Below are 231,698 nucleotides of genomic sequence, written 5' to 3'. Positions count from 1 at the left end.
ATCTCATTAGTAATTTTTTGTCTCATTATTTTTCTCTTCAGAGTTTACTGAGTACTTTTTTTTAATTTCTCCAAGGCTGCTTCTGGAAAATATTATTATGGAAATGTTTAAATGAAACTCATGTCATCTTTAATAGAAAAGTAGTCAAAAATATTGCTGAGAAATTTAGTTGCAGGGTCAAGTTGCAAGAGCACCAAGTTCTTGCTTGGGTTAAAAGCCAAAATTTGAAGAGCTTGGTCCAAGATTTCTTAGTAGTCTCATGAGTAGACTTAGCTCACAACTAAGTCACTGAGAAGTGCCATAATTGTGTGGTTTGATGTTTCTGGTCAAGTTTTGTAGCCATATGTGGAAAAACATAATTTTCAACATATCTCTGCATTCTAAATGCAGAGCAAAAGCAATTCAATAAAGAGAAACATTGCTAATTCTTAATGTTTACTGCAAGTTAGAACATATGTGTGAACTTAGTTTGTCCAGATAATTCATTTATCCATATAGTAAAAATACCACATAGTAAAACTGTCCTGAGTTGTGCTTTGTTATGTACACTTAAAACAATGAGTTGAGTCACATGAAAAATCTACTAAGATTTTTATGAATGACTCTTACACATATAATCTTGTTTCCCTTACAAAAAGAATTTGGCTTTTAGACACTTGATGTCTTTGATATAGCCTTGTTTATTTACAAGGAACTTGCATAATTATTATTTTTTTCATGAAGGAACAAGTAAACTCATGGAGCAGTTTTGGCGGTAGTAATTTCACTCTTCTTTAGGCATTACTTGCCATTAAAACATCTTAGCCAAACAGAAAGAGCCAAATATATGTTTAACCGTAAACCACGGTCTCCCTTCTAGCACTTCTGGTCCATGTCCCCTGCTTCCTTGATGGTTGTTTTTCTTGCCATTTCTCTACAAGCACCAGTAATTTTTCTTCCAGTAAATTGTCTTTGCAGTGAAACATATGGCCTGCATGCATGTTTACTTTGTATTTTTCCACTGTTTATTTAACAAATTTAATGTTTGTGTGTGGCAAAAGGTCCCAGCTATGTCTCACCTCAAGTGTACTTACACAAATACGGGTACCTCACAGAAAAGAATATTTGAGTGCTATGCAAAACTGATATGCAGACAACTTTCTATTGACTGCAACAAGCCAGAATTGGTCCAAACCATGCAAAAGTGTCACACAGCTGTGACACGGTTGTTTTTGATCAGATGCAAGTCTGTAGCATTCTAACTGAATAAGTGGCATCTCTAATAGTATTTCTTCAGACTAGAGTAAGTCCGAGCTGATGTGGCATGGTCCAAGGTGCAGGAATCACCTTCAGGCTGACCAAAGCATCAGACAAATGATGCACAAATCACCATAAAATAGGATTACAAAATGCACAGGAAGCATTGCAGGGGGTTTTATATAAAACTCAGTTAATAATTGGAATGTCCAAAGGGACCTTCTGCAAGACTGCCACAGCAGTAACAGTGTGAGTCATTGCAATTGCAGGAGGGATAGAGTGATCTAGGATAGTTTGCTTGTTTACCAATAGTAGTAATAACAGTGCTTAGTAGGAATCAGGCAGGACATTCAATGGCATTTCAATACAGTTTGAATTTGAATGAAGTTGGATGTATCTGTGGCAATAACAATGTATATGACTGTGACAATCTTATCTAAGCTTCATCCCTCAACTTACTGCTAGGTATATTTTTTTTATTTTCAGCTTTCTGAAACGTAACTATTTTATCAGTAGACAGCAAGTCAGAAGCTGTTTCCTAGAACAGCTTTTTTTTTTTTTCCAGAACACTGTATTGTTTCCTAACCAATAGTGGTCTACTAATAACAGCTTATGTTTTCTTCCAGTGAAAATCTTAGGCAATGATACTTCACGCAAGGCAAGAAAGAATGGGGAAAAATTTTTAGGAAATTAACACTCTTTCGTCAGTTTCTTAATAAAAGAACATAGAGGAAGGTAGATTTTTCATATACTTCTCTGCACTGTGGTGTCAAAACACCTAGTGTCCTGTGTCTGGAAAGTAGTGCTGCTTGGCCAGCCCTTGTCCTGTGAGCATCTTTAGATATGGCTTTTTGCACATGAGGAACCCAGATTACCTGAGTATGCACTAACAAGAAAAGTTGCTCTTAAAATGTAGACATCATGAAATAGTTATGTAGTTGTAACCTCTGATCCTTAAAAATAGCAATTAAAGTTAAACTATACTCCCATGCAGCCAAGTGTTAAAAGAAACGCTCAAATTTATTCCACACAGAACTCCAACTCAATTAGCTGGTGTATGTAGCAAGCAGTTAAATTTTACATATACTCAAGCTCTTTTATGTCAGGGGGATATAGCTTCAAAGATACAAAACATAAAAAGCGTATTTGGCCAGACATTATGTAATTTATCTACTTCTAACAGGTTTTTAATAATGAATAGCGAAAGTTCATTTTGTATAATAAATAAGCCAGGTGCATTTGATACATTATTTTGTCTGCACAAGGAAACAATAAAGATACCAGGGCTATGCCACCAACCTTGCCAGAATGTTGTCTGGTTCTTATTTTGGTTTTGATGTACAGTTCCAGATTTTTCTTTTTTTTTTTTCTAAAATGTCCTCTGTACTCTCTGGAAAATAAATGGTTTATTATATATAACAATGAGAAGCGAAGTGACATATAACAGTGAGAGGAGAAGTCTAGCAAAAGTAGGGTTGAAGATTTTGTCTGAGAAACAGGTCAAAGCAAAAGCAGGCTTCCAAAACCTTCTGAAGGACATTAACCCAAATCCACCCACACTTGAGCTGACTAACAGTTTTGTTACAGATACATGATTATTTTAGTTAACAACTTAACATCACAATAACTACTTAAGCACTTGTTAATCACTTGGTAATAGTTTAATCAATTAGCTAAGCACTTGCAAATAGCTCAGTCACCTATTGATTTAAGTAAGTATTCATTCGAATCACATAAGGATCAAACTGCAAGAGTTACATACCACACCTGATAAGGACCTGTTAAGACCCTGGGACCTATTCAGACAAGACCCTGGTATATGTATTTGTTAGGTTACCTTAGCTGTTACTAAAACAAAGAGACTGATATATTTTTTTAACCAATCAGTACAATATTGGAAATTTTATAATAGTTAGGAAGCAATCAAGGTTAAGGGCAAATTAAGAGATGGACATTTTATGCATGCTTTTGTTGGCAAATGTAGGTCTTTGTTTGAAGTGTATAAAAACCTTGAAAATGGTGACTAACAACAAAGCAGGAGCTATCCCCAGTGTTTCCCAGCGCTGCATAATAAAGAAGTGCCTGCTTATCTGTGTTTTTGTGTAGAGAAGTTTTTTGGGATTGCGGATTGGTCAACAGTTTTGCCCTATGGTCCTATCCCCACTTCCATGGCCCCAGTCATCTGAAGCTCAGAACCAGATTCTAGAAGACAGAATGTGGCATCAAATACCCTTCATCTATGATTACACTCCAATTCCTTAATGGCAGTGCTCACAGGAGAAAACAAACTGAGGGATAGAGGCAGAGCCTGCCCTGAATGTGCACATTAGCGCATGTGTCAGTTTGTCTATTATTGCACAGAAACGTACATTCCTATATGCATCGCATGTGTAAGAAGTTTGCAGATGAGGAAATTGTTTCTAAAAGCTGCTGGTAAGAAGCTAAATTTAGTAATGGCAAAGATTAATAGAATGCTATTCTAAGTTACAGCCTTATGAATTACAGTTCTCTAGACTAAATTGGACTTTTTTTTAAGCTAACATTAATATTCATGAATTAAAATTTATGTGAATTGTCTCACTGCCAATGAAATGCAATACAGAATTACCGAGATTCACTGTTGCTTCTAGTGGGATTGGTTAGGGGTATTTTATTGTAACCTTCTCTAGGGAAGATTTTGATGATGGTGTTATTTTTGTAATCTTTTCCTGCCTAGTGCCTCAGTTCTCAGTATTCTTTTCTGCAACAAAAGGAGATGGTTTTGTATGAGATATATTTTCAGTGGAAGTACAGGCCTCAGAGATTCTGGAAACAGTTTTGATTTATATCTAAAAATAGAGATATTATGCCATTTGAAAGTGCAGCCTATCATTATGATGGCAAATGCTCTTAAATCTCATTTTCTCTCATAAAAAGTTTCTGGAAAACACCAAGAAAAAAATTGTTACAGATGTATGCATGTTTTCCAGGAAGCACAGTTAAAAAGGATAACTTGTTCAAGCTGTTGCCACCAAATTTATCTGAAATTCAGTTAAAGGAATAAAGAACATTGCCTACAGGAAAAAAAACAGAGATATTTTATGATACTTCACCAGCGGTATTTATTAAATGAGCAAGGATAGAATGAAGTGGGGTGACAGACAAGGTAATGCAAATTTCCTCCAATTTTTCACTTCCAATCTGGGACACAATGCAATCTCGTGTTTAGCTAATTCCACTTTGAGGCTAATATATCTGGGAATAACATTACTTCTGTACATGCTTTGGAAGCTTAAAGGGCTTACAGCCTTCTATCCTGATTTTCCTACATAGTCTTGGAGACGTGGCAAAAGGCTTTATCCGTACCCTCGTAGATACATGCACTGAGCACGTTATAAACTACCAAAGTAATTGTCTCTGTCTGGGGGCAACTGAACCTGAGGAATCATAGAATCATTTCGGTTGAAAGAGATCTTTAAGACTGAGTCCAGCCTTCGTCCCAGCCCTGTCAGCCACTAGCCCATTTCCTTAAGTGTAACATCCAACCGTCTCTTAAACACCACCAGGGACAGTGACTCCAGCACGTCCCTGGGCAGCTGTTCCAATGCCTGACAACCCTTTCAGTGAAGAAATTCCTCCTCATATCCAGCCTGAACCTCCCCTGGTACAACTTGAGGCCATTTCCTCTTGTTCTATTGCTTGTTTCTAGGGAGAACAGACAGACCCCCACCTCGCTACAACTTCCTTTCAGGTAATTGTAGAGAGCAATAAAGTCTCCCCTGAACCTTCTTTTCTCCAGGCTGCACAGCCCCAGATCCCTCAGCCATTCCTCATATGAGATGGGCTCCAAATCCTTTACTAGCTTGGTAGCTCGCCTCTGGATCCTCTCCAGCTCCTCAATATCCTTCTTGTAGAGAGAGGCCCAAAACTGGACAGACTATTCTAGGTGCAGCCTCACCAAAGCTGAGCATAGGGGGATGATCACCTCCCTCTTCCCGCTGACAACACTGTTCCTGATACAGGCCAGGATGCCATGGCCACCTGGGCACACTGCTGGCTCATGTTCAGCCACTGTCAACCAACACTCCCAGGTCCCTCTCTGCCTGGCAGTTTTCCAGACACTCCTCCCCAAGCCTGTAGCGCTGCTCGGGGTTGTTGTGGCACAAGTGTGGGACCTGGTACTTGGCCTTATTGAAGCTCATGGAATTGGCCTTGGTCCAGCCATCCAGCCTATTTAGTTCTCTAAGCTACAAGTGAATACCTTCTTTTCCAAGTAGGCAATTTCCTCCCTTTCCAGTTGGTTTCTTTTAGCAGTTGCTGGAACCTGTCATCACATGCCTGTTTATCTATGCAGCGTCCTGCTCATCTCCAGACACTTGCAGCAAAATGCAGAACCATGAACTGCAATGACTTAGGATAAGCAGGAGGCATTCATAAGGACACCTGGAATAGGAAAGTCTGTTGGATATACTAGGTATAGAGCAGAGAGACTACGGAAGCAGATTCAGTAGGTAAGACAAGTACTGCGAAGTTTCCAGGAGCAGGAAAAGGGAACAGGGACTTACCTTGTTTTTCAAGCTTCAAGTGACCACCATGGCTGCAACATCTCTGCACGTGACAGATGTCCTCTGTGTAGTTATGAGATAATTTTTTCTCTTATGTGAAATTCTCCAAAAACTCCCTGGGACTTCGATAAATTAAAGAGAGGAGACTTAGCAGCCCATGAAGTGCCTGCTACTGCCTGTGGAAACTCACCTCTTGGCTGGATCATCTGGTGGTCAGGATTTGAAATTCTATTCTTCTCCATTTTTCTGAACGTTGACTAAAGGAACAACTTTCATTGCTGCAGTTTTCCCCTTCAGGAGGTAGTGAATATATTAACTGCCAGGGATTCTGTCCTGACCTGGTTTGTGAAGCTCTACATAAACTACACAGGATGCCCTCAAAACAATTGAATGGTTCTTACTTTTTTTTGTATCCATGTATTTCTAGTCGGTGCAAGAACTGAGGCAGAGAAGCAAGTATATAAAATTCAGTTCCTGTTCATGCGAATATCTCAGAACTATGTGCAACTCACTGTTACAGATCTTCTTGGTTGTCTTCTTTATAGCTTCAGGTAGCCAACACCCAGCCATGACTTGCCAAGTGACTTCTGCAGGGTAAAAGTGCTAGAGGGCAATACACTTCAAACACTGAATGAAGAGAGATTGCTATCAAGATGAGGCAGACCAGAGGGAATAGCAGCACGAAAGGAGCAAATGCAACTATTGCAGAGGAAGCAACAACATTGTTAAGGGATTATTTTTTTTTAAATTAAACAAAGGCTGAAGGATTAGAACAGAAAGAAAGGGGGAAGCAGAAGAAGCAGCATGCACATGGGTATTAAAAGAAGGAAGATAAAATAATAATTAATTCAGTTACTTGGTTGACTCATTGCTTCAAAATGGCCTATGTGAGATATCATAGTTTAATAGTGGACTAGAATCCTATAAAATATTTTACAAATTATTTGTGAAGTTGACACAATTTTATGATACATTAGTTTTTCTGATTCTGCTTTGTACTGCCCATTATTTATCATCAGGTAAAAAAAGAGATTGCTAACCACCCGTGTAAATCAAAGCAAAACATTTTGTACTAGCAGCACAGGATGAGGCAAGTTAATGACATTGCTAAACAAAGTAATGCAAAGTTAATTGCACGCAATGCTGGGAATCTGTACCTGTTAACACTGCATGCAAAGCAGCCACAGCTGAATCACATTTTATGTGATCTGCAAACAAACCGTGAAAACAGTCCCCGCAGTGGCAGAAACCAACACTGTTTGTTCCACACACACACATGCAGAAAGGTAAGCAGTATGCAAAGTAGGAAGACAAGTTTGAAACATCAACTGCCCCAGCAGACGCAGGCTCTAGTTTCCATTGCCTTCTCAGTGTTGGTCTCAACAGCCGTGCATACACACTTTGTATTATTTCACTACAAGGTTTTGAAATTACCTATACGGAGTTACTTGAACTGCGACATTTTCAACACTATTCTTAGATTAGGATTTTAACCTGAACGGGTAGGTAGTCTCTGGAAATGAAGACCATTCTTTGGATGGTGTTCAGAGGCTTGAAAGAATGCAGAGACCGATGGAAAGTGTTTGTCACCGTTCAGAGGCAGATGAGTGTTCCTGAGGCAGGTATATGGAACCAGAGTGTCCTTACAGGTTCCTGGTTATTGTGATCCCAGGGAACTACCAACTGCCTGTAACTGCTGGCAGCAGCTCACTTCCTTCAGGGCAACAAGAGAGAGAGAATACTTAATTATAGCTTGTCCTTACTCTCTGGTTCTGAAGAATGGAAGCTGCTGATAACATAGTCTGCACAAAGTAAGGCCTGAGAAGGGAACTGATTTTCAAAAGCACAAATAAATGTGCTTGTTGCTCTTTGGAAAGGGAGAGAAAATTAAAACAAATCATGGAGGTGCCAAAGAAAATGTTTGTGAAAACTCAATGCTGCTTTGCCCTTCCTCTCTCCCACCTGAGAGAGTCTAATTACTGGCAAAGTGCCAGCCTTATAGACATATATAGAGGCCACATGGACTATTAGCATGCAAATAAGATACTTATTGCTCAAGTTATCTGGTAAGAAATCCTAATAGTTGCTGGGTAGCAAATGGTCTCTAGAAGTCAAAGTCTCCGAATTCATTCACAACTACACCAATGACAATGAATTGACCTTAATAACTGTGGTTTTCTACTGCAGAATTATTATTATGAAGTGGTTGAGCCTTTAAACTTTTCCAATTGGTAAGTCCAAGATTATCCCATTTCTCAGCTGAACTACAACTGTTAATTCTTATCCTACTAACTAGATCACTGGAACTGGTGAATAAATTCTCAGTAATTAACATTGCAACAAGGAAGACAGTATTCTGAAAACAAAATAATCACTGGAAACCTCAAAAAATTAATAACAGTTTGACAACATTACTTGTCAATTTGAGAAATTGAACAGGTTCTCACTATGGTAAAGTGTTTATATAAGCTAAATGCGGGGAAGCTATTTTCCCTGGGTTATTTCTGGTCTAAAATCACACTACTCCTTCTTCAAAATAGAATTTAAAAGACAGATGAGATAAATTTTTGAAAGGGTGGTAATGAGATTAACTTCATATTTTTATATTTTCTCAAGTATTTGTCACACCTGAGCAGCCAGTGATATTCTTTGATTTTCAAAATTAACTTTGTGGAACTGATTTAAAGATTGAAACAGACCAAAATGTCTTATCCTTCTTTTCTTTCTTGGAAGTCCACCCCTTGTTGTCTTCAGACATCTTCTGGTCTGATCTGAATGGTGCCATGAGGCTTAGCATAAGTTTATCCTACAAAGAGCATTTTGATCCAATGGCTCTGAAAGCAACAGCCTCAGCAACACTTAAGCACAATGTAAATCAAATCCAAACATTCTGGTAAGCAAACTTAGATTCTAAATACTGGAAATTCCTGAAATTTCAAGCTCATTTGCATGTAAACCATTTGAAAATGGGAGAAAGAGCAGAAAAAAATCAGAGAGATTGCAAAGGAAAATTTTGAACTTGCTGCAAATTAAATTTAGATGCGGCATCATTTCTGGGAAGAAAAAAGAGGAGTTGAGGGGGCTAATTTTCATAAATGCTATGCCATTGCTATTTAAGCGGGTTTTTTTTGGATGTGGAAGTGTTTGCAATGCTACCTCCAGCCTCAGGCCTTTGGTGCTGTACGGACCCACTGAGCAGTGATCCTGCTGGGAGAGGAGGCGAAGCAGAAGCTTGTGGTTTTGGCGGCCAAGAAAAGCTTGTACGTAGATGTGCCAGTGACATGGAGATACTCCTGGCTTTGTCCTATCGGTTCTGCTTGAGCTTAATAAAAGAAGTTTACATATAATTTATGTCTGTCACGTGAAGGATGATGTGAAAGAGGTTTTTTTGTTTCAAGGATGGAAAACCCAATTAACTATTTTCTTCATAGAAGTTATAATTTTGGAGAACTATGTAAGGCACTGCAGAGACCAAAATATGTTTCCTTAAAAATCTGTTCAACTCCTGTGAAAACCGCACCAAGAAGAGAGCTGGTGTTAATGGTATCAGTTATGTGCAAAAAGAATGGGAGGCTCTTTCAGGGCAGTGGGAGAGTAGGTGTTGCAACAATCCCAGAAATGCTCTACATCTGACATGAAATAGCCTGAGGAAAAAAGACATTTTACCAGTTGGGATTGGTTTTGAGAATGACCGTGCCAAACAGCTCTACCAATAGAGGTTGCCTGAAAGGAAACCCAGCAGCATCACTGTGAAGTGATACTAAAAGTATCAGGTTTATTTACCTAATTTCTACTAAGAAAATTAATTTAAATATTTAGTTTCACTTGCCAGTCTTATCTGTAACTATGTCTAAGGCCATTAGACAAGAGAATCCTCAATGCCGTTCTCTAATGCAGCTACACATTTCAAGATCAGTAGTCCAAGATTCATTAGTTTTTGCATGATTTTATAGTCCACTATTCCATGTTTTGACAGATCACAACTCGTACTGTCAGGACTACTTTTAATAGTAATTATTAGGTTTTCTTTTAGTCCTTATCTGAGAGTCAAGATTACTTTAACAGTGTAAACCATCACTAAGCTAAGCGTGGAAGCATCAGTGTGCGCCAGCACTGGGCCACCTTCTGCCACTTACAGAAAGCTGCTTAATTCTGCTACAGAAGGGATGTAGGGAACGAAACAAACCTGGAGTTAACACAGAGTCAGCACCACCTTACTTAGAATTCAGTCACATTAACAACTTACTAACTTAGGGTCCCAATATTTTGATTTTTAAGACAAATGTGTAATGTGCTTCATGGTACAATTCTGATCAGCTACATATTCATTACAAGCAAAGAATGCAGATGTGTGGTAATAGTGACAGCATTTCCAAAATCTCTTGTTTTAGAATGTCACTACAAAGAGCCAACTATGATTTACAGGTTAGGGTTGATAATTACACAGACTCTCTTTATATTCCAAATTCTGCTACACAGAGCAGCCAGGTGGGGTGTCTGAAACTGCTGTGTCACCCTACCACAAGTATGGGTTAACACTCAAGACAATAACGCCAGACATTTTGCTTATAGCACAAAGTTATATATCACTTTACAGCTTGCACTGAGACTTGTTTTGATGCTTGCACCTTCTAACCGTTTTGGGAGACCAGGGTATGTTTCCTACCATAATTGTTAATCACGGTAAAGAAGAAAAGCTGATGAAGCTACAATCTTGAAGTCATTGTCTTCAATATTAAAAACAGGACATCTTGTTGCTACAGCACAGTTCTTGCTAAAGTATGCATGAAGTGCCTGACCTTGAACACACAAGTCTCATCTTTTTTGCCCAGCACCAAAGGTCAATGTTTCTGACTTTCAAATGTGCTTTTCGGCTAATTACTGCGCACAGTTAGATGCACAAACAACTACTGATTTCATCCTGAATTTCATACATTGATGGGGTACCGTATTTTGATGAAGGGCACCATTTACCTCTAAATGTCTGTCTTAAGCCTGCTTCCTGAGATTGCCTGCTTGAGATAACTTGCAAGTATATTTGTATATCACTTCTGTGGCCACTAACACATTGTTTCTCTCAAAACATTACTTACTACTTTCCTGTCAAATTATTAGTAGTGACAAACTTTGGGCAATCTTACTAAGTAGAGGTACCAGCACTGCCTGTGAGATGGGACTGGATTCTGTCTTTGGTTTGTTATCTGAGTTTCTGAACAGGGAAAGAAGCTCTGACTTGATGTACTGCTGGGAAGGCCAGCTCAGCTCCCTTCTAGCTGTGCTCCCTTTCTGTTCAGCACCAAGATGAGTCCTTTCTGCCTTGTTTCAGTGAGTGACCCCTGGGCCAGGAGATGCAGGCTAGCTTGCAGCCATGACCCATACAGAGTGCAGATGCATAACAGCTTCTGGTTGCCTCTTACTTTGAACAAGAAAAAGAGTTAGCTCAATACTGGTTATGAGACCAGTAACATGTAGAAGTGGGGGAATGGGACTTCAGGGTTAAACTAATAAGCAGCTTATCAGTATGGCTGATGTTACTCTCTGGCCTGCTTTACAGCCTTTGTCTAAATTTTCCATTTGCTTCAAACACTGGGGTGGAGATTTCTTTTATCACATATTTATGGTGAGGCCTAAATCTCAGTTGGGGCCCTTCAATATGAAAAATTCCTAGCAATTACACTAAGCCTCCACTATGAAATACTAAAAAATTAGCTTGCAAGAGGCAATCTCAATGCTTCTTCCCATTGAAATACATTTTAAATTTGCAATTTGCTGCTCCTTAAATGAACCGATGAGATCTGTCACTTTGAGTTCTGTTGAACTTAATTCTATAGAAAAGAGCTGTGTTCTTGATTTAAGAGTTGCTGTATGATATGGACTCTAGCAGATGAATCTTTCGTCAAAGACAGATGTCCTGGTTTGGGCTAGGATAGAGTTAACTTTGATGAGGAAGTAGGAAGGGGCACAACATGGGCAGCTGACCCAGGCTGGCCAACAGGTATTCGATACCATACTGACATCATGCCCAGTACATAAAGGCAGGGAGCTAGTCGGGGGCGGGGCTGCGGAACCGCGGGCTCCGCTGCCGGTCGGGAGCTGTTGTGTCGGGTCCCAGGTGGTGAGCAGCTGCAGCACCAGTCCTTTTGTATAGCCCCTCATTTACTGTTAAAGCTGTTCTTATTTCAACCTACGCGGGTTTTTCCCCTTTTTGTCTGGTTCCCCTCCCCGCTCCGCCGGGAGGGGGAGGAGTGAGCGAGCACCCTCGTGGCTCTTTGTTCCTGGCTGGACAAAACCACAACATTATTTGGTGCCCAAAGTGAGGCCCGGAGGGTTGAAATAAGACACAGTGGGCTGAAACAATTTTCTTGTGTACATTTCTGATATTAGTTAAAAAAAGTTGCTTTATGTTGATTTATGTTGACTAAATGATATTGGCCAATAATTTCTCATATACACTATGTATTCTCTGTGATATTGCCTTTGGAAGGGGACGAAAGCACTCATTCTGATATACTGGTTAGTGGCTTATGGTATGGTTGTATCACTGGGTATGGAGCTAGGCCAGTACTTGGACATGACTCGGTTGTCATTTCTGCAACTTGGACATTTATTTTCAGAATGTAGTGACAGAAATGACACTCAGTTCATGGGAAAAATGGAGGGATGTAATTTTTTCATTTTTTCCATCCTCCCTTACTCATTCAAGTTAACTACAATAACTTTTGACAATTCAGAATGCAATTGGGATGTCCCAGCCATTGTGGTTTTATTGCTCTGTCCTCTAGGTAGGGTGTTTTTCTTGGGTAGAGTTGCAAAATTTGTTTTTCAGACTGTTATGAGGTTGGGTAGCTATGGAGGGATTGACATACAGAAGAATATGAACAGATATTGGAAGAGTTTTTTACTTGTACAGATTAGGAATGTCACCCTAGCAACAACTGTGGCTATACAAACTGAGGCAACTGATGCTGTTGCTGCCCTAACTCCAACAGCAGACACTGATTCTGAATCAGAGGATCAACCTGTGCCAGTGTCGGTAGCTCCTGTCCAGAAAAAGAAACACGTAAAAAAATCAGTTCGCCTTGTGAGGGATGAAGATGAACCAGGTCATCACAGGAGCGGGAGAAAGTCAGAGCCAGAGTCAGAGCCAGAGCCAGAGATAATCACCCGATCCTTGTCCCTGAGCGAACTGCGAGAAGTGCGAAAAGATTACAGCCACCACCCAAGCGAGCACCTTGTCACCTGGCTGCTCTGATGCTGGGAGAATGGGGCCCACAGCTTGGACTTGGAGGGCAGGGAAGCCAGGCAGCTGGGCTCTCTGTCCCGGGATGGCAGCATTGACAAGGCAATTGGAAGAAAGACAGAAGTCCTCAGTCTCTGGAGAAGATTTTTGTCCGGTGTGAAGGAAAGATACCCCTTCAAAGAAGACATCATATGCCACCCAGGCAAGTGGACCACCATGGACAAAGGTATACAGTACCTGAGGGAGTTAGCTATGCAGGAAATGATTTATAATGAGCAGTTACCAACAGACCCAGATGAGGTCCAGTGCACACAATCTATGTGGCAAAGATAAAAACTCCAGCCAGGTGGAGAAGAGGGACAACCAAGTTTATTGGACAGTGTGGATCCGATAGCCTGGCACATCAAACCCACAAGAGTACAAGGCTTTAGTGGATACTGGAACACAATGCACTCTGATGCCATCAAGCTGTAAAGGGACAGAATCTGTTTGTATTTCTGGAGTGACAGGGGGATCTCAACAGCTAACCTTGTTAGAAGCTGAAGTGAGTTTAACTGGGGATGAGTGGCACAAACACCCCATTGTAACAGGCCCAGAAGCTCCTTGTATCCTGGGCATAGACTACCTTAAGAGAGGGTATTTTAAGGACCCAAAAGGGTACCAGTGGGCCTTTGATGTGGCTGCAGTGGAGACAGAGGAAATTGAACAACTGTCCAGCATGCCCGGCCTCTCAGAGGACCCTTCTGTGTGGGGTTGCTGATGGTCAAAGAACAATGAGTGTCAATTGCAACCACAACAGTGCACCGGCAGCAATATCTCACCAGCAGAGATTCAGTGATTCCCATTCATAAGTTGATTCGCCAACTGGAGAGCTAAGGGGTGATCAGCAAAACTCACTCACCCTTTAACAGTCCCATATGGCCAGTGCAAAAGTCTAGTGGAGAGTGGAGACTGACAGTGGACTACCGTGGCCTGAATGAAGTCACATCACCACTGAGCACAGCTGTGCCGGGCATGCTGGAACTCCAGTATGAACTGGAGTCCAAGGCAGCCAAATGGTATGCCACCATTGATATTGCCAGTGCATTCTTCTCAGTTCCTTTGGCAGTAGAGTGCAGGTCTCAGTTCGCTTTCACTTGGAGAGGGGTTCAGTATACCTGGAATCAACTGCCCCAGGGGTGGAAACACAGCCCCACCATCAGCCATGGACTGATCCAGACCACATTGGAGAAGGGTGAGGCCCCAGAACACCTGCAATACATTTATGACATTGTTGTGTGGGGTGACTCAGCAGAGGAAGTTCTTGAGAAAGGGAAGAAGATAATTCAAATTCTTCTGAAGGCTGGTTTTGCCATTAAACGAAGTAAGGTCAGAGGGCCTGCGCAGGAGATCCAGTTTTTAGGAATAAAATGGCAGGATGGACGTCGCCATATCCCAGTAGATGTGATCAACAAAATTGCAGCCATGTCTCCCCCAACTAGCAAAAAGGAAACACAAGCTTTCCTAGGTGTTGTGGGCTTTTGGACAATGCATATTCGAAATTACAGTATGATTGTGAGCCCTCTCTACCACGTAACATGGAAGAAAAATGATTTTGAATGGGGTCCTGAACAGCAACAAAGTTTTGAACAAATTAAACAGAAGATTGTTCATGCAATGGCGCTTGGGCCAGTCCGGACAGGACCAGATGTAATAACGTCGTGGTTTTGTCCAGCCGGGAACAAAGAGCAACGAGGGTGCTCGCTCACTCCTCCCCCTCCCAGCAGAGCGGGGAGGGGAACCAGAGAAAAAGGGGGAAAACCCGCGTAGGTTGAAATAAGAACGGTTTGATAGAGCAACAATAAGAAGAAACAAGTTCAGGAAAAAACAGTTTTAACAGTAAATGAGGGGCTATACAAAAGGACTGGTGCTGCAGCTGCTCACCACCTGGGACCCTACACAACAGCTCCCGACCGGCAGCGGAGCCCGCGGTTCCGCAGCCCCGCCCGCAACTAGCTCCCTGCCTTTATGTACTGGGCATGATGTCAGTATGGTATCGAATACCTGTTGGCCAGCCTGGGTCAGCTGCCGATGCTGTGCCCCTTCCTACTTCCTCATCAAAGTTAACTCTATCCTAGCCCAAACCAGGACAACAGACTAGAAACAAAATGTCTGATTCAGGTGCTTCAGTGCCTCACCTTAAAATGTCAAACCAACTAAGAATCTTGTAAAAAACTTTATAGCTATATTCCTACAACAGGTGCTAGCATTTGAAACAAATTGCCTGCCGGCCCAAACTGGTGAGGCCTTACTGACTTCAGCAGAACAGCATTTCTTTACAAAAATAATGTGGCTTCTGATTTTAAGGCTGGCACTGTATAAAAAATATGGGTAGAGTACATTCTTGCTTTGATGCAGGCTGAGGCACAAAATAGTTCAGCATTTCAATGAGCTACTTGTGACCATTGAGATCAGTGTTTTCGCAGAAATTTGTACAGACAGCAAAACCTCATCAAGCTAATGTTTTACAGTAATAAGTGTAACTGTGTAACACAAAGCCAATAGTAAAAAACATGAAAAATATGCTTGCATGACAAAATAATGCTGGTGTCTTATCAGATGTAACTAAGAGGCAACGAAAACAGGACACTGATATTAAAGTTTAGCCACAGCAACCTTGGCTGGAATTAGATCCTAACTACTTTGCAGTGAGCCTCATTTTTAGGGTATTGGTACCAAGATCGCAAGAACTGAAACAGAAAATAATCTGCAGTAGTTGGGATAATTTGTGCCCTGTTCATGGAAATCCAATCTTACCAGCATGAGTCAATGAGTATCCAAATGGTAAAATGCAGGGTACAACAAGAAAAATGGGTGTGAATAATTTATCCTGTGCTGCTCACTCACCTAGTATGTGCAGCCCTGAACTCTTATGGAGTTATAACGCAGGTGATGAAGCTTTTCAAAAACAGATCAATAGCCATGCATTCTTAGCATACTTATAATTTTCCTTATGTTTGTGTTAGATAGGTAACTGAAAGCTCTTGGGGAAATAATTTTATATTTGTACCAATTTTCTCCCATAGCCAGTTAATCTCCTATAAACATGCAGCTCTACCACGAAGCTCTCTGTTATCAGATTGAAAAGATTTTCTTTAATTGGCCTGAGTCACAGTTTGAAATGCAGCAAACAAGGATGATGTTTTGAGCCTTCATAACTGTGTATCCTTTTTTTTCCCTTCTGCCAGAGGTGTAGTTCAATACAGCCTAATATTAGTACATTTGAGACATAAGTTTCTCATTCAAAACCTGCTTCTTCTAAAGCATTTTCTAAACAGGAATGTATTAATTTGTTTTTCATGTCCCGGAAAGGACTGTGTTTCTCATCCTTTTCCTCACATTCCACATAATGGAATGAATTTCAGGGCTGTGAGCTTTGGGGGTTATCTTTGTTCTTTTAAGAAATATTTCTGTTAAGGAAGTTAAAAAAAAAGGAAACTCAAAGCTAAGAAAAGATGAGGAATCCTCACAACATCATTTATTGCACCCCCTAGCAATGGGTACAGAATGAAAATCAGCCTTGTCAAAATTAAGAATCCTTCATCTGCCTTTGCAAAATAGTTTTCCCTTTTGCAGACAGTTCTGTTCATCAGTTTGTGGCCTGGGAATAAGTCCAAAGGTTACAATGAAGGACAAATCCCAATACGTGCACAATGAGATCTTCATTTATTAATTAAAAAAACTAATCAAGAGAAAATCAGGTACACAGTTTACTACTTGTAATATATTCCTTAAAGAATATAGACTTGAGGATCTGCAGCAACCTGTTTTCATCTTGCTGCTTCAATCCTAGATAAAGTAATTTCATCACTTCTGAGGATGGTTTCAGTTGTTTGCACTTTTCCTTTTCCTACAAACCAAACAATCCAAGGCTTAATTGAGTTTGTAAAGTGCACAGATTATCTTTCTGAATGAACAAAGCATTAGTGAAATACATTTCCTATTTTCCCTCAAAGCCACAGTGGGGCAAGCAAGTTGTCCTGTTTCATTAGTAAATTATACAATTTTTTTGTTATCTGTCTTATATGCCATAGGATAGTTAAACTTTACCATGTTCCACCATAATATTCTGTTGATTTTTCAGTTTTGAATGTAGGATGTAGCTCTTTCCAGTTAGCAACTAATCTAGAAATTCAGGTTTTAGGAGCTTGAGACTGTTTCTTCTTTTTGCATGTCAAGACATTCAACAGCAGTAAATAGGGCATAATTGCATTGCAAGAATAGTAAAAGGCTTTAGTAAGTTTTTAAGTCTATAAAAGTTACTATCTTTCCAATAAGACTCTTAAGTAACTGGGATTTTTTTAATCTCATAATATAGAAGTGATTGATTTAGTAATTAAGACACTTTCTTCTTGTTCTAAGTCTTCTGATCAGCACAGATCATTGAAATTCAATTATAATACTTCATCAAAATTTTGTGAGTTGTATCAGATGCTCAACCCTAACCCTGTTACTCCCATAACAAGGTAGCAAAACTAGGAGGAACGTATCCAAAATCTTGATTAATCTTCTGATTCAGAAAGTTACAACAGTAAGAAATAGTGTGGTCTAAAGTCACTGATCTGTCCTTGGACATGTCTTGCATTTAGATTTATTGCTGTTGCCTATGTTACTAGTGGACGAGGTACAGCCAACGGCCTGAAATAGATAACCATTGCCTAATTTTCTGACTCACTTTCCTTTTGGCAGTTGGAGGTGAGACATGGGGTAGGGCAGGCTGTGATGATGAGTTGCTTTCTATTTTGTGTCCAAATAAGTGACACAGCTGAAGGTAAACCGAGGAAAGAGGAGTTAAGTGATATAAAGTTTGCCCATTTCTCACTCTCTGGCTTGGACGTCCAAAAAAGAAACAATAATAATAAAACCACAATAAACACAAAACCAAAAAAACCCTCATGTGGGTGATTCACTTAGGAATAAGCACAATAATGTGTATGTTTCTGAACAATTTCAGAAAGAAGCAACGGTACTTTTGCTTCACCGTTTTCTGAAGACCATGCTGTCTGTGCGTTTTCATGCTTGTTCGCTCACCTCTGAGGATAAAAGCCTCGCAGGAAGTCGACACGCTCCTGAGGAGTCGTCTAACAAGAAAAGCCATGACTCAGCCCTGTACCTCCATAAACACCAGCGTGTTGCTCACACATTTATCACATCAGCGTTAGTCATGCGCTCACCACATCAATACGTGTCATCGCAAGGCTTGGACTCGCAGCGAGGCGACCTCTCACACCGTGCCTGCCGCGGCGGGTTGCCTCAGCCCGCCCATCGCCGCCGCGTCGGGCCGCCCCGCGGGCACAATGCCGTTCGGCGCTTGCCAGGGCTGCAAAAACGGGCACCTGCTCTTGGAAAGTCAAGACGCTGATGGTGTGTTTGCGCTCCCCAGGCTTATGCAGCAGTAAAGTTAGCTAAGAAGAGACCACGATAATACGGGAAGGCTTAAATAAAAAAGCGTTTATCATCTGCGTTTATGAAAAAAACCCCGAAGTTTTCTAGAAGAAAACCTTTTTAACAATGTGCTTCAGAAGTAAGTTTAAACAGTCAAATTCTGTAAAACTAAACCTTGCCTCATACAGCAGTATGAGGGAAGTTTCTGTAATAGCTGACTTCTTTACTTTGAAATGTATAGCCAACATTTATTAACTTTGGAAGTGTAACATCAAGAATATGAAATGTGTATGGAATTATTCATATTTTCTTTCTGGGGGAGTAGGAACTTTCAGTGTCTTCTGCTACATTGTTGTGTGGGTGGCAGAGAAAAACATGTTAAAGGATAAATAATCCATAAATATCCTAACTGTTTCATTTGGCTGGGCACACCACTGGCCTTGTATATAAACTACTCAATTAAATTTGTGGAGGTGTTCAAGGTCTGTTTATATCACCCTCTGATCCATTTACTCTAGAGGAGTGATATTTTTGGAAACAACGCTTTGGCATGTGTACAGAGGTGAGCAGTACAGCTAACAAAACCATAAATTCCACCGGGTTCTAGCTTCTGTATCAATTAAAAATATACACATAAATCTGAGACTTCTTTTGTATGAATCGTAGGTATATTTCCATTTGATTTTTGGGCAGTTTTGTATTTCCTGTAATAAAAGCCTAATCACTTCTACCTGAAGCTTACAGTCCTTACTGTCACACTGTGATGGCAGCAATACCCATGACAGACTTTTCCTTCTGCCATCAGCTAAAACCATATAGAAAACACCAGCCTGAAAAAAATATAAACACAATACTAAATGTTATTTTTCATTGAACTTTAAGTGAAAACAATATTCATTGGGGTTTTTTCAGTCCTGAGATGATTTTGCAAAACTCTCACTCAGCATGACTTCTTTTCACACAGAATCAAATCCTTTTGAGAACACCTGCAACATCTTATCAAGTAGCTGTCTCAAGTGAGGTGTCCTTTGTAGCATGTCTCAGAGGCTCTCTGCAGTTGCAGCCCTCCAATCCCTGACCCTTGCCATCCTCTATGGCTACTGTGGTTCACATGTCCCTGACATAATATTATGCCAGTAATTGTATGGATTTTTTAGCTTTTAAAGCCAAGTTTTAATGTTCAGGTAAAGACACGGTAAAAATGCTGGGCATTGGTCAATATCATGCTCTACAAAGGTCAGTCTATGTGACCTAAGTTCCAAAGGCATCTTCAGTCACTCACATGTGTGGTCTGCTCACGCATAGTCATAAAGAGGAATTCTGGTTTATAGTATTATTTAAGACTTAATATAGTAATGTGCCTCAGCAGCTCACAGTTCCACAAATGCTAAGACATTTCTGACTCCAGCATTACTATCTTGCTTTTTTATAAAGGAGGAAACAGAGCCATATGGTGATTAAGGAATTAAGCCAAGGTCATACATGACGAGTGTGTCAGCTGGTGTTAGACTTCAGGTAATTTTCTAAAGGAATGAATAATATGTACATTGTGCAAGTAAGAGAACTGTAGTTATTTTCACAAGTTTCACACAATGTTCATGGTGATTTTCTTCAAAGTAACTGTGACAGCAAACTCCATTACTTGTCACTTCAGTAGACAGGCATTCCTTGCCTTCCCTCCCTGGCTGCACCAAGCCACAGAAAGTCCTTCCTCAATATGCTTAGGCTCAGCACTAACCCAACAATAGCCACAGAATGGGAATTTGAATGCCTTGAGAACACTTAGTTCATGTGAAAATTCAAATGAAAGCAAGTAATTCCATGAAAATGATTGATGTAATTCTTATGTCTTTCTTATTCACTAACTATACTCTGATTTGCTAGTGATTTCCTTCTTATTAAATATCAGAGAGCAGTTGCTTCTGAGGAGGTAGTCCTAGTATGTACCAGTGCTGTACATGGAGGGAGTCTGAAACAGTATCTTCAGGGGTATCACTTTCTGCAATACGTTTTACACTTCAGTGGAGTTCTCTCTGACACACCACTGAAAATCATCTGAATGCCCAGGCAGTGCATGAAGTGGAGAAGGCATTAATCGGACCATGAAAATACACACTGTAAGAAGCATATAATCGATAAACCAGATATTAGCTAGTCATCAGATCATTTCTTCTGCTTCAGATTCATTCTGGTGAGAAGGATTCTTGTAATGAGGAACAAACTGCCTTAAATATTACAAAACACAAAAAACTCTTAAATGTTGCCAATGTGTCACAGTGAAAAAAACCCCATGACTAAAGCTGTAATGTATTACTTGAGACACTTCCTTTATATATATATATATATAATATATATAGATCCTGTAAAATTATAGGCTCTATCAATTTGAGCAATTAATGGAACAGAAAGTATTTATGTTTATCCATGTAGAAAAAAATGTGGATAGCACTGAAAGCTCTTCCAGAATTTTTAAATGTTGTATTCCTACTTGATAGTATTTTAAATCCACTATTTGTATTCTTTGCATATACGGTATTTAAACTTTTGGTTTTGTTCCTAAGTTGATACATATTTTGATAACCTCATCTTCTCCATGGATAACCAAAAGATATCTGAACCAGAAACTGCAGCTATGTGAAGAGTGAAACATTGGTTTGATTTCAGAGTTTTTGGTCTTTACAAATTACATTTAGTAGTTGGTCTTCAGAAGAAATTCATAATGTTGCTTTAATTGAAACTCTCTTCACAATAAAAAGCAAAGGAAACTGTTGTAGCATCATACAACAGGAGGGAGGTCACTTAGCAGATGCGGTTCTCCGAAGTTTGGCCTAATTCTGCTGCTGCTTCTGCACCAGTGAAAGTGAAAGAAGATCAAGCTTCTAAATTTAAAGACCGCAGACTCAGTCTCCCTACACTGTCGTGTCCTTAACTTTAAGCATATAAGAAGTCTTGCTGACCTCTGAAGGACAAGCATAGGCAAAGGAGACACGTGTAAATCTTGGCAGGGCTGGAGCAAGTGGCAGTTAAAAGAGACATAATACCCTAAGACAGACAGGTTAAGCTGCCTTAGAAAGCAGAAATAGAGACAGAAGTGCAGCAATAAAGATAGCACTTTGTCCAAGTGTTACTACAACAGCAACCAAAAAAGAATTCTGCATTCAGCAAGTTTTAACCAAGCATGACTGCTATTGCCTTTTTGTCCAGTGTGTAGTTTTGGCCTCCTAATTACAGGAAATGTCTATGAGCTAGGTAGGAGTGACATTCAACTGCAGAATAATCTTGTTTACTGTACTTACACTAATAGGCTCACATTCTCAGCAAAAGACATCATCCTACAGTGATGGAAATTATTTTGAAGAGCCTTTTAGTCTTTAAAGACTGTAGTAGTTTGCTATTAAATCCTCTCAGTCCTTCATTGAAATTTATAGCAGTTTCTTTCCTTCGTTTTTGTCACGTGCAAGGTAACTGCGCAGCATCTTGCAGCACGTGTGGCAGGGGTCCCCTCCGCCGCCAAACGTGTCAAGCTAAGCAGTACAGGTGCAGATTCACTACAGGATAAAGACCAGAGAGGCCGTCGCCGAGCCCGCGCGCGACAACCGGGCCCGGAGTTCCCCTCAGCCAGAGCGAGCGCGCGCACTGCCGCCCAGCAGCGGGGCAGAAGCGCGCGCGCCGCCTCTCAGGGGCAGGCGGCCGCCCCGCCAGCGGAAGGACGATGAGGAGGCGGCCGCCGCTCGGGCCGGGCCGCGCCCACCCGCCGCTGCGAAGCGGCGGGAAGGACGGAGGCGGCGGGTCCGCTCCGCAGCGCCCCCAGAGGCCGCTCGGGTGGCGCCGGCTCCACCCCTTGAGGCCGCGGCGCCGCTCCCTTTCCCCTCCTCCCACCCAATCCCGTGCCGGGCGGAGCGCCATGGATGCCGTTGGCTGCCGCCTGCTGCGGGGTTTGGGTGGCCGCCGCCTCACCGTTCGTTCTGCATCCCCGCGGCGCTGAGGAGGGCTCGGCTCCAGCGAAGAGGCTCTGGGAGGCTGAGGTGAGAAGTGGGGGCAGTGCGGGACCGCTTCTGCTGGCGCTGGGGAGACGGTGCCTTTCCTGATCCGCCAGGCCGGGTCACCCTGCGAGGCCTGCGACTCGCCAGGAACTCGAGCGTCGCTGCCCCGGCCTGGCAGATCGGTATCAGCAGGCCCGGCCGCGGAGGCCCGGCTGCGGGCCGGGGCCCTGGACAGGGAGAGACGGCGGGTGCAAAAAATCTGTGCGTGGAGATTGAGGGGCAGAGCGGGGCGGCGCTGCCGGAGAGTCCCTCACGCCGCCAGCTCTCGCCTGTGCGCGGGGGCGGCGCGGAGGGGGAAGGCAATGCGCGGCCGCCCCTTCCCCGGGAGGCCGCTGTGGGGAGGGGGCCCCAAATCCCCGCGCGCTGGCCCGGGGCCTGCCGGGTGTGTGTGTGTGTGTGTGTGTGTGTGTGTGTGTGTCTGTGCGCAGGCCCGGGCGGTAAGGGATGAGTTCAGCTGCGGCCTGGCCCCTTTTCTGGTGTGCTCTCGTGGGAGCCCCGGCCTCTCGTCCTGCTCTGTTTTCTGCATCCGTCGGGTTAGAACCCGTCTAGGGTTGAGGAATAGCAGGTGTCTGCGTTGAATTTAGCTCCCTTTCACTCTCAGTTTTCTTGTTTCTGTTGCCATCACCCCTCCCCCCACCCCCCCCGAAGTAAATGATTTAGTCCCGTTAAAGAGAAGCCCTATACTTACAGTATGGTCTCACTTGTACTGGCCAAAAGTAGTTTTATTTAATCTTGGAACACGAAATACAGCCTGCAAACAGTTCAGAGGATTATAGGCATTGTTTTAAAACACGAAAAGTGAATTTAGTGGTATTTGAATTACTTTTTACAGCAAGATTGCAGCACCAATAACAAAGATGTATAACTGCCAAACAGTAATTGAATGATCTGTAATGTCGTTATGGCCTTAACTGATTAAAAAATCGTCTCTGTCATACTTTTATTTTCTCACATCTTTTGAGTTCAAAGCTGTTGTGAAACAGCACTGCTGATTTTTCCATTTTTCCAGCATACATTTTTCCGTATAATACCAATTTCTGATTCCCTGTTGTAGATGTGCCCTCGTTGGAGTTATTTTTTAATTATTAACTCATTAGCAGAAAGTAAACAAGTAGGCAGACTTTGTCCAGAGTGAGCTTCTCCCTCCTCCCCTCAATTTGTGGCACCACTGTCCAGCATTTCATCTTTATATAAGCTAGATTTTAAGAACAGTATTTTTTCTCCTTGTATGTTTAATTTAGAGATTGTAACCTGTTAGTTTTTATAAGAAAATAGTCATATTTGCTGTGTTCTTAGGTGTGGGAGGTGAATTCGTGTGTTTGTTGGTAGTGCATGAGTAAAAAGGAAGCACATAGGTCAAAAATATCTCTTAACATTTTAAAGAGACTTTTTTGGTCTTCAGCTTGCATGTACCACAAGGACCAACAAATAATGTTGTTTTCCTTATATGTACATGAAGTATGGGAATCAGTCACTGCATTTAAAAAAAAATTCCCCTATGAGTTGTGTGTTTTGGGGAGCTAAAATAAACTAACCCCAAACTCTGAAAAAGGTCAATGATTCTTAAACTATCTTTTTGATCTTTGGACTTAAAAAGCTCATTTCCTAGCAATTCCTTATGTTTCCCTTATGTTGTACTTAAAAAGATGAGGGATTAATAAAACCTTTGCAAAGATTCTCCAAATCTTTAGTTGTATGTCTCTTTACTTTTTTTTTTTCCTCCTTTGGATTTGTATTTAAAATGTGACCTTTGACATCTTTCTATATTGACTGCTTTAGTGAGGAGGTAATCCATCTTTCAGAAAGTTGGAGACTTTATAATAAAGTGATATTAAAGGAAAGGAAATTGGCAAGATGACACTATTTATATTAACTTTGAGAATAAACAAAAGAAATTTATTTCTAGTGAAACAGAACAAACTCATTACTGTTTTACTTATGTATAAAGCTTGGAACAAAAAAAAAATACTGATCAAATAGGTGTAAATTCTTTTAATGTCAGCCCGAAAATATGCTACATGTTCTAGAGAGAAACAAATACGAAAAGTTTAAAGACAAGGTTGTGATGATGTTTTTGGGTTTTTTGCTTTCTTTCCAGGTGAAAACTGCAAAACCCTGGAGCTGACTGAAGAGAGAGATTAATTGTGCTCAAGTTAGCCTGGCTTGAAAAATTAAAGGATATTTTTGGTACTTTTTAATTTAAGTGGAGGCGGCTTTTTTTTCTTTTTAATTAAAAACCATGGCAGATGTGGACCCAGACACGTTGCTGGAATGGCTGCAGATGGGGCAGGGAGATGAAAGGGATATGCAGCTAATAGCACTGGAACAGCTATGCATGCTGCTTCTGATGTCAGACAATGTGGATCGCTGTTTTGAAACGTAAGTAGTTCTGGCTTTCATTGATGGAATGTTTTTTTCCTGCCTCGTAGCTGAATATAACATTTACCATTCCTAGAAACTCTCAGCCTTAGAAACGTTTTTACAGACTGAACTTGAGTGTAGGTTGCTAAAATGAAGAGCTGCTGTTAATGTCAAGTGCTGTTGTCTGGTTAAAAATGTAGTGTCGTATGAGTGATCCACAGTGCCCATTCTGACACGTGGTCCAGTTGCAACTCCGCATATGGCTCTTTAAATGAAACTGTGTGGGAATGTCGGGGATTGATTTGGGTTTATTAGTGGTAGAGAAAAGCTTTTTATTCTGCATTAAAACGATAGCGATCACCTAGATGTATTTAACATCCATACTGTTACAATGCTTTTCTCAAGAGATACAGTACCTTTTTCTGAGCTCTGTAAATCTAAATGAATGCTGGGAATGTTAACTACTGCTCACGTAAATATTTTGCTCCTTCATTGAAGGATATTGCTGTTCATGCCACCCTTGTTTTCAGCTGTGTTTGTACACTTTGGATAGCCCAGTTCCCCTTCTCATTTTTTTTGTATTTCTCACAGCACAAAGTGCTGATGTAACCTCTTCTGTTACCTAATGGTGTTGCAGTACTTCCTGTGAAGGCCCACAAGTAGTACGGAGAGGAGGTAGCAAAAGTGTAAACAATCACAACTTTTAAATCTGACATCTCTTGCCTTATTGCTTTGTGTTCTTTAAAATTTGTTTGTTACCCGAGTTCTGATGTTAATACTCTTGGGTCTCTCCTCTTTTTTCATCTTCTTCATTACTCTCCCTTTCTTTTGTGTCTTAGAGTATGGCTAGTGTCTTTCTGATACATCCTGCTTCTTAAGCATGCGGGTTTAGAGTATTTAAGAAGGTAGCTGTTTGTTACTATGTTTAGCTTTGTAGCCTTGAAAAAGAGAACGGTTTTTGGGCTTGTCTCTTATAAGCTGATAATCTGTATTGACTGCTTTTATTACAGGAAGTGTGAAATTCATACATCTCTAACGTTTGTACTTGTAGTAGTCGCATAACAGTAAGCACAGTTTTGTATGCTTCTTTAGAGTTAGAAATTCTTCATCTTGGCCTTTATGAGCTTACAGGTAAAATTTTGGCTTGGAAGAGACTTAATATAGGGAGATGTATTCAACTTTCCTATCTGTGGAGGACCTCCCTGGTAGAGGACGATGTTTTTCAGACTTTTTAATTTGCTGATGTAGAAAAGAATGTGGTTCTTAAGAATGATTTTTACTTTTTTTTTCCTGACAAATCTAAATGAACTACTGGATTCAATATTTTCCATATAGACTTAGAACAGAAGTAGAAGTTTGTGCATAAGCATTTGTAAGGATATCTTATTACAGCAGATCATAGAGGTGTAACTGGAAATTTGGGAAAAGCAGAGTAAGGTATACACTCTTCAGGGGAGAACTTCTCAGTGAATTGTCTCAGGTGCCTTTGGTGTCACATGCTATGTTTCAAGGTGACCATTTACTTGGAAATTCTCTGTAAGAAATAGATAATATATTGAAAAGTGGTTTTAAAATCTTTCCAAATGACAGTTCAAGTAGACAAAAACGTTATGTGCTGAGGGAGTGTAACTAAAATAATTCTTGGTAATGTTTTAATGTTGCTTTACAAGTATGTATTTAAAGGAATTATTGCTTGTCTAAATAGGGGATTTACTATGTGGCAGAAAGGTTGCCAAACGCATTTTTTCAGGAACTAATTTTGCAAATAGTTTCAGCGCAGGCCTAATCTATAATATGTGTGTATTTTTATGTTGGTAAGAAAACCAGCCTCTAGACTTTACAACATTTTTTTTTCTTCTGTTAAGCAAGAAGAGCATTTTCAAACTTCTGTATGCTGAGCAGTTGTTTCAGTACCTTAGAACTGTTTATTCCTATTAATTATGTTGTTGAAGACGTCAAGAGAATTTTTCATCTGTGAATTTCAACAACTGAAAGATGAAAGGTGTAATCCTAAACTAGTCAATTTTTTGAAGAATGAGGTGTGATGTTTTTCAGAGGTCAGTCACGGTGACTTTATAGTCCACTTTTACATAAGAAATTACTTGCTTTATGACATGAACTAAGAAAAAGCTCATCATTTTAGTGAAATGCATCTAGTGATTAAAGGCTGCATATGGTGAGGACTGGCAAAGCTGTGAAACAAAAGATACATGAAAAATATTGACACGAATGCTATGTATTTTGCCTAAAAGCAAAGCAGTGTTTTCAGAGTGATTTCTTAAGGATTTAAGGGCAATACACTGTCTCCCTTAGCAAAGAAAGATCACATACTTGGATCTTAAATGTCAAAAAAGTTGTTGAAATGTTGGATTCAAAATCTTGTACATCATTATTGTATTGAAGTAATAGGGTTTCTTTGCAAATGTATTCTCAAGGAAATTACACATTTTAAAGCTAATATCTGATTTCTCTCCAAGACTAGTAAACTAGTGCTTCAGATCAAATCAGAAAAGTGGAAGCAGGCACAAATGCATGGTGGTGTATTTCGTAGTGTTCCAGCAAAGTTCTAACAGATTGTGGGGTATGCAGCTAATAACAGGTTGTAATGCCAATTAATTGACATTTCTTTACTTCTCAGATTTGCATATTACATCCGATTAAATTATTTTTAGTGTTATTCATATGTTAGCTTTACAGAAATCAGCAGCATGCTCATCTGCTGGTGATAATGAGTCACAGACACTGTTAGTTATTTAGCATGAAGAACAGCTAACATTCTACCAGCAGCGAAAGTCAGCAGCAGCTCCAGCGACAGAAACTTAATGAGTGAATAGAAATGCTTCTGTTAAGTAGTTGAATGGGATTAAAATAGCTAAACTCATTGTGATTATAAATGTTAGTCCCAAACTGTAGTTAAACTCTGTGCTATTAAGTGATCTTTAACAGGGATTTTATGTTTACACAAAAAGCATACTTAACTGAAATGGTATTTTCAGTGTTTTAAGTTGTTACAGGTAATTTCAAAGACAATATAGAGGCTTTTAGTTACAATCACACTTTAGTAATATAGCCCCTTTCCACATAGGTGTTTCCATGTATCTATAAAAATGTATTTCAAAGTATCTGTGTAACTACAGGCTTCTGGGTTTATCAAGATTGTTTAACTCCAGGGATAGGAATCTGAAGTGGTGGTTTTCAGGCCTGTTTTTAATTCGGGGCTGGCTTTAAAAGCTGAATTGCAATTCAGACGGTGGTAAATTGCCCTTTAACATCTAACAATCACGGTAAAACTAACAGGCTGAGAGGGCAGCTCTGTCTTTATCAAGGTGGTTTCATGGTATGTCCCCTACAGCTTTAAGTGAAAAAAAAAAGTCAAGCCTTTATTAACAGTTTTGTGTTGGAATGCAGCCATGAGTTAATTGGAATAAGTATTGCTGTCAACAATAGACTACAGTTCTCATTACTTTAAATGATGTAGAGCATAAGTTCTTACTGAAGTATTGGTCTGGACTAATGCAGACATCTCAGTAGGTAAAATGGGAAGACTCCAGTGGTTCCTCCAAACTTGTTTTGCCTTGTGCTGAAGGCAGAGGGTATGGCAGCACTGGAGTTGCTCATCCAGTGGGCTCCAATACAGTGGGATCTGCAGCATCCTCTAGAGTGCTTTTCTGAGTTGGAAACAGGGGTGTGTGCTGTAGTTTTCAGGGAGCTATCTTCTTAGAGCATGATGTTTAGAACTATTTCTGATTTTAAGGCTGTTTTTTTGTTGTTGGGTAGTTGGTTTTTTGCAACAGTAAGTTTTAACAGGCTAAGGTCTTTCTGGCTGTTCTTTTTGAAATGGGAGTTACGGTCTCATTGTCATGGGTATTATGGAAATTAGTTAGCCTTGTCTGGGCATTTTGAGAATCCTAGGGTTGCAAAGGCTGGAAGGGAAGATTAGGTCATTTAAATTCACATCCTGTCTTCTGTCATAGGCCTCAATGTTTTACTGGGTTATTACTGAATTAAGTATCTCTTTTGATACAAGTATAATTCTTCCAATAGTACATCCTAAGCTGATTTTACCACCTGTTTTATTATTTAACCTTTTGCCTAGTTGTCTTTGTTGCTGAAATTTGTTGATACTTTTCCATAGGAGTTAGCCAGGCTGCTGCATTCTGTGGTGGGCAGTCAGTCTGCCTTTTCCTATTAGATTAAAAGCCAGAACCTGTCCTATTGTGAATGTACTTGCACACAAGGATCTCATCAGCTCTTGGTTTTTCCCTTTTGATTTTTTAATCTTGATTTTTTTCCTCTCTCCAATTCTTCTATTTTCAAGTTTTTCAGAAATATTTTCCAATGTTGTCTTCTTCCATGCTCTTTATAGTAGCACATTGAACTTACTACTTCTGCATCCCAAATTTAATTAAATGTTTCCAAAACACTGTACAGGACATGTGGTTTTAGTTATTTCTCTTCAGAGTTGCTTTCCAGAGTATGATTGCACGCTTCTTGGGGTTTGGCTTACTGTATTACACAAAGATCTGTAACTTGGCTTTTGTGTAGGTTGAAATACATTTTGTTCAAATGAGCCTATGCCTCTGAATAGTCCAGACAATTCTGTATAACTCATCACACTGTCTTTGTCACTCATCTGGTATGTTTTTTTTTTTTTTTTTTGTTCATGGTTTTGTGTGTGATAAAATTGAAATGATTCCTGTAAGTGGTATGTGAAAGATGGATGTGGAATTTTAAGGCAGCAACTCAATGACTTTTTTGAAAGATTCTGTTTCTTAATACACTGGATAAGACCAATAAAATAGGTGTTACAGGAATCTTAAATAGCAAGCTTCCTTTCTTGAATGACTGTGCTAGTCTCATTATTGTAAATATTGGCCTCTTATGAAGAGGACATGTAAGAGGCATAGACAGTGTAGATGTTTAGTGAATTGGTAATTGGGAAATGGAAGTTTTCTTGTTGAAGTTGGTTCTCTTTTTGTGCACATCAGAAGGTAGTAGGGAGATCTGCATATTTAGGCATACTTGAGACAAAAAGGACAACTTTATAATTGCTTATTTTGTTTTGAAATGTTAACAACTGTCATGTGTACTTGAACTGTTATCTGTTGGCACGATTGAGGTTGGTACTAGTAGAAGTCATAGTCAGAAATATCTGTAGTTTCAAATTTTTTAATTCCTTCAGCTATTGTGGACGAAGTTTCCGCAAAAAATGTAGAAAATGCTGAAGAGAAGAACACAAACATGTGGATTTACTACCCTGAGGCATGGCGTATTTTTTATAAGATACTGGAACATGGAGAAGGCATTTTTACATCCTTTGTAAATGCAAGAGCAAAGATAATGATACTGTATTTAGATATTACCTATCCTGCAGAAGCTGTTTCTTCATGTGCGTTTTTTCTTTTGTTTCCTTTTACACATCTGATATTTACTGAACATGTAGTTGAATACTTAGATGATGTGTTTCCTCCTAATAGTGAAATCTCAGAAGAGGATTCAGCTTTCTGTCCTTTATTTAGCTAAAAAGAAGTTTGAAAGTGTTTCTAAATGTCTAACTTGAATTCTAGGTTATTTTAATTTCTAAGAATGCAATTTATACTGGAGTGTGTTCGGAATGGCATTGTTAATTCTCTGGCTTTATTGGCCCAAACTGTGATTGTAATTAAGAGTAGAGATTCGGAGTTGTAAAAGTGTAATGTTTTTTTAGTTGTGTAAAAGTTCCTAAACTAATTTTTAGATTAGTCTTCCTCTTGCATTTTGAAATATATTTCTCAAGTCGTATACATAAGTGGATGTTTTCTGGCATTTATTTGTTCTGTAACAGCATTGTGAGAGAGCAGTGTACAATACGCTTTCGAAATGGGTCTAAATAGCTATACAGGCAGCACAGGTGTTGGAGCAGTTCTTTTGTGGATAATCTTGATTACTCTGCTGATGTTTTTGATTAATATCTGGGGGAGGAAGGTATTTCAGGAAAAGAAAAAACGAGTCTGAAATCTCCTATGCAAAGAACTACAGAAAAGAAAAACAATCTTTAATAAAAAATAAGTTGGAATTACTATTGCTTTAAGAACAAGTTGCTTGTGCAAGATGCATGTTCTTTGAAACGAAATTTCAAGTTGTGTGACACATTGTAAATATTTAACTAGTATACATTTTTCCTCCAAAAACAGTTGCTAATGAGGCTTAAATTCAGTGTTGTAATTTTTAGTTATTTAAAATTACTATATATTAAGTAATTATTAAATAGGATAGGCACATACAATTCCAGATTTTCCCATTTCTAAGTGGTGTCAGCAGATGGTATGCATTAAGGATCCTGCACAAGTGCTGGCAGGCAGCAGAGCTTGGTTTTGGTTGTCTGCGACAAGTCGTGTGTCTCAGGGGAGGCGCATGAGCTGAAGGCTGTGTCAGATGGCAGGAGCTCTGTCCCCTGCCTCCTCGGGCTACTCTGGAATGGAGAAACACACCCGAATGCCAGCAGTAGTTGTGTGCACCATTTTGGGAATGAAGTGGGGTTGTCTTGTTTTTTTTCTTCTAGATTTTGTTTGAAGTAGTCTTTAAACTGCCATTATTGTTGCTGTCTTAAATAAGGCTTTTAAGTGCATTTAAAATATGAAAGGTAATTACAGTAATGAGTTTGCATTGCCTATTTTTATTTTCTTGGTATCTTTTTTCACTGTCAAGCTGTAAAATCAGCTGAGTCACTTCATTTGAGTTTAAGGGCTTAGCACTGGCAGGAGCTTATTGCTGTAGCTATTTTAAGAATTTTGCATCCCTACTGTTGATAATTCTGTTCCTAAAGAGGAGATGGGGGGGAGGGGAAGGAAAGATTCAGAAGTGTGTCAGCATATAGAGTTATGCTGATAGTAATGCTATACAGATTGTAGTAATGTAATTATAGTGATAGATTTCCCTGGCCTTTCTTGATGTCTTATCAATACATCTGTGATATGTAGAAAATGTTTTTAGGTCAATTATATTTTCTACAGAGAAAGAGTGTATATTAAAGAGTGTAGCATGGTTTCTACAATCTCTTAAACTCATTTTAACACTGGAAGCATGAATATGTTTTTAGTAGAAATTATACAAAATCAGTGCTTTTTATCTGGCTTAGTTATTTTCTTGATGTCAGTACTCTAATCTTAATGGATTAGAATATAAAAAGTAAATATTGATACTGATTAGTATTTATTACAAAATTTTAAAACTAAGTTCTTTACAAAGCCATCTTCCAGCAAGATCTCTGAAACATGGTGGTTGGAAGACTCACAAGATAATAAGTAGCAGAAGCGCTTGTCCAAGGAGTACAGACAGGAATGAGGTTGGGTGGACATCCAGAACTGAGAGACTTAATTAGCAGGAGATGCAGTGTTGGTCACAGAGTAATCTCATTAACTCACTGAACTACGAAGAAGTAACACAGAGTAACCTCATTAATTCACTAAGTCAGTCCTTAATCACTCTTCTAAAGCACTTTAGGAAGTGCCCAATGTGATGGTAATATAGCTGCTTAGAAATGAAAATAGAAAAAGATTTTCCTTTAATTTTCATATTCATCAAGAGTTGTATTTAAATAGAAATCTAAACTTTGGAGCTACCTATTAGCTTGTGTTAGCCATTATTTTCTCATTTGAAGAATAAAAACTATTAGCAAATCGTTAAAAATCTATTTATTATCTGTATTAAAACAAACTCACTACCATCTTTTTGTTTGTCGCACTGTAAATTGGTCACTGAACAGAGTGATTTCCTCCTGCCCCTCCCCAACTTTGAGAATAAAGCAACTTTTCTTTCTGTCAGAATTTTGTTTTTCTAAGATGCATTACTTCTTTTAGTCAATATATGGTCTAGGTAAAAGCACCATGGTTTTGATATTGGGATGTTTTAAGTTTGGGAACTTGCATTTTTTCGCTCAGTAGGAGCTGCGGCCTGCAGTGACAAAAGGTTTATTTGTGTTCTGTCCTCTTGGAAATGAAAAGCACCAACCGTCACTATTTGGAAGTGTACTAAAGCTGATGTTCAGTTGCTGTCCTGTCACCTCAGTTCCTTCAGTGTCGTAGTTCTGCCCTCATCCTCCCTGTTGTTCCAGGAAGTTTTGGCAGCCTTGTTTTTGCCATGTAGATGGTTTTCTGTGTGTGAGTCCAGCGTGCAGACAATGTGGTACAGACACTCCTGAAATGCTTTGCTTCACTACTTTCAGTTTTGATCATAGTCTTAATTGGAGCAGCATTAGGGTCTATATTAGTGATGGGACCTAGTTTTTTACAGCAAATATTTGAGGTGCTTTTAGGTCCCTTTGATCTGTTTTGGCTTGCCTAAGAAAGCTAGCAGGGATTTACTTTGGAATTAAAGTGTAATAGTGACACATACCTATATGACTTGTCTGACTCTTTTGTTCCTACTGGTGTTGATTGTATTTGCTTAATCAGTGCTTCAATAAAAAGAGAGACTGGTCCTCAGAAAGTGCTCTTTTCAGGACCTGATTGCTGGAACTGTTTCCAGATGAGCAGTGGATTTCTTCCCTGTGCTGCCTTTGCTTATACTTTAGTAACAAGGGGCCTTTAACTCAGAACTGGATTGAATGAACACTCAAGAACTGCTTTGAAAGACTATCCCCACTGAGTGAGGGTAAAACATTCCCCTTTTCTTAGGGGTCAAGCGCCAACACAGAGAAATCCACAGTGAGACTGAGTGACAGAAGAAGGGATGTACCATGAACACTTGCTATGTGGCTGTGAGTGTTGCATCCTGTCATGTGACATACTGGTGTTCCCATATGCCTCTTCCGGGCCTTTTTCTGTCACTACTCACACATGCCTGTTCTTATCCCTGAGACATATAGAGCATATGCTCATAGTTTCAATGACAAGAGACCCATGTAATAGCTTAGTGTGGGTTCGAGGATTAGAAGGTGATCTTTATAAAGCTGACCTGAATACTTCTGTTTATAACACAGTTGTTGCTAGAAAAGTTACCTACAGCATGATGACTGAAATTCTTCAAAATGACAAAATACAAAATTCAAGCCATCATGTTTGAGAAGACTATGGCTGGAGCACTGAGAGTGTGTTGGTTGCCCTTCTCTGTTCTTATAGGCTCAACTGTAGATCTAGACTGTGTATGAGTGGCAGAACTGGTACTTTCTGTTCACTTGCTAGCAGGAGCTTTAGGGACTACAAAAGCACAAGTGGACTTCAGCAGGCAAAAAGAACCTGAATTTTTCAGTATGATGTGTGTGCTTATGAATGTAATCTATATACATCTTTTAAGACATCAAATGTAACTAACCATTCTTTGTCTAATGAAACACTCGTTTGTAGTTTTCACTATGAAGTAAATACAGTGATTTTTACTACAGAATATTGAAGTTTGAGGTTTTTTTGCTTTCCGTTGAGCATGTTTTGTAGGCATGTTAATCCCTCTGTTTAAAACTCTTACCAGTCCATATGGCTTATCTAGTTGTGTAGTAAATTTGCTCTCCCTTGACTCAGCTGCTACTGAATTAATTCTACCAAATCTTCCAATGCCTGGACCAAATACTTTTGCAAGTAATGTTACAGTGGTTTAACCTTAGCCAGCTACTAATCATGGTGCAGCCACTCACTCTTTCCTGCGTTCCTCCCTGCAGTAGGGTGGGGAGGAGAATCAAGGAAAAGAAAAAGTGGAACTTGTGAGTTGAGATAAGAACAGTTTACTAAGTAAAATGTAATAATAGTGAAAATATAGAATTTTGAAATAAAAAGGAATATAGCAAAAAAAAAAAAAAGAGACAGATAAATAAAACCGAAGGAAAAACCCCAAGTGCTGCACAAAGCATTTGCTCACCACACAATGCCTGAGCAGCAATCCACCCCTTTCCACCAGCTCTCCCCCTTTTATACACTTGGCATGATGTTTTCTGGTATGGAATAGCCCTGTGGCTGGTTGTGGTCAGCTGTTCTGGCCATACTCCCTCCCAGCTCCTTGTGTTCTCACAGCCTGCTTGGTGGCAGGGCAGGGAGAGGAGCAGAAGAGACCTTGACTCTGTGCAAGCCCTGCTCAGCAATAACCAAAACATCTCTCTATTGTTGATACTGTTTTTCAGCACAAATCCATAACATAGCCCTGTTCCAGCTACTAGGAAGGAAAATTAACTGTATCCCAACTGAAACCAAGACAAATGTATCTTTAATACAGAACCAAGGTCAAAGTTTTTTTTTGGAGCCTTCAGTAGTAGCACTTTGCTTGTAGGTTGTACATCGTCATCTTGTTCTGAATATTAGTGTTCCAAGTAAAGCAAAGTAGAGTACCATTCTTAAGAAAAAAAAAAGCTGTGAGCAAGCAGAATAAGGAAATCCAATGTAACGATGCAATATGCTGAGCAGTAAATAGTTGTCAAAACTCCTGGAATATCAAGAGAAGATGTAATAATGTGGAATGATTACTTTGCATGATATGTCTGCATCTGTCCTATTATATAATTATTTCTAGGATGGAATCTTGTTTTGCTTTGGTAGGTGCAGGGAGATCCTGATCTGTGACAGGAATCCTCAGGTGATACAGCGGACGAATATAATGACTTGTAAGTCACAGTCAATAGTTGAGGAGAAGGAGGTACTAAATATTAGGAACTTTTCTGGATAGGAGAAGACAATTCCGTGAGAAGTTCAGAGGTAATAATCCGTGAGGCTCACTCTTGATCTAATGTGTCTAAACAAGACTGCAGTAAGTTAAGATGGGGAGAAGGCAATATTTTAAACTTGCAGGGAATGAATGTGTGTATGCATTCATGCCTGCTTGTTTATGGAATACTAATGAAGGCCAGTCAGATAGGTTTGTCCACAAAAGCTTCTGCTAAGGGATTGTTTCACTTGGTTCAGCTCAGAAATTTACCATATTATTCATAACAATCTGCACAATTACAGTACTGATTAAATCCTAGGAAATAATTAAACATATATATATTTTTTTACTTGTATCAAACTCTCGACACCTGTGGAGTGGAAAAGTATGTAAAGAGTCTTGGACATAGCTTCTTGTATGCATTTCTGAAAATACACTTTTGAATAGAACTTGATAATTATTTTTCATAGAATTATAACAAGTCTGTAGCTGACCAGAAAAGTTGAGTAGTAAAGAACATTGTATACTTGGCTGGCATAGTAAACTTTTTTTTTTTTTCTTTTCACTAATGTCATTGCAAGTTCAAAATGTTAAAGAATTATGTTGCTTGGGAAAAGCTATGGCAATGTATTGGCCTGAAATAATGTCACAGAGCAGTGGGCAAGATAGCATAGAGATCCTATCTAGGCAAATTAGTGTACTGTGGACTGCATTAGCTAAATGTGGCTTTCCTCTCTGTTCAGTATTACTTTCAAGCCTGTCATTTCATGTGTGTTGTTTCTTGATTTGCTGCAGGGAAAAGGAGGAGAAAAAGAACATACCACTTCAAAGTTTCGGTGTTGCTTTTTTCCGTCCTTTTTTTCTCTTCATTGTTGCACTTAATCACAGAATCATAGAATCTTAAGGGCTGGAAGGGACCTCAAAAGATCATCTAATCCAACCCCCTTGCCAGAGCAGGACCACCTCGAGTAGATCACACATGAACTTGTCCGGGTGGGTTTTGAATGTCTCCAGAGAATGAGACTCAACAACCCATCTGGGCAGCCTGTTCCACTGCTCTGTCACCCTCACAGTGAAGAAGCTTTTCCTTCTGTTTCTTTGGAACCTCTTATGTTCCGCCTTGTACCTGTTGCCCCTTGTCCTATTATTGGACAAAATGTTTCTGCTGCATCTTCTGCATGGGGTAGTCTAGTGCTCTACTTTCTGGTTACTAGCATTATCAAACAAAACTAAAAAAAAACCAAAAACCAACCAACAGACAAAAAAACAAAACAAAAACTCATCCCCCCAAAACTAAAACAAAAAACAAAACCACAAACTGTTAAAAAAAACAAGCATCAAATGCATAGAGCTCTGATGTTGAAGCACCTTGAAAGAATTTTCTGTGAAAACTCTTGTTAAAATTAGATCAGTTGTTATTTTCAAAAAGGATAAATATTTTTTTTTCTAAACAAGTCAAGTTCTTACTATTGCTGCTTTCATAGGAATTCAGTGTATACTTAACATAGTGTACAAAATTAGTTGAAGTCTGGACAGCTTTTTGAGAACCAAATAATTCCCACAGGTTAAGTGTATGACAAAACTACAGTTTCTTCTGGAAACCTTATGGTGCAGCTTGGTTCCTTATTGGAGGGCTGGAAATCATTTGTATAAGTCAGGGAAAAAAAAAAAAAAAAGTCGTGACAGCCATTGCAAGCTGTTATTTGCCTCCTAATTGAAAAAAACATGGGCTCTGACTAATGTAGCTAGAGTTTCTGGCAAAACGTCATGTTGAAAAAAACCTCAGACCTTTAAGTATTTGCTAGAGAGCTGTGCTCTTACAAGAGCAATTTTGCTGATACAGTGCACTGGCATTTGGGTGCTAGCAGAGTTCAGTGTATATGCTAGGCTCTTAGTAACTTTGTATTTTTGTTGTATGTGCCGGGTAAAGGGCTCCTGTAGACAGGGATTTTAAGCACAGGAAAGGAAAATTGAAAAACGCAGAAGAAATAATTTTTAAAACAGAGGCAAGTTCCATTTGCGCATTATCTTTTTCTAAACTGTTAAATCACATAAAAATGTAAGTGCTAGATTTGCTAAGTACTACTTTTAATTCTCTGCAGAAATCTTGAGGGCTTTTTCTTCTACTGTCTTTGGAAATATAAGGAAAATTGTTTACTACTACTTGCTAATATTACTGTTGAGACAGTGGAGTCCTTACCGTCCACTTAGTTATATGCTTGTAGCTTTGGGGTTTTTTTAAGATTTGTGTTTATTGGTAATTTTTTTTCATGCACTGTTCATGGCAATATTTTAGTCATCTGTCTGGTGTTGTGTAAATGCAGTGTAAGAGATCCAACACCAAGACACTAGAACAGGTAGCACCGTGTGCTTTCAGTTTAATGTACTGAGGTGCTTCTTGTGCCATTGTACTGTAGTCATCTAATGATAAGCACAGATTTCAGACATTTTTTTTCTAGTGGATAATGTATTCAAAATGCAAAGTTGCTGTGTAAACTCTCCATAAGAAAGATGTGGAGTTAAATAGTCTATTTCTTGAGAATAATAGGCAATATGGGCTGGATAGGTTAATGTAAGTATTCAGTATGTGATTTTTTTAATCAAAGCTTCACTTACTAATTTATATTGTTAAGGATCATTGAATAATGTATTTATTTGTTGAGCAGTACTTAATTACTTTGTAAAGCATGGTCAGATCGTCTGGGAAACTTTTAGCATTTTTCTGTCTCAAAGTTTGGTGCCTTTCTATGAGTCACTGTGCATATCAGATGGGATGCTGAGTGACCTCAGGGTTAGTCGTCACATGTTATTATTTTTATTCTTTTTAGTTACAGAAAAGTTTTAGACCTTCTTCTGGAGACCAGACCCTTAGTTTAAGCAAAAGATGCAATGTTTGCTTCCTGTAGATTTAGTCTGATCTCCCACATTTAGGGATGAGATATCTAGTTATTTCAAGTACTGTTTGGGCATATATCTCCTTCACTTAACACTCCTCGCCACCACCTTGGAAGTCTTCTACCACTGTAGTGAGCAGTCATTATGTTAAGTTATTGCTAAGTAAGTATGATATTGCAAAATAAATTCTCCTAAAGTGTAGCTCTGTATCTTGGAACTTTTGATCCAAATCAGTTTTAACCACAGCTGCCATAATAATGAAAAGCATTAATTATGACCATCCATTTTGGTTTGTATCCTAACATGTCAGAGGGACAGAAGGAAGACTGTGGCAGCTTATGTATTTTGTTTTGAAGTTGTAGGGATGTTCTTGACTAGCCTTGCATATAGAAATGAGGCTGACAATGAAGAGGAGAGCCAGAGGCTGTTGAAGGATGGATATGAAAAGAAAATTCAATGAAAGAATGCTAACTTAAATATGTTCTTAGTGTGGTTAGGGAAAAAGAATGGGAAGGGGGAAGGCTAAACTAGGAGAAAAAGATGAGTTAGAATGCTTATATAATCAGGAAGAAGGACCACTCAGAGAAATAATTTGTATAGGAAAACAAAATCTTTAGTATTTGTATCAAACATGGAATATTTCATGGTTAAGTAGCTATTTATCATCATGAACCTTGAAGCTCTGTTAAGAAAAAGTGCATTCCATTTGGTGATATGAGTTTTGTTTCTAAAATAATTTCCCAGGAGGATTGTTTTTACCCTGTATGGTTGTAAAATTTCAAGATTTTTTTTTTTTTTATGGTTTCTTCCTCTTAATACAGTATGTTTTCAGATTACTGATTTGAATTTTGGGTTGTGTATGATATGTGTGCATCCTGGCATTCTAAATCAATGTTCTGAGTCAATTTTAATAAAGCAAATCATATTAGCATGAAAAGCACTAATCTGTTAATGTGAAAGTGTATGAAATTACTTAATGTTGAGAAACCTGCACAACTTAGTAATACATTGTGGGTTTTTTTCTCTACAGATGCCCTCCTCGAACTTTTTTACCAGCACTGTGCAAAATTTTTCTTGATGAAAGTGCTCCAGACAATGTATTAGAAGTAACAGCTCGTGCCATAACGTATTATCTGGATGTATCAGCTGAGTGCACACGTAGGATTGTGGGAGTGGATGGAGCTATCAAGGCACTTTGTAATCGTTTAGTAGTTGTTGAACTTAACAATAGAACAAGCAGAGATTTGGCTGAGCAGTGTGTGAAGGTATGTGTACCAAAGAACCATCTGTTTTTAAGAAGGAGCTGTAAAATTTGCTGTTTTGGAAGAGCTTTCTCATATTCTAATACTGCGTTAATTAAGAAATATGAAGCAGATAGAGTATGATAAAAGTGTACATGCCAGTGATGTTGCTTATCTTTACTGTCAGTCTGGTGACATTCCTTTAAAAAAGGAAAAGCTCACATTCCTTTAAAAAAAGAAGTATACAAGTATATAGGAAACAACAAATATTTGAAGAAAGTTTTCCTGTTTATCTTGCATGACTAGAACACTGAAGGGCTGATTTTATACTATAAAGAAAAGAAAGAATTGCTCTAGATATAAAGTACCTGCTGTGAAAAAAATTGTCTGCTGTCTCTTCAGTAGTGCAAAGCACATCTCTGCACCATGGTGAATTTTTCAGAAAAATTTTACAAGAACCTTAAAATCTCTTGTTTAAAGAATAACTCATGGCCATGTGATAACATATAGTTTGAGTCCTTGAATATTGTGGCATGGGACTTCATTAATGTGTTTCCTATTGATTAATTCTGTTCTACTCAAAAGTACATCACTAGAGTACTGGAGTAACAGTACTCTTGAACATTACAAAGCTATCAGTTGTGTGTTATCCAAAGACTTAATTCTTCCAGGAAAATATACTATTATCTGTCTATCGTGAACACCTGTTGCGACCGTACTGTTGGGGGAATGTTCTTGTATTTGCTTTTGTATTTTTTAATAAAACTGTAAATAGTAGAGTACTGGAGCTTTGGCCCCTTCTAGGTGTTGAGGAAGAGAGGGTTTTCTTTTTCTCTTTCTATTGTTTTATTTTCTTAACCAACTCTGTAGATAACAGATAACTGACTTTTTATGAGTGCTTCATTCTAATTAATTTTGGTTTTATCGTAGGTGTTGGAATTAATCTGTACCCGTGAGTCAGGAGCTGTGTTTGAAGCTGGAGGGTTGAATTGTGTTCTGACATTCATTCGTGACAGTGGACACCTTGTTCATAAAGATACTTTGCATTCAGCTATGGCTGTAGTATCCAGACTCTGTGGCAAAATGGAGCCTCAAGATTCTTCATTAGAGATCTGTGTGGAATCACTGTCTAGTTTATTAAAACATGAGGACCATCAGGTAATGTAGTAGTTGGGTCAATATGCTATGAATTTAATTTCCATTATTTTTAATAAATGAATGGCTAGGTATTTTTATATAGCCTCCACAACTGTATGTTTGTTGTTCCATTTTGAATATTAAGGGTTGTGATGACAAGAGGATAAAAACACTGTTTAGCATTTGACTCCAAGCACTGTTGTGTGAATATGGTCTTATTTAACCTTTTAAAACTTTATTGATAAATATCCTCTAACTTTTTTTCAGTGAATTTTGAAATACTTTCTGAAGTAATTATTGTTCTATATCTGCATCTCAGTCACTACTAAATTGAGCATAAATGAGAGAAGAATCAATTTGGTTTGTTTTTTCTTTTTGCCAAACTAGGAGAAACAATAAAAACATCCACAGTCAGTGCTAAAATACAAGGCAGCTTAAGTGGTTCTGCTATACTTGCAGCACCACTTCCTTATTGCAGTTTTATTAACTTCAGGTTAAGTTAGTACTTTTAAAAACTAGAAAATGAAGCCTAGAGGAATCATCTTCCTACTAGTAGAATCCTTTTGTGTATGTTGTACTAATGCTTTGCAAATAGCTATTTGGCCAAATTCTTTCTGTACTCTGGACAGGCTGCTGCTTTGTAAAATTCTCAGTCCCCATTTCACCCCACCTCTGTCCTCATTACTTTCTCTGCAACTCCCTCACCCCTCAGTCTGCTTTATTAAGTACATCGTATCTGAGAGAGTAAATGTTTTTGCCTGTGAAATAATTTTTTTTAATATATTTTTGACATTTTTGAAAGACCCAGTTTCACAGGGGACTGTCAAACTAGCCATTTATGAGCAAACTACTATGTTTTTCAGGCATTGTGTAACTTTTATCAAAGCACTAATCGTTTCAGGCAAGCTAATCCTGAAATTCAGACGGTAAGTCTGTAGTACTTTAACTGTTTCCCAGTTCATAATGTTTGGGGAAAAAAAAACCAAACCAACAGTTGGTGCGGCTGATGGGAGATCTGAATGAGCTTTCAAATGAACTTAATCTTTTAGCAGTTAAGCTTTAACATAAGTGTGCTTAAGACTGGAGTAACCCAGGTGATAGTAGGTAAATCTGTACCAGTAATCCTTGAGAAAGGTGTTTTGTGTGAAACAAGCCTCAAGATAAACAGTGAATGTTGATATGTGTTATCGATTTGCCCGGTAACTTCCTTCATAGCTTCATTGTTCCCCTGCCTCACCCTTTTACACTATTGTATCTGGTTACTTTTTGTAACATCAAAATGATGTTAGTAACATCATTTGAGGGACGAGTTCAGACCAGATGATTGTAGTACCAAGAACAGTTTGTAAGTTTGTTGTTTTTAACCTTTCTACTAAGCTTGCAGTTTTGAGAAGAAATGTAAATACCTTCCACAGTACTCTTTTGCTTTGTAAAGTGATGCCATTAATACAATGTGTCAAATAAGCTGAACTTCTCTTATGACAGTTGTTCTAGTAAACATCCATAAAGTATATACAGATTACCTGAAGATGGGCAGAATTGTTTATCCATCATACTGTCAAAGACTCAGCAAAATGACAGAGGGCATGAGTAGTGACCATGACAAGAAAAAGAAAAAAATTACTTGCAAAGAGTACTCATAAATCAGAATGCTGGGCATGCAGGGACCGTGCCAGAAATTAGCATGCTTTACGTTTATTCAGGAGAATTGAGTTTTTTTCCAAGTCCTTGCAAACTTAATGGAGATGTAAAATTTTAACTTCATGAAGTCTGGCTAATACTTCAGTTGTGTTCTGTGCGTTGATGAGTAACTATGTTTAAGCCCTTGGTATGCATTAGCTGACAATTATTTTGAAAATGGACTGCTCTAGAAGTTGATGATGTTTTAGGGAGTAAGAACACCCTGAAGTAGGTAGTAATTCATAGTTTGGTAAAGAACAGCTTTTTGTCTTGTGCGTTTTTAGGGGTTTTTTTGTTACTTCTTAACTCTAGTCTGGCTTGCTATGAAGGCAAATGTGTCTGAAATGGTTCATCGTGATGTGCCTATGCAAACTTAATGATTTGAAAGACAGAGACACTTTCAATGTACAGGTGACAGATGTTAAAGGCAAAATTTCCCTTCTTTTTCAACATAGACATGGAAAAAAGTTGGATCCTGTCCTGAGCAACTGGCCAGCAGTATTTTTGCCAGATTGTTAAAGAGGATCATAAGTAAGCCTTCTTACCACAGTGTGACTGTTTTACTTTGTTCTGGCTTTTTTATTACTTTGGTGACATACCTAAATTTGAGAGTTTGTATTTTATTGTCACACAAATCCTTGAATATCACTGGGTCAGGTGTTGAGTGGACAGTGTGGGTTGTCTAAGGGTAAAATCTACTTTTCACAGTTTGTCCTGCTTTCAGACTTGGTCCCGTTGAAAAATTTCTTCTACCTAAGAGAAGTATGTAGACCCTTAAATACAACTTAAACTTATCAAACTTCGCTGTCAATTTAATACTTGGAATTCTGAGTTGGTGCTTCTGCTAATGGCTTGTATGATAGCATTAGTTTCAACAGAAATCACCAAATTAATATAGCACTGTGACATCGCATATAAATTATAGATATCAAAGTATAATATTCTATAATTTTTTCTAGAAATAGGATAAAACTTTAATTTTTGTCTTCATTGTTCTTTGAGGAACAAATTTGAAATTGAATAAATGTATAGAAGTTAGGAAGTAAAACCTCATAATATGTTTTGGGTTTTTTGGATTTTTTTAAAATGTTTTATTATTGGAAGACTACCATAACGGTTTCTAACATCAGAACAACCATAAGGTAAAGCATTCCGTATTTCAATACCAAGCCATGGGTTGGTTTTAGGTTTTTTTCAAGCTATTGTCAGAATGGACAATTGCTAATGGGGATTATAAATAATTGTTTTTCCTGTAAGAACAACATCTCTAAGTAAAAACATTTTAAAATGTGCTTATAATATCTGTTAATTCAACAATTTTATTATTAAATGTGTGCTTCTAGATTAATTAGGGGCTTTGCTCAGAGGTTCTCACAATGTTGAACTTGGGACAAAGAGAAATAGTTTCTTTGCTTTCTGTATATCATCAACAGAGTGGAGGGTGGGGGAAAAACCCAACAGCAGTATGGTCCTTCAGTGAGCAGTTCAGAGCACTGGTAGGTTCTGGGTTCCAGCTCTGAATTTTCTTACTTAAAGAGCCTGTCTCCTTTGTTCATTGACTTGAAGGAAAAAGGACATCAGCACTCTGTGTCCTGTGTTCCTGTGAATGTCCTCTTAGCATTTTCTCTTGCATTTCTTTGTTAGGTTTCAGATGGAGCTCTAAGGTGCTTTGCTTCACTAGCTGACAGATTCACACGGCGTGGAGTTGACCCAGCCCCATTAGCTAAGCATGGGTTAACTGAGGAGTTGTTATCTCGAATGGCAGCTGCTGGTGGCACAGGATCAGGACCATCTTCAGCTTGCAAACCTGGACGAAGTAGCACGGGAGCACCATCTACAGCTGCAGACTCTAAATTAAGTAATCAGGTGTCAACTATTGTAAGCCTGTTGTCAACCCTGTGTAGAGGCTCTCCAGTAGTAACACATGTAAGAAATCCTTTTATGCTACTGCTTTTTGTTCTCAGAGGTTTTTTTCTTTTGTATACTTTAATATGTGCAAGATTCATGTTGCTATTGTATATATAGATATACAAATGTATAGGTTTTATTTTTATATATATATAAGCACACACATGCACAAAGGTTATTTATAAAGAGGGGAAGAAAGGGAATATTTCATGTGGAAGTGAAACCCAATTCTGATAGTATTTTCTAAAGCCCTGTATATTTTTTATTGTTCAGACTTTTAATTATTTCCAGGATCTCCTAAGATCTGAACTACCAGATTCTATAGAAAGTGCGTTGCAGGGTGATGAGAGATGTGTACTGGATACCATGCGGTTAGTAGATCTTCTTTTGGTGCTACTGTTCGAAGGGAGAAAAGCCCTGCCAAAATCCAATGCTGGATCTACAGGCAGAATCCCAGGGTTGAGAAGACTGGATAGTTCTGGGGAGCGTTCTCATCGGCAGCTGATAGATTGCATCCGCAGTAAAGATACTGATGCACTAATAGATGCTATTGACACAGGAGGTAAGCAAGAAAACTCTGAAAAAGAAAATGAGATAAATAAAATATCTCTTTATTTTTATAATCTGTGGGGTCACAACGAGTGCTTAAGTAGTACCTGGAAAATTATACAAGTTCACATATTTTGTTAAATACACAACAGATGTTGTTAGTAGTATTTCTTGTGCTACTTTTTTTTTCACTTGCAATTAAGGACATAAATGCTTTCCTAGAATTACTGAAGATACTTAATTTTTATTTAAGACCTGCCTAAAGAACCCCGATGAAGTTTAATTTATAATTTTGGAAGCTTTAACTATTCTATTTATTTGTATCTTTCAGCTTTTGAAGTAAATTTTATGGATGATGTAGGACAAACTCTTCTAAACTGGGCCTCAGCTTTTGGAACTCAGGAAATGGTAAATTAATGAAACAAAATCTTAAAAACTCATTTTTTTATGTAAAGAAAGAGGTAAAAAAGACTAGTTTCCTTTTTCTTGTTGAACAGGTAGAATTTCTCTGTGAAAGGGGTGCTGATGTTAACAGAGGTCAGAGGTCATCCTCACTACATTATGCCGCGTGCTTCGGAAGACCTCAGGTAGCAAAGGTATGATTTGACCTGACACTTAGAAAGCCTCACCTGCTGACTCTCCCTTGGTTGCTACAAAATGTCTTTGATGCAATGTGTTTAACATGAGCACTGTCAAATTGTTATATGTTGTTTACAGTGTTTATCATAATATAGATTTGCTGTTGTGATGGGACAGTAATATGAATAAAAGCTTTATATTAGCTCTTTAGATGTTCTGACTTTGTTTACACCTTTCCTACACTTGTCTCATGCTTGTATGAAAAACATGCTTATGACTTTGGAAGAAAGAATCTTAATGTGTGTTTTCATATCCAAAAATATTTATTCTCAGACTCTGCTACGACATGGTGCAAACCCTGATTTGAGAGATGAAGATGGGAAAACTCCTTTAGACAAAGCTCGTGAAAGGGGGCACAGTGAAGTAGTAGCTATTCTTCAGTCCCCAGGTGAGTGCGGTTTTCCATTCCATACTCTTGCTAGTAGGAATGCTCATGTATGTTAGGTAATTACATTTTTAGAATTTTGCTCTTAATAAGAATCATTTCTTAGAAAAATATTTTGTGAACAACCTTCCTTAACTGGCAAATTCTGTATAAAAACCTCAAAGTTTTAGATGTTCATAAGGAAAGAGGGTTACCAAAGAAACTGATGACTCGGTGCTAGTAGTCCTGCTCTTGAGCTGTGTCATGGGGCAAAACTGGGATTTTGCTGTGGGTTCAGAGGATGTCCGCCTCAGTAGCTTCTCAGGCATCCTTCCTTTCTACATGGGAAGAGCACTTCACCTTTCACTGTAGGACTGGAGCCATAGATGGTTATAGGTTCATATTTAGTTCACTTTAAGGACTGTGAGCTTTTCGTGAGTGATATTTGGTGGCACTTGTTATCAAACAATTTTTTTCAAGGAGTCTTCCGCATGGAAATTTGATATTGTTAGGAATGCATGTTCCTGTTCAGGTACTTAGATGTTAGTGAAAAAACATCTTTACATTTATTTGAAGGGATTGGTTGGTGAGTTAATTTGTGCTGTTGAAAATTTTTTGGGGAAAAATTATTTTCCAGGGGACTGGATGTGTCCTGTTAACAAAGGAGATGAGAAGAAAAAGAAAGATGCGAACAAGGATGAGGAAGAGTGTAATGAACCCAAAGGAGATCCAGAAATGGCACCCATATACTTGAAAAGATTATTGCCTGTGTTTGCACAAACATTTCAACAAACTATGTTGCCTTCAATAAGGTAATATTTTAATGGTAGATAATTTCCCTGCATATTTTGTGTTCCTTGATACACTTTATTAAAAAAGCCAAGGTAGGGTATATTTTTTGGTGTTTAAAAAACCACCAAAACTTAAAACATTTAAAAGATTAAGTAATGTAGGTGACACTTAAACGTATTTCTGTTTGGATAGAAGTGGTGGTTTGAAAAGTGTTTTAAGTCTGAATTTTGTTACTCTTGATTATAGTAGCATGATGAAGGAATATAGTGTTCATATAGTTAGTACCTTGTATAGGTTGTATTTTGTTACAGCAGTTCGTAGCTACTATAATGAAAGTGCTAATTTAGAAGATGAAAGTGCTATCAGGATACATTCATTGGAAAATCAGAAAGACCGGAGAAAGCTATTTTAGAAGGTTTTAGAAGACTTCTTAACAGTTAGCTTAAGTGTCAATCAACTGGAGAAGATACCTCTTTACTAGTAGAATTAAAAGAATGTAATCTAAGTTAATACTTAAAAGGGAATACACAATGGTTCTGATAAATTGCTTATGACCGTAACCTCTCAGCCTTTTACACTACAAATATAGCATTTGCTTAGTCTGTTATTTATGTTCCCAGTGTTTACAGGTACTTTGAGGGGTGAAAGTACAAGATAAAAGCAGGCTCTAGTGGAGAGAGACTCTACATGAGCTGATGATAGGAAGCTTAAACTAGTTCATTTTAAATGAAAGATATGAGAAACCATGTTAATAATCTGTGTGTGATTGTTCGTGTTGCAAATTGGGAAATAAGCAGTTGGCTTTCTGTATTCTAGAGTTTTCTTTATGAATCGGGTAAATAATGTTTTTAAAAGTCAGTAAAATAAAAAATTCAGCTTTAACCATGCAGAAGTGATTTGCTTCCAAATAAATTGTAGTTACTAATATGGAAAGCTGCATGATCTGATAGTAAGTTTAGACTTCAAAACTATAGGAATCTCACCAAAACATGGGAAATATGTGATAGAAACAGAATACTGGGTACCTGGAGGAAGATGAAGTATACAGGAGTGGATTTGTCATCCCTGAGAGTGGACAAAGGCAGTGTAGAATAGGTTTACCTAGAGAAGGACTGAGGAGAGAAAAATGTGTTAAGACTCAAGAGTGTTGTAGAATTAAAAGATCAGTAGGTGAATTATTATTGGAGGTAATATAGAACTCAATAATCATTCTTGGTTCCAGTAACAAGAACTGAAACTCATTTTTTTTGTTTGCTTGTTTTGAAAGCATGCATAAATGTAGTGCAAAAGCAGTTTACTTGGAACCTTTTTGTTGCTTTGATCACTGCTTGCTTTATCTTTTTTTTTCTTGTGATCTCCTTAAAGGAAAGCAAGTCTTGCCCTCATTAGGAAAATGATACATTTTTGTTCTGAAGCGCTGCTGAAAGAGGTTTGTGACTCTGATGCTGGCCACAATCTGCCCACGATTCTGGTTGAGATAACAGCTACAGTTCTTGATCAAGAGGTAGGAAGAAAAAAATTTTGTACTTTGATTAAACCAATGCAGAAAAGGTTATGGTCAGTGATTCCACATGCTTGTTAATTGCTAACCCTAACATTTTAGCATCCATCTGTGAACACATGGGAAGTTCAGCATGTGAAGGCATTTTCAAGTAAAGAGATCTCCTTTATTTCTTTTCCATCCCAATGTATTGCAGGATGATGATGATGGCCATTTGCTAGCCTTGCAGATCATAAGGGATTTGGTGGATAAAGGTGGTGATCTTTTTCTAGACCAACTGGCTAGACTTGGTGTAATTAGTAAAGTGTCAACTTTGGCGGGACCGTCATCTGATGATGAAAATGAAGAGGAGTCTAAACCTGAGAAGGTGAGTACAGAATGTATAGTGTTATTGCTGTAAAAACAGCACTTGTACAATTTTCACTGTTAAGAAAATGTCCAGGACAAGGTACTTAGATAAATAGGTTATTAAATTAATGCTTGCTGTATGCCACTTGTTTAAACTGGTTTTGTTGATATTTTCTGTAACTTAATTTTCTATTAGCACATTGTCTGCTTAGTTTTTCTATTTGTACTGGTTATCAAGTTGATTGACACTCATTTAGTGTTTTGAAAATGATTGGTAAACAAGGTGAATCCTTCCTGAACAGAGTACATCTCTTAAAATGTACATGCATCAAATAGTTGCAGATGTTTCAAACACTGTTATGTACTACATTAAAATTATATTAAAAAGTCCTTTTCTGCATGATAAAAACCTTAAGTGCATATTGAAGTTCTTTACCATTTTCCAGAAGTTGTATTATTGGCCATTCAGTTGAACTGAATGCATAACAGACCACTCCTGTTAGTCACTTTAAAATTTACATTTGAGCCTCAAGTGTATAGTTAAGTTTTTGTACTGTGGGATTTAGATTTTTCGAGGTTGGCATTTGCCTTTTCATGTTTTTGCGTTTTTTTAGTGTTTAAAATGCTACTGGACGTGGTCATGGGCAACTACCTCTAGATGGCCCTACCTGAGCAGGGGTTTTGACTTAAATGGCCTCCCTAAATGGCCTCCAGAGGTCTCTTCCAACCTCTCAACCATTTTGTAACTCTTTTATTACAATACAGATTTTCAACAGTCAGCAGACTGTTGTTATTGTTGAGTAGACAAATCTATCTACTCAAATCTGAAAAAAAACTTCTTAAAAGTATCGTATTCTGTTAAAGACTACTTTTAAAGATAAAATTTACAGACCAAAGTAGTGTAGTTCCTATACTTTCAGTTTGACTAAGTCTTTCTTACTCTCCTCAAGCTTTTTTAACATGTGGAAGTTTTTTTGTGTGTGTTTTTTGGGTTTTGGGTTGGGTTTTTTTCATTTTGAGGTTTTTTTTTTTTACTGGGCTGGAGTTTTTAGGGCAGGAGTAGGGGTTTTTTGTTTCCTCTTTTGTTTAATAGAATTTTATTTCAGGAGGATGAACCACAGGAGGATGCTAAAGAACTACAGCAGGGTAAACCATATCACTGGAGAGACTGGTCAATCATTAGGGGAAGGGACTGCCTGTATATCTGGAGTGATGCTGCAGCCCTGGAGCTATCTAATGGTAGTAATGGATGGTTCAGATTTATCTTGGATGGAAAACTGGCCACAATGTATTCCAGTGGCAGCCCTGAAGGAGGATCCGATAGTTCAGGTAGTCTCTTTACAATACAAGTCTAAGTTAAGTTTTGAGAATGTTACATTGGTTTATATAATTTGATTGGAGCTGTTTTGTTTTGCAGGAATTGGCTTACTAAATAGTAAAGGATGTAAACAGGTGGAAGGTGGTCAGTTAATTGTGATGCATTTTATCAGATAGCATGTGACCATAACTTGAATTCTTTGTTGAATTGTGTTAAGTAAACATCTTGCCAGTAAAAGTGTATTAACTTTGTTTTGTTTGATTCTTCTTCATGCATACTTAATTTTTTCACCCTTATCATTAAAGCACTTTGTAGTGGCCGTCCCAGGAAAAGCAGGTTGAAGTAGTGACTTGGTGTTTGCTTCTAGCTAGCAGAATGAAATTGCATGTGTTTGAAGACAAAGTAATGGAAAGTTTCTCATCAACACTGAGAAACAAATTACAGTGTCTTAATTGTTGGAGAGAGGATAAGGGAACAGACCTTATACCCTGGCAATGCACAGGTGGCTTTAATTTTCTGTACAGAATACACATCTTATTCTGGATATAGAAACAACCCTCCTTTATTGTTTCCTCTTTTTTACAACAGTTCATGCAGTTATGAACTTGCAGACATGAAATGCTTTGGAATATCATTATATTTTCAACAAGTCATTGAGTGAAATAACAGAACATATTATGATTCAGGATAGAAAGTATTAATGACTTTATCCATTGATTTTGGGATGGGGGGACAAAATCTGATGTAGCGTTGTACTAGATCAATACACATTTGGAAACCACTTCTAAATTTTCTTTGGTCAGAAAATGTGTTTCTGGAGTCTTTTTAACAAGGCTAATACCTTGAAAAGTAAACAATTTCTATGCTGAGATACTTGTTTATTATTTGATAAAATTTTAAGACGTTCCACTAGGTTAATTTCTTAAATCTTCCTAGTCCTTGGACATCAGCTCTGCTTTCTTCCTTCCAAATGATGTGAGCATGGGGAGGAGACTTTGCTATTTCTGTACAAGCTGAGTGGAATGGAGATATGGCTCAGATGAATTTGAAGTGAACTTAAACCAAAAGAAGTCAGATGAAAATTTAAGAGAACTTCATATGTCTTAAAAAAGATTGAATAAATCCCAAGTTTTTGAAGAAAATACAGAACATGGATGTTATGGAAGTGAAGGAGCTAAATTAGGGTTAAATGAGGCTTCACGCAACTTTTTGTCAAGTAGACATCTACTAAATGCTGATGTTGTAGTGTAATTTGCCTGAACTTTAACCATTAACTATTCAGTGTGTGCAGTAGCCTCTTTTACTTAAGAAACAAGAAACTAGTGTTTGTTAACTAAAATTACTACAGTACATATAGCTTCAGAATAGTATTTTTAAGTCCTGAACTATACTATATGTTCTGCTGTCCTAAATCATTAGTGAATAATCTCACAGTGTGCTTTTTAGTAACTTCACAACTGGCAAGATTCTAGAGGGTTGAGTAATGGAATTTGTTAGCTTGTTTTGTGTGATGGAAGTTGGTGGGAGGGGGAAACGCACTATGAACATTTTTGGAAGGTCTGTACTCACCCCTCTCCACATTAGCTTAATATTTGTTTTGTTTGAATTTTTGAAGAAAAAACCCCAAACAACAAAGTTCAATGCAAAAATGGAAATTTAATGGTAGTTCTGAAATGTGAGTCTCAAATTTCTGCCTGAGGGAACCCAAGACTGTTCCCAACCAAGTAGAATCATCAAACTTTTGGTGCTACATGCCATGTCATAAATTTGTTACAATGTAATTATGGAGATTTGGAAAAGTTTAATTGACAGAATTTTAATTTTGCCTAAGAGATGTCAAATTTTTTTTTTTTCAACTTTCTTTCTGGATGCTGTGGATTTTAAGCAGAAAGTAACGTTATGCCTCAAGTGCATCATTACTTTTGCATAGAGATTGTTCATTTTTTTTGTATTGTGTACCACCACAAAATGGTAAATTTTCAAAAACCTAGAGCATTAAGTCATTGCAACAAAAGGAAAACAGCAATTTTACGAGCATGTGGACTACAGAAGACGTATTTATCCAAGTGGTATGCTGAAATGACGATACTTATTAACTGTGAAGCTGAGATGTAATCTTTGGTGAGGTTACTGCATTTTTATTTCATATGGAGTTTCTATTTTAAAAATTATGAACTCATCAAATTTTGTGAAACTACGTTAATTAACATTTCAAATGCAGAGTGCAGCCTTTAAATTATATTTAGATATTGTAGTAATTAAAAGTGAGATAGTTGTTTGGAATAGTTTCAGGCTAGATTACCTGCATATCTTAGAAGTTGGATATAATATTCTGTCACCTATTAAACATCTCCATATAGATATTAACTTAACAAGTCTCACATGTTGCTATTAGATATTTTTAAATAACTTCTCAGATATAAAAGTCCTTAATATTTTTATTATTGCTAAAAAGAAGTAGAAACATCTGCATTATTACTTGAATTAACTTGTCACTGTAATAAGTATCATGTCTGTCTGTCTCTGAGATGAGTATAAGTTTTACAAGTTTTATCTTAAATACTTTTTTGAGTGCCTTTCTGATAGTTCAAGCAAATAGCTAGTAACTCAGCTCACATTTGCTTTTAGCACGTGCTGATTGTCAGACTCCACAAAGTTTTATGAATTCTTTTTTTTTCCTAGTCTTTATATAACCTCAACATCTTTTCTCCACCTGGTTTAAGTTATGGAGTTGATTGCTGTTTTCCTATTGGAGGATTAATTTAATTTAAAAATTAATATAAAAACTCAGCTTTTGAGTTTTTAATGAGAATTTTTTTTACAAGACTGAAAGTTTATTATTGCTTCATTTGATCTTCCTATTATAATTATAAAGGTGAATTAGTACGTCTGTCAATAGCACCTTTCAAGGAGTTGCATTGTCCACTGGAATGGAGTTGTGGAATAAAGCACTGTTCAAGTACAGAAATATACCAGGAAGATGTTCACAACACTCTGTGACCCTTAATTTCAAACTTAATTTTGCATTGAATGTACTCAGTTGTTTTACTCTTGGAAAAAAGAAAAACAGAGATCTATAATGGCAGAATCAGTTGTTGGAGGAAAAAAAAAAATGTTTGTTTCTTTTCAAATAGAAAGTAGGAGTGAGTTCCTTGAGAAGTTGCAAAGAGCTCGAAGCCAAGTAAAACCATCTACTACAAGCCAGCCAATCTTATCAGCTCCAGGGCCAACTAAACTTACTGTAGGAAACTGGTCACTCACCTGCTTAAAAGAAGGAGAAATTGCCATTCACAATTCTGATGGTCAGCAAGCCACAATACTGAAAGAAGATCTGCCAGGCTTCGTGTTTGAATCTAACAGAGGAACAAAGCATTCATTTACAGCTGAAACCTCTCTGGGTAAGTATGTAGGTATGTGTTATGTGCAGGTAGGAGCAAGTGTACATGAGGTAGTTTTTCTGTTTGTTACTTTTCGTACTTCTGAGAATTGTGACTTGTTCCAGGGTCGGAATTTGTGACTGGCTGGACAGGCAAGAGAGGAAGAAAGCTGAAATCTAAACTGGAGAAAACAAAGCAAAAGGTTGGTGAGCATCTCTCAGTTTTATACTTAGAATTTAATTGAGTTTGTTTTACTTTATAACATGCTTCTCTGATTTCAATGGAACACAATTTTATGCTGAGCTTGAAGGGGAAAACTTCACTCCAAACAGGGTGAAGAGGCATATGTTAATGCCATTCACTACATTCAGATACTAATTTTAGACTTGATATCATGACAGGGGGGTGGAAATGAACAGTATGTAATGTAAGAGTTGTGGTAGCAAAGCAAAATGTGTAAGTAGCCACATTTCAGACGTCTCTTAACATTCTATCTCTTCCCAAAATGATGGGAAAAAAAGAGAACTAAGAAATTAATTTTAAGTTTTTACAAAACCACAGAACAACAGAATGTTTTGTGGCTAGCTTATGCCAAAGACTCAAGCTAGTTTGCAATCTTGACCTCTCTTGGAGTTTCTAACTGCACAGCTGCTGTGCTCCGCACCAAAAAGTGGTAGCATGTAAAGACACTTATATCTGAGGAAATGGGGTACTAGATTGAAAACTGAAATTCTGCATGAATGAGGATAGGTGGAATGATAAAAAGAAGACCATGCTCTTTCATATCTGAAATGGCACTTTGTAGTTCCAAAGCTTGTGAAATGTATTATTGTGGGACACATGATGATAATGAAAAGGAAAGACTTTGGGAGGAATTTCTTAAAATATTGTTTAGTAGGAACTTCTTTTATCAAATGTGTATCTTGGGTGATCCATGCTTGGTAGAAAAAGTGACTTTATACTAAAATTACATAAGGGCTTTTTGTCTCAGTTGGTTTATGAAATGTGAATAGAGCATTCAGAATCCACGTAAAACTCCCTTAATGTTACATCTAAAAAGATGACTAAATCCGTTATACAGTTCTGAAGGACCAGATTTACAGATAGGGTCTTGTCTTTTCTCCTGCCTTTGTGCTGTAACTGAGTATGATGGTAAGTTCAGTTTCTGTGCATTTCAATAACATCCTGTGTTTTTTTTATTTTTCTCCTGTACTGCTGTCCTTTCACAAACTTTGAAGTTCATGGTGTATGATAGGTTTTGATTCTTCTCTGTTTTTATCTGTCTGTCATGGACTTCTTTAACAAAAAGATTTCCAAGTTTTTAGCATCATGGAGAAAATAATCTCGTTACAGTAGGGTATGACTTCTGATTGTCAAAATCCACTTGTAGGTACGCACTATGGCAAGAGATTTGTATGATGATCACTTTAAAGCTGTTGAAAGCATGCCTCGAGGAGTAGTTGTAACACTGAGGAACATAGCAACACAGTTAGAATCTGCATGGGAACTTCATACAAACAGACAGGTAAGGATGCCTCCTTTTATATATAATGTGGAAGTTGTGAAGTAATGTCGTGGTTTGGCCCCACTAGCACAGCAGCACCACAAGGGTCTCTCACTCGGTGCCCCCATTCACCCCCACCCTTGTTAGGATGGCGGGGGCCCCAGCGAAATGGGAGTAAAAAGATAAGCAAGATTGTTGTGGATTAAGACAAGGGCAGGGAGGGCTCACTGCCAATTACAGTTCCGGGCAAAACAGACTCCAGTACTTGACTTAGAGAGGAAAGTAGGAAAGTTTTTATTCTACAAGAAACAGAATGGAATAAAAGCAAAAATGGAGTAGGATGAAAATTACAACCAGCACTTTAAGATCTCCCTCTCCCATCCCTCCTTTCTTCCCGGGCCCAGCTCACTGCTCCCAATATCTCTACCTCCTTCCCCCTCAACATCTAAGGGGAGGAGGAGTGGGGGATATGGTCAGTCTCTCACAGATGGGCTCTGCCATTTCTCTCTGCTCAGATGAGGACGATTCCTAGCATTCTTCCCCTGCTCCAACATGGGGTTCCTCCCCAGGGACACAGTCCTTAACAAACTTCTCTGGTGTGGGTTGTTCCCAACAGCTGTGGCTTCTGCCGATACAGGTTCCCTCACACGGGACACAGTCCTTGGTGAATATCTCTGACGTGGATTCTTTGTTGCGGTTGCAGTTTCTGCAGTTACAGGGTCCCTCTCTCGGGACAAGGCCTCTTCTGGGCATAAGTTTAATGAGCTGTTTTGTCGTGGGTTCCTCCCACAGTTACAGCTGTGGATATTGGGTCCCTTCCTCAGGGCATGCCCTCTTCGGACTGTAGTTTTAAAGAAGAAAATCACTGCCCCTGGCTCAGGGTCTGCAGTGAAGTGACTAGCTGGGAAACGGGGCAGGACAAGGAAGGCAATAAGTACCCTTCATCTGCACACTGGGCTGAGATACGGAAGGCTGACCACCCTGGGAAAGAACCAAACTGGGGAACCTCCTGCAGCTGCCCAGGGAAACCTGTGTGTTTGAGTAAGCCCCTGTGCTGCCTCGACACCAATGCACACAGCCTGGGAAATAAGCAGGAGGAACCGGAGGTGTGGGTGCGGATGCCGGGCTACGACCTCATTGCGGTCACAGAGACGTGGTGGGACACCTGCCATGACTGGAGCACAGCCATGGAGGGTTCTGTATTGTTCCGGAAAGACAGACTGACAAGGCGTGGAGCTGGAGTTGCTCTCGATGTGAGGGAGCAATTAATGTGTACTTAACTGTGCCTGGGTGGGGATGAGGAGCAGGTAGAGTGTTTATGGGTAAAAATGGACAGGGCAAGGCAGGTGATTTTGTTGTAGGAGTCTGCTACAGGCCACCTGATCAGGAGGAGGATGTGGACAAGGCCTTCTATGAACAGCTGAGAGCTGCCTCACGATCACAGGCCCTGGTCCTCATGGGGGACTTTAACCACCCCGATATTTGCTGGGATAGCCACACAGCCAAGCACAAGCAGTCCAGGAGGTTCCTGCAGATTGTTGACGACAACTTCCTGTCGCAGATGGTCAAGGAACCAACAAGGAGGGGTGTGCTGCTGGACCCAGTACTGATAAATAAGGAGGGCCTGGTTGGGAATGTGAAGGTTGGAGGCAACCTCGGCTGCAGTGACCATGAGATGGTAGAGTTCAAGATCCTGTGTGGAAGGGGCAAAACGCAAAGCAGGACTGTGACCCTGGATTTCAGGCGAGCTGAATTTGGCCTCTTCAAAGATCTGCTTTGGGATATGACTCTAGAAGACAGAAGTGCCAATGAGAGCTGGTCAATCTTCAAGCACCACTTCCTCCAAGCCCAGGATCAGTGTGTTCCAATGTGCAAGAAAAGAGGAAAAGGAGATAGGAGGCCTCCATGGATGAGCAAGGATCTGCTGGGACAACTCAGGCAGAAAGCAGCCATCTATGAGAGGTGGAGACGGGCTGGCTTCTTGGGAAGAGTATAGGAACATTGCCAGGGCATGCAGGGGTGCAACTAGGAAGGCTAGAGCCCTTCTAGAATTAAATTTAGCTAGGGATGTTAAGGACAGTAATAAGGCATTTTTCAAGTACATCAGCAGCAGAAGGATGGTGAGGGGGAATGTGGGCCCGCTGCTAAATGCTGAGGGTGCCCTGGTGACTGGGGATGCAGAGAAGGCCGAAGTACTGAATGTTTCCTTTGCTTCAGTCTTTATGACCAAGGCTGACCCCCGGGAAGCCCAGTCTGGCAAGGATAACAGGATGGCCAGGACAGCCCTGAGTAGAAGAGGAAGAGGTTAAAGACTTGTTGGCCAAGCTTAAGGCTCATAAGTCAATGGGTCCTGATGGGATGCATTCTAGAGTGCTGAGGGAGCTGGCTGATGTGATTGCTAAGCCTCTCTCCATCATTTTCGAACAATCATGGAGGACAGGTGAGGTGCCTGAGGACTGCAGAAAGGCCAATGTCACTCCAGTCTTCAAAAAGGGCAGGAAGAATGACCCAGGAAACTACAGGCCAGTCAGCCTCACCTCCATCCCTGAAAAAGTGATGTAACAACTCATCCTGAATATTATCACTGAACATATGAAAGATAAGATGGTTATCAGGGGGAGTCAACATGGCTTCACCAAGGGGAAATCCTGTTTGACTAACCTGATATCCTTCTATGAGTGCATAACCGGCTGGCTAGATGAGGGGAGAGCAGCAGATGTCATCTACCTTGACTTCAGCAAGACTTTTGTCCCTGTCTCCCATAACATCCTCATCAGAAAGCTCAAGCAGTGTGGCTTGGATGAGTGGACAGTGAGGTGGATCAAGAGCTGGCTGAATGACAGAGCCCAGAGGGTGGTGATCAATGGCACAGAGTCGAGTTGGAGGCCTGTGGCCAGTGGAGTTCTACAGGGATCAGTTCTTGTTCAACATCTTAATCAACGACCTGGCTGAGGGGACAGAGTGTACCCTCAGCAAGTTCGCTGATGACACCAAACTGGGAGGACTGGCTGATTCTGCAGAAGGCTGTGCTGCCATTCAGCGGGATCTCGACTGGTTTCAGTGTTCGGCTTAGAGGAACCTCATGAGGTTCAACAAGGACAAGTGCAGAGTCCTGCATCTAGGCAGGAACAACCCCACCCACCAGTACGGGCTGGGGATTGACCTGCTGGAGAGCAGCTCTGTGGAGAAAAATCTAAGAGTCCTGGTTGACAATAAATAAACCATGAGCCAGCAATTTGCCCTTGTGGCCAAGAAGGCCAATGGCATCCTGGGATGCATCAAGAAGAGTGTGGCCAGCAGGTCAAAGGAGATTCTTCTCCCTCTCTACTCTGCCCTGGTGAGGCCTCATCTGGAGTCCTGTGTCCAGTTCTGGGCTCCTCAGCTCAAAAGGGAGAGAGAACTTCTGGAGACAGTCCAGCGCAGGGCCACCAAGATGATCAGCAGACTGAAACATCTTTTGTACGAGGAAAGGCTGCGAGAACTGGGGCTGTTTAGTCTGGAGAAGAGGAGACTGAGGGGTGATCTTATTAACATTTACAAATATCTAAAGGTTGGGTGTCAGGAGGATGGGACATCCCTTTTTTCTATAGTAGCTACTAACAGGACAAGGGGTAATGGGATGAAGCAGGAACACAAAAAGTTCTACTTAAACATAAGAAAAACTATTTCACTGTGAGGCTGACGGAGCAGTGGCACAGGCTGCCCAGAGGGGTTGTGGAGTCTCCTTCCTTGGAGGTCTTGAAGACCTGCCTGGACATGTTCCTATGCAACCTGACCTAGGTGACCCTGCTTCTGCAGGGGGGTTGGACTAGATGATCTCAACCCCTACCATTCTATTCTATGAGGTGAATTGCTGCCCCTAGTCTGGGTTCAGCTTTATCAAAATGAGTCTCTACTGCTGACGTGGGGTCTTTAAAGAAATGAAAATAAATCTCAGCTTCACCAGTCCTCTCCATAGAATGCAGGGGAGTCTCTGCTACAGCACACCTCCTCCTCTCTTTCATCACTGACCTTGGAGGCTGCATGGTTGTTTCTCTCACTGTTCCTACTCCTTGCACCACCACCAGCCAGAAGAAGGGACAGAAGAAGGAAGAAACAGGAAGAAGAAGAAGGTGGAAAAAGCCTCCTCTTTGGGCTTCTTAAAAAGTGATCGTCGAGGCGTCTAATTGGCTCAGTCCCAGAAGTGGGTTTGACTGAGAGCTGGGGAGAGTTTAAAGCAACTACTTGCAGGAGCCATCTTTACAGCCCCTTCCCCCTTACCAGAAATGACTGTCATGTCAAACCATGACAAGTAATTTTCAGACTTGTCTGTAATGATGAGAAGGAAAGTTGCATGATATCTGTCGGAAATGTGGGAATTTTTTAATATATGTAATTTCTTAAATGGAACATTATTTTTCAGTTGAAGCAAGTGGAAAGTGTTACCTTGTTTCACCATAATTGTCTTTTTGTCTTCCAGTGTATTGAAGGAGAGAACACTTGGAGAGATTTAATGAAGACTGCTCTGGAAAACTTAATTGTACTGTTGAAGGATGAGAATACTATTTCTCCATACGAAATGTGCAGTAGTGGCTTAGTTCAATCGTTGCTTACAGTTCTAAATAATGTGAGTTCATAGATCGTTAATTCTCTGAATAGAGCTTTCTAAGAAACCAAATAATGTAAGCAGATGCCTTAATTAAGAAAATGATTATAAATGTGGCTTTTTTCCCATCTTGATGAACATCAGTCAGACTTGCTCCACAAAGCCATCTACCCACCTAGATGACTTTAGTTTGGATAAGCCTTTAAGTGTATTTAAATCAACACTGGTCAGTCTTAATGACTTGTGTTATTTAGTTTTTAACATGCAGATTTTAAATGGGTGATTCAGTGAGACTAAATAGATTATTTGTATCAGTAGAAAGAATTCATGTTTAGCTTTGTATTAGAAGTAATGTGATTTATTTAATATTGATTTGTTTTTTCCTCTTAGAATGTTGATTTAGATGTGAAACAAGACTGTAGTCAACTAGTAGAGAGAATAAATGTTTTCAAAACGGCATTCAGTGAAAATGAAGACGATGAAAGGTAAAAACCAAACAAAAAACCCCTTTACATCTATGAAGCAGTATGGTATGTTCAAAATAATGTAAAGACAAAGGAACTGTTCTTGCTATTTCAATTTGTCTTTCTCTGGAATAAAAAGTTGGTCTTTTAGGCAGCATCTGCTATTGAAGCAGCAGTTGAAAATTTTACTGAATTACTCCAGTCTGTAAGAGTCAGCTATACTGAATGTACATCTGTTAACAAATGTAAAGGTGACTTTTGTTCATCACTGTGCAGATGAATATTCTTCTTACTGTGCTGTAGCCATGTGACTGGAATGGATGATACCAGTAGATGTAGCATGCTGAGGAATTTGCTACAACTGGGTACTATTTTCAGAGATACTGTAGAACTTTTTTTCCTTTTGATGTGTGGTGACAAACATTCTGTTCACTGACACAGTAACTGTTCCCTTCCACAGTCGTCCAGCAGTTGCATTAATTCGGAAATTGATAGCAGTGTTAGAATCGATCGAACGTCTACCTCTCCATTTATATGATACACCAGGTTCCACATATAATCTTCAGGTAAATGTACGTTGATAAGTGTATCATACTGAGTGACACAACTGGAAGTTAGTCGTATTAAGTCTGTATGAAGCATATTATTGTGAAAGTAGATAGAATTAGGTAAAAACCAAAAACCTCCTTGGCATTTATTTCCTCTAACAACCTAGATGTTTGAGTGTTCCTCTACTGTTACTTGTACACTGTGAAGTGAAAGTAAGTTTTGATTGAAGTTCGTTCTTTTTGCCTTCAAGTATTGTTCTCTTTGTACAGGAATATGCCCCCTATTAAGTATCCTTACTATCTGAATGAGCATTTTGTTGGACCATTGTAAGACATTTTTATTTGTGATGGCTAGAGATGGGCTATAGTCATTGAAAGGATCCCTTCTAGGGCTATATATTCATTTAGTAATATAAGATACCTGCAGGATGAGCAGCTTCTCATAAAGGAAAAAGGCAATTTGGCTAAAAATAGTGCTCCTTTATGTCCAGTTTATGTGGAGTCTTTATTTTTTTTTCTATTTGAAAGCACATTTCAGGATTTTCCAAGATGTCAATGATGTGTGAATACTTCTGTTTAAATTATTAGAAAATGTTGCCAGAAAGTTGCAAAGCTGCTACTGCTATTGAATATTTTGAAAAAGCATTTTCAGTTTTTATGGTATTGTAGTCATTAACCTACAACATTTTGAAGTAAAAGCTATGAGAAAACATAGAAAGTGAGAAAATATTAGCTTGAATGTGTAACTAACACATTAACTGTCATAATAAAGAGTTGTTTGGTTAATTGTAAAAATGGAGTACTAGGGAATTACTTTTTAAACATTACATTGAAATATAGCTTGCCTAAGGTACGCAACAAAAATAATTAAGATGACACTAAAACTGTTGTAATAAAATATATTACTTGTCTCATAATTACAAAACCTAAAGAGAAGAGCCCATATTAATGTTTAGCTACTCTTCCAGATATTGACAAGACGCTTGAGGTTTCGTTTGGAACGTGCCTCAGGGGAGACATCTTTAATTGATCGAACTGGTAGAATGCTCAAGATGGAGCCACTGGCAACTGTTGAGTCTCTAGAACAGTATCTCCTGAAAATGGTGAGCAACATACCACACACACAACTCTCAAGAAACAGTTACATTCTGCATCTCTAATATTGAATTTCTTTTTTCTTTCTTTCATGTGTAGGTAGCAAAGCAATGGTACGACTTTGACAGGGCTTCCTTTGTTTTTGTACGAAAACTACGTGAAGGCCAAACATTTGTGTTCAGGCATCAGCATGATTTTGATGAAAATGGAATTATTTACTGGATTGGGACAAATGCAAAGTGAGTTTCTCCAACACTAAATATTTTGAAGTCAGATATAATAAACTGTGATCCATAGAGTGGGGAAGGAGAATTCATAAATAAATTTATTGTAATTTTTTAGGAAGGGTGTCTTTGCCATTGATCAGTAAAATTGCTTTACTTTTTTATCTAGTTTAATAATAGTAAAATACTAATTTCTGAAGCTGTCATGTGAATTTGGTTGTATGTGTACCTAAGAAATGAAGGGATGGGGAAGTTGATGTCTTTATTTCTGTTTACTGTGATTTTGTTTTATTTTGTTACGGTTTTGACTTTTTTTTGTTGGGGTTTTGGGTTTTTTGTTCATTTGGGGTTTGTGTGTGTTTGTGTTTTGTTATTAACTGTAGTAAAGGAATGTTTGGAACATCTCAAGTTATCTAATTACTTAAGATTACAGTAATCATTTGGATTTATAGTAAACTAATCTGGAGTTTACAGTAAATGTTAAATGTTGCTGATAACTTTTTTTAATGTAAGTAATAACTGAATGATACATTTTTCTTTTTAATATAGAACTGCATATGAGTGGGTAAATCCAGCAGCCTATGGGTTAGTAGTGATTACGTCCTCAGAAGGAAGAAATCTGCCTTATGGCCGTTTAGAGGACATCCTAAGCCGTGACAGTTCAGCTCTCAATTGTCATACTAACGATGATAAGAATGCTTGGTTTGCCATAGATCTTGGCCTTTGGGTTATACCATCAGCTTACACACTACGCCATGCTCGAGGCTATGGACGATCTGCTCTCAGAAATTGGGTTTTCCAGGTATCTAAGGATGGACAGAACTGGACTACTTTGTATACTCATGTTGATGATTGTAGTCTCAACGAACCAGGGTATGTCAGTGTGTCTTAGCACATTTTATAAAATTGACCTTGGTTAAAAATGTACTTTACACTAATGTAGTGTGTGCTGTGGGTGCAATCATGTAACTGTATAAAGATGATAGATGATCTTATTTGTCAAGAATGGGATAGAAAATAAGTGATTCATAAGTTCTCTGTATGGTTCACATAATGACGTTTATGCTTTTCTGTCATTGTTCACTTTGCATTTGATGTGTTTTTGAGAAAACAGTAACGGCAGCACTCATCCTGAGCTTGTCCCTAATGTTAATAGGTGTTATGTATCTTGTATTCTTGTTAGTTTCCTAATTTATATCCACATATAATCATCATTACGATTTGTTTTTTTAGATTTGGTACTAAGGATTATTTTGTTTGTTTTGACCACTTTCTCATAAATTTAAAGGTCTACAGCAACGTGGCCTTTAGATTCTCCAAAAGATGAAAAACAAGGTTGGAGACATGTTAGAATAAAACAGATGGGCAAGAATGCCAGTGGACAAACACACTACCTCTCCCTGTCTGGATTTGAACTTTATGGCACTGTGAATGGAGTATGTGAAGATCAACTGGGTAAGAAAAAGAATGTGTACATACTATTTGTGTTTTTGAAATATTAATGAACATACAATATAAAAATCTTATGTGAAAAAAGTGGGTTAACTTTTGCAGTGGAACATGCTTAGAAACAAGCTCAAAATTATTCCCCACTCAAGGCTCTTAAATCTTTTCATTTCAATTTACATTTCTTGCAGGAAAAGCTGCTAAAGAAGCTGAAGCAAATCTGCGAAGGCAACGACGTCTGGTTCGTTCTCAGGTGTTGAAATACATGGTTCCAGGAGCTCGTGTCATCAGGGGAATTGATTGGAAATGGAGAGACCAGGATGGAAGCCCACAGGGTGAAGGCACCGTTACAGGAGAACTGCATAACGGTGAGTACAAATTGCCCAAATTTGTAAATGTCTCTAGTCTGATTAGTTCATGTGGAATAATGGGTGTCATTGAAGTATTTCCTTTGTAGTGTCTTGAAGAAGTTGGTAAAGCTTTTTAAATATCTTGTGGAGAAGGAACCAAAATAATAAACTGTTGCAATCCATTTGTGAACTTCTGGCTTAATGCATGAAAAAAAAATTCTTGTTGTAAACTAAACTTTTATAGAGCTTTGCTTAATTAAAATACCAAATTGTTACTTAGACATCTGTTACAAAGAAGAAAAAGTATATGGAGATGACTGATGCGAACTGGTTGATTAAGCTTTGGGCCTGCAAAAATCTGTAATTACCTTCGTCATTTCTTCCAGCTTAGCATTTGCAATACTTTTTCTTGACTTTTGTTGTATCCTGTACCTTTCCTACTTTACTAGCTTCATTGGGATCAAGTTGGTGTTTTTTTTTAATTAAAAGCATGAAAAGTACTCAAGAAGCAAAATAAAAACCTGCAACAGCCAGAGAAGTCAGTGCTCAGGAAGCTAAGATACTGAGGAGGCTCCAGGAGAGGTGATAGTCTTGTCAGCTGAACAGACTTTCCACCTTTTTTTCCCTTTCCCCCTATTTGGAGTATCTAAGACCTACATTGTTTCTGAGGCCTCTTAGATTCATTCTTAGCCTGATCTAAAAATTTCTTCTAGTTTGAGTTTGTCGGCTCTCAAATGTGGAGATATGTCCAATGTCTTAAAATGTTTTGAAACTGAGTCTTATTTAAGCCATTCAGTATAGCTGTTAGGGAATTCATCTATACGTTGTTCTTATCAGATGCAACAGTATCCATAGCTACATTCTCACTTTGAAGATTTTAGGTGTTACTGGTGAGTAGCATCAGTGTTTATGTTCCTACATCAAGAAAAACTTTCCATTTAATCATAAGTGAAATTGAGGTTCATTTATCAAATGGTGATGCAGGTATCAACAGACTCTTGCCACAATTATCTTTCAAATAGGAATTTTAAAGTAGCATCCCATTGACTTCTTTGTCATTATTCATGAGTTTAGATAAATCTTGAGTCTTAGGGCTGTAATAATGTCTTACTTGGAGTAAGACTCCGAGTACATATTAAAAAAATGTGCAGATATAATACTGCTTGCAATTTATATTTTATGAAAAGGGACTACACAAAACAAGAACAGTTAATTATGCTTCTAAAAAATACCCTGTCCAGATATTCATAATTGAGAAAAACAATACTGTTTAACCATAGTATGAAACTTTTTATTGGTGTTGATAAGAAAGGCAAGCTGTAGAAAGGAAAAAATCCATACACAACTTTACCCTTCAAAGGCTTAGTGACGTGAAGCTACTCAGGGTGTAGCTCATGAGGATGGAATAAAGTCAGACAAAAATAATGTAGTTTAACTCTGCTTATATGAGTATGTCTACTTATCATATCTGAAAACTTTATCTGTTTTTAAATATTCTTCCACCAGAGTGGTATTTCTAAATGGGGAGTTGCCTGTGATCTTCTGTTTTGGTCTAGGGAGTGGTGACTTTTGACTAGTTCTAAAGGTGAAAGTGCAACTGGTGGTACCAAAAAGAATATTTTACTTCAAATTAGCACTCAACTGTTTTATTAAAGAAAAAGTATGTGTGTACATCTGAACTTGGCATCTTATTTTGGATTTCTGTCTAATGTTACATAGGATGACTGAGCTTTAGAGATTTTATTTTTAAAGAAAATGTCAGAGTATCAAGTATCAATTAAAGTAGTGCCACCAAGTTTTGTTACAGTGACCACGCAATAAGAAATATTAGAAGGACTCTTGAGATTGTGGTACATACCCACACAAGCACAAAAAATGATTTGACCCTGATTTCCTACCCTCTATTGCAGATTGATTACATGTAACTGTTAAAAACCATACTAGTGCTTTTTAATAAAGCAATCTAAGATTAGCATCTCTTTTCAGTGTTGTTCTGGTGCCAGTATAAAGTTTCACTGCATTTTTTTTGCATTCCTGAAGTATTACTTGGAGTGGTCCTTACCCGACTGCCATAAGACTTTTCCTATGAGTAAGAAATATTTGAATCTGTGTAGATTATTGAGCTAAAAAGATGAATATTAGTAAATTAGTTCTCTCACTTGATAGGGCAAGAAAAAGAAATTCCAAACTAATCAGTTTCATAAAATGTCTTCTGTTGGGTAAATATGCTTATCCACGATCATCCAACAAAGAAAAAAATTGTAGAATGTCCTTGCAAGAGTTATTATTTCTAGACAGGTATTGATAAGGTTATGGTGATATGTTTTAATACACATTTCTATTATTAAAGAATCTAATAATAAATTTGGAGAGACCCTAATAGATCAGATTTCTTCCTGAAGGAAACGTTACTTTTGGCTAGATTCTAGGGCCCTGAAGGTAGAGACTGATTATGCTTGCTTCCTCAAGGTTAACATTTTAGAATACCAAATCATGTAGATTTAAACTTTTTTTTAATTGGCAATTTAGGATTATTTAGTGATTTTTATTAATTCAGACGTGCAGCCCTTATGAGAAGCTGATCCCACATTGTGGAGCTACTATCTGACACGCTCCTGTCTGCTTTCTGCTGGATCTCACAAACTCCTGTCCCTTTCCAGGCTGGATTGATGTCACCTGGGATGCTGGTGGCTCTAACTCTTACCGTATGGGCGCAGAAGGAAAGTTTGACCTCAAGCTTGCACCAGGGTACGACCCTGATTCAGCGGCATCACCCAAACCTGTTTCATCCACTGTTTCAGGCACAACGCAGTCATGGAGCAGCTTGGTGAAAAACAACTGTCCAGACAAGACGACTGCTGCTGCAGGCTCATCAAGTAGAAAAGGAAGCAGCAGTTCTGTGTGTAGCGTGGCCAGTAGCAGCGACATCAGCTTGGGTTCGACCAAAATGGAACGGAGATCAGAAAGTGTAATGGAGCAAAATATAGTTTCAGGCACTGACGTCCATGAACCAATTGTTGTTCTGTCTTCTGCTGATAGTGTGCCTCAGGCTGAAGTAGGGTCATCTTCCAGTGCGAGCACCAGCACCTTAACAGCGGACATGGGAAATGAAAACGCAGAGAGGAAGTTAGGTCCCGATAACTCAATACGTACTCCTGGGGAGTCCAGTGCTATATCCATGGGGATTGTTAGCGTAAGCTCTCCAGATGTGAGTTCGGTCTCTGAACTGACTAATAAAGAAGCAGCTTCCCAACGACCTCTAAGCTCTTCAGCAAGTAACAGACTCTCAGTCAGCTCTTTGTTGGCTGCTGGGGCTCCAATGAGCTCCAGTGCAAGTGTTCCTAACTTATCATCTCGAGAAACTTCCAGCCTGGAGTCATTTGTACGAAGAGTGGCAAACATAGCGCGTACCAATGCCACAAACAACATGAATTTAAGCCGAAGTAGTAGTGATAACAATACTAATACTTTGGGAAGAAATGTGATGAGTACTGCAAGTAAGTAAGCTATGTTTATTTTCAGTTGAAGCTTTTATTGTTTCTCTGGCTTTCGTTAGATTTAAACAAGTTTAGATTCTGTTGGCCTGATAGAGAAATGAACTTAGGGCAGCCTTGATCTTGTGTGTACCTGTAGAACTTGCAAAGAGCTTCCAGAGTTCACGTCAGCTGGAAAATGTGACCTTGCCCTGTGATGTCAGGTTACACTGTGATAGCCAGCAGTGGAAAACAATTTGAATTTGATGGTGATTGCACATTGATATAAAAAGAATCGAGAAGCTGGAAGACCAGCAACAGTAGCTAACATGGGATACTGTTGATTTCTGATCAGTGTAGGTTTTACATACTCACCTTGTATCTGTCTACTTGTGGTATTTTTTCGTTTTTCTCAGGAAAGGCAATTTATGCATATTGTATAATGATCTGGATTTAGGAACTGAGAACACAGTAGGAAGAAGTGTAGTGTGATGAAATTTTAGTAGATTCCTTCATTCTATCAGGCTGAATAACAATGTATTCTAGTACTGTGTGTGTTTTCTAAAGATGGTATGGTCATTAAGGCCTAAATTCAGTGAACTGCTCAGGCATATTAAGCATGAGGAAGCTTGTAGTTAACAGTTAAATGGCTTTTATGTTCATGTTGTAACATTTGTACATTCTCAAATTATATGTAGGATGAAAGTATTAGCAGGTAAGCTGTAAACCTGGTTTTGAATTCACTTCACCCCTCTGAATTTTCAGCATGCACCCATCTGAGCTGTTGCTCAGCCAGCCTTTTTAAGTATGTTATTCAGTGATGGTGATAGGTTTTTAACTGAAGAGCTGCGTTTCATGATGCAAACAAGATTAGAAGTAGTAAAATTACCCAACCCAGAAAGCACTTAGTTTCTTGTTAAGCTTTTGTGCTTTTCTAGAACTTTGCTTCCTTATTTAAAAATGTGGTGTTTGCTTTGTGTATTTCTAAGTTCAATAGTGAATGTTTCCTTTTTTGTTGGGGAGGTTTTTGAATGTAGTCTTCCATTCATATTGTGCCATGGAGAGTGGGCTTTTGCAGCCTGCATTAAAAATGTAAATAAGATATTTAAGGGAAGATTTTCAGTAATTGATCCCCGTTTAGGCAGATAGTCAATGCCTCTGGTTCTGAAGTAGTTTGTGCTGGGGAGAGAAAGAGAGCACATTTGAAAAACATGATAAGATAATTCAACAGCACATTTAACAGATTTCATGAATGTTTGTTATGTCATAGTGCTAAAGTTGAAAATAAGGATGTGGCAAATGAAAAATTGGTATAAATTTTAAAATATATTCACACTTCAAAAGTATCCCTTAAGTAGTATTGACTTTGTTTGATATGTTTTATACAAATAGGAACTGTAAATGGGAGCTTCTACCTTAAATCAGAGACTAAATTTGAGCAATCTCACTGAACTGTTTTTTGTTTGTTTGCTTTTTTCCATTTTTTTTTAGAGCTGTCTAGTTTTTTTTAAAAACCAAAAACCAGCACAAAACTGATCCAAACACATACAAAACCAAAACCCAAATCAATAAAACCCCTCAAAAGTCAAGTCTGAAATCATAATTACTGATGTAAGTCTTTCTGGACTTGCTCTAGTGGTTGCATTTAAAAACATCAGTATTTGCTAGGTGCAGCTAAGTGATGTCTTGGTAGCTAATTTCAATTTGTTCCTGAATTCAGAGCAACTAAGATGCTGACACTTCATGACTTTTTCTGTTTATTAAAACAGTTAAGAGTTTACTGTTATTAGTTAGAAGTAGATAGAAGGTATGAATACTGATCAACTTATTTTTGAGTGCTTAAGCAACAAAAGAAAACCCTTTTGTTTTGTTCATCATAGAGATGAGCGTAAGCTTATTAACAAACCTGCATTTAAATTTTAGTCTCTACCTTCCTATGCATAGAAGTAACTTCAAGCACTGTACACGCTCAGGTCACTTTTGGTGAGCTTGGTATTGTTTTTTTTAATATTGTCATTTACAAAATTGCTACAGTTACTTTCCCCCCCTTCCCAGGAAGATAAATTTCTGACAAACAGCAAAAATAGAAACACTAACATTTATTTTTCTCAAAAAGCTAACAAATGCACATAATGGAAGAATCTTTGTTGCATTGCATCTTCCTTCAAGGGTAGTAATCTTAGCACACTTTGATAATAATAATCTAAAATTGAGAATATAGATTACTATGTTTTTTAAGGAGGCAGTGCCTCACTTTACATAAGCAGCAATAATAAAAATGTTTCCTTTAAAACTGCACAAGTTGTATTTGATGAATTTTAGAAAAAGTAGAATGAAAAACATAGGGGTTTAATTTAAGTAGAGGAGACTTCTCAATTTTACCCATGCAAACACGGTTATTTTCCTGTGTTTGAAGATAAGCATGTGAGGATGTAAATGTGTAGTTGCACATTGGTATAACTTTATACTTAGTTGGTACACTACGTGAAATTCTCTTGAGCTTGCAGTGAGTTCAGTCTTGTTAACGTTGTTAACCAAAACGCATTTTCTGTGTTATTTAAATATGCAGTAAGGTAACGTTTTAGTTGTTGCTTGCTTACTCTGAGAAATAATTGTATCGGTCATCTAGCATAAGTAAGGTGTTAAGTCATGTGTTTTGTAGAAATGCTGGCTCAGGCTTGTTGCTCATCATGAGTATATGTGCAAGTAGCTATGTGAAAGTTAACAAGTCAGAGCTGCTTAAACAACTGTAGAAAAATACACTAAAATCAGAAGTTTCACATTTGTCTAATTATGTTCTCAGTTCATTTATATGTAGTTAAACCTATTTTTCTGTATAAATTTAATTATATTGATGTTAGATGTAAATTATGTTTTAGACTTAAAGAGACTTTGCAGTGGATTGACAGATATCAGAAATACGTTGAAAATGGAATTAAATTTCAGATTTACAGTGGGATTTGGGGATTTATTTATTTTACTTGTTTTAAATGTACGTAAGAGAAAAAGCTCAGAAGTGAGCATCTGAACTGGGAAGCCCTTCCCCTTTAGTCTGTTATTCTTTATTGTAAAATAACACATCTGATAATTTTTCAACCTCAAATATATTTTTCAACACAGGAGTCATGCATGTAAATTGTACTCTTCAAGTCATCAAATCATTTATTTTATCTTACCGTATCTTTATAGCTTCTCCTCTTATGGGTGCCCAAAGTTTTCCTAATCTGACTACAACTGGTACCACATCAACAGTGACCATGTCTACATCCAGTGTTACTAGCAGCAGCAATGTAGCTACAGCAACTACAGTTTTATCTGTTGGTCAGTCGCTTAGTAATACTCTAACTACTAGCCTAACATCAACATCTAGTGAGAGCGATACAGGTCAGGAGGCAGAATATTCTTTATATGGTAAGTTTCATTTTTAAATGAACATAAGCAGATTTCCCATAAATTATTTTTCCTTTTCTCCCATTGTTATGATTCTCTCCTGTAGTAGTTTATTTGTTTAAGACTATTTAAAAGTTGAGCTGTTCATACGCTAGTAGTTCTGTAAGGCAACAAGTAAAATAATGGTAACATAGTAGTATTTTTATTTTCAGCAGTTTCTGTCACAAGTTGTTATTCTTTGTGGTATAGTTTATGTAGGCATTTGATCTTTTCTGTAAGCAAATAGGTTTAGTATCTAACATAGATTTTAATTGGAGGTTCATAAGCAAACTAAGTGGTATGTCTCGTGGTGTTATAGGCATGGTACATGCTCAGTCTGAGGTACCGTGTATTACTCTGTGATTGAAAAGCAGACACCATTAGGGTTGTTATACACTCAAAATTAGTACATGAGCTTCCAGGTATCTCAATACTATAACAGTAATTGCAAACAATTGGATAAAAACCAAAGAAATAAAAATTACACAAAGACTAGAATTACCCAATTTTCAGGAAAAAGATCTATAATTTTGTTAATGATATGCTAGAAACAGACATCAGGAGAGAAGTTATTTGCAGGATATAGTTAATGTGATAGAAGGTTTAGTTAACTAGATTTATAACAGCTACGAATCAAATTGATGAAATGAAACTGGGCTATGTAGGAGAAAATATTTCTAATATGCAGTTTATTGGATTTTGAGATTTTCTTGAAAGAGAGGATACTTGTTTAAAATTTGATTGTCTATTGAAATGACTTGAAAAATATCTGGTAATTTCAATGGACATTGGAACTGAGCTGCTTGGAGGCAATATCTGCATATGCCATAACCCTGTATTCTTTTAAGTGTCTCATTTTGATATTTTGGTTGGGTGAAAAATCTTAAAATATATCATATTTTATATTATATTTGCTCAAACAACTGAGCAAATAGCACTACCTTAAAGTTTCTGTTGAGATGTTGGGAACAACTGAATGGGTGTTTAGGTGGTATAGATAGCTTATATATGTCCAGAAAAAAAAAATGCAAGTTCAAAGATTCATCCCAGTCTGGGTTGCTGTGAACTTTTCTGATTTTGGTGGGTTGGCTTTTAAGTCTTAGTAGTAGGTGGATGAGATTGAATTTTGTATCTGTCTTCAGCTTCTTGTTACAGAAATTAATTGGCAATAGGTTCATTTAAAATATCACTCATGTTTAGTTTAATTGTCCTTTACATTGTAATTTGAGGTCTAAGCCACACATGGAAATTACATCATTAACCTGTTTTTAAAATTAATTAGACATAGAATGAGAGAATATACATTTGTGTACCTTTTTTTGAGATCTTTTGTAATTTAGAATAAGTGTAATTATAAAATGTGTGATATAAGCAAATGAGAAACTGATCACTTGCTGATCACGCTTAATTATACAAATGTTCACTACTTCTTTTGTTAGTTATGCTATTGACTAGACCCCTGGACTTTTGTCAGATGTATGCTTTTATCACAGCTTTTAAATCTTATTATTCCATAAGCAATATTTTACTTTTCTCATTTTCTCGTTTAAGTGAGATTTGTTTTTTACACTGTTCCAAATATTCCTGTTCTGTAATTATCAAAATTTTGCTTTAAAAGTTATAATTGACTTATGTTCTGTATGTAAATGTATATATGTATTATAGATTTTCTTGATAGCTGCCGAGCTAGTACTCTGTTGGCAGAGTTAGATGATGATGAGGATCTACCTGAACCAGATGAAGAAGATGATGAAAATGAAGATGATAACCAAGAAGATCAAGAATATGAGGAAGTTATGGTACGGCATAGTTAGCATGGATGGTACCTTAGTTGACTAACAGATGCATTACAAGTCCACAGATTTTTTTTGTCAATATGAAGTCCTAGCTGTTATCTTTCTATTAATTAAAAGCTATGTATTCAGATTTTGGACTACTAGTTTAGAGTACTTGTCCATTGAAAATGGACTTGTCTAAATGAAATGCCAAAGTTAGTCATATTCTACTTTTCAAGACAAAACCCAGCCCGTTAGCCCATGAGGGTCTTGCTTACATTATCCTGAGTCCTGACTTTTTATTTGATTCTTATTTAGTGGTGTGGATAAGGCTTGGTCTTCTACCACCACTGAAGTGATCAGAATGGATATTGCAATAACTAAGAGGAAAAATACCAGACTTCACTCCTGATAATGTTTATTACATAAATGTAAATACTGTTTCATACAATAATAGAAACTTTCTCTTGTAATTAATATGCAATCTTTTAGTTTGAAACAAAGTATTTATCATTTTAACCTCCTGGGATCATGCTTTTAATAGAAACTCAAGTACATTACTAAATATTTCATTATTTCACCTTGTGCGTAAAGATACAAAGTTAGGAATGGAAAAGCCAGTACTGCTTCAGTGGATCTACAATGCAAACAACCTTGGTTTTTAGACTGTAGATCCCTTTTCAGAAATTATGAAGTGGAGTTACTGCTGTTGTTTATGGGAAGAAGCAAAAATAGCTAAATTATTCTTTGCTTAAGATTACACAGCAAGAATCAGATCTGGAAAAGAAAATGTTCTTTCTTGGTTTCCAGCCCTGTTCCCTCTGATGTACTATGTAGTTCTCCTCAATGAGGAGTGACCAGATTGAAAGCTGCTGTATTCCCAGACTTCTAAAATTTTGATCAATTGATTCTCTGTAACAGAATCTTAAAAACAACTACTGCTTTTTAGGAAGAAGAGGAGTATGAAACCAAAGGAGGCCGTAGAAGAACATGGGATGATGATTATGTGTTGAAACGGCAGTTTTCTGCTCTGGTTCCTGCTTTTGACCCAAGACCTGGTCGTACTAATGTTCAACAGACAACTGACCTAGAAATCCCTCCACCAGGTATAATGACAAGACTTTTGTCAGCTTGATCTCGATGTAGACTTTCTGTTAAGGGCCCATTGGTATCTGGGGATTCTATCACTGTTAACCAGTACAGCCTGCTTTTGTGGTTGTGTGACTTTTCTCTCTTTGAAAGAGAGTTTAATCTGCCTCTGCAGGTCCAAGCATTATTTAGGGAAAAGTAAAATAAGTACTGTGTGAAATAAGCATACTCGTGAATTTAACTTGGATTAGTGATATCTCTGGCTATGTCTCATTCCACCTGCAGGGAATAGTCTGTGTGTTGAGCTACCCAGAGCAGATTTGATTAGAGAGAGCTTGTTGAAGCAGTCCAAAGCAGAGGCAAGGGGAAAGCCAATATGGTTACTGAGCAGTCTGTATGACCAGCATCTTGCATTCTTGCTTAGCAGCATGAGTGTAGTCAGTGTTCATTACAGAAAGGAGTATGTATATTTAGCCTATGTGGAAACAGGCCCCTGTTGATTTTGGTGAACTGAAAAGAGCCCATACAACAAGAGGATACTTTGTATAAGAAGAATGGATGTGCTGTGAAAGTATTAAAGGAGATGTTATCAGACGTAAGGATCAGTAGGGATTTCAGAAATTGCTGTTAGCTTTTCTCACACAAACAAGTGCAGCAGTTAGAGCCCGTAGATACAGTTCATAATTACAACTCAGTATCATCTTTTTGATTTGCATGCAAAATATCTTCACGCTTCTTTATTGAGCCACTTTATTAATGTTTAAGCCAATTTTCATGTGTTACTTGTTTTGTGTTAACAGTTTCTCAAATGTTATTTCACATGCAGGTACACCTCATTCAGAGCTCTTGGAAGAGGTTGAGTGCATGCCTTCGCCACGTTTAGCACTTACCTTGAAAGTTTCAGGTCTGGGAACAACTCGAGAAGTAGAACTGCCCCTAACAAACTTTCGATCTACCATCTTTTACTATGTACAGAAATTGTTGCAGCTCTCCTGTAATGGCAGTGTGAAATCTGACAAACTTAGACGTATTTGGGAGCCAACGTACACGTAAGCTCATAAGCTTGTTATTCTGTGTAGAGAACACTGTGACCAGTTAGGAAATGGTTGTGAAACAATGTTAATTATTTCTTCCTCTTCTATAGGAAACAATGCTGAAATTAGTTTTTCTTGCATTTATGTCAGGACATTCTTACTGGTTATAAAGCTAGTGCTGTGACCACAAAACAAGAACAGCTATAACATCCATTGCTCAACTGTGACTTGTTAACAGCATTTCAAAAGTTCAAGCAGTTGACCAAGGGAGCAGAATTTGGTCTGGTTGGGGATCTGCTTGGAATAATCCTACACGGATATATAATCCTAGAGAGAAGAGAGATCTGGGAAAGAGGATTAATTTTTCAAGGATCACTTCCTTTAGACTCAAGAACAATCCATCCCAATGTGTAGGAAGTAAGGCAGAGGCAGTAGGATATCTGCATGAATGAACAAGAAACTGCCAACAGAACTCAAAACACAAAGAGAAAACATGAGGTGGAAGAAGGGTCAAGCTTCTCAGGAGAAATGTTAAGAGACCTTGTCCTAGTGTGAAGATACAGGATTAGGAAAACCACAGCGTGTCAGGAGTTGAATCTGGTGAAGGATGTGAAGGGCAAAAGGTCAGGGAACATTTAAAGAAACGGGATGTCCAACTCCATGAGGTTCAATGGGATGCACCCACAGGAGCTGGCCACTCTTACCTTTGAACAGTCACAGGGACTTGGAGACATTTCTGAGGACTGGAGGAAATTGTTACGTGAGATTATTGTGCTGCCATTCTGAGACATTTCACAAGGCTATAGAAATGGGGAAACAGGTATGTTGTGAAGTTACACAAAGGGAAATGCAAAGGCTAGCAGCTGCAGAAAAATAACTGTGTGTGCCTGTGCAGGTTATGGGCCAGATGGCTGGCAAGCAGTTTAGTGAAAAGGCCCTGAGGGTCCTGGTGGATGTAAAGTTGAAGGTGAGTCAGCAGATGAACCCTGGCAGAACAGATAGCAGCATCCTGGGCTGCTCTAGGCAGGCTGAAGGAAGGGAGCTTCCACTGCTACCCAGTAGTGGCAAGACGTGTCTGGTGCTGTGTCCAGTTCAGGACTGCTCAGTAGAAGAGAACGTGGACACTGGAGTCTAGCAAAGGGTTCGAGGGTTATTGAAGGGCTTAGATAGAGCATCTGTCATACAGAGGGAGTCGGAGAGATCTGGGACTTTCAAGCGTGTAGAAAAAAATGCTTGCGGGATCTTGTGCGTATGAATACCTGGTGGGAGAATGTAGGGAAGAAAGAGCATAGGCTCTTCTTTATTGTGACAAGACAAAGGACAAACTTAAGTGCTCAAACTGAAAAACAAGAAATGCCATGTAGACATAACATTTGAGCAAGGTTATTGGACTAGGTCTCCAGAGGTCCCTTCCTACCTCAACTCTTCTCTGTACCCTAATTGGACCTTGCTAGCTCTAAAGTAATAGACAGAAATTGTAAGACTATATGATGGTATGTACTTACCGCTTACTACAACGTAACCTCTGTCATACCAGAAAACTAAGCAGGACAAGAACTGTGATGAAGTGATTGGAGTTTTTTTAGCTTTGTATTTCAGACTTTGTATGTTGCACCTGTTCTCTGAGTTGCCTTTTGTCAAAAATCGTGTCATTTAACAAAACTGTTTCTAGTTAGAAAGCATGAGAAATATTTTAAGTTAATACAGAGCAAACTACTATAGGACTTCAAAATTTCAAGGAGTTGGTGCATGTATAGTGAGGAACATAAAGTTATTTTGGGAAATTTGCACAATGAAGGTTGATTACTTGAACCTCACTTAAGGAAAAATGATTAGTTTTCAAGATAAATATTGACATAATGAAAATTAAATGTGAGTTCAATAACTTTGCTGCATCACGGTATCCCAGAGCAGCTGCTATTGCTGTTTAATGTCATGTTATCTAAATGTCATTGTTGTCTAACAAGTTGATGTATAACATACTCAGTCCCACATCCTCCAAATTCTAAAATATTATTCATTGTTTCGGTATTTAGAATCATGTACAGAGAAATGAAGGAGTCTGATAAAGAGAAGGAAAGTGGAAAAATGGTAAGATTTCTTTCTGTGCCTCTGTGTTTTTATGGCTATTGAAACAAAAGCAAACCAAATCTGATTGCAATTTTTTAAATGCTACATTAAAAAAACTAACAGTATTCAATTACTTAAAGGATATGAGTCATGAGAACATTTGTAAATGCATGCTCCTTTCAAAAAGACAACATGTAATGCATGTGAAATCTGAAAGACTTTACAATCAGGAAAAACCAACATTTGGTGGTTCCTGTTGTAGGGTTGCTGGTCAGTAGAGCATGTGGAGCAGTACCTTGGCACTGACGAATTACCAAAGAATGACTTGATAACCTACCTGCAGAAGAATGCAGACTCAGCTTTCCTGCGCCACTGGAAATTAACCGGCACTAATAAAAGTATTAGGAAAAACAGAAATTGTTCCCAGCTCATAGCTGCATACAAGGTATATGTCTGCATCCAAACATTTGTGTTACGAATGGCTGTGTGCTTTGTTTTGCAGCTTTAAACACTCTTGTGGAGGAGGCCTGTGACACGGATAGGGAAGTTGAATGTTCACATGCCAACATGAAGTTTAGTTTTTGCTGCTCTCTGTCTTTTTTTCTAAATGTCTTCTGTTAAAAATAGTTGTGTTAATGCATTTGAATCACAATTTGTACCATCCCAAATTGAACTAAAGGCTGAGGTTAATCCCAGTAACCGTTCTGAGTTTTCAAATAATTAACTGAGTGTGCAGTCCTAAAGATGGTAACGCACAGTTTTCATTCTTAACAACTCTTTTCCTACAGGACTTTTGTGAACATGGATCAAAATCTGGATTAAGTCCAGGCACCATTTCTGCTCTTCAGAATTCTGATATCCTTAGTTTGGCAAAGGAACAACCTCAGGCCAAAGCTGGCAGTGGGCAGAACTCCTGTGGTGTAGAAGATGTTCTGCAATTACTTCGTATTTTGTATATAGTTGCCAGTGACCCTTACACAGCACGAACTTCTCAAGAAGGTAAGTTAATTATTTGATAGAGCTTCTTCAATGTTTTAATGAGAATAAAATAAAGAATTTTAAAATTATTATTATTTTCAGAAGGAGATGAGCATCCTCAGTTTAACTTTCCACCAGATGAATTCACAAGCAAAAAAATTACTACAAAGATTCTGCAACAGATTGAGGTATTACGTTAATCTATTATGCACAATGTATATAGGTAATACTGGTTTTAAGAATGTTACACTCTTCCTTACTCTGCCTGAAATTACTAGCTTTTTTTGCCATTTTGAATTTTTGTTTCATGTGATATTTACTTCCTGTCGTGGTTTAGGCCCATCAGGGAACAAAGACCACGATTAGCCTCAAGTACCGAAGAGGCTGAGAATTGCTCGAGGGCAGGGAGGGCTTAATTGCCGCTTAAGGTCCAGGACAAAACAGACCAGGCTACTCGGTTTGGGGAAGAAAACAGAAAATAATTTAATGCAACATCAACTAAAACATACCCCCCAAAAAAAAAAACCAAAACATAACCAAAACGAAACAACACAGAGTAATACACCAATGGAAAGTCCAACCAGCCTTTTTAAGAACACCTTCCCGCCACACCTCCCCTCTTCCCGGGCTCAGAGCCCTGATCTCGAGGTTTTTACCTTGCCCCCCCCTGAACGGTTCGGGGGGGGCAGGCAGTGGAGGTCTCAGTCAGTCTGCTCCCAATAGCTTCTGCCGTCTGTCCCTCCTCAGGACGGGTGAACTCCACACCAGTCCTCCCTGCAAGTCCGTGGGGTAACTCACACACACAGCAGCCCTGCACAGGCTGCTCCGACGTGCACCCATTCCAAAGGCTGCAGCTCCTCTCTGCCTCTCTTGTGGGGCTGCTCTGCGACGTGCAGGCTCTCCAACATGGCCTGGGCCATGGCTGTCTCCCCACACAGTCCCTCGCCCGTCCGGGCTCACTCACATGGAGCTGCTGGTGGCTCTCAGTCCTGCCACGGATCTCCATAGGTTGCAGGGGCACAGCTTGCATTCTCGCCACGGCTTGCAGAGGAGTCTCTGGTCTATTGCTTCTCCTTCCTTCCTCCTTCTCTGGCTGAAGGGTCCGCGTGGTCGCCTCCATCTTGTATCACTCATACACCTCCCCCCTCGCATTTCAAATTCCCGTCCCCTAAATAGTGATGGCAGAGGCGCCAGATTGGCCCAGCCGGGCCGGAGGTGGGTGTGAACCCAGGAGCCGGGGGAGGGTCCGCAAACTCTTTACCGGGTCTTCACTGCAACCCGCTCCCCCTGTTACTAAGCCAAAAGCTGCTCCTTGCTAAACCAGAACACTTCCTTATATTTTGGATGAGTACATCCTGTAAGAACAGACTAGTCTGAGTAAAAACATACCAAGAAAAAAGTTTCAGTAGAATTGTATCTTTTGATTATGAAGAGTATTTTTTTTTTCTACACCAGACATAGATTTTGCAATGTAGTTTATGTACCTCTGCCTGAAGGTACGGTAAAGGCAATTAATTGTGTTAGCATTCACAGATGTTTTGTTGTTCATACATTCCACATAAAGCCTTCAAAAATAGTATTGAGAAAACATTATTGGTACTTCTTCAGAAGAGCTACATTTTCTTTAACAAAAATTTAAAGAAGATTAAGATTCTTGACTGACTTGGCCCTTTTTGTGCTTCCTGAGCGTTTGGGGGTTTTTTGTTACCAGTTAAGTTGCCCTAATGATTTGTTAAGAAAATTAGTTCAGTTTTTCATGCTCTTTTGTAGGCTGCCCTAGCACCCTGAATATCTTTGTAGTAGTAACTTCTGCAGTCTTATTATACTTGTTTTTTAGAAGGGACTATAGTAATATTTCAGATTTCTTTCATGTCTTCTGGTATTGAGGAGGTAGTATCTAAACCAGTTTTGGGCAAAACTCAGAAGTAATTCTCTCAAGGTAACTGTATGCTCAGGTGTCTCCCCACAGTGCTTTGAGCACTGTGTATCCCAGAGATGAACTTACAGCTTTTAGTGTCTTTGTGCCAAAGCACCCTGTGCCCACTCTTGAGTCCTAGAAACTGTGAACTTCTCATTCATAGCATTTAGAGAGAAGGGTTAAAAAAACAAGTGATGAAATATTTAAGTTTATTGAATGACTATATACTTAGTTACAAACTTGGGACAACCAGAGTCTAACATTAGAAGCACTTAGGGTTGGGTTTGTTTTCTTTTTGCCTTAAACTACAGGAACCCTTGGCACTAGCAAGTGGAGCTTTGCCAGACTGGTGTGAACAGCTAACAAGCAAGTGTCCTTTCTTAATTCCATTTGAAACAAGACAGTTGTACTTCACCTGCACAGCATTTGGTGCATCAAGGTAAGGAAAAAAAAAAAAAAAAAAGACTGCTTTCCTTCTTTTTTAAAAAAAGAGGGGTTTTAATTGCTAGTTCACAGAAGGCACTTATCCTAGAGAGACAAATCTTGCTTGCCAAATGTTAAGCTTTTTGGATAGTAGAAAAAAAGGGAAAAAGATTAAAAACTTCAGAAAAACTTTTGGACACTTGAAACATTTCTTGTTCCTTGTGTTAGAGGTTTCTGATGAATGACCTACTTCCTGTTTGATGTTCTTCAGGAAATTCCTTTGAATTCATTTCATTTTTCAAGTTTAGCTGAAGACTTGCTTGTGTTATCCTATTGGGCAGTAATTTGACTGGGTTACAGTTCATTGCATAAAAGAGTAAAAACAAAATAGAAAACGTTTTGAAACTACATGTGAATTAAATGTCTTCTGAAAGTATGCCCAAAATTCACATCTCTTATTTTTGTAGTTTATGGTTTGGTGATTGTTTTGATTCCCTTTTTTCTTTAAATTCACTAGAGTCTTAACAAAAAGATGCCATTTCTGAAGTTAATATTAGCTGCATAATGAAACTGTAACAAAAACAGACATTAAAACATTTAAGGGTATCATCTAAAGTACTTCCTTCCTCAGAGTCTTTAGTATTTGGATTGCAACAGTGATTACCTTGGGAGCATGTGGGCATTCTAAACTTTTGCCAGTTTATTTGGATGTAACGAGTAGGAAGAATTAGATCTTCGTGGGTTTTCTTGGCTGTTCTTTGTTTTGTGAACAGGAAGAAAAGTGTAGACAGTGAGTTGCAAAAGTTAGTTTGGGACAGTGATGGAACAACTCATCCCAGACGCCATCTCAAAGCACATGAAGGAAGTAAGGTTATCAGAGGGACTTAAAACAGATTCACCAAGAGGAAATCTTATTCGACCAATCTGATAGCCTTCTGTGAGTGCATAACTGGCTGGCTAGATGAGGGGAGAGCAGCAAATGTCATCTACCTTGACTTCAGCAAGGCTTTTGACACTGCTTCCCATAACATCCTTATCAAAAAGCTCAGGCAGTGTGGCTTGGATGAGTGGACAGTGAGGTGGATCGAGAGCTGGCTGAATGACAGAGCCCAGAGGGTGGTGATCAATGGCACAGAATCGAGTTGGAGGCCTGTGGCCAGTGGAGTTCTACAGGGATCAGTTCTGGGGCCAGTCTTGTTCAACATCTTCATCAACGACCTGGCTGAGGGGACAGAGTGTACCCTCAGCAAGTTGGCTGATGACACCAAACTGGGAGGACTGGCTGATTCCCCAGAGGCTGTGCTGCCATTCAGCGGGATCTTGACTGGCTCGAGAATTGGTCAGAGAGGAACCTCATGATGTTCAACAAGGACAAGTGCAGAGTCCTGCATCTGGGAAAGAACCTCATGCACCAGTACTGGCTGAGGGTTGACCTGCTGGAGAGCAGCTCTGCAGAAAGAGACCTGGTTGATAACACACTAACCATGAGCCAGCAATGTGCCCTTGTGGCTAAGAAGGCCAATGGCATCCTGGGATGCATCAAGAAGAGTGTGGCCAGCAGGTCGAGGGAGGTTCTGCTCCCCCTTTCTACTCTGCCCTGGTGAGGCCTCATCTGGAGTCCTGTGTCTAGTTCTGGGCTCCCCAGCTCAAGAGAGACAGGGAACTTATGGAGAAAGTCCAGTGCAAGGCCACCAAGATGATGAGGGGGCTGGAGGGAACTGGGGCTGTTCAGCCTGTAGAAGAGACTGAGGGGGGACCTCATTAATACGAGTACTTAAAAAGTGTATTTCAAGAGGAAGAGTCAACACTTTTCTGTAGTGTCCAGTGAGCTTTATAGAGATAACTCGTTGCTGTATAGATGACAACACATACAAGAATTTTGAATTTTGACTTAATGTAAATACTGCTGTTAGGTGGCTGTTCTTCCTTCTCTGATATGGGTCTACCTGTGTATGACTGCACTTGGCTCTGTGTTTCTTTAAGAAGTGTGTAAGTAAATCTTGCTGTAAAATGTGGTCAGTGTCAATAGGGTGATGTGCAGCTGCCTTGATATATATCATGGAAGTTGTAGTAAGTGTCTGTAAACAGTTTTGAGTGTCTGTGATTAGAAAGTACTACAGTGAAAGCTGCCCTCTGTTCGTTCTGCTATAATTTGAAAAGTAGAGTAATTCAGATGAAGGATTATGTGTTTTCATTGGTGCTGTCTGTTACATCAGAAGTTATAGCCGACTCTTCATAGTAATGAAAATTATGTAGTGTTCCAAACTTACAAAATCTACAGCAGGCCATATCCTAGGGTATTTTGAAAACTTCTGAGAAATACTTTTGTCTGTAATTTTTAGAAGGAGGTAATTAATACCTAACAAGGTTGCTTTTTCTTAGTGGCTATTTTCCAGTTTTTGTGCTGGTAGACGCCAAGGTTTTTAAACATCTGTTTTGGTGTTTGTTTCCAGAGCAATTGTATGGCTACAGAACAGACGTGAAGCCACTGTGGAGCGGACAAGGACCACAAGCACAGTGAGACGTGATGATCCAGGAGAATTCAGAGTTGGACGCCTCAAACATGAAAGGGTGAAAGTTCCGCGAGGTGAATCCTTGATGGAGTGGGCAGAAAATGTCATGCAGATTCATGCAGACAGAAAATCTGTTCTAGAGGTAAAGCATATCTGCCTGGCAAAGCGAGGTTAGATAGCTGTTTTTATGTACTGTGTGGGATATTGACGATCCCATTCAATAACTGACACTGAATGTTTCACCGGGATTTTTTATTATTATTATTAATGTTCCTTGTGTTTTTCCAGGTTGAGTTTTTAGGGGAGGAAGGAACAGGCCTAGGTCCTACCTTGGAATTTTATGCATTGGTGGCAGCAGAATTTCAGAGGACAGATCTGGGAGCTTGGCTTTGTGATGACGATTTTCCAGATGATGAGTCTCGTCAGGTATATTTCAGTTTGCATTTTTAACTGAGTACTTCTGGAAAAGAAAAATGAGCTGGACTTAGGGAAGAACACATCATCAGTGAGCAGCCATTCATCCTGATCAAGAATGACCACTTGTCTCCACAGCTTAATTTCTTACCTGTGCTCTTAACAGAGAAGTAGAGTGTAAGAAGTTAATCAGCACAGTTACATATAACTGTATTCACCCTTAACAATGACAATGTGTTTTGTATGTCTCTTAAATCAGGTTGATATCGGTGGTGGATTGAAACCCCCTGGCTACTATGTCCAGAGATCATGTGGACTCTTCACAGCACCATTCCCACAAGATAGTGATGAACTTGAAAGAATAACCAAACTCTTTCATTTCCTTGGAATCTTTTTGGCTAAATGCATTCAGGACAATAGACTTGTGGATTTACCTGTTTCTAAGCCTTTTTTTAAACTCATGTGTATGGGGGATATTAAAAGTAACATGAGTAAGTTGATATATGAATCACGAGGTGACAGAGACTTGCACTGCACTGAAAGTCAGTCGGAGGCTTCTACAGAAGAAGGGCATGATTCCCTGTCAGTAGGAAGTCTGGAAGAGGACTCTAAATCAGAATTTATTCTTGATCCACCAAAACCTAAGCCTCCTGCATGGTTTAATGGAATTTTAACATGGGAAGACTTTGAGTTAGTAAATCCACATAGAGCTAGGTTTCTAAAAGAAATCAAGGACCTTGCAATTAAAAGGCGTCAAATTTTAAGCAACAAAAGTCTGTCAGAAGATGAGAAGAACACAAAACTACAGGAATTAATGCTCAAGAATCCATCAGGTTCGGGGCCTCCGCTTAGCATAGAGGATTTGGGGTAAGAGTTTTCATGGTTTTTTAATAAACATGCAAACAGTATTGTTTTAGAGACAAATGTCAACACGTGTAATTTAAAATGAAGATTTCTTAATTTTAAGTAAATAATTGCAAAGGGGGATTGTTAGAGTTGCAGCAATATCCAGTTTGCCATCTGCAGCTATATTCTTCTGCCATAGTTGGAGGGTTTTCTCTTCTCGGTTCCTCAGTTTTCTGATGTTTAAACTTAAATGTGTCTGCACTGCTGTGCCATATGACTCTAAAAACACACAAAACTTGTAGTGACCTTGAGAAAAGTGTGAATTGGGGGTGGGGGGAGGTGTTTGCCATGATAATTATTGAAATTTATCACGTTTTTTGAGAGGTTTTAAAGAGGACAGATAGAAATCTCAGCTTGTTTTAATAGACATGCGGTGCAGTATTTCAATCCATGTTAAAACAGAACAAGTGCTCACTTAGAGCAAATGTTAGACACGAAAGTGCTCCTACCTGTGTAAAACTTGTGTCAGGATATCATCTTTTGTACTTTTAATTCTGAGGAAACAATAGTAGCTTTCCTACCATTAATATTATGGGCCATCTGTTCAAATGATCTTGTGCCCCAGGGATTGCGTAGTCAGGGTTCCGTAGTTGCTCGTGGCCTTGTGGATTTCGGCATGGCTTATTGGAGAGAGAAGGCCAGTACCACCATTGAAGGGCCTCCGTGTTTAATATGTTAAGTGCCTCTGTAACTGTTAGTGCTGGAAAGTGTTGTAAAGGGTTTTTTGAGGTTGTGAACTGAATTAAACGGTTTGATTAGTTTTGAAACTGGTAAAGGTAACTGGAATTTTCAACGGTTGTCAAATCCAAATAAATAGTAGGTGAGTACCTGCATTTGTATAGCATAGATCTGAAGGATATATTATCTGTGTAGTCCATTACTAATTGTAGTTCTCTACTGTGGTGCTGCTATTCATTTACATGCAAAACGATCCACAAACGGGTTTGAATTCCGGTGAGATACTTTCCAGTGTGGGGTGCAGCTGATAAATCTGGTGTATATGTAAAAGCAGTAGCAGATTTATTTGCCATTAATCTCTATCTTTGTGTTTTGAAGTCTAAATTTTCAGTTTTGCCCTTCGTCCAAAGTGTATGGGTTTACAGCTGTGGATCTGAAGCCAGGTGGTGAAGATGAGGTAAGGAAACAACCTATTTCTACAGATTAAACACTAGTTACATTTGTACTGTACCAGCAGTAACTGATGCAAAGTGAATTCTCACTGTGTTTATCTATTGTCTTTCAGACTGTAACAATGGATAATGCAGAGGAATATGTAGATCTCATGTTTGACTTCTGTATGCATACTGGTATACAGAAACAGATGGAGGCATTCAGAGGTAATTTTAATTATGGCAGAATATGTATAAGCAGATAGGTGGCCTAATTGGTGTTCAGGGTATGCTTCCTTAAAGTGGTGGCATAGAGTGGCTTTCAAAAACATAACTATTGCATTCCTAATTTAAAAGTTAAGATACTAATTTTTTAACACCTTTGTTATGCTATTTTTAATCTTGAAGAGTTTCTGTTTACCTTAATTAAGAAACTGTTGATTGATTCTGGTTTGATTAAAATACAACTGAAATGCTTACATGATTTTATAAACATACTTTTGACTTACTACTGCATCTTGTGTGAATTAAAGATGGCTTCAATAGAGTCTTTCCAATGGAGAAACTGAGTTCCTTCAGCCATGAAGAAGTTCAGATGATTCTTTGTGGAAATCAGTCACCTTCTTGGGCAGCTGAAGATATCATCAATTACACTGAACCTAAACTGGGATATACACGAGATAGGTACTTATATTATGAAGAGTTTTAAAGTACTAGCTAAAATATTTAAGTGAAAAAATGCCCAGAATGTTCATTAGATGAAGGTACCAAATTAGATGGGATTGCTGGTCACTGAAGAGCGAATGATAGTCTAAAACTACATGAAATATCTGTGTATGTTCCAACAGATAGGTTAGAAGGTACTTGGTGTTTGTGTGAAGAGAGAGGATAAAAAAAAAAAAGTTGTTTCAAAATGTGAACTAATAGAAATGTAATGGCAGCTAACTAATACAGGCTATTAAAAATAGCGTTTTAGAGTTTCTTAATTTCATTTTTTGTGGTGGTTCCAATTTCTGTTCCATTGGGTATAGTTGTTTATTTCTTCTTTCCCTTCAAGTGTTAATGGAAGTGTACTATGCAGGGAACAAATATACTGGTTACTATCAGGTTGGGGATGTTTTTGCTGTTTGTCATGTTTGTGGCAATAACATATGAATTACTTCTGGAACAATGTTAGTATAAGCATGCCATAGGATCCTAATCAGTCCAAGATGCTCTGTGGAGCAATTCTGTTGACCCTGCCCTGCATGCAAAGATGCAGCTGAGGTGACAGTGCCTGATACCCATGGGGTGTTTTCAAGCAGGCTTTCTTCATGCCCTCTCTCTTCCCCCTCAGTCCTTGGGCTGAGATGGATGAAAGCAGGTGTGCCTATGATTCTATGATCTGGAGGATTGCTTGAAGACCTACTGTACCCTTACATTTTTGACCTTTTTTTTTCACATGAGGGTCTTTGAAAGGGTAGAAATGAAATTATATATAAATGGAAGTGGCCTTATACTGCAGAAGCGGTATAGAACAAATCTTAAAATTATATAGCTAGTCAAATTCTTCTCATAAAATAGTTTTGAGCTCTACCTGCTTCTCTATCCATTCATATGCAAGGTACTCGAGTTAACACTCCAAGATAAGTACAGAGAAAAGCTATTTACCTACATTTTTCAATGTAATACTCATCAAGGAGATTGAAGAAGTAATTCTTATGAGGCTTATGATGTTTTATTCTTAACTCTATACCGAACAGGCACTGAAGTCTTCAAATGGCTGCCTAGATGTGACTGAAGGCTGTAGTTGTGCTGCCTCAAGGGAAATAAAAAACATTCTCTTGTAATCTTATAAAAATTAATTATTTTTATCTTATTTTTAAGCCCTGGATTCCTTCGATTTGTGAGAGTGTTGTGTGGGATGTCTTCGGATGAGAGGAAAGCTTTTCTCCAGTTCACCACGGGTTGTTCCACCCTTCCACCAGGAGGACTGGCAAACCTGCACCCCCGGCTCACCGTTGTGCGCAAGGTACGGATTCTTCAGGCTGCCCCTCAGACCAGCTACTGTTGCTACATTAAAAAATAACACCAGATTCTTTTTAAGTTGGTTTTTGTTTGTTTTTTTTTTCAATTTATGACATTATCACAGAATCCTGTAATGGTCAGGGTTGGAACGAGCCTCTAGAGATCATCCAGTCCAAACTCCCTGCTAAAGCACTTATACCATTTCACACTATGCTAAGCTTTCAGTACTAACTTATGCCCCAGGTCCATTCTCTGACTTCTTATTTGAGTATAAAAGAATTTATGTACATATAAAGTTTTATAAACCTGGCTTGTAGCTTTCCTGATGCTACTGTTTCTTGACCGCTGGTGTTACATGTGCAGTGAAAGCCATGAAGCAGAGGACCTTATGACTTTCAGCTTCCACATTAAGCGCTGTGAACAAACGCACTCCAAACCTGTTTGTTGTTCTCCTTCAGGTTGATGCCACAGATGCGAGTTACCCATCTGTGAATACGTGTGTGCATTACCTAAAGTTGCCTGAATATTCTTCTGAGGAGATCATGAGAGAGCGTCTGCTCGCTGCTACAATGGAGAAAGGTTTCCATCTCAACTGAGCCGCCAACTGCACCACGGGACCTGAGAAAGTGTTTTTTGATACTAGCGAAGCCTCTTGTGTTTGTGTGCAAAAAAATATGATCTCCACGCTGTGCTCTGATGAGACTTGCCTTTCTTTTCACCTGCGAGGCTTTAGGAACATGTGGAATAAGTTTGTTAGCTGCTAATGACAAAATAAATCCTTGTAACTACACAGCCAGCAAGAAATTGGCACAGAGCACTGTGTGATGCTTCAAGGGCTTGCACAACTGGAAATTGAGGTGGTTCTGTTTGACTGTTCCAAGGAACAGATCATCAGATTTTCAGTGTTCACTGATAAAAATTTCTAACAGCGTATTTGTGTAAAGTTTGTCATTTAATACCCTGTACACTACAGTTGCCATCACTGATCCCTGTTTTGCTGGCTTTAAGCTAACTGGTCAGAAACTTGCTTCCTTAAAACTTAGGGTTAATGGGCATCTCCAGCTTTTCCTTTGGTGGTGCCTGCACTATTGGAGTGTTTTAGTGGGTTTTTGCATATAATCATGCACAACCTTTTTGGTTTTTTCCCCTCCTTTTGAGTGGGAATATATTTTGACTTTTCGAGTGCCCTGCTATAAAGATCAAATCCTTAACTGTGTTTGTGCAGCTCAACAAAAAAAAAAGCTATTAAAAAACACTGGTTCCTAGTGCAAGGCACACTTAAAGCAAGTTTTACTTTTGGTTGTATTTTCTTTGTATATTTCAAACATTTATTTAACTTGTTGCAGTTTGAAGTTAGAAAAACCACCCAATGTGTAAGCTCAAAAGTAATCATTAAAATGTTTGCAACATTAAACTGTTTCCTCTGAATACTTCATTAATACTTCTCATGTTATTAAGTCCCCGTGCCTGTTCTCAACAATGTACCATACTTTTTTTCAGGGTTCAAAAGAAAGACAGGGAAATAGTTGATCAGATATGGCAATAATTCATCTCTGAAACTTATCTCTGTGTGCAAAATATTTTCAAAATTACACAGGGCAGTTTTAAGAACTAGTCTGGCAGCGGGAACACTGTGTGAGGTAGTTTCTGATTCCTTTCAGTGGGCCTGTGTGACCTGAGGCTGTAGTTCATCTTTACTTTGGAGTAAAAACTGGGTCAGATGATGCAGCTGATGGAGATGCACTTGAGATGGAGAGCCTGTCTTGGTTTCAGCCTGTGGTGATGTATTTATTGGTAAAGTGGCTCACAGTGAGATAAAGCCAGATGCTAATATGTGTTTAAAGTGAAGTACTTGATATCAGGAAAGAAGAATTATTATTTTAGTTACATTGGTATGTTGTTTTCTGTGCCAGATCTCTTTGGTAACTTTTTTCTTTTTTTTTTTTTTTTTGGACCAGTGCTGAGGGAGAGCTTGCCAGAGCTTGCCTCTCACATAAATATCAGCTTGATGCCAGATTTCTTTTCAGAGCATGATTCATAGGACTTTGCAGTCATTGTCTTTTGACATTTTCCCGAGTGCACAACTGGAGGGGATTCTCCACCACCTCCCACTCCTCTGACTGTTGTGCTTCAGCAAAACAGGTGCATAAACCTTGTGTACAAGTATCTGCTTCAGATCTAACATCAGCTTGTCTTTGCGGAAAGTGGTGTTGATTTAAAGCAGTGTGGACTGTTCTCCCACAGGACACTTCACTCTGTTCCTCACACCCTGGTTTCCAGGTGCAGTTGAGATGTGACTGAGGTGTTCTCACCCAGTATGTGCTCCTTCAGTGTCCAGTTATGCTGAGTGCTGGTGGGGAGGCCATGCAGGAGGAGGAGCTAGATGCCGTAATTCTGGAAAGGGAAGTGCACATAAGCTCAGGCTGCTCACTCTTGAGTGTACAACATGGGTATCAGTCAGCATCTTGTATGCCTGTGCATGCAAATTAGCACAGCTACATCCTCCAACTTGAGAAGGAAGATTGAATTTGTTACCTCCTAGCTGGTATTGAGAAATTTCCCTGCCTTTTGCCACTGATCTCTAAATGGTTGGTTGTGATGTGTGGGTATTATATATAAAGGGGGAAAAAATACACTGGTGTGCTAAAATAGAAAATATTGAGTGTAATTTATGAAGCCAACATGACAAAAGATGATAAAACTTTTTATTTTAGTTGTCTTTTATTAACATAATATTGAAGTGCCAAATACTTCTAGTTACAACTTAACACAGTATGCAGGAATATTCAACACATCTATACTTCTGTTACATTTCTGTTTCTATAACCCTGACTTCCTGGAAAAGGGAGTGAAAGCATCTTTTTGATGATGGATGAATCTAGTTTAAAAGTGGCCATAAAAGTTACAGAATTTTACAATATTTTTGTATGAAAACAAAAGGATCAAGTAGGTGCTTAAAGGAAGCACTGAAACTCAGATGTGTAATTCCAAGTTTTCTGTCTTCTAGGTCTGGCACAATACTGCATAATTCAAAGGGATACCTAGGTGGTCACATATAAGTTGCCATTACTTCATCCTCAGTCAGTTTTAACAAATGTTGACTGTTGTAGAAAGATTTCTGCTGGGACAATAAAGCTGCATATGAAACTGAAGGTTCCCCCTGATGTGTAGCTGTATCTTTCCATTTGGTACTTGGGGTGTATAGGAGAAACGGGAAACATTTTCCAGCTAGTTTGACTATTGCATGAGTCAGTCCTATGACACCAAAGAACTGCTGTTGGTTCACTCTGGATGGTTTCACCATTTTCCGTACAACGCCTCAGCCAGTTGTGCATCCTCCTAGCTTTCTGTCACTTTGTCAAGCACAAAGAGAGGGGCAAGAATTCTGTTCCTGTTTGTTTCCACAATGCAGCCATTTAGCACCATTTCATCCAAAATGATGTGCACTCTGTCCAAATTGAACATGATCTAGAAACGTTTCAAGTTAAGTACATTTTGAAAAACACAAAGAGAATTCAGAGAAGATGTTAGGTCCCTTAATCTTTAATCAAAGTAGGTATTTCTTAATTGATTCTTGTTTAGTTGGCTGTTTAATAGAACCAGGGAAACAGATCAGCTTACACATTTTTCTGACCACAGAGGTGTCAAGAGTCTCTTAATAGAGAAGCTGGAGCCCCATCAGTATCCCATCTTGGAAGATTGCCACATAGTAAAAGCAAGGTAAACTTGAACTTGGATTTAGGTGGTTAATTAATTGTACTGTCTGCCTGAGCACCATGTGTTGTTTGAATATAAAATGTTACTGAAGGATAACAACATTGAATGTGAAGATGCAAATATTCTGCATTTCTTCTTAGAAATTGTCACATTCTTAAAGTTTGATTCTCAAATTTTCCTTACTGAAAGTTACTGTTTGATCTGCTTGAGAACAGCTTAAGAGGAATAAGTTGATATGTGATCTAGTAATAAATCTCTAAGAGCAAAAGTAAGTAAGGGTTCATACGTAAAATACTTTCTAAAAGATACTTAATATCTCTAATGTTCACCTAAAGGATGATCATCTTAAACAATCTGGACTTGTACTGTTGGGATAAAGAGAAGATGTCCATAGCCATGTCTGTCTTAGGCTGCCATTTATCCCCAGGACCTGAAATGGCAAGGGGCAGAGCAGCAAGCCCGCAGGGTCCATCTGCTGTGCTGGTTGTGCACATGGCTGCAGGGGCCACCTGCTGTTGCTCTTCAAAGGCTGGCTTCCCCCTGTTCAACACAACAGCCCAGCCTGCTCTTCGCTGCTGCTGGTTCCTGCCAGTGCATTGAGGCCTACCGCACTGCAACAGAGCTGGGAAGATACTTTACAATAACATCTCAACACATCTTTCAGCACTTTTCTCCAACTTTTCTTTGAATGCCTTCTCTGTCCATTATGCTATTTTTCACACTGTGGTTGGAACATGGGAAGACAGCTTGGTTTTGCTTGTATTTGTCCTTGTGTTTTCGTTAGTGGACACCGATTCTAATCAGTGGAGTAGCAAGAGCCAGATTGTTGAAAGCATCGTTTTTCTCTGTTCTGCATAATAAAGCTGAAGTCTCATTTTTTTGAGCATGAGTCAGGCATTTACGAGGACGGCTGTTGTCCTGGGAGTTCTAGTGGATCTAACTGCAGTAGTCTGCCCTACTGCTCTGCCAAGGAGCAGGAACAGTGGGAGTACTGAACTGTGTATGACAACAGCTGAGAAGCCATGTCTTTGTGCCTATGGTTTCCTCCTCAGTGGTGAATGCATGTGGTAGGGAGATCACAGAATCACAAGGGATCTCGAAAGATCGCTTAGTCCGAGCCCCCTGCCAGAGCACAGGAATGCATCCAGGTGGGTTTTGAATGTCTCCAGAGAAGGAGACTCCACAATCCATCTAGGCAGCCTGGTCCAGTGCTCCCTCACCTTCTCAGTGAAGAAATTCTTCCTTGTATTTCTTTGGCACCTCTTATGTTCCAGCTTCTACCCACTGTCCCTTGGCTCTCATTGGATATCACTCAGAACAGCCTGGCTCCATCCTCCTGACACCTGTCCTTTACATATTTGTAAACATGAATGGGATATCACCTTAAACTACTCCACCAGAGCCACAAAGACAGGGGCTCATGGAAGTGAACAGTCTTAGGTCTGAATTCAAGAAATGGATTTAAGTGACTTTGAACATCCTCATGCTGAGTTAGTTATCACTTGGCTTCAACAAGTGAATTCCTAATCTGCATTAGATGCCTTATTTTCCCTGCCCTGAGTGCTGAAAGCCAGACCCATCAAACAATAAGTTCTAGAGACCAGGGCTGAAGCCAGTAGTGGGAATGCAGAGAAGGATTTTTCTGTGGTCCTTTTTTTTTAGGAATCAGAAGCCTAAGCCATTACTTCAGGTAATGACTCAGTCTCTCCTGAAATGTCTGGTGCTGTGTGCCTGAAACCTGTAAGAAGACACGGGCTGAGGCTGAGTATGGGGAATTCCAAGCCCACCTTTCCTGCTTACCAGCTTAACTGAGTTGGTAGCAGCTGCACCTTCAGCCTTCTGCTTAAGGTTCTCCTCCTGTGTGTAGAAGCTCCTGAATGAGTACGATGGTCTAGCCCACTAATGAGGAAAGCTTCATTTTTTTTATCCTTGTCTTGGTGATTGCTTCTGCTGCTGCTTACGCTAAAGCAGGAACAGGGACCGCAACTAGCTCAAGTCAGCCTTGTGTGTGACCACCCTTCTAAGAAATGAAAACCAGAAGTTTAAACTTGTTCAGGCTGAACCCAGCTGGTCATATTGATGAGAATGCAGCTAGCAGTCTGTCACCTTCCTCTGCTCTTTCAATTTGCTGTGATGCTCTGGGCTGAACTCAGTGCTACCCTACATTTGTATGGAAGAGTAAGCAAATGCGTTCTGCTTGACTAAGAGTACAGCATGTCTAGGTATGTGCAGCAGCAGAATTCAGGCCCTCAGATAACTTTACCACTAGTTGCTGTTATGTGAGGAAAAGAAACTATAGCTGTCAACAGGATCTTGGGTATGTCCATGGTTAATCAGATAGCTTCTAATTTGCTGGCCTAAATTTAACCATGTAATTGAAAATTAAATTGCATTTAAAATACCAGACTTCTTCCTGAATCTGACCATAGGCCCAAAGGGCTTCTAGAAATCAGACTCGTGCCTTGCAATGCTGAGGAGCAAGTACCATCCTTAAGACTTCCACAGTCTCTGTGGCTCCAGTGACAAAGGTCATTGTTTTACTTTAATTAGCCCAAGCAAAGACTTAAGCCCAGTCTCTTCCTATGGTACACTTTTCAAGTAAATCAGCCTTTACACAAATATTTCAATAGGAGACATTAGCATTTCTTTATTCTAGTAATGTGAGAATTTTTAGGAAGACAGCTCTTCTACTGCTGCTTAGCTCACCTCTGGCACTGCTCTACCACGAGGACCAAGAGCATCTGTTAACAAAGTTAGATAACATTCTATTCAGGTTTCAACATGTGATAAAGCCAACTCCTCGTGGCTTTTAATTTTTATGCTTTATCAGTGATTCACAGCACTCAAGTTCCCACAGCAGAGTGAGAGCTCTGATCTCTCCAGGCTTCCCTCTTCCTTTGAGAGTCCCAAGGATCTAACACCCAAAAGACTGATCAACCAGGTCCAGTGATGAAGCAGCAACTTTCTAGTCTCAACTTATTTTTCTACATCACCTTAGGAAAACACACTTAGCACTGCTTTTTCCCAAAGGAAAAAGGGAAAACTGCATACACATCAATATGCATCTTGCAGCTGTTCTACCTAAAATGGTTAAATAAGATGTCAGTTCCCCTCCAGGGCCATTCCAGGTTGTTTCAAAACTGCCTACTCCATTACAGAAACAGTGGTATGATTTCTGTCCATCTGCAACCCATTCATCTCACAGTCATCGTTCCAGAACCAGGGATCTTGCCTGCACTTTCAATGAGGATACTAATACTATTCTAGAAAGATCTATCGTCTTGGTTCTTGGCAAGTCCCACAGCATTCTTTAGCCTTTACCCTCAACCTAACATCCCAGCTTCCTCACAGTTGGGTTACACAAGGAGCACTCTGGGCTTTCTTCCCTTGCCTGTAAGTCTCATGATTGCGCTGCGGTTCCACCTTGCCATGCACACGCTGCTCAGCCCTCCATGCCTGCATACCCTGCCCAGGGAGGCACGGATGCCTCTGAACCTCAGCAAGGCTCCTCCTCCCCACCTGTCACTTGTTAGGCAAGTGACCCCAAATTTCAGGATTTAAAGCCCTGAAGTCATAGATCCACACCCAGCTGAATAGCATAAAAGAAAACCAGTTTGAGCAACTGGCAACAGGAAACAGGGATATTCAGTGTGTGCAGGGAGAGCCGTGGGCCCCGCCCTGAGCTGTCAATTAATGTCCCACTTCCAGCAGGAATCCTGGCTGCCCACAAAAGAGGATTAGGGGACTTTCACTAGATCCCTGCAAAGGCTAACAGGAATTCCTAAACAATACATAACTCGTCTCTGCAGCTGTAGATATGAGTCTCTAATAGAGCATCCTGCTAGGACATACTGTTAACAAGCTGCCAGCCTGGACAGGTGAGCCATTCCTGGCTTTGGTTTTACAGACTTCAGTCACTGCTGCTATGCCTGGGTACAAATAAATACTACCTACTACAGCTAGTATTTAAATGTTATGCTGTCTTTTGGTAACTTCAAGTATTGCCCTTACTGAAGGCATTAATGTTACTGTTGTACTATCACAAAGAGTTTTTATGGTGAATACATACTAAAAGGAAATAAATGTGGCAGTCTTGCGTCTCCTTCCCAAAACATTATCTAGGCAGATAAGTTACGTAGGGGAGAGGGGAAGGAGAGGAGAAAGGCACATGTAGGACTTGCCTATGAAAAATAACATCTTAATGTAGAGATGTTTTAAGATATGTCAAGGTTTTCTAGGCAAGTACTTAAGGGTGTGTCCAGGCTTAAGAGACAATAAAGTGCAGCCCACACCTTGTGATCAGGTAACACAACCAGGAGCACCCATAAAAGCTTTGTAGATGACAGCGTGGGTACTTGGGGTGCAGACAGTTTGCTACTGAATATACAGCATTACAAAACTTTGATTTTCATCAACTACAGATTAGTTGGAGTTGCTTCTGTCTTTAATCTAGAGTCATGCATTCCACTTTATCTTTGCTACCATTCTCTTTAAGTAACTTTTAGCCTCTCTAATGTCAGGCAAATTTTAGGCACTAAAACCCATTTTTAATACCTTCCGACCGTTTCTTCCTCAAACGACTATGCTAACATTAAACAGGAGACAAAAGGTGCTTTCAAGTTCTGTGACAGTCTAGAACAGTTTTAAGCTAACCCTTAAAGATTTTCATTTCACCCACTGATTTTGCAATACAAACTGAAGTGTATCCTTCTAAGTTTTCTCAGTAAATTAATGTTATTCCACAGGGCACTGAAGAACACAGTTGGTTCACATGAAACATTTCCTGTATCAAAGTTTTTATCTATTCCATGAGCAGCAGCAGCAGCTAGCTGAAATGGAGTGTAATGTTTTTTTTTGGATCAAGACAACATTCCTCAAATGCTTGGTCCTAGAGCACCCTGTCTTGCCCCTCCCTTCCCACAAGAGGAACATAAGTATCTGGTTCTTCTGTAAATTAATAACATGTCTTCAAGTACGCCTGGCTTCACCAGTCCAAGCAATAGAAAAGTCAACTTGTTAAGTTTGGAAACTCTCCTGCTTACCAGCATATTGTTTCCTACAAAATCACTGTGTTAAGACCTGCCTTTTTGTAGTCTCTTGTCTTCATTACACCAAGAAAGTAGCTCCTACCCACTCAAGCTGGAGTTTTAGAGCTACAGAAGATCCCACCATCTGATTTCATACACAGAAGTGAGGCTCATATAGTGTTATTAACACATTTGGAAGCAAAATCCCGAGGACAATTTCAGTGCCTTTTCATTCAGTTGGCCCAATGACACTACTTAGGGATATTTTAAAAACAAACCAAACAACTTCATAAATGTTATGTCATTCCATCATAGTTACCCTTAAGTATGTGACTGAGGCTCGGAATGGAAGTGGACATCATGTAATGGCTAAATGCTTTCCAATGCAACACAAAACCTTCTGTAAAAACCACGCCTACTCTAGAGTTCCAGCAGTTAATGGGCTAGTTCATCAGTGCTCATTTTTGCAGTACACATGAGAATGCAGTTGTTCATGCACTCATTATCATCACGTATCTCTATGTCACACATACCTACACTCTTTAGGTATGACTGCTGGTGGGCAGGATTCAGCTGGGAGGCAGCCTGTGCCTCAGGTGCCCTTCCAGAGAGCTGCTGCTCACCTCAAGCTATGACCCAAGCTGTGACGCAGGCGCCCAGTCTGAACTGGGGTGTTTGGACCTAAGCCCAAGCTGGAGGACTGCACTGGCTGCACTGCAGGAACATGGGGTCCTGCCCTGTGCCTGGGGAAGTGCTGAGAGCCAGTGCCCGTGCTGCAGCCGCAGCCTCAGCAGGGGCTTTGGGCACATCTCGGCTGCTGACAGACTCAGCCTTTGGCCTGAGCTGGGGTCTGCTCTGGGCATGGGTGCAGAGCCTCAGGATTATGATCTACTTTTCATGAGTTTGGAGTTCATGTAATTTCCTGCTATTTTTTTCATGTTAGTAAACACTGCTTTCTACACAGAATGGCCACTATCACTTTTGAAATAAGCTTCCTTACTATGTATTTTGTACAGATCCATAACGCCAAGACAGGACATTGTGACAATCTCCTTCCAGATACTCTGTATGCAAAGATTCTGTAAGTACTACTTCGTGTTTGCTGTTACAGACCTTCCAGCAGTGCTTCCTCCATCAGCCATTTTGCATCAGAGCTAACTGTACTGAATATAAGAGTTAGCATAAGATTATTTGGGCAAAGGAAATGGTTTAACCCCCAGTGGAGGTATTATTTTACGCACTGTAACATGCATATTGATAGATTATTGCTTGCACTGCATTAACATCTAAGATACTTGTAGCCTGAGCCATAAATCATAGAATCATAGAATGGTAGGTTTGGAAGAGACCTTCAGAAATCATCTAGTCCAACCCCCCTGCAGAGGAGGTCAACCTAGATCAGGTCACACAGAAACACATCCAGGTGGGTCTTGAAGACCTTCAAGAAAGGAGACTCCACACTCTCCCTGGACAGCCTATGCCAGGGCTCCCTCACCTGAACAGTGAAACAGTTTTTTCTTATGTTTAAATCTAACTTTTTGTGTTCCAGCTTCATCTCATTACCCCTTGTCCTGTTGCTTAGATAGCATTGAAAAAAGGGATGCCCCCATATATATAATGAGGTAAATAAGGTAAATAAATTAAATTGCTGTATTTGACTCCAGTGTGGCAACCGTATTTCAGGTGTGTAAGTGAAACTAGGTAACTAAAACTTTGTACCAGTAGATCTGCATTTAACAAACAACAAGCATAGACATAAGGATTGGTGGGGTAGAGTGAGCAGGCAGTGGGACTGGAAGAAGTGAGGAGACAGATTGTTTGCAATGCATTCTCCTGGTTCTGTTTTCTTTGAATTTTGTACTGTATTTTATTCACTTGCTATTTGTGTTTCATTGTTCAGGACTGTATTTTAGTATGTTTGTACTTGGGTTTATTGGTTTGCATTTGGTTTTAGTTAATTTTTAAAATTATATTTTAATTAATACCCAACAGATCATACACATGAGAACTGTGTAAGGGGAGGGTCAAGAAAAGAATAAGGGATCTGTAGCAATGCCAGGTTTCCTAAATTCCCTTCTCCCAGGATTTTCTCTCTTTCCATTTATACAAAAAGTAAAACTCACCTGGACATTCATGAAGGAAGATCACAGCACAAACTTAATTTTGCAATGATGCTACTGCTATTTGGTTCAAGACACAGCTGTAATGTTCAGATCTTACTGTGGCCATTTCAGTAGCTATTTTATTGTAAACTCAGGAAAAAAAAAAAAAGAAGTAGTAGTTAAGGCTGAAAGTTCCACCATGAATAAACTTTTCACATCTAGGTGTTAATGGTACTTACTTCTCTCTAGGCAAGGCATCCCTGTCTCAGCCTTCTCTTAATGTATCAGCTTACTCTTAATGACTGAGAACTGAAATAGGTGCCCCTCATGGATGTCAGCTGTGCTTTCAGAAAGGTGCCAAACTGGTGGTACTTACTGTAAGAGCAAAATTTGTGAAACCTCTGCGTTGACTTGACTGTTGGACAGTCAGTGCAATGAGGACAGTATGAACTGGAACACACACCAAAAAGAGACAAATGGCTTTCTAATACTGAAAAGGATACATCTAATTCACTCTGCAAGAAAAAGTGATAGACAACCACTAGTTAGGGTTTGATCTCCCATCTCATACTCATTAATCATTATACATCCCTTTAGAAAATAAAGAAAGTCTTCAAAATAATGACACAAAATTTTGGGGCAATGCAGGTTTTTGTGCTGGACTGTACAATTCCATGCTCTTTCCTACGGCACTGCTTTGCCTTTGGTGCATTACCTGCCTCTGTTAAAGTTCACATTCTGAAATCTTTACGTAGAAAAACCCATTGAGGTCACCAGCAAATAACATGAATATGTGCAGTGCCACCTGAATGGAACACCAGCATCTCTGATCACAGCAACTCCAGTCCTACATTCTCCCTTTCTCCTGCTGCAAGAGCTGGATGTTAAAGGCAAGTTTATATAAAAATACAGTTTATATACAGATTTATATACAGATTATATACAGATTTATATAAAAATACAGTTTAAAATGTTGCTGCAGACCACTTCAATGTCAAAATCTAGACATTGCATATACCCGTGGCTGTAGTAGCTGTGGCTGGATATTTTAGGAGAGGGAAGGCAACTCCAAGCTTTGGACCCTTAGCCCTTCTAACTATTCTCCAGCCCTAGGAAAGCCATTCTTCACATAGTCATCATTTCCCTTCTAGCCTTGGCCTGGATTTACTCCAAGCAGTTTTATTCACTTAACCAAACTGAATAAAGACCCTTGTGGTCTCTCTGCAGTCAGCAGAAGAGATGGGCATCTTCAACAGTCGACTTGGCACACTTGAGGCATGACTCACTTTCTCAAGATACTCATCAGTCCCCACTGTCAGTAAAGGGAGCTTAGGATGACTGAGCTCTCCTAACTTAGGTGCCTCAGCTAAATATCTTAATTTAGAAACAATTAATCACAGCCTCGGTAGTTAAGACCTTGCACAGTTGGGGTGAAGATTCCCCAGCCACTTCTAAAAGATGGAATCTTTATCTGCTACCAAGGACATTTATTTTGCTAGCACAGTTTCCATTCACACAGTCCCCACTGGTAAAATTGCTGCTGCTGCTCTTGTGTCAAGGTGCTCTAAACTCGACTAGTCCTGGGGTACAGGCGGGCACCAAGTGCCATTCTTCAGGTAGAAATTTTGTATGCATCACAAAAATTGTATTTTTAAAGCCTGATCAGTTTGGAACAAATATTGATGTTGTTTTTGCAGGAATAGAGCCGAAGAAATTAAGACAAAGAATTTTTACCGTTATCTGTTTCTGTGTAGTGTTAACCAGTTGACTGATCTTAAGACTGTGATCTGTTTCTTTGTAGTGTTAACTAGAGTCTTAAATCTTGTGACTGTGGGGGAATGGGTCATAAGATACAAGAACCAGACATCCCTGAGGGGATTGTAGGCGTCTACAAGTTGTAAATCTTGGAGTACCTAATCAATGGGGATACAAGGGAGGGACCTTGCGCCGGGATAGGGAATAAAAAGACGAATATTGTATCTATCAGGTGTGCCTACTAGCTAGGTCACCCACTTGCAAGAACGCTTAATAAAAGTGCTTCACTGCAGAGTCTGACCTGAGTCTTTGGCGAGAAAACTTGTTTCTTACAAGTTTAGGTTTCCTCAGCATGAAAAAGTACTTGGAAGCACTGGAATATGTGCTCTGAATGGTATGTAGAGTTGAGGGGACTCAGAATTACATATCACAAGCAACTTTGAAAACTTTCCCCCTATTCTGGTAAGGTTTGTTCTGATATCTGAATAATCTCTGTAAACTCCATTAGATAAATATAGAGTATGTGAAAATGTTTAAAGCTCAAAAGCCTAAAAATAATAGATGACAAAATGTCCTTCTAGAGCAGGACAGATGTTCTTTACTTTCCCCAAGTTCTTTCTCCATTATCATCATCATAATTTGGGATTCTGATAGAATTCTGTAAATCCTGAACATTAATCCTTAACAGTACAGATTTATGCTTTCTTGTTCTGTGTTTTCTGCCAGAAACCCCAGCTAGAATTATAGCTCTCTCTTCAGTGCTCTGCCGTTTATCATGCTATATGCTATGAAAAATAGAACCACAGCATAGCACAAGATTTCTTTAACTCTCCCCCTTTTCGGTTTCCCCTGGTTTGAAACCTGAAATGTGACAGAAAACACAAAAAAACTCTGGTATGATGAATTCAGCAGATTTCTAACACCTAGCAGTGGCTGGGTTATATACGTGGTCCAGGAATTATAAATACTATGTCTGTATGTAAAAGAACTATGCCTATTTTTGCCCTACCTCGAGAGAAAAAAATATAACCTGAGAAGTGGTTGGCAATTTTTAGTTCAATTAGGTAAATAAGATGTGACTGAATTTTGTAGTGCATTCCCATGTCACTGGAATCAGATTCCATTCCCAGTTAATCACTGCTTAGGTTGGGACAGCAATCATATAATAATTTGAAGGAACAAATTTTGAACTTATTTCACCCAGAAAGTGAAATACTTAAGTACCAGCAGTTTCAAAAGGCTGGTGCAATGTTAGTAGAGGTAACAGCCTAAAACATTTGCCAGACATCTAAATGGTGAAGGACACAGATGACTTTTTCAAGCATGTCTGTGAAATCACAGAGGGAGGGAGCTCTGCCACGTGTGCTGTAGGACTGGGAAACCAGTCACAGATCCTGCATACTGTTCTCCTGTATGTGTAATTACCAATGTAACACTCATGCATATGGACTGTGGAGGAAATTTGATCCAGTCCTCTTTTTTGAGAGGAGGATCCAACACATTTCACTGTAGATTCAACTGAAATTGTGCTTAAGTATGGTTTTGGTCAAGTTTGCTCATAACACAATTATTACAAACCCTATACTAAATTGCACATGTTCTAATCAGGATTAGAATGCTGCATTTTCAAACTGTAAAAACAAACAAATGAAAAAATTTTCCAACAAAAGGGGTAGCATCATTATAACTAGAGTCATGTCTGATGTTGAAGCCCTAACAAAATGGTTAACTATATAATAGCTGTTTTATCAGATATCCACTCTTGCATGACAACAATAATATGGGGAGCACAAGTAGTTTTTGAGGATTCATTTACTCCATCCTCTGACCTTGTTCAGTGAAAGTGACGTCAACTCCTTGCTTAATGCTTATACCATCTTTATCATGAATGCAGTTAATTTTGGGGATGTAATGCTAAGAACTGCAAAAAAGAGCTGAAAAGAAAAACCTTTGTATTTCTTTAAAATATATACAATGCCAGGGGCTAAATTAAAAGCAGATGACCCAAAGAAACCCCTGACTATAAGTATATAAAAACATGCTTTTCTAACAGAAATATTTCTCGTATTCCTTGTCTGATGATTTATATCCTATGTATATACTTTCACTTCCCTGAAAAACCAACTGATACTGCTTTTTTTCCCCTTTTTTTTCCCTTTCAGTGGTAATATTCCTAATAAAGTATTTAAAATTCTAAATTAATATGAGAGAAGTATTTTTCTCTTTTGATTTGCTCCTTGAAATGATATAGTCTTTAAAGCTTTGAAAGAGAATAAATATTTCAGAATAGATTCACTATCTCACTCACCACTCTGCTGAAGTATTTGTCCAAAACTTCCACAAAATTATGAATTAGTTCATATACTGCCATCTCATTCTGAAATGAAATTAAAACCAAGAGAATATGAAATGAATAGCTAGAAAAGCTAACAGTATTCTTTGTGTCATTTCAGTTTGTTGTGTATGAGAAGCAACGAGAAAATATAAGATGACCTACAATAAATTGCAGAAGCTCAGGCCACCATAGTGACAGGAGATGAGGCCACCCAGCAGAGGTACAGAGAGCAGGGGAGTGCTCAGGGGCAGAAGCTTGAGGCCAGCCACACAAGCAACCTCTGCAGTGCTTAACAGATGTGTCTTGCCTGGGCTGTTGCCATCCCACTGCATCCTTTGTTCCACCATCACCCAGGTTAGACACATAGACACAGCACACACACACAGCTGCAGCACACAGCCAGGCTATGCTGCAGCAGTTCAGATGGGTGATTTTTGTAGCAAATTGCCACCAATTTGTAGCTAATTTTGCCCCAATTTGCATGCCATTATAACCCCAGCTTGAAGACACTGTATTATTCAACAGCTACCATCCAAGTCTCCTACTAAAATCTCCAATAGTAAGCTTTGAAATAATTTCTGAGAACTGGGAGTCAATGTAGACACTAAAGCCTTGCAGGCTCAGCCTGGGTGCATGATATAATAGTACTTGTCAATTTTCAGGTACCTTTAATTTTTTCCCTTTTTAAAAAACAATACAATAAATTGGCATATTTCTAGCTGACCGTATGGGAATTTTTTTCTTTGTCCACAGAAGTTAAAAACAGTGGGCAGTTGAGAATTCACCACAGATCAGACAGCTAAACTGGCTGTGACGTTGAGAAACCAAACCTAACATAAATTTATGTTAAATCAAATATAAATTTAGAAAGCAGAATCAGCACAAGGCTCACAAAAACTGCCTCCAGATAAGTCTATAGCAGTAGTCTGAAGTGTTAAGTCAAATGTACCACATTTTCTTTTATACCTCGTTTTAATTCACAGAAACAAAAACAGGTTGCTTTTTGGGTTTGGTTTTGTTTTGTTGTTTTTTGGGGGTTTTTTTTTGCAATCACTCCTTGAAATTCTGTAATTGCCACTGCAAAATTCTGTACTGGAAGAAGACTTGAGCACTTACCTGTGATAATTACTGCAAGCTTTCATTACAAGAGGGTATATACTTTCTCACCTCTGTCTCGTTGATTCCAACGACTACAAAAAGGGCTGCATACTGTCGGTACACCAGCTTGAAGTCCTTGTACTCGATGAAAGAGCACTAGGCAGAAGCAAAACGAGTCACAGGGAGTAGCTGCCACTTAAGCACACGACTGTATTGAGCACAGAGTGTGCAAAGAGCCTGAGCTTTCATCTTCGGAAGGCCCACAAAGATTTCTCCAAGATCCAACAAACAATTTCAGTTTGAAAGAAACATAGCAGGGTAACTGACTATCACACAAAACTTCTCACCTGCCCGCAGAAGGCACGCTACCACTTCTTCAATGGAAAAAGTGGTACACACGGAACTGAAGTGACTTGTTAGGGCTTATAAGACAGCCAATACCCTCCTAAATTTCCATTTGGAAGCACCTGCGCAGGAGACGACCCGCGGGCCGTTTTCATATTTGACACGTTTTCCGACGCAGCGTTTGAGAGCCACAGGCCTGGGGACTGCCGCGGCCTGTGGCGGCAGCAGGGGGCGCCGCCGCGGCCGCTTGTCCCGAGCGCCACCGCCTCTCCCGGGCCCCATTTTCTCGGCTCGTCGCCGGCCCGGCGCTGCTCCCGGCAAGAGCAGCACGGTGTTTCGTTAGCCACTGTCATGTCTGGCCACTAAGGTACTCGACAGGAACTGTTGGGATATTTTCCCTCAGGTTTTGTAGGATGAAACACGTGAGGAGCGCTGCTCGAGGCTGCACGTAATGGATGAGAGGTGAGGGAGCTGATTTCAGATACAAACCAAAAGACTCCACGCGCAGTCCAAGCCACAGATTTCTTCTCCAGTGCAAGTCAATATACCCAAAAGTTCTGCAACGTTTGGTATGCTTTTTACAGAGTGGGATTAAGTGGCTCACGAAAATCTCAACTTTCATTATGAAATTTTCCAACTTCTGAGTTTTCTTTCTCACAGTGTGAACACTTTTTGAATAAAAATATCCAAAACAGAGGCCTAAAAAGTTGTTTCCAAAACCCCTAGTGTTTTGGACAGTATTTTCATGACTTGGAATCCTCTCTAGTAAGTTTTTTTGTTTAAACTTGGAGCTGTCAGTACCATCCCTACTACCTTCCTGCAAGGCAGCAGTTATCTCTGTTGATCTCTACAAGACAAGCAACATTAGGATAAAATAGATTTTTCCTGGACTGTTGAGCTTCTCAAACAAAACTCCAAAATCTGTAAGCCTCAGAAAAATGTATTTATTCAATGCAGAACAACAATTAACTGACTGAACCCATAAAGTGAATCATCTTCTTTGTGGGTACAAATGAAATAATGATCTGCAATGTTGTTATGTGTTTTCACATCAATGAAGTGTTTTCAGAATTAGCAACATGAAAGATGTGAACATTGATAAAATAAAATGGCTAGGGGAAAAACTACAAAACTTACCTGATCCTTTGAACGGGAAAGGCAGTTTTTGATTACTTCAGTTTCCAGCATGGTCCGTTTATTAATTTCTACATGCTCATAATACCTAGAAAGCCTTGTTTGACCTTGTTTGTTTACCATAAGAAAAAATTTTATCATTTTTGTTGATCGCAGCAGTAGATTTCAGTATGGAATCAAGAAGAGTATTTCTGTTAGGGGGAAAAAAAAAAAAGGTAGTATACATAAAAGTTATAAAAGACTTCCTAAAAGCTAGGCAGCCCAGATCCACATGCATTTAAGACTGAGATTATTGCCAAAACACAGAATATAGGAAGAAAATCCCTAATCATTTGCAGGCATCCCCTGAGTAAAACTCCATTTGTTTCCCCATAGAAAGAATCACAAACTATTTAAGTAATGGCTTTCACATTATCAGGCAGTTTCATTTCTTTGGAGGACTTGGAGGACTAAACGATTACCTCTTCAAAACCATATATCTGCTCACCATTTTCTTCCTGCATGCTGTCTGGTTTGAGAACATTACCAGAAATTTGTCCAATGCCAAAATATAAGATTAACACAGCTTCTAAGAGCAAAATTGGCCTGTGAGCACTTTTTTTCCCCCTGACTTTCATTTAACAATTTCTTTCATACTATCTTGACATCAGATTGAAGGGAGAGAGGACAAAAGGGAAATCCACAAGCTACAACACTTTCCCATTTCTTTAGGACCGAATGAGAGCCTCCTAAATATTTGGGTGTCAGTATCAGCACACAGCTTGAGCTGGACAAGGAACTGCTGAAATCTATATTCTCCCAGCTAATTTCCCACACAGACGGGAAAGGTAGATTCTGCCTTAATGAAACTAAGTGTGGGTCTTTGCTAAGGACAAACCTGGTCACCTTAATTACTAAAACCAGCTTAATCTCAGTCTAAATAAATATTAAACCACACACCACCACTGAAATATAGTTCTAAAATATAAATACACCACATGTAATGTAGAATGAAAAAGGCTATTAAAAAGAGCACAGTATATATCAGAATCTGCTTGCTAAACAACTCAAATCTTTCATGTTTTGAAAAGCATGCAAAAAAAAAGGATAAGCTGCAGATGTAATTTTTCAAAATAGAAGTTCTGTGTTGTTTTCTTTAATGACAGAAAATGGTCACTGTAATGTTTTCCATTTGACTCTATTTGGATCACGGATTTATTGGCCCAAATACCCTTGAGGTTTATCCACTGGAACTACAGCAACTACCACAAAAGCTATTTATTTATTCCTTTTCTGAAGCATTGCTCCTTGCCTAGTGCAAACATTCTCTCCTAAGTTCTCCCAGCTCCTGTGAGAAAGTCCAAGCTGGAAAAAACATGCCAGGAATCCACAGAACAATACAGCCTAGCTGTTTGTGTAAAAACAGTATATCTTAATGCAGAAAAGCAAAAGGGGAAAAAATCCAAAATAGGTCTCTGAGGTAGCAACCTCAAGATATTTAAACATACGCCAGTTTTTGTAACAAGACAAGCTGTAGGGGTGCTGCCTGATACTATCAGCAGCTTGAATGAACTGGCTATATACTATTCATAGGTGGTGACACCCAAATCTTTTATGCCAATGACAGAAAAAATCCCAATACATTGTGCTGACATTAATTATTGCTTACTTCTGGTTCATATTGTTCATCTAATTATTCTCTGAGAGAAAAGCTACCTCTGTTGTCATCACTTGGATCTCAAGAACGTGATCCTGTCTTCCTCGGGGCACCGTGGTTTGCTCTATATACAAAGTAGTTTCGATTTCTATACCAAATGTATCTTCACTAATTAGACTTAATATTGAAGATTCATTTTTTAACCAAGTGACACCTGTAGCTGTCCATGGCTTCTGTTTGGAACCATGGCAGTCTCACAGCTTTCGCACCTCTGCCTGACTCGGTGAAGTCTCTTCACCTCCAGAATTGGACCACGCTTTTGTTGGTTTGCTCTGAGAGAAGAGCCGCAGGCTGTGTGCTGTGGTGGGGCATGTGGCTTGGCCACTGCACCCCAGGCTTCTGAACTAGCAGATGCTTATGACTAAATGAGAGAGAACCGTCTACACAATCTTTTCTGCATTTTCTATGTGGCTCTTTCCCCTTCCCATTCTATTTTGTGTTGCTGCTTGAAGTCAAGATTTGCAATAAGGTGAGACTTCTTAATATTCTGAGGCATAAAGAAAGGTAAAACGGTGAGATGACTCAAGTAGTTTTTTGATACAAACCTTCCAAGAAGTAAGAATGCATGACTCCTTCCAGCTCAAAATGAGACACTTGAGCAAGGGCCAATTTCACAAGCAGAAGAAACCTTAAGCTGCTCTGAAAAGGGTTGTGATCTGAAAGGAACAACCTAATAAATGCTGCCCATTGTTTTAATGAGAAAAATAGCAAGCTCAGTCACAAGAGACCAAAAGCTATGCATGTTGTTCCTACCAACTTCAAAACATGGTGGTCCAAGCTAAACAGATAATGCCAGTGACATAGACAGCTTCTCTTTTTTTTTTTTCTTGGTTTTACGCTTTATCTTTGTGTTTGGTACTGCTGAAGTATGAATTAATAGTCCTGTTTTGAACAAGCTGTTTTAATAATTTAGTCATAAACAGCACTAAGGAGCCTTAAGTCCTGTTCTCGACACGTCTGCAAGTTGCACAAAACCACCCTAGAAGAATAAAAACCTGTGGCTAAACATGCCTGCAGATTCAAGTAGGATGTGAGGAGAGGACAATAAAACTACCCCAGGGGCACCGTCAGAGCTGCTATACTTTGAGTTAAGCAATATACGAATATATGAAGAATTGATAGGTATGGATCCTATTGCAGGACTGGCCCCTCATCCTAATTATTCCTTTATTAACCTAATCTTTCTACATGGGCAATCCCTTTCTGATGTTACAACTATTGTATCTGTGTATTCTTATGAGTGGCCTAGATTGTTTTACAGGTGAAAATACTTTAGACCTGATTGAAAAAAAACCAAAACACAAAAATCCTCACAAATGCTCTTACCCAGAATAGATATTTTAAAAAGAACCACGGAAGTACTCCAATGTGTTAACTGTGATTTATGGACAAATATTATTCAGTCTTAAAACAGGTGATTAACATGTGTAGGGAAGAGGTCCACTAGTACTACCACTACTTTCTATATTTTAATGCCAGCCTCAAGAAGAGCTTTCAAATTTTTAGCCAGAAATTTTGCTCATATAAATGGCAGCATAAGCACACAGTTTTGTGCAGTAACACTGGAATAGCTTTACATGTATCTATAACAACTAAAAAAAATAAATACAAAAAGCATGCAAGCATAGCTGTGGAATAGGACTTCAGACTAACACTAGTGTTAAAAATATCTTTGGGGGGTTTATTTCCTTTAAAAATAATTTAAAAAAAAAATCACATGTAGAAATAAAAACATTTGCTTGCACAATTTAGGCAAAAAAAGGAAATTACTGAGTTTTGTTTCTAAGAAAGTTTATTTCTTCTCCTTTTATTTTGGCTTTCAGATATAGATGACATGTTAAAATCAGTTTTGCATATATAAGATGTAAAGAAACCCATGAAGTATAATAAACAAACAAAAAGCATCTCTATGCATGTCAATGAGTGAAGAAGCTGCCTTCATCGAGTATTTGAGAAGCTACCTTTTATGATCAACAGTGGGTACTGTACTTGCAAAGATAGCTCCATATCTTCTGATACAACTCTTACGTGCTTCTGTGTGCATCCTCATGCCTGTGTGTTGCCATGCACACACATGCAAATTATGTGTGTTTGTGCATGCAGACTCAAATACTGCAAAGGAACTGGTGACAAGATGCAGGCCTTTCATATCTCTGCCATTAATTTGCTCATTTTAGCAATGAAAAGACTATCTGAAGGCTCTTTGTCAGAAATGAATAGGCTGTCTCATTCCAGGTCAGTGGACAACTATCTGCATCACAAACAAACTTAGGAGGGGAAGACTGGAAGGGACTATGGAGATCCTGATGGACCATCAAGCTCAGCTCTCCCCATCACAGTCAACTATGCGTTATAAATTTTGTCCAGAGTAGCCCATGGTATATGCTTTGTGCATACCTAATGTACAAAACACCTGCAAAACTCTGTGACAGAATGAAGACTCCCTAGAAACAAACATTTTAGAAGGTATCACCTGGGAAAAGATGTAAGAAGTCCTGAAATTGCAAGCTTTCCTTCAAAAGCAGTTACCTTCCAGCATGTCTGAGTAGCACTCTCTTCAATTTCCTTTACAAAATATTTCTCACAGAATGGTAGAGGTTGGAAGACATGTCAGCTCTGTAGGCTGCGTAACTGCACAGGATATGTTCAAGTGAGTTGTCCCTGTTTGTAAGTCACACCCCACGTGCTCTCTTTTCAGATATTAGTTGAGACCTCTCAAGAGAGGCAAAGCTCGTGGTTCCTGTTCTGCAGATAAAAAAGGTCTGAAGTCTCCAGGGTGGCCAACCCAGCAGATTATACATGCAGTAATATTAAAATGTATGTTAAATCTAATTTTAATTACTCCTCCAGCAGATATAAGCTCTCAATGTATTTTTTCAAAGATTTCACCAACATTTATACATACTCTGACATATACATTATAATAAAAGAAACACAGTCTGAGTTTGAGGCCTCTTGCAGTGCAATTCATTCAAATCAAATGTTTGTGTGTCTCAAGCTAAAACCACTCTAGTCAATGTGCACAGATTTGGAAGCATTTTAGTTATTGCACTAGAACAATGTTTTGCAACATTCTAGTGTTTTCAGCTAAAATGTTTACATCTTGTTTGCTAGATCAAATCTAGCAAACAAGAAATGCATGACTGTTTTTACTGAACTGCTTCACCAAAAATTAACATTAAATGTTAGCTAAAACTATAAGCAAATAATTTACTGCACTGTCAAGACTCTAAACTAGTAAGTTTTCTCATGCAGAGGTCTACTAGCACTTTATGCAAGTACTATATGTTGAACAAAACAGGTTAAACTGGAACTAAAGTGTTAATGAAAATTTTAAAATGGCTAAATGGTAGAGGCATAAGCAGATGACAGCACGCAAACAAATATTTTTGAGATCCCCATTTGTCTATTGAGCTTCCTGGCTACTAATTCATTGTACAGATGCATGTTGCAAATGACAACTGCTCACATGACACCTTTCCTCTTAACACAGAATGGCAGGGGTTGGAAGAGACCTTCAGAGATCATCTAGTCCAACCCCCCTGCTCAAGCAGGTCTACCTAAGATCAGGTCACATAGGAACACGTCCAGGCGGGTTTTGAAGACCTCCAAGGAAGGAGACTCCACACCTACCCTGGGCAGCCTGTGCCAGGGCTCCCTCACCTGAACAGTTTTTTGTTTAAATGGAACTTTTTGTGTTCCAGCTTCATCCCATTACCCCTAGTTCTGTCACTAGATATAACAGAAAAAAGGGATGCCCCAACCTCCTGACATCCACCATTTAGATATTTGTAAGTATTAATGAGATCCCCTCTCAGTCTCCTATAGACTAAACAGCCCCAGTTCCTGCAGCCTTTCCTCATAAGGAAGATGCTCCAGTCCCCTTATCATCTTGGTGGCCCTGCACTGGACTCTCTCCAGAACTTCTCTGACCCCCTTGAGCTGAGGAGCTCAGAACTGGACACAGGACTCCAAATGAGGCCTCATCAGGGCAGAGTAGATGGGAGCAGAACCTCCCTTGACCTGCTGGCCACACTCTTCTTGATGCATCCCAGAATGCCATTGGCCTTCTTGGCCACAGGGGCACATTCCTGGCTTATGTATTATCTCCTTAGTTTTGTCCTGACCACTGGCAAAGCTTTCATAAAAATCACATGAAGTGTTAATAATACTTATCAACAATTTTTGTATTCTAGATCTTGTTATCGTGTGGCTTTAAAATAAAATACTGTGCTCAATGTCAGGATCAGGGATTTTTTAAGAGCCACCTTATTAATCTAGGGAAGTCAGGGAGGAAGGAAAGAGTAAAAAAGTTTTCCTTTGCTGTCGAGTTGTCAAAATGCTGGCTGAATATAGTAACGGAATTAAATTGTAGCAACTCCCATACACTTAGGAATGAGGAATGTCCCCTAAGACTGGAGCTAAACAAAAGGCTAAACTAATTATGAGGTAAGTCTTAATTTTAGTAATGATTTGATACTGTCAGTATCCAACAAAAAGAATCGGCTGAGGTGGAAAGGCGTTTTAGATTCACTAATCTGTATGGAATCAGGAAGACTGTAGGATGAAATTTTAATAGGAAATGATTTAATGGAGAAGAAAGGAAGAACTGGATAAACCAACTATCAATACATACCTGAGGAGAGATTAACAAAGAAAGGAAATGCCAGTTATGAGACAAGCAGTATTTATTTTTCAGTATATAACGGAATTCCAGCTCTGTCAAAACCAAGCCCTGTTTAGGAAACTAGCATGGGGTTTTTTTTTTGGTTTTTTTTTTACTGAAATAGTACAGTATGTAAGCATTTTTTTTTTTGAGAGGGCCAAAACCAAACTCCTACCTTAGTTACAATGGTGACCTACAGATGATTTCAAATAGGATGTGATGACAATTTGTAAACACTGATTTTCAACGCAGCATTTTCTAACTGGAGTAATATCACCATATCCAAACTACAACATCAAACATAGCATTGCTATCAGGGATAAACCTGAGCCAGACAAAAGTAGACCAGTGATTTCTTGCAATATCTTCTTCAGGTGGAAAAGACTTTTCAACGGCAAACACTGCACCCTTTCCCTTCTGATCTAGGAAGGATCACAGCCTCTCACCACTGAGATACCACGAAGATGACTACTCGTTTAAAAGAAAACCGGCGAGCTTCCAGAAACGTGCCATAAATTTTAAGAATTCTGTTCTAAAACCACATCCTTGCTGGGCAAACTCAGAGCACCATTAAACGGCTGACAAATGTCAGCTTTCAGCCCCCGAGGCGCAGCACTGGCCCCAGGCCGGGACGCGAGCCCCGGCCCACCGGCTCTTCCGCAGGCGCGGAACTGCCGCGGCGCCAGCGAACCCGACCTCCATCACCTCAGTTTTAACGACATCGCTTCCCCTTTTCGCTTCAGAGCGGACGGAAACCGCTCGGCAGCACTCCCCCGCGGCGGCAGGGCCCGGGACCGTCGGTCCTGACACTGACTCAAGCTGGGGCCGGGCCGCAGGTGAGGCCGAGCCTTCCTCCTCCCCACGGCACCGGCGGCTGCCGACAACAGGTTGCCCCAGGATGGGCGCGGGCAGCACACTAGAGACGGAGGCAGTGGTAGGTCCGACGGCCTTGCGGCCGTCCCTGAGGCGCTGCGCCGCCACCCCAACCCCGGGAAGGTCCCCGTCCCACATCCCGCGTCCCGCTCCCCGCCGCCAGGGCACGGCGCTCACCTCCCTCGTGCGCATGCGTGCCGCGCCGTCTTACCCCGGCCGGGAGAAGGAAGCGGCCGGCCGAGGAGAGCAATTTCCCGGCGTGCGCCGCGTCACTCCCCCTCCCCTCTCCGCCCGTCCGCGGGTGGGTGGGCTGACGGCGCGGCGGCTGTAATGGCGGCTGGCGGCGGCTCGGCGCTGCTCTGACACCCGGATACTGCTCGGCGCAGCCCTCCCTTCCTCCTCGCGCCCGGCCCGCCCCCCTCCTCCCCGCCCCAGCCAGCTCCGCTCACCCCCTCCCTGGCCCCTGCTCCAGGCCCCCGCCGCGGGACGAGGAGGAGGGCTCCCCGCAGACAATGGACGAGCACCCCGGAGCCGGAGGAGGTGGTGGGATGGCGGCGGCCCCAAGACCGCAGCAGCCAGCGCCGCAGGCGGGTGGGAACATGAACCTGCAGTCGAGCGGGGGCTGCATGGGGGTCGGAGCCGGTGGAGGAGGGCAACAGCAGCAGCCTCAGGGCCCCGCAGCCCCGGCTGGTCAGGAGGCGCCGGGCCCCGCCGAGCTGTCCCGGCCCCAGCACTACACCATCCCAGGGATCCTGCACTACATCCAGCATGAGTGGGCTCGCTTCGAGATGGAAAGGGCGCACTGGGAGGTGGAGAGGGCCGAGCTGCAGGTATGAGGGGCGCAGGCGGGCTCCGCGCGGCGCTAGCTGGGACCGGCTCGATGGGCTCCGGGGACCGGGCCGCACTCGGCGTGCGGAAGCAGAGCTACCCGCCCGAGCGAAGCGCGTTGGGCCCCTGAGGCCGAGCTGGTCACCGTGCCTTGGGGACGGTACCTGGGCGAGTTCCCGCGGGGGAAGCGGCGTCGCCGGCCGGCGAGGCCGTTGGAGGCGCAACCCGTCACGGCCCGAAATGGGTTTCTTTCCCTGGGGCAGCCATTTTGGTTTTTAGCATGGCGCCCGCCTGGGCTTCTGGCTCCGGAGGCAGCTCCAGCTCCGCAGGCCTCGCGCCCGTCCTGGCGCGGCGGGGCCCGACAGGCGGCCGGGCGCTGCAGGCGGGCCGGGACTGCTGGCCCTCCTCTCTACCCGCCCGCGGCCCGGCGACCTGCGCCTTGACAGCTGCCGTCGTTTCGCTGGGCACAATGACTTCGAGGCTCTCCGGGACGGCGGCCTCCGCAGCCTGGCGTGTCGTTTACTGGGAGCAAGAGCCTCCAGGCCTGGGAAGGCTGGCGCCTGCCCAGAGGAAAACGAGCGGTTTCTTTGGGGGAAAAGGAGTTGCGAAGAGGCAGGAATGCCAGCTTTGCGAGCGGGGCGGGGACAGGGAGAAGGATGTTCAAGTAAATCTCAAGTGAAGGACTTGGTCAGGCATCCTGGTTTGAGATAGGTCGAGTGTGCACTTGCTTTTCTCTGTCTTCTTTCTGAGGAGGTTTCGTATGGGAGAAACAAACGTTGAACCATAGGAAGGAGTTGGTGGGTCTGCGGCACGTTCATTACAATGTGCATAAAAATACATCTAACATACTTCGAAGTATAAACTTGATCTCAGGAACAAAAATCGAATATCTCTTTAGGGTAGAGAGCAGCTGTTGAAGTTCCAGTATAGATTTCTTCCCATTAATGTTTGCTTTTAGTAATAGAAAGGATACCTCTACTAATTACTTTTGCATAGACTATTACAAGTTCATGTATAGACTATAACACCCTCTGAATGTGAGATATTCAGGTAGGAATCATTTTATAGGGCAGAAATGTAAACAATAACAGTTAACAAACTTTATTGCTTCCAGATTGTTTTTGGTGATTTTTGTATTGAGTGAATGTTTACTGTCTTGAAACAGCATTCCATCAAATTACACTGTAATTGGAGATTTTAATAGCGTGCTAGAACAGCAGCCAATGTTTGCAAGTTGTTTACTTTGAGACCTGAGAAACAAGAACTATACCTGATCCTGGGCAGGACTTCTCAGCTGTATGTGTGATATACACTATTTTTGTTACAATGATAATTAAGAAAGTTTTAAAAACCAACAAGGAAACAAATGAATAGACTTAACTGTTTTCTTCACTTACTACCAGTCTTACCATTTTAAGCTTTGTGGAATGACTGTTTTAAAAATTACTTTGGTGGTCATTAGTGGGCATTTTTAGCAGGTAGAAACTGATGGTATCTCTTATTTCCTGTAATATCTTCATAATGTAGCACTACATTTATAATTAAATTGCTTAGTGCCATTCATTGGCATACAAAACCATCTTGAAATACTTGATTTATGTGTAGACTTGTTACTTTCAAATAAAGTATTGAATTCTGTACTCTAATGTAAGAGGAGGCTTTGAGAGTTCTGTCTGGAAAAGTGCCGTTATGAACTCATGTGGCCTCTAGACACCATGATGTGTTCTTGCCAAGTCTGCTGCTTTTCTTTGTAATTGCAGTTTGTCATCCATGACCATGCTGTTTCAGTTGCTTATTTCTCAAAGTACTGTAGTAGTTCTGACCCTGACAATATGTGTGGTGATTCATTGTGCCTCGTGTGTGCATCAGGTCATGGAATAGCTACTGCATAGTCACACTGCGTATGCATGAGGGTGGGGTTTTGTAACTTTGGAAGCCAAGGATAGCAGAGGGAGAGGGCATTGGCCTGGGAATATGTTGAGAATACTTTTGGAAGACGAGTGTAGACCAAACCTGCATTTTTTTATATTGTTCTACAATTCAAGTTGTAAAGTCCCAGTATATTTTGTGAGTAATAAAGACTTACTAGTTTTAACCCCAATTAACCGTTTTGTCGATTGAAACTGCTGAGAGTGTTGTTCATAAGTAATACTAGTGTGAGTTTCCTCATGGTTCGAGGCTTTCTCTGTTGAAAGGAAAAGAAAAAATACGTAGCATGACAATAGGTAATTAATATAGGAGTATGAGAGCTGGGTGGTTTAGATGCAGCCTTCCTTATACAGGTAATTTCTTCCTTTCAACATAATGGTAAACTCTGTAAACGTTGTTTCTCAGTGTTGGCAGTTACAAATTCTTCCTAAATTAACTTGATAATGTTGCAAAAATTATTTACAAAAAATATGTGGAAAACTAAATGACTTGAGAATATGTGATTTTTTTAAAATTTATTTATTTACCAGTTCTAAATTAATGACTTATTCTTCCAAAGAATAAGATCGTTCTTTTTCTGTGGTTTGAAACTAATGAGGTTCCTGAGTGATTTCACCACCATTCTTTTTTTTTTTTCCTCCTCATACAGTTGACTGAAGGATTGCCCACCGTAAGTAAGAGTGCTCTTTGCGTACAAGGGTGATGGTGCAGGGAGAGGTGATTTACAGTAATAGTTTATTCTTTCCTGGTTCTTATAATGAACATCTTGTCCTATTGTTCTGCCCATGGAGCACATTTTTATAACTAATTTGAAGTACGTGTTACTTTATCATCTTGGGGTTTATACTGCAGCCATGATGACCAACAAAGGGTCTGTACCCTTTGGATGTGAAGAAGTCCTGTACTAGGACTCTTAAGTTGATATTCACATCAGACTTTGAATGTTAATAATTTTACACCAACTTATCCAGCTGTTCGGGTGCATGGCTGCTGTCTGTGTGCACAAGTGAACTGGCATAATTAATTGCCAAATCTATATGTGCAAATCAGTATCAAATACAGAAATACTAAATAGAAGAGTGCAGTACTTGAACCAAGGTACACTTGTTTTCCTTCCAGTTGTAATACTGGCTGTCCTAATGACTCTTTTAGCATTTATTTCAGCTGTGTTCAAAGGAAATAGTCTGGCCTTGCATGGTGTGTTGGTCACCTGAAGTAATAGGCTGGATCTCTACTGTGAACTAGAAGAATGATTTTCACTATAACAACACTATGTAATTGTAACTATAACTTTGATCTGTCAGTGTAATGACCTTGATGTCAGTAGCCCATGTTTAAGACATTTATGTACTTCAGAGGAGTTACAGCAAGCCCATGTTGTTGGGTGTTATGTGTTTGTTAGAAATAATTGTTTTCTTTAGGAAGTAAATGGCTCTATAGTCTAATAAAAGAAAAAGAAATATGGATGGGAGAACATTTTGGGAATGCATCACAGAAGCTCTCAGAGAAGGAAGATGAAGTTGTGTCCAAACAAAGCATCATAGGAAAACTTGCAATTAAACCGAGTTCCACTTTCATTTGGGGCTTACAGGCTGATAATGATTGTCTGGAATAAAGGTCTCAATTGTGCAGTTCACCATGTTTTCTGAGCTGGATAGAAATTAGATTGCGTACTCTCTGATGCTTCAAAGTTGCACAAGAATGCAAGAGAATTGACAGTAGATACTACTTCCAAATGTTTTAGTGAATAGGAAGAATAATTAAAAAACATAAATGCTCTAAACAAAGTAGATACAATTTCAGTGTAAAAAGTATGCATCCTTTTGAGTAAGATGTGCATAAAGGCTAATATGGTTGTTAATACATTTTCTGTCATATCGAATGACAGCTTTAGTGATACACAGCTGAAGTTCCTAATTTATCTAATTTTATAAATGTTCTTTTTCCCAGCTATTCAGTGACATTGTGAGAACACTTTATTTGACATTTTGTGTTCTTTATACTTTCTAAAAAGAAGGCACCACAGATTTCATGTTTTATTTGCATGTATCTGAACCTGCTTCTGCAGGGGGATTGGACTAGATGATCTCTAAAGGTCTCTTCCAACCCCTACCATTCTATTATTCTGTGATTTTTTTTTTTTTTTTTTTTTTTTTTTAAATATTCCCTCCCTCCCTTCTCCTGAGGGTGGAGAGCAGCTTATGAAAGCAATTCTATGAACTTTGGGAACCTCATAAATATTGCAGAATTACATCCCCTTAGGATGTTCTTAAAAAAAAAAAAGAAGAATATATTTTCCTGGGAATCTTTTGGATTTGAGATCATTATCTAAATTAGATATTTTACATATAATTGTGAGTATGTAAACATGTGAATGCGTTAATATAATGAACTAGATAAAGACCCGGTTCATCAGCGTAGGTACACTCATTAATGTTTCAGCATTTTTCAAAGATTTGTCGCTTATGAAATGTATCAAGAATCTATTGCTTAAATATTTGTCTATATGTAGCTTGTTTTATTTCATCACAGATTTGAAGTGGGGATAATATTTGGAATGTCTCTTCCTTAAAGTTGGAGGAACAATTAGCTCTTCTTATAGCTTTTGTCAAGCAAATAATTCATTTTGATGATAGATTGAAAGTGAAAGCAGTTATGAGAATTACAGAATGGTCATTAGTTTAAGGAAAGAATTGATGTGTCTCAGCAGCAAAATTAAGTATTTTCAAAACAATTAGTGTGTTTTTAAAAAAAAAATTAGTGGGGTTTTGTGCAGGGGATCATTGTAGATGCTAAAATGTTCTAGGGTCAAAAAGTGTTTGAGTTCATGGAAGAGAAGTTGGTGTTTAAATTGAAAGATACCACCCTCTGCCTCAGGATGCTATGTACTTACAAGGTTTTGGAGATATGGAGCGTTTTCTGAGTTTTATTCTTCTGTTTTTATGCTACTTCCATGGAGCTGCATGTTTTACTGTGGTTAGAAGTGACATGTTGAGATTGGTGGTCTGGCCAGATATAGCCGTTCCTCTGTTCTTATGACCAGTGAGGTAGCTTTGAAATGCTTTGGTTTGATTGTTTAAGGATATCCTTAATGTTCTTTTGGTACTGTCTTGTTAACAAACCTTCACTGATATCAGGCGCATTAGTTGTGATAGAAGATGCAAAGGCCAAGGACAGGAAATGCGGATGCTGCAGTGTGAAATGTACAGTGTCTTTTAACCACATTCATTGTTCATTGATCGCAGTCTAGATGGTGGAAGCTGGAAAATACACATAATCGATAAACTGTTTCATTGAGTCTTACAGGTGTGTCTCTATTTATACGAAATCAAGCTTAACTAAGGCAGTCCTTAAGGACCCAAAGGATACTCAGTCAACACTAGCTGAAAAGAAAATGAAGTAGGTTGTAAAAAGTTGATCAATGTGCTTATCTGTGATAACTTGGACATGCCATGGAGTGTGTGGGTAATACATGCATCTGAAATGGCTAACTTTTGTTCATGCAAGCTGTTAAGATGCTTCCTGTAGCAGGGTACAGAAATGCCTATTTGTACAAATAAAGTTTATTTATTTCCATAATAGTATTTGATTATTTAATGCCTTTATTTTATAATGAAACTTTAAAATATAAAGTAGCATACATATAGAAGTTAAAACCCATAAACTTCTGTTCATTAATAGTTTTTCTAAGCTAATGGTGGAAATGACTACCAGTTTTGTAGAGCTGTAAGTCCCTTTTGCAATTTAAAGGACTGAATTGAGAGTTATGTGTCTTTTAGGTAGAGGGCAGTTAGACATAGTCAAGAGTTTCCCTATTGTGGCTTTCCATAAGCTGTTTAGTCATCTGTCTTAAAGGAGATAGCCTCTGGTAGAACTTTAGGTGCCTGTTTTCTGAAGTTTGAAAGTCCGTTCTTCTGTGTGTGTTAATCCTGTGTTCCTCATAGGCTTCTTAGAAAGACCTTCAAATTGGAAATGTGCAGAGCTGCCACCTTTTTGTGGATTAATAAACTATACAGTGAAGACTTAATTTTAAGTCAAAAGGTGGCTACTATATACCAAAGTTTACCCTAAAAGATACACACATAAATTTGAAGTAAGGAGGATTCTTGACATAGTTCAAGGTAAATAGCAATAAGGAGATTTTCTCCAGTGGAAAGAATCTGGTACATTCTTAATATTTCATTTCGTTCACTGTAAATTTGAGATACTGCTGGTGGCTCTGAAGGATCAGAGAGTTCATAAGAAAAAAACAGTCTTTTTACTTTTCATTTCCCATTCTTCTACTTTTATTTTTCAAACAACTGATTTAGATATTTAGCATTTCTATGTAATATTCCTGCAATGTTCACCTCATAGAGGCAAAACACAATAAAAGATTGTGGGACATTGTGTTATATAAAGATCCGTATAGAAACTGAACAGGAAATACCTGGATAACTGTGAGATTTAGATATGGGAAGATATTGATCAGTACAGTAGTTGTGCATTTTTTTTCTGGAATGTTGTTCCTAAATAACCCTCTTCTGTAAACGCTCCCTGAGAAATCTCAATTTGAGGAATTCTTTGGAGGAGTGAAGTAGCTGGTGGTATAGCAACAACTTTATAAAGCAGGCTTTGAGATAGCAATAGGTAAGTGTTCCTTGTCATCTAAAAAGCTGACAGTGATAAAGATCTCTTTTTCCTAACTGATGAGGAGAGCGGTTGGGGAAGTTGGATCCTTCATTGGTATATGCTGTGACAATCTTCAGGACAGATATATTACCAGCAAGGGCTTTGTTTGCATTCTGATGGTTATTTTTTGTTTACCCAGACTTCTTGAATTATCCTAATTAATAGCTCAGCATTAATACTGAGTTCAGTGATATCTTCTGCCTTTATCTGTATGACCCCGTAATTAGTTCTTACTACCCGTTGAAGTTATGTCTTCTTCAGGACCAATCCTCAACCTATAGCGTGAATTTAAGCAGTCGGTACCTTTTTCTGCCATGATAGAATTTTTATAATAATGGCCAATTAGAGGTAACTTGTTAGCAGTTAAGGGTAAAAATATTTTTTCCTGAATTCAGGATACATTCCACTTAATGTTACTAAGAGATGGAGTCATTCTTAGCCTTTTTGAAAGTATTTTCCATCTTTATGTATCTATTTGTGTTGAAAAGTCCTGCACGTGTTGACTGTAACATTCTGAAAAGGAATGAAATGATCCTGAAAGAGGGAATGAAATTCGGAATTTCTAGATGCCTCAAGTTCTTTCTGATAATCTCTTTTCTTCCCCCGCCCCCCCCCCCCCCCCCCCCTTACTGGATTGCCTCCTGTGAAGTTTCCTTCCTTTGCACACTTTTGTTTCTCTTTACCCAAAATATGGTTACTCCATATTGTATAATACACCTTCAAGAAGGACAGAAAGAACCCAGACTCATTCCCACTTAGGCCTGGTTCCAGTGACCACTATAAGAAGCTGGAGGATGTCTGATTCTAATATTCTACTATTTAATCCAAAACTGTGGTTTGTTCCTATGTAGAATGATTTTTATCTCAAAATACAATTTTCCAAGTGAATGGTTTGATATTTTGCTTGATACCAGCAGACAGCTTCAGTACATTTGCTTATATTTCCAATACTGCAGTGCATCGAAGTAGAGAATTAAAAGTGGTAACAAGCCAAATGAGTTCAACTTTTTAAAGCACTCTGTGATTTGAGAGTTGGGAAACTAAAATTATTTGCTTTCTTTGAGGATAAGGTGCTTTAACTCCCGGGCCCTGGGGTGCAGCGACAGAATCCCAGGATACGCTGATACCTTAGGAAAGGAAAAGGTCTTGTTTGGATGAACTGTCAAAAGTGCTCAAGGAGAACATGTAAACATGTCTACAAGTTTTATAAGACCTATTCTGTTTCGTACATTTAGCAAGAATTGTAGAGTTGAATTGGTGGAAGGCAGGAGTACTGGATGTGTTAAGACTCTGATAAAGATATGTAAATTAGAGACCACAGACCCTCCCTGTGCCAGGAGGCTAGATTAACATTTAGGAGGTGCAAAATATCCGGTCCTCCTCAACTTTGTGATGCCTCCCTTAAAACACTTTCATTTTTGAAAGTGTTGTATTGTAACAGTCTTACTTTTTTTGTTTTTACTAACCTTTATTTCAGTGAACTTGGTTGTATGCAATTCTGTTATTGTTAACATTGTTATTGCTTTAATGATGCAAAGCTCTTTAAGTTCTGTAATACTGTTTTCTCTTATGTTTATATAGTTGGTTGCTTATATTCTAGTTCTAACACTTAAGTAACTTTTTGCTTTGTTCTGTCTTTTTTTGGAATGTATGTTACTGACCTGCAGCTGGTGAATATTGAACAACAGTGTTCATCACTAGAACAGTCTAGGGCAGTTCAGGTCACCATGTTCACAGTCTGATGCAGATTTTATACTTCCCCCTTCTATATTATTGAATAATAAATAGATGCTCCTTTGGAAAGGAAATGTACATTCTTGAGGATGTTTGCCACACTGATTTTTTTTTTTTTTTCCCCCTCCTTGTTCCACTCTAGTGATTGTAAGGATCTGCCACACCATGAAGTATACAGCTGCACTCTCATTTATTTCTGTGTTTTTATACTACTAGTAATAACAAAGAGAATGAGCTTAATATTCTTAGTTCTAGTGTAGCATCTAACAAAGCTCTACCTATGGCACTTCATGATGAGCTGTGTAGCTTATCAATTTAACTTCCATCTTAATGGAATAATGCACCAGTGTAGTGATACTGACAGTAAAGATATTTTTAGTCCTATAAAATTAAAATACTGTGTTTTGCCATTACAATGAGTGTATAATTAGTCTTACTGGTCGTAGTGGTGACCTTCTTGGAAAGAAAGGTTTCTTTACTAGCCTAGATGTGTTCCAAAAAATGCCCAACTTTTTAAGAGACCAAAGAAATGGACCAAAATGTGTAACCTTTTTGTTTGTTTGTTTTTGAAAGATGTGACTTGCTGGGTTCATCCATGTAGAAGAAATGTAAAAAATGTGTATGATAGTGATAGAATGAGAAACTGTGTCCCAGGATGGAACTTGTGCTGAAATAAACATGATGTGTTGCTTTCATCCAGAATTGCTTTGAGTTTCTTGCTAAAATAAATTTATAAAACTCTGTATTGATCTGTAGCTTTATAAGTAGGAGCTATAAATAAAGAAATTGGGAAGTGATCTTTGTCTTGTGATCTGTGCAGAACTGGCAAGGTCAACTGTGCAATATAATGTTGCATTCTTTAGTAGTAATTTTTAAAAGAATGCTGAAAATTTGACGTAAAAACATATTGAGGACTGGAAATAACATCTTGAAGAGTTATCCATTTAGAATTCAATCTGGTTGGCTAATCAAAAATAAGTGAGAGGTAGCCATATTAAGTGCTTTCCTGCTTTGTAATTTAAAGTAGAAAATTTTTCAGTTTAAGGGCTATGATACAGCAAACAGGAACTTCACCTTAAAACAAAAAGTAAACCATTGGGAGGGGTATATAGTGTGACAGAAATATATGTGAAGTTAAGTAACTGGGGTTTTTTTGTTTGGCTTGTTGGGTTATTTTTGGTACAACAACCAAAGACATGAGCAACAAGTATAAAACTTTCTAAAATAATTTTTGTGCAATCAAAAATTATTAATCTTTTCTACATGAAGACAGAAGAGCTGTAAATAGATTAAAAAATACTCTCTAGTCTTAATATACTGCTGTTAAGTTTAGAGTTTCTTTCCGTGCTTTTTCATAAGATATCATACTTGAAAGAAGAACTGCACTTTTGGAATAAGCTAGTGAGGGAACTAGAGGGGGGGGGGGTTTGTTTTCCTGTTTTGTTTCTTTTTTTTTTGTTGTTGGGTTTTTTTTATATCTTAAAGATTTGTTTCAATACAAAGGCAATTGAATGAAATATGGTCTATCTAAATGTCAGACCGCTTTAACTGATTTTCTGCCTCTTAAACAATTTTTATTTCTGTCACCATGGTTCTGATTTTTACTTTGAAAACATGCTTTCCTAGGTTCCCTCACTGCAGTTATCCTGTTAAAGAAGCTGGAAGATTATAGTTTTCTTTCTGGAAAGAGAGAATTTATAGATGTATTTTTAGTTGACTGCATTGCTGTTCTGTAAAACTAAGTCTCCAGCACCTTGACTTTGAGTCACACATGAATCTCTTAATTATGTGATTGAAAATAAAAAGTGGAATATATTACCTGTTTTGGATAGAAAAAGTTTCTTCAAATTGAATTCCAAATTAAACGTATGTGTAGAAATGTACATAGAGCCAGACAAATGCATAGTTTGCTTATTTTCAGTATCACTTCTTTGGCTCTGCTTGCTAATCCAATTATGGAGAAAACTGCAGTAGCAAGCAGGAATTTGATAATGAGACTACTGTGGATTAATCTTGCAAATTCATGGTATTGAATGACTGCCTTAAAAGTAAAGGAAGCTGTTACTATCTGTACTGTGACAGGTGAAATGTACTCGGTTTAGCTAGTTAGAGCTAAGAGAGGCAAGGAGCTTTTATGGTTTTCAACTAAAATAGAGAGCTAATCAGATTGCCTATAGCTAGGATCAAAGTACAGAAGTTTAGTAGTTTGTTGGTGCGTTGTTGAAAGTACCTGTCCAGGGATGGAAACTGTTATTGAAAAATTAAAATTGAACAAAAATGCAAAAGAACCCTTACAATGTAAATTCTGAGACTCCCAATTTGCAAAACAATCCTGACCTTTTTTAAGAAGTTCTCTTAGAGTTGCTCTGATTGCACTGTACTCGAGTCTGTGTTTTCCAATCAGTTTGTGTTTTAAGTTAGAACCATGTGAAAACTGCAGACCTGTCTGTAGCACCCTTTTGTCTGTTTCAGTAATTAGAGAAGATATAAGCATGTTCAACAGTTTATTATGCATCTCTGATTACTGTGGTATGGGCAAATTTGTACAAAAATTTGGGTCTGGACAGAAAAGTATTTCAGGGACTCCAAAGTGGAGTGAAATTTTTTTTAGGGATTACTTTAGCATTACGTCTGACTGACATCTGTGGTGATGCAAAGCATCTTCAAAATATTTGTTGTACTGTGGAGTCATAGCTATGGTGGTCAAGGTATTTCTCAAGTGATTTTACTGTTGCTTATCAAACCTAGTGGTTGGACTCCAGCTTGTTCGCAAGCTTGTCTGTGCTCGTTTTCATTAGTTTGTCCAAAGAGAAGGTGCTGCCCACAAATTTTGCCTTCCTTAAGCATTTCCTACTGGAATAATGTACAAAATGTTCCAAAATACAAACTTTACATAGGAAATACTACATATTGTCCTGTTAATGGAGGGAGGGAGCAGTTAGCAGTTGATAGCTGATATCTTTGGCAAGATTTCAGCTTCTGCCATTGGTGTTGCAATTGCATTGTGGGCTTTTTTCCAGCACAGATGTTTGGAAAATACCATGACTTAATAGATTTTAAAAATGAAAAACTTCAGTAATTTCATACCAGACAGTAGTCCAAAACAATAATTTATTTTCATTTGTGAAAAAAAAAAAACCACCCTCATTTTCTGACTGCTCTATGTGGCAAAGGAAGAATGTAGCACTGAGTCTACAAAAACACAGAACACTTATGTCTCCCATTTATTCCCAACATTTTACTGAGAGGTTATGTGATATTATAAAAGACAGTGAAAATACTAGACCTGTGAAAGAGATGTTAAAAAAAACTGATTTGTTTAGGTAGATGGTCTCAAGCTCTGCTGTGTTACATGATGGTGAAATATTTTTTCCCCCCTATGTAGTCCAGTCTTTTGGCTTCGTTTGGTAATGTATGTGAGAAGCTTCCAGCAGCAGTCTGTTTTCGATATTAACAAAAGCTAACTTTCATGTTTGTGCTGTTGTGAATATTGTGGCAGAGACCTGCGAGGTGGTTTGATAAACACTGACTGGAGATAAATGTATTTTGTCCTAACTTTTGGCAATGACTATACTATATGTTAGCAGATTAAACTGCATAACTCAAGTTTTGCAGTTTTCTGTAGCATCACTGAAACTGACTACATTTTGGGACATAAAACTAACATCCTGTATTAGCTGTTTTCCTGTAAAATACATATGAACACTAGTATTCTTATTTCTTGGAAAAACTGATGTGAAATGAAGTCTGACAGCAAGTCAGTTAAGAAAATAGATGCATATTTCTTTAAATGTACATTACTTGACCTTCAGGGAGTATGTACTTTCTTGAGGAAGGATACTGTTTTCAAACAGTCTTAATGGTAAAGATAATTTCGTTTGTTTGTTTACAGAGTTTCCTTAAAATAATATTAGAGATATTACTACCTCAGTTTTGGGAGCTTGTACTCAAACATATTTCACAGATTATTCAACCTGTAAAAGGAATGCAGCTGAAATACGCTATGCAGACTATTCTTAGAATAGTGTTTTTAAGTAGTATTGTTTTTGCTGCTTATGGCTGCTTAAACGTGGCTGTTTAATTGTCTCGAGTGATGGCATTCAATTTGGTGTTTAAATGGAAAGATTGTGATTTCTCAGTATATTTTTGTTGTTACTGGTGAAGACAGAATGACTTGGAGATGTTTTTTGAGATCAAAATGAAATTTGTGTCTGGCTAGGTGATCTAGTACCTCTGAGCAATCTTGTTCATCATCAGTTGATTAAAGAAATAAAGATGTATGTTTAATGGCTTTCAGCTAAAATTTGCTGCATCTTGGGTCTGCTTAGATTGCTCATATTCTTGATGTTTTGCCTGTGAGGTGTAAAGGAAAAAATAAATTCGCTAGTGGATGGGTCTTTAATGATGCTAAAATAAAATACCTGCAGAAATTGTCAGGTATGCAGAGAGGAGGAGAGCTGGTGTTGCTGCTACCTGCAACACCACCAGGCCGCCTGCATGGATCACTCTGCCCACCCCTGCTGAGGGGACAAGATCACTACATGCACAGTATGGCTGATGCTTTATTCCAACTGTTTACACCATGTGCTTTTATCTGTTAACACAAGTACCTCCTTTCACTCTACCCCGCCGGCCTCTTCTGTACCCTCCACCTCTCACGTTACAACCCGAGATCTTCTGGATGGACACCTACAGCAAGCTGGTATATAGGGACAGTGGCTGATACTCTGACACTGTGATATGGAGCATTGTAGTAATTCTTTTACACGATGTTGGTGATAGTGAGTAGATTAACTTCAGGAAAAGTGAAGTTAAATGTAATCATTCGATCTTAAAGACCAGAATTTTCATCCAGGAAAATGACAGTTCTTTTAAAAATTTCTAAGCAGGAAGTTACTTTTCTGAAGGATTGCTTCTGGAACTGAAGTTGAAAAGAAAAAACTTTAAAAATATTGAGCACAGTTTAATTTGAGTTTTTAGAAACAAAGTTTCAGAAACCTGTTGCATAAAGAACACTGGAGCACCAGAGTGGCAAAGGAACAATAAACTTGGAAGGAGCTTTTGTTCTTCAAAAACAAATGCTAAGTTTTGATTCTTAGGCATGTACATTCTAGTTTTTAAGGATAATGCTCTTTGTTAACATTTTGAATCTATCTGTCTTTGAAACATGTATGAACCTGATATGACCGATGATACCTGTCTCACTGCACAGCTTGCTAGAGAGAGTATCTTGGTTGGGACTTAAAAATCAATCTTTATTTTGCAAATTTTTATAAATATTAAGGTAGTTAAACTATGTTATTTGAGTTATCAGTTGACAGTTTGAGGATTAATTGTAATAAATGTATAGACAAGCAAGTTGGTATGGATACACTAATACGCTTCTAAGTCCTTAATACTTCTGCATGAATGATGGATTAGATGTTCGGAATGAGATGAAGTTTCAGATTGTTGTTGAAAACGGAAGGTGGAGGCTTCTCTTCTTATGTCCCATTTCCCTTTTATAAATGGGAACTAGAGCATTAATAGCTACACAGGTGTGTCCACTCCTAAATTACTGTTGAGTCAGGTTTTCCACCTCCCTGGTATTTTTTAGTTTTCCAAAACAGTGTTCTGCTTCATCTTCAGCATAATAAACGTGTGAAAATGAAGATTAGACTAGTCTTGTTTTGTGATAATAACCTTGTGATTAAAGCAAAATACAAAATATTTTTTAAAAGTAGTATTGTTTTGAGTTTTGTGACATGTCCTAGTAGGATACTTACATGCTTATGTGTGCACTGGTTATGTGTATTCAATGTGTATTGCATTTCTTTCAAACATGCTGCAGGCCTTTCCTTCCTTCCTTCTAGAAGTCTGAATGGAAAAACAGAATGTGAGCATTGCATTGCAGCTGGCATTGCTTTGCATCTAGTTGAACATTTTTGAAAGGCACTTCTAGAGTCTTGAGAGTTAGCAATGTTTACAACTGAAAATGGAAGGAAAGTATACTCAGTGTGTTCCTGTATTGGTAAATCTATTAGAATTTGATTGTTTTAATTTTACAGGAAAGTGATAGTTTTTCAACAGCTTAAGATAAGTCCTTTAATCAGTCTTATATGCTTTACCATTCAGGTTTCATGCCTCTTTTTTACTCTGATATATTTTGCTAGATTTGAGCTGTTGAATGAATATTTCAAATACTGTGTATCAGGATTTATTAATAAAAGTAAGACTGTAAAATCCTGTTTGTAGTTCTTATATAAGTTTTACATTTCATATGCAATTTTACCTACCCAAAATGCTGTCATAACTTCTTTTGTCCTCAGTGAAAATGTTTTATTGTCTGAACTGCACAGAAAAGTTGAACATGCACAATTTTAATGTGAATGCTGCTACTATAGACAGTACTATATGAAATGTAGAGCAATAATTCTTAAGTTTTAGTGCTTCTCAAGCTTCATTAAAAAGGAGAAAAATCCTCATTTCCTTTCCAGAAAACATTTTTTATTAAATTTGGTTTTATCAACTTCTTTGTGAAATGCAATATTTCTAATAATTTGAAGATGTGTGGAAGTTCTGTAATAAGCAACTTTTAAATCAAGCAGGCAGTGTAATTACATGCTAGGGATGTGGAGTGTCAGTGTAATCAGTGATTTACTTCTTCCCACTGTTCAAGGAAAACTTTAGTTTCTTATTTGGGATTTTGGAGTTTGGGCAAGAGACTTGCCTGGTTTGCATAAGGTCAGACTTCTATTTAAAAGATGAAACCACTTCCAACTACAAAATCTAGTGCATGCCTGTCTGAAATTCAATGTGCCATTAAAACATGCAAAGTCTAGAAATTGTAGATGTTAGATTTTTAATTTATCCCATTCTATATGTGTGTTCTGTAGTTATTTCCTCTCAGCCAGTTTTTTCCATGGGATACATACTATTTAAGTAGCTACCTAGTAATTCTTTTTATCCTTGTATTCTATCTTGCCTAGTTTCAGGCATTATTTCATGCATCCTTGCACAAATACAAAGTACCTGTCACTCTGACTGCTTCTCAGAGCTCCCTGAATTCACTTTCATAATACAACTGAGCAAGTTCATGTGGTGTTACTCTTATTTACAGCTGAAAGCCACGGCATAGAGGGAGCCAAGAGTTGTCAAGTGACACTGAATTTTGTGGATCTCGGATTTACAGAGTGTAAAAATAATGTAAATATGAAAAGATGGACTGGTAGAAGAAGAGGAATCTGCCCTGAAAAAGAGGCTCTTGGTTGAACTTGTTTGAGGAATCTGAAGCGTAGCCTTGTTTGTGGGAAAAGATATTCTAACAGAGTGGATACACAACTAGATTCAGCTGGATTTTTTAAAGCCATGAGAGGCCATATTTTTGCTTACAGAACTAGTATTTTCTCCCCATTCTTTTTGTTTTTTCTCCCTTCAAGAAATGGTATTGCTAATACACTTCTAAAAGTATTTTGATTGCATTTGTAATTAATTTAAAAAAAACAAAAACCAAAACAAAAAAAACCTTTTTATTAAGGCTTTCTTAGTCTCTCCTCTTGTTTTTGCAAGTCTTGTGCCCTGGACCTGCAGGTTATGGTATTATGGCCAGTTCAGGCTCATGTAGTACTGTGTTGTCACCAAAAGGAGCTGTACTTCAGTGTCCTGTTTGCATCCCTTGTGCCAGCCTAAGTACTCCTGTGGCTATACAGAGTAGGATCAGGAAACTGATGTAATCCACAACTGAATAAAAAATAAATAGAATAATTTCCTCAGTAGACTTAATGTGTGGCAGTAGAGGCAGCTAAGTCATCACAGTAGAGGAAACAGAAATAGAAGGAAGAGGATTGCTCCTCTTAGTAGAAGCCTGGGGAGTTAAAAATTTATTTAAGACAATGGAAAGTATTCTGTCGTAACTGGGAAGGAAGGTGAATACCAAATTGTTGTGTGCCGCTTTGTTTCATGATTTTAGTGCCAGCCAGTCTTTAACCATCAGTATAGTTATAAGTCGAATCAAATCTTGCTCTCCCAAGAGTTATTTCAAAGGAAAGGAAGATCTAAGGATTGAGAAATTTGTATTATGTGGAGAGCATTTGTTAAGCATTTGTGACCTAAGTTAATAAAATGACCCTGAGGGAAACTGATTTATTTTACTTGCCTGTTTTCATCAAACCTGAGTTTTGTTGCTTTTCAAAAAAGTTGGTTTTGTGAAATTGTATGTTAACTCTTAATGCTCATAGTCACGTAATACATAGTGATTGTTTTGACACCCATCATTTCTCAGTTGAAGATTTAAGGAGGCAAACTGATTAATTTATACAGGAAATCTGCAGTGACCTTTTCTTGGGTTTGTATTGAGGATCTTGGTGACTAAGTGTTCCTAAAGTCTAAATTGACTTTCCAGATCTCTGAAGATCAAGCTCTGAACATCTGCATAGATAACTTCTGTTACATTTTAGCCATATGATTATTACAGTGGAAAAAATAATCTCTAAAATCAGTCAAATGTGTATACAGGTTATTAGAGAATGTGATGCTAAAAGAAGTCTGCTAATATGGACATAAGTGTTAAAAACCCAACTATAAAGTGCATTCTTGTGTGGCAACCTTTCTGTTCAACCTTTTGGACTCTGTGAAAGTTGTTATAAGTACTGTTGTATATAAAATATTTTTTGAGGGCTTTGTTGTAAGGTGGATTTTTGGGCTTTCTTTCTTTGAATAACATTATTTCTGTAGTATATTCATTCACAAGATCACTTAGCTCATGAACTTTCTTTCCCCTCTGTTATCAGCAAACTGAAGATGAAATAAGGCCAAACAGTTGCAGCTGGCAACTAGGATTTGTTAAATAGTTATAAAAGATTACTGGGCAGTGAAAGACAACTGATAGAGGGGTACAAGACTATCACTTACAGAAGACTTTATTTTTGGAAAGGATTGAGAACTGCATTCAAGTCGAAAAGCACAAGAGCTTTCATAATGTTCCTTAGATTATAATTATCAAAGTGTTTAGTTCTGAGTTTATTTTTGTAAAAAATGTCTGTGCATATGCAGTAACTTCCAAATGTTTGCAATATGCTGTTGCACACATGTGCATGTAACATAATACTTTTAAAAAACCCCTATGTTTATAACTATTTTATGTGTACTTCTGTTTTTATTTGTTAGGACACCATTTACTTCTTGTTGTCTTATCATTGATTAATGAAAATTGGGATCATAAGTAGGGCTTGTGAAATTGTCTGGTCATTTAGTACCTTAGATACTAGAGGAGTACAAGTTACATATCATTTTAGTTTTGTCCAGAAAGCCATTAATTTTCTATTGGCTTAGAGTCAGTTTTATAACATTTTTTAGAGTGTAAATAATGTAATTGCAATTGACTGTTGATTTTGCTCTGCGCCCTCCCTCCATTCCCGTTACTGGGATACCACTGTTAAAAGTAGTTGATTTTGGGTCTTGGTCTATACTTTTTGTCTTGAAATATCTGTGCAGTCATTACAAAGTCAGTTATTTTGTTTTGTTCTCTATTGCTGTGCAAGTGGTAGTGAGAGTTGAGAGTACTTTTATGACAAACTTTTAACTGAAATACTTAAAAGTGCCATGTTCTTACTAGGATTTTAAGTTTTGATTTGTTAGCTAATGCAAGAAAAAAACCCACAATATTAATTTAGTTTACCACTGAGCACAAGGCCAAAGAGGCTAAAATTCAGATTGATATGTGAAATTTTATGTGATGATGTCATTTAGCCTTGGGAAAGGAGCAATGCAAGAGTGCTGTCCTCTTGGTTAGATGGTTTCAGACTCTAACCACTGAGAGTAATCAAAATGTACAACCACCTCCTTTACAAAAAGCTTAAAAGATATATTAGGTGCTGATTGTAGCACTTTTATCTTTTTTTTTTTCCATTGTGACTCCTTTAGTAATGAAATTTTGTTGGTCTTAAGCTCTGTAGAGCAATGTAGTATCTACTCTCCTGATTCTATTTTTTTTTATCCCTCTTCCAATAAAACTTTACATTGAATGTTGTCTTGAATTAGCTACCCAGTGACTTCTGTCAGTTTAAAGTCATAATGAGGACAAATGTGTTTGTGGTTTCCCATAATGATGGCCAATCCAGTAACCTTGTTAACTGTTTAAATTTTGTATTCATACCTGCGAATTTTCTTGTCCTTCCTATGGTTTTGGCTTGGAAAAAAAAAAAAACCCTTTCAGTTTGTAGTGTAGAGACTTTTGTTTTCTCAACAAATTTACTGCCTTTATTTTTCAAATACTTAAAAATTTTACACTACACCTTTTACACTAGTTGAGATGGTTTGTATGTTTGACAATCTATTATCTACTAGGTTAGCAGGAAGTTCTGTTGCTCATTTTGAAGTTCGGTGAATAATATGACTGATGCTTTCTTTTAGGATTACTATACTAACTTCATTCTTTCAAGGCAAACCCCCCAACATTTGTGAACAGAAAATAATACGTGGTCTGTAGGACAGAAATGTTGTTGTTGTTAATGACTAATTGAAATGATTCAACAGTTTAGTTGATTTTGTTGTTTTAGGCTTTTTCTTTCCCAGACAGACATCATTGCTTTGTTTTGTGAACAGAATGGAATAAAATTCATTGTCTTTTTGTTTGTTTTTTTTCCAGGCTCGGATAGCATTTTTACAAGGGGAAAGAAAGGGTCAAGAAAATTTGAAGAAGGATTTAGTGAGAAGAATAAAAATGTTAGAATATGCATTAAAGCAAGAAAGGTAGGTATGCAAAGTGTTCAGCTTTTAGTCTTTATAGACTAAAAGGGGTTCTATCATGTCTAAACTAACTTTACTAGATGATTCTACATTACTTTATGTAAACTAATTTTGATTGACCATCTTCATACTATATTTTCTGATAAACTCTAGTGTCTGCTGTGCTAAAAAGTTGCATAATTTTCAAATTGCTTGGACTGTAGTTTTAAACACAAAGTTCAAATTGGACAGTGTCCCTTTTCTGAGTGATAGTATACTAAGTATATCATATTATATATAATGATATATGTATATATGTAAGAATAAACATTACAAAAATATTACATCCTATTATTTTGCCTTCTTTGGTAGTATTAAACTTGAAAAAATGAAAAATATTGTTCTCTTCATTCCCTACAACTTCTTTGTGTGTGTGTGTGTGGTGAAAACTATTTTGTGGCAGAAAAAAAATCCTTTAAAAGTTAGTGTTACCTTTTGAAGTTTTGGGGTTTTTTTCATGTGCTAAATGTTAGAATTTCTAGTTTCAGTAAAGGCATTTTCTGTAGCATTAACTTAATGCTTCAAAAAGTAAAATGCCATTCAATTCCTGCAGGCTAATGTCCTTCAAACCCGCATATTCTGCTCTTGCCTGGTTATTTATTTTTACCAAAATTAGAAGTTAATTTTGAAAAAAACACTGGTAAAATAATCCTGTCAACTTCCTATACATGCAATTGTGACTCAATTCTTAGATTTAATTTTATCTTGCTTGTAAAAAGTAGCAGAGTCTTATCAGTGTAAACTATCTTGAGGATCAGGCAACAAAATAAATAGCCTTTGGTTTTTTTTGAAGTGAACATTCTTGCCAGAGTAAACTGAAATTTTGTAGTAAAGTATAGTGAGGCTTCACTTGGACATTTTAAATTTAGTTAAAGGGTAAGTACGTCTAAATATATTTTACATTACGAGTTAGTACTATGAGTGACTAGTACAGAAATTATTTTGGTTAGTTGGTTTCATGGCAAGGATGGCTACATAACTCTGTGTGAAGTGTCAGGTAGGAAGGTGCTTTTGAAGACAGCATATGTTCATGCAGAAAGCCATATTGGCACATGATGTATTTTGTGGTGCATTAATAGGCAGAAAGGATCTATTTCTTCATTCAGCTTTGTTCTCAAAATGGAAAATAGCTCAAAGTTTCCAACCAGTGCAAGATTACAGTTACATTCAAGGCAGATGAAAAGTATGCAAAGTGTTGAGGGGTTGTGTACTATTCCTTTAAAGAACATTCAACATATGAAAGGAATAATACATGTTAACGGCATAAGTGTAAGTAACTTTCTGAAGTTAAAAGAAAACATTTTGGTTATTTTGGCCATGATAAACCCTGTGTGCTGCACAGGGAGACTTTGCAAATGCACACCATTAAAAGGCTGTGAGGATTTTCTGCTTATGTCAGTAAGTCAGAGGTGGCTAATTTCAGCTGGAGTGTGAAGACATATAACAATGCAGAATTTGACTATGAATAGCATTGGTGAAACCTCATTCCTACTTTTTTTCTGAAATGCAGCTGCCTTTATATTTACTTCCCATGAAATTCCAAAGTTCATCTGATGGGCAAAAAATTTGTAAACAGAACAACAGAAACATGCAGTTTGCCTTTAGTTCTTGCACTGAATGAGTGCAGGCCAACACTGCATACTTTTTAAGAGGAAAATCTTTGCTTAAGTCCCACCCAGAATTCTCATGAAGGTTGCTAAAAAGAGGAACTGAAACTCTGGGGTTGATGAGTGAAATGAATGGGAGGCCATGAGGAAACTTTCTGTTATTTTTCACTACAAATGCCCAGTAGTCTGGGGGGATGTAGTTGGAAAAGCACGATGGATTGAGTAAGTAAAGCAAGCAGATACTGACTTGTCAATAAATCATCCAAGAATGATAATATGTTAATTTCCTTGTTGTTGCATTGAATGAAGAGTGTAGAATAACAGATGTTATTTTTGCCTCCGTTCCTCTGAGTGAAAAACCACAACTGACCACCAAAGCAAAATAAATTCTGAGAGTTTCAGATCTGAAAATTGACAGCAATTTTCACTGTTGCACCTGATTTCCTCTGCCCCCTTTCTCCTCGTTTTTTTGCAGACTCTCTGATGCTGTCAAAAAGTTTTGTGCAGTGAAATATCAGGTTATAGGGAGTGGGATAAAAATTCATTCAGACAATGATGACTGGCGTGGTTACCCAGAGTATGAAACAGGACATCGGTGTGTAATCTTAAATAAAATGCAGTAGTAGTTACAAAATAAGTTGTTATTTCTAGTATTTATCTCTGTATGCAATAGAGGTGATAACCTTTTATATAGGTAAAACTTTATTATTTTAATGTCCTTAAATATTTTGGTAGTTCTGTATGGGATTTTTATCACAAAATAATGCCTAAAGTAGTTCACATGTATGGTATTTTTTCTTTGTCTGTAGGTAGTGTCTTTATGGTACTTTGCAGACCCAACTAGACTTCTGAGAGATTTTAATCCAAACTTCATTAGTATAGTGCTGTGCTTAAATTAATAAAACTTGCTGAAATCATGCAGCTGTGGCTGTGTTTTGACCTCACAAGGTTTGGGCTGGAGCTGGCTTAAATACTCACATTTGAGTAGTAAAATTGAACAGTTAAATGGCATCAAGCAGTTAAATCAACTTGGGGCATTCTTTCCCTTTCTGCTTTTTCACTGATGGAAACCTAACCTTAGAATGGCAAGTCAGGACTCAAAGGACTCAAAAATGCATCTTGTAGAATTCAATTTGTGTGATGTGAGGGCGTAATGTCAGTGACTTAACAGCCATGTAGCTTGTTGGTGATTTTTAAGATATGTAATAATTACATTGTTTGTGTGGCAATATGGAGATGAATATGAATGCAAATATAGCTTACTGTAGTTAAATGATGATTTGTTACCGTAGAATGGAAGTTGAAGAACAGATGTGCTGTGAAAGATATAAATGATCAACAATATTTTGACTTATTTGTAGTGGCTAGCCATTGGTATAATTTTATATAAGATACATCATTGTCTTCTCTGAACAATTAAAGCAGACTTTTAATTAACATTTTGAAATAGTAGCTCTGAAATGGAACAACTGCTCCTATGTAGTGTTTGCCACAGCTCTACATTAAACAGAATTAAGTTAGCTTTTCAATTATACTGCTTTATTGGCTTCACTAGTGAATTGAGCCAAAACATTTTGACAGCTTTATTTAGCTTAAATTTCTTTGTTATTTTTATTTTGTTTGATTTTGCCCCCAAATGTACAATACTACTTAAAGCAAATAAATCATAGTATGATTTACATCTGGAAAGCGTGGTGGGGCATTGTCCTGTTACAATGTGGAACAAAGACTTGTCTCTGTTTAAAGAGAGCACCTAGAGTAGACAGTCTTGCTAGTGAATGGATGAAATATGAACACATTCACAAATAATTAAAAAAACATTCTGTTTTAATTGTCAGTCAGATTGAGGTGACATAAATACCCAATCTTCAGGAGCCTTGCAGCTTTTCAGTTACAATGTAATTGTCAATAGTGCCATCTACTGACAGTTTGTTAATGATACAATTCCTAATTGGAATTCCAGCAGTAAAGTCTGTAGTTTAGAAGTAAGTTTTTTATACCATCAAATATATCAGGCAACATTTCAGATTAAGAAACTTGCAACTCTAGCTCAGCCATTTGAGAAGTTTTGTTGAAAAGCTTTGATTTTTGTCCAGTGCATGTTCCATTGTGTATCTTTTCTTGAGAAGTTAGAGATTTAAGAGAAGTCTTTAAAATTACTGGGAGCTGATATAGTTCAGTTATTTGTAAAACTTTGGTCAAAAGTTTGGTGTAGAATTACGAAGACAGAGGTTTCTTTAAAATGTGACTGCTAACATTTTTAGAGATCTTTCTTTCACTTTGGCTGTACTGCAGAACATCTGTAGTTCTTTTCCTTGAGATTTTGAGTATTTTTGCAAAGCATCTACAAGGCAAAAGCAAATTTTTAAAGGTATAGGATTAAGTTAGAGAATTCTAGGCTGTAGGTGTAGGTAGTTCATGTGATATTCCTGGAGCTAAAGGGAGCCAAAGACAGTTTGGTAGGCTACTTGTGTAGAGAAAAATATTTGGAAGACTCGTGCATATCTGCATGGAATCATGTTATGAAGACAGATTTCTTTTAAAAGTAACGGAGGAGAGGTTGGGGGGTCAGATCAGGAGTTGAGGAGTGAGCCATGACTGCATAAGGGGACTGAGCAGGAACTGTAAGCAAAGACTCCAGTCAATGAGGAAATCAGTATAAGAATACATGTGATGACAGAAACTAGCACTCTTAAGATGGTTCTTCAGAGTGAAGATAACCTCTATCATAAGCAAAGATAGAGAGATTGAAGGTGTCGAATGGGCAGGAAGCCCAAATATGAAGTTCGTTCATTGTAGTATGCTAGGCTAGCTATGACAGTGCTACAGCTGAAAACATAATCTCTGCTAAATAGTTGAACCTGGTGGGTTTTAAAAGATTTCCTTACCAAGTGACACATGTGAAAAAAAATCACATTCTTGGAGAACATACTGAACTCATCTGTAAGTTATTTGATAGTTATTAATAATTGTAAATATGTTATATCAAAACTGTGTTCTTGAAAAACTAGAAATAATTATATGGTGCAGTAGCTATCACAACAGTTTTATTTGGAAAAATTGTATTGTATTAGTTGTTTTATATAATAAAATAATAGGTATTAGAATGTTTTGACTTGATAAAAGCATTGTATGCTAATTTGTTAAACATTTGCATACCTTTTCAGGGCAAAATATCATAAATTAAAATATGGCACAGAATTGAATCAAGGTGACTTGAAAATGCCAACTTTTGAATCAGGTAACTTGTTTACAATAGCCTGTTCTAATTTGTTTATACGATGGTCTAGATTTACTCTGATGTATTACAACTTTCAGTCTTCATCTTTTGATGTGTTACAGAGATGATGTCTAGGAAAGGTTTGGTTTTGGGTAAATATTGTTTAATATGAAAATCAGAATTAATTGACCTTTCCTTTTTTGAAAGCGCTCTGAACGTTTAAAAAAACCTTTATTTGAAGTTATACAATTCTATATTTAGCTGCTACTTGTACTTATTTTTTTTAATACCCCTTTTGGAAGGTTTTAATTTTTTTTTTTTTTTGCTGTTTGCCATCCATCCAGAAGGAGAGTGTGAATGCAGAATAAAGATGAGAAATAATGTTGAATTTTGATATTTTTATAGGATGTTAGTTTTACCCTGAGTTGTCCTGGAAAGAATGTTGTTGAGCTTCTGTTTATATCTTAACAAAAGAAGAAAAGTCTTAAGAGAAAATACAGGTCATCCTCACTGCTATTCTGGAGTACATCTGATTTTGCAATGTAGATATCAAGTTGATCATAAGTTTTGATCAATATTGCAGATAGAGGAAAGCTTTTTTCATCTGAGCATTGTACTAATTAATGAGCAGAATTGTGTCTGGCTACTTGAAATATATGTCTTTGGGAAGTCGCACTGTTGGGCCAATATTTCTGTAGAGTGCCTTAAAATAGAGATCTACAGATTTTTATCCATCATCCACCACCTCCTTTTTGGATGTGGGGGTGTGTGTGTTTTCCTGTTTTAGAAGTGCCACTTTTTAGGTACTTTTATACCCAATTGAAACCAGAGATAATGATTCTTATCTCTTGCTTGATGGGATTTTTTTTTTATGTGTTTATAAGCAATGTAATTTAGCTGTTAATGTCCTCAAACTATTAGTTTGCAGCACGCTTTATAGTCTCTGCCTTAGTAAAAGTGCAGTGAGTCTAGATTTTAACTGTTGAGAGTAAAGAAAAGGAATTAGTGTTAAACTTGACATGTTTGTTTTCTCCAAATGCTGATATATGTTGTTGCTTCTCCTGTTATAACTGTATTTATCATATTCCTTTCTAAGCATCTCTGCTTTGGGAAAGAGATAGGACTTATTTTTTTAGCAGTAAACCTTCAACTCATCAGCACAAGGTTTTCTTTCATGTACAAGTTAAATATTTTTCTAGTTCCTTTTCTGCATGTAAAGAGTCAGGAATTTTAAACTGACGTTAAATTTGTTTGCTTGATGCTTCAGCAAAGAACTGGAAAATATTTGTAATTAAAAAACACTGCATAAGACTGTATCTAGTTTAAAGCTTTTTTTTAAGATTAGCTTTTAATTTCATTGGTATCTTGTAAAAACTAAATTAACTTTTAAACTAATGCACCAACCAAACAAAAATGACACTATATCTTTCAGAAGAAACCAAAGATACAGAGGTTCCTGCAGTACCTCAGAACAGCCAATTGACCTGGAAGCAAGGCAGACAGTTACTGAGACAGTAAGTAACATTGTTGAATATTGAGGTAGTCAAACTTTTCCCAGAGATTTAAGGAGGTGTATATATATGCTTACTCTGTGAAACAGGACTTGGTAGTCTTGAGCTTTAAGCAGTCATAGAGTAAGCTTCTCTATATGAGATGGATAGCAATGAAGCTTATTTTTCCATAAATGATATAATAGTGGCATGTATTTTTAACAGTCAATACTAATTTCCTTCCTTTTTCCTTAAATATCCTTTCCTCTTTCTTCTCTTAATTCATTTAGGTATCTTCAGGAAGTAGGTTATACAGACACAATATTGGATGTACGCTCCCAACGGGTAAGGTCTTTACTTGGGCTCTCCAATTCAGAACCAAATGGTTCAGTAGAGACAAAGAACTTAGAACAGATCCTCAATGGGGGTGAATCTCCTTCATCAAAACAAAAAGGACAGGAAATCAAAAGGTAAGTGAAGAAATAAGGAATGCATAAAACTTGTTTTTCTTAGTCATTGATATATGTTGCTCAATTCACATCGAACTTTCCACTCAAGTCTCTGAGCATCTGTGAGTGTAGCTAACTGTGAATGATAATGAATGTAACTGAAATGGATTATCCATAGGAACATATGTATCTATATTACATGTGTGTATCGTATGTGTATATTGTATACAGAAAAATGTGATGTATTGAAATTGAATTTACATCAAAAAAACACTTCAGAGTTATTATTTTAAGCAAAGAATCTGTTGAGTGGGGCTTTTATAAAGAAATAGGCAGCTGTGGAATCTTCTTCATACAACCATTTCTTGTTGTTTTACTAGCCTTCAAGATATTAAGCTATTAGGTAGCAATTGATTAATCTTCTAAAATGTCTTCAGTAATTAAAATGGATTCTCTCTCAATGCTTTTATTTATGTAGGAATTCGGGTGATGTTCTTGAAACGTTTAACTTCTTAGAAAATGCAGATGATAGTGATGAAGAAGAGGAGAGTGACATGATAGAAGATATTGCAGAAGGAAAAGAAAAGCACCGGATAAATAAGAAACATAAAGTAAAAGATTTTTTTTTTTTACCTAGTTATGAAATCCCCTTTCTGAATTGACTTTTTTTTTTTTTCAGATAATGATAAATGTATAATTTTAAAGTGTTTGTTGTTGCACCTTCATTACCTGAATGGATTGTAAGCTGATGCATTATTGATAAACTTGGTGGTTTAGTGAATATATTACTTTGAAAACTTAAAACCAACCATCCGGTTTAAAACTGTGAGTTAGTTGCTGAGAGAGATAACCAGTTTGATCCTTTCAGCTTCTCTGTGAATTTTGCGTCCCTTTGTTAAGCTAGTTTAGCCTCAATGTGCATACTTTCTGAACTTTGGAGAAGATGGAGAAAATTCCTTAGAAGAAATTAGAATATGTAATGGGGGAAAATACCAGTTGCACATCAAATATGTGTTTAATTCTTACTTCTTTGTAACTTTTTATTACATATGTTGAGAACCTATCATAGACTTTTCTCCAATAACATTGTTAAAAGATTCAATTGCTTTTTGTTCTGTTTTCCTCTTCAGTTTTTCGTTCTATGAGCAGCTTTCTAGGTGGGATAGACTGTATTGTCTGTTCCTTTGTAGTTCTTTTTCTCCTGTACTGGAAGAATCTCCCTGTCATGGGAATTTCTTTACTTAAAATATGTTGATTTATGAATGTTGTACTGATGGTTTTATAACTTTTTACTTAGTATTCAGTTGCATCATGACCCTTCTAGTGCATTGAATTTTCTTAAAGAGCTAGTAGCATTGGCTTGTCTCAATACAAGTGTTAATCTCCCAGTTTAACTTGTCAGGAAGGGTTTTCCAGCATGGCTTTGGTATTAACTTGTACTTCTAGTACATAGATTAATCAAGCAATTGTTTGGATCTTTTTTTGTTCTAAGACAGTCGTTAGTCTGATAAAAAGATTATCTAGTAAGTAAGACATTACACTAGTCTTCTGACTCTTGGCAAAGTTTGTTTTCTATAGAAAGCAGAAGTATCATTTAGACAATTTTTATGAAGATTACTCTCTTTCTGTGGAAGTGTTAAGAACATTGTGCAAGTCATAAACATAACCCCACATGGAAATGTTCTTCACCTGCAAAACTCATACCTTGGGTGATTTTGTTTTGTTTATGGTGAAGATGTGATAGAGCTGCTAAAAAGATGAAACACAATGAATTTTTCAAGCTTATGCTTATCTGGAAAGCGAAGAAAAAAAACAGGATTCTGGACCACTAGAAAACACAGTTTGTTTGTAAAGCTTCTCTGCAGAGCTATAGATAGTGCAAGAAAATCAACAAAATTTTCCAACTGATATGTTTTAAATAAAAAGTTAAGACTGGGATATATGAATTGGTTTTGTTGTAAACCTAGTGTCAGTATTCTGTTCATTTCATGATAATCTGCACTGTTCTCTATTTTTTTAGAAGTGACTTTGGATCTGATTATATTTAAGTGCCTTTTTCTGCATTTCGATGTTGAAAAATATTTTCACCTGCAACCAAGTAGTCAGAGTAATCTATATTGTATGTAAGCTAATATTTAAGTAGAAAATCTGTTCAGGATTTAAATGCAGAAAAATGTTATCTGCTTCCAGATTGGTAATGAAGGTTTAGCTGCTGACCTTACAGATGACCCTGATACTGAAGAAGCTTTGAAAGAATTTGATTTTTTAGTGACAGCTGAAGATGGTGAGGGAGCTGGAGAAGCTCGAAGTTCAGGAGATGGAACAGAGTGGGGTAAGATGCTACCAAAAGCATTTAAAAATAAGGGAATGTTTGTTCATGATAGTATGTAAGATTTGCAATACCTACAAAGAAAGTGTGGATGTGGGGATGATTGTGTTGATCAAATGATGATTTTTAGATAGTAGTGTATTGGATGCTGAAACTTTATTACATGCATACATATATTTTATATATATATAAAAAAAAAAAATATGCTGTTGTAGTTGCCACAAATGCAATTGTAGTTACGATTGTTTCAGATTTTGGTTTCAATTCCATAACCAAAAGAGGAGAGTGGGGTGGGTTTTTTTGGTTTTTTGGGTTTTTTTTTTCTGAAGAAAGGCAAGGATTATGAATGTCTTTATACCTGAATTAAATTGCTTTCAAATATAAATATTTTTTCTATTTGTTTCTAATCAGGAGCTTTAATTTTTTAAATTAATTTCTTTTGTGCACTTGTAAAAATGGACAATTATTATACTTAGTTTTTTGGGCTGAGATATTTAAATGTTACTGCTAATACAGCTTGCATTAGTAAAATAAAAGGATTTTTTTACTCGCACAACTGATTTTTTTTTTATAATAGATAATAAAATTAAGTAGGTTACTAATTTGATGTGAAATGATTATGCTAAATCAGAAACTCCTGGAGCCTACATGTTTCAAAAGATGAAATTGAAAGACAATTTGAGCAGGAAAAAGGATAATAAACTACATCATTCACATCTGCCTTGAAATGGCAAATTGACCACCTTAGTTTCTGAACTAAGCGGTACAAGCAATTTTTTGATTACATACTACATATCTTTCATTGCAAGGCCAAAAAGTGCTACTACATCATCTTGTTTGACCATTTTATGTCATTGAGAAAATGAATTTGTTAGGTAACTCAGTGACCAAAGAGATTATGAAGATCTTGAGAAATAAAAATACTGGCACATCTTCCAGGAAGATAATCTACTCTTGATTTTGAAGGTAGCAAGGATTAGAAAGTATTCCTTTCTGGAAATTAGTATCAAAGTACCTTTTAATTTCAAAGCTCAGTCGTTTTTCTTGTTGCAAGATTAAGCCAAAGTGTTGAGTTTTTTCAATATGTATCTGTTTTTAGAAGCAGTGTAGTTGCTTAGTGGTATTCCTCTTTGAAGGTGATGCTGTTTTATTAATTTCTTGATTGTATTTTTACTTAGCCAAACAGGCAAATCTCTTGGTATGAGACTCCTAAGTCTTGAAGCCAAGATTTTGACTTCGTTTCAACATGTTTTAAAATGTGTAGTGATACACAAAGTTCCAATTCTACCACTATTGTCTATAGAAGGAAAGACTGCTTGATAGCATAATTCATGCAGTCAGAGATTTATCCATTTCCTCAGAGCAAACTGCTGAAATTTACTGATTTAGTTTGTCCATTGAAATTCCAAGCCATTGCTTTCAAAGATTGCTTTCCAGTGTGTTACACTTCTGTTGTCTTCTCAGGTAGTTACCCGGAATGGTAGATTCTCATTTATTTGCAATGCTGATGTTGCAAGTTAATTTTTTTTTCAGACTTGTTTTTGAGCAAGTTGCTGTCCCAAACATATAAATAAAATAAACCAAAATTTTGAGATCTATTTGATTTTGATTGACCCACCACACTTTTGGAGATCAGTTGGAACGTTTTCTATTATAGTCCAAGTAAACCCATAGCAAAAGTGAGGCAGAGCATTTTAGGAGTTTGTACAAACTTATGACAGTGGGTTTTTTTACAACTGATTTAACTGCAGTAATTCCTTTGTTACCAAAACACTCATGTCTGGGGTAAGGAAGTAGGGAGGAAGAAATAAACGTAAAACTTACTTTCATCTTTAAAAGTATGTGTTGTAAGTTTGACCATATAAAGGCAATATCCAGAAGTTTGTTGTATATTTTCTGCTGATTTACTATTTAAGTGAAGTCATACTTCCAACTGCAGTAGTAGTGCCTTTTTCAAAGTATGTCACTGATTTTAGTACAACTGTTCCTTCCTTAAATGGCTGTTTAAAGATAAAATTTATCAGGTTTTTAGATTGTCTATTTTTGTTGATCAGTTTGGAAGCTTGAAAGACGATGCTGCTTTATTACCTATCAAAAATAACATCTCAAATATTGTCCCACTTAAATAGTTTCTAAAATAAAATAATGCATTGCCTAAACCAATTTATTTTAGCCTGTCACACTCTGAACTCTGGGAAACTGTTACTTGAAATCATGACCTCCATTTATTTATTTATTTTGGAAGGAAACCATCTCAAAAATGAATACTTTCCATTACTTCCTAAACAATCCATCAACTCTAGTATTTCAGCTAAAACTCATTTATAAATGCCTTGTGATAAAATGTCATCAAGAAAAAGATACGTGTAGCACTTCTGTTTGCTTAACTAAATGGGAATACATATTGTTACATATTATGCTATGTTACAGATGTTACACATGTACATATCTTTTGATTCTACTTATTATTTTGATGACTGTGTGTTTCATCATTGCCTTTCTCCCTTCCATGAAACACATAAGTTCTGTTTACAGACAGACCATGTGTCAGAGAATGACTGACTGCACCCAGAATTTTGAGTAGCAGACTGTAACTGAAATTGAGGGTCTCTTGGGTCTTCTTCTAAATGAAGAAGAAACCTCCCATCCTTTCTGCATCCTCTACATTGTCCTAATGTCAATTCAATATGGGTTATAAACACTGCAGGCAATTTGAGGAAGTTCACTACTAGGAAGGAATTAGAGGTCATCTCGACACATGATGCAGTTCTGAAATAGATAAGTATATTTAGGCATACCTGAGAGAAACACTGATGAGTTTTCCTAAAAATCTTCACTGACATTCACTTCATACCCTCTAGATAATTAAGAGTTAGTGTTTTATCTAGTTTTGTATTTGCAACCTACATTTCAGCAGCTGGTAGCAAAATTTTTGAGTATTTATGTTTTCAGGCCCATTTTTCCTATTTTCTTGACTCAATGAGCCCAACTCCTTCAAATTCTTTGTCTTGATATTTAATGCTCCGTTTTGCAGTTTATAGACATTTTCTCAACTTTTAGTGTAGAACACAGACCAGACATGATACTTCAACTTTGTCATTACTGTTGCTGAATTATGTGAACTATTCCCAGTTTAACACAGCACACTTTTTAAAACATAACAAATTGACAGTTTTATTGTGGCTTTTTGTTTTTGTGGGGTTTTTTCTTTACAATAGCATTAAATTGCTGTTAATATATGGTCAGCTCCTGGTGCAGTTTCATTCCCTTATCCTTCTCTGCAATGCTGCTTACCTAGCTGATTATTTGTCTTTTGTTAATGTGGCTTTGGATATTGGGTTTTGTTTTATTTTTAGTTTGTCCTTAGCTGAATTTCCTTTCATTGGGTTTTAGAGCTTTTTTTTATTTTTCTCTCATTTCCTTCTGCGTTTGATTGGACATATCCTTTGTACCTCTTTGTATTATCTGACTGTTCTTCTGTCAGTGTTTTGGTCCTGCAACCATAAAGATGGAGATCATAGTGTTTGCAGTTTGATAGCTGTAGCTCCAGTTTGGTATAGGATGTCACTGTTCCATTTTCCTCTCTACACTTGTTCGTGGACAACTCAGGGAACTTTGCTGCTTTCATGCCTTTGCCACTCTTGCCATTTCGATATTCCAGCTCTTTGATCAAGGTTGGCTCTCTTTGTCATTGATCAGCCCCATTTGAATGATGGTAGATGAATCAGTATTGTAGGATATCTTCTCATTTGTTGTCATGTTCTATCATGAAATAAGCACTTGGAATAACTCCTACTGGTTTGCATTCTAAAATGCATATTTCTTTGTTTCCGCTTGTGCATTTTTTTTTATGACTGTAATGGTTATAACTTCAGAAATTGCTGATCTACGGAACCACTGATTTGGGAATTGGGTACCTTAATTTTATTATGGCCAAAGAATACGAACATAAGCTTAACTGGCAGACAAACCAAGTTTAATTGCTGTCTACTAACAAAAGCACTTTGCAAATATTGCATTTACCTTGTCTAAGAAACAAGTTTATCCTTCTATTAATTCTGTGTTTCCAGAAGTGTTTGGGATGAATCGTTTAGAGGAGACCTGACTTTTTTCTTGGAGAATAATGAATTCTGTAATATTGGTCAAACAGGAAAAGACATGTCTTCTGGAACCACTGTGGAGTGTCCTATTTTTGATAATTAGAATTTCATTGCTGGAGTGCAGTGGGGTGTCAGTTTATTCACCTATGCAAATTACTTTTCATCTTTGTGTGAAAAGCTGTATTTATAGACTTGTTTGTCTAGTTATATATAGGATCAAGATTTCTTGTGCATGTAGAATGAGTGTGAGAGGATGCATGGTGGTCTTTGTGAACAAACTGGCACTGACTTTATTCAGCTTGCATTTTCATGAGAGATATGGCATGAATACTTTTATTTGCTTATTCAACACTGGCTGAATATTATCTTAACATTGTCTTTCTAAAGATGCAGTAATTGTTTCAGAACACTAATGAATTTCTGTGTATTTTAAAGTATCTAACAAACAGTGACTTATGAAACTTAGTTTGTTTGCTCCTTAGTAACAAATTAACATACAGTTTTCAAATATGCAACTGATACTGTACAGTGCCTTGGAAAACTGTATGAAATGAGATTTAGTATCCTGTAAACCTAAAATTGAGACTGCACCTTTAAAGTAAAGATTTATTAAGAACTTTTATTAATGCTCTTACACAGCTATGATAGTTAATCGCCAGCAGCTTGCATTGCCAATTGCTGATTTCTTTTCTTTTAATAATATGCTGCATGTAGACAAAGATGACCTGTCCCCAACTGCTGAGGTTTGGGATGTAGACCAGGGACTAATAAGTAAACTGAAGGAACAGTACAAGAAGGAACGAAAGGGGAAGAAAGGGGTAAAGAGTAAGTGCAGATTCTGAATCTTGTAATGCAACATTTTTTTGCCTATCTATATAGAGGATTTTTTTTTTCCACAAGTTCTGTTTTTTGTTTTTTTCATTAAGCATAACTTTCTTTAATGGGGGCAACCAACTTTAACTTTCTGCCTGTTGAATGTGAATATGTCAAAACCTTTGACAGCCATTTTCTTCATGAGAAATGTTGAAAAAACATACAAATTTAAATAGGTAAAGAGAGCTAAATGCTATGAAATTTGAGTGCTAAAAAAAAAAAAAAGAATAGTTTGCATTTTGAGGATATTCCTACTCTGAAGAAGTTTCCAGAAAGATTTAATCTTTATCTGCCTAAAGTATAATACTGTGGTACTGTTGGGGACCTGGGTGAGGGGTGTTTTTATATTTTAAAATGAGCTTGAATCAAGCTATAATTGCTACTTATGGGCTTGTAATTAGTTTTACAATCTAAGAGAGTAAGAATGAAAAAAAAATGCCTGTAATGTAATACAGACATTTTTTTTGTTTGTTTTTTTATGATATTCTATGATGCCCTTCACTTTTCTGTGCAGTTACCACATTTTAGTTAACACTTCTTTATTCTTTTTAAAAAGTTTTCAGGCCACTTGACCTGTTTGAAGTTAAACCAAGCTTCAGTATTGAAGTACCTGGTAAAAATGCTTTTGTATCTTCTGTCATCAACTAGTGGACTGAGTGTTACTAAATCACTGTTACTTTAGGGAGACTCCCTTGATTGCAGTGTTTTTATTTTGAAAATGTATTATAACAATTTCTGGCGATATTATATTATATAATAAAATCTGTTTTTTCTTGATTTTAAAAATTATGTGAATATGTACTAATTAAGTGATAATTAAGGTATTTCATTAAGAAAGCTGTAATTATTAAATTTAACTTACTTTGTAACATCTAACAAATTAAAATTCAGTTAGTGCATGTTGACTTTTTTTTCCTCGATTTTGCATGACTTGCATGTACACACACAAATATAAAACTCGGAGGTAAAGATTTTTACATAGTCTTTGGTTTGATTAGAACTTACCCATCAGCATCCAGATTACTACTGTATCCTCATTTAAAATGTCAATCCACAGGTAACACCATTAGAAACTTTGTTTTAATACTGAAATTGACTTCTTTTATTTGAAATCTTCTTACTAAAATTCACACTTTAGACTTCTGGAAGCACAGTGGCTGCAAAATAACAGCAAATGTTTTAAATTCTGGGGGGAAAAAGGTCTCAAATTGTGCCTTTAGGTTATAGTATACAAAAGATTCTTGAAACTGTACTGCTTTGACTCTAATCTTTTCACACTCACCACACCAGTTAGTTTTGTGTAACAGGGACAAGTAGTGTTGTTCTATGATAAGAAATAGTACAAAAAACTCTTCTCAGGCTTACAAATATATTTTAGTGGTATTATTTTGGCTTGTCTGGAGACAATTTCTCTTTTCTGCAAATGTTGCTTCTTGGCTGCTATGCAATCGAGAATTTCTGTATTCCTTTTGTTTTCTGTCTGTAACTCTTAAAATTTCCAGAAGATGAGAATAATTCTTAATCTAAAGTGATTTTGAAACCTACTTGTGTTCACATAAGAGAGTATTTAGGAGACAGCTGTGTGTCACAATGCTGTGAGGTGACATAAGTCACTGTTGATAATTAAGTTTAAATTCTCCTTAGGGAAACCCTGTGCTCATGTAGACAATCTTGCAGGGTAGTCTGTAGGATTCTGCACTTGCATTGTGTCTAGATGATAGTTTCTGACTAAAAACTGGCTTTTAAATCACTGAGCTAATTGAATGAGAACTCCATGGAGTATGCATTTAAGGTTGGGAAGACTTATTTATATTCTGTTTATATTATTCATTGAGTTTCCTTCTTAGCTTTTTAAACATTCTGAGATTGACAATAATGTTGAATGCTTACCTTATTTCTGCTTCTCATGTCTAATCATTTGTGAACTCGATTGAGAATATTCATCTCTTGGTTGTTCAGGCTATTGTCACACTTCTATTGGAATTTATTTCAAGCAGTATTAGGATTTATATTCCTGAGCATGCGTACATTACAGTAAAGATCATATAAATGTGCCGTGAGAGTCACCTCTTTTTATACTTTAAGGACAGCATAATAGGGCAGACATTCTAACAGGTTCTTCTATTGGACATACATCTGGTAACTAGCATAATCTGCTTTTAGGCTGTTGTCTTTATAACAGGGTCTTCATAGGCCTGGCTCAGGTATGATAATTTTCTTTCCAATGAAGAGATAAATAAGTGAACAGAAATCTTGATACTTCTGTAATCCACATTCACATGTTCAATTTTGGGTGGAGCACCTAGTTTAGATCATCTTCTGTCAGCACATGTATTTTTGTAACATAATACTCTTTGGTTTTGAGTTTTGGTGTGGTTTTTCTCTCTTCTACATCCTCGTCAAAGGATCTTTAAAAAAACCTAGCACACACATATATCCTCTCCCAACCATGAAAATCTTCCCCATGCTTTAAATGCCTTTAAATTATTATCTGTAAATAACCCAGGACCATTTTATTGAAGAGTTCTTCTATTAAAAAGAACCAACCAACTAACAAAACCCCCAAAACAAGTGAAAAAACCCCACACAACAAACCAACTACAGCATATTGTAGACTTCATTGTGATAAATAGATAAGGAGTTATGTTTAAATTCTGCAAAACTAGACTTAATTTTAACAGTAACATGCTGACTTTAAGGGCAGCATTTTTGTCCAAGTTTGATAAAATCAGTTTTGGCAGGTAAATCAGGAGCTGGTAGTTTTTCAGCTACAGCCTGTCATATTTTCAGAACATAATAGTGGAGGTGATACATATCTCGTAATGTCAGGGCAGCATATTGTGTTGTAAGCAATTTGAATGCATACATCACTATTAAAATGAAGATCCTTTTACTGACTTTCCTTAGTTTCCTTGAAACTTTTCTCATTTTTTAACTTTTTGCTCTTTTCCTTCAGTCTAATTGTTCTATATTTATAAAACAGTAGCTGTCCCATTCACTTTGCTAGTCTTCATTTCTGGAAATAGTGCAATAGTTGATAGACATGAAAATAGATACATTTTAGCATCTTCACTACTGTCACCTGTTGATATGGAAGGGTCCCTGTGTTATTTTCAGACTTGGACTACTACAGTTCAGAGCTAAAAGAAAACTGGTTATTAAGACTTCTCAGACTACAGCTTTTCAGCTCTAAATATTCAGTTACCTTTTTCACTTCTTCATTTCTGAAGGAAAATACACTGAGATGGGATTGTAGGTGTTTTGCTTTTGTTCATAACTTGTTCACCTTTATTGATTACTGGGTTTTATTCTAGTCTTTTCTTGAGGATAAAACACAGGCAGTCCAGTTTGTGCCTTGAACATAGCTGCTTGTGCAGAGGTAGCATATCTTGAACCTTAAAAATCTGTTGGTAACATTCAAGTACTTCACCAGTTACATGAAGAGACACTTGCATTTATCTGAAAACAGAAATCTACAGTCTTTTGTGGTGGTGGCACAGTCTTGAACATTGGTGTTTTTCAGCATGAAATACAGAGAAGTTTTCTCAACAGCAGCTGCTCTTCTATAAACTTTAGAAAGAAGTTTCTCTATTGTATGATGGATTGAGGACTGTTTTAAGGTTATAGATGAAGGACAAGAAGTGATTAAACATACTGAAAAGCATTAAAAGCATGGCTGACAGTCGACTGATTGTTGAGTGTGCTCTAGAAAAACTTACTGTACTTATGTTCGGTGTGAAAACACCTCCAAAAGATGCTTGGAGTTGGAAAGTAAGTAGGAGTTTTGAGCCACTTTTGGCATTTTCCATCCATTTTTTGAATAATTTGTGCATATTGACGTGGAAGAGACAAAGGGACTTTCTTCTGGAAAGCAAAGCATATATTAAAGTAGATAGTTTAGGATACCAATCCTGACTTTTATTATGCCACTTATTGATTGTCCTGTGATATCTTCAGGAGTTTATCTGCTGCTGGTCACTGTAGATGGCTGGCTGGTGGCCAACTGGAATAAAGACAAAAACAAGCTTTATCATCTGTATGGTAGGGATGTGGCCATTTTAAGAATGACACTTCTTTATATGAAGTCTCACCTGATGACTGCAATTAAGTATTGTGGCTTTGAAATGAAATCCTATCAGTCTAGTGGTTAGTATTGGTAAAGTGAGAGAAGTGTTGGTGCAAGAGAGATATTTGTCATTGCTATAATTTCACGCTCCCTAGCTGAGATCCTAGATTTCTGCACTTCTACATGAGAGTGAAATGAAACTTAAGACACAAGAAATCTGTTTTGTTGCATAAGGGAAACTTTTGGAAGCTATTGTTATCGTGAAACAACTTCTGGGTAGCAGCTTTCATACATCTAATTGGAATAATAAGTGTTCCATAAAAGAAAGAGGGGGGGGAAAAAAGCACGAAAGTACAGAAGGGTGTAAGGAGTTCTGTATTTGGCAAAATGAAAATGTTTTGCAAGTATTAATGAGAATAGTTACGTGGAATCCCTCTTGGGGTATGTATGGTGTATTTTTTGTATGATTCTAGTTCCAGAAATATTTTCTTAATGCATCAATTTTAACCTTTTTTTTGTGAGTAAGATCTAAAAATGGAAGTATTGGATATTATTTGAAAGAGTGTGTTTTAGTGCTTAACTGTTAAAATTAACAGTTCTGTGTTTGAGAAGTCTTCTGTAATTATAGTGTTTTACTTTTTTAGGGGAATAAAGGCTTTGGTTTAGTTCTTATTTCCTTTTTAATAAGTGGCACATGTCTCCTCAGAATATAAGAAATTATTTCCTAAAGCTTACTTTACAAAAAAATGGACATATGTTAAAACTATTTAGGTTGTAATATGCAGTTTTAAGGACAGTAAATGCTTATAGTTTAACAAGGTTAAAAGCATAATTTTGGGAGCAGTGGGTTTTTTATTTTCGAGGTTTTACAGTGTAACTGTCTGCCTTCCAAGGAAGAACTATTTTCTTGATCAAAAGTTGATCATGTCTTCTGTCATCATGAATTGTTGAAAGAGGTCATAGAACCATAGAATGGTAGCGTTGGAAGAGACCTTTAGAGATCGTCTAGTCCAACCCCCCTGCAGAAGCAGGTCTACCTAGATCAGGTCACATAGGAACATGTCCAGATGGGTCTTGAAGACCTCCAAGGAAGGAGACTCCACAACCCCTCTGGGCAGTCACTTTATGATTGATTATGATTTTGACATGCAAGCTGTAAGGTGAAAGCAGGAATTAATTCATTAAATTAAAAAAACAATTATAACATACTGTTCTTGTTTGCTGGTATCTACATCATGAATTTAATGCACATTAATTCAAACATGCTTTGTTTTAGAGGCATTGTATAATAAGAGTAATATACATCTGCAGTTTGGTACAGTCTTGGAAGCATTCTTGCTCTTGTATTTAATAAACACTTTATACAGTTTAAATACCATTCAAAGCAGGGAAAGTTAATTGTTTGTTGCACCCCCATTATGCATTGTCTGTACTTTTCCCTCATTTTTAAGCTTATTTTTATTTGCACTCTTTTTCTCAGTTTTAATTTGTTTAGTATAGTTAAATTTGTGCAATAATATTAGCAAATGTTTGCTTCATGTGCGTTTTGTTTAATAGTTATTGTTCTTGTAATATTTGACTTGACTTCTCAGTAGGGCTATAAGATCGTTGTTTTTTCTCTCTTACAGGAGGTTGTAGAATAGATCTATGGAAAGCAAAGGAGTTGTTCCTTGATTTATTGAATTAAAACTGTTTGCATGTAGTTTTCAGATTTCATGTATTAACACCTTTTCTTGATTTCCAAAAGATCGTTTTTATTAATATACAAAGACTAAAGCAAAACATTGTGTTTGTTTTAAGGAGATCCAATGAGTAATTATTCTTGTTTAATTAGTTTAATGGATTTTTAGACTTCAGTCAAGTCAAGCGGTAGCAGTCAAATGAATCTTTGCTGCTGACATTAATTTACAGGAGTCAACAGGACAAAACTCCACGACATGATAGCTGATCTGGGCGATGATGAGATACCCCACATCCCTTCAGGAATCATTAATCAATCTAGGTCACCCTCTTCTAGAATGACTGATCATGAAGGTGCAAGAGCAGAGGAAGGTACAAAAAATTCAGCTACTTGTTGTATTTCAGGAGATTTCTTTTAGAAAACACACACTGTAATTTACTGTCCCCTCTATAAAGCTTAATGCAATTGCAGATTGCCACATTATTATTTTATTTGCAGTTCTTCCTGGATGATTTTGAGAGAATATGGCTTGAGTTTTTGTGGCATATGATAATTCACCGTTACTTCATAAGTATTTTTAATCAACTTTATGTGCAGTAATGCATTCTGAAACTGATGACTATTAAATCCCTGTTGGCAGAACCCCCCCACCTCCCCCACATTGTCAAAATCATTCACAAATAGGGTGTTACTGATTGAGGGGAAAAAAAGGTGAGTATTAACATTTGATACCCAGTTTGCATTTTAAAGTGAAATTTAATAGTGCTTATTTAAGTTAGGAGACTCATTTGTCTCTTTCCCCCCAGTTCATTGTTCTCTTTTTAAGAAATCTCTTGATCTGATTTCCTTACAAAGCATTGGTTTCGATTTCAGAATCATCTTTTGAGCAAAGTTAGTGGCAAACTGTTATCTAAATAGCCAAAAATCTTATATTCAGCTTTAAATTTTTTGTTCTACAGGAATAATTTTCCTTGTGTTAACTTTGAGATTAGACTACTATTAGGTAAATTCTGTCCTCAAAACATACTCATTCAAAGTTCAGTTTTGTCTCCTTTACAATGATCTTTGGCTCGTAAGCCCTGGCATGGTATCAGCTATATCAGAATCGGAAAGAATTTGTGTTGTTGCCAATCCTGATCATTACTTGGTTTTCCTGTTCTTCTTTCACTCCTGCCCCTACAAATGTCTGTCTCCAAGCAAGCAGAAAAATAGGAATTTTGAAGGGATTTTTTTTCTCCCCCAAACTATTATTTTACAGAAGTGTTTCTCTTCCTGCCTTTTTTTTCTAGTACCTTCGTTTTCATCTTTCCTTTGATTTGCAACTTAAAGTTGTATCAAAGAATCAAATTGACTTGTGCAGTGTATTAAAAAAACCTACTGGTGATATTCCTCCTGCTAAAACTTGTGGATGTACATTTAGGTTATATTTAGGTTCAATATTTACAGTTGCCTGTTAGGCTTGTTAAGGTATTAAGGGAACGTGATGCACAGTAACAAGTCCTTCAGTCTGTCTTAGATTGTATTTCTTAAGCCATACATGTGCAGAGAAGCACAGATTTTCATTAAGGACATGCTTGTAACTTGTCTTTTAGAGACTTTTCATGTGCAATACTATTGGACAAAACAATTTTTCTGAAGAAATAGGTGCTAAATTTTATTTTGATAGGGACTACCTGGCTCCTGTAGCACAAAGATGGTGCTAAGCTTCAAGTAAAGATTGTCCACACTGTTTTCAAATAAACTGTGCATTCCAGGTGATATTTTTGTGCTATTTAATGTGATTATAAGTTTTCAGGTTAACAGTGTAGTTTGTGCTTTATTCATTGATCATAGAATTATGAATATCTCTACCATGTTATTTGATAGCTGTGATTTCTACATAACTTAAACTTGAATATTAGAATGTGAATTTTGCTGTTGGATGAAACTGTGTGACTTTTCTCCATGAAAAGCTGCAAGCAAACAAGTTTCATGTTATTTTAAAATTCCTTCTAACTTACAAGGCTTAAAGGTTGACATAAAATGCAGATTTTGTTTGATTATTTATTAATCAGTCTTGTAAAAGCTCAAGTTTTTTACAGACAACTGTAGACTTTCTCACTGGGACACACTAGTGTATGCTGATGAATGTTACCAAGCCATAAATAATGTTCATGTGACTATGCGTAAGGTTTATGCTGTACTCTGAAGTGTTACGGTTCTGATATAGTGTTTGGTAATTTTGTTTTTGTATAGGGAACTAAGTATTATTAAGCTCCTTTTTTTTTTGTTGATGTTGAGGGGTGGAGGGGGTTCAGGGAAGAATCATAGAGTCATTATATTTGGAAAAGACCTTTAAGGTCATGAATTAGATGATTAGTTAGATTCACTAACCTGACACTGCCAGGCACATCACTAAACTAAACCCTATCCTTCAACACCTTATCTGTGCAGCTTTTAAATGTCTCCAGGGATGATGACTCCACCACCTCCCTGGGCAGCCTGTTCCAATGCTTAATAAAACTCTCTTGGTGAAGAAGTTTTTCCTAATGTCCAGTCTAAACCTCCCCTGGCACAACTTGAGCCCATTTCCTTGTGTCCTATCAGTCATTACTAGAGAGAAGAGATGGACCTCCACCTCACTACAGCTCCTTTTCAGGTAGTTGCAGAGAGTGATCATATCTCCTCTCAGCTGCTTCTTCTCTAGGCTAAACATCCCCAGCTCCTTCAGCTGCTCCTCATAAGATACTTCTCTAGAAGTTCTCTAGATACTTCACCAGCTTCATTGGCTGGGTATGTATTTCTTATACCTCTAAAAGCGTGGAGTTTGCTGTGGGTTTTTTTCCTCATTCTAAAGTGTCTGGTTAAATATGATGAGAAAATTGTTACACTATAATTACACTTTATGGTTTTGGCTGTGAGAAATTGAGAGTTTCCATTTCACCATGTTGCATGACTTTCAGAAACAGAATCAACTGCAGCAGGATTTTCCAGGGAATTATTTTCATGGGTTTTTTATTTTCAGTAGATTGTAGAGGTGTCAATCTCTAGATTGACAAAAAAAAAAGCAACAACTAATTGCTCAGATAACTACTGCCTTAGGTGATGTCCCTGTCATATAGTAAACAACAGCAGCATATATGAACATACATATCTGATTAGAGATCAAAGCAATTTCAGTCTCTGCAAATATTATTGCTTGATTTTGACTTAATTATGTATGAGGTCAAGAACTTGAGAGTAAAAAGCATATATTTAATCATTGCATTTTTTTCACATAGATTCACTCACAAGGAAACTTGTACTATCACATATTTACATGCTATTTATTGTCAACTTAGTTGCATATTTAATGCTATGAGAATAATATTGTATTGTGTGTGTTAGAAAAATCCTTGCATTTTTTTAAAGATGAGAAGCATCCAATAAATAATTTAACTTGATCCTTTGCAGATATCTATGGATGCATTCTATTTGAAATGCAGTTGTGGGTCTTTATTTTTAGTAGCTGTAACATTATGCATCTTTTATTGTGTTATTTTTCTGAGTTTTTATAAAAGCAACTTGCAGACGTTTTTAAACTTACTTGAGTACCTTATTTAATGTGTAAATAAAATGTAGTTACACAACTTACTACATCTATTAGCAACTTTACTGTTGAGAAATATGCTTCAAAATTTCAGCATTAATTTTGAAGTTTTAAATAAAGGATGTTCGACTCTGATGCAAATAAAACCTGATAATTTATTACATGGACTCTTTATTTGGTAGTGCCTGATTTTTAGTATAAAGTTTATGAAAGTTGATCTGTTAAGGACAGATGAAATTAATTTCGTGAAGAATTAGCATGACTAGCTCAGAGGCTTATTTAAACCTTGAGGGCTAAATAAGCTAAAGATCAAATAGGAGTCACAGCACCACAACAGGGATAGAATGTCCTCAAGTTGAAAACGAGCATATTGCCTCCTTTTCCCAGTTATCAGCAGCTCTATTCAATAATGACTTGGGAAGTTTGACTTGTAAATAGATACTTGTTTTTGGGAGGCGGGGACCTTATCAAGAACAATAGAGGCCAGCCAGTTTTGGAACTTCCAAATAAAAGTACTGGAATCTTTCAATCTGAATAAAAAAGAAAACCAAACAAAAAACCTCACAAAAGCAACGAAACAATAAGGACTCCAACAAAAATGTAGAAAAGAAGTCTAGTTCTTTTACAGCCTTCCTCCCCCCCCCCCCCCCTTTCGCCATTCAGAAAAGAAGCAGGAAAAACTTGGTCTCTGAAGTAATTAAGAGCTCATTATTATTCATTTAAGGATTTTACAATTTAAGTCTACGCAGAGAATTATTGTGATGTTACTTTATTTCTTGCTTGTATAAGGGATTGTTTGTATTTCCTTATAATACTCAATTTAGACACTTTCACTATAAAATCAATTGTTAGAAATTCTGATACCATCTAATAAGCATGAATGATTGGATACTCACTCAATCCCTGAAAAAAAAAAGACCGAAAACTGGTAGTATAGGGAACAGGTGGGAATGTGGAAAATAATAAAGTATTTTCCGGGAATGTCTTCTAAAATAGGAGAGATTTGCTGTGAACTTAGAAATTGAGAGTTTTACTGAAATATTAACAGAAATTAAAGATTTATTCATATGAGGGCATAGTAAGCTATTTTGGGCTTTTAACACAGCATTCTAAGTTAAGACCTTTGTATGGACTGTGAGTCCTTCAAAAAGAGGTGGTTACGCACAGTTAGAACACTTTACTCTTTTTATGCAGTTGTAAGAACAGCAATTGCTATTCTTACATAGATGATATTCTTAAAATCTTTCATACAGTTGTACTGCCAAACGGTAATAACATTATATTGTTTAAAAGTACAGTAGTTCTCAAGCACTAGAACTTTTTATATTCATGAGAAGTTTTTTGGTGGAGTGGTGGGTTTTTTTGTTTTCTTCTTTTGTTTTTTTGGGTTTCTTTAAAAATTTTTTGGGGAGGCGCAGATCTAGCTGGACTGGCTCTTTTTTTGTGTAGCCATAGCAGTGATGCCATGCATCTGTAACTTTACACGTGATCTTAGTTACTTTTCCTCAACTGGAGTGGACCATTTCCTAGGTTACCATTCAGATAGCAGCAATGCAGAATAATGAATATGAACGTTAAAACAGGAATGTGTTGATTATTAGTCCTCTTAAAACAGTTTTTTGTATTACAAAAGTGTCACAGGCTGCCCAGAGGGGTTGTGGAGTCTCCTTCCTTGGAGGTCTTCAAGGCCTGCCTGGACGTGTTCCTATGTGACCTGATCTAGGTGAACCTGCTTCTGCAGGGGGGTTGGACTAGATGATCTCTAAAGGTCCCTTCCAACCCTACCATTCTGTGATTCTATTAAATATTTTCCAGATCTGGAAACTTTATTTTCTCTGAGTTTCACGATTTTTCTGAAAGGATTAGGAACAAGGGGTGGAATAAAATGAGACCATTACTCTCTCTGATAAATCAGTTAAAGTCAAGCAAGTTTAATTTTTTAGATGTCAAATGTATTTAACGTATTTTGCAGATGTTTGCACTTAGTGAAATTTAACACAGAGCTAAAGTTTATGTAGCCTACCTAATGAGTGTCACAATTTTTGCATGGAAGGAAATTCTAATGAGTAAAAGCAGCTTCTAATATCCTAAAGTTTTACAATGATTAAGACTGTATTTCTGTTCCTTGCTCATAAATTGATATTTGTGGGTGGAGATATGTATAATTTTTGAAGAGTGTAAAATATATGGGTGAATATTTGAAACTTTATTATTCAGACATGAATTCAGAATAAGTGATTATATGTAATTTGTATTCATTCTAAATGATAATTAACAGAAATGTTAAATGTCAATTTTGGGAAGGCACAGCTAGCTAAGATATGTATCAATTGAGTTAATTTTCAATTAGAATTCAAAGTCATGCTGAGGAATTGACAGGGAATTCAGGAATAACAGATGTTTTTGGTTTTTTTTAATAATGTGGAAAAAATCAAAGTACATGTTTTGCAGACCTTTAGCCTGAGAGTAAGTTTTTTTTCACATTTGCAAATAGAAATATCTGACTAGTATAAAGTACTGACTTAGTGCAAATGGATAGAAGGCAGATAGCATGTTGTAGTGAGTGAAACCTTTATCTGAGAATTTGGAGACCATGTGACATATATTTGATATTGCAATTTAAAATAATGTCAGTCTGGTCACTTGTCAGTAGTATTAAACACTGCTGTGAAGTAAGTTGAAATAGAATTACAAAGCATGATAGAAGAATTGTGTATTTAATATGTGTATGTGTGTTTGCACATGTGTGTGTCTTCATGCTCTTTTTTTTTTAATTGGGGTAGTATGTAGTACACACAAGTCCCATTTTAAATTTTACTTTTAAGTGATGAATAATGCAGTTTTACATCAGTTTGAATTATTACATTGAGACTTAAAGAAACTGTTTTGTTCTTTGTAGCTGAGCCAATAACGTTTCCACCTGGAGGAGGCAAGTCATTTATTATGGGTTCTGATGATGTGTTATTAAATGTACTGGGCCTTGGAGACCTTGCAGACTTGACAGTAACAAATGATGCAGACTATAGTTATGATGTAAGTGCAATTTTATTTTCAAATTCTTTATACATTTTAATGTAATCAATAATTGTTGGGTCCCCTCTCCCTCATCCTGATCATTACAGATTCACAGAACAGAGGCTTCATTTGCAAAAACTTATACTTGGATGTGGGAGGGAGCACCTCGTAAATAGACCTAGTAATTTGGGTAATAAAAATTACATGAGATTGCTTGTTTTCTACTTAAGTAATTCAATTTGGGATTTGAAGTAATTTAATTTGAATTTTGTCATTTATGTCATAATGTATTCCTTCAAATATAGATTGACATCTTAACACAAATTTGAACAAAAATGGCAATTATACACTGATGTGAAGTGTTGAGAAGACGTGCCATAAACCACCAATACTCATACTAAATTCTTTGCTTTCCTTTGTGTTTACGTGGTGTTGAGTGTAAACAATATATAGCAGTATAGTTCATATGTAAGCATTTAGGATGTTTTTTTAATACGATCCAGAGTATTCTGACGTTCATTGACTAGCAACATTTGAGGACTAGTTAGGAAAATGTTCAGGTAAGTCTTACATATTGTGTTGTATTTAAAGTGTCTTGTGGTTTTGGGCTACAACTGGTGGCATTTGGGTTTTGTTTTTATTGTTGGTGTTGGTAAGGTACCTCTCTGTTTCTGCAACTTTTCAAGATGGATATGTGATGTTTGTACTGGAAACCAGGGATTTTATTAAAATCTTGGAATCTGCAAAGTGAATAAATTGTTTATGACTTTTTACAGTATCTGAAAACACTTGTGTACATTTCAATACTACACACCTTTTTTAAAATCTTATTTGTCCTTAAGTATTTATAACTGACAGTATTATGAACTGCTCCAATGAAGTAAAAGCTAATACTTCTATTTCTCCATTATTGCAGAGTGTTGTGTTACATAGTTCTATTTCATGAATAACAAATGAAAAGTTAATTATCCATCCTTCTATTACTGGACTGCATAAAAATAAATTAAAGAGCTTTTTTAAATATTTTGAGTACTTTCTAAATTTGTATAATATCTTGTTCACAGTAAAGATTAATTTTCAGATATCATTAATTTTCTGTTTAATTTCAAGTAACACTTCTGGAAAGTCAAATAACTTAATATCAAAGTTCAGCTTCAACTCTTTACGTCTTAACTTTCTCAGGACTTTGTCTCCTGTCTAAATCTCTTGTGTAATGATATGTAAAATGTGTCTAAATTGAGGGTCATATGCTGTTGTCTAGAAAACTGCCACTTTTTTCAAGCTTCAAATAAATCTGTGAACAAGTGGATTCAAAGAAAAGTACTTCAAATTCTTAAATTGTATATACTTTAAGACAGCTTACATTTGAAACATCTGGACTGGATGTTCCTAACTAGTAATAGATTACCCTGGAAATTATGAAGTTGGATAGTTTGGGGATTTGTTTTTACATAAGGCTTTATTTGCTTGAATAAATTCTAAATCTTCCTGTATATATCTTCATCAAAGAATGAAGAAAAGTTTGGTTTCATGCTAACTTGAATGAGGAAAAATACTAATTTTAAAGCAGTTTAGAAGTCAATACCATTTCACTGACAGTAAATACAAGACAGCAAAAAACTAAATGGTATACTTTGAGTAGTGAGGCAGCTACAGTTGTGAGACTAGATGACAAATTGATTTTGTGGTTGCTTTGCATTGTGGTCTGTCCTGTTCCCAAGTTCAGAACTTTGGAGTAGCATTATCTGGTGGGTCACATTTACCTTTCGTTGAATTTATAGTAGTAACATGACAACATTTGCTTCTTCAGGCAAATATTCTTAACCATAGAATTTTTAATTCTTTTTTTCTTTTAAAAGTCTAAAATATTTTTAAGCATTCTTCTTTCTTCTTCCACCTACCGAAATCCTAAGACAAACCTGTACACTGGACAATTTGTCCATGGACTAATTAGTGTGGTGACCTTCAGGTTTTGTCTGTAATACTATATTTAACATGGCTCTGATTTTGGTTGGCTGTTTTCATTATTATAAGAATGGTAATAAATCGTCATTAATAGCATATATTCCAGTCTCAGTACATCTCCAGTATTAGCAGAATACCTTACATATCTGTTAAAAATCATTATTAACTATTAATCTCCTATTAGCCTTCAATGGCGAATTCCTATATACATAGAAGGAACAAGAAGTTCCTGATGTGAAAGAAAGCAGTCTGGACGAAGAAGCGTCACTATTTTTGTATTTTGTCTTAGTCATTTTTGTTTTGTTTTAGCTACTGTTAGAGGCCAATGCTGAGCCAGAAGATCTTGCATCAAAATAATGCAGTCATTAATATGTTCTGATGTCATAATGGCAAATATATTCCATACTTCTTTCTGTGCTAAAGAGATTGCAAGAACGTATTTGCTATAAAGAAGAAATTTGTGATGTCTCCTTCAAGAATTCTAGTCGTGTAGGGAAAGTTGGTCTGTAGAGGATGGCCAGTGAGAGACTTCCAGAAGCAAGATTGGTTTTGAGTCATGCTTGACTGTAACATTGCAACTTTGCAAGTCATTATTTTCTTTTCTGAAGTACAGCTTCTTTGTAAAACTGTGTGTAGCCATTTTGCTTAATCCAAGAAGGAAGAGTATTTACAGGGGAGCCAAGACAAACTGAGGAAGTATAACAATGAGGAGTATAATTGACACCAACAGGTCAAACTGCTTGAGAAGTATCTGTGGTATATATGATAAACCTGACAATACTGTTTTTATTATACAAAGAGCAATAAAAACAAAAGAATACAACTTAGAGTTGCCTTTGCTCTTGGGAAACTTAAAGCGGAGAATAGAGGTGATAAATATCTAAGTATGAAATACTCCCTGAGCTAATAAGGATTTTGGAGCAGAAGGCAGTAACTGACAAAACTGTTGAACTTTTGAAGATGTCATTGATCCTGTAGGTGAAGATGATCTCATTGCTCCAGTGTAGTTAGATTTTAAAAAAAAATCTCATTGAGAGCCTCTATTAGAAGCTTTTTAATTACAGCTTGTTTTGGGAGGTGTATGGGGAGAGGTTATCTCATACCTTAATATCCAGCTGATACAGGAGACAAAAGATAGACATTAGTTTTTGCTTTCTTACTACATCATTCACCAAATAGGAGTGAGATTGACTGTAATTGTCAATTGAGTTTCTCTGTTTCCTATCCAGTCCTCCTTTCCCAGTGCCTTTTAAAAGATCTGCTCTCTTTTGAAGCGTGTCTGAAAAATGCATGATGGATTCTGACTTTTTCCATGTGTCGGAGGAGATGAATGCAGATGGAAAGATTTTTTAATAAATATTTTTGTTTAAGAAGGGAGTATATGTCCTGTCATGGATCTACAGAGACTGAAATTCAGATTTTATTAATTCTCCATCACAATTCAGGTTAAAAATTCTTTGACAGTTCTTAATTTCTGAAGTTGTTTCCACATAACTATGTGGAACTGCAGTGCGCCAAGACTATGTCTTATTGTACTTGTAATACAGTACTTGTAGGATACCTTAATCGCATGCCCTTATGAGCTTAGGTGAAGCCACCTCCTTTTCTAGTAAATCTCAAGATAAACATTACCTTTACTTAAAATTACCTGCTTAAGTAAGACATCAGTAAACCCCAAAACACTTAATACTCCCACTTCTTGAATTTTACTCCCAACACATCTATGCTTTTTAAACTGCTTGTGTGAGTCATCATAGGGAATGAATAAATAAAGCCAAAACTTTCTACTGGCTTTCATGTATCACTCCTCGATGAATGCTGTATTTTGAAGAGAACATGTGGACAGGACGGAGATTAAGTGTTAAATTGAAAGAATTTCAACTATAGATTCTTTTTTCTATATGTGAATGTTTTAGTACACAAGTTGTCTACAAGACTTGACATCTGTAATATGGTACAGTCATCTCAAGTCATGTCCTTTTCAATTTCTAGTTCTTTGTATTTTCCTCATCATGTGTAGTTTGATGCCAAGGGAGTAATAGTGTTGCCAAATGAAGTGCTCTCATTTGTACATTCTTGGATTCCATAGCTGCACAGGATCATGATGGTTTTCGGCTGTAGATCTGTCTGTGAAATTGAAAGTTCTCATTTATGACAGCATCTAAATTAGGAAATTTCCAGTCAATCACAATGGTATCAAGAAAAACAACATCAAAAGACTTTGGCCGCAGTTACTAATTACTGCTTTCAAATTCTTCTGTTTCCTATAGGTGAGTAGTTGATAGACATCAGGAAATACACATCTCCCTGCTATTCTTTTAAGGATTCCCATTGCAGAGGCAAGAAAGAGCTTCCTTCCTTTGTGTCTTTTTGCCTTTTTAAAGTATTTTCTTTTTTTTACTTTTTCCTTTTTTTTCCTTTTCTTTTAAAACTCAGGTATATTTTCTTTCAGTCTCGTTTGCTGGTGGTTTAAAAAGCAGAATGAATAGGTTGCTTACCCATGTTTTATGCCCATAAGGACAAGCAAAATGAAGACTAAATGGGATTTTTATTTGTTTAGATTGAGCGAGGATTAGAAAGCAGATATTTCCAGTTCTGATGGCTCCTCTAATCTGTTTGGTAGTTTCTTGTGGTTTATGGTTTATATGGTTTTTATTTCTCTCTTAAGTTTAAGGAGTGATTGTGGTCAAGATTTAAGACATGTTAAGTGTTTTGTGTCTCCTGACCTAGACAGAGGTTTTTTTGAGTGTTGGTGGGTGTTCTCAGGCGAGGGAACAACTCTTGGTTTTAGTAGACCCTCCTATTCTAAGCATCTACTCTGTGGCAGTTTTCTGATAGGGAGCTAGGATCAGCTGATCTCTTTTGTTCAGGGAAAAAAGGAAAAGGAGCTAGTGAATCTGTATGGTTCCATAGTCTCTTCTCACAACTTTATCTTCTGGCATTTACAGTAGAACATTAAAACTGTCAGTGGGGCAGTGTATTCCTGCCTTCTGTTTTGAGAGGCTTTTCAAACGACACGCTTTAGAACATTAATTTATGGTGTCAGATTTTACTACTTTTTCCATTACACCCCTGGCCTGTTTTGTATCTCACATTTATTCTTTGTAAATCAGCAAATCCATTTTTCAAGTCCTTGACTCTGTTTTTCTGAGATCATTTGTTGGGTTTGTGGTTTGTTTGGTTTTTTTTAAAGTATACTCCTGGTTAGGTGTTTTCTACGTTAGACTAGGTTGCTAAGTTCTCTTTTTGAAGATGTAAGTTGTTCTCTTACTCTAGCAGTAAGGATGTCAAGATTCATTGGAGGAAAATAATTAAACAAAAAAAATAGCTAGTACATAAATAGATTTTTAGGAAGATTTACAGGGTGTCTTCTAAAAAAGCCAAGTTATTCATGTCCATTTAAAAAAATTAACGTGTTAAAGCTGTATTTAAGCAAAGAAATGTACTTTTTGTGGTAACTTCTGTAAATTGTGTAACTTAAATTTTAGCAGATTCCTCTGGACTGCTGAGAACAAAATTACCATGGCAACAACCACTTTAACCAAAAAAAAAAAAAAAGAAAAAAAAAGATTTAATGAACTATTCATTTCTCAGAATAACAAGGACTGTATTCAGACCTGGTTTCCTTGAATGACTATCACATCTGTAATAGGATTCAGTGCAGTATGGATGCACATTGCACCCAAAGAACTGAGGTCTTCTCTCTCTTCTGGGACATAACTGTGTGCTAAATTTAGCCATTGCTATTTCAAGTCATAGAATCATAGAATGGTAGGGGTTGGAAGGGACCTTTAGGGATCATCTAGTCCAACCCCCCTGCAGAAGCAAGTTCACCTAGATCAGGTCACATAGGAACATGTCCAGGCGGGTCTTTGAAGACCTCCAAGGAAGGAGACTCCACAACCCCTCTGGGCAGCCTGTGCCACTGCTCCATCACCCTCACAGTGAAATAGCTTTTTCTTAAGTGGAACTTTTTGTGTTCCAGCTTCATCCCATTACCCTTTGTCCTGTTACTAGCTACTATAGAAAAAAGGGATGTCCCAACCTCCTGACACCCACCCTTTAGATATTTATAAATGTTAATAAGATCTCCCCTCAGTCTCCTCTCCTCCAGACTAAACAGCCCCAGTTCCCGTGGCCTTTCCTCATACGAAAGATGTTCTTGGTGGTCCTGCACTGGACTCTCTCCAGCACTTCCCTGTCCCTCTTGAGCTGAGGAGCCCAGAACTGGACACAGTACTTCAGATGAGGCATCACCAGGACAGAGTAGAGAGAGAGAAGAACCTCCTTTGACCTGCTGACCATACTCTTCTTGATGCATCCCAGGATGTCATTGGCCTTCTTAGCCACGAGGGCACATTGCTGGCTCATGGTTAGTTTATTATCAATCAGGACTCCCAGGTCTCTCTCTGCAGAGCTGCTCTTCAGCAGTTCGACCCCCAGCCTGTACTGGTGCATGGGGTTGTTCCTTCCCAGATGCAGAAGTCTGCACTTGTTCTTGTTGAACTGTTTGGCTTTAGTTTCTGTAAGCCACAGATAACCACAAGTACATGAGACAACATTACTGTATAGGTGGATGAACACATTACATAAAAGAAGGATTTAAACTATCAAAGGGCTCTGCTAGAAAGATATTAACTTTTAAAATTTTTTTTAAAAAATTATTACTCCCTTCCCTTACCCACTTCAGATTCAGGGAGGTGAATAAATATGCAGCTTGGACTGACATCTGTCAAATTGAATGCAGAACTTCAGAATACCATTCTGTTCCCTGAAACAAAATACAGTTATTTTTATTAAGCCTTGTATATAATATGCAGTGTAGTGTTAAATAAACTCTCATTAAAAATATTGTATTCAGTGTATTTTGAAGTAGGAGGATTGGAAACAAAATGTTTTTATAGTTGTTGGATGATATTTAAAAAAACTGCAAACTATCTAGGTTACATGTCTGGTATAACAGATTTCTGTTGCTAGATCCGAATTTGGCATAGTTTGCACTTAGGTCAGAAATTTAGATTAATATAAGGGAAAAGCAAATGTCAGGTCATCTGTGGCTCATAACAGTAGATTTTACTATCTGTGCCTTTCTATTTGTTTTGATTGGATAGAATCAAATTTAGTTTCAGTCCTGGTAATTCACTCCAGGATACAGAATTGATAGAACAATACTTATTACAGTATGTGTTACGTTATGATCTGATATTTATGTTCAATCCTGACAGATACAAGGTGCAAAGATTTTATTAGCTATGGGAGATTTTAATCTCTTAATGGTGTTGCTGAAAGTATTTTGGGATACTGTGAATTTCTGGACTACAGTTGAGAAACGTGCCTTAATGATTACATGGTGAATAGATAGTGTATAAGGCAGAGGATAGAATTAGTTTGCATTTGTTCTTAGTTTGCTAATTTTGGTCATCTAACTAAAGTGGATTTTCTAAACTCCCTTAGTAATTACTTGAGGAGAACAGAGAAGTACCTGCACATGTATTTCTTCTTATGGTGGAGGCTTAGTACCTGTCCATTGGGTTATAGTCTTTTGAGAGTCTGCTCTGTACATAATATAAATGGTTTTCAAAGCTCTAAGTTAGTCTCTTGCAGTTACTAGAAGAGTTGGGTGTTTTCTGGTAACTCATCTGAGTTATCTATGAAAACAGCTGTGTTTTTTTTATTCTAGCCTAACAGTCTGTAGGTTAAGAGTATAAACTAGATGTTCATATTATATACATGTAAATTTTTCATGTATTGTTTCACATAACTAAGTTGTTATCAGGAATATCTAAAAAAATTAGTAATGGCTTTAGAAAACATGTTATATTCAAAATAATGACAAACGTGTATTGAAATTTTGATTACCTATTTCTGTGTATCTACCTTTGTGTTGTAGTGTTCAAGAATTACATCATTCCCAGTCAAGATACTCATCTGAGGAAGATCACTTATTAGACACCTTTTTATCATGTTTAAGTGATAAAATGAGCTTTAGACAGTTGTAATCTCTTCCTTGGATGCAGACAACATGATAAGCAATGACACCTTTATCTTTCTTCAGAGAAGTAGTGTTAAAGTAGCACTGCAGAAAAAGATTAAAACCATTTTTTTTGAAATCAAGGCTTCTTGGCTCTGTACTCAGCAATTTGAACTCTATTATATTCTGGGATGAAAGACATTATGACAACATAAAAATTTGCAGACTACCTTGCATGCCAGAGAAGGAGTTACAAATGCATATAGACAGATCAGTAGATAAATGATAACTTAAGATTGAACATGTATTAGCTGAATAAAAACTAGAGTGTATTCCTAAAATATAGGGGGATAGATATTTTATGTGTTTTTAAGCCAAAAATAAAGTTATTCCTTTCCCATTTTTTTAAGCTGCCAGCTAATAAAGATGCCTTCCGAAAGACATGGAACCCTAAGTATACGCTACGCAGTCATTTTGATGGAGTGCGGGCATTAGCTTTTCATCCTGTAGAGCCTGTGCTGGTTACAGCCTCTGAGGACCATACTCTAAAACTTTGGAATTTGCAGAAAACAGTTCCTGCCAAAAAGCAAGTATATGGGTTTTTTATGAAACATCAGTTGTGTTTTCAGTGCCTTGAAAATTGATTAAACTCTTAAATGTTTTCAGAGTTTTTCAGTAGCGATTTCATGTAGTTTAATTACTCTACTTCTCTTCCAGGAGTGCCTCTTTAGATGTAGAACCCATCTACACATTTAGGGCCCACATGTAAGTATTGATAAATGTATTGTTTTTATCTCATGGATTCATAAGACATTTCAGTCTGAAAGCCACAAGTGTATTCTGGTTGTATATCATATAGATCAGGTCCATTTTACTTTGTAAAAACAGATAAATACTGAGTCTCTCTCATGAATTGCACAGTCTGTGATAGTACAAGAATACGAAGTTGCAAATGTCTTCAGCTGCAATTTAAAGTAGAGATTGTACAAAATGTCATGAAAACTTGAGATATGACTGTTTATTGGGCTCTCGATTTTATCTGTAACCATATGAAGAAGATAGATAAGGTAGAATTTTTAAGTTTTACCTAGTATCTTCAGATACAGGTGTGAGAAATGAAAACTACAGATGCAACCATCAGGACCAAAAAAGCCTTTATTGAATGTGAATTCAGTGAGATCAGCAAGTGACTAGAAGGTTTCTGAATTTTTTTTAGGGACTTGAATAAGATTAAGTTTCATTGTCAGAACAGGCCAAAGTAGTAGATAGGGTATGGATATTAATTAATCCACATACATCTCAGAGCTGGGAAAACTTGGAAATCGATGAGATAATTGTTGTAGTAAAAAAGTTGATTAATACCTGGGTAAAGTTACCAACAGTCCATTCTCTTGCAGTGTCAACCTAGGCTTCCTCCTTTCCCATCTCAAGTTTGCCTGCTTTGTGTGCTGTTGGTGGTGCATTACACGCCATAACAAATATTCTCATTTCTTACTGTGATCCAGCCCAAGATTATTGGGAAAGCAGATTGCACAAACTAGTCTGAAGCAAGGAAAGACCATTGTTGTGGCAGATGGTGACAGTGAGCCAACCTGAATTAAACAATGTTAGCAAAACTTGCAAGTTGAGCCAGGAATTGTAAAACTCCCAGTGATTTCTTAACTGGCATTAACTGCTTTATTGCTGCCTGAGTTTCAGTTGCTAATTTTGAATTCTGCTTCTTTCCAATAAGAAAGCAAGACAAAAATGCATGGTCTATATCCAGTCACAGTAGTTTGAGTATGCTTTGCTTATATAACTAAAGGTCCAGTCTCCAACCCAGTCAGCAGGTAAGCTTCACAAGAGCTCTTTGGTATTCATGGAAGTGGATAACACTTCTTCTGCTGGCCTTAACAAAAGAAATTAAATTAGTATCTATATTAGGAAATCTACACATAAAATCATCACCCTCTTCCTTCCCTTAAGCTGAATACTTAACATGACATCCTCTCTTTGTGCTTATGGGCTAAAGCATAAAACACTCCACAACTGAGTGACTTAATTTATCCTCATGTTGAGATACAAGTGTTATTTTGAGTGATAGAGGCTCAGTTGACCAATTGAATTCTTCTTCAGATCTTTGTCTAAATTTGGGCTATTATTTGGGATTTTGTTACTGAATACAAAAAGGTAAGGTTTGGGAAGGTTCTGATACAGAACTGCCCACGCTGTGATTTCCAGTAAGGTGGGTAACAAGTTATTTTACTGTTTTTCCCATCAGGCAGACGTTGAGCAACATTCCTTTCCAATCTAGCTTCGTTCTTCACTTTCCAGATACATAGGTCAATAATCTTCCTTTTCACCATCTTTAGATATGTAATTCTAGCTTTAAAATCTGCATATAAACAAACTCCTGAGGATAGCCCATCAAATGAGCCAGGCATCTAATTTTGGGCACATGGTTTTACAATGCAGTTAAACCTGACTCAGTAGTGTGTCCAATGGAGTAGACATGCTTGTTCCTTTGAGGCTTGTGTTTGTCTGATAGCACACCAAACAGATTGACAAGTTAAACCAATAAAAGTCTAACTTTGGCCAAAAAGTACTCATTCTAGGATAATTTTCCTCAACCTAGTTTACTGGGGCACAGGTTACTGTCAGTTCCTAAAACAGGATGAGAAAACAGTTGGCTACAATCACCTCTCTCAGTGCAGTTAGCTATTAGATTGGCACAGGTGCACTGTAAAAACTCACCATGGAGTTACTGTTGCTTCTGAGAAATCAGCTGATGTTCTTTGAATTGCTTCGATTTGGATAGTTTAATTTATTATGAATATTTTTAGGTTAGTATCACTTGTTTAGACTTCAAAAAGATTTTAACAGAATTTTTCTGTTGGAGTTTGGCTTTTTTTTTAACTACTTAATGCAGTTGCCTTTTTTTTTTTAAATAGCCAAATCTTCACTTTTATCCTGTTGGCAGTATCAATAAACTTCTTTGTCTCCCAACAGTGGACCTGTATTGTCACTGGCAATTAGTTCCAATGGAGAACAGTGTTTCAGTGGTGGTATTGATGCAACCATCCAATGGTGGAACATGCCTAGCCCTAACGTGGATCCATATGATACCTATGGTAAGTACCTTTTGAAGGATAAAAAACTTATGACAGTTATCTTCAACATTAATTTTCTGCTTGATGTTAATCTGTTTTCTAGTGCTTTTGTGAAATGTAACTGCCATTTAACAAATTAATTGTGTGTTTTCAACTTTTTGTTAGTGGTAAACGGTAATGGTTTATTCCCACTTGCATTGGTGGCATACTTTGTATAAAACTGTAATAGGTAGACTGGTAATTTCTGAGTTTTAAAACAGTAAAGGAAAAAAGTAATTATCACTCTTGAAGAAGAGTGCTTAGTACTTTGAACAAAAATTAAAATTAAAAACTTTGGAATGATTATTCCTTCTGACAACAATTTCTCAGTAAACAAAGACAAACGTACTCAAATTCTGTCCCCCAAACTTGCTGATTTGCATCTCGATTCCTGTAACTCATGTTTCTAAAATGAAAGAGCTGATAACTGCTTGGAAGACTCTGCATCCTCTCTAGCTATTGGTAATAACCAGCATTTTGTGTAAAATTCTGAGGTGCAGTTCCTGGTTCACTGAAGTTTGAATGGGACAATCAAGACTTCCTCCTCTCTTGCTTGCATCCATGTGTTGAGTATGCTACTACAACACTCAGGATGCATACTCTGTGGCAGTGGGATGGGAGGGATGGGGAGCAGCACTGTCTTGCTGATTTAGGAAGACCACTACACTCTCTCTGTTAAAACTAATATATTGTTCAAATTGTTCCTCTCTGCTAAAAATTTATTCAGTGTAGTCCTGTCACTAAAACCGTTCCAGTTTGTCACTTGACTAGAGTTCGAGGCCCATGGAAGTTATACCAACAATCCAACTTGCATGAACAAAGTTATTTTTAAGACAGAGCTCTAATAGGGTGTTTTTCCTCCTTAGGGAGCTTCATAGGAGAGTTTTCACTTGCAAGATGAACTTGTTTCTAGTTTTCTGCAAAACTAGATTTTAATGATGTATCTGGCTTTACCCTTTTCCATTTATCTTTTTCTCTCACTTCTTTACTCAAAGCCTGGTAAAGAATAGTTTAAAAACCACCTTATAAAGACAATGATTAAGTAACAGGGAGAAGAAAATAATCTTGTTTTAATTATTAGTGTGCCTGAGTTGTAGAGCATGCCCCTGTGTCAGCAGAGTACACTGAGTAAAAACAGCATTAAATGTCAGTGTTTAAGTGAAAGCCTGTTTTGTTAGATGTCATTGCACTTTGTCCAGAGGAAGGGCTGTGACCAAGCACCTTTAAGGTGGTGAATTTGAAGTGCCTCAGTGGTGACAAGTGTCTGTCATTCTGGGAAAACAGACATAGTTACTTGTGAAATGATTTTGGTTGGTTGATTTGGTGGGGGTTTTTTTTCTTTATTTGGTTTATATGACAGTACAAGAAGTACTTATTTGGTGTTTCATTTCTGAACTTTTTTTTTTTTCCCAGAGCCAAACGTTCTAGCTGGCACATTAATTGCTCACACAGATGCAGTCTGGGGTCTTGCTTACAGTGGAGTGAAGAATCACTTACTGTCTTGTTCGGCAGATGGCACTATTAGATTATGGAACCCACCAGAAAAAATCCCCTGTATTTGCACTTACAATGGAGAGAAAGGTCAGTTTTTGCAGTGGTTTGGAAAATGTGTTATGAGGCAATTGATGATGCATCCAGGTTCATTATCTCAATTTGTCAAAACTGGTAACAAAGAGACCCTTTAGTAAAATAATCCTGGTGCTTTGGTATTACTTTAAAGAAGGAACCAAATTTCTTCTTTAAAGTATGAGTGTAAAACAAATGTTTAAACTATCAGGGATTTCAGTGTGTTTCATTCTTTCTTAAGACATTTTTCTCTCTCTCTAGAACATGGAATACCTACATCAGTTGACTTTATAGGTTGTGACCCTGCTCATATGGTGACATCTTTTAACACTGGCAGTACAGTCATCTATGATTTAGAAACATCCCAGTCAGTGGTAATGCTTTCATCACAAATAGAATCTGGTAAGTAAAGCTGTCTTGTATGAAACATACATCTTGAATGAGGTACTTTGATAAAAGTCTTATTATATGGTGAAGGAAATGGACAAGTTTTGCTCCTCTCCTGCATCATGCAGGAAATTTTGAAAGTTGGTTAGGTGCTTCAAGAGGCTTGGAACAGACATGGATTAACAGGTTTTGAAAGCATTAGAGATAATGAAAGCCACAGGTTTTGTATCCTAACATAAGTTTTCTCAAGACTCAATTGTCTGAATTAGATATAAAAACACAGTTTCCATTACATAGCTTGATATGGAGGATATTAATAAGTTAAGCAGAATATTAATTCAGTGCAAAATTCTGCACACCCTGTGATTAAACAGTCTCCTCTGTGGACCTTCTCATAGTAGAAATTCTGTTGCTATAAATAAGGTACTACAAAGATGTAGCTTTAAGAATTGCATGTATCTGATAGATAGAAGAACCTTATTTTCATGAACTGGTGAAAATGTTCCATAAGGAAAACCTTCATTTTCTGATCATTCCTTTCTATGAAATGAGATTTAAAAGAATAATACAAGGGAAGAATTTGCTTCTCCCCTCTAAGTAGTCTAGTTTTCTTAGTGATTACACTTAAAATAGTAAATAGGTTAAATATAGACTTCAGCACAGGTTACAAAACTGTAAAAGCTGTGGTCTAGGTAGCTTGTGCAAAAACTGTAATTGGCAGTGAGAAAGAACATCACAAATTGGAGAAATACCTTTCCTAGTTGGAAGAGAGAATCCTAAATGGAATCAACAAAAATTAAGCACAGAAATTCAGAGAACTAGCCTTGAAACACTCACGTATCATGATAGGAAAGTGTTTTTGTAAGAGTATTCTAAAAACTTCTGAAGGTATTCTAAACCCTTCATTGTTACTTTTAAGTTGAACTAAGACATAAATATATCTGACAGAATCTTAAGTTAGAATGACTTTGGTTATTTGGATTCTGTTTTGTTTTTTTCCCCAAGCTAAATGTGTTTTTTTGCTGTTGGTTGCTACTTGGCTAGTGCTGCCTTGCAGTATCTGGTTTGTGTGCTATCTCTCTCAAGAATCTTATGTGTGTAAACCACTTCTACAGCTTTAACCTTGCAGTCATTGTCTAGTGTCTTAGTGGCTTAGGTCATTGGTGCATTTCCTAAAATGTTACTTCTGTAATAATAGTGAATATAGTAGGCTAAAGTGCAATGCTAAAATAGTCTCAGTTTAAATTTAACCCTTTATTCGAGGCAATTGAGTAGCTTTTTTTTTTCTTCTCAGGTGTACAATCAAATAATCATATTAACAAGGTAGTAAGTCATCCCACACTTCCTGTAACTATTACAGCACATGAAGACAGACACATCAAATTTTTTGACAACAAAACGGGTAAGGATAAAGAAAATGTAATTTGTGTGTATGAGTGTGTGTAACGTAAATCCGGATGGACGTAAAGAGAATTCATTTGTAGATAACTTATTGGTGATGCAGTTCTACACAAAAGAAAACTTGGTATTTGTGAGATTAAATCTCTTCAGCAACTTTTCTATGAAATAGTGATAACCGTTGCAGTTGTGACTTCAGGAGTAAGAAAATACTTTCCCAAAACAGAGAGAGATAGCTGTGAGGAACAAAACAGTCCTCTTAAATTAGAGCTTTGCTAATCTGTAAAATATATCTACCATTTTCTTCCTGTCTTCATACTTTTAACTTTAGGCATATATTAGTTGAGGTTTTTCAACTCTCAGAAGTGAAGAACATTGCTTAGTACCTATTAGGGACAGAAATAACCTGAATTTAATTGTACTAATGGAATTCTGGGTTATACTTAAGATGTTGATGAAGTTTATAAAATAGAAAAGGATCTAAAAAAGAGTGAAAATAAGGGTATAGGGAAAACTGTATAGTCTGTCATGACAGGAAGGTTGGAGTAATTGTAAGAGTGAAGATAAATATCCCTTTCATTAAATTATTGGTCACTTCCTGCATGTTATCCTACCAAAGCTGGAATAAAAAAAATCGGTGTAAACTGACTTTAAACATATGTCTAAATCCTCTTTTAAGTGTGTTTGATTTGGGCAGAGTGGGGGAGCTCTTGGGAGTTTTGCTACTGAAGGCCAAAAAATAGGCATTTTTTTCATCTCACCTGCCATGAATGTACATATTTGAATTGTGGTCACTAAGTGCATTGCAATGATTGTCCTGAAATTAAAGTTTATTACTTTAAAGGAATAAAGATGCAGAATAAAGAGAAATATTGCATGAACAAATAATTGGGTCAAAGACAGGAAACAGAAGGTAGAAGTAAATAGTCATTTTGTAAAATAAAAAATTACCAGGTCCTGGAGGGATCAGCAATGATTTAACATAATATGGATCATCTGGAGAGGGGACAGTTTGTTGACAGTTAACTGACATTTATTAATTCCAGGTATTAAAGATGGAGGCTGACAAGAAGGAACTGAAGATCTAAATAGACTTAAGAGCAGGCAAATTAAATTCCACATGATTAAATGTGAAATGATGTAAGGAAAAACAAACTTTATAATACAAAATAGTAATCACTGGACTGACTGTTCTTACTTAACACTTCAGAGTTACAAGAAAAGGTTGAATGAAAATGTCAGTTCATTGCTTAGCAGTCCAAACAGCAAAATGAACATTAGGATGAGGGAAAGGAATAAACAAAAACCATCATAGATATACCTTTGTTTGAATTCTTGGTATATCTACGTATGCACTTCTTGTTACTCTAGTCTCCCTTATCTCAGAAGGGATATAGACAAATTAAAATGTTTCAGAGAATAGTTAAAAAGATTATTGGAGATATTCAGTGGCTTTTAACTTTTTCAGAAAGAAACTAAAATAGAAACTAAACTAAAACTAAAATAGAAATTTAGAAACTAAATAAACTGAGATTCTTCAGGAAGACAGATAACTGGGCAAAGGCGATATACTTGCTTCGTGTTGGTCATAGTCTTACAGAGATTTATTGCCTCTCTCCTCCAACATATGAACTAAGGTTCAGTTGATAAACCCCCACAAATGACAGGTTCAAAACAGAAAGACGTGGTTGTTCTTATGTGTAGCTCAGCATTTTACAACTCCTTTCACAAAGCATCATGAGATACTGCAAGTTGTTACTAAGAGTCCGGGAATGGAGATCACTGAGAAGAGGTGCATTAAGAGCAGTTGAATGCAGAAATCACACCTCTGATTTGTGACAAAAATGAACATTTAATTATTAGAAGTTGGAGAGTATTTTGAGCAGGTACCACTTGTAGTTGCCTTGGGTTTTATTTTCTTCCCCAGTTTATCACCAGTAGTCTCTCCCCTAGGAATGCCAGGGGGCCTTTGATATGACTCAGTAAGTCTCTTTTCACAAAGCTTCATCAGCACTTTTTTTCTACTGGAGCAGGTATTTGGGACTAAAAATTGAGGTTCTTACCCAGTTGTTTCAGAATGAGTCTTCATTGTGATTTCTACCAGTAAAGATGCTAGGTGATTTAAGAGTGCTTATAACGGGAATGCCTTTTTGAGAGCTTTTTGTCATTTACCCATATGTTTATACAAGAATCTGCGGTTGAAATTTAATAATTTCTTGCAGAATTATATCATTTGGATATTAGTGGAATCTAAATAATTGTGTTGTTCTGTATTGCATTTAACAGGAATGATATCTTTTTAAAGAAACAATAATTCACAGGAAATTCTCTATTTATTTTGCTTTTAGGTAAAATGATCCATTCTATGGTTGCTCACTTGGATGCTGTCACAAGTCTAGCTGTAGATCCTAATGGAATCTATTTAATGTCTGGAAGTAAGAGTCTTTTCATATTCTGAGTGCTCTATACATTTTGCATGTATGATGTACGTAAGTGTCTGACAAGTGTAACTTTGTCTTTTGTCTTCTTTTTTCCTAAACAGGCCATGATTGTTCCATTAGGTTATGGAATTTGGACAGCAAGACGTGTGTGCAAGAAATAACAGCCCATAGGAAAAAGCTGGATGAATCAATTTATGATGTAGCATTTCATCCATCAAAAGCATATATTGCCAGTGCAGGAGCTGATGCCCTTGCCAAAGTATTTGTGTGACATAGCAGAACAAACCTGCATCATAACAGCAGGTCTGTTTGGACAAAAAAGAGGGAATGCGTCACTGCCATCAATGATAAGGTTACCAGTAAGACACTACATCTAATCTGCCTGGGTGAAGGCTCTTTTGTGGGGCAGGTAGAAGTTGGTGAGAAGTCACCAGATCTTGAACAATGTCAGGCTCATTCATTTAACTGTAATTACTGTATGGGGGTGGGGGGTGGGAAGAAATACAAAAAAGAAAACCAGTATTTGTAGCCTTGACAGGATATGAACTGAGTGTATGTCTGTTCTTTAGGTGTCTTTAAGCAAACCTGGAGTCTGGTCTTACAAAAGACTTTTATTTTGGACTCTGTGTGCTGCCTTAGGGTTAGGAATGTGGTGCTCTTGTGGGGGGAAGTGAGCTCCAAGAGTAGCTTTCTTTTCATCTTTTAGTAATCTTCTGTTTATCAGTTGAATGCCACAGATTCCCCTTTTAAACTTTTATTTTGCTTTAAAGAAAAGGAAATTTAACTTAAAATATTTTAGCATTAGTTGCACAAAATGTTTGGATAAAATTCTAGTTTTTATAAGTCTTTTTATATATTTAGCCTGTCACAACAGTGCTCAAGATTGTATTGATAATGTTTTTCTGCATTATAGAACCCTAAAACACAGAGATCTCACTGACCCGCTGCCGTGTAACCACACTCTTCCCTTCTTTTGCCTAATACAGCTCAGCTAAGTCCTTGCATAAGGATGCTAATTCATCATCATCGCAAAACTGTCTTCATAAATAAAGGACTGTAAAATGTGTTCAGATGAAACACAGAGGGATTAACACCCCCAGATGAACTCTTTAAAAAAAAAATAATCTTGGCATCCTATCACTATGTGATATTTTGTACATCTTACTGTATTTACGAGTTTATTTATCAAGGATTACCCATCTTGCTAATGGCCTATTGTTATTTATTTCACTTTTTGTTGGTCTTTATATCCTTTTATGTAGTGTGTTAAAGGGCCCTGTATATCTATTATGGCACTCTTTGAACAGTCTAAAGTAGATGAGAAAATGGGACATTCGGTAATTCTAAAGTTTTGCAAACCAAGAAATTCTAGAGTGGAATTGATTCCAGAAAACAGTCTTCTTTCAGAACTTTTGGAGTGAAAATTATTTTTATTTGCGTTTCAAATAGAATACAAAAGTAGTTAATTCAAGATTCATAAATCTGCTGTGTTTTGACTAGTTATTCCCTGCTTTTATTTTATTTTCAGATGTGCTTCAGTTTATGGTGTAACTAAAGATTTTGTTTGTGTAATGCATGATTAATACAATAAAGTATTTTTTCTAGTCTTCCACAAAACTTTTCTGATCAGTTTGCAAGTTTTGATGAGTTTTGTAAGGTTTCTGTTTTACAAACTATGAATCAGCAAATTTTTAAGATTGTACCACATAGCAAAAGTACAGCTGTTGAAAAATAATGTATATAAAATGCATATAATAAATATTAAATGGTGTACCTGTATGTTACTGTTGACTATATTATTTTGTGTTTCACAGTTTGAAAATGTCATTATACAAATTAATAAATTAGATCTAAAGTTTAGCAAAATGACCATTTGTTTATTATGCTTATAAGCTGCTTTGCTTTTGGAAAATTGTAATAGTTGTCTGGATGTCAAGCAACCGTTCAGTTTCAAGCAGCAGTACTCACATATAAGAACATGTTTCCACAATGTTTTAAAAGATACAAGAACAAATTGGAAATTGCTACTGTATTCTTGAAGCCTTTTTAAGAAGGTAATCACACTCTTTTATCACTATCTCTGTATATATATGAAATTATTTAGGAGCCAGAAAGGTACTCTGATTTTATTTCTAACTGCCACTGATTGTGCTGAATTAAAAAAAAATCTAAATGTTTAAAACTTACTCATATAGCTAATGTTATCCATTAACCTTTGTCTGTTTCTTTATCTGCCCTCCACTCAAGATGACGCACAAAAGGGCAGCCTTTTTGGAAAAGGCTAAGCTGCAGGTCAACGTTTATCTGCTCTGTGATGAGTTACTTTCCTGGAAGTGAATTGGCAGAAACAGAATACCACAATATGACACTTAGTTTTTCATATGAAATTAGTATGTTTACGTGTAAATGACCTTAAGCTGGAACATGTTCCTGTAAGTGGTTGTAACTGCATTGTTCCATGTAAGTTTCCAGTTCTGCACTGAGAATGTGTCTCACGCCATCTCATGTCAAGCAAATTAGATTTTTTTAAAAGAAAAAGGAAAAAAGGTGCTCATGGTAGGCAGAACACTACAGTTATATTCTGAAATTAATTTTGTTTTAGTAATAATGTTACATTGTTTGAAATGTTACAGTAAATTATAATTGTATAGAAATGGGATAATTTTGTCCTTTATCATGAAGATTGAGGTCAGACCTTTCAGTAAGTGCTTGTAGGACACTAAGACTTTACTTTTGAAAGTGACGTTCAGCTGATGTGCACTTTTTGTTCCTTCCAGTCTAAAGCATTCAACTAATCAACAGACAAGAGACTATTTGAATTTTATTTGAAGTAATTTCATAATCGCTTTTTCTGAAACCAAACATTGTTTCTGGCAGCTTTTCCAGACTGCTGCGTTTTAATGCTTAAATGAAATGTGATTGTTTAATAAACTGCCATGCATAACATTTACTTTTTTTTAAAAATTGTATTAAAATTGAAACGGTAAAACAAAAAATATTTGCTTATTTTCCTTAATTGAAATCTTAATGGTCATCTTAGTTCACTAATGCATAGTGGATCAGATGCTGTAGTGAAGCTTCATTTATCGAATATTGACAATAATCTCTAATATGGTCTTAGTTTATTTATTGTGGGATATAACATGCTGGAACCTTTATTTGTGTTTTTTAGAACAGAAGAGCTGTAGTACTGGTGATGGGGAAAAAATGTAGTGTTTTCATTTAGCAAAAACACATCAACTTATGAAAACTGATTTACTTTTCTTTTGTAAGACCCAAAGGACTTGCGCTCAGAACCTGAATAGAAAGATACCTAAATGTGTTTGAATAATACATTTAGCATTTAGGGTGTGATTGATGTTAACAAACTTCAACCCCATCTTGCTTTTTATTGTAGGAACTGTTTTCAGCAGAGGAGTGGTGACTGTAGTCCAGTGTCTTATCTAAATGCATACAAAATACCTCTGAAAAAAGAGTGTAACAAGCCCTAATAAAAAACCTTTTCTAATTTAGAAATCCTAAGGAAGGATTATTTGCCAAGAAACAATTGGTTGAATTTTTCCTAGTGGATAAACCCTGTGGGATTGAGGATGCATTATCAGAGGCTGTCCAGTTCTATGTTAATGAATTTATTTTCAACTGACAGCACACTGTCCTGGCATGCTCTTTATTATTATGTGCTTCTCTAACACTTCACATCTCAAATCAGTGGAAAGCTTCTTGATCACGTAGTGGTGACTGTTACTCCTTCTATAAAAGATGTCTCAAACAAATGCATCAAATTTGAGCAACTGGTATTTTTGCAGGGAGGCTGAACACACAGATAAGGTGGTCTACACAAATCCCGCTGAGAAAATTAATAACTCTTTTCCTTCCAAGTAAGGTACCTGGTATGAAAATATGACTGACTTTACCTTTTAGTTCCTAACATAGAAGCACATTTTGACTGACTTATAATGGAAAACAACATGCTTCCTTTTTAGACCTTCCTCTTACATGGATATTGTAATGACATATAAGAGAAGTCATCTAAACTATCTGTTCTTGCTATACTTGCACTTTCATACTGTTGTTTTTAATATTTCGAGATTAAGGAATTAAATTTAACTCATCTGCTTTTCATTACTAGGGATCTCACCGATGTGAGGTAGCCTAGGTCGTAAGGCTCTTGTTTTCAACAATCACTGAACCTGAGACTTCAGTGTTGTAAAAGTCTCTGATGAAGGCAGTAAACTGAAAGTTGTTCATTTATACCTTAACAGTAGCTGTAGTTTAATTTTGTTAGATGCATGTCAAATTGAAGAGATGTCATCAAGGCCAGTTAGAACCTTACTAGGAGATGTTAATTTTCTAATTACTAATTCCCATACAATCTTGAATTTTATATTGATGCTATTTCCTCCTGAAATTTCATGTCCAATGTTCCAGCTGATTTGATCTAGTTTTCCTGAAGCAAAATAGCCAGGGAGGGCAACTTTGACATCCTATGAGCAACGGTAGGGTATTTAATCTGGCAGTGGACGAATTCTTGCTTTGATTGTAACATAGCATTGTCAGAGTAATACTGAATTTGTAGCATGCTGTCTTAACTGGAGGAGAGAGAACTGATTCCTATCAACATACGGCTCCACTTTGTTCTCCATTGGAAACCTTAAGCTATGGATGGTTGGAAGCCATTGAGCTCTAACAAACAGCAAGTAGCAACTTTAACCATTTAGTATTTTCATACACAGACAACATACACAGTTGTATTCAGTTATGTGGAGAATAGTGTTCTGTTACTGAAATCTTACCAGTGCTGTGAGACTTTTGATGCTTTAATTTTAAATTGATTCAAATTAATGGATTTATTATAAAATTTTAGACTTTCTAAACTAAAGGATCAGTGCTGTGAATTTTATATATATATATGTGAAACTGAGACTGCAGGTAGGAATTCAATAGTGATCTTGTACTATCTGTGTGGGTTAAAGACTGCCTCTTTTAAACCAAGTATTACTGGGAGCTGTGTCTTTTAGTGAAGTTCAAAAGTATTTATATTGGCTTGTTCTTTACAAATGGCATTAATCTTTTGAAAAGTGATAATCTTTCCAATAAAGATGACACAAGCTTAATTGTTATGTGGCTTGTACCATTGTTGTTTCTGTCACAAAACATAAGGGGATAGATTTGTAACCTTTTAAGATGAAACGCTCCATTCTACTTCAGAGAGTACCGGACACCTTAGAGTAAATATTTCACTTTCGTGATCAGGTGAAGTCATCAAGGAGTATTTGCTTTTGTGATGTCTTTGACTTGGGTATATTGGGGACCCTTTAACCAGAAGGGAGAATACCACCATAAGAGAATTATTTGCAGCTCTATCCTCTGGCTCCTTTCTGGCAAAAACCAAATAGGATCATCTGTGTGACCATTTTTTTTTAAGCAGTTCAGTGCAACTTGAGCATTTTGCAGCTGAGCATTTTTTTTATAATATTATAAAGATTTTTCTGTTTGGTCTTAACCATTCATTGGTGCTAGTGAACTTCTTGATTTCCTTCTCCCATCTGCTTTTGTGTCTCAACTCCCATCTTTCTGGAAAGCTCCAGAGGCATTGAGAAACATGTAAGAATGGCTGATAGAAATACTTGGTCATGAGTCCATGTGTGATCTACAGAAGTATAGGTCCCTTTAAGTTGAGAGGATGACTTCATAAGCTGGGTGCACAGAGGCCTGTGGCCCACCTCAGGATGTGGGTTGGGCAGAGCTGACAGGGCTCAACTGGCCACCTGGATAAGACAATAATGGCTGGCTGTGGGCTAGGGACAGAGCAGGGCTGTAGGAGTCCAGCAGGAAGCCACAAGGAGGCAGGGGGTAAATGGCGTTGCCCTCTGCCAGCAACCTTTCAGTAGAAAAATAAGTAGAATTGCTCATGTCATCCACTGTTGGTCACTGCCCCCTGAGGGGTTTCCTGGGGCTTCTTTACCTTCACCTCTTTGATTGACGTGCCATGTGACTCCTGGGAACTGTGGTTTCTCATGTGGCCGCCATCTTGGTGAGCTTGGAGGCTGGGCAGGGGGAGCAGCCAAGTGCATCTGAGCACTCCTCAGACTGAGCTGAAGCTGCTGGGATTTTGCTTATACACACTAGCTGGGATTTTTCCTCGTAAAAGGAGACCAAGGGGGTTGTATGCTATTGACATGTTTCTGATGACTGACCTAGTGGATTTGTTCAGGCAGATTTTTTTTCCTATTGTTTCATGTATTTTCCTGTTGCTTTTTTATACCTTAGAAATTAGTGGATTTCTTCTTGAATTGTTTCTAAATTAATATGTAGGGATTTTCTTTCCAAATAGGAAGCTTTTCTGAGGCAAAATATTTTATTAGGGGCATCTTGCATCTAAGCTCTTCTCAGGCTTAAGAGTTCAGTGATAATAAAGAGCTGATTTAAGCAGAAGTGATATCTTCAATCCCTGAAATCTCAGCAGTAGCTGTCAGCAAAAAAGAAACCCAGCTCCTTCAGCTCTCCTGAGCAAATATCCTGTGTGCAGCTGGCAGGGAGGCTTGGAAGAGGGTGTGGGGATGTTGCTGCTTCCTCTTGCAGAGGCTAGTGGGAAGCATCAGCTCTCAGGGAGAAGCAGCAGTCTGCAGCTGCAAAGACAGACAGCAGGCCCTCAAAAGCAAAAGCTCTTGTAAGGTCCTGCATGCAGCCTGTGTTGGAGTCTGTGTCATGGCTCTGCCTTACATGGCTGGTAGTTCTGGTGAACTGGTCAGTAGCCAGAGGTTTTCCCTGTGTTACGTAGAAATACCATTGAATCTTGATGGCAAACCTTTTAAAATGTTTTTCAGTGCCACTTCGTTACTAGGATAGCTGTACTCAAAACAGGAGCGGTATTTTAGCTTCTGGAATTAGTGCTTTGACAACACAGGTGTCTGATTCTGCAGGTCATAATAAGCATAGTTTCCTGATAAGATTAGTTAACAGTTGCCACACAGAAGAATTTCTTAGAGACTGGAAATACTTTCCGTTGTTTGAGTGGTCTGATACCTGACAGTTTCCATGGTGCATATGCATTACCTTATGACATTTTTTTGGCAGGTATTTGGGCTTTAGAGGCAACTGATAGTGATTACTTCCCTTCATCGTGTGAATTAGTCTAGTCTCTGTTTGGATTTGAGCAAATCAGACCATTGGGGAATAAAGTCTTTGTTGATGTTTCTTGCTACCAGCATGTTGTGCCAGCCAGTTCTGTTTTGTTTCTAAATTGACTTTTAGTCTTCACCAGAATTAGTTCTGCAGGACAAAGTTGTGTACTCCACCTAGTTTAGAATATTTAGATGGGAGAAAGCTGTTGTCTCCATCTTCTTTTTTTCTGAATAAGTAATATGTTATTAACATATACAAGGGTGTCAGAGAATTGCAGAAATGATGTAATTATGAATTTGGGTTTTGTTTTAAAAAGACTATTTTAATGGTACAGTTTGTTTGATGTGAAACCTGTTTGTGCTAAATTAGCAAGTATTATTTTTTTTCCCATCTAATTCAACTTATTTTCCTAAACCTTGCCAGTCTTTTTTCAGTTTTTTGATTTCTTATCTGTAATTTTTATTCTTTGGCAGAGAATTGTTTATCATGTTTGCAATCTGATCACATACACTAGGGCAGAAAAATAGTTCTTATCCCTTCGCTCACATTCTACCATACCCTGATTGCTGTTAAGTAGTAAAGGCCATATCCAACCTCAGCAAAGGTTGGAAAAGTTTAGTTAGCATTTGCTAGGAAAACAGCTATGCAGGATTCTCATACTGGTGTCTTAGGAACTGGTCCAGCATGAAGTTCAGTTACCCTGAGGCTTGAGGTTATGTTCAAACCGAAAGTGCCTGGCTTTCAGGAGAGTGCCCTCAGTGTGAGGTTAGGCTTCTTGGCAGCCAGGAAGTGATGCTACCTGCTCTGTTTTGCTGTAGTAAACAAAATGGTCAAAGCACTGCTGTTTCCCATTATTATCCTGAGATGGCTAAATTTCAGCTGACCCTACTGGGGTTTATGGACAACTGCTCTGGTTGTGGAATGTAAGGACACAGATGAATGTAAATATATTTTACAGTAATAGAACAGTAAATACCCTTCAGGTAATGAAACTTCACTAGCCAAACTTGATTGTTTGAAAGGAAAGGAAATTTTGATCTTAATGAGATTAAATTTCAAGTGGCTATGTGCTTCAAAGAAGAGATTAGGACCTTGGATTTAATTATAGAGAGCACATTTTCAATAGCTGTTATGCCTTCAGCCGAAGCCAGAGGCAAAATTCCCATTGAAGCTGAAGACAGCAAAAGAACGTGTGCTCCAGTTGAGAGACATACATAAGCGAAAGGTTGATCGTAGTGAAATTATGGACTGTTCAGTGGAAGTTTCCATATATACGATGCCTATAATTAGATGACAGTTGATCACAAGCTATTCAAACACATTCTGCTTCCATTTCTTGTGAAAACCATTTATGTTTACTGTCTCATGTCCAAACCAAAGCCAGTCCAGTTGATTGTATAGGTCTGGGCATCTAAGTCTCCAGTTTCCAGGCAGTTTATTTAATATAAAAGTTCATCTTCTTTGATGATGTGCTCAGGCCTTCTGTGATACTTGTGTGCAACAGAGAAATTTTCTGTGATTTTTGTGGCCTTGATGCTTTTTGGAGCTGACTTGCCCTTCAGCCTAATGAGAGGAAGGCAAGTGCTGACAAAATGGGGAACTAGGTAGTGATGTTGAGAGTTGCCCTGTTAGAAATGCAGCTTAAAAGCAAGATGCAAGAAGTTGTCACCACTTTTTCACAAGAATGGGGGAGATGAAAGTATAATATCTGTATTGTATGGGGTAGAAGGCTTATGTGACAATACTAATATAAAATGCAAATAGAAGTAATTAAGAACACTTAAGAGAGAAATTACTCTTCCAAAGAAACTATACTATGTGTCAAAACCTACCTCCCATTTTTTTCTCCTGTCTTTCCGTGTCAAAATTACTTTATAAGTTATAGAGATGTATAGTCCCTTGGCTTTTGATGCAACTGGGTTTTTTTGGCTGGACACTACATAGGTATTCTATATTGGCATTGATTTTAAAAGGCAAAGAAATATTTTTAAAGTTGTTATTTTTTTTCTTAATATAGTATTTCTTTTGGATCTTTCATGTTTGTTGCTGGTTCAATATTAGTAGTTTCACAAATGATAGTAAAGATCAACTTCTGAAACTTGTTCTTGCCCTCTGCTTGAGGATGTAATATAAAAGACTTGCTGCTAGGTGCAGGTCTGGCAGTGTGGAGACCTCTGCAGTTTACTGACCTTCAGTCCGGCTGTACAGCTGCTTTGCCTATATCCTGCACTTGTCAGACAAGTGTGTGGCTAGAGAAAGCCATGCTATCACAAGGTACTCATATATACAAGGTGATTCATGGTCAGAGAGGATCTCAATGACTAAGATTTGTGTGAGGTGTAAAATTTGAGGAAGCAGATTCAGGGCCCTAGGCTTGAGTTCTTTCCAGAAATGAGGAAGGCATCCTGCCAATGACAGAGGAAATTGTGTACTTCTTTAAGTTCCTTGGTCTTGTGGCAGTGAAGGATTCCAGTGCTCAGGCATGTGTCTTAACCAATGCATGGCTGCAGCCCTTACTGGAAGTCATCAATGCAATGAGCAGTTTCAGTTTATCTAAGAGAGCAAGTTAATATAACTTGGTAAATGTAGGTTGCTCTGGGACCTCCAGTGGGAAGGTTGAGTTTTGGACTGTGTTGACTACACTTTAATGCAAACCTCAGAAACTCCAAGTTGCAGGAAGTACCCGAGTTGAGGAAATCCTAATTTTTTTATGTGTTGTGGTGTGTGTTCTGAGCAGTGGGGTTGCAAATGCAAGGCCCCCTAAGCCTTGTCAGTACTCTTCGGGGGAAAAAAGGCATAGAGAAGCAGAGAAATGGTTTGGGTCGGAAGGGAACTTTTTTAAAGACTGTCCAGTCAAGTCCCATTGCCATGGTTTTCATCGGTCTTGCTAGAGAACAGAATTATTGCCTGCAGGCCGTATCCTTGATTGACCGTCCTAATACCTGCAGCAACGTGATGGTAGCTGCAGCTATGTTTATTCTTTGTACTACTTCATCCAACAGCATAAAACAGAACCCTTGTACTGTGGCTTTACCGACCTTCTTACTCAAAACAGAGCTTCAAATCACATCTGCTACCCTGTACTGCACTGGACTTCCTCCAAACAACACAGTTCACAGGGTTTTCCTCCGTCTGTCTCTTTCACTAGGTATCAATCCTTTCATCCATATCCCACTACTGAGTTTTTTTCCATTTGAAAATTATGCTCACAAATGCTTGCTGACACCTGAACTTCGTATATTTAAAGGTTTGTGGGGTTTTTTTTGGTACCTTTTTCCTACCTCAATGTAAATGGCCAGTATGGAGGGCGCAAGTAATGCGGCATCACTGTTCTTGGAAATATTTGGACATTTAGTTCTGCAGGTTTCAGTGTCTCAGATAAACAGATCTGTTTTTTCTCGATGAATTGAATGACACAAGTAAAGCCAGCTCCTCCTTTGCAATAGTGAAAAACAAGTGGTAGGGAAAATGTGATTCTACTATTCAGCATGTGATTTGTATTCAGAAGATTATCACACCTAGTATGAACAATGACTAATATTTGCAATGGACTCATTCAAATTAAAAGACTTGTATACATAGTATTCCAGTTATTTGAGCAATTGCTTTGGGCTTTTTTGTTTTGCAAACTGGGATTTAAGATAATAGAGACAGGAAGAATCCCATGCAACTTCCTCAAGCTATACTACTTGAGGTTCATAGTTAAAAAATCTTGTACTTACAGGATATTAAAACAAATAGCAGCAGTCCTAGTTTTCTTGCAATATATATATTTCTATAAAAGATTCATAAACTACATTAATTAAACTTTTGCACAAGTGATATTGCATAGGAATTTATACAGCAATAGCTGAATACTCTATAAACACATAACAAAATTAAGGATAACAATTAATAGAAAAATACAAGACATCTTTGCTATTCATGTTTAGTGTAATATATAGCCAGTCATAAGTTATTAAAAAATGCATAACAAAAGCCTGATGCATACAACCCCGTCTGTGCCACTCCATCACTTCTATGAATTTTACAATCAATAGCAGGGAGGAGGAAAAATGGGAAGCCCTAGATTGTTAGGGAAAGTGCCATTCTTGTTTTCTACTTCACCTTTTACTTGCAAAAACCTTTATTTTCTAAAGAATACTTGAAGTCTGTTATTCACACCAGGAATCTGGAATAACTCTGTGATTATTGCATTGTCTTAACCACACTACAGTAAGTATAAATATATCAAGACATTACTCGGTATATAATCAAATTAAAGCTTTTTTTTCCCCCCAAGAAAACTATTCTTTCATCTTCAATGAACCTCACACATCTTTAAAGATGTTTTTACTAGCATTAGAAAGTTGTTATTCTATGAGCTACTTCATTCCACTATGTCTGCCAACTCTTTTTTAACCATGAAATCTGATATAAATCAGTTGGGGTTGAGGTACCTTTGAATTTGAATGCTTTCAGTTCCCAGTGTGTGGTCTAATCTGCCCAAAACTACTGTCTTTGTCTAGCCAATCATCACTTTGTAAAATCAAGATAGTACAAGGCAGTAAATGGGAAAAAAAAAATTACTAGATATTAGGAATACCAATGTTGATTTCAGTGGTTTAGGAAGCAGTAGTATCAGCGAATAGGTCAGGATTCAGTTCCTCAAAAAGAACTACTGCGCCTTAAATACCTTTCAAAATCTGTGCTAAAAGAACCCAACAACATAGAGCCACAGAAATCTGTGGGTAGAAATGCTTTTTGATGTAAACTTTGCCAAGCAGATGGCAGTATTGTTCACAATAGTAAAACTTCAACTAGTTAAAAAAAGACCATTTAGCTACAATGTCATATCTTTTCTTAAACTGCCTGGCAATGATGGATGTCACACAACTGAAGTACTAAAAGTACTTCACACTATCAGCAGAACTCCTTGAAAATACACAGAATTGTACACTAGAGAAGGCTTAGAGTACTGTGCATTTATATTATTTTTAACTTGTAGGAAGATATTTAGCAAGTGATAGCAAGAAACTCAGAGCTGTATTGTTGATTCTGCTGATACCCAATAGCCTTATGTGCATGATAGGTGTAGCTTGAGACTTGGAAATACTGTATACATATTGAAAATCATAGCTGTTGGCCAAATTCTGCATTCTAATATTGAGTACAACTTCTAACAAGCTCACAAGAATCCTCAACTGACTACAGAAACAAAAAGTAGCCCTCCTTCTTCCCTTGCAATATGATAGTATATATAAGAATGCAACATCAGAGGGACCATTTCCGTTTCATGATTTCTAGTTCCAAAGTAGTTCCAAAATCCAGGAGCAGATTTTTGGTTTATTGTCTAGAGTCCAAAAAATCTTTACAGATGCCTCTAATAATATCAGGAACCATCTGCTCCAATCCTGTGAACTCCCTGGTGAAGAATGTGTGAGATTCTCTTGGTTCAGAAGCCATGTCTCTCAGATCATCCAAAGGTGCCCAGGCAACACCAACAGAGAAGACTGTTATTCCTATAATAAGTGAACAAAACAATTTAAACTATTTTACCTGTGGATACAAGGAAAACAGCTATTTCTACATCCATGAGTTAATCTATATTTGAAAAGCGTGTTTTGTTAACCTGCAGTCTGTCAAAGGTGATTAGAGTTTGCCATTAAGTATCAGAAATCAGAAGATTTGTCTCAGTAAAAATCTTAAATGAAATATGGGGTATCTTAAGATTTAGTGTCTTGGTTGCTTGTGTAGTGACACAAATGACTGTAGCAGTTACAATGTCAGTCTGGTAACGCTGTGTAAAACGGTTCTGAAAATAAATTTGGATCCTTCGTGCTTTAAAGCATCAGCAGCCCAATAAGCTTTTTAGCCAAACCTGCTTATTTGTTTCTTTGATGGAGAGCGGGAGTCGTACTGTGTTAGATGGCATCACTGACTGAAGTTTCACTACTTGGCTCTTTTGTTCTTAATCTATTGCTTTCTCTCCCGTGAATGAGTCTGTTCATACCTAGCTCCACAGTGCTAGGGTTTTCTCACCCTAATGGAAAACAGTTCCTTGGGGCTTACATTTTACTGCATTTCAAACAGGTATGATCCTTCATTTGCACACTGAGGCTGTACTGCAAACTTTAAAATCTTTAACATTTACAGTACACCAGAAATAGAATGAATCAGCTTCTACTGCTTTTAAAGATACATCATTTACCTGTTTTTTGAGCAGCAGCAGCAGGTCCTCTAACATCATCATAAGACTGACCATCAGTCAAAACAACAAGGAAATTTTTGTTAGGTCCATCTTTCACTGGCCCAAACACATTTCTGGTTGTGAAAGAAATGGCATCCCCAGTAGCAGTGCCACCACTCATGTAGCGAATGTTCCGGATAGCTGAGAGGACCTTTTCCTTTGTGGTGTAGTCAGTGAAGCCAAACTCTGTACGCTGGTCGTAGGTGAACTGCACAGCTGCAATCTTGGAACCAATGTCAGAGATCTCAAAGGCCTTTGCCACATTGCTGATGAATTCAAGCATGAGGCGGAAGTTGCTGTCTCCAACGCTGCTGGAACCATCTATCAAGAAACCGATGTTGACGGAGTTGTAGCACGTCTTGCTACACAACATTTGCTCATGTGAACACAGTTTTTGGACAAGAGGTTTTACATATTTGGTAGTACCAAACCAGGTGGGCATCTGGTAAGAGAAGAAGCCATTGTTTCGACAGACTGCCTGTTTGAAAACAAAAATTCACCAGGTGAATACTGACACAGAAGCTAAGTGGATAGTAATCAGATACATAATTTTCTCTCAAAGACAGGTTAGAATTGGAGCCTGATGGTGGGAACTTGGAGTGGGGATTTTGCTAGTTTCTTTTCAGACAAATCAAGGACAAACATCTGTAGTTAATGAAAGCTACAATATAGCTTATTTTATCCAATAATAAAGTCAACCCTGCTCCCCAACATCTGGAAATTTAAAATAATGTAACTTTATTAACAAGAACTGTAACAACTGGAAATTACATTTTTTGAAAGTGAACTAAGTCTTGCCAAAGGATTAAAAGTTCTGTATTTTTGCTTATCCACTGAAAAAATTACTCTGTGTTTCTCATTTGAACACGGTTTTTTTTTAGTCTGTAATGTGTCATGAGCACAGAGCTACAGTTGGGTAGACACATAGCTCCAGGTCATTCAAAGCAAAATTTCTTTTTCCTCTATGTTCCGTAAAATGTGTGTAAAGTATGTGGTAATTGAGAAAGAGGTTAAAGTTAAAATCAGCTCTCCAAGCTTGTAACTAATCTGGTTAAGATCAAAACTGCAGAAGAGGAATGCAGGCCTCAGTCATCTAAGTTCATATCTGTTAGATATTTTGGAGACATTCAAAGCCCACCTGGATGAATTCCATGTGACCTACTCTAGGTGGTCTTGCTCTGGCAGGGGGGTTGGACTGAGGTTTGGTCCCTTGCAGCCCTTGTGATTCTGTGCCTTTAAGTATGTGAGTGTTGGACATGCCTGCAGTACCACTGGGACCAGCAGCAAGCTATCTTGTACTTAGAACCAGCAGAGCTGTAGTCCTTTATTCTGTTCATGCTCTGAGCTATCAAATTTCTGCTGAAATTCTACATCTAAAACTTGCCTGTGCAGTTGCTCACGGGAGAGTAAGACCTAGTGATTAGAAAGGTCACATAAGAGTAGGTGACCTGTGTTTAATTCCTCATAGAGAACAAGATCCAAAACTCTTAATCCAAGATGAATGCCTTGCACATGAACTCGCTAGGATATATTTTTCCATAGTTCCTGTCCTCTTTGTAGTTAAAGTAAGTAAAGAATTATCCATAAAGCAGCTACAGAAATATATGCCTCCCTGTCTGCATTTCAGGATAGGAGTTATCATATCTGCATTTTATTGCTTTGACACATTTAACCATCCCTAAGAGAATCTCCTACAACTGAGAATCTTCACGTAATTACAAAATCCAGGAGCTACAACTTGGCCAAGTCTCTGAACTGAGAGGACAGTGGTACCTTTGTGTAGCCCCTTTAGCAGGAAACAAAACCCCAGCATTTATCTAACTGTCCTATTGTAATTATTTTAAATCACTTATTAGCGGAAATAGTTTCATTGGCTGTTTTGAGACAATATTTTTTCTCTATATAAAAAATAGAGTCTTATATGTTAATTAGTTCATTAGAATTTTAGCATGAAGTGAATGATACCCATGACTGAAAAATAACGATAATGCCTCTTACTTTGTCAATAAAACCAATGTCTTGTACCATTCCCAGCTCCTCTGTTGTGGGTTTTGCTACAGATACAATGAATACGTTTACTCCAAATTCTCTGGCTACTATGCCAGCTTCTTCTATATCATCCGAGGGCCAGCCATCTAGAAACACAACAATGATCTTGGGAATTCCTTTGCGTGCTCCATTTTCCAAAGAGAAGAATTTCTGGGCTGTGTGCTTCAAAGCTTTCCCTAGTTTTGAACAGGAAAAGAAGATGAAGAAACAATGCATACTATAATGGTACATTTTGGTACCAGTTCCTAAACAAGACTGTTCAAAATTTGCTATGGTTACAGGTCAAACCCAGTGTGTAAAAGTGAAATAGTATTCCAGGAAATTTGATAATGAAGCTTGAGTGACCTAGAGTTACCTCCACCCCTCATCTGAAAAAAAACCCTAGTGATAAAGGTGAGGAAGAAAATTACTGACATTTTTCCACCCACAGACCTGGTTACTGTTTTAACACAGAAAGTGGTATTTGCACATCTACTCTAGTAAAATGTGTAAAAAGCAACTCTAACTTCTGGAAAGGAAATGTAATATTCTAGAAGAAGATGTTTAGCCTAAGATCAGTATGGCATTTAAACACTGTCTTACCTAACTGAACTATAAGCATTTCAGTGCTTATATATTTATATATATATGTGTGTGCTCTGTGAATACATATAAATATGAAAAGTAGTATATTTACTTGCATGGAAGTATGAATTTACCTGTATTAGAATTGCCTCCTCTGAACCCCAGCTCCTTTATGGCAAACAAAACTTCCTTTGCAGCAGTGAAGTTTTTCAGGTAGAATTCAATTTTTGGATGTTCACTGTGGAAAAGTAAAACCAGAGTATATGTAGTTCACTTTTCATACTGCTATGGCATTAGCAAGCTAAAATGCACTTTGAAAAATTTTGTTCGTAGTAATATACAATCTTAGTTATATTTTTAATTACTAAAATAGAAGTAATTTTAGCAATCCTTAGTAAGATGAATTATTTACCTGGGTGGGTAAATTAAGAACAGTCTGACTCTTAGACTTATCAACATCTGAAAATGTTAGGAGGTTGAAAATATATCCAGAAAAAAACCTGAACATGCCAGATGTTAAACTAAACACACTTGTGTAACTGTAAATTGTCAGATTTTTTAACTATCTGTATGAGAAATATTAAAAAAAAATTTAAAAATCATTGTGAAATGCAATTTGATTTCATTAATTGGAGAAGTTTTAAGGTACACTAAGTACAGACTTTGTAAGAAATGCAAGATTTTAGCTATGCTAAGTTTCCAGATTTCAGTTTTGATTTATGGCAGAAAGCAAAAAGAAATGAAACTATATTGCCAAGTGAAAGACTAGAAGCATAAACACCTGCAGACCAAAGCTGCTACTATGAGTAAGTGACCCAATCCTGCATTAGAATCACTAGAACGAACTCCTGTGCTAAGCAGAGTTGGCAGTGCTGAATCTCATGGCAGAGTAAGTTGAAATGGTACATTTTGAGATATAAAGATTATTCCTTGTAAGTTTAATTTCTAATGAAGAGAACATTCAAAGTGCTAAACTGATTGCTCAGTTTCTCCATTAATTGTTCCTCACATACTAGATGCTGCAGTGGCTTTTAGAGTGTTTTGCAGTCTGCAAACATACATAGTAGTATGAGTGGTTGGACATGATCATCTTAAGGGGTCTTTTCCAACGTAAATAAACCCATGATTCTATTAATAGACTTTAAAAGTATCCATTTATTGAAAATATTTGCTGTGGTAACATGTAGGTTAGCAACAGCAGTTTTTTTGTTTGTACCTGTACGTAGCCATTTGTAACAATTCTCTCTCTACAATTTTTATAAAGAGCCATCTCTCCTTTTCAGAGTGATTTCTGCTCTTTTGCTAAGGTGAACTATGAAACTCAAGAGCAAAGGGGCTGTGAAAAGTCCATCTGCTCTCTCTAGACAAGCATCTAGTATCACAGAGGCAGAATATGATCAAATAGGTCTTCTCACATGTGTGACAATGTGTTACAGAGCAAACAGTGCTACAGCTCAAAAGTTTGCTCTCTCTTGCTATTCGTCATCCATTACAGCATGAATAATGTTCTGCAAAATAGGGAATGATATTCTAATTGGTTTCTCTTATTAACCACAATGATGTTTTTGTGCCAATCTGTTCTTACCTAGCCTGTACAACTCCAACATGAGGTCCTTCTGTCCCAATTCCCAACATCACAGCTACTTTTCCAACAAAGTTTTTCTGCAAATTAAATCTACGTTGGCCGATGTTGTAACTTCCATCAATGAGAAATGCAATATCAGCTTTACAGTCTGTGAATATCCAAAATAATCACACCATTTACTTAATGCCAAATAAATGATAGTATTTTGCTTTGCAAAAGTTGAATATGTGGGTTCTTACCTTTGTTTCCAGCCTTTTTATCAAGTAGCTTCTTGGGTCTTTTACCTTCAGTGAAGGAAATAGCATGGATCATTTAAGAACAAGATGGATGGCCAAAAGGGAACCAGAAAAAGCTCAGACTCTGAAAACTACATTGCAGTAGGAACTGTGAATCAGTTTAACTATGAAACTTGTACTACTATTGCCTTACTCCTTGGAGAATATTCTTTTTGAAATGAAACTCTGTAGCCTTCCCTTCTACTCTTGCCTAGCTGATTACTAAAACATAGAAACGTGGGTGGGTTTTGGTAGTTCACCATCCCAAGTGCTATCATTTCTCAGTTAGCAATCCTGCTGTACACTGTGCAGTTTTAATGGTTTGGAAACAAACCATGACTTAAACTGTAGAACAAATGTTCTATTCACAAATAACATTCAAGTCCACTATTTAGGTACCACTAACCTTCATAAAAAAACTGATCTAGCCTTTTAATGCAGCATTTTCTGTGGAGAAATACATATAATATCTAAATTTCTGCTAGACAAGTCCTGACAGCACTCAGCTATTAGGCAGTTCTGTAAGAAGGAATACTTTACCTCCATTTTCTCTTTCACTTAATGAATATCCCATGAGCTCATTAACTCTTCCCTTTCTTTATCTGTATTACATTTCCAAATTCATTGAGGCTTTTTTTTTAGCTTACGTGACCACTACTGAAATCAGAATCAATCTCCCCAAGTACAGATTATTCCTCTTTTTGTTAATGAAAGATATACTGCAAAACCAGATATTGTATTTGTTCTTTTCTTTAAAAATAAATGAATTGTATAAAACATGCCATTTTAGCCAGGGATTCACATACTGCAGCACATCTTATCACAAGAGGCTTTTCTTGCTGCAGAGATCACGTACCTGTAGAGGGACGTGCTGTTGATACTGATCGTCCAACTGATTCAAGTGCTGTGTTCTTGATACCTGTTAAAATATTGGAAGAATAAATTTACAGTATTTTAGTGGATGAAATTACAAGTGCTTAAAGAATACTGTCTTTCCAACAACTATTCTTCATCATCTGCCATTAGCTAACTCTGAAACTGGGACACAGGCCTAGACAGATCTTTGGTGTAACCCAGTAATAACACTCCTTGTTTTACAGGTAATTAACATTTCCTCTGCATTTGAAACAGCAGCAGCTCACGAGTAATTACAGCATATCTAATTGATGAGAGGCTTTGAGCTGTAGTAGCCATTGTTTCTAGCAGATAATTTCAGGACTTGGTCTGGAGAAGTGGATTTCACTTACAGCCTCACTGAAAGCACCGGTAATTCCATGTTCTTAGCTATTAATTTACAATAGATACTACGCAAGGATTACTAGGATCTTGGAGAAAGTAGGCTGAATGTTAGCTATTTAAACAATAGGAATGCATTAGAAATATCTGTTTCCCAGACACATCAGAAAGAATACACCAGGAAACACACACACTTTAATATTTTTGAATCCACAACAACATACATAACCACTAGGTGTCTTTATGCAATTTTATGAGGGTGCTTTAATTTGCTCCAAGTGGCAGAGTGTGATAACTGCTTTGCACTTGGGAACAGTACCTCAACTGTGTGGACAAAATTTTCTGAAAAAGCGCTGTGTCACACTTTAGCTTAATGACCAATCACAGAAAAGCTGACATTCCTCCTATTTTTGGAAGGTCAGTGTTCTGTTTGCAAGGAACTCTGCACAAGCTCTTTGAAGGGCCAGGCTGTGCTTCCGATTGCAAAATGTCAGGAAGGGGGAGAGAAAGGATAAAACGATATGGCTGAAAACAGTAGGAGGACAGGACTACAACAGCAGGATCAAAGCACTGATTTTCATCAGCTCAAATTGTCATGGATTTGCACTGTCAACTGCCTGCTTTCATGTCACTACATTCTAAATGACTGTGATCCAGTTTTATGTACTGGCTTTTCCTACACACTAGCTAGTCAGCTGCAATGGTATCGTAAGGAATTTGCTGAAAAACAAATACAGACTAATGAGTTGAAGTGAAAATTTTTGTTACTACAGATAGCATTTATTTATGCATAGAGGAGCAATGAAGAAGTTTCCCGAGTTCTGTTAATATGTCAAATATAGTTTGCAAAATAATTAGTGTGGTCCACCTACGAGTCACTGAGAAAGACGAAGCCCATCTAGTTAGCACCTGAGACTGGATCCCATTGGCATTTACAGCAGGGTAGTTTTCCTGTCCCGGGAGAGTCTGCACTCTTACAGCTCCTCCTGCATTAGTGATCACACCCCTGAGATACAAATGAATTATTATAAGTCAGACAATTTAATCACAATAAAATATGATACAATTAGACCATCACTGGACACTAGGGTCCTGAAAAAGATGATGTATAGGCAGGCATTTGTGTTGAGGCTAAAACTAGCTATAAAGTGCTGAAAATACTTCCAAAAGAACCTAATCCACAGAGAATCACACAGACTTTAAAAATAAAGTTCTGGAAATTCTAAAATTCTGATAGTTTTCAGACTGATACAGAAAAGTGATATTTCAAGGACATATCAATAATGGATATGTAGGATATCTTGTTATGCAACCACAGACTGAAGTCAGAAATGGTAGACACTATTGATAGCAGCCATCAGATTACTGATAATTATAAGAACAGAACCTAAAGCATCTTACTCTTTTTATTCATCTGTACTAACCATTAAATGTGTGTAATTTTCACTGACAGAGATGTAGAGTAACATACTAAATTGCAGCTTCAGGATTTGGAAAACTTAGGCAATAGTTAATAAACCATAGAATGGTAGGGATTTGGAAGGGACCTTTAGAGACCATCTAGTCCAACCCCCAAATCATAGCCACCTTCATTAGTTTAAACATACTGGAATTCATCCTTAATATACAGTTACCACAAATTAATTTTTAAAAGATTAGAATAAACACCCAGGGAGCTTAGTGATTAAAATATCATACAGTCAAATGCAGTATTTTAAGACTACCACACTCCTTAATGCCTTACTAGAAGGATCAGTTCAGAAAAACAGAAGCAACTAGAAAACTTGTAGCAAGTTTTGTAGGAAGTTTTCCAAAACTGTAAAGAGTGTCCAGCCTAAACCAGCCCAACCTTTGACAAGTTTTTAGAGGTCACAGTCTACTTCTTAAAGAAGGCTACTGTAATTGTTCCCTTGTTGAATTTAATTTCATTATTATACAAACAGGTTTTGAGATTGCCTGCCAGATCTGTCCTGCCATCTGAGACAAATGAAGGAATAACTAGTTTCAAAACCTTACTGATACTCATGGGCTGAGGATTGGGGTAATACTCAGCAGGACAATAGATTTATGCCTTAGGAAAATGTAGTACAGCAAAATTATCTTTAGAAAAAGTAACAAATAAATGTGTTTAGAATATTTCAGTCTAATTATAACCTAATTTTCTTCTGGTTCTCTCTGGAATTTAGTATCTCAGTCTTAGTGGATAAGTAAATGTCAGAAATATAGTGTACAGTTTCAAGTTTAAGTTTATACTTACAATTTTATTGAAACTACTTTGGGCTTATATCAGCAAACCTGATCTATGCCCAGTTAGCTCCCAAGAGCAGCTTAGTATCTTGTCCCACTTCCTTTGTTGTGCACTCACTCTTTGGCTGAATTAAACTCAAGATGACATTCATACTGAAACCTCAACCTTCAATTTATTCCTGGAAGCAATGTTTTCAGTTTACTTTAGGCAGTGTGACCAGTTTCATCAGTATTGTTCCATTTTGTCTATTGTTTTTTTGCCATCTGATCATTCTGGGAAAGAAATAATAATCTAGATAGTCTCTATTGAATTTGAAAGATTTCCACTGAAACAAGTAGATTTATTTGTTCCTTATCTATTTATTGGAACCATTTTGTTCTGTGTTTCATCACAAGTCAAAGCTCTAGACTGCCTTCTGAAGACACACTCTTTCCATATAACAGCTCTGCTTTAAATTCAAGTGGAGGGTTGATATTAGATGTAAATATATCATCAACTATAGCTTTTGTTTCTCTTTTCTTCCCATTTTGTTGTGCAGGTAAATTAAGACCTGTTTAAGCTATCTTATAGAATCTCCTGAATTTTACTTGGGAAGTTTCCTCCAGTACATACATAGAGTGCAGACTAATATATGCTGAAGTGCAATAAACCACATTGTCGGCCTGCCTTTGTATTGTAAAATCAGGTTAGCAGATTCCTTTCTGCAATCATTTACAATTGACTTCAAAAGTGAGATTTGTCTTGTGTAGATCTGCAGTAGTATTTAAACAGTGAAGAAGTGCCTACTCATTTCCTCAGAATGATTTCTGTTATTACATCCCGCTTTGATTTTCACTGCTGATCTTCACTCCTGTATGACTGACTTGTATGCCATGGCTGATTTGATTAAACAGGAACTCTGCAAATTTTCCAGGAACAGCTTTCATTTCCTTACTCATGGTTCATGCTGCTGACAACTACTTTTTACAAGAGCTGCCAGTCCATTCTCTTGCCTAGTTCCACTGTTAATAACAAATCATTACTTATATCTAAATGTTATCTTTCACTCCAAAATGCACACAAATTAAACAGAAAAACAGATACAGAAGGAAGCAATCCACTACCTTAGTGCACAATAACTCATGGAAGAAAGTATCCTGGCCAAGGGAAGCAGAAGATATGGGAAGGTCTTGTAAAAGATAGGAATCTCATTGAAAATATACTTTAAAATCTGAATTGAGGTAAATGAGCAGATGGGATTGATGCTTTTTAGAGCCCCATGCACCTCCTCAAAGTGAAGTGCAAGAACTGTGTATCTGCACTCCCGAAGAGATACAGGGCTGTCTTGCCTTTGCTGAATTTTTAATGCCTTTTTCAAGGAGTCTGTACATCATAACTGATGCCTAGACCACAAAGTGACTCTTTCAGCCACGGGAGGGGACCCCTATAGCTGTAATAGCAGTCAATAATCTGAGAAACAGCAGTGGAAAGTTGAAATGCCATCTCCTGTTAAAATAAAGAAATACAAGAGTTTCGTCCGGTGAAATTCTTTTTCCTCTGGGTAAATTTTCCACTGTTTCTTAATGTTTTTAAGAGCAGAGACAGATTTAGCCAATGGAGAAAACACTTTTTGCAGTGTGTTTATAAACTATTGTTTAAAAACACTGGAGATGAAGCTAAGTGGCTATTGCCTTAAATGGGTTAAATTCTAAGTGTAAGGTCAGGATCAGCTAGATAAAATTATACAGATAATAAAACATCAACAGTGAAACAAAGATAAGTTTCCCCCTTGTTGCGTAATAGTGTTAACAAGAGAAATAGATTTGAACAGACCCCCTGCGCTGCCTCGACACCAATGCACACAGCCTGGGGAATAAGCAGGAGGAACTGGAGATGTGGGTGCAAGATGTGGGGCTACGACCTCGTTGCGGTCACAGAGACGTGGTGAGACACCTGCCATGACCGGAGCACAGCCATGGAGACAGACTGACAAGGCGTGGAGATGGAGTTGCTTTCTATGTGAGGGAGCAATTAATGTGTACTTAACTGTGCCTGGGTGGGGATGAGGAGCAGGTAGAGTGTTTATGGGTAAAAATGGACAGGGCGAGGCAGGTGATTTTGTTGTAGGAGTCTGCTACAGGCCACCTGATCAGGAGGAGGATGTGGACAAGGCCTTCTATGAACAGTTGAGAGCTGCCTCACGATCACAGGCCCTGGTCCTTATGGGGGACTTCAACCACCCTGAGATTTGCTGGGATAGCCACACAGCCAAGCACAAGCAGTCCAGGAGGTTCCTACAGATTGTTGACGACAACTTCCTGTCGCAGATGGTCGAGGAACCAACAAGGAGGGGTGTGCTGCTGGACCCAGTACTGATAAATAAGGAGGGCCTGGTTGGGAATGTGAAGGTTGGAGGCAACCTCGGCTGCAGTGACCATGAGATGATAGAGTTCAAGATCCTGTGTGGAAAGGGCAGAACACAAAGCAGGACCATGACCCTGGATTTCAGGCGAGCTGAATTTGGCCTCTTCAAAGATCTGCTTTGGGATATGACTCTAGAAGACAGAAGTGCCAATGAGAGCTGGTCAATCTTCAATCACCACTTCCTCCAAGCCCAGGATCAGTGTGTCCCAATGTGCAAGAAAGGAGGAAAAGGAGGTAGGAGGCCTCCATGGATGAGCAAGGATCTGCTGGGACAACTCAGGCAGAAAGCAGCCATCTATGAGAGGTGGAGACGGGCTGGCTTCTTGGGAAGAGTATAGGAACATTGCCAGGGCATGCAGGGATGCAACTAGGAAGGCTAGATCCCTTCTAGAATTAAATTTAGCCAGGGACAGTAATAAGGCCTTTTTCGAGTACATCAGCAGCAGAAGGATGGTGAGGGGGAATGTGGGCTCACTGCTAAATGCTGAGGGTGCCCTGGTGTCTGAGGATGCAGAGAAGGCTGAAGCACTGAATGCCTTCTTTGCTTCAGTCTTTACAGTCAAGGCTGACCCCCCGGAAGCCCAGTCCGGCAAGGATAACAGGATGGCCAGGACAGCAGAGGACTTTCCCTGAGTGGAAGAGGTTAAAGACTTGTTGGCCAAGCTTAAGGCTCATAAGTCAATGGGTCCTGATGGGATGCGTTCTAGAGTGCTGAGGGAGCTGGCTGATGTGATTGCTAAGCCTCTCTCCATCATTTTTGAACAATCATGGAGGACAGGTGAGGTGCCTGAGGACTGCAGAAAGGCCAATGTCACTCCAGTCTTCAAAAAGGGCAGAAAGGACGACCCAGGAAACTACAGGCCGGTCAGCCTCACCTCCATCCCTGGAAAGGTGATGGAACAACTCATCCTGAATGTTATCACTGAACATATGAAAGATAAGATGGTTATCAGGGGGAGTCAACATGGCTTCACCAAGGGGAGATCCTGTTTGACTAACCTGATAGCCTTCTATGAGCACATAACTGGCTGGCTAGACGAGGGGAGAGCAGCGGATGTCATCTACCTTGACTTCAGCAAGGCTTTTGTCACTGTCTCCCATAACGTCCTTATCAGAAAGCTCAAGCAGTGTGGATCGGATGAGTGGACAGTGAGGTGGACCAAGAGCTGGCTGAATGACAGAGCCCAGAGGATGGTGATCAATGGCACAGGATCGAGTTGGAGGCCTGTGGCCAGTGGAGTTCCACAGGGATCAATTCTGGGGCCAGTCTTGTTCAACATCTTCATCAATGACCTGGCTGAGGGGACAGAGTGTACCCTCAGCAAGTTGGCTGATGACACCAAACTGGGAGGACTGGCTGATTCTGTGCTGCCATTCAGCGGCATCTCGACCAGCTTGAAAGTTGGTCAGAAGGAACCTCATGAAGTTCAACAAAGACAAGTGCAGAGTCCTGCATCTGGGAAGGAACAACCCCACGCACCAGTACAGGCTGGGGATTGACCTGCTGAAGAGCAGCTTTGCAGAGAGAGACCTGTGAGTGCTGGTTGATAAGCTAAATATGATCCAGCAATGTGCCCTCATGGCCAAAAAGGCCAATGACATCCTGGGATGCATCAAGAAGAGTGTGGTCAGCAGGTCAAGGGAGGCTCTTCTCTCTCTCTACTCTGCCCTGGTGAGGCCTCATCTGGAGTACTGTGTCCAGTTCTGGGCTCCTCAGCTCAAGAGGGACAGGGAAGTACTGGAGAGAGTCCAGCACAGGGCCACCAAGATGATCAGGGAACATCTTTCATATGAGGAAAGGCTGTGGAAACTGGTGCTGTTTAGTCTGAAGAAGAGGAGATTAAGGGGTGATCTTCTTAACATTTACAAATATCTAAAGGGTGGGTGTCAGGACGTTGGGACATCTCTTTTTTCTATAGTAGCTAGTAACAGGACAAAGGGTAATGGGATGAAACTGGAACACAAAAAGTTCCACTTAAACATAAGAAAAAACTATTTTACTGTGAGGATGAGGGAAGCAGTGGCACAGGCTGCCCAGAGGGGTTGTGGAGTCTCCTTCTTTGGCGGTCTTCAAGACCTCCCTGGACATGTTCCTATGCAACCTGATCTAGGTGAACCTGCTTCTGCAGGGGGGTTTGGACTAGATGATCTCTAAAGGTTCCTTCCAACCCTACCATTCTATGATTCTATTCTGTGACCAAGTGTTGTCGGCCAAGGAAATGTCCCAAACCCAAGGACAGCAGTGCTGCAACTGGGCTGTTAAAAGTAGTACATGTTGAACTGATTTAGTCTTGCAGTCCAGAAGCAAAATGTTTGCTCAGAAACTCACATGGTATGTTTTTATGCTTACTCATTATGCTTAATTGTATGTCTGTAGGTAGGCTATGGAAGCCTGCCATCCTACCCAAGAGCCTAACTTTTTACCTGACATTGCTAACAGGGTACTGGCTGATAGCAACTGGCATTTCCTTTAGTGTCCTTGGCTGAAAAGGTCCCTTCCAACCCCTACCATTCTAGGATCCTCTGGGACTTAAGACAAGAGATTAATTACCCAAATTCCCATCTTTACTTCCTACTATTAGCAGTTGCAAACTCCTTCCATATCATCCTCCTCCTTTCCAAACTGCAGTCTCATGCTGCTGCTTGATTGCCTCCCATCACCAGTATGGAGCTGCTCAGGGTTTCAGGCCAGCATCTTCTGATGCCTTAGGCTGTGCTCTTTCTGTCTCTGCATCCCTATTGCTTTTAGCAGGAAAGAAAGCATGGCAGTAGAAGCTGTGGCACTACATGAGTTTTTCCCAGGGGGTCTACAGTTCCTCAGAAATCCCTCTGGCCCGACAACATTTTGTCACTATTCTAGCAAATGCTAGGGCAGCCCATCCATGTTTGTGGTCACTTTGTGACCAGCTTGATAATACCATGATATGCTTTTGTCACACTTGAGTTCTGGGACCCCAATGTTTAATTAGAAATTATTCCATCCTGTGACTAGCAAGGAAGGTTGGCACAAGCTGAGAACCTAGTCCTTTGTTTGACCTTCTGATTATTAATCCAATTAATCACTCAGTGGTAGATTTAACTCAGTTCTTCATGCCTACATAGTGTCAGCCTGGTAGGAGGTTCTCCATTCTTCCCCAACAAATAGATCTTTTATTCTTCTGCCCAGAAAAAGAACAATATTAAATAAATACTGTTTCCTGAGAGTAACTGTACATAAAATAAAGAGATTAAAAACAGGAGAGAAAAAGCCAAATATAACAAACTAAAACAGGTAGAAAGCTTATTCATGTCTCATATATAAAATTATTTGTAGCTGAATTCCACTACATTCTTTACCTGCATTGTATAGAACTTTGTGTTACTTATTTCCTCACAGTAATGAAACTACTCATAGAAATAAGCATTACTTGGTTTCTATAAATTCAGAGTTCAGGCCTCATTTTGGACTTGACAAACTGTAGTGTATGTAGAGGGAAGAACTAACTTGCACACTGATGCTTCTTGAAATAGTGGATAGTTGTCTGACTTTCTGTACAATACCAGCAACAGTCACTGTAGTGGCAAACATCCTCAAGGGTGCTTAAGGAATAGAGCTCTGTTATACTCAGCATGCAATGTAACATAGGGTATACTGAGTTTTAGAGTACATGTGGTTGTTTGTTATTTTGGAAGAAATTTATAAAGTTCACATCTCTAGTTATACCAAGATAACAGTAAGTTAGTGATTACCTATTAGGCAATATCTTCTGGGAATTATTTGGATGCTAATATGGAGTTTAGCCATTGTAACATAACTTGAAAGAGCAAATGTTTCTGTTTGGTTTTGTTGGATTTTGCACCCTGCACCAAAACTAGCTGAGGACTAAACAGTTACTGCCTCTCCTCCATTCATCAGTCCTTTTTTGACCAGAACCACTATTTATGGCTGCTAATAGTTGCAGCCAAACCAATAAAAATGCTCTCATGTAGCAAATTCTGTTCTGAATATGAAAGGCCAACAGGACTAATAGCCCCCAACTTAAATGTAGTCTTCAAAAAACAGCAGTCCTCCTAAACAGAAGTCTGCTTTTCAGCATTTGTGAAATTCCAGATAGAGTTCCTACTCAAAACTCCTCCTTAAATCTGATTTTTAAGAATAGTTTTAGTTAACTTTTTGATTTTAAATACTATAAAAATAGCCTGAATTTTGGGAGTTTTGTTAAGGGGTATAGGGATTTTAATTTACACTTTAAATAAGTTTCTGGATAGTAATGATAGCCCCTTAAATATTTTACATGCTTAATATTTATTTTATGGCATTTAAAGCAATGAATATTAAAAAAATATCTTTACTTTCCTCCTTTATCTTCTAGTAATTTATTTATCTGTAAAATTGTAGGTTGGGTTAACTAGAAAATACTCTGATAGTAGAGTTTAGAGTCACATCAATATATTCTGAAAGAGGTTGTTACTTGGGGATAAAAAGTTCAACTGTTCCCCCATTTCTTTTAGACACTTTGTTGCACTTAAGCTTTTTAAGGGTAGTTTCAGTCTTTCTGTGAGGGCAATAGTGTTGTTTGAAATGTACAAACATAACATCACTTTTTGTTTTAACTGTGGTTTATGTATATGTTAATACAAATGTAACTAGAAGCAAAATAAATCTAGGTTTAAGAAGTTCAGTGATGCTCAAAAGGATTCTAGATAACTTAGGTGGTAATCCACAAATGCTAACAAGATACCGTTTGTAGGAACAGGACATTAAAAAGGTCTCTGCAATATAGTATGATACCTCAATATAATGATTTGAGCCAAGAAACTAAAGTAATTGAGATTATATACATGATAAAGTCTTACTTCTGAGTTTATTCATAATATTTAATTATAAAATTATCAGAAATTAGGAAAAAATGGAAAGGTAATTTAGTCTATACTTTTGCTTCAAGACAGAATCCGTTATAGTTATATAGCTATTCTAGACAGATGGATGTCTACTTGTTTTGAGAAACTGCACTGTCTATTGTAGTTCCTATAATATCGCAGGCCATCTAGTCTCTCTGTCCTTATTGCTAGGCTTTTCGTCACATCTAATCCAAATTTTTGTTGCTGAAATGTCAATCCTATCTTAAGAGTCATAACATCTTACAAAGTTTCAAGTCAACTCTGTGGAAGGAAGCACCTTGTGAAAGATCCACGTGAATAAGTATCATGTTGCACAGACAGTTGAGGAAGCTACAAATAATAATCTTTAATAACCAAAAACTCCCTCTAGACTGACAGCCAAGAATCAGTCTGGCTTCCACAGGCATCTGAAACAGATCTCCCTCCATCTCCAGCTGGTTTTATCCAACATTTCCTTATTAAAAAATGATTCAAGAGAGATTTTGTCTTGCAAATAATTAAATCTTTGTTCTTCCTCAGAATAATAAAAAACAAACACAAAATCAATCAAACAACAAACCAAGCCAACAACCACCAACCTCAAAAAACCCCACATAACCTCAATAACATATCTGCCAGCCTATTTTCCTTTCCCATGTGGAATTATTATTGCTTTTTTACAATATATCTTTAACATGAGATATCTGAATATTTTCCCTTAGTCTTTAGTTTTCTGTTTGATACAGCAGTGAATTCAGCTAGATATTTGTCCAATTAAGTGATCATGAAGTACAGTAACACACAGCAAGCCAGAGAGAAATGCTGCAACAAAAAAAATCATAACACGATTATAAGTAATAGTCTATGGACCATAGTCAGCCAAATCATGAGTAAGCCTGTTTGCACAGGAATTTAAACTGATTTCAACAGTTCCAGAAGTGTCATGTAAATGAAAGTCAGAAAGTGAATCTGCTTTTACTCTCCAATTAGTTACTATTTACACTGTATCCTTCCACATCTACCAGTGACACATAAGTAACCTTACAGTGAAATTCCATCCACTGCTGTGCCATTTCAGAGAAAGTTAAAAAAGTGGCTTTCAGAATCAATTAAACACAGTTCAGATAATGACTGGGCAGTTTGTAAGTTCTTCCTTGTTCTCTTTTCCTGACAACTCCCAGTGACCAGAGAGGTCTTTATTATGATGGTGTCAAAAGGTTAAGATTTTAAAATTTGGCAGGACTACATAAAGCATGTTAGCACATTGATTAGCAATCATCTGACTTACCTATGTATGGCAGCTCCACAGACACTGGAAAGTGAGGCATAAACTCCATCCCCAAACACATAAAATTGCCAGAGAGGACAGTTTGCTGGGCACAGGACATCTTCTGTCTCCTTTCTAAGGTCAAGTCCTCTTGTAAAGCATGTGATAGCAGTAGAAGCTAAAGAAAAAGGGAAAACTTGTGACCTGAAAATTATAAGGGTTTATTATGGGTGGTTTTAAAAAAAAAAATCTCTACAGTTTCCAAGCTTAAAGCAATGTTTGAATTTGAAATTAGGTACAGTGTCTCATCTTACGCTCCAGTATGTCTATTCAGACATTTTTGGAGCTTACAAGCTTGTCAGTTATGACAAGAAGAAACATCCTTCTAAATTATTTATGGGAAAGAAATGGCAGAAAAAGGTGAAAAGGGTAAAAAAAATGAGCAAACACTGAAACACTTAAATAATATCCAAAGAATGTTATAGCAGGAAAATGGATTCACATCTGCAGAGACAGAAGGGCAACAGGAAGATATGCAAGGGCTTCTGGAATACAAGAGTAAGCAGCACTCCCCAAGGGAGAAATTATATAACTCTGACATTCCCACAGTTATTTCCAGCCATAAGACACCTACAAGTCATTTGAGGAAAATGAATTTTCTCTTCAATGGCATTCATGAAACAGGTTGACAGCAGCATTTCCCTCAGCCTCTGCAATAAATCCTACTGAGGTTGTTATAAAGAAAAGGAATACCATCTCCTTGATCCAGTAACAGTAATATCTAGAAATAGCATATCAATTCATTGCAGTGAGATTTATGTTGCTAACTTTGCACAAAACACTGTCAGATTCACCCAGTGAGACGACATTTGTTCAGCATGTGTAACTCTCCCATTTTTTCTTAAAAGTTGTTCCTCAGATTATCATCACTAAGCTCTTGTTGTGCTTGCATGTGTGCAATGTAGATATACAGACACAGATTTACAACAGTATACACTTTTCCTTGGCAAAATGATGCTTTTTCTTTTGAAAACTTAGAGGTCATTATCTTGGATACTTACTACCATCCTTCTGCTACACAGGACAGCATTGAGCTCATCTGATAGAACAGCAAATTAGGGCTTTGTTTCAGGTCAGCTTCGTAAATTCAACCCATGACTGGATATCTATTTTGAACTTTCTAGGAGCACATCTTGCCCTTGCTGAGCATTAGAAGGTGAAAGAATCTTTTCTATATGCACTGGGAGTATTATTTTTTCACAATATTAAGACAATCTGACCAACATATCAGTATATACACACACACTACAGCATTATATCCCAAAAAGAATGCTTCAGAGATCAGTGATCTAGCTCTGACCCACTTCCCTGTCCACTCTTTCCCTAGGGCGTTTATTGATCCCAACATAAGCTGCTTATATTTGAAAGTACTTATAGTTCCTCATCAGTAGATAGAAGAGATCATACTTTCCCTAATCTTAGTGACTTTAGAACTGAAAAGCAGAATAGTTACAGCTAGAGGTACACAGGGAAATATGGAGCTAGGATGAACAGACACAAGTCAAACACATATGTTTATAGACTATGTATGTAGTTTTTCTCCCATGTATATGTAATCCTTTAATGCTATATTGAAATAATATTAAACTCTCTAATCACATCTCCCTGAAAAAAATCTTTGCTGCTATTTTTCAACACAAAGAAGACTTAAATATGCTAAATATGTCTGCATGTCTACAGTGTCTTGCTAGGTGCTATATGAAGTGAATTAATCTGATTCTCAAGTACTCTAAGGAACAAAGAGATTTCTTTTAGGGCATAGTCTTACCTACTCATATTCTCCCCACACTTATTCTTAGAGATTTGCCTTTTCTAAAAAAGTATATGGCTTATACATAGAAGCTCTATATTTTCATTGTTGAGTGCAGTATTATTGGTTATGCTAAAAAGAAATTGATGTGCTTTACTGTTTGAGACCCCTGATCTTTTCCTGAAAGTTCTACAAATGTGTTACCTAATTACTGGGCACTAATCAAATAATACACCATATGACAGCTAGCAAGACCATCAGAATAAAAGAGTAACTGTAAAATTGGATAATCTCAGAGGAACAACTGCAACAAGCATCCCTGGTAATCTCTGCCCTCACAGTAGTGTGTGCTATGCACCCTGCAACATTTTTCCAGCCTCTAACAGTACAAGACACCACAGGAAGTTTTAATACCTGTCATTTCAAATGTACTGTACTTGACTGAATTCCTTGGCAGGCTGTGCATACAAAGACAATAATTAGACATGTCTACATAACAAACCCTTTATCTCTTGGAGATCTGTATTTTCCTGATTATCATGTACTTACTAACTAAAGTAATATGTCAGACTAACACGTCACATAGCACATAGGGTGGAAAAAGAGATGATGCTGTTTTCTCTAGGTATGAAAACACAGAAATCAATCATAACCCATCCATGGGATTTTCAAGTACTGGCAGACTAAAGACTGTTCTGATCCTCATCTGCAGCAGGAAAGGAGGGGAGGAGGGCTTCAAGAGCAAAAGGAACAAGGTGCTGCTGTGTGAACTGAAGAGCTGGCATGCTGTAGCTAGAGGTTTTAGCCATTTGTACCCAAGTTGGATCAGCACAGAGGTAAAAACACACACTTTGAAGTACATGAAGTTGTGAATTAAAAAGCAATAATTTCATTTTGGTTTTCTAGGTAGGAAGATACAGTTTTCTATAAGCTATAATTCCATATGGAGACTAACATTAGGAATGTTAGGTGCAATATCAAATTAAGTACTGAGTACCAAAATTAAGGTTTTTGCATCAACACTGCAGTGCATTTTGTTCTTTCTTGTTAATGTATTATCAACTATCCAACTCACAAAACTACAAGTACAAGTCCATTGCAAACAGGAAAGTATATTAATCAGGTCTGGATACTGAATAGTATAGAATACTTCTTTACCAGCTTACATGCTAACCATTCTCCCAGATTTCATTTGGGATATTACTATTGAAATTGAATTAGATGGTTGTTTTTGTTAGTCTATCCAAGATACTTAATCACAGCAGAAACTGACAGAGAGCTCTCTCTCTCTCTCTCTCTCTATATATATATATATCTGTAAAGAAAATTATATGTTTTAATCAGTGTAATCAGTGTAATTTAAGAATGCATGAGCAGTAACAATGCAGACATTTGTCTGGATACTTATGTGATCCAATGCTTTAAATTAATGTATTTTGAAAGAAAAATAAGCTTGTAATTTACAGGAAGAGAGTCGGTCCTACCCATTCTGGACTCTGATGAAGACTAGAGACCTACATTATAAAACATAAAATTAGGCCTTCACAGCTGTAACAAAACAATCATCATACCATTCTGTCAAGACACACACTCTTTAAGCCTCACAGAAACACATTATATCAGGGTACACCAGAAAAACAAAGTACAAAGAAAAGAAATTCTTTTTCTTCCTGATTTAAGCCATATTCAAAGGTAGGGATGAAGGTCTTCCATCACTGTTGACCTAAAAAAGAAAAAAGCAAAGGCTCACTTCTCTCCTAACACACTCATCCAATAACCCTTGCTTTGAACCATTGCATCAGTTTTAATCTTTTTGGTGCCTCATCCCATGTACTCTGAAATTGCTCTGAATAGCTTTTTCTAATGCCCACCTTTAAAATTTTTTCATTTTCTGACAGGAGTCATTAACTTCAAAGGCTCTAGGGAAAAAAAAAATTCCATAGCCTAAGTCTGGGCATTTCTAACTTGAAGTTTCCATGAATTGCTTTAGGAAAGGAGAATTTGTTTATATAAAGAAAAAAAAAAAAAAAAAGATATCCATATGTACATAACTACCAAAAAGTAGGGATTCTTAAGATCAAGATAGCTTTACGAGTGAGGAAATAAAGAAGTACATGCCTATTAGCTTCCTACTCCTTTTAGTATTGTTTCTTCGCAAAACAGGAAGATCTGAAGGTTTTTTTGTCTTATGCAAGGAATATTTCCATAAACCTTATTCATTCTAGAGAAAGGACATACTAGTAGAACTATACCTCTTATTATGGAAAATATGTTAATAGATCGCATAGTCATTCATGTAACCTTAAATACATATCCCAATCGGGACAAGGGCAATGGGCTTTTAAAAAAATCTGGCCAGATCCATATTATTCGTTTTGATCTGAGACTTGCTCTTTTCTGATCAACTTAAGGTCACTTACCATCACATGTCCATGTTCACCCACCCACACACAGTCTTATGTATGGTAATCAGAACTGTTGCACTCAGCAGTATTTCAGGGGGAGTATAAGGAAATCTATAAGATCCTTAAAGATCTTCCCATGTAGTTATAAGCCTAAATATAGATTTTTGAAGTAGCTAATGTTCTTTCATTACTTTGAACAACAGAATTTAAGCACTCGTATAAAAAAAACTCCTGCAAGCCCAATAACCAAATGCTGTTGAATTTAGGCTGAGAATAAATGGTAAGTAACCATATCTTACAGTAACTGTTCACATTTTGTATTATAAATGCATCCTGGTACCAATATTCCATTTTGCCAGTATGACCTTGATGTAGTTTTAGCTAGCTTCAGATACCTTCAGATTACAGTGCCTTCTTCTCCAACCGTGGGAGGAACCATTACAGAAAGCTTTTCACTTGTTTCTTATCAGACTGACAGCATGGCAGTAATGCATCTGTAAAATAACAAGGAAAGTGTCTGGAGTAGGCTTCCTGTCACTGTACATTCTCTTGTTTCTTTAGCTGTAGCACTCCTGTGACATGTAACTACTATCAGTTTAGCAAAAATGAATTTTCCAAATGCTTCATTGAACACAAAATGAGCATCAAATCCTGCTCCCTAGTGAATGTGAAATCCTCAGTAAAGTCTGATGTCACTCACCTTCTACAGGCCAGGCCTGTGTCTGGAAATGCATCCTTCTGGAGGCTCCTGCCCTCCCTGGGTGAATGGCTCCGCTGGAAGGGGCAGACAAACCGCTTGCGTCCTTCTGGTACGTTACTTGTCCAACTGCTTCCAATGGCTCCTGGCTCCCACGGACTGATTGGCTCCAGGAGAGCCCACTCTCCAGCAGCAGGGATGTAACCCAATAGGGCATGGAGCAGCAGGCAGCCCCTGCCCTGCTAGGCAGCTCAAGTACATTCTTTTGCTTTCCAGGTCAAAACAGTGGCAGGGCAGGTTTGAAAAGTTTTTCACTGAGCCCATGGTAAAAAATACATTGGAGATGCTAAAACTGTAATGTACTGTGTGAGTGCCTCCATAACACACAGAAACACACTCCCACTCACTCCTGCTATCAACAATGCCCTTGACTGAGACGCATCAACACTACTCTTCTTAAGCTTGTGCCGGGGACGCTTCACCGCCTTTGGGAAGCGTTCCCAAGCATCCTCCGTGCCCCTCCCGGGAGAGGCATCCCCTGAGGTGGCAGGGTCCTGAGAGCCCCTACCCCCCGCGCAACCTTCCCCAGCGTCAGCGGCCTCTGCACCACTCCTGGGGCAGCCCGTCCGCGGCAGCACCCAAGCCCCGCGGAGACCCCCGGCACGTCCCAGTGACGGGCGGCCGCGGCCGGGAGCGCCGGAGGAGCGCGGAGCCGCTACCCGCGGCCAGGCGCCTGCGGGCACCGCCAGCCCTGGCAAGGAAGGGCGGGCAGAGACGCTGCGAGGGATAAACTCCCCGTGGGGAGGGCGGCCAACTCACCCGAGCCGTTGCTCCCGTGTACGGGGCCAGAGAGCAGGAAGACGCCTGCGAACAGACAGGGAGCGGGTCGGACCGGGACAACGCTCCGCGCCTGCCCCGCCAGCTCCGAGCCGCTCCCCACGGTACCCACCGAGGAGAAGGGGGGCGAGCCACATGGCAGCGAGAACAGAGGCGACGGGAGTAACAGAGCACAAGGCAGTGTGCCCACCGCGCTGCCCCAGCACTTCCACGGAACCCGACAAGCAGCAGCCGCCGCGCCCGCTTTAAACCTCTCCCGAGGCGCATGAGCACTGGGGCGGGCGGACGGGCGGGAAGGCGGGCGCGGAGACGGGGTTGGGCGGCCCCATGGCTAGGCGAAGCCCGGCAGGTGCTGCCGTCCCGCCCCCGCCTGCTCCTGCCACCTGGGCGTCCCGACTCCTCCGGGAACGGCACCGCGCCGATGCCGTGAGCAAGCAGGTCGTCGCTTCCCCCCTGGTACCGCACCCGCCTCGGAGAGGCAATGGAGGCGTAACGACCTTCCCTTGGCCGGCGAAGACCCAGAGGCCCTTTCCCCTTCCAGATCTGCCTGCACACTTCCTTTCCACCTACAGCTTTTGAATACCTTATTTCAGATGCTTGTTGATGATGGCGAAATACCTTATTTCAGATATCTAAACAAGTGTGAGTGAGCTATCAGTTACTTCGCCACAACATATGGCACCTCTTCGAAGCTGAGTGAAGGAGCAAAGTTTTCATGTGTGCTAAGCCGGCTCATTCTGTCCGCATCCCTCGCTCCCTTCGGGCGCGGGCCGCGCTGCAGACGGGGACGGGCCGGTGCCCCGGTGCCGCGCCCCCCTGTCCCCCCCCCTTGCCAGCCTGGAGAAGCTGCAGCCGTACTGTGGCCTGAACCCGTCCCGCAAGGCGCTGCGAAAGACAGCACTGGGGAATTTAAGCTTGATTTAATCTTTCGAAGAGATGGAAATACCTCAACCAGCATCATTGTATCGTTTGCATTTGACCTAAAATATTAGCGTAAATATTACAGGTACCTATCTTTCATTTAAGCAAAACTTTGGTTAAATTAAACAAAAAAGAAAAAAACCCCACTCCCTTCCAACACCCCCCCCAAAAAAACAAAAGCGCTAACCAAATAAACCAAACAAACCCCTCCTCTTTAGAGCCTGCTTCATTTCCGTGGTTCAATGCACACACGCACACATGCGTAAATATTAGCTGGAAGGAGTGGGAAAGGGTCAAATGCTTTTGAGTGGGTGGGAAGAGAGGTAGGAGCGCGTTTGTTTCAACGAATGCCTTAAAATCGTGTTCTTTGTTGGCTGCCGGCATCAGCTGTTTTACTTCTTCTGGGATGGCTCTTCCCAGAAAGAAACTTTCAAGTGTAAATAAACTTTCCGGATTTATAGGGCTCAGCGTGTGAGCGGATTAGCCGAGGTAGTCGGTGAGGTGCCGGCACTGCGGTGCCCGCCGGGAGCGAGCAGGCAGCCGCGGCTCTTGGGGAGCAAGCTCATCACTGCAACTCGCTTTCGGGCTTTTTTTTTTTTTTTTTTTTTTTGTCACTTAAAAATGCGCATTGTGAAATATCCCTTCGTATAATTGAAAAAAGTCTATCTGAGAACTCTGCGATCCGCTCAGAGATATGCCGCCCGTAAAGAAAAATAGGAGTGTGACCGGGTAAGTTATTCGTGATTTTTTTTTCCCGGAGTTTCATTCAAGCAAAGTGCAGAGCGATGAGAACACGATCCCTTCCCCCCAGCTTTGATCATCCCAGAAACACATTTTTATGCTTCCCACACAGGATAAAGGTGGCGATGCTTCCTTCCTTCATGACACCATCTTCGCAATACGAGAGCATCACATACCCAAAGTTATTCAAGGCGATTGATGTCAATGTCAGGAACGTCTACTGACGTTTCCCTCAGCTACTCCTCATCCCGAGAGCCTGTCAAGAAAGCCTGGCTCCTTCCTCAACTAGAGGCTCACCCGAGCAGGTCAGTCACACTTTGCCTTCGGGGGTCAGTTAAAAAGTCCTCAACGGCCGCTAAATACTGTCCCTGATCTCGCCTCGCCCTGCGGCGTCTCCCGCAGATGCAGAAGGTACTCCTTACTTTTCAGAAATGGTTCACACTTTCTGTTGCAGCCCTCGATTCACGGTTTTCTTAAAGCTGAGGTAGTTAAAAGAGAAGGGGGCTAGATTAATTTTTGGTTTTTAAAGAATACATTCTGGGAAACCATAGGGCTTGTCAGAGAGGATGCCTGCCGTGCGGCCAATAGCACCGGCGGCTTGTCGTCCCCCTGATCTTCAAATCCAAATCGGTGGCTGCCCGCGGAAAAAGAGAAAAAAAGAGGGGCTCAAGCCCAGCCAGGGATCGGGGGGAACGGATCTTGGCTTGTCCTGGGCTTGTAAGGTGCATCTTATCTAGTGGTGAGAGCGACCTACGCGCCAGAGAAACGGATTTCACACCCACTAGTGTGTTTCACCACAGTGAAATGTCCCGGGAATGTCTTCCTCCGGAGGCTGGGAGAGGCATGGGGAGAGGCATCTCATTTATCTCGGGAAACACGGGAAATGCCTGAACCAAGGGACACTGGCCATACCATACAGCCCCACAAAACCCTCTCTGTCCTTAGTGTGAAGAAAGGCTTTGTGCAAAGATCAAAACGGGCAGAAGAAAATACTAATTAAACTTTCAGCCTTACATACCACTTGGTGAGCTTATGCTTCACTCACTGGGAAAATACGCTCACCCCTCCTCGTTGCAGTCTTCCTCTCCCTCCTCTTGACATTTTCCTGTTCTCCGATTCCCTTAATCTTCTGGAGGTTTGTGTTTCTGGCGTGTCTCTGCAATCCTTTCAGACCCACGATGCTTTTCTATACACTTTCTTCCCAAAGGCTACTTAGTTAATCCTCTAAACTCGTTTACACTGATTTTGCACATCACCATCAATTTTGTGTTTAAAAGATACCGAGCTCTCGGGTTTTTTGGGGGTTTTGTTTGTTTGTTTGTTTGTTTGTTTGTTTTGTTTTGTTTGTTTGTTTGTTTGTTTGAAACTATGCTATCTTGGGAAGGGCATTAAGGTATTACCAGAAATGCCAATACAAGACAGGCTGGTGGAGGCTGTGTATGCCTGGCTTGGGACAGCAAAGGTGTTTGGTGCCTTAGAGACAAGCTCTTTTAAGGGACTTTAAAGGTGATGTGGCAAATGTGACAGTACCTATGGGCACAGCTCCTTTCCTGACACTCTTGGGCTCGATTTGTTGATTCACACCATCAACTTAGTCACTTTCCTTTACGTAACATTAATTTTTGTTTTGTTCAAAAATTATTGGTTTGTTAGTAAATCCACTCAGGAAAAAAACATTGAATAAAAAAACATACATTTAAGCCAGAAGGAAACAAATGAATGGTGGCAGTGGTACCTTAAGCAAAGGCTGTGTAACATCAGACTTCCTCATATTCCCTGAGCTGGGTGGCTACTGCCTTGCCACAGTGTCTGCTTGTTTATGTATAGGTACGTACATCCACACATATGTATGGTATTAAGAAGCACTAGAGAACAGGTTGGAGCACTGTTGAGATGTTCCTTGGTAGCCCTTTGGACCCCATCAGTGGGTCAAGGCCCACTGGGGCCCCTTGGCTGGGGCTGCAGGGGCAGCAGGCACCTTGCCTGGCACTACACAGCCTGCAGTCTTCTCCAGGAAGGCTTTTCTACAACAGGCTTTTAACCGTGGCCACAAGCAGTGCAGAACTGGCCTCCAACGCACTAGTCAGGAAGATCAAGCACTGAGAAAGATAGCTGTATGTGGCTCTCCTTTTAAGACTTCAAGCTTGACTGCTTGCAGACAGTTCCTGATGGGCAGCAGACCACCATCTGCCCACAGTTTATGTGGTTTAGATTGGCAATTTATTTTATACAGTAGCTGCAGAGTTCTATGAGGTGGGACCAGAGTGAGTCTGTCTCTTCTTCTATCAGGACTTTCACTATGAAGGGACCAACCACCTCTGACCTGTGATCAGTACTGTGATTGCCTCTTCCCCATCTTGTTGTGTGCTCTACAGAGTAACCTGAAGGCTGCTTCTTATGATGCGCTCTTCATCTTTTTTAAGATAAAATTTAAGGTATGTTTGTTACCATGGATTCTGTTATTGTATGAATTTAAACAATTATCTTACATTTTTCACTGACATGAGGATAAAAATGAAGCCTGGGAACAAGTAATAAAGATTAAACAAAGCAAACAGATTAAATTTAATTCACCTATGAATTTTAAAGACACATCTGAAACTGTAACATTTATTTTGGAAGTGGTAGACGACTCTGGATTCATTCTTGGATGCTTAGCTTGGGGTATCATGAAGACCTTGGTTAGCCCAGAGGTGTATATGTTCAAACATTGAGGACTCTTAAGTAATTAATAAGACAAGGATGGGGCCTTGCTTCCATCTGCTGCCCATTCACTCTCTGTTTCACTTTGGGCAGCAATGATGAGCAGGAGCAAACTGCCAAGCAGACACTGGGAGCTGCGGATGCTGATCTTTGGGAGGAAACTGAAGGTGTGCTTCTTTGAAAGAGGTGATGGTTTCTGATCATTTAAAATCTGCAGCTAGCACTTGTAATTTGGGGACTCGGCCATCTGTTCAGTCAAAAGGCCAGAGATATTGCTTCCTATTTCAGGGACTTATGTTTCTCAGAGAAACATGTAGCTCCGGGTAAGCGAGGTGCATTTTTCTGCTTCATATAAACATTATGTTAATCCTGAATGGGAAGTGCCTGCCTGTAGTCATATGGCTGTTGTTGAATATGTGGCTTCTGTTATTCCTGGCTCTGCAGTTGGTGAACATGCTGTTCCTTCCGCTTCCTTTGGTAATGGTCAACTGCGCATTTTGAGGGTGATCCAGGGCACCACATACACACTGTATCCATTCTTAAAAACATTAATATCTTTGTCTTTCCTCCATGCACGCTTATATTTACATGTGTTTGCAAAGCTTCATAAATTTTTTTATTAACTTTACAAAGTGAAGATACAGTGAATTCAGTTTATCCACTTTAACCCCTTATATTTGGAGCAGAATGAGACAAACAGTATTGCTGGGTTAAAGTCTGAACTGATATGTTTTCTCTAGAGTGCTGTGATACATGAAGAAAAAAGAAATAAATGAGAAATATTTGTGATGACAGACAATATGCAAAGACCCTCTGTAACACACGCATATTGTTATTTCAGAAAAGTATACGTTGCCAAAACTAACCAGTGTCTGGCTGACAAGCAGAAATGTGTTGCTGACGGACTGCCCAAAATTAGAATAATGCAAAATCATTCACAAATCTGTCATATTTCACTGGGATTTTGAATATCATAAACTAATGACAGTCTAGCCTAGCTATAGTTTTTTAACTGAAAGAAAAAACCATGGTTTTGCTAAGTATTATTTAAAGACCCATAAGGCTGGTTGAAGAGAGACACTTAGTAATTTCTAGAAAGAAAAGTTGTTAAACCAGCTCTTATTAGAATATTTTCTTTAGACTATTTCTAGCAGAATTTAGGTGCTAAGTAAACAGATTTGTGACATCTATCATAGAATCATTTAGGTTGGAAAAGACCTTTCAAGTCCAACCATTAACCCAGCACTGCCACATCCACCACTAAACCATGTGCCTAAGCACCGCATCTATATGTCTTTTAAACACATTCAGAGATCTTTATTTAATACTGAGATTCTTTTTCAAATCTTGGATGCTATTGTCTATCACTTATAGTAATCAAATTTCGTTTCAGACTTCACCATTTATTGCACACATTTGTGGTTGGGTTTTAAAAATATTTTATACATATGTATGTTTATATTTTTCAGATTTACAAAAATCTAACCACTTATGTTGTGGAATCACTAGGTTTTTTAATTTGGAATTTGATTTGTATACCAAAATTCCTCTCCTTTTTTTGTAGTTGAATTACTACTCATCTCCAGCAAAAGATGAGTTTGTATGTATTTTTCTTCAGTTTTTTCTCTTTTTCTATTTTCTTTTCCCCCTTCAGTAGTTATTTGAATAGATTTTCTTGCTGTGGAAGGTATGTGCCACAATAATGAATTATCATAACTTCAAGCTATGTGCTGCTAAAACCACAACCACTTCAATAACTGCATCTCAGATATGGAAAGGGTGGGCAAGGGGCAGAGCTGAAGGTAAATTTTACCTTCTTTGAAGGTAATGGTGAGTACTGGCCTTCATTCTTCCTGCAGAGGGAAAGAGATGTGGACAGTTTGTGGTGTCAGGGAATGATGATGTCTGAGGATGTCTGGTTTTGCCTGGTGCCTATTTTTGTGTAAGCATGAAGGGGTGCTTGGTAAGACTGCTTGGCAACTCTGCTTAAATCAGGCAAAAGTAAGACTTCTCCATGAGCACATCTTTTGCAACAAAAGAGATCATTTAAAGAGAGAATTATCCAGAAACCTGTCCTTAGCTGAGTTAATTACTCAACTATGCCTAGGCAGATTACTGGAGAGCAGCCATAGGTAAGATGGCAAATGCAAAGTAGCCACCTGCACATGGATTCGTAAAACAATGGTTTCCTTGAAGTGTAATGGTCTTAGGTCAGCTAGCTGTCTACAGCCACTGTTGGTGAAATTCACAGTTACCTTTGGCAGGGAAATATTGCCTTCAGAGGAATGTTTAATACTAAGGGTAAACATTTTTAAGGTCCTCTAAGGAGGTGTTGCAGGCTCTTCATATTCTGTGCTCTGCAACCAGTCTTTCTTGTGGCACATCAACAGTGTGTTTGGTTTGCCTTTTGTAAGACTGATCTTTGTCTGAGCTGTTGTATGGTTTCCTATAAGGGAAGATGAGCTTCACTTCTTTTGAAAAGAATAAAAGTTTGAGAGGACAAAGCAAACAGTATATTGACCTCTAGCTCTACCAGCTCCAGTCAGTTAAGAGAAATTACTATATGGAGCATATTCGGCACAGTGTTACAGTAAAGAACTAATTTCTTTAAAACTTGTTCAAGTGGATGGTAGTTCTGGGTCACCAGAGACTTCTGGGTTAATCCCTTCTGTTTTTATTTATTTTATTTCCTTCTTTAAGCACAGTACTCTGTTTTGGCAAATGGGTTTTAAAAACTTACTCAGATCATGAAATCAAAAGGGAGGAAATATTTTCCTCTCCAAAGCAGCAGAGACTAAATGATAGAAAAAAAACAATGCTTCTTTTATTTTAAAAAGTCGTGCTGGATGATAAATACAGATTTTCACTTCAGTAAAGACTTTTTGTTGTTGTTGTTGTTCCTGTCTGCCATCAATAGTGTGAAAGAGATATAAAATATTTTGAACTAAGAAACAGTGCAAAAATTAGTAGCTGTGCGTGTTTTTTTCCCATGGAGAGAATTTTAGAAGTAGGTGTTGCTGTAACCATTTGCAATAGGAATTTATGGTGTTTTATTCATATAGAAATGGCGTATTTTTGTAAGGCTAGGACCTCTCTGAACTGCTAAGTTCAGAAATGTTTGGAAAAATATTAAGAGTAGCATGGGTTATGAAAGAATTTTTGGAACTGTTGAAAATGATAGTGTTTACCTTGATGTCTCTGAGTCTCACACCCTGTAAAGGATTTAACGGCCTTAAATTTGTACGCTTTGTTCTCAGATTTTTGTTTTAATTCCTTTTGGTTTTACTGATATTTATTTCCATTCTTTTGACGTTGTTGTCTATGTTGGCTCTTAAAATCTTACTCAGATCATGATATCAAAAGAGAGGAAGTATTTTCTTGTATCTTCCAGCTTGGCAGGGGGATCGGTTAATTCTTAAAATGTAAGCGTGGCATGGGATTTGAAGTCCTTGTTGTGTTACCTCAAGTATTATCAGCATTCACATTTATTTGTAAATAGCTTGATTTTTGCTACTGTGATAGAAGTAATTTCTTTTTGTAGTAACAATTATGGCACAAATTTATTATTGTTAGAAGAGTAAAAAATAGATTTTTAAATTTTATATCTGAATCAAACCTTAAAGCATTTTATTTCAACTTGATCCCAAATTAATTACTTCAATTTATTCTTTTGTTTGTTTGTTTCACATCAAAGTTTAAATTAAAAAATAAATGGAATTTTGATTGAAAATGTAGCCAGTTTTATTTTTAAAGCAACATATAACATTCTAATCTAACTTTTAGTTAGAGATAGGAAATCTGAATCTTTTCACCAAATTTAAACTTACTTTGTAGGATATCTCCCTGCATTTCTGTTTTCTGAATAACTTGCTATTAATAACAAACAAAGTTCCTCAGTTGTTTGTGCAGTTTTATGCCTTTGCTAATGTCTATGAAATAAGTTCAGTAAGAAATGTTTACATGTATCAGTTGATATAGCAGGTGGTTCTCACGCACAAAGTAAAGCAAGCATGATGAATTTTAATACTTGATATGTATGTGAAGCAGTCAGTATCTGTCAAGATGGAAAAATAAAATCACTGAGAAAAAAAATTTTCAAAACTGTGGAGAAATGATTACCAGGAATTTAAAATGAGAAAAAGCTTTATTTATGTCTTAAAAGTCTCCTAGCTGTGAAGGTAAAGGGAGGAAAAAAAAGTGATAGGAACGTGGATGCAATATGAAAGACATGGGGATAAATGAATAAGTGGAAAGGACCAATCATGCAGGAAGCCTTGAGGTTCCCAAAAGAGTGCCCTCTTTACTTTTCCTCTCCAAGCAAGCTTGGGCCCCATTTAAGGAGTGGACATTTACTGGAGTAGCTGAGTATCGTGCAAAGGGTTACCCACACCATCAGGCAGCTCAGGCTGCTGGGAGGGGGACAGGGACTTTGGGTAATCTGCTTGATCTGTCAGGGAGGCTATTGCTACACCTATGTTGGGGATATTGCTTTTCCTCTGCACTGGTGAGCTTGGAAAGAAAAATTTTTGGTTGACTATATTTGAAAAGATGAATAGAGAACATCACCCTCTAGGCGAGTATTAGGATAGTAGTTTCCTGATACCCTGGTTACTTAACAAGACCAGACTTGAAGCCATGGGAACCTTTGGATCCTTACTTAGCAGGCAAACTAACAATCAATATATAGATTAATCTATATTTAACACTTGGAGCATCCGCAAAGCCAAGTATTTTTTGTTTTTCAGCTGCCAGTGGCAGGCATAGCAGTCTTACTTGTGTTTTTTTTCCAGGGATTTGTCTCTCCAAGATACCTGCTTTTATTAGAAGCAGTTGATCACTCTGTAATGAGGTGACCACATTGCAATTTTTTCAAATTTCTTCCCAAGACTGGTACTTCATGTTCAGATTTTCTGTTTATGTCACACAATATCACACAAACAGCTACTACAAGCTTCAGAAGTTAATTTATTGCTAGTGCTTCGTACTAAGAAAAATATTTTTTATTGTTTGTAAATATGCATATTTTAAACTTTTGCATGGGAATATTAAATTCCCAACTTCTTGTTGTTGTTAGCACTGCATCCTTTTAATTAACATTAATTTGTTAAATTAAAATTAAGTCTATCTTCCAGGAAATTATGCTAAAGGAATACTCCGATGTACTTTTTTAATGTTGCTGATCCTAATGCTGACAATTTCTTAAAAGAACATTCGTAGGATGTCCATTCTTTAGTTTTATAAACATTTTTTTTACCTCGCTAAGGCCCACAAGACCTGGGATAAGGCCAATGTAAACCAAAACTAAGTTGGCAGATACATGTGCAGAACTTAAGGGCAATATAAGTGCGTGTATGAAATGAATGTGTACAAAAAAACTAAGGAAAACATTTTGAAGAAGACCACCAATAAACTGATCATACATGAACATTTCTTTCACATGCCTGAAAGAGAATCACTGCAGAGATCTTTAGACAGTTTTATTTGTAGATTGGAATTTACTGTGTAGCCAGAGAGAAATCGGGATTTTACAGTCATGTCCAGTCTGAGAGATGTAAAAAAACCCCTATTATGGCTCATGGAGAGGAATGCACAATTTTTTAAAATAAGTAATTATAAGTGAAGCGGTTGTTAGATTGCAAGAAATAGATCTCTTAGTTTGTAGTATGTCTTTAAAAGAAAAGTGTAGTGCTTTATCAAATGCTATAAACATTTGCTAAACTAAACTAATTAAATGGGTAAGCTACCACTATGAATGGTGTACTTCATCACAAGATTTTAATAATGCATTAAGTGCACGAAAGCTATCCCAGATATCCCCCAAAAACCCACTTCCACCTGGTAGGTAGAAAATGAAAATGCTGTCGGTAAAAGACCTGAGGGCTGTAACCCATAGTCATGTTCAAGTGAGCCTTTCTGAAGTCCATGACAGTAAATACTGTTCTGCCTCAGCAAGGGTTGCAGATTTGCACTGTTTATTAGGATTAATTCTGTACTCCAGTTTTCAAAGGGAAATGTCACAATAATGCCAGCATTTATTGGTGTCCAGCAAAAATCAGAGACAATGAGTCCTTGCTCTTTCAAAACCAAACACTCTGTGAAGCAATTCTTTCCCCAGAAAGGGATTTGATCTCATTGTCGTATCTGGCATATGCAAAACCACATCTAACATTTTTTTTCCTTGCTTCCAGGAGAAAAAAAATCCTAAATGCAAAAACCCAAACAAACAACCTCCCCTCACAACCCTGGCTACAAAAAATAGATTGTGCTGCAGCTGTCTCTCCTGTGCAGAGTTTGCCTGGTTCTGTCCTTTGTTGTTGCAGATAATGCTTTCTTTTCATTTGTTATCATTATTAGGTACATATTTTAAGGTGGAGGATTTTTTGGTAATGAGGAACTATTAGTTCATTTGAAATTCTCTATTTGAGTTTAATGACATTTAAGTTTTCAATTTCTAAGTTTGCAATTTAGTTGTCATTAAAAATTTAAAATCCAAACAGGATAATTGCATGGAGACACATGTAGCACTGAGTTAATTTTCTTATTAGGAAACACAGTGAAAAGACATAATTTTGCAGTTTTTTAAAGAAAATAGAATATACGTAGTGTATTTTCTAGTGTAAGTTTTGCCACATACTTCAAATGCAAGATGACCCCTTAATGATGTCAAACCACATTAAATGTGATGCACGTGTGTGTCATTGTCTGGCAGAAAATGTACTGATTAAAATAGGAACATTGAATATTATTCTCTGGGGAGTATTCATTACCACCTTATCTTAGACTGCAAGCTTATCTGGTAATTTAAAAGTCAATCACCTTTGGCTTTCTCTGCAGATATTACAGAAAGCAAAGGAGTAATCTCATTCAGATGTACTTCATTGAAAACAGAAGGAACCAAGGCAGCCTAGCTTTCTAGAACCCCTCGCTAGTGTGGTTGATGTCTGACAGAGGGAAGAAGATTTAGGAAATGACATTCTTCTCCTCCATAAGTAAGTGCATTTACTGATCATTTTGTGACCCCATTTGCTGTTTTGTGCTGTGCTGGGATGACCCAGGAATTCTTGCTGCTCATGAATATTTTGCCTCCACAACTGTTAGGAAGCAAAGCATGGACTTCTTTTGTGTTTAAAGCTAAATTCCACACGTCACTGTCGATGTGGGTTATGGAAAAAGCAGTTGAATGTATGAGATGATTTTCCATTGAGAACTGAAATCAAGGTGGTGGTGCTGCATCTACTAGATGACAGTTTCCATATGTGAGGAACAGACCAGAAGATAGTGGGTAAAGTGGCAGCTGGGAAAGTTAGATATGAATCTACGTGTTATATGTGTAACAGCAGATTGGAGGAGGTAGTCTGTACATGTCAGCATACATACATGCATTGGCCTTTTTGTGGAGGTGTTTAAAAACCTGACGTATGTACTTATGTAAATATAGACATCTGCATATCATATATAGATATGTATTTATGAAGTTTGGAATGTACAAGGGTAAATATGATAGATTAACAGAAGGGTTTCAGCATGTTAACGATAAAAGAACAAACAGTATGCAGTGAAAATGTTATCACTGTAAATTTGGGGGCAAATTCAAAAGCATTAGCATTGTAGATGAGACCCAGTGCTACAAACTTTTACTGGAACAGCAGGTTGCAGATGTAATTTTTTATGTCTGATATTGCTGTGGCAACAACATGTCACCTGAAGTTTGGAAAGAGAAGCAAAAAACTGTTGGCAATGAGGGTGAGACCAAGAAAGCAAAGTGCAGAAAAAGGAAGAGGCAGAGAAAGAAGTGTTGAAAAAAGATGAAAAGTGGGATACAGAAAGAGAGAAAAGGCAAGAAAAAAAAAACCAAACTAGCTGGATAGGCTGGATTACTTCTTTTGCCTGTTTATGCAGTTGAAGCATTGATCTTATTCTACTCTCCTCAAATGCTTTGAGGCTTTTGTCCAACCAGGAGTTACAAGGAGGAGTAGGCAGACATGGTGAATATTTATTGACTTAAAATATAATACAAGGCAAAAGCCTTTTAGCTACATGGCAAAGAATCAGGAATAAATAAACCCCCAAATCCTCTCTGGCTGCAATATCAATCCAGGATCAATCTCAGAGATTGTGACTTGTGAAGGCATTGAAGATAATCTAAAAATAAAGATTAAAATAGCTAATACTGACAGCCTGTTTAGATACAGAAGCAGCAATTGAATTGCTTGTTCACTCAGCTTGATTTTGCAGCCAGTCCTTAAAACAGGTAGTCAGGGGACAAATTACTGTTGAAAAATACATGGAAGAGCTGAAAGGAAAGCCAATCTGAGGATGTGGGCTTTTCCCTTGCTGCTGCTCTCTCAACTAGGAAACTTACTCTGTATTAAAAAAAAATTCCTCATAGCAGCTAGTTTCAAGAAGCCCGAAGAAGAGAGTTGTGTTTGAGAAAGGAGGACAGGACTCATCTATCAAGAAATAAAGGAGAGGGTTTCTTAGGGAAAAAGAAAAAAATCTTCCTCCTTCCAGTGTTTATTCAGTGTTTATTGTGCAAGTGCATAGACACCTCCACAGTCTGTGAGGGTAGGAAAACACTGACAAGTCTCAATTACAGCTCTACTCTCCCATTTTTCAGAGCAGTGCCCCACTTCATTCCTGATTGAAAATGGCTTCTTTTTTGGTGTGCACATCTTTTTACTCTTACTTGAAAGATACTATTGTTTCCTCTCTGTGATACCAGTATTAGGGAAGTAGCCTAGAAGGAGTTGAAAGTAGGTGCTTCTGCTGTGGATAGCTACCATGTAGTTTGTTAGCAGATTTCTCTTGTAAATGTCTCTGACACCCAGTGAGTTGGGTTTGATGAAGTCCTTTAGAAGAGACACTGGAATTACACTGAGAGGATAATGAAAGTGAGGAAAACAGGTATTTAACATTGCAAGAGTTGTTCTCTCTGTGTACTACTAGCTACAGTGACACAAAAAGAAGGGAAATAAAAAGTATCTTAAAGGTTTTTAAGCATTTTGGAACACTATTCTCTCATGGGTATGGCAGAAAGACCTGTATGCTTTCTGCTGTATATATCATACACTTGCTAAACATAGGTGTAGCTTCACAATACTTGGCCTTCAGGAGCACAGTCAGATTAAACGGTTCTCTGTATTGCTGTTGGCAACTCATCATCCTGCACTATTACACACCCACACTCATGCCACTCTGACATGATCTGAAGGGATTCAGGGTAAAAATAGCTCTCCCAAAGGATTATTTCAAGTGATCCAGTCTACCCTGTGCTCCCACAAGCAGTTGCTGTGGCATAGCTGGAGGGGGGAAGCTGCCACGGAAGAGCAGGACCACACAACCGGAGGTGGGAAGGAGCAGTTGATGCCAGGGCCTTGGGCTGTGGTGCAGGCAGTCCCAAATATAGGATGGACACTGCTGCCATTAACAGCTTTCTAGCTATGAACTTGATCTCCTTCTTGCAGAAAACAAGAGGTGTCTTTCCATTGGTTTTAACCAGGGGCACGAAGGAAGTGGTCTTCTCACCTCAACTCAGTAAAACTGCAAAGGTCCTTTGTTGTTGGATTTGTTTCTCTGAGAGTATATTGCTGTATCTCTTCTAATTAGTACTTCTACAGCTATCTTACATGAACCACTCTTTTCTATATTTGCGTATTGCTTGGTTGTGCCAATTGCATGTTCACACGTAACATTAGAAACCTGCAGTCAAAGACTAGCAACTTAAAATATTCTGACATAAACCAACAAAAAATACAGTTCTGATTTGAGTGCACGCCTAAAGCAGATGTCTAAAAATTAATAGAAGTTTTTGGATGTGTTTAAGATATTTGACGTCTCAGCTGAGTGTTTTTTGCGTCCATAATTTTTTTCTCTTTCTGAATCAGAAAATTGACTAGATAAAAAAAATTATTAAGCTTTCTTAAAATAGTTTTTAGTCTACACATTTTAAATCTTACAAATAGAGTTTTGGGACATATTCACTCAGTCAACTTTTCAAAAAACAGTTTCAGTAACTGACATGTTTATTCTCTTGAGCTGGGACTCATGTCTTGCATGTCCCTCAAGTCTCATATTACACTGTTTTAATAATACTAAAATTGAAAGTATTTATGTATAGTTGATTCGACTGGTAATAGGAAGCTTGTGAAGCTGTGGGAGAATAGGAAATATTAATTGACCCAGTTTGAGTGGGCCCTTAGTAAGGAATGCCTGCCCTCCAATCTGACAAGCTGGACAGATTTAGAAACCATTGTACAAATCAAAAACTTTGAGATCAAAGGAAAAGAAGTAGAGGGAGTTGTAGCTCATTTCATTATGAGTATTAAAACATATGTAGTCTTTAATTATTATCTCCTCAGTTACTTAGTTTGAAAATAATGCTTGTATTAATCTTGTTATAAACTAAGAACTGCCATAACTTCCAGCTCTTCCCTGTCTCATAGCCTTGTGGTTGGTTACAAGGTCTGCTTATACCGTCTCTTCTTGACCTCCACTGTGTTCATTCTCAAGCTTCAATTCATAAAACTTTTCTGAATAAGTTTTATATAATTGAACTACTTCATCTACTCTCTGCTGTTTGTCTTCATTTGTGGAAGAGTGTGGTCATTCACAGGCACACCCAGAACTTGGATCCAAGGAAATGAAGTTTCCTCCTTGCAGTTGCATCAACTGTCTCCTCCATGTCAATCTATTTAGCTTTTTTTGCACAGCAGCCCCTTCTCTGTGTAGAGACAAATTCCCTTGTTTCCTCATATTGGCATCAGGTTGCCCATGGTGAGATCTGTCAGATCTGCAACTGCTGTATCCACCTGGTGATATGTATAGAGCAGTCAGAAACTGATCCTGGGGACTAATAAAGCAGTAGCTCTCGAGTTTAATAGGTACCAACCCACACAGGGATGAATTTCCGACCCTCTGACCACCTGTCACTCCCATCAAGTGCTGTGAGAGTTAACAAAATTTACAGGATTTGGCCCAAGAATAACAGGAGCAATTTGTAAAATGGGTTGTCAGATGTGAGGTCTGCCAGACAAACTGTTACCAGCCTGGCAAATTGTGCACAGAAAAGTTGAGATGCTGATAGAAAACTTGATCCTTGTGCTGCAAAACTAAGTATCAATGTGGGTATCAAAATAATTTCTATGGTGCTTCCATTGCATTCCAGCAATGTTTAATCAGAAAATTATTTTAAGGCTTAAGTAAATTAAAATGCTATAAAACTGCTGAAGTTGTAGTTGTTGTGTTCTAAAATATTTGGAAAAATGTTAACTGACATCACAGTGAAAATGGGGTTCATTTTACTATTTTGTCATTATTGGTACTAGGATGCATACAGCTTTAGTGATAGGAGAGTTTGCTGTTTTTCTTAGGGTAGATGCTTTTTCATGGAGGGAGCAGAGATATAGAAAGTTATACTTCCATAGACTTGTAAGTACACATTAATGGAAGGAGTTTGTTTGGTTTTTTTTTAAAGGAGGATAACAGGCCCACAGTGGAAAGTTAAGTATCTTACAAGTATTGTTGAAGAAAGAGGTCTGTGATGTTGCCATTTGCAGTGCCAGTAATTTCTGCAAAAATAATCTGTTGACAGACACTCAGAAAAATGAAACGAAAGAGGCCAACAATTGGTTACAAAATACTGCTTCTAAAACATATTTCTAACACTGGTCTGTTCATTCAAAACATCAGAAGAGGCTAAGCTCATCTGAGAGCGATTCTGTTATTGAGAGTTACTTGGAAGAAACCTTGAATTTAGCTTTTAAAATTAAGAAAACTTCACAAAAGGAGTGCTAGTGATGAAGAATGACTTTTGAGTTCTGAGAGGACTTACTGCAATGGTAGGAGATGATGCTGAGACTGTTTAAAGTGTCTTGGGTTTTTTATGACAAATGACATTCCTGATTCCCAAGAACATCTTGGAAGGAAGCTCTGCAGTAACATGGGGGTGATTCAGCACAGGTGTGGAGTTCTTGGTCACATAACACAACCTAACTTTAAAGCAGCTCAGGTATGGTTATTGTTATGGTTAATTATACTCTGAATTTTAACATCACACTTCACTAAAACCCATGGCCCACCTTCTGTTAGTTGTACGTGCCTCTCTTGCCTCACTTTGAAGTGACTAAGTGTAAAAGGAGGTAACTCTTAAGTGTATCTAGATGCTTGCAGTCACGCACTACACACAATTTGATTTGCAGCCTGAAGGAAGCCAGCTGGATCAGTAAGGAGTGAAAATACATCAGGGGAAAAGGAAGAAGGGGAACACAACGAGTTCAGTTTAAATTCAGACTTCTCAGTGTACACAGACATGGCTGTATTCTTGTCCATAGAAACAATACAAGCACTTATATGAACATGGATCATTAAAATATATAGTCTTTATGTTTAGAAACCTAATCCCAAGCTAATAGAGACTTTTAACTCAGGAGAAAATGGTTGAACTTTCTCAGCTTATATGAAGATTTTCATACTTTGTTCTCAAAAGTAAAATCCTGTAACACTTCTCTTCTTAGGCTTCATAAACAGCAACAGATTTATATGCAAATATCCTCTTGTAGCTAATCCTAGAACCCTGTGGCTGCCAAACTGACAGAACTTCATCCAACAGCTACAAGACTTGGCACAGCAAGACACACACACACACACACACTGGAAAGAAATGATATTTGAAAGTTTATGAAATGTCACTAAAACTCTTGAATTATACTGTAGATACAGTCTACCATAGAAATCAGAAATAATTAAAACAATGTTAGAGTATGATAAGTCAACATTTATATTTCGCATGTGTCAGTGAGAGGTACAAAGAAAGAGATGAAACAGTTTATTTGCAAGAATACTGAAAATTACTGGTTTCTGTGGTTTTCTAATCACCAGGACAAACTATGATTTCTGGCAGGGCCAGATGGAGCTGTGGTCTGTACTGACAGCACAGATCCTTGTCAGCAGTATAAAGATCTCTAGTCCTGTTGGCCTCCATGTCTTGCAAAGCTTCCATCAGTCCTCTCAGACCATGTGCTCTGCTCTTGGGAAATCAAGGCTGTGTTACTGGCTTTGCTAGTTTTGCAGAAAACTCCATTAACCCCTCTATACTTCGGTTTCCTCATATGTAAAATAGGGATAATAATTCTGTTTGATGAGGTTCTTGGGCTTGGGTGTCTTGCTGCTGTTACTGTTTTTGATTTTGGGACCAGTATGATGACTCTGAGACCAGGCAAAACATAAAAACTTCAAACAAGCATTCATTTATGCTCAGGTTTTTTTTTGGTTTTTTTTTTTTTTTTTTTTTTTTTTTGGTGTTAACTAGTAAAATCAAAACATTGATCAATTTATTAGTTGTGCCTGATGTATATGGTGATGCAAGTCTGACACCACATCACTGGCTCTGATGATTTTGGTGGCTCTTCTCTCTGAGGCCAAGATGACTGTCAGCAGAGTTTTTCTTTGAGGGAAGATTGAAGCTTTCTCAAGCTATATGGTTATCACTGATGCTTATATACACTTTTCTGTGGGTCAAGATCTGTCTGGTCCAAAGGATTGTTTTCTCCTTTCATGGATCAGCTATTCTGACATGTCAAGAGATAACGTTACCACCTGAGTGCCACTGTATAGCTGACAATCTATTCCAGGTTGTTCAGAACAGTGCTGTCTGCTGGCAGACTGATTTCCAGTTGTCTGATTCCTTCTAATAGTTGTGGACTGGGTACTGTTAACTTAGTTTTAATAATTTTTATGCAACTATGACAGATGTTAAAAAGTATTTTTGCTTCCTACTCCAAATCAATTAGTCTTGTAGTAAGTCTCAGTAGAAGACAAACAGAAATAAAGCACAGAGATCTTCATGCTACATTGAGACAGTCTGATGGAAACACTTAGAAACGTAAAATGTTAGCATAAGAAAATAATGTTATGAATAAGGATGTAGAAAACCTAGTTTAAAAATCCATTGGAAATTGAAAGGTGAATGGTATCTGAAATGGGATGGCATACAGAGCCATGACACTTTACCACCTTTTTGAGTACTAAACATAAATTCATCCTATTTTGTGGGAGGAAAAATAGCTGCATTTGTACTGTAGAGATGTTCATCTCTGCAGGTTTGATCCCTGCTCAGTTTTCCTGCAGAAGGAAATGGAAGTGTGTCAGCAAGGTGGAGGACAAAATCCTCCCTAATTGATTCCTCTGGATAGTCAGTGAACCACAACTGTGCTAACACCTTTGTCCTGAGCTGGGCTGTCCACCCTGCACTACATGCCTAAGACTAGGGCTAGGAAGTGGACTGTGGAGCATAACCGCCTTAATCTCTTTGCTTCTACTAAACTTGAATTCATTCCCACATTTGTTTTCTTCTTCAGTTCAAGACCTCCAGTGTGCAGACATGGTAGCTGATGCTTGCTTGATCTGAGGACACAGCCTCAGCTGCTATAGGCTGACATAAATGAAGTTCTAGCAACTTATTTTGGCTTAGGATCCTATTTGTCTGCTAGTTTGTTCCATAACCATTTCTGTAGTTTAGCTAATTAGTTTCTTTTTTTGTTTTTTTTCCTTTTCAGCTAAATGAAAAGGCTCAAACTAAAGCCTTGAATCTCAAATGACTTTGTTTTCCCTGCTAAATCTCCATTGAAGTAATTGCTGTATAAAAAGATATTCTGAAGATTTGGGTATAAACACCTCATAGCAAGTCAATGTCTGTTTTACTTGTTTTATACCATATTGCAGTAAATCTGTTGACATTTAGTCAATCCAAATGCACTTTTTATGCAAACAGATGATGTAAAATGTAGTCAAGTATGACAACTTCTTATGTATTTGGGTGCATTTCAGTGAACTAGTATACCTAGAATAAATAAATATAAGTGATGCTTGGATTTGGTGATTTTTATTTTTCTTCCTATGGGGCCATGCAGTGAGACACTGGAGTGTTCCTTCATGCCATTTCTGTTTCAATTATGCAAAATTCTTAGAACAATTGGAAGCTAATTTTGTTAGATATAGTAGAAAGATTTTTTTTTCAAGTGGCAATTTGGCATAAGTTTGGGAAAAAAATATTCCAACTTGGGAAACTGAAATTCTTGACAGTCTGAGTTTTCAGTTCCTCTGGTGCTTAAAAAATTGTGTAGCTAATCTAATTCCCACAAAATGCTTCAGTCCACAGAGGACAGAAATCATATGCTTAGAAAAAGCACATTTAAGTATTTTAGAAAAACATTGAGAAAGGAGTAACATAGCAGGAGTCAGGATAATAAGGAAGATTGGAAAAAAAGAGTAGTGGGAAAAGGTACGAGATCAAAGCTTATTGCTGCTTCAGTCACTTGTTTCTCTGATTTCAGTTATCAAACTGCCAATGTAGTTTTCTATGAAATACATAAAGCTTTGTTTCTAGTGCTGATTTAGCATTTCAGCTAAATAGTAGCTAGATTTATTAACTATGGTCTTCTATGTGAGGAAAAAGTCTTGGACTACAATACCTGGGAAGATGGGAACAAGTAACTGTGGAGAAATGAGTGCTTGTAAATAAGGACAGAGTGTAAATGAAGCCGTTTCATTATGTATTTATTTATTTAGGTACAGAATCTGGGGAAGGATGCAAGAAACATTCTTGGGTTATTTTGAAGATTAAAGTATTAAAAGGATTTTATTAGAACTGTACCGATTTTGTAAAATTTACCTAGCACACAAGCTTCAACTCTTTTAATTATGTTTCCCAGGCTGGTAAAGTAAATGGAGAAAGTAAAACAGCATATTTACAGGTGTGAAGGAGGTGTTCGTGAAAAAACAGGCAGTAGTAAGGATGTGAGAGGATCTCAGGCTACTGCAGTATGGCTTAGGGGCATTACCATGAAAAAGACAAAGTGAACACTACAGGCTATACCTTCTGGTGTTAGAACAGATCCATTGCTCTTCAGATCCTTGTAAGAGTCCTGCTATAAGCCCATAAAATCCACATTTCTGACCTCTCTAGGGATGATTGCTCCACTAACTGTACTGTACTCTGACATAGCTGTCATTCTACCTGGATGAGAGCTCTGCTGAGAGCTAACCAGGTATCAGCTGAGGTGGCATAGGAGAGTTTGCTTAGATGGACTGGACATGAGGAGGAGTGGGAGAGGCATGCAGGTGTAATTCTTCACTGATTAAAAATGAGATCTAGATTATGTGGCAAATATCAAGTTATAACAAACCAGCCTTACCTGTGATTTACAAGATGCTTTTCAATAAGTACGATCTTCAACTTCCTTTCCACGAGATTTCATGCTGTTAGTCAAAATGCTATTGAGACACATTTTCAAAGGTCTTCTAATTTGAAAGTGATTATATTGAAATACAATCATTACAAAGACTTTGTTTTAAAGTGATTCAGTTCTTGTGCGGTTCGACCAAAGGCATGTTTGATTTTTCACAAAATTGATATGGGTCATGCTGTGACAACATTAGTTACATCCTGCATTTTACTGCAATTATATCCTACAGTCAAACTATTTACTTAATATAGTTAATAGAGGTAATTTTACTCTCCGAGTAAAAAAGTTAAGAACATAAAATAAATCTAAGATCAGTGGGACTGAGGGAGACCCAAAAAAAAAAAAAAAAAAACCAAGACAATGACAGTTTTTAGAGTTCCAGGAGCTAAATCCAAGCCAAAGTCCTTTCAGATCTTTGGCTCAAAGTCATTTTCTGGAGGGATCTCTAGACTACTTAGTCTCCAAATCTACACTAGTTAGTGTAGAGGTAGCCCTGAAGTCTATTGGGTTTTGGTACATGTTCTGAAGAATGCTCCAGTTTCTGAAGTAAGTGTTTTGAATTAGGTTATGCTCTTCTTGGAAAGTCTTAGTGCTGACGGAAGCACTCTGCAGTGCATAATGAGATCCCATTACTCCATGTCTTAACAAAGTGTCTGCTTTCCTGCATTTTTTTTGTGCCCTGGGACCACAGCAGTGTGGCATCAGCGATTATCTCACAGTTTTCTAGTCTTTTCTTTGCATTTGCTTCCTCCTGCTGTTGTTGCAGCTGGTTACTGAGGTGTGAATTGCAGCAGGGAGCATCCCTCAACAGCTGCTGACACCTTGTAGAGCTCTGATTGACGGCCTGAGTGCAAGATCGCTGGTCTCTCCTTAACCTTAGACCCTGAAAGCAGACATACTTTCCCTGCATAAATTAGCTCAGCTTACTTTTCTTTTTCTTTCTTTCTTTTTTTTTTTTTTTTTTGTCCCCAGCAAGCTTTCTTTGCAGGATCTAAGTTTTGGTTGACAGCAGCCATCT

General features: G+C 38.0%; 4 protein-coding genes across 23 annotated transcripts; 2 read left to right on the top strand and 2 right to left on the bottom strand.

Moving 5' to 3' along the window:
• Positions 1-22,312: 22,312 nt before the first annotated feature.
• Positions 22,313-87,970, top strand: HECTD1 (HECT domain E3 ubiquitin protein ligase 1). Of its 12 annotated transcripts, none has more exons than XM_061997581.1 (42): positions 22,313-22,469; positions 24,586-24,866; positions 39,379-39,613; positions 40,520-40,747; positions 44,051-44,332; positions 44,606-44,876; positions 45,195-45,271; positions 45,361-45,459; positions 45,776-45,890; positions 46,504-46,678; positions 48,024-48,162; positions 48,356-48,526; positions 49,614-49,836; positions 52,960-53,223; positions 53,328-53,404; positions 54,593-54,727; positions 59,166-59,312; positions 59,682-59,776; positions 60,216-60,321; positions 61,272-61,406; positions 61,498-61,637; positions 62,172-62,495; positions 62,911-63,077; positions 63,260-63,436; positions 66,220-66,915; positions 70,081-70,302; positions 71,986-72,119; positions 73,045-73,201; positions 74,011-74,233; positions 76,255-76,309; positions 76,551-76,733; positions 77,077-77,287; positions 77,369-77,454; positions 79,496-79,623; positions 82,061-82,262; positions 82,409-82,546; positions 82,794-83,401; positions 84,497-84,575; positions 84,684-84,777; positions 85,083-85,233; positions 86,416-86,560; positions 87,015-87,970. In XM_061997581.1, the coding sequence occupies exons 2-42, from the start codon at positions 24,727-24,729 to the stop codon at positions 87,150-87,152; spliced, it is 7,572 nt and encodes a 2,523-aa protein (XP_061853565.1). In that variant the 5' UTR covers positions 22,313-22,469; positions 24,586-24,726; the 3' UTR covers positions 87,153-87,970. The 12 variants fall into 12 exon arrangements, with proteins under 12 accessions (XP_061853565.1, XP_061853562.1, XP_061853561.1 ...); XM_061997578.1 differs by having other exon boundaries at positions 66,079-66,915; XM_061997577.1 differs by having other exon boundaries at positions 60,216-60,327; positions 66,079-66,915.
• Positions 86,267-112,673, bottom strand: AP4S1 (adaptor related protein complex 4 subunit sigma 1). 6 transcript variants are annotated; one of them, XR_009818861.1, is made up of 7 exons: positions 112,297-112,673; positions 104,073-104,260; positions 102,660-102,746; positions 101,466-101,534; positions 97,642-97,917; positions 97,424-97,552; positions 89,245-90,024 (listed from the first exon to the last, which is right to left on the bottom strand). XR_009818861.1 is itself a non-coding variant. In XM_061997589.1 (5 exons), the coding sequence occupies exons 2-5, from the start codon at positions 104,208-104,210 to the stop codon at positions 97,829-97,831; spliced, it is 318 nt and encodes a 105-aa protein (XP_061853573.1). In that variant the 5' UTR covers positions 104,211-104,260; positions 112,297-112,664; the 3' UTR covers positions 97,774-97,828. The 6 variants fall into 6 exon arrangements, 1 of the variants encoding a protein (XP_061853573.1); XR_009818862.1 differs by lacking the exon at positions 89,245-90,024 and adding an exon at positions 86,267-86,601 and having other exon boundaries at positions 97,424-97,917; positions 112,297-112,672; XR_009818863.1 differs by lacking the exon at positions 89,245-90,024 and adding an exon at positions 88,801-88,950 and having other exon boundaries at positions 97,424-97,917; positions 112,297-112,672.
• STRN3 (striatin 3) lies at positions 111,509-177,418 on the top strand. Of its 4 annotated transcripts, none has more exons than XM_061997587.1 (18): positions 111,509-112,134; positions 131,091-131,194; positions 136,005-136,078; positions 137,490-137,571; positions 137,838-138,017; positions 138,475-138,607; positions 140,187-140,328; positions 145,140-145,250; positions 151,276-151,416; positions 157,513-157,646; positions 165,975-166,150; positions 166,282-166,329; positions 168,553-168,674; positions 170,106-170,273; positions 170,520-170,660; positions 171,940-172,047; positions 174,392-174,478; positions 174,586-174,970. In XM_061997587.1, exons 1-18 carry the CDS (start codon positions 111,817-111,819, stop codon positions 174,753-174,755), a joined length of 2,439 nt encoding a protein of 812 aa, XP_061853571.1. In that variant the 5' UTR covers positions 111,509-111,816; the 3' UTR covers positions 174,756-174,970. The 4 variants fall into 4 exon arrangements, with proteins under 4 accessions (XP_061853571.1, XP_061853569.1, XP_061853568.1 ...); XM_061997585.1 differs by lacking the exon at positions 145,140-145,250 and adding an exon at positions 175,471-177,418 and having other exon boundaries at positions 111,510-112,134; positions 174,586-174,787; XM_061997584.1 differs by lacking the exon at positions 145,140-145,250 and having other exon boundaries at positions 111,510-112,134.
• Positions 177,419-186,112: 8,694 nt separating this feature from the next.
• COCH (cochlin) lies at positions 186,113-210,314 on the bottom strand. Its single transcript, XM_061998200.1, has 11 exons — positions 210,187-210,314; positions 210,057-210,101; positions 204,347-204,503; positions 194,420-194,553; positions 193,168-193,230; positions 192,276-192,320; positions 192,037-192,184; positions 190,586-190,689; positions 189,837-190,063; positions 187,800-188,316; positions 186,113-187,110 (listed from the first exon to the last, which is right to left on the bottom strand). Exons 1-11 carry the CDS (start codon positions 210,209-210,211, stop codon positions 186,935-186,937), a joined length of 1,641 nt encoding a protein of 546 aa, XP_061854184.1. The 5' UTR covers positions 210,212-210,314; the 3' UTR covers positions 186,113-186,934.
• Positions 210,315-231,698: the final 21,384 nt, after the last annotated feature.

This window comes from Colius striatus, chromosome 6 (genome assembly GCF_028858725.1).
Source record: "Colius striatus isolate bColStr4 chromosome 6, bColStr4.1.hap1, whole genome shotgun sequence".
NCBI lineage: Eukaryota > Metazoa > Chordata > Aves > Coliiformes > Coliidae > Colius > Colius striatus.
The sequence above is the reverse complement of the archived record's forward strand: the minus strand, read 5'-3'. Positions and strand labels throughout refer to the sequence as shown.

Coding starts and splice junctions, on each gene's coding strand:
- HECTD1 (XM_061997571.1), top strand. CDS start 24,727: ATGGCAGATGTGGACCCAGACACGTTGCTGGAATGGCTGCAGATGGGG. Junction 53,236..53,327: donor CTCTCTGGGTAAGTATGTAG/GTATGTGTTATG, acceptor GACTTGTTCCAG/GGTCGGAATTTGTGACTGGC. Junction 82,263..82,408: donor ACAGAAAATCTGTTCTAGAG/GTAAAGCATATC, acceptor GTGTTTTTCCAG/GTTGAGTTTTTAGGGGAGGA.
- AP4S1 (XM_061997589.1), bottom strand. CDS start 104,210: ATGATAAAATTTTTTCTTATGGTAAACAAACAAGGTCAAACAAGGCTT. Junction 102,747..104,072: donor TTTCCCGTTCAAAGGATCAG/GTAAGTTTTGTA, acceptor GCTTCTGCCTAG/TGCTCTTTCATCGAGTACAA. Junction 97,853..101,465: donor ACAAATACTTCAGCAGAGTG/GTGAGTGAGATA, acceptor TGTGTGTTCCAG/TTCATACTGTCCTCATTGCA.
- STRN3 (XM_061997587.1), top strand. CDS start 111,817: ATGGACGAGCACCCCGGAGCCGGAGGAGGTGGTGGGATGGCGGCGGCC. Junction 137,572..137,837: donor GGCAGACAGTTACTGAGACA/GTAAGTAACATT, acceptor TAATTCATTTAG/GTATCTTCAGGAAGTAGGTT. Junction 166,151..166,281: donor AAAACAGTTCCTGCCAAAAA/GCAAGTATATGG, acceptor CTTCTCTTCCAG/GAGTGCCTCTTTAGATGTAG.
- COCH (XM_061998200.1), bottom strand. CDS start 210,211: ATGTGGCTCGCCCCCCTTCTCCTCG. Junction 194,554..204,346: donor TGTGGAGCTGCCATACATAG/GTAAGTCAGATG, acceptor TTTGTATCTCAG/GGGTGTGATCACTAATGCAG. Junction 192,185..192,275: donor TAAAAAGGCTGGAAACAAAG/GTAAGAACCCAC, acceptor GGATATTCACAG/ACTGTAAAGCTGATATTGCA.